The 288,358-nt window shown below is 37.1% G+C and overlaps 1 protein-coding gene across 2 annotated transcripts; it reads right to left on the reverse strand.

Annotated features, from left to right (window-relative positions):
* Positions 1-2,191: 2,191 nt before the first annotated feature.
* Positions 2,192-220,281, reverse strand: prd1 (pleckstrin homology domain-containing protein pruning defect 1). Of its 2 annotated transcripts, none has more exons than XM_090382672.1 (16): positions 220,189-220,281; positions 185,926-186,029; positions 179,945-180,182; positions 160,377-160,439; positions 151,589-151,690; positions 128,356-129,455; positions 120,969-121,038; positions 101,698-101,853; positions 90,085-90,176; positions 65,389-65,521; positions 59,130-59,311; positions 55,150-55,215; positions 48,119-48,284; positions 27,851-28,027; positions 18,460-18,576; positions 2,192-2,507 (listed from the first exon to the last, which is right to left on the reverse strand). In XM_090382672.1, exons 1-16 carry the CDS (start codon positions 220,261-220,263, stop codon positions 2,388-2,390), a joined length of 2,961 nt encoding a protein of 986 aa, XP_090238798.1. In that variant the 5' UTR covers positions 220,264-220,281; the 3' UTR covers positions 2,192-2,387. The 2 variants fall into 2 exon arrangements, with proteins under 2 accessions (XP_090238798.1, XP_090238796.1); XM_090382670.1 differs by having other exon boundaries at positions 18,460-18,579.
* Positions 220,282-288,358: the final 68,077 nt, after the last annotated feature.

Below are 288,358 nucleotides of genomic sequence, written 5' to 3' on the forward strand. Positions count from 1 at the left end.
AGTTGCTGGAGAGGCCTTCATCCTGCAGTGGATTGAAAATGGCTGATGATGAGAAGACACATGAGAAATTTTAGCAATATTTGAAATAAAATTTAACCAATGCAACCAAAACCAAGGCTGATGAATTAGTAAATCAATAATTTAATGACAGGCCTATAGTCAAGTATATTACGAAAGGGTTGACAGCATGCTACTATTTGAGGTGTGTGCTACTATTTGTTTAATTCATTAAATTGCAGAGCATGAAATAGGTGTTGCATTTTAATTTTTATTAAAATCCACAAGCAATACAGAACATTATTAAAAAAAAAAAAGTGAACATGTTGAGGTATGTGCAGAAAAGTGAAAACAATTACTTTTATATATTATTAACTTTACAAATTATAAATTAGTAATTAAGCAACAAGTTAATTATAATTTACTTTTCTCCTATATTAATCACAGAAAATGAAAATTTAATTAAAAAATCAAACATGTCTGAAATGTAACAGCAAATCTCACTTGTTAAATTTTTTTTATATTATAGCCACTATGAAGATAATATCTGATTTTTAAGTTCATTAAAGTATTACTGATCAGATAAAAATGATGAGAAATATTCACATGCAGCATTATAAGCTTGTCAAAGTTGCAGTGAGAAATTACTCATATGTGCCCACTTATGTTATGAAAATCAAGTTTTTTTTTTTTTTTTCCTTTTTTAACCACTGTTCGCTGTAAACTGATGTTTCATTTTTGTGGCAAGTATGGTACTGCTGATAAAACAAAATGAAACATCTTTAATGGCAACTGTCTCATGACTAAAAGTGAAGGTATGAAAAATCAGTAAATATGACTTTTAATGTTTAATATTAAAAAATAACTACTATGAAATGAGGAAGGAATGAAGAATTCTTCATTTAAATAGTGCTAATGGTGTTGCTATTCAATAAACGATAACAATATGAAAAAATTTCATAAACAGCAGGAACCATAAGCATTTATATTTGTGTTAGAAATCTATCCAAAGCTCTGTTACGAAAGAATGGCGCATTCTTATTAATGAATGGTTAATAAGAAGAGTAATGCATTTGCTGTTTTGATTATTTGGAATGAAAATTTACACAAGGCCATAATGTGTTAGGTAGAATCACCAATTAAAAAAATTAACCATATTAAAGAGAAAAACATTTTTAGGAATTACTAAAATAAATGAGTAAAATATATAACACTATATAAAAAAAGATTATTCAGCTGAAAACTAAGGCATTTATATGACCATAAACGCATAGCTATTAAATACTGACACAAACCATATTTCAAACCAAGTAGCGATTTACGTGGATATAAATCCAAATAAAGAAACCCCACACATATGCATGCACTCGTACACACATAGTCAAACAAACAAATCATGATAAATTAATGCCACTCAAAGTATTTTAATTTTGTAGAAATACATGATTCCAAAGGGACTACAATGTGACATGTAATAACAATAATTACTTAACAATACCTCTGAAAATCATTGGAAATAACACAATATACTTACAGTCAATCAATGGCTGCTAACTCACTTAATTCCCTATCTTAAACTTCAAAGTCTAGTAAATTCTAAGGCAGCGAAATTTAATAATTAATGGAAAAATCTGTAATATTTAACTTACATAGCACCATTAAATGATCCAAAACAAATGCTGAGTAAATTTTTTTGTTCAGTATAAAATTTATTTATTGTTATTATTATATATTTTTTTTCACTTACAGCTTAGGGTAAAACTGCCTTCTGAATTGAAAACATTATATATAATGTGATCTCTTGGAGGTCAAACGTGTAAAAACTGAACACGTAGATTTTCCTATCATTATGATAGGAAAGTAATGAAATACTGAGGAATAATGAATTAACTCAAGAAATTTCTTGTGCTTCTAATAGAAAAATAAAAAAAGATACATATATCTAAATAAAATTAATCATATATATATATGCAAACATATACTGCATCATAAACTAGTGCAATATACTTCTGTTCCAATTCTTCACAATAATATATTTTACATACAAAAATATACAAAGCATAAATAAATTACATACACTATTTCAAAGGTCTATGTGTAGATATTATGCTACAGAATCTTGATTATTAGGTTTATTGTAAAATCTTATGTACACATTACTAACATCATCTTTTGGGAAAAAGCGGGTGGGGGAGCACTAAGTATGCTTATAAAATAGAAAATGCAGCAAGCACAAATTGACAGTAAAATGAGCAAGACAAAGTCTGAGTCACTTCATAAAATGCAAACTGCAAAATTTTACAAGCTATTCTCACTAACGATTGCATCTTCTCTTAGCAGATCTTGTTTTTGGCTTGTGTTTGTAAACTGAGGAAGGAATGAAGAATTCTTCATTTTGTTTCCCAACACATTTCTTGCATATTTTGTTCCACCTGAGATATATCAAGAGCCATATCCCAACACTTCTCACGAAGAGATAAGTCTTTAATTGAAGTCACCTGAAGGTCTAACTGTTAGAAGAGAATGTAAAACTGTATTAGAAGTAAACAGAAATAAATAATTTTATCAATATGCTATACATTAAGTTTGATGATATATGGTGCACACTGATTATTGTAATCAGGGATAATGTTATCACTTTTATGAAGTCGTGATCAGATGTATATGAATACATAGAAAAACAGAATTTATTGTAATTAGTGCTCTGGTTTATGTTATTTCTTTTTATTTTATTATTTTATTTTTTTCCTGCCATATCATGATTTGCAGTGGAAGTAATTAGTAACATCCAAATTTGTTCTTGACCTCCAACATATTGTGTAGCTAGTTACCAATTCTGCTTCATGCAGTTGTTGGTGTAGTTACTCCATGAAAGAAAGTACTGTATCTGTACTCCTACCAATCTGATTGTTTTACAGTAGAGCATTAACCCTTTTCTAATTCTTGATTTTAATGGTTTGTAAGGATTTACAGAAGCATTATGACAGTTTCATTTTTATTGATGACTTTCTCAAAGAAATAGTGGCCATTCAAATTAAAGTATTTTATATTGATTGATTTTAATGTTTTCTTTCTGTCTACTTTGATCTTTTTATGTACATATTTCTGCTCTGTATCAATAAACAATGCTGAACAGTTGCATTCTTGTAACTGTTCAGCATTATTTCCATCAGTTATTGTTATTACTAAGTCCAGCATCTTAGCTTTGCCTGGAAACACTGATGGAAATAATTCTCTCAGCACCATTGTTATATTGTTTGATGTCTTCAAATGATTCAATATGAGATCCTTTTTAGGAGCATTTCAATTTTGAGATCATAAAAAAGTTACAAGGGGCAAGATCAAATGAGTATGGCAGGGTAAGTCAAATTTAGGCCAGTGTTCAAAACAGTGGTCCAAAACTGCCTTACCAAATGAGTGGTGCAAGCATATTACAGGTAACCCTCGTATAACACGGTAGTTAGGTTCCTATAAAATGTCGTGTTGTGCAAAACTGTTTATACGGGACTGAGAAAGGGTACAAAAAGGAAGGTTACATTCCAAAATTTAACAAAAAATACACTATTTTGTTAACAAAATGTTAACAAAAATACACCATTCTAGATTTCGTGTATCTTCTGGTCTCTTTAAAAAAAATTAATCTGGGTTTGTTTTTGCTTTTGCTTGATAAATCTTTGTGATTTTCATTGTATGGAACTAAGCATTTTTGAAGCTCCCTTTTGAACTTTGGGCTCCTTTCATTGAAGAATTTGCATTCAAAAAATAAGATTCTAATTGCTCGACTAACTTTATGCCTTCCTGTATGTTTTTAGTGTAAAACTTGGAAGTTTAGAATTTTCATCTGCACTATCATCCTCTGAATTGATTTGGTTTCACCAAATCCACTTCGCCAGCCTCTTTTTCTACCAGTAATTCTTGAATGTCTTCAGTAATCATATATATTTTTTTATTTTTTAGGAGCATCGACAACTAAAGGCCATGTTATTCTGTGTATATTATCTGTAAATTGCGTGTGTCCTGAGGTAGATTTTCTTTTTTGCTGGACAAAAAACTAACAGTTTCCGGGAGAAAAATCCATGCCACCCTCGCCTGACTGACTCAATCACGTTGTGAAAAAGACCCATAAAAATTCCTCCCATCATCGATGGGATTCAAACTCAGGACTTTTCCACCCAGTGTGGAGTGGAGGACGATTCTATTAACTGTGCTACACACGAGGCTTCAGTAGTCATATCATCAAACCCTACCCCTCCTACCAACTTAGCAAGCTCTACTATCGCATGGATTCCATTTTCTACCGGTTCGACCATATTTCCTGATTGAACTCACTCTGGCCATACATTTTTCCACACGCATTTAATGTTGACGGTTTAGTGATAAAGTTATGATTCTTATATAGTCCACATTTGAGAAATGTTTCTATGCCTCCATCATTTCAATAGATTCGGAATCAGTTTTTTCCCAAAAGCCATTGTAACAATTTTGTGATGTAATGAGTTTTAAAGGTGGATAGAATGCCTTGATCTAACGGCTGAATGAAAGAAGTTGTATTAACTTAGTACAACTGTGGTGGTAGAAACATAACTTCAATGTTTGGATGACTTAAATCTTTTGGACGGCCTGGTGTGCTATCCAATAGTAATAAAACTTTGAAATATAGATTTTTCCACAAGTTCAATAGCATAAAATGTAACACAGGGATTTCCCAACAAAATAAATACAGGGATTTCTCAATATTATTTTATTTTATTATTTTATTTATTTTTTTTTGACTAACGAGTCAACAGCAGGGATTAAAAAAGAGTGGAAATGTTGAAAAATTACATCCAACATAATAGCAGGGTTTTCCCTGCACAAAAGCCCAAAAATACTGTGTTATGTGAGGTTTACTGAAATTCTCTAACCATGTTATTTAAGTACCGTGTTGTGCGAGGAGTGCTGCAATTTATCAATCATGTTAGAGTGAAACCGTGTTTTAGAAGTACAGTGTTATAGAGGGGTTGCCTGTATAATGGTGAAAAATCCACTTGTCCAGTCAAAAAAAAAAAAAAAAAACTTGAGGAATAAATTGGTAATGGACAATTCCGTTAATACTGAAAGAGGAAATTAGCATGATTTTCAGAGAAATGTTTCCAGTCATAGCAGCAATACTGGAATATAGGTAATAAGTGAGCAGGAAAGAGCACTCTGAAAGTGACCATGCTCAATAAAGGTTAATGTTTATATATATATATATATATATAATTAATAGTTAACAGAGCAGCAATGGCTCAATATGTTCTATGTTATAAGTAAATTAGTTTAGAAATGGAAGATTTACCTCTATGATGTCTTGTAGAACACTTCAGTGCTGATACTCTCCATAGTTGAATAATTATACAAATAGATTACATGCATTCTCACTCCCTCGTAGACAAGATCAGCGATCCAATGTACCCCAGAACCGGAGACCCGCGGACCCCAAGCCCATGGATTCACTTTGTATTTATTTGGTCTCAAATCATTTAAATTATTTTTAAAATACAGACGCATTGTACTCTCTTGCTCAAAGATTGGGGCGGTGATTCAATGTATTTTGGGGTCGGGCTTGGGGTCCACAGGTCTCCGATTCCAGGGTGCATTGGATCACTGATCTTGTCTACAAGGGAGTGGAATGCATGTAATCTATTTGTATAATTATTCAACTACGGAGAGTATCAGCACTGAAGTGTTCTACAAGACAATCATAGAGATAAATCTTCAATTTCTAAACTAATATATATATATATATATATATATTAAATGTAATTTTAAAATAAAAGTTACAGTGGATGAGGATGAAAAGGTTTTCAGTTGATGAAAAATTAATAGGTCAGGTATGATAGACGCACCTAAAAGCACAAAGCAGCATTAAAGGATGCAAAAGTATATATGAATAGATATATCAGATAAAGTATGCATAGATGGAGGTGAAAATTACACAAAGTGCCAGTAAGTAGAAAGGTGAGGATAGTAGAAAAAGAAGTATAGTAGATATGTAAAAGGTGAAAGAATGTTAATATCCTAAAAATTATGATGAATTAAGAAAACTATGGGCTGAATTACAAAGTCAATAGGAGGTGAGTGAACTGTAAAGTAAAATTAATAATAATAAAATAAAATACAATACAAATAAATAAAAATAAAATAAAAAGTGGTAAAGCTGTCATCAGATATGGGCGGACATATTTAGATAAAAGTCGAATACAGGTAAGGCAAATATGCAGAATCTGATGTCAGCTGAAGTAAATATTGATACATGGTCAGGTATTTCATCAGGGAACTACACCTGACCATGTATCAGGAACTGCGTTTCTATACTTGTCCATAGTAGTAGAAGAAAGGTGAAATGCCAAAAAGCAAACAAAAAAATTAATTAGCACATTCTTATACAATATGGACAAGGTAGTCCCAATGCAGTGTCAATTATTAAGGTAAAAATAAGGATCAAGTTAGAATAAAATATAGTAAGTGTTTTCGGAATGGGAAAAGGTGTTTTTTATAAAAATATGTAGAGTTTAGAGTAAGATATAAATGTTGTAATTTTGTGGAAACTGGAATTAAATAATTTAGAACAAGCACATGGTATAGGGTGAGGTATTAAATTGAGTGCTACAGTGCATGATGTCAAAACTGAAAGGGTGGTTAACAATCACTGCCCAAGCAGTGTTCCTTCAAGATGACTTAGCTATTGATAATGGTAAGAAAAATGGCAGGTATGTCTTAATGAAACAAAATTCAAGGTCTTACACCTGGATAATAAAAACCCCAACTTAATTTATAATGATGGGATTGGATTAAAAACAGAAGAAGAAAGATATATAGGACACACCATAGGCAAGGAGGGCCTATGGTGTCCTTTTCATTTATCTAACATTTGCCTGTAAAAATGGGGAAGTCATAATCCCACTGCACTTGGAATATTCTACGTTTGGAGATAGCACTAAAAAAAATATGAAGATTACTGAAAGGGTCCAAAGAGAGGCAATGAGCTTGATGAGATCAGCAAAAGGGTCATACAAGAAAAGATTTTGAATATGAGGGCTATGGAGCTTGGTAACTAGACACCTTAGAAGGAATGTGATTGAGGTCTTGGAAGAAGTAATAAAATGACAGAAAATAAAATGTTCATGGTTATAAATAATACTACAAAACTAGGGAACATAAATTAAAATTACAGAAAAAGAGCACTGAACTGTAAAAGGTTTTTTGGCCAGTAAGTTGTTAATTACTGGAATAGATTACCTCCATGGGTAGTTGAGGTTGACAGCTTAGGGAAATTCAAAGGTCAAGTACCTAAACAAGGAGGGAAACTCATAGGTAGTTTTATTTTTATATTATTTATTAATTTTATTTTGCATCTTTGTTCTATCTTTTATATGATCTTTTAATATTCCTTATGACCTGAGAGATGCCATGCTAATATGTGTTGACCATTAACATTTCTGCTATACTACCTATTACCCTATTAATTGTTGTTGTTATTTGGTTTTTAGGAGCATTAGCAACTAAGGCCATATTGCTCCGGGATATGCGGTGGTCATTCCCTGACCTTTCCGCATCCTCCATATTTGGTGGCGACGGGCTCGAACCCCGGTCTAATCAAGAAGCATGTGCTACGCACTGCTGCTCCTTCCCACCTGGCTACGGAGGTGCCTACCCTATTAATTACATTAGGCATTATTTAAATATGCATTCTGGTGTCTCGCTCACTTACAAGCTGATATATATATAAATATTTTTTGAAAAGATTCTGTGATTACTAAAATAAATTAATATAATTCTATAGGTTGTATACAAGCCAAAAATCATTGGCCTCAGGAGAGAGAGATTCCTTTTGACTGGAGAAGTGCCAATGAATCGTCAATACATAAAGGCAATTCTAAGAATGAAGTCAGTAACTACAGAGTAGTTAGTCTGACTTCAGTAGTAGGGGAAAATCAGGGAAGCAATGACCAAGGGTGCAATCCAGGGCATCCTGAAGGTCACAACAACATGGCTTTGTTAAGGGAAAATCATATTTAACTAAACTTGTAAGCTATTTCATCACATTACTCACGAGCTGGATGTAGGGAAAAATTGACATAGTTAATTTGGATTTTAGTAAGGCATTTGACTCACAGTTCCTCATGAGAGTATACTGTATAAGCTGAAACATGCTGGGATTACTAGAAGGATTCTAAAATGGATCACAGGATGGCTGCAGGGCAAAAGGCAGAGGGGTTGTGATTGAGGATATTCTTCAGATTGGTGCAACATAAGAAGTGAGGGTCCCCCAAGAATTGGTTCTTGGATGCACTGTTCTTTTTAATTTTCATAAACAAAGGCATAGAGAGCATGATGTCAAAATTTTCACATGTTGTAAAAGTTGGGAGAGTCGTTAATGATCAGTGCCAAGTAATGCTCCTTCAGGACGACTTCAACAGAAGTCAGAAAAGTGGCAGCTATGTTTTAATGAAGCGAAATGCAAGTCTTACGTCTTATACTTGGGGAGTACCAAACCCAAAATAATTTATACACTTGGTAGGGTTGAATTAAAAACAGTGGAGAAAGAAAGGGATCAGGGAGTTATATGGCAGATATGAAGTTCTCTGAGCAGTGTAAATAGGTGGACAGAAAAGTCCATGGTGTCCTATCAATGATTTATTGAACAAATTCCTGATAGGGAAGTTGTAATCCTACTGTATGAAGCAATTGCAAAACTGTATGAGGCAGTCGTAAAACTGTATTTGGAATACTGTGTGACCTGTCTAAAAACAGGCACTGAGCTTTTTGAAAGTGTCGAAAGACAGTCAACCCACATTGTGATATTGGCAAAAGGGGAACCCTACAGGGAAAGACTGATTATGTGAGCTACAGAGCTTGGCTACGTGGCACATTAGAATGGACCTGGTTGAGGTTTATAAGGGAATGGGAGGGAACAGAAAAATGAATGAAGGTGAAATTTTCACCTGTTATAAAGGATTTCAACAATGGTGGTTAGCTGTGATAGTTGCTATTTTATGTGTTCTTGTTAAAAGTGTTTCTAAATATGGTTCTAAAGTGCTTGCTTTAAATACTCTTGTGATACACAGATATATTATGATAAGGTCTACCAGGTTTGACGATTTCTAATCAAGGAAAGGTAGTATTCAAGTAGATTTATGATAAGCCTGTTTTGGCAGTTAGAGTATTCTCTGTTTTAACTATCAGTTCCAGTTGCCTATGCTTTAGCATAGTGCTGGTACTTCAAAATTTCAAGACTTTTAAAAATCTGCAAGGTATGGATGAAGGGATCTTCAAATATGTGGTTGGAGGGTATATCTGGCTGATTAGTTTCATCTGAGTTTGGAACAAAATATCTTCTTAGCGGAAAAGATATATAATTTTAAAGAATTTTAGATTGATATAGTAAAGGCCTATACAGTCATTGTTAATGAAGGAAGAAGGCTGGTAGTGCTCCCTATATGGTTATTAGTGTCCTCTCATAATTAAAAAAAAAAAAAAAAAAAATTGTTTATCAAATGAAGTCAGATACACACAGGGTTGATCTCACATGTAAAAAAATTTGTGGTGTTAAAATGAAAGAAGTTGCAGGTTCTACAAATCTTGAAAGTGGTGCTAAGGAGTCTAATCTCACTGTTGGTACAGAGACCACTAAGTCTGCAAATTTTAAACGTAAATTGAGGAAGAATTGAAATTCTTCACGTAAACTAGAATTTCAGGATACAAGTATATCTTAAGGTAAATTGTCACTGAGCCAAAGCAAAGAATCTTCTGAGGCCTCTATCTCTGGGGGCATAGGTGAGAAGATGTTGCAATAGGAGAAGGTTCTCTCAGGTAATGCTATCATATTAGCACAATTGTATAGTTAAGATAATAATTGTATAGTTAAGACAATGATACGGACATTGTACTTTTGACAACATGTAGATCTCCTGAATATTCCATCCAAACACATCATCAGAGGTGGTTTATGCTATGGTGGGGAAGAAAGTTCAATTGGATCACTGTGTTCATCGTGCAGTAGGTCTCCCGTATTAAGATGAAATAATAGGAGGAAATTCAAGATCAATATGCCTAAGAATGATTAGGATAAGGAATTAGCATTAGTTGAGGCATATGATGCAAGAAAGCAAGCTTATGTAGCATCAGCCAAAAAAAAAAAAAAAAAAAAAAAAAAAAAACTTACCATTTCACCCATCCGATCACTCCAAATGTTTGTCTAGTTCGGCCTTAAATTTATTTAAGCTATCAACTTCCACAACAACAGTTGGAATTCTATTCCAGCAATCAACTACACGCTGGCAAAGGGCAAACTTCCGCACATCTATTCTAGAACTGTCTTTCCTCAATTTAAATCTATGCCCCCTCAGGTTCTTAGTCTGAGCAAGCAGAAGTATCCAGCATTGAGCCTGCTCAAACCATTCAAGGCCTTATACACCTCAATCTCCAGATGCTGCAACTTCCAGACCTAGTCTCCAGATACTGCAACTTCCAGAACTTAAACCTTTCTTCGTTCCCCTTCATTCCTCTCATCAATCTTGTTGCCCTTCTCTGTACTTGTTCTAGCAACTCTACATCCTTCCTAGAATGAGGGCCTCCAGACCTGTATACAGGTGGCCTGACCATTGCCTTATATAAAGGGATAATCACCACCTCCTTGTCTCTGCTAGCAAAATTCCTATATATCATTAACAAAACTCCATTTCCTGCTCTGGCAGCTTGTCGGTACTGGTCAGAGAACTTCATATCTGACTGTACAATTACCCCCAGGTCTTTTTCATTCTCCATCTCCCTGAGTGTAGTACCACAGAGTTGGTACATTTCTCTTGGGTTATTGCTACCCATATGTAGTACTTTGCAAAGTATTGCTACCCATATGCAGTACTTTGCATTTGTCAATGTTAAACTTCAGTTGCCACTTCAAAGCCCATCTGCCTAAATTTTCTAGATCATGTTGCAGTAGCATGCTATGTCATTAACAACCCTGCCAACCTCTGTATCATCTGCAAACTTGGACATTAAGCCCCTGATATACCTTCATAGATATCATTGATAAATACACAAAACAACAATGGGCCCAGCACCAAACCGTGGAGGACTCCACTAATAACATTAGTCCATGTAGAGCAGTGTCCATTTATTACCACTCTCTGCCATCTCCCACTCAACCATCCCTTTATCCATTGCAGTAACTTGCTCTTAATGCCATACCACTCCAATTTGTACAGCAGTCTTCCATGTGCAACAATATCAAAAGCTTTCCTGAAATCCAAGTATATGATATCAAAATTATTTTTAGCATCCAGTTCATTTGTGACCACATCGTAGTACCCAATCAAATTGGTCAGACAAGACTTCCCCTTAATAAACCCATGCTGTGTCTGAACTATTGCTGCTGTCTTGTCTAGGTGATCCTGTATCACTTCTTTAACAAGTGACTGCATTATTTTCCCCAGAACAGAAGTTACACTAACAGGTCTATAATTATTTGTGCCGCCCTTTGAACCCCCATTTGTGAACTGGGGATACATTTGCATATTTACAGTCCATGGGGACTTCCCCTGACTCTAAGTATGCTCTCATAATTATGGCTAAGTGTTTTCTTACTTCCCTTGTTGCCTCCTTCATTATAACTGGATAGATTCCATCTGTCCTGGGTGTTTAACTTCAACAATTTCTCCTCCACTTTGCTCTAATTTATCACAAAATCACTTAGTTCTCTGTTAGAGTTTGATAAACTTCTGGCATTCCCCTCCTTGAATAACTACTCATGTGTGAATGTCGATGCCAAATACTCATTCAGTTTATTAGCTATTTGAGCAGGGTCATCAATAGTCAAACCATCTATGTTAAGTACACCAATGCTACACCAATGTACACCAATGCTAGGAGTTTAGTAAATAAATTTGATGAATTTGAGGTACTGCTCAAAACATCAAAGGCAGATATTGTTGGGATATCAAAGACGTGGTGTCACACAGATATAAGGGATACAGAACTGGAATTTGGGGAGTACAACATCTACAGAAAGGATAGACAGGATAGGAAGGGGGGAGGGGTTATGCTATTAATTAAGAAACACATAAAAACCAAGGAAGTGAAGCCAGTCGACATCGCTGGACAGTGCAGTGTTGAGTCAGTTTGGTGTGACATAAGCATTGGGAGATCAAAATTGAGAGTAGGAGTGTGCTATAGGCCTAATGACTCTGATGAGTATAATAAGAAACTGTACAGGGAAATAGAGTGGGCCAGTAAATCAGAGAGTCTTATAATGGGAGATTTTAATTTCCCAGATATTGACTGGAATTTGGGGACTGGTCACTCACACACTAGCAGGGCTTTTGTGGATTTATTGGATGATTGTTTTCTACGTCAGCATGTTCGAGAGGCAACTAGAGGGAGTAATACTCTTGATTTGATTATCAGCAGGGATTCTTCATGCATTAAGAATCAGCAGATAAATGAATCACTAGGTGGCAGTGATCACAGTGTGCTGAAGTGGGATTTACTCAAAGAGGTAACTACCACTAGGGGTAAAGGGAAGGGTTATTGCTTCCATAAAGGCGACTGCGATGGACTGAGACAGTATTTAAATTCTATACAGTGGGACCAACTGATGATGTTACCAACAGCAAATTCAAAATGGGAAGCATTCAAAGAACTTATCTTGGAAGCTACTAGGCTTTACATACCAACTAAGAAATATTGTTCAAGATTTAGGCCAAAATGGATGTCAGATGAACTAATGAGGCATATGGCAGAGAAGAAAAATGCATGGGATACTTACAAATTAACACATGACACAGAAGCCTATGATAGATACAAGTTGATATGCAACCAAGTTACAAAGGAGGTTAGGCAGGCGAAGGCAGATTACGAGAAATCCTTGGCAAGGGATGCAAAGAAAAACAGCAAAGAGTTCTTTACTTATGTAAACTCTAGAAGGAAGGGGATGAATCAGATTGGTCCACTTGATATTGATGGGTCAACTGTTGATGATCCTACTCAGGTAGCAAACAAACTAAATGAATATTTTGCATCGACATTCACACATGAGGAGTTATTCAGCGAGGGGAATGCCAGAGGTGTATTCAACTCTAGCAGTAAGCTACAGAATCTTAAAATAACTGGGAGTAAAGTGGAGGAGAAATTGTTGAAGATAAACTCAAGAAAGGCACCCGGGGTGGATGGGATCTATCCAGTTATATTAAATGAGGCAGCAAAGGAAGTAAGCAAACCCTTAGCCATAATTATGAGAGCTTCCTTGAACTCAGGGGAGGTACCCATAGACTGGAAATGTGCAAATGTGACCCAAATTCACAAAGGAGGATCAAAGGCTGACACAAGTAATTATAGACCTGTGAGCTTAACTTCTGTTCCAGGAAAATTAATGGAGGCACTGGTTAAAGAAGCACTGCAGGATCATTTAGACAAGACTTCAGTTATAGCTCGGACACAGCATGGTTTTGTTAAGGGGAAGTCTTGCCTGACCAATTTGATTGGATACTATGATGCAGTCACAAAAGAACTGGATGCAGGGAATAGCTTTGATATTATATACTTGGATCTTAGAAAGGCTTTTGATACTGTTGCACATGGAAGACTGCTACACAAATTGGAGCAGTGTGACATTGGAGGCAAATTGCTGCTATGGATAAAGGGGTGGTTGAGGGGGAGAAGATAGGGAGTGGTAATCAATGGACACTGTTTTTTTTTTTTTTTTTTTTGATTTGGTAGTTGTTGGCGCATCGGCTTCTGTAGCCATATTGCACCTCCCAAGGTTTTTGCAGTACTTTGATCCAAGCCCGAGGCGGGAATCGAACCCGCGACCTTTGGGTTGCCGGGCAGGTACTTTACCCACTCGGCTAGCCCGGTCGGCCAATGGACACTGCTCATCGTGGACTAATGTTATTAGTGGAGTCCCTCAGGGCTCAGTGTTGGGTCCATTATTGTTTTCTGTATTTATAAATGATATTGATGATGGTATATCAAGCTTAATGTCCAAGTTTGCAGACAATACAAAGGTTGGCAGGGTTGTCAAGGACACTACTGACACTATGCTGCTGCTGCAACAGGATCTGGAAAGGTTGAGCAGATGGGCTGAGAGGTGGCAAATGAAGTTTAACATTGACAAATGTAAAGTACTACACATGGGAAACAGCAACCCCAGAGCAACGTATCAACTCTGTGGTACTACACTGACAGTGGTAGAGAATGAAAGGGACCTGGGGGTGGTTGTGTAGGCAGATATGAAGTTCTCTGAGCAGTGCAGACAGGCTGCAAGAGTAGCTCATGAAGTATTGTCAATGATATATAGGAATTTTTCCAGGAGGGATAAGGAGGTGATTATTCCCTTGTATAAGGCAATGGTCAGGCCATACCTAGAGTACTGTATACAGGTCTGGAGGCCTCATTTCAAGAAGGATGTAGAGCTGCTGGAACGAGTACAGAGAAGGGCAACAAGATTAGTGAATGGAACAAAGGGGTGCTCTTACGAAGAAAGGCTTAAGTTTTGCAAATTACAGTGTCTGGAGACTAGGCACCAGCGAGGTGATCTGATAGAGGTGTATAAAGCCTTGAATGGTTGGAGCATGCTCAATGCTGATGGGATTCTTGCTCTAGCTCAGAATAATCACCTGAGAGAGCATAAATTCAAATTGAGGAGAGACAGATGTAGGATAGACGTGCGGAAATTTGCCTTTAGGCAGCGGGTGGTTGGTTGGTGGAACAGACTTCCATCCCTTGTCGTGGAGGTTGATAGCCTAAATAAGTTTAAGGCTCAGCTGGACAGGTATTTTTGAACGAACAGAGGGGTGAAGTGGAAGTGGTTTTTTTTTTTTTTTTTTGGCTGATGCTGCATAAGCTTGCTTTCTTGCATCAAATGCCTCTACTAATGCTAATGCTAAAGTGGAAAAATCTGATTCATCCAGTTCCTTCTAGAGTTTACATAAGTAAAGAACTCTTTGCATCCTTTGCCAAAGATTTCTTGTAATCTGCCTTCACCTGCCTAACCTCCTTTGTCTGAGAGAGAGAATTTTTCTTCTCTGCCACGAGCCTCATTAATTCGTCTGGCATTCATTTAGGTGTGAACCTTGAAGAGTATTCCTTAGTTGGTATGAAAAGCCTAGTAAACTCCAAGATTAAGTCCCTGAAGGCTTCCCATTTAGAATTCACCATTGGTAACATCATCTGTTGATCCCATTCTATAGAATTTAAAAACTGTCTGAGACTTCAGTAGTCACCTTTACAAAAACAAAAACCCTTCCCTTTCCCCTGATCGTAGATATATCTTTAAGTAAATCCCACATCAGTACACTGTGTTCACTGTTACCTAGTGGTTCCTTTATCTGCAAATTCCTAATGCATGATTAATCGCTGCTGATAATTTGATCAATGGTATTACTCCCTCCGGTTGTCCCTCGAACATGTTGCTGTAGAAAACAATCCTCCAATAAATCCACAAAAGGCTTGCTAGCATGTGAGTGACAACCCACAAGTTCCAGTAAATATCTGGAAAGTTAAAATCTCCCATTACAAGACATTCGGATTTACTGGCCCATTCTATTTCTCTGCATAACTGTTCATTGTACTCACCAGCATCATTAGGCCTATAACATACCCACTCCTATTCTCATTTTCCATTTTCTAGTGTTTATGTCACACCAAACAGACTCAACATTGCATTGTCCACCCATGTCAACTGGATGCACTTCCGCAGATTTTATGTGTTTCTTAACTAACAGCATAACCCCTCCTCCCTTCCTACAATGTCTGTCCTTTCTGTACACATTGTACTCCACAAATTCCAATTCTACACTGCTTATATCTGTGTGACACAATGTCTCTGATATCCCAACAATATCTGCCTTTGATGTCTTGATCAGCACTTCAAATTCATCAATTCTATTTACTATACTTCTAGCATTAGTGTACATGCAAGTATACATGCACTTGTTCTTAGGTTAAAAAAAATGTTCAGAGTGATATGGATTTGGCTGAGAAAAATAAAAATTCTTCAGCTAAAATTGAGAAAGGAAATGACACTAGAGCAAGTATCTTGTCATGGTGTTCAAAAGAAATTAGGAATGAAAACATGAATTTTAATCCTTTTGTCCAAAAACACGACTTCTTCTGGGGAGAGAAACTGCCTCGTGCAGATGGTAATTTTGGAGGAGATAATACTCATAGCTTTACAGAAATAACATTTAAATTATGCAAAGATTTGGAAGATTTCCTTTTTGCCGAGGAGAGTGGTATCAATTGGAGTTCAATCAGGGGGATATTATCTAGATGGGATCTTCTTGAAGCCATGGTTTTGGAACTTGGAATACAGAATGAGAAATTTAAGGAACAGATACAATGTATGCATGAATCCATTCAGAATTGTATGCAAGATACAGATAACCGACAAAATCTGAAACTTTATAGTGATGTAGTTAAGAGTGACGTGACTTCTGTTGTAAAGGATGTTGGCTTGAAAGTGAGTTCCTCAGATGATGAAGCTGCTAGATCATAAGACGATGAGCATGTTTTATTAATTCAAGCTAATGACGACCCTGTACTTAAAAGTAGTGAAGATGTCCGAATTGCTGTGAATAAAAAAATGAGAAACTCATTGAGAGGGGTCAGGATATGGAAGGTAAGAAAAGTATTTGATTGTAGCATTGTTTTAGAGATGAACATTAAAAAAGACATAGAAGATATAAAAAAGTGCGAACAATTGACACAGCTTGGATTAGCTTTTGGATTTCCCAAAAGACCTGGAATGAAGTTAATTGTGTAAGATGTCAGTAAGGAAGTTCAGAAGGATGATCTTCTACATGACATGTATGAGAAAAATCTTTTGCATTTTGGATTGATGAAAGAGAAGATGGTTTCTGAGGTCACTATTTGCTTCACAAGCAGGAACAGGAAGTGTTTGGGAGGTTTAGATCTTTTTTTACAGATAAGCTTACTCTATTAATTTGACAATTCATAGTGTATTCAATAGTAAGGAAAAGTGGGGGGGGACATGCGTTATGAAGTAATGAAATTTTTGGATATGGCGTACACATGGTAAGAATATACCCAGATCAATGACATAACGTGGCCTCGACAATGCCCCCACATACACACTAATTATACTCCCTCCAGTCGCTATCTGGCAGAGTAGAGGTAGCAAGGTTATACACTAGCTGATCCGGAAGCCTCCTAAAGAGTTACCAATAGGTTCGGTCTGGTGTACTAACTAGCAGCCAGCCTGCAAACACCATTTTAGAGCTGTACCCTCGAAATGTAAGGAAGATTGGATCTCGCCATGATGTTCATCATAACCTCAAAAGTCATCAGTCATCCTGCATGATGAAAGAGATGGGGAAAGGTTGACCGGAACTTAGCTCTGGAGACTAAACATGGGTTCCACCACTTCAAGCCTCCAATAAGCAAAGTGGTGGTATTACACTGGTTGATGAGAGTCATCTACCACCTAGTACTGCCTGGTAACACAGAGGGGTGGCATTCCTCCATATGGTGTGGGTGCCACACCTCGACCCCTGCTTACGTTGGTTCACACCTGGGTGGTCACCCACAGGTTATATCCAGGATTACTAACAGTCCCACCATCATGAAGGTGCAAGCAGAGAATTTGGCTGTCACAGACCATCTGGACTTTGCCGAAATTGGATCTACTTGATTTGAATGTCTCCCGAATATCAGTTCCATCAACGTTTTAGACTCCCAGGTGGCAAGTACAGCTTGTCTGGCATATCTGAGAGAATGACTGTGACAACCTCAAGGACCAATTTACTGAATAGCTAGGTTTCCTGAAATTTACTAATAGACACTTGAGAATTCTGCAGAAAGAACTGTATAGCTATTCTCTTTTCATTGATTCTGGAAGGATATATTTATTAATATATAGGTCAACATTGTTCTTTTGAGTATTTTATCACTTCTAGTTTCGTTCCTGTGATATATGAAAACTGCTTCGCTTCCTTAGTCATGCCTTTTCCACCAAAATGTATAAAGCCCTACAGCAATCTAATGTATAAAGATCCAAATTACATAAATGCTAACCAGTATGTGCCACTAGAACAAAGAAATTTGATTTGCCTTCTTGATTAATTATACAAGCAATGGAAAATCATTACCACTAGCTGAAGCTCTGTATGTCACTGCAGGTTTCAGTTCAGTTCCTGTAAGAATAATATACTTAACAACTGGGGGGGAAAAAAAAAAAACTAACTAGCACTAATACTAGGTCTTTAACTGCATCCACTTGAGGATTTGATTATTCTATAAAGAAGAGATTTTAAGGGTGACATAAACTGTAACAGACCCGAGTGGTAAAGCATGGCAATTTTGGAAGGACATATTTATTAACATACCTCAATGTGACATGAGTGTCCGTAATGAGAACAGAATAATATATTAAATAACTATTAATCTTAAAAATAAATTATCAAAAACTGCTAGACTTACCTGAAATATTGCTTTCCATCTAAACTTTAATATTTCTAGGAACTTTGACTTTTCATTTTCTGATGCAAAGAATAAAATCCAATCTCCACTGCACCTATCAGCTTCTCCCATTTCAAACTCCTGAAAAAAATCTGAAACTATAATTCTGTCCTTTTTATTTTAAATTCCTACCTATCTGTTAATGAACATATAATGGAGATGTGCAGTAACACAAATTGACAATTTCATATCTTCGTACTATCTGAAAATCGTAGGCACCAAGATTAAGGTAAAAAGTTACATAAATCTATAAAATCATCCCCCTCCCCTGATCTGATGCAGTCATCTTGTGGGTAGGGTAATCCATAACTTTACTGTAATGAGGTATGCAATTACCATTAGCATAGGCATATGATGTAAGAAAGCAAGCTTATTTAGCATCAGTCAAAAAAAAACTTCCCATTTCACCCATCCATTCACTCCAAAAGGTTTGTCTAGTTCACCCCTGAATTTATTTCAGCTGTCAACTTCCACAATCAAAGCTTGTTCCGGCAATCAAACAGCCCGCTGGCTAAAAGAAAACTTCCACACATCTATTCTACAACTGTCTTTCCTCAATTTCAATTTATGTCCTATCAGGTGCAGAATTTGAGCAAGAGAAAGAATCCCAACAGCACTGAGCTTACTCAAACCATTCAGATCACCTCACAGGTGCCTAGACTCCAGAAACTGCAATTTGCAGAAATTAAGCCTAACAGCATAACACACACACACACACACACACACACACACACACACACACACACACACACACACACATATAGATATATACATATACACACATACAGGGTGATTCACTACCAGTGCGACAAACTTGCAGGAAGTGTAGGGGGCAGCACAAAGACGAATCAGAATCACATAGCATTGCAGGGTCCGAAATGCCTTCGTCATGTGGCAGAGGACAGCGATCCCGTTGGAAGTCAGCATTTGCGAACCGGTTCCCGAGGCAGTAGGATAGACGAGTATTAAAACGTTGAACTGGCTGACATGCACCTCGCGTATGGAGCTGTGGACTGTAACGGGCACGTTGCTCTGCGCTGGTACCAGGAACATTTCCTGCACAGACGTGCTCCTCATCATAGGATTTTCACACGTGTGCACACAGAAGGTTACGTGAACTGGTAGTTTCACGAGAGGTACCATTAATCAAGAGCGAACGACGAGGATGCCAGACAATGAGGAGAACGTCCTACGTCTTGCAGAAGGCAATCCGAGTACAAGTACTCGAGCGATAGGCCAACGATTGGGTATTTCCCAATCCACTGTATGGAGGATACTGTCAACAAACCAAATGAGTTCATACCATCTGCAACGCATCCAATCATTCTAGCCTGTGGATTATCCACTCCGGAGGACTTTTGTTACTTGGTTTCTTCAACAGAAACGGTTCGCAAATGCTGACTTCCAGCAGGATCGCTGTTCATGCGACCTCCCATTCCCACCTAACACTGCCTCGATAGCATCAGCAAATATTCTTGCACCCTTTCTATTTAAATGTATCCCATCCCTGTAGAAGCAGTTTCTCCTGTTAAAAAGTACAGACCAGTCTGAAAAAAATTCTACCCCTTGAGCCTTGCACAATCTTTCCAGGGAAGAATTGATCAACAAAGCTTTCATCATATACTCCCTCCTATCATGTCTGGGCAGAATTGCAGACACTTTCAAATTCAACCTTAACTCACGGCTTTCTTTCAACAGTGACCTGTACTTGTTAAGTAATTCCACCGGTCTCCTACTCTTAATATCATTAGTTCCAACGTGTACAACAATATCACCTTTTGTGCCCTTAAAAGATGATATCTGCTCTACAACGTCATCAACCTTTGCCCCTGGCAGACATAGCCTGGTCCTGTTCCATCTATCCTTTTTACATACCATGTTCCCCGTTTCCATGACACTAGAGTCACTAACAACTACTAGTTCCTGTGGGACCAGCGCATTCTGCCTTGGAGGTTGCTGCTGTGTTGCATGATGATCAAGTGAAGGCTCTGGTGTTGATGTGGGCAGCTGAGAGCTTGATGAGCCCCTCAATTTAGATCCTTCGAGGGCATCCACACTGTCCTTCAAGCTCTCCATAACAACGCTGAGTTGTCGCCTTACTTCCTCACACTTCTTACATCACGCACACACAAAGACATTCCCTTTGGCAATATCATGTCCCATACCTGATTGCTCCACAAACATCAAGCAAGCAGTGCATTTTAAAAGTGCATTTTGATATTCTATCGAATTCATCTGTTGCCTCCATCATTCTCCCAACTCTACTAATCACTTGGAACTTCTCTCTTTGAAATTTGACTTTCTCCAATCCAACTTTCCTAAAAGTGAGGTAATTTTACTGGGTGATTTTAATGCTCACAACGCCAGCTGGTCGAGATGCCAAGGCTTTTGCAATTACTAATGACTTTGCACAGATTGTTCATTTACCTACCAGAATACCAAACACTAACCACATAGCCAACATGCTTGAACTTTTTCTCACAAACAAATAAAACAACAAACACGGTTGAGGTGAGTGGTTCTCTAGACACCTCATATCACAACTTAGTGAGGGTCTATTCTCCAAAGGAGCCTTTCTCTTGTGGTCATTCTCAACCATGTGTTGTTTGGCATTACAATAATGCAAAATGGGATGATCTGCAAGATTTATTTTCTTCTTCTCCTTGGTTGGATTACTTTTTAAAATCTTCTGATGTCAATGTTTGCTCAGATCAAGTCAGTGAAATTATTCTTGTAGGGACGAAATCCTTTATTTCACACTCCACCTTAAAATCCCATCTTTTACCTAAAGCTTGATTTTTCAATAAATGTGCTAAGCTTGTTCAAGATAAGAATGTTGCATATTGCAATTGGCTTGCTCAAATCTCCAAGTTCATTTTCTGCCTATATCAAAGCTTGCAACAATTCTAAAGCAGTTATTAATCAGTTCATACTAGGTTTCAAATACGCTAAGAGCCTGTCTTTCTTCTTGTCCAAATGGTAGTTGAGCATTCTGGTCTCTTACCAAACCTTTTGCCCATCTCTATTCCCACCTCTGTCAAAACCAATGTTTCTATTGCCAGTTCAGCCATAGATAAAGCAAACCTGCTAGTGTGTTACTTTTCTTCCAACCCGTGTATGCCAAATGATCTTGGTAAACCACCTCCTACCATTCCTGGTACACTCCATTTAGTGCCTCCTGTGGTCTTCCATCAAAATGATGTCAGAAAGATTTTGAACAATCCTGATACAGGTCCCTATGACATTTCTCCACTTGTTCTCAAAATCTGTGCTCCTGAACTTACTCCTGTTCTGTGTCACCTTTTTACACTTTCTTATTCCATGGGTGTTTTCCCTTCTGCTTGGAAATTTGCTCATATCCAGCCAGTTCCTAAAAACGGTGAAAAATCCTTCCCATCCAATTATCATCCCTTATCAACCAATTAACTGCCAACTCAAACTATATAGAAACCTTCCATCTGATCAATGATTACCAGTCAGGATTCCATCAACACTGATCCTCTGGTGATATTCTGGGTGTGGGTGTGTGTGTGTTTTTTTTATTTTTATTATTATTTTTTTTTCCATAACAGAAAAACTTTCTTTGATCTATGAGAGAATTACTTGTCAAGAGAAAATTATCTCCTGGTAATAGTAATATAAACTCTCAAAACTGAATCAATCAACTTTCCCCTTTTTTTGATGAAACCAGCAAATTGGCACCTTAACTCATTTGGTCATTCTAATACTAATATTAATGTATTTATCATCATTTTTAATCCATTAAGATCTACACATTTTTAAAGACTAGAATTTTCTTTCAAATATGATCTAAAATAAAAAATATTACATATATAGATGTTTTTTTCAGCTCGTTCTGCTATAATGTGTGATATACATTCCAAAAAAATGGTGCATTAATATAAATTTGCATTACACATTTTCATATAACAGCCAGGTTCCATAAAAGCTATAAATTAAATTATCAGTAGTTAACTTATTTTAAAACTTTTTTTTTTAATCATACATATTAACATTATGATTGGCAAGTAACATATTAAAACTCAAGTGTTGCTAAAAAAAAAGAAATACTGAAATAAAATGTGCATGAGCAATACTGTTTCATTTTGGACAGGATTTTCCCCTTGTATTGGGCTGATCTTTTTTTAAAGAATGAATGTAAGGTTGGTTGTCTAACTTGTTCTTTCTTTCTTTCTTTCTTTCTCTCTCTCTCTCTCTCTCTCTCTCTCTCTCTCTCTCTCTCTCTTGTAAAGTAAAGCTGGAACTGCTCACAAGATCACCCAATTTTCTTTTGAATGTTCAGTTTCTATCAATGTCCAGATTCAGTGGAAATCTTTTTCTTCAAAATTTTAAAACTTCCATTTTATTTCAATATTTAATGCTTCCCATTTTCTTGAAACACTATCACTTTTTTGTTTACAGTATCGGTAACAAGAATACACATATATATGAACTACAACAAATTTTCACACACAAAATATAACAAATCAAAATATGCACTTATGGACAACAATAAACTGAAATGACATTAGTGAGAAAGGTGGCAGCAGATGTTTTATGTGTATAACTACAAAATCATGCAATCATGGACAAGATGTCAAATAAATAAATAAATATGTGTTGCTACTTGCAATTTATTGTAAGATGAATTGCAGTAATGATGAATTGAAAGAAGTTACAGAAAGATAAACTGTACATATCAATATGTCTATATCATATTAGAATTAAATGGGATATATATATATATAGTATAATAGTAATAGACACTGGAGTGATAATAAGAGGAATATTTGAATGATGATAGACCTGGGGTACTACTACGTAATGCTAACATGAAATATATGTTAGCATTACGTACTCTACACGCTACGATTAACCCAGCCTCCGTGAAAATACAAAAACTTGGCTACATATATTTGAAACAGAGGGCCTTACTTTTTGCTGCTTTTTCCTTGGTTTTGACAGGGCAGCAAAGACAGCATGAGATTTTGGCATATTTATTTATATATATATATATATATAAAACCAATAATAAATATAAAATTAAAATCAAATTAAAACATATGCCAGTAGTATGGCAAAACTGTAGAGCAAAAATTTAACATAAATTTTATGATTTTATGTTAAATTTTCACTCTACAGTTTTGCCATACTACTGGCATATGTTTTAATTTGATTTTAATGTTATATTTATTATCGGTTATTATCAGTTAAGTAATGGGTATCATGTGAAGAATGTGTATTTTTGCTGCCTCTAATGATAGCTTTATATTAATTTTCTTATTTATTTCATTTTATTTTCTTAATGTCATTATTCAAACATGTGTGTGTGTGTGTGTATATATATATATATATATATATATATCCCAAGTATGTAAAATGCATAAATGAATAGTTAATTAATAGCTCAATTATAATAATGTTATTGATACGTAAGGTTTTCCTTACTTTATTTGACATATATATATGTTTTCCAGTTTGCGTTGGGCGCTTGCATAAGGCATTGGGTTGCTTGAGAAGCTATAACTTACTAGCTTTCGTATTATACATTATAGGCGGCTTAACTTTGTCTATTATTGCACTATTATAACTTACCACTACAACTAATATCTTAAATAATATATATATATATATAGATACAGGAATGGTAAGAAGCATCAACATTTCTGATGTTGCTAACTGTATGGATACTATTTATTTAACAGAAAAAACAAATCTATTTAAAGTGAGATGGTAAAATAAAATAAAAACCACTAGAACAAGGTCACATCATAATTTGCACAAAAGTCATGGGTTTTCTGGAGCATCCATTCTGTTAGCAGTTTTTTTTTTCTCCTTTGCAATATTCAGTAAGATGGCACTTCCGTCATGTTTTTGCTATTTAGCAGCACCAGTGGAATATAGTTTCAAATATGGTACTGCTACTCTTCCATAAAATTTCAGAACATCTAAAGTCTGTCTGCTGTGTTTGGTTTCTATACAGTATCCAAGCATTCTGGTAAATGTGTCTAGTACCATTTCTTTTTCTTCCCTTATCAAGAACCTTATGGCACATTTCTCTTCACTACAGTCATATTTATCAATGCTATACATATAGTTATAATTTTTTATAACATTTTGCGGTGTGGTAATCTCTCTCTCTCTCTCTTTTACTCCAGGGTTACACATTTGTTACTGCCATTTTTAACAAGGCAAAATTATAAATTCCCTTTGTTCTCTTTGAAATGCTTTTTAAAAAACACATTTTTTTCTCTTCTTTTTCCAATTTCTTAAAATCTGTTGTTTTAAATAATTCAGGTCTCTGTTCTTTAAAAATATTGTTCAAGTAGATTATATAATTATTCATTATTCTCAATTTCACAACTTTAGTGAACTTGATACATCTTAATTTCAACTTGATATTAGACAACAGATTACGGTATTCTCTGTTCATATTAGACATCATATTAGACTTGATATTAGACAACAGATTACGGTATTCTCTGTTCCAGTATACATGACCACGGTCATGTATACTGGAACAGAGAATACCGTATTTCCCCATGTATAAGACGCACCTTTTTTCGAAAAATTTGGGGTCTAAAAACTGGGTGCGTCTTATACAGTGGTTGTAGATTTTTTTAAATTGCATTTCCCGCTTTTTTGCGCTCGTTGTCTTTGCACTCATTGTTTCACACTTGTTACCGGTATATTAGGTTACATTTTGCCACGTTCTGCCCAGAAATGGCTCAGAAAAGATTTTCGTACAGTGCTGAATTCACGTTAAAAGTGATCCAGTTTGCAAAAGTGAATTGAAATCATGCTGCTGAACGTAAGTTTGGTCCTCCTCCAAATGAGAAAATAATCCGAGACTGGCTACGGGAAGAAGAAACACTACTGAAAACGCCACGCAGAAGAAGGCCATTAGAGGCAAGTCAGCAAAATGGCCTGATTTAGAGAGGGAACTGAAGATATGGATTGAGGAGCAAAGTGCAATTGGAATTCCTGTGTTCACAAAGATGGTTCAGCATGAGGCAAGAAGAATTGCTGATGAAAAAGAAGTTACTGATTTCAAAGGAGGACACTGTTTACAAACTGTTATTTGGTTTTCAGGAGCATTAGCAACTAAGGCCATATTGCTCCGGTAATATGCGGTGGTCATTCCCTGACCTTTCCACATTCTCCATATTTGGTGGGAACGGGCTCGAACCCCGGCCTAATCAAGAAGCATATGCTATGCACTGCTGCTCCTGCCCACCTGGCTATGGAGGCGCCAACAAGGAGGACACAATTGGTGCTTCGGGTTCATGAAACGGAATGGACTAAGCATGCGTACACACACCAGACTTGCCCAAAAGATGCCTGAAAGCTATGAGCAGAAGGTCCTTGAATTTCATAGTTTTGTCATTCAATGTCGGAAGACACATCAGTTTGAGTTGGGACAGATTGCAAATATGGACGAAGTCCCCCTTCAATTTGATGTCCCAAGTAACAGAACTGTTGATAAGAAGGGGGGGTGAAAACTGTAACTGTGAAGACAAGTGGACATGAAAAGAGCCATTATACAGTTGTTCTAGCTTGTTGTGCCGACGGAACCAAGCTATGCTGATTTTCAAACGCAAAACAATGCCAAAAGAAGACATTCCTCGAGGAGTGATTGTCCACGTTCATGACAAGGGTTGGATGGATCAGGATGGGATGAAGATCTGGTTTGAAAAAGTTTGGAGCAGGAGACCAGGTGGGCTCTTACACAAATCTGCCCTATTGGTGCTTGATCAGTTCAGGGCACACACAACACAAAATACAAAGAAGATTGCTGCAGAGCAAAAAACAAAACTTGCCGTCATACCTGGAGTCTTGACATCCCAGCTCCAACCACTTGATGTCAGCATTAACAAACCCTTCAAAGCTGCCATGAGAGATGAATGGAACCAATGGATGAAGTCTTCTGGGGACAATTTGACACCAGCAGGAAGAGTGAAGAAACCAACTATAGGAGAAGTTTGTACCTGGGTGAAAAGATCCTGGGATAATATCAAGATTGAGATCATTGTCAAGTCATTTAAGAAGTGTGGCATTTCAAATGCCATAGATGGAACTGAGGACGAGGCAATATATGAAGACAGTGATTTGTCATCAGACACAGATGAGGACAAGCTAATGGATGGGAGTTTTGACAGTGATGAGTTGTATGAATTTTATGATGAATGAAACTTGAGTTCAGTAACTTTATGTAATACATTTTTTTTCAAATTTTGGGCCCCAAAATTAAGGTGCGTCTTATACATGGGGAAATACGGTATTCTGTTTATTGAGTTCTCAAAGATAAAAAATTAAATTATATATTTATCTCGCTTCTTCGCTTTAGAAGTTCTAATAAATTTCAAACAAAAATTTATTTCCTGATGTTTTTACCCCACCAAGAGGGTCCATAACAGTGGGAAAATGTTTAAATTAGTGGGAAAATGTTTAAATTATCAGAAAGTAATTTAAATTAGTAAGCATCATTAATTAGAAAACTGGAGAAACAAAACACATATAACAATGGGTCACTATCCAGGTCTGGACAGTGACCTATTAGGAGAAAATAATTCATATTCAAATGTGTATTTAGCAGATTGGAAAACTGTGACAACCACCGTAGAGAAATAGGTTCTTCCTCTGTTACTGTTGATCAGGTAGAACTATATCCCACATTTCTGAAAATTTTCTCATCCTTTTGTTTGAATCACTAATTTTATTTTTGGATGTTGCAAATCAAAAGTGTTTTACAGAATGAAAAATAATGTCACTGTCATTGAGGTTGCTTGTTAGAGTATATTAAGAACGCTCTCTGACTCTCACCTTAAGACATCTATATGACTGACTAATATAGGCTCTGTTGCACTTCTCGGGATTTGCTTAAACTTCCAATTATTATTGAATATAACACTGTAATTAAGAATAAAATTTCAAGTTTCTCATTTTAAATTATCCTCCCCATCCAAAAACTCACTGGTAAATAAAAATTGCCAATGCCTGCTGTTGAATTTGAATTTGACACATTTGCTAAGAGCTTAAATTAGTTCAGAAGTACTCGGCCCTCCGGTATCCAGGGACACTGTATGAAGAATGTGCCAGTGCAGTAAAGTTTTTAGTCAATCATACAGCTGCTGGGTGCTCTCACTAAGTGCTCTCAGGTTCTCTGAGCCTGAAAGCACCTAGTGAAGTGTCTATATTTATGGTGAATCTGTGTTATGTAGCATGCTAATATAAAATTATATAAAAATAACTGTTACTGATCTTCAAAGAAGCCAAAATCATGTTAATATAAAATTATATAAAAACAACAGTTACTAATCTTCAAAGAAGCAAAAATCAGTAAGAATCTTACCAGAACACAACACAGCGGCATATCTTCATCTATACCGACTGTCAACAGATCCGAAATATTAGCACTACCAAGGAATTTCACTGATCCATGTTCTAGTTCTTCTAAAAAGGTAAATAATTTTTCACTGGCAAGCACTAAACAGCATGGAATAAGGTCTTTTGACTGTGTATCCATAAACTAGAAATGAAAGAAAATTTCAGTTATAAATATTAAAAATATATGTAAAAAATAAAATGCTTACCGCCAATAAAAGTTCATTATACTATAATGTAAGAATAATATGGACAAGCTTCCTACATCTGGAATTATCAAAATTGAGTACAGAAAGGCCTCGCATAACGCAAGTTCGATTAACGAGTATTTCAGTTACCGCTATTTGAAAAAATAATACCACTTTTCACTTTACACGATGCAAATTTCCAGTTAATGCAATCTTTTTTTTTTATGCGATAGTTGAAAAAGATTTGAATCACGTGTTAAGCTTACCACGCGTCAGACAGGCAATAAACAAACGTTTGCCTGCTGCCCGCCTCGGTGTGTTCCATCCGCTAATAAAGTCAATGCAGACTTGAATTTAAATGAGCCAGATAAAAATGTTACAGCGAAGGGGATAACGGTAAAAGAACTAGATGAAAGCTTTCGTATCGCAGAGAACCTCAAACAAAAGGTGTGAGGTTCTCTGCGATATTTATTTCGCCAGAACCCAGAGAAGATTGTCGGCTATCGGAAATTGATTGATGAAAAGAGAAAGTCAACATTGTTCAAATATTTCCGCAACAGTCATTTCTTCATTGTGTATTTTATGTCAGAGGCTCCCAAACTTTCTTGGTTCACGGCGCCCTTAATGTCTCAGTAACTTTTTTCACGGCACACCTAGACCAAAAGAAATACCTAACAGTTTAGTAGTTAGGTCCAAACAACTTAATAAGAAATGTTGAAACTGTGAACTACCTCAAGCTAGTAGTTTGCACCGTGTCCGACAGATGTCGGGTATTGCTGTGCTTCCATCAAAAATTTAAAATATTCCGTGGCGCACAGTTTGGGAACCGCTGTTTATGCAATAAATATTTAATTCCATAATTATTTTCATTATATTTTACATTGTATACAGTTAAAAAGTTATTTAAAAGGTATTTTTAAAATTCTTCATAGACATTCCAGAAGGTCAAGGACCAATTATAATTTTTCCTATTGATTATTATATTCGATTAACGCGTTTCCATTTTGCACGATGCGCTCGCGGGACGAATTAATCGCGTTAATCAAGGCCAGCCTGTATAGTTTTATCAATAACTTGTTTACAAATACTGTAAACTTTAATTCAGAAAAAAATAGGAGCTCACAATGATAGGGAAGAAGAGGTCTGCTAGAGAAGTGGTTATCACCAAAGTTAGGGGATTAAGCACCTAGAGGAGGACAACTAAAGGACAACTAACATCAACTGTGCTGGGACTGTTTGGTAGTTTAGTAGGTAGATGAACAAGCTCTGTGAGTACATTAGAGGTCTGCGAATCCAGCATCCATCAGACACAATGGTGCTGCTGATTTTGCAGATAGTCTGTATTATTAGATATTTATCAACAAATATTTATGAAGATTCAAGTATACCAAAATTTTTCTGCAAGGACATGTCTGTATTATATTTACTTTATTTCATCTAGCAATTATATTATAAAATGATAAAAAAATGCATGAAACCATAATGGTCTACAGAAAAAAAAAAGAAATAATGATTTAACAAAAAATAGCTCAGAATTATCATGTTTTAGTCTTAAAATCAACCTCCCCCACCCCAAAATGTAGCACAATGAATACAAACTAACATGATAACATTTAAGATTTTCAGCATTTGGGCACTTTGGTCCCTCTAAGAAACTTTGTTATAGCTTCTAGAGCAGTGCATTTGTTGATTCCAATCAAGTTCACACTATAAGATTGGACACTCCATTGATTTAACAAAGACTATGAAAATTATAAGCTGTAAAATTTCTTTGTGTGATTAATTTTTATTCCTATATGCTAAATAAATGACACTTACTGTATCAATATTGATTACAAACACAACATTCAAAATGCATTCATGCAAGAATTGCAAGACTGATACCTTCAAGATCTCCATTGCTAATTATCAATAAGAAACTAATTTTGCTCATGAATAACAATTTCAAGACCTTAAACTTTCCCACATCATTTTTTTTTTTTTTAATAAAAACACCAAACACGAAAGATAACAGAACCTATAATACTTAGTACTATGCATGGGTTGAATGTTAAGAAGATAAAAGAAGATACTTGTTGACAATAAACTTGAATTTATGTATTTCAGGCCTGACGTAGCCGAGTGGTCAGGAGCGAGAGTGCATAGCACGCGTTCCTTGAGTGACCGAGTTTCAAGCCCATGACTACTAAATACGATAAATATTTGTATTGACGATTTATTGTAAACTCTACTGACTTGGTTGTCGTGCCAGAGTATAAACAGAAAATTTATTTTATTTATTTATTTCCTAATTGTAAGTTTCACGAAATACGTGTGAAGGAAGATTGTTCCAGAAAACAAAGTTGAAGGGATAAATGAGGAAGCAGAAAAGTTGGTTCTGTGAGTCTGAAGTTGGAGAGCAAATGGATGTTGACTGGTTGTGACACAAATACAGACTGGTTTAGAAGAGAGAGGGGGAATTACAGAAGCCAATTCAGAAAAACAATGGCCATGGAAGTCTATGAGATAGAAAGTGGAGAGACTTTGTAAGAGATGGGACATTAATTAATGTAACTGCCCTCTATTGAATAGAGTCTAGAAGCCTGAGAGAAATTATGAGGGCACTGTCCCAGATATGAGAACAATATTTCATGGTAGGGCAGATTTGCGATTTGTACAGTGTGAACTGTTTGTAAGAAAAGTAACGCCAAGAGTGAAAGAGAAAACCGAGTTTTTTAGATGCAGAGGAAGCAATATTTGTAATGTGCTTATGCCAAGAGATATTAGAAGGGTGTGGAATGCCAAGAGATATTAGTTGGGTGTGGAATAAAGGATTTCATTCCTACAAGAATAATTTTAGTTACAGAATTTGAAGAAACATGGACATCAGAAGATTTAAAACAGTAATCCAACCATGGCATGGAAAAGAAAAGAAATCCTATTCTGCATACTTATAAGGAAAAAAAAACATGGTTCTGGTAGGTAAATGAAAAATCTATGCGTCATTAAGGAATTGTAAAAGCCTCAACATTTCGACCAGTTGTGTCCATGTGAGTAGAGAAGCCAACTGGAGTTGGAAACATAAAATTGGACAGTGGAAAATAGAGTTTCAAAGAAAAGAAGTCAAAGAGTTCCAAGTGATTAGCAGAACTGGGAGATTAATAGAGGCAACAGATGAATTTGACAGAATGGGGAAGAGAGATTTTAAGCTGGAGAAGACTTAAAAGAAGGTTCCAAATTACTAAGTCTCAGAGAGGGAATATCAGAGCAGATACAAAGTACCACCTTCAATCTAGTAAGACACTCAAAACGTGATCATTACATATGCAGACTACAGTCTTACATCAGCTATTTCTCATTTTTAGCCTTCATCAGCATTACAGACCAGTTCATTCCTACGCAATGGGATGTTACTAATGAAAAGCCAACTCAGTTTTTTTTTTTTTTTTTTTATGAAACCCTAAACATGAGGTGGTGGTTGTTATTTAGGAGCATTAGCAACTAAGGCCATATTGCTCTGGGGATATGCGGTGGTCATTCCCTGACCTTTCGCCATCCTCTGTATTTGGTGGCTCACTGGCTCCAACCCCGGTCTAATCAAGAAGCATGTGCTACGCACTGCTGCTCCTGCCCACCTGGCTATGGAGGCACCCGCAACATGAGAGGTATTAGAACCTATAATACTTAGTACCGTGCAAGTGTTGGACGTTGGGGAGATAAAAGAAGATATTTGTTGACATTGAACTTGAACTTCTGTAGACTATAATTTTCAGGAAATACGTATGAGCAAAGTTTGTTCCAGAAAGCACCAGTTGAATGAATGAACAAGGAAGATGAAAAGTTGGTTCTGTGAGTTTGAAGTTAGACAGTAAATGGATGTTGGCTGGTGGCGGCAAGGGTTCGGACTGTTTTGAAAGAGAGAGCGGGAATTATAAAAGCCAATCCAGAAGAACAGTGCCCATGGAAGTATCTGTAGAAAAGGCATGCAGCAGAAACAGTACATCTATGAGACAGAGAGTGGAGAAACTCTATTAGACAGAAGTCATTAATTAACCTAACTGCCCTCTTCTGAATGGAATCTAGAAGCCTGAGAGAGAATTTGCAGGCACCACCCCAAATGTGGGAACAATATTCCATGGTAGGGCAGATTTTCAATTTGTACAGAGTGAACAGCTGTTTGGAAGAAAAGTAACACCAAGAGAGAAAGAGAAAACCAAGTTTTTTAGATGGAGAGGAAGCAATATTTGTAAGGAGCTTGTGCCAAGAGAGATTAGAAGACAGTGTCATCCCCAAAAGAGATATATCTTCTTGCATAGAAATCGAAGTGTGACCAAAAAGAAGCATAAGAGCAGAAGAATCCGAGATATAAGACAAGCCTGAGTTTTAGAAGGATTGAAATCAACTAAGTTGTCTTTGCCCAACTGGAGAATTACCTGGAGATCGGCATTTAAGGAATTGGTAGCAGATATTCAAGAAGTTGAAGCTGATTGAGCAGAGAGAGTTTTTGCAAAATGGAAAGCTGCATGCAATGTGGTATCATCAGCAAAACTATGGATAGGATTTCCAGTAAAAGGAAGGTCATTAATATACAAAAGGAAAAGAGTGGAGGAAAGAACTGAACCTTGGGGGATACCAGCATTAGTTGAGAAGTTAGAAGACAGAGAGCCATCTACCTTAACCCTCAGTGAGCAGTCAGAGAGAAAACTGGATAACCAATTACAAAAAACAGTTGGCAAACCATAAGATGGAAGCTTGTTTAGAAGACCTTTATGCCAAACACGATCTAAAGCCTTTGAGATATCAAGAGCAACTGCTTGTGTTTCACCAAACTTTTCCACTAAATTTGTCCATAAATGGGTAACATAAGCCAGAATATTACCTATGGATCGACACTGACGGAATCCATACTGGTGATCGTTGATCAGACGGAAGGTTTCTAGGTATTTTGAGAGTTGGCGGTTAATTGATTTCTCCATTACTTTAGAAAGAGTAGAAGTAATTGCAATGGGACGATAATTGGTTGGGAGGGATTTGTCACCCTTTTTAGGAACTGGCTGGATATGAGCAAATTTCCAAGCAGAAGGAAAAACACCTTTGGAATAAGTAAGTGAAAAAAGGCGGCAAAGAACAGGAGTAAGTTCAGGAGCGCAGGTTTTGAAAACAAGTAGAGAAATACCATCAGGACCTGGAGCTTTCTTAGCATCGAGATTCGTCAAAATCCTTCTGACATCCTTTTGATGGAAGACCACAGGAGACATTGAATGGAGTGTGTTGGGAATGGTGGGAGGTGTTTTACCAACATCATTAATACATGAGTTGGAAGAAATATGGGATGCTAGCAGGTCAGTTTTATCCTTAGCTGAAGTGACAATAGAACCATCTGGTTTTGACAGGTGAGAGCAAAAAGCAAAAGTTGCGGCCAATAGCTTTGGCTGTTTGTTTGTTTGTTGTTTGGTTTTTAGGAGCATTAGCAACTAAGGCCATATTGCTCCTGGGATATTTGATGGTCATTCCCTGACCTTTCCGCATCCACTGTATTTGGTGGTCACAGGCTCGAACCCCGGTCTAATCAAGAAGCGTGTGCTACTCACTGCTGCTCCTGCCCACCTCACTAACAGAGGCTAGCCAGGTGGGAAGGAGCAGCAGTGTGTAGCAAATGCTTCTTAATTAGACCGGGGTTCGAGCCCGTCACCACCAAATACGGAGGTTGCAGATTAGCAACTAAGGCAATATGGCCTTAGTTGCTAATGCTCCTAAAAACCAAATAACAACAACAACAACTAACGGAGGCGGCAATAGCTTTGGCAAGAGACCAGAATGTTCAGCTATCATTAGGGAAAGAAGCAAGTTTTCTACTCTAAGCCTGTTCAAAATCTAGTTTTGACTGATTAATAACTGTTTTACAATTGTTGTGAACTCTGATGCAGGCAAGAAAATGAAACTGAAGAATTAGAGACAAGCCAATTACAATATGCAACATTCTTGAACTTCTCTTGAACAGCCAAAGCACATTTATTAGAAAACCAAGGTTTAGATAAAGAATGAGATTTTAAGGCAGAATGTGGAATAAAGTGTTCCATTTTACAAGAATAACTTCACTGACACGATCTGAGCAAATGTTGACATCAGAAGTTTTGAAACAGTAATCGGACCAAGGAAAAGAAATCTTCTAGATTTCTTTTCCTAGAAAACGGAAAGTCAACTGGAATTGTGAACAGTAAAATCACCAAGGAAAATTACCTCTGTTAGGAAAGTTGGAGTGGCGAAAGTCAAGCTGCAAAGAAAGGTAGTCAAAGAGTTCTAAGTGATTAGTGGAGTTGAGAGAATGGTAGAGACAGCAGATGAATTTGAAAGAATGAGGTAAAGAGATTTTAAGCCAGAGAAGATCGAAAAGAGGAGATTCCCAATTACCAAATCTCTGACATGAAATATCGGAATGCACATATACACAAGTACCACCTTTAAAACAAAAGGAATGATACAGTGAATAATTTGGTTGACTGAGATGAGCAGTGGTTGAATCAACTGATAATTCAGATTTTGTCAGAAAAAGTAGATGGGGTTTGGCAGATTGTAAGTGGAAATGGGCATCACTGAGTTTAGAACTGAGACCACATATATTTGTGAAATGAACAAGGAAGTGTTTGGGAGGTTTAGATCTTAGCATTAGTATTAGCATTAGTAGAGGCATTTGATGCAAGAAAGCAAGCTTATGCAGCATCAGCCAAAAAAAAAAAAAAAAAAATAAATAAATAAAAAAAAAAGAAACCACTTCCACTTCACCCCTCTGTTCGTTCAAAATACCTGTCCAGCTGAGCCTTAAACTTATTTAGGCTATCAACTTCCACGACAAGGGATGCAAGTCTGTTCCACCAACCAACCACTCGCTGGCTAAAGGCAAATTTCCGCACGTCTATCCTACATCTGTCTTTCCTCAATTTGAATTTATGCCCTCTCAGGTGATTATTCTAAGCGAGAGGAAGAATCCCATTAGCATTGAGCATGCTCAAACCATTCAATGCTTTATACACCTCTATCATGCTTCAATGATAGAGGTGTAAAATATAGAGGTGTATCATTCAATGCTTTATACACCTCTATGCTGGTGCCTAATCTCCAGACACTGTGATTTGCAAAACTTAAGCCTTTCTTCGTAAGAGCACCCCTTTGTTCCATTCACTAATCTTGTTGCCCTTCTCTGTACTCATTCCAGCAGCTCTACATCCTTCTTGAAATGAGGCCTCCAGACCTGTATACAGTACTCTAGGTGTGGCCTGACCATTGCCTTATACAAGGGAATAATCACCTCCTTATCCCTGCTAGAAAAATTCCTATATATCATTGACAATACACCATGAGCTACTCTTGCAGCCCGTCTGCACTGCTCAGAGAACTTCATATCTGCCTACACAACCACCCCCAGGTCCCTTTCATTCTCTACCACTGTCAGTGTAGTACCACAGAGTTGATACGTTGCTCTGGGGTTGCTGTTTCCCATGTGTAGCTTTACATTTGTCAATGTTAAACTTCATTTGCCACCTCTCAGCCCATCTGCTCAACCTTTTCAGATCCTGTTGCAGCAGCATAGTGTCAGTAGTGTCCTTGACAACCCTGCCTACCTTTGTATCGTCTGCAAACTTCGCCATTAAGCTTGATATACCATCATCAATATCATTTATGAATACAGAAAACAATAATGGACCCAATACTGAGCCCCGAGGGACTCCACTAATAACATTAGTCCACGATGAGCAGTGTCCATTGATTACCACTCTCTGTCTTCTCCCCCTCACCCACCCCTTTATCCACAGCAGCAATTTGCCTCCAATGTCACACTGCTCCAATTTGTGCAGCAGTCTTCCATGTGCAACAGTATCAAAAGCCTTTCTAAGATCCAAGTATATAATATCAAAGTTATTCCCTGCATCCAGTTCCTTTGTGACTGCATCATAGTATCCAATCAAATTGGTCAGGCAAGACTTCCCCTTAACAAAACCGTGCTGTGTCCGAGCTATAACTGAAGTCTTGTCTAAATGATCCTGCAGTGCTTCTTTAACTAGTGCCTCCATTAATTTTCCTGGAACAGAAGTTAAACTCACAGGTCTATAATTGCTTGTGTCAGCCTTTGATCCTCCTTTGTGAATTTGGGTCACATTTGCACATCTCCAGTCTGCGGGTACCTCCCCTGAGTCCAAGGAAGCTCTCATAATTATGGCTAAGGGTTTGCTTACTTCCTCTGCTGCCTCCTTTAATATAACTGGATAGATCCCATCCACCCCGGGTGCCTTTCTTGTGTTTATCTTCAACAGTTTCTCCTCCACTTTACTCTCAGTTATTACAAGATTCTCTAGCTTACTGCTAGAGTTGAATACACCTCTGGCTTTCCCCTCGCTAAATAACTCCTCATGTGTGAATGTCGATGCAAAATATTCATTTAGTTTGTTAGCTACCTGAGCAGGATTATCAACAGTTGACCCATCGATATCAAGTGGACCAATCTGATTCATCCCCTTCCTTCTAGAGTTTACATAAGTAAAGAACTCTTTGCTGTTTTTCTTTGCATCCCTTGCCAAAGATTTCTTGTACTCTGCCTTTGCCTGCCTAACCTCCTTTGTAACTTGGTTACAGATCAACTTGTATCTATCATAGGCTTCTGTGTCATGTGTTAATTTGTATGTATCCCATGCATGTTTCTTCTCTGCCATATGCCTCATCAGTTCATCTGACATCCATTTAGGCCTAAACCTTGAACAATATTTCTTAGTTGGTATGTAAAGCCTAGTAGCTTCCAAGGTAAGTTCTTTGAATGCTTCCCATTTTGAATTTGCTGTTGGTAACATCATCAGTTGGTCCCACTGTATAGAATTTAAATACTGTCTCAGTCCATCGTAGTCGCCTTTACGAAAGCAATAACCCTTCCCTTTACCCCTAGTGGTAGTTACCTCTTTGAGTAAATCCCACTTCAGCACACTGTGATCACTGCCACCTAGTGGTTCATTTATGTGCAGATTCTTAATGCATGAAGAATCACTGCTGATAATCAAATCAAGAGTATTCCTCCCTCTAGTTGCCTCCCGAACATGCTGGTGTAGAAAAAAATCATCCAATAAATCCACAAAAGCCTTGCTAGTGTGTGAGTGACCAGCCCCCAAACTCCAGTCAATATCTGGGAAATTAAAATCTTCCATTATAAGACTCTCTGATTTACTGGCCCACTCTATTTCCCTGTACAGTTTCTTATTATACTCATCAGAGTCATTAGCCCTATAGCACACTCCTACTCTCAATTTTGATCTCCCAATGCTGATGTCACACCAAACTGATCTTTTTGCAATTAAGTTTGCTCTATTAGCTTGACTATTCGTGGTGTATTCAATAGTAATAAAAAGTGAGGGTGTGGGGGGGGGGGTACATGCTGTATGAAGTAATGAAATTTTTGGATGCGGCATACGCATGGTAAGAATATACCCAGATGCTCAACATAATGTGGCCTCACCAATGCTCCCCACATACATACTACTCGGAATCCCTCCATTCACTATCTGGCAGAGTAGAGGCAGCAAGATTATACACTAGCTGATCCAGAAGCCTCCTAGAGAGTTACCACCAATAGGTTTGGTCGTGTACTAACTAGCATCTGGCCGGCGAACACCGTTTTAGAGCTGTATCCTCAAAATGTAAGGAAGTTTGGATCTCGGCATGTTGGTCATCATAACCTCAAAGGAAATCAATCATACTGCAAGACAGAAGAGATGGGGGAGGGTTGACTGGAACTTAGCTCTGGAGACTAAATATGGGTTAAACTACTTCAAGCATCCAATAAGCAAAGTGGTGGTATTGCACCGGTTGATGAGAGTCATCTGCCATCTAGTATTGCCTGGTAACACAGAGGGGTGGCATTCCTCCGTGTGATGTGGGTGTCACACCTCAACCTCTGCTTACGTTGGTTCACGCCTGGGTGGTCACCCACTATGTGATTGCGCACGGGGGTTATACCCAGGATTACTAACAGTCCCACCATTGTTGAGGTGCGAGCAGAGGATTTAGCTGTCACAGGCCATCCAGACTTCAGCAAAATTGGGTCAACTTAACTTGAGTGTCACCCAAATATGAGTTCCATCAGCATTTTAGACTCCCAAGTAGCAAACACAGCTTGTCTGGCATATCTGAGGGAATATCTGCAATAGCCTCAAGGACCAGTGTATGTAATAGGATTATAAAATGAAAGATCTTACATTAATTATATTCATAGTCATACATAGTGACATAGTATTTATTGTCTGGTGGAAGCTGTGGGGGGGGGGGTGTCTTCCTCAATTCTGCATGGTAACTCTATGATGCATAGAATTCCTTGTAAATGCCAAAATGTGTAAGTGACTACACATTCCTACCCATGCCATTATGGTGTTCACCTTTGTACAAATAGATTGCCGGACAAACGTGAACAACATAGTGGCATGGGTCATCAGAAGATGATAGTTCCAACTGTCCCATGACAAGGGTGTGTGTGTGTGTGTGTGTGTGGTATGGGTGTTTGATGGCACACTAGCTGCTGTGGCTATATTGCGCCTATTCATAGGAATGTTGAAAAAAAAAATAATAATAAATAATTAATATGAAGACAGTTCAATCTCATTTCATGTCAGAAACTAATCATAGTCATTCATACATTCCTATTTGTTTCAAATAACAGAAAAGTTCATTAATATTTGCATTTTCACCAATGATATCATTTAATGTTATCCGTTCTCGGAGATTAGCCAGAGAATGAAATATTGAAGTTCGATGTTGTCGATAATGTGGACAATCAATCAAAATATGATTGATTGTTAGATGCTCAAAGCACTGTGAACACAGGAGGATCATTTGACTCACCTGTGAGTAGATGGAGGTGAGTCAAATGAGTATGTCCTATTATAATCCTTGCGAGTACCACTTCTTCTTGCCGAACTGTCTGAATGCATGAGTGCCAAAATTTTGGGGACTTTTTCAACTGGAAAAGTTTATTATTTGTTTTTTTTATGCCATAGCTCTGTCCACTGTCCATGGTATGCTGTTTGAATTATAATATTATAATCAGAAACTGGAATAAAGACAGAGGTTAAGTCTAAGGATGATGGATTTTTAGCAGAAATATCAGCCAGCTCATTTCCTTTAATGCCTGCATGCGCTGGAATCCAGCAAAAGTTCACTCATTGCTGACGATCTTCAATTTTCAACAGCAAATTCCTGATTTAATTTAAAACGGTGATCCTTATGAGAGGGATTCTGCATTGCTCTAATTGAGCTGAGAGAGTCGGTGTAAACTAAAAATTTTGCAGATGGGTGAAGAGTCAAATTTTCTAGAGCTAATTGTATTGCATATAATTCCGCTGAAATCCTGCTATACTCAGATGGAAGGGAAGCTGATATAATAGCAGAAGGAAACACTGCTGCTGCTCCAACAGTTGAATCAGATTTGGAACCATCAGTATATATCGATAAGAAATCAAAATAGTTTTGAATATGGCTAGCATGGAGTTGTTGCACATTCAGAGGCGGCAGACGATTCTTTCCCCATTGGAGAAAATAATTATCACAGGTTGGTCGAGGAAAGGGAGTCCATGGTGGGTGAGAATAATTATTTATCTGCTGCCTACTGTGGAGAGGAACATTCCAATTTTGTGATATTTCAAGGAGCTGTAGGCCTGCTGGTCGTATTTTATTTGGTTTATTTCTATAGAGATTGTGAAATGGTGGATTAAAGAGATATGGCTGAATGCGGAGAATAGTTTTGTATTCTGACTGCATATTTAAGTATTTTTCTGTAGAGGTACAGAGGGGGTTCATGGGCTTCAATATATAGACTAGAGGTTGGAGATGTCCTATGAGCACCAAGAGCAATCCGCAGCGCATTTTGTTGTGTTGTACAGGATCAAGCCAGGGCAATACACTCTTTCAGGTAGAATCATATACTGGGACACCGTAATCCAAACGGAATCTACTCAGTGCTCTATATAAGAGCAGCAAAGTTGTACGATCTGTTCTCCAAGACGGGGCAGATAGAGCTCTTAGCGTTTTCAGCTTTTTTAAACAGGTAGTACGTATTACTTTAATGTGCTCAAAGAAGTTTAACTTGTTGTCCAGTATTAATCCCAGGAATCTAATACTGTTGGCAATTGGGATGGTGGAATTTGATATCCGAAGTTCAGGGCCTATATGTAATTTACGTTGATTGCAAAAGTGGATCGCAACCGTTTTCTGATGGGAAAGACGATATCCATTGAACTCAGCCCATTTTTATACTTTATTGAGGGACATCTGCAATTGCCGTTCAATAGATATGCTCTGAGAATGGCAAGAAATAGAGATTGTCAGCATAAAGATAGGCTTTCACAGTATTTGTAAGTTCTTTTGTAATGGAATCAATTCTAAGGGCAAATAGGGTTGTGCTCAATACCGACCCCTGTGGTACTCCTTCTTCCTGCAAGAATGAAGAATAGGAATTTTGGTATCGAACCTGGAAAGAGCAGCTCTGGAGGAAGTTCCTAATAAATATAGGCAGGTTGCCTCGTAGACCAAGATTATGTAGGTCACTAAGATTGCCATACTGCCAGATAGTATCAAATGCCTTCTCTATATCAATGGAGACCATGACAAGGTGTTTGTTTTTCACAAAGGCATTGTGAATTTCAGATCCGGCCTTGATCAGATCCGGCAGATCTAGGGAGGGCCTATTTTTGTGAAAGCCATGTTGACAATTACTCAGTAGATGTTGAGTTTCAATGGTCCAGGTGAGTTGACTGTGGATCATTTTTTTCAAGAATTTTACCAAGGCAACTTCACAGAGAGATTGGCCTGTAACTATTAGGACTGGAGGGATCTTTTCCATGTTTCAAAAAGGCCAAAACTGTAGCATGGTGTCAAGAGGTTGGATAAATATTTTCCAGGAAGATCCAGTTAAAGAAGACTAACAAGCATTTGTAAGTTTCTCATCGAGCTGCAGCATGACATAATATATGCCACCTGGCCCAGCGGCACTGTTTTCTGTTGTTCTGATGGCTTGTAAAAGTTCACAATATTCAAGAGGCTGATTATACGGAAGTGATAGTGAGGTTCTAAAGTTGATGGGTCTCTGTTCGGGGCGGTCTTAATTTTTTGGAAATTGGGAGTGTAGTTTGATGCAGCTGAGACTTGGGCAAAGATTTTGCTCACGGCATTTGCTATATCTAGAGGACCAGAGAGTTCTTGCCTATTGTATGAAAGAATTGGAGAAGGGATGACTGGAAACTTCCCGGAAAGCTGCCTAATTTTCTTCCATATTAATCTGGAGTCGGTATTTCTGTTGATAGTACATGCAAACCTAGTCCAAGAATCTTTCTTGGCTTGCCTTTGAATGAACCGCACTTTTCCCTAAGCTTCTTGTTGCTAATTAAATTAGCTGTCGTTGGAAATCGATGAAATAAATTGAATGCTTTATTTTTTTCCTTCTTTGCTTTCGTGCACTCTTTGTTCCACCAGTAGTTGACGGCGCCTCCGTAGCCAGGTGGGAAGGAGCAGCAGTGCGTAGCACACGCTTCTTGATTAGACCGGGGTTCGAGCCCGTCACTACCAAATACGGAGGATGCGGAAAGGTCAGGGAATGGCCACCGCATATCCCGGAGCAATATGGCCTTAGTTGCTAATGCTCCTAAAAACCAAATAACAAACAAACCAGTAGTTGAAGTGCCATCGGGTTGGAGGATTTGATAATGGAATTGAGTATTTAGCTGCAATTAAAAGACGGGATGTGATATAATCAGTTACTTTATCGATAGGCTGTACTTGGGCTTTAGAAAATTTCCATTTCCTGCAGGGTCGGTCTAATGGTGGTTGTGTAGTGAGCAGGTTACAAACAATTGGAAAATGGTCACTGCCCATGGGATCATCCATAGCGGACCATTGAATGATTGGAAACAAATCGAGAGGTCAATTGCAGAAGTCTGTCCAGTAGGTAACTGTATGTGGGGTGTGTGTGCACCACTATTAAGAATGGTGAGGTTTTGTTTATCTAGTAGAGTTTCAATCAGTCTACCTCGTCTATCTAATTTAGAGGATCCCCATAAAGGGTGGAGGCCAGTGAAATCCCCTAGCAAACAGATAGGGGAGGGTAGCTGTATTACAAGTCCTTCGAGATCTTTATAAGAGTAGGTATAATTTGGTGGGAGATAGACTGAGACTAGTGTAAACGTAATCTGAGGAATCAGACGCACAGCAATGGCTTCAATTTGGGTTTGGAGAATGATTTGGCTAGCAGAAATCTTTGAGTTAATCAAAATAGCTACACCACCACGAGCAGAGACAGATGTATTCCGATCTCTTTGATAGATTGAGTAGTTTTTTTATGGAAGCAGAAATTTGAGCAGTTAAATAGGTTTCCTGCAGACAGAAACCCACTGGAGAGTAGTGTCTAATTAAGTACTGAATGTCGTCAATGTTGCCACGAAAGCCTCTACAATTCCACTGTAAGATATAAGGCATTATTTGAGTTCAGAAGAAGCTGTACCTGACGTGGCTGTCTGTCTTATGGAGTTCTGGCTTTGGTGTGTGTCTCTCTCTTTTTAGGAAAGGAAGGGCAACCAGTGTCCATCTCTTCTTTTGCAAATATTTCCAGAATCGGATCTTCCTGTTTGGATGAGTACTCTGCATCCATTGATGTGTCCTGAATAATCTTTTTTGAAGTGGAACTAGGAATATTTGGAGTAGTAGCAATCACTGGCAGATGAGAAGATTTTGCTGGAATCGTAAGAGGTGTATTTCTTGCTTGGTCTGAGTGCTTCAGGGTATTGGACTGCTGCTGAGAGAGGACAGCTCGAGCCCAGTCGGAGATTGATATGTTGGATGGAACAGTAACATCAGTTTGCGTGGCTATTGTTTGATATTTTTTTGCAATACTGGCATAGGTATGGTTAGCTATACTGGGTGCAATTAATTTTCTTGCTTCCTGATAACTAACTTTGTTTTCAACTTTATATTTTACAATTTTTTTCTCCATTTTCCACTTCACACATGTTTTAAAGTAAGCAGGATGGTTACCTTTGCAGTTGGGACAGGTAATTTCTTTCGCTGAACAATCATTTTGACTGTGATCGGAGGATCCACAGTTGGGACAAGCTGGGTTCCCTCTGCATGCCGTTTGAGAGTGGCCATACTTTTGGCATTTATAGCATCTCAACAGATTAGGAATATAAGGACGAATGCGACACAGTAGATATCCTGCTTTTACTGATGAGGGTAAATTTGGACTGTTAAAAGTGAGAATGATATTTCTGGTGGGTGTAAGTATATTGTCCCTTTTAGTCATAATTCATTTGACAGCAATTACATTTTGTCCCTGAAGCTCTTTAATTTCTTCCTCTGTCACATTGAAAAGGTCCCAACTAGATATAACACCCTTAGATGTATTCAGAGTTGCATGGGGAGTTAGTTACCTTCACTGGAATTTTATCAAAGTTTGTCATTTGTAAGAGTTCTTCAGAATGCCTGCAGTTAACAGTTTCTACAAGTAAGTCCCCTGATTGCAGTCTCTTAACCGTCTTGGGAGACCCTGCAATACTTTCCAAGTGTTTTTGGATTAGAAAGGGGATAGCTTACTAAGAGGCTGTTCGGATAATGAGTGCATTATTAAGAATGCAGGAAACTTGGTCACAGAGGAAATGGTTTTTAACCTCTTTGCTTGGGAAGAGTCATGCTCATGTTCTGTGTCTGGCCGACTGCTTGTCGGTTCTAAAGAGGGAAGCATTTTTTGTTCCATGTTGGCTCCTTTTATCCCCTGGCAGATGAACTTTTCTGCCAAGGTTACTGCCCCACCATGGGGAGGCAGGAGCAGTGCCTGGAGTGACCAAGCGAAATTAGTAGGCGTTAGTCTATTAAATATGAAAAATAAAGAAAGGTTACTTTCCTTTCTTGCTCTCTACCAGTACTTTTGATACAAGAGCTACTATTAAACAAAAGGATTTTCTAAAGAGAGAAACGTAAAAAGAACTAGATTTCGACTTTCAGAAAGTCACAGTGAAAGCACAAAGAGAAATCACTCAGTCACAATCACTTGGCACCCGGGGCCCCCATGACAAGGTATACAGGTGGAGTCCTACTCTGGGCAGGTGGAAGATTATATAGTCAAGTTCGTGTAAATTGTCAAGTTTTGGTATTTAGTCTTCAGATTCAGGAGAATCAAGTTAGCATTAATAGAGGCATATGAGGAAAGAAAGCAAGTGTATACGGCATCAGCCAAAAAAAAAAAAAAAAAAAAAAAAAAAACCCACTTCACCAATCCATTTGCTCCAAAAGTTTGTAAAGTTCTACCTTGAATTTATTTCAGCTATCAGCTTCCATAATGACATATGAAAGTTTGTTCCAGCAATCAATCATCTGCTAGCTAAAGGCAAATTTCCACACCTATTCTGCAACTGTTTTTTCTCAATTTGAAAATATGCCTCCTCAGGTGCATAATCTGAGCAAGAGGAAGAATTCCATCAGCACTGAGCTTGTTCAAATCATTCAAGGCCTTAACACCTCAATAAGATTATGGAGAAGGTGCCTAGTCAGACACTGCAACTTGCAAACTTAAGCCTTTCTTGTAAGAGCAACCCTTTGTTCCCCTCACCAATCACTGCCCTTCTCTGTACTCATTCCAGCAGCTCTACATCCTTCCTAAAATGAGGCTTTCAAACTTGAATGAAGTACTCAAGGTGTGTCCTGACCATTGCCTTATATAAAGGGATAATCAACTCCTTTCCCAGAAGGGATTCACAGACTAAAAGATTAACAGTAGCCACAGGCAGAGGTGAAAGTGATTCTTACACAGCTTCTATTAAAATGAGCAGCAGCCTGGAAGGTGGGATGCTGGGGATTGCAGGGACTGGTCGGAGTCATCGTGGAACAAACAAATACATGGGCAGCGTTAGGGTAACTAAGAATAAGAACAGGTGCATGTATACTTGCATGTACACCAATGCTAGTTGTATAGTAAATAAATTTGATGAATTTGAAGTGCTGGTCAAGACATCAAAAGTGGATATTGTTGGGATATCAGAAACGTGGTGTCACACAGATATAAGCAGTGCAGAATTGAAATTTGGAGAGTACAATGTGTACAGAAAGGATAAATAGTATAGGAAGGGAGGAGGTGTTCTGCTGTTAGTTAAGAAACACATAAAATCTAAGGAAGTGCATTCAGTTGACACAGATGGACAGTGCAATGTTGAGTCAGTTTGGTGTGACATAAGCACTGGGAAAGCAAAAATGAGAGTAGGAGTGTGTTATAGGCCTTATGACTCTTATGAGTACGATGAACAATTGTACAGAGAATTAGAATGGGCCAGTAAACCAGACTGTATTATAATGGAGGATTTTAACCTCCCAGATATTGACTGAAACTTGTGGATTGGTCACTCCCACACTAGCAAGACTTTTGTGGATTTATTTGATGATTGTTTTCCCTGTAAAAAAAAAGGTATGTGGGGGTGGATGGGATCTATCCAATTACATTAAGAAAGGCAGCAAAAGAGGTAAGCAAAACTTTAGCCATGATTATGAGGGCAGCTTTGGATTCATAGGAGGTCCCTGTGGATTGAAGAAGTGTGAATGTACCACATCTCCAGTCTCAAATTCACAAAGGCATATCAAAGGGTAACATGATACAGACCTGTTAGCGTGACTTCTGTTCCAGGGAAAATTATGGAGTCGCTGATTAAAGCAGTAACGCAGGACCATCTAGACAGGAATGCAGTTGCAGTATAGATTTGTGAAGGGGCAATCCTGTCTTTCCACTCTGACTAGATGCTAAGACACAGTGACAACGGAACTGGATACAAAAAATAATTTTGACATGATATACATAGATTTCAGAAAAGCTTTTGATACTATTGCACATAAAGGCTGCTGCACAAAATGGAGCAGCGTAGCATTAAGGGCAAGTTACTGCTATTTTGTTATTTTGTTTTTTTTTTTTTAGGAGCATTAGCAACTAAGGCCATATTGCTCCGTGAATATGCGGTGGTCATTCCTGACCTTTCCGCATCCTCCATATTTAGTGGTGATGGGCTCGAACCCCGGTCTAATCAAGAAGCATGTGCTATGCACTGCTGCTCCTTCCCACCTGGCTACGTAGGCACATAAGTTACTGCTAGGGATAAAGAGATGGTTGATGAAGAGAATTAATGAACACTGCTTTTTATGGACTATTGTTATTAGTAGAATCCCCCAAGGGTATAGTGCTGGACCCATTGTTATTTTCTATATTTATCAATGATATGAAAGTATATCAGGCTCAATGTCTGAGGTTGTAAATGACAGTAATCAGGGTATACTACTGCAATAAAATCTAGAAATATTAGGCAGATGAGTTGAGACAAATTAGGCAGATGAGCTGAGAAAAATTAGGCAGATGAGCAGAAGATGCCTCTTCAAAAATGGACTTGTAGCCCATCATCATAAGAAGCCCCTCCTCACACAAAAAATGAAAGAGGCCCGATTAATTTGGTGTAAGGAGCATATCAAATGGACCCCCCGAGCAGTGGAAGTCAGTAATTTTCTCGGATGATAATTTCAACCTGCATGGCTCTGACGGGAGACAAATGATTCGCCATAGACTTTGTGAAGAATACCATCCAGACTGTATGGCGTCTACAGTGAAATTCCCTACCAGCCAAATGACATGGGGTTACATTTGGTATCACAGAGTAGGTCAGCTGCAGTTTTAGGTGACAATTGAAGTTTAATATTGACACATGCAAGGTACTTCATATGGGTGACAGTACTCCAAAATTAAGATACTATGTGATACCACACTCAGGGTAGATTAGACTGAATGTTTGATTACAAGCTTAAAATCAATTTCCTTACAGCCTGCTCATGCTATTAATGCTGACAGAGCAAATCAGTTTCTTTCATATTACTTGCTGAAAGAAAGTAATATGACAAGCAGGCAAGGGTTACTCGGAATCACTGCTCATTTGGCTAAGATAACAACCAAACATTTTCCATGATATCAATGCAGCTAGAGATCCAACATAAGTGACTATAATTTAAAAGTCATGTTGTTTCTGCAGTAGAAAGGACAGGACTGGATGAGAATTATATTTCATTGTTGATAAGGCCTGCAATGAACTTAGAGAATGTGTATATGATGCACACGAATCCAAGTTACACTTGGATTCTTATGCATCATATTGGTGGTGATGTTTTTGTATGTGATCCAAGGTTCCCTCTACAGCATGCAATTCTGTAATGCATATGCTGCATTTGGATTTGGGGGAGATCTGCTCAAGTATTACAAGGATAGATTCTATCCTTGTAGCCTTTTCCTTTCGCCTTAATATTGGTTTATACCTTTGCTTTGCTTTTCACAAGTAACAGATGCACATGGTTATAATTTTTTTCACAGGTTATGGAAACATTTGTATATTTTTAATAATGTTTTAATTAATTATTTTAGTTTTTGCTATCTGTAGGGCTAGCGGTTATTTTTGCCAGTTTGCAGTTAATTTCATATAGTGTAATTTTAGATAACTTATTATTAAACGAATTTATAACAACTCAAATTTCAACTTAACTTAATCTAATTTCAACTTAACTTATGATTTATACCATATTTAGTATAACATAAATATGGTTCAGCTGGCATATAACTAGCAGAAACAGATTTTTTTGGTTGTTACTGATGGCATATATTGAGAGGCGATAGCCCCATGATGACGTGCCTTTCAATGTAAACCTTATTCAATAATAACTAGTAAACTTTGGTATTTTCAGTATTTTTTGGTATTTTAGATTTTGTAAATATGGAATCATTATGATTATTATCAGTTTTGCTTTATATAGAGGCTGTATGGTCCTTTGTATCTTGCAGATAATCACTGCTAATTTTGTTTTTGAATTTTAATCTGTCATGATAGGCACCCTTTTATGCTATATCTATTGAATTTGTATATTCTCAGGCAAATGTAATGTTAAATCATTTCTGATGGCATTAATCTGTTCTGACTAGTAATTTTATCTGTTTTTAAATAAATAAATAAATATATTTTTAAATTAATATATATACTTACATGTCCAATCAGAGCAACAGATTCTAAAAATGCTTGCAGCCACTTTGAAGCCTCATAGTCATCTGAAGCAGCAAGCTGAAGAGAATCCATGTTAGATAAAATAACTTCAAACGAATAAGGTCTGCTACAGAGATGGAGACGTCTACAGCCCTTACAGTGTGGGACACTGGATAACAGAGGGGGACAGAAAAAAAAATCCTTAAATCTATAAATGCCAAACCCAAACTGCTGTACAAAATTTAGCATTAAAAATTTTTCCTGAATATTATCTATTTAAAAGAATTTAAAAATTGTATAGCAATCAATTGCATAGCAAACACACCAAGAAATATTAATGGTATTATATATAATGCCATTAAAAAGACACAAACATGTTATTTGGAGATCACAGCAAACCATTTAGAATATGATTTTTTCAATAGTTATGAAATGCAAAGAACTGAAGTAACCATGCTTCAAAATTATATACAGGTAGTTCTCAGCTTTACGAGTTAATTCATTCCTAGCATGCTCTCGTAAAGTGAAACTCAAAGCAGGAATTCATTTCCCATTGTCATAGTGTTAAATAAATGTCAACAAAAGAATAGTTTATGCTTAAACAATGATTTTTTTTATTCAAAGATATGGAAACATAGCTTCAAAATCAAGCAAATTTATAATAATACAGAAATTATTTTTGTCATACAAATGTTAAAGAAAGTTTATTCTTCATCATCATCACTGACTGATGGTGATGAAGAATAATGAGATCATGTTTGCTTATGATCTCATAATTTGTTTCCAATGTTATTCCTCTTTCTTTTTATTAATATCACTCCCCCATAGTATTATTGTACTTCATTTTGGCATACTGTACAGTATTAATAAGGGGGATAAATATGAAACAAGATGAGACAGCAAAAATGAAGAGCAACACAACCACTCTTTGTAATGTCAACGTGGTAACTGCTTTATGATACATGAGTCAATGAGATGCTCTCATTTGCCTGAACAAACAAACGAACATACAGTAATACGCACATGGCTTGAAATTCCATATTTATGAATGTTTAGCATTTATTTATTGAAATTAATGTTCATATTTTTGATTTTTGTAAACCCGGGAACTCGTAAAGTGAAACGTTATAAAGCAGGAACTGCCTGTACTGTGTAGTTATTTCTAAGGAGCCAAACTGGACCACAAAGTGGTATTCACCAAATGCTTTGTCAAGCTTGAAAGAGAGATGGCTGTTGATGTCTCCCCCCCCCCCTCTCTCTCTCTCTCTCTCTCTCTCTCTCTCTCTCTCTCTCTCTCTCTCTCTCTCTCTTAGAGACACTGACTATGAAACACAATACTGGCCAAACCAATTTCCTGCAAGAAAAGAGGACATAATAGCAGAGCTTTCAGTTTGACACCCTTCATTAACTCCACATCAAAGACAACTATACTTATGTGGTACAGGAAAACCATCAATGGGAAGTCAAGGACTGCAAAAAGCTGTGATAGTATAATAATTTATATTTAATTTTGAACTACGCTAATTTTAGACACATATAGTCATATTAAATTAGAACAGTAGTTAATTCTACATAATGCCTCAAGCCCTAAATACATGCTCAAAAGGAAGTACACCTTAATTGAAAATCTTCTGCACTATGGAAGAAGATATAGAATGTTTACTATTACTGTATAATCAGAGGAAATGATTATGGCTTCAAAAATGTATTGAAATAATGTCATTCACAAATTTTGTTTTTGCTTTTAAGAATGAATAATCCATTTAGAAAACTTGTAAACTGAAAAATACCAAAATAACAAAAACATATTTTATACACTCTTTTGAAAGAAGAAATCTATCCTACAAAATCCAAACACAATGAAACAAATAGTATTCAAAAATAATAAAACCTAAATATCCCTTATGAACCTTATCTTTAAAAAAAAAAAAAAAAAAAAAATTATCACTAAAATCCATCCTGTTCAAGTAAATAGCAATAGTAGTGTTTCTGATGGTGAAAATGATGGTAGGTAGACAGTAGTAGGGTTTTAGGAGCATCAGTGACTAAGGCCATAATGCTCCATATATACTGTTTGTAAATTGCACAAGTTCTGTGGTTGATTTTTGTTTGCTGGATTAAAAAAAACCCAAGTTTCCAGGGGAAAAAAAAAAAAAAAAAAAAAAACCATGCTACCATCATCTGAGACTGACTATTTCAGTCACGATGAGAAAAAAAAGGGCAATAAAATTCATCATGTCACTGACAGGACTCGAACTCAGGTCTTTTCCACCCAGCATGGAAAGGACAATGATTCTACCAACTGTGCTACCCGTGAGGGCTGCCACTGATGAAAAATTGAGGTGACTTTGGTGACAGTTAGTAATATATAGCAGAAACAGTTCCTTACTGATAGCATTGGAAATCCCACATAATGACCACCACGGCGAGATCCAAACTTCCTTATATTTTGAGGGTACAGCTCTAAAACAGTGTTCGCAGGCGGGCTGCTAGTTAGTACACTGGACCAAACCTATTGGTAACTCTCTAGGAGGCTTTCGGATCAGTTAGTGTCTAATCTTGCTGCCTCTACTCTGCCTGATAGTGGAGGGAGTCCGAATAGTGTGTATGTGGGCCACATTGTCGAGGCCACATTATGTTGAGGATCTGGGTATATTCTTACCATGTGTATGCCATATCCAAAAATTTCATTACTTCATACAGCTTATCTACCCCCCCCCATCACTTTTTCTTACTATTGAATACACCATGAATTGTCAAACTAATAGAGCAAGCTTATCTGAAAAAAGATCTAAACCTCCCAAACACTTCCTAGTTCATTTCACAAATATATGTGGTTCAGTTCTAGTCTCAATGATGTCCATTTCCACTTACAGTCTGCCAAACCCCATGCACTTTTTCTGAATCTCAGTCATCAGTTGATTCAACCACTGCTCATCTCAGTTGCCCAAATTATTCGCTGTATGATTCTTTTTGCCTCAAAGGTGGTACTTGTGCATATGTGCATTCCGATATTTCCTGTGAAAGATTTGGTACTTTGGAATCTTCTCTTTTTGATCTTCTCTAGCTTAAAATCTCTCTCTCTCTCTCTCTCTCTCTCTCTCATTATGTCAAATTCATCTGTTGTCCTCCCTTTTGACTTCCTCCCTTTGCAACTTGACTTTTTCCAGTTCAACTTTCCTAACAGTGAGGTAATTTTCCTTGGTGATTTTACTGTTCACAACTCCAGCTGGCTTCCATTTTCTAGTCACACAGACCCAGCAGGTTGAGATGCTGAGGCTTTTGCAATTACTAATGACCTTGCAGATTGTTCATTACCTACCAGAATACTGGACAATCCTAACTATACAGCTAACATGCTTGATCTTTTTCTCACAATCAACCCTTCTAAATACATGATTGAAGTGAGTGGTCCTTTAGGCACCTCAGATCACAACTTGGTGATTGTCCCTTCTCCAATGGAGCCTTTATCTAATGGCTATTCCCAACCTTATGTTGTTTGGCATTACAAGAATGCAAAATGAGATGACCTGCAAGATTTCTTTTCTTCTTTTCCTTGGTCAGATTACTGTTCCAACATTTCTGATGTCAACATTTGCTCAGATCATGTCAGTGAAATTATTCTTGCAGGAATGGAATCCTTTATCCCAAACTCCACTTTAAAATCTCATCCTTTATCTAAACCTTGGTTTTCCACTAAATGTGCTAAGGCTGTTCACGAGAAGAATGTGGCATATCGAAATTGGCTTGTTTCCAATTCTTCAGTTTCATTTTCTGCCTACACTAGAGCTTATAACAACTGTAAGGCAGTTATTAATCAGTCCAAACTAGATTTTGAACAGGTTAAGAGTAGAAAACTTGCTTCTTGCCCATCTCTGCTCCCACCTCTGTCAAAACTAGATGGTTCTATTGTCACTTCAGCCAAGGATAAAGTTGATCTGCATCCCATTTTTCTTCCAACTCATGTATTAATGATCTTGGTAAAACACCTCCCACCATTCCCAGAACATTCCAATGCCTCCAGTGGTCTTCTGTCAAAAGGATGTCAGAAGGATTTTGACAAATTTTGATGCTAAGAAGGCTCTGGGTCCTGATGGTATTTCTCCACTTGTTTCTCAAAACCTATGCTCCTGAACTTACTCCTGTCCTTTGCCACCTTTTTTCACAATCTTATTCCAAAGGTGTTTTTCCTTCTGCTTGGAAATTTGCTCATATCCAGCCAGTTCCTAAAAAGGGTGACAAATCTCTCCCAACCAATTGTCATCCATTGCAATTACTTCTACTTTTTCTAAGGTAATGAAGAAATCAATTAACCGCCAGCTCTTAAACTATCTAGAAACCTTCCGTCTGAAGGTTTCTAGATAGTTTAATTCATATGATCGCCAGTACGAATTCTGTCAGAGTCGATCCACTGGCAATATTCTGGCTTATATTACCCATTTATGGACAAATTCAATAGAAAAGTTCGGTGAAACGCAAGCAGTTGCTCTTGACATCTCAAAGGCTTTTGATCATGTTTGGTATAAAGGCCTTCTAAGGAAGCTTCCATCTCATGGTTTGCCAATGTTTTTTTGTAATTGGTTATCCAGTTTTCTATCTGACCTCTCACTGAGGGTGATGGCTCTCTGTCTTCTAATTTCTCAACTAATGCTGGTGTAACGCAAGGTTCAGTTCTTTCCCCCACTCTTTTCCTCTTGTATATTAATGACCTTCTTCCATTGACTGGAAATCCTATCCATAGTTTTGCCGATGATAGCACATTACATTCCACTTTCCAGTTTCAGAAACCTCACCTTGCTCAATCAGCTTCAACTTCTTGAATATTCACAACCAATTCCTTAAATGCCGATCTCCAAGTAATTCTCCAGTGGGGCAAAGACAACTTAGTTGATTTCAATCCTTCTAAAATTCAGTCCTGTCTTATATCTCGCAAAAAGGATCCTTCTGCTCCTGTGCTTATCTTTGGTGACACTCTAATTTCTAGGCAAGATGATATATCCCTTTTAGGGATTACCCTTTCTTCTAATCTCTCTTGGCACAAGCACATTACAAATATTGTTTCCTCTGCATCTAAAAAACTTGGTTTTCTCTTTCGCTCTTGGCGTTTCTTTTCTTCCAAACAGCTGTCCACTCTGTACAAATTGCAAATCTGTCCTGCCATGGAATTTTGTTCCCACATCTGGGGTGGTGCCCCCAAAGCCTCTCTCAGGCTTCTGGATTCCATTCAGAAGAGGGCAGTTAGGTTAATTAATGACTCATTTCTAACAGAGTCTCTCCACTTGCTGTCTCCTAGGCATACTGTTTCTGCTGCATGCCTTTTCTACAGATACTTCCATGGGCACTGTTCTTCTCAATTAGCTTCTATAATTCCCACTCTCTCTTTCAAAACAGTCCAAACACATGCCACCTCCTGCCAACATCCATTTAACTTCAAAACTCTAAACTCACAGAACCAACTTTTCATCTTCCTCGTTTATACATTCAACTGCCATTTTCTGGAACAACCTTCCTTCATACATATTTCCTGAAAATTACAGTCTACAGAAGTTCAAGTCTAATGTCAACAAATATCTTCTTTTGTCTTCCAACCTCCAACCTATTCACTGTACTAAGTACTACAGATTCTAATACCTCTCATGTTTGGAGTTTTCAAAAAAAAAAAGCTCATCAGTTCATCTCATACCCACTTCGGTCCAAATCTTGAGCAATCTCTTACCTGGTATAAAACACTAAGTGAGGTCTATGAGTAACTCTCTGAACACTTCCCATTTTTGTATTTACATTTTTCAACAACAGGAGTTGGTCCAACTAAAAAGAGTTTAAAAATTGCCTGAACCCATTATAATCATCTAAGTGAAACAAAATCCTTTCCTCTTTACATCAGTGATTTCTTGGAATAAATCCCACAATGCTGTGATCAGCACCACCTAAAGAGCAGGCATCCAGCAAATTGAGAAAGTTTTACTATTGAGCAAGCTGCCAAACTGATATCTGGAAAGTTAAAATCTCCCACAGTAAGGCATTCTGATTTGTGGCCCTCTATTTATCCATACAGATGTTCATCATTTGCAACTCAGTCATTTGGCCTATAGCAGACTCCAACCATCAGTTTTGTTTTCCTGTATTTATGTCATACCAGACTGACTCAATATTACACTGGCAACCTGTGTCTATTAGTTGTACTATTTCAGAATCTGTTTCCTAACTAAAAGCATCACCGTCCCCCCCCTGTTATGTCTATCCTTTCTGTACACATCATAATGACCATAATTGAATCTTGCACCTAAAAGAGTTACATCATGTTTCTGTTGTAATTCTGGCATTTGATCAAACAATCAAAATATATATTATTCATGAAGGGAGAGAGAGAGAGAGAGAGAGAGAGAGAGAGAGAGAGAGAGAGAGAGAGAGAGAGAGAGAGAGAGAGAGAGAGAGAGAGAGAATGAAATGACATAAGTAAAATGGAATACCTACTCTTGGAAGAAAAGTTTTAACTTTTCTTCATTGAGTAGGCATCATAGACACTTTCATATTACATTGATTTCAGATATTTCCAATTTATCAGATAATATTAGTTAAGAGGATGAAAAATTATTTAATGCAATTAGATTATCATGTCTCAATCAGACTGTAAAATAAGAGAGTTTTAAACAGCATTTTGAGTGGCAACCACTCCTCCCCCAAACTGGGATACTCAAGTATCCAAATGGGAGAAACTGAAATGTTATTAAGCTGATGATGCAAACACACACAATCTCATAAGTCAACCAGTTTTCAGAAAGTACTTAAAAACTAGTTGTCTTATGAACTTTTGGAATATTTTCTTGGGAAAAAAAAAATGTAAACTGTTAAGTGATTTAGAGCATGCAAAAAAGAAAAAAAAAAAAAAAAAAAAAACAAACTCAAGAACTAGTGCATCACTACTATCACCATTAATTAAGGAACCAAAATTCTTGCATCAACTTGTGATAAACAATTAAAACAAGCCAAAGGGGTAAAAAAAGTAGACTCCAACCAAATACTAAAATACTCACCACAACTGCACAAAAAAATTTGGTTCCTTAGTTTCTTCATTTTCCATGCAATACAATACACCACCCCTAGATGGAAAAAAAATTTTTTTTACAAGACAAATACCTCATAATAATATAAGTGATGTTTCAGAATAATTAAAATTTTAAAATGTTCACAGAATATTCTTCAAGATATATTTCACAAATAAACGGTTCAATTAATAGTATTTCCCATTTTACTGATAACTTGAATAAACAAAAAAAAAAAAACATAAGAAAATTCAATAATTAATCAATCAACAAAAGGGCATATGGCATTATGTTGGAGAGCAAAGACAAGAAGAGATATTGGTAAGAAACAGTAAGCATGATCAAATCCAGGGGTCCAGAAATAAAACTAAAATCTACTCATCACCCAAATAAATCTATTGGTCCTAAATTTTCTTTATGAAATTTAAACTTCCTTATAGTGTTATGCTAATGTTGCTTAAGTTCAATGGTGGCAGCTGTTGATATTCACTGTTTGGTTTATAATTTAAACTTCAACAAAACTTTTTTATACCCCACAATAGTCATATAGCATGAGTGTTAACAATGTTATTATTATAGCAGTCATGCATGCACCCAGTTTGCAATAAATGTCATGGAGACTCAAACACTCAAGTTATCATTTATGCATACTTTCTTTCTCGAAAGTCATTGAATACTACATCAGAATATTCTTAGTGGAAAACGCTAGCCTTAATTTATTTTGGCCACTGAATTACCTCATGTTAGTTATTTTTCATTTACTTTAAAAAAAATAAAGGACACAATGAAATTATTGAACTGTAAAGAAAGCTATGGTGAGGTAAAAAACTGAGCTTTATATTCCATTATAATGAGAATACAGTAAATCAAACATCTAAAGCAATAAATCGTTATACATGTATCAGAAAAGACAAGACTTGCACCTTTCTCTTTTAATGCAAGTCCCACTGATTAGCTTCCATTCATATGATTTGGTTAAATCTTTACGCTGCAAATATCTGCCTGCAAAGAATGTAAGAAATAGAATATGTGATATAACTAGAACTGTGGTCAACTGTCAAAGCCTGTCTGTTAACTTTCATAAAGGAAGATTTCAGATTCTCTCCCATGGCAACATAAATAATGTAGTTTCAGCTCACTTATGGCAAGTTAGTTTCATAATTTAGGATCTATGTGGTATTAGTATTAGCCTGTCACAAGTTGCAAGGAAGCCTGAGGCTTTTGCTACATCATCCAAAAAAAAATAAATAAATAAATAAAAATAATAATAAGAAATAAAAAAAATAATAATAAACTACCTATCTGACTCCATCCTCATATAGGTACCTATCCAGCTGAACTTTAAATTTCTCAAAGCTGTCAGCCCCCTAACAATTTATGGGCAACTTATTCCAGTAATTAATAACTCACTGGTTAAAAGAAAAACTCCTGTAATATGATCCAAATGTCTTCCCCATAACTTGAATTTATGGCTCCCTAGTTTTGGAATCATTTATAACAGTTAAAATTTACTCTCGCTCACTGTGATCAGGTCCCATCTAAATTTCCTGGTTGCTAAATCCCATAGTGCACATATTCAGTCATTCCTCATACAGATGCCCTTTCACTTTCAGAGATCTCACAGGTACATTGCCCATTTTTGGACACTTTGGTCCTTGAAGCTGTCACAGACATTTTCAGCATGTCAAGCTGGGCTTGCTACCTAGGAGTCTAAAACACTGATGGAACTGATGTTCAGGTGACGTTCAAGCCAAATGGACCAATTTTGGTGAAGCCTGGTTGCACATTCACAATGGTAGGACTGTTGGTAACCATGGGTATAACTCCATGTGCAAGTCCTGAAATACGGTACCTAGTATACTGAAGGTGACCACCCAGGTGTGAACCAACATAAGCAGGAGGTCGAGGTGAGGTACTCACACACACGGAGGTATGAAACCCCTCTGTGTTACCAGGCAATACTAGGTGGTAGATGACTCTCATCAATGGTGCAATACCACCACTTTGCTTACTGGATGCTTAAAATGTGGAACCCATGTTTACCAACAAAAGAAGCTTAAGTTCTGCAAATTGCAGCAGCTGGAGACTAGGCACCTGCAAGGTGATCTGATTGAGGTATATAAGGCCTTGAATGGGTCGAGCTTGCTGAATTCTGATGGGATTCTTCAGCTTGCTCAGATTACAAACCTAAGCGGGCATAAATTCAAATTGAGGAAAGACAGTTGTAGAATAGATGTGCAAAAATTTGCCTTTAGCCAGTGGGTGGTTAATTGCTGGAACAAACTTCCATCTATTGTTGTGGAAGTTGACAGCTTAAATAAATTCAAGGAGGAACTGGACAAACTTTTAAAGGGAATGGTTGTGTGAATATTTTTTATTTTTTTTTTTTGGCTGTGCTACATATGCAGAGGCATGTGATGCAAGAATGCAAGCTCATATGCTTGCTTTCTTGCATCACACGCCTCTATTACTACTACTACTATTATGAAAGTTGAAAAGTTTGGGCCCCTTAAGAAAGGAAAGTTCTGTAAATTATTTCATCATAATCTATTTTCATTGTCGCATTTTTATGTAGCAGTTTATTCTGCCATATATTTTATCGGCATTTATTTTTAAAAATCTGATATAATGTTTTCAGACACTCGAGGTTTCATGGAGGGTTTGATGGATCTGGGGCTGGGTTGTTGCTTTCTACTATTATCCTGGGGCGTCAGATCGTTCGTGTAATAAGAGGATTGAATATATTTAATAATTTTAAAGAAAAGTTTTGGGAAAAATTTTGGTATATTTTTTGGTATGAAAAATTGTGGATAACGTTTTGGTAAGTAGGCATTACTACATTGTATTTCTGTAGTCACACTATGGCTGGTTTACTCAGGAGGAAGAGGCAGTGGAAGTTTCTTCATGAAATTTTGAAAATTTGTAAAAATGAAAACTTTGCACAAATGCTTTTAAATATTGATTTGTTCTTATTTTGAATTGATTGCCCAACACTTGAGCGAAATTAGTGTCAAAAATGAAATCAAAAATAAAAAAGACAAACTCAGTGTTATATTATTTTATTATTTTTTTTTGACACTGTGATATCCTCTACATTATTTATACATCACTTCATTCATTTTCTTGATTTTGTATCTGAATTGCAAAGAATTATGGCTTTCTGATTTTCAAAGTTATTTTAGTGATTCTAGCTGTTATAAACTGTCTAAAATTACTTGGAAACATATAAGAGATGGTGGCATGTACTGAAAGATTAAGAAAATTCATAAACAAAAAGATGCCTTAAGTGCACTCAAAACTACCTTTAAAAATACATAAATATATGTGCATACTATGAGGGGTCCACCCAAGAAAAATTTAAGTATACATATGTATTCCACAATTGGTTAAAGATAGAATTGCAGAGTTCAATTTATAAGTGACGTGTTTTCTCATCTCATTTCATAACAGATATTGTTTTTGGATGGCTGAAAAGCCAAACATCCATTTATATGTAAAAATGACAACAGTATTCTCTCTCTCTCTCTCTCTCTCTCTCTCTCATGATAAAAGCATCACGTTTACCTTCTTGTGTTCCGTACTCCAGGAACACTGATTTGTTAAAAAAATCTAAGGCACAGGCAAATAAAGTGTTAGTACCTATGAAGTTTATGACACCAATACCATTAAGAATCACATTCCTTAAAGGAATCTTATTTAATTTGATTATTAAATAAGATTCTTGTGTTTTGGGGTTTTTGAAATAGCCATTACAGCATTTAATTTAATTTGATTAAAGTATAGTTAAATGTTATTTGAGTAGCTAACACAAGTAATATGCCATGACAACAACAGGATGTCCTAGAACTAATTTTATTGCAAATATTCCTTTTAGATTATTAAGAGTGAATAACAGGAAAATTATTTCTTACAATATTTTAATTTAATCCAAATGTAAAGAAAAAGGAGGATAGTTAAAAAACTTGACTTACTTCAATAAAAAAAATGCTGCCTGCCATGGAGTAGTACTTTTGTCCTTATAAAGCTGGTGCCTATACATTAGGAAGCCCTGGTGATGAGGACCAGCTGGTGTTAATGTAGGTGATGTGCTACTATTACCCATGTGATCTTGCCATCTCACAAAAACATAATAATGGAGTTCAACTGATGAAAGCTAAAAATACAAGAAAAAACAAATACAGTGGATGAAAATACTATCACTAAATGGAAGGCAACAATTTTTTGATTAAGAAATTGTCTTCTACTACTTTAAGAAAATGCTCATTACAAAATGCTCAGCTGCTATTCAACTCATCCATCATATGAATTTAAATTATGAAAGGATACCAGCCAACTTTAGGAAATCTCAATTTATAAACTTTTCAACGACACAATAGGTAAATATAAATATAAATATTTGTTTCCACATTTGGAAGGGGGAGGTCATTGCCAGTGAGCATATGCTTTGTGACTTGTCCCCTTCCATGGATGTCCCCACAGGGTGTTATATCTACTAAATTCCCCATGAAGTGAAAAAGGGGAAGCAACTGTATTTCATGATCATCAAGGTTTTTTTGGGGGTGGTGGTTGTTGTAATAGTAGTAGGGTTTTGGTGGCATCAGCAACTAAGGCCATATTGCTCTGTGTATACTGTCTGATAATTGTGTGTTCTGTGGTCAATTTTCTATTTGTGGGACAAAAAAACATGAGTTTCTGAGAAAAAACACCATGCTAACCTCTCCTGAGACCAACTAACTCAGCCACATTGTGAAAAAAGGCCCATAAAAATTCCTCATCTCATTGACAGGAGTCAAACTCGGGTCTTTTCCACACATTGTGGGGAGGATGATGATTCTACCAACTGTTCTACCCATAAGGGCATCTTTCCGTGAGATGTCAGTCTAGGTGGCAAGCAAATAGAGAAGAATGTCGATAAAAACTCCACTGTAAAGCAAATTTCTACAGCCTGTAAGATAGTTTTAAGTGGCAAGAGCTGAAATGGTGATGACTGCCTACAAGGATAGCGACTCCTCCATACAAGTAGGGCCTTCTACAATTCTATTCTTAAAAATAATATTCATGTCACACATGTTTGGGTCATCATTTGCCTTTAGAGTCACTTGTAAGAAAAAGCAGGCAGGTTCATGCTTTTGCAGGAGTGCCTCGATGTCTTCTACATTTCACCAGAATCCATGACAATCCATTGTAGGAATTTAGCCATTACTTGGGCTTGGTGGATCCCATCAGTCAGCTTCCAAAATGTTGATGGTTTAATTTTTTCAGTCTTGGATTGATCTTTTGTCCATTTCCTCTTTCGTAAAGAGTTCCAAAACCAATTTGTCAGGTACCTTCTTGGTTTCAGCTTCCATTGTTTTCTTGTACTGCCATTTACATTTGGGGTTTCTATACTTCCAGCTGCAGCTCGCGTTTTTATACTGTACCATTACCGCTGGATTTTTGTAATGCTGGAGTGCAAGGAGATATCAATATTGGAGTGGCAGATGACCAAGTTTTCTGTGTGGATTTTTCAGAGTTCAGTAAATAGAAAGCAATGAGCATAAATGACTCTTTCGGTGGAACAGTCATTTCAGTTTGAGTGCCAATTAAACATTTCTTGGAAACCTCTTCAGCATATGTTGCCTTATTGCTATTTACTAGTCTGCTTTTCTGGCCTCAGGTAAGAAATGTTCAGCTCCGCCTTTAGTCTATATTTCTTTTTTTCTTAGCATGCTTGAGCGTATGCAGGGCACCTTGGCAATTAATTCAGGTGGGTTTAGTAACTTTACAAAACAATTTAATGGTCTGGTGAACCACACTGAGCACATGTGAGAGCACCCTGGTAGACCATTTGTGAATAGTCCATATTTCTGGCATTTGCAGCAACACAACTGGTTTGGAACATATGAAAGTACTGTGTAGTTCAGAAGCCAGTTTTAATCTCATTAGGTGATATCGGCTTATTAAAAGTAAGAATGAGATTACTAGTCAGCATTAGATTCCCATATTTATGCACAAACATCCTCTTTGCAGTCATCACTCCTTGCAATTTTACTTCTGAACAGATCTCCTCTTCAGACACTTCAAGAAGATCCCATTCAGAGATCACACCTTGAGATGAGTTCAGTGTCTTATGGGATGTTATAGTAATTGGTATTCCTCCAATTGATGTTGCTCAGAGGAGCTGTTCTTATCACAGTTAGTTTCTATGAGGATATCTCCAGAACACAGCTGATTTATAGATTTAGGGTAGCCTGCCAACCCTTCCAAAATCTTCTGAATAAAGCACAGTAACATTTTCCCTATAGATTTCTCTCCAATGGAATGGATTATCAGGTATCTAGGTGTTGGACCTGATATTGTTTCCATTCTGAATTTATTTGCTAAAGTGATGGTGTCTATTGCATTGTCACTATTTTCTATTAGGGACTGTGCCGATGGGCCCAGAAGAAAAGCCAGGTGGGCAGGAGCAGCAGTGCATAGCACACGCTTCTTGATTAGACCAGGGTTCAAGCCCGTGACCACCAAACACGGAGGATGCGGAAAGGTCAGGGAATGACCACTGCATATCCCCAGAGCAATATCGCCTTAGTTGCTAATGCTCCTAAAAACCAAATAACAACAACAACAACAACCAGAAGAAAAGTTTTGATTCTCAGGATTCAGAGTTTTTATTATTTTGGTTCAGTTTCCCAGCTCCTCATCAACTGTGTAGCCCAAATGGGATGCTCACTACCTGGCAAGTAATAAATAAGCTCAGGAGTGGGTGGCAGGGCTACCCAGACACCATACCCGTACCACCACCAGCCTGAATCCTGTCCCTTGGACCACGAGGGTAGGGACATGGCGTTAACACTGTTGACCTTTACAAGCAAGCCCACTAGCCAACTGATCCTGGCCAAGCCATCCAGGACCATCAGTCTTGTCGAAGCAGGGAACAAAGTGGTGTGTTGAAGCTGGGACCCTCAACCACCAAGATCTCCCTTTCTGAGTTACCATGGGTCGCAGTGCATGGCAAACATGCCAGATTCCTATGGTGTTAGCCTCAAACCTGGGCTGTGGGCATTGGATCCCAGCAATAATCTGGAAGACCAGAAGCGTCACTGGGAGGTCCCCTCACCATGCACAAGTGCCAACGTCGAGGAGATCTAGATACTGTGATGCAGTAAAAATTAATTGGATACAAAAAATAATTTTGATATCAAATACTTGGATTTTCAGGAAAGCTTTGGATACTGTTGCACATAAAAGACTGCTGTACAAATTAGAGCAGTGTGGTATTAAGAGCAAGTTACTGCTCTGGATAAATGATTGGTTGAGTAGGAGAAGACAGAGTGGTTATTAATGGAGTCCTCCAGGGCTCAGTGCTGTGCTCATTGTTTTCTATATGTATTAATGATATTGATGAAGGTATATCAGAGTTAACATCTAAGTTTGCAAATGAAAAAAGTTGGCAGGGCGGTTAATGACAGTAATTAGGGTAAGCTACTGCAACAAGATCTAAAAATATTTATGGCAGATGGGACTGATAAATGGCATTTAAAGTTTGGCATTGACAAATGTAAGGTACTGCACACGGGTAGCAGTAATTCCAGATTAATGTATCAACTGTTAGTACTACACTCAGGATGGTGGAAAATGTAAAACCCGGGGGTAATTGTATAGTCAGATATGAAGTTCCTGAGCAATGGATGGGTCCAATGCAGCTAGCAGTGTAATGGTGTGGGGAGTGTTTTTGTGATAGACAACGCTGGGGCCTTTACCAGTGGTGAAACATGCTAACGCTACAGATTATTTGGAAATTATTTCAGTCCAGATTCATCTCATACATCTGTAGTATATCAAACTGTAAATGAGTTCTTCCAACAGGATAATGCCATGTCACAAGGACAATTGTATACAACTGGTTCGAGTATTTATTAAAAGGACTACAAGATTAATGTACCTTGAATTTAGTTTCATTCAATATTAGAACTTAGCTCCATTATTGATTTTTTTCAAAGAACTGCTTAAATACACTGTCCAATATGAGCACCAGCTTACCTAATAGTGCATATGTCCTCCTCTTGACAATTGTACTGCCGCCACAAAGTGAGGCATAAACTCTACAAGGCCTCTGAACATTGCAGGAGATAACGCTGCATCATGTCACCATTACTTGGGCACATGTCATCATGTGCCTAGGTAATACCCATGAATCACCTTTGTGTTCAGCGAACTACTCTTGGAAAATAATGGCAAAGTAGCAGGGTGCAGTATTCTGCTAGAATACACCTGTGCCATCAGGGAAAAGAATCACCATGAATGGCTGTACCTGATCAAGCCACAATGGATAGGTAGTTTTTAAAATTCAGAGTGAAGTCTATGGGTACAAGGACTCAGATTCCCAGGAAAACATTGGTCACACCAAAACACTCCTGCCATCTGATGGTTTCTGCTGGATTAAAACATCAGAGTGATTCCTTACTGCAGTTTGTACTGTATCCTCCATCTACCATCCACATGGCATAGCAAGAAATGTAATTCATTGGAAAGAGCAACTTTATGGCAGTTAATGATGGTCCAATGACACTGTTCAAGTGCAAAAATCTTTGTGCATCATTCATGATGGGTGGCCATATGCATGGCTACCTTGACCAGGTATCTACTCATCAGGCCTATTATACATAGGAGGGTTTGTTGGATCATAGTCTTGGAAACACTGCTAGTCATCCCCTAGTTAAAGTCCGTGGTCAGCTGTCCTACCATTTTCTGTCTATCAGCTCACACAAGGTAGGAGATCCTATGTTCACCACAAATATCGATGAGACGTGGTGCTTGCCACTGGCTTGGCGAGTTCACTATCATTCACTCTTGGAACACCTTAACTACCGCATGCTGCTAACAACCCACAAGATTTGCAGTTTCTGTAATACTGCTACTCTTCAATCAGTACCAGATAATTATCCCTTTTTCAAAGTCCATCAGATCACATTCATTGCCCATGCCAATTAAGTACTTCTTATGGACTGCATTCCACAAACCTGCACAATCACATTTACTAATTCTCAGCGTGACATGTGTCACCAGGTGGGAAGGTATGGCTTATTGCTAAAACACGTGATGTTTTTGAAATAACACGATGGTCGTGATGTTTTGACTGGACAGGGTATAATATACATACAATTAAAATTACTTATAATACCATGAATTTTATCATTCAAATAAACAAAATACACCCCATTTCCTTTTCTTAAACAATGGATGGGCATGCAAACAGCACAAAGACACTAAAAGATAAGTCACATACAATAATTTAAATCACTTAGCCGGAAGCCAGAAAATGAATTTTTGAGCACAGCTTCATTTTCATGGACTAGCTAAAGTTTGTACCTACTGAGCAGAACTTTAAATAGTCCTCATGGCATCAGGAGAGGTTTTCATGTATTCACTTGTATGAATAGCAGTCTGATAACAAATACGGATATCTTATATTTATGGAGTCACAGTGCATTTTCATTTCCTGAGTCTCAGAGATTAACAATTTGGTGTAATTATGTTGAATATCTATCACTTAAAGATCTTCAACGGTGAATGTATGTTTTTCATTAACTGCATGGTATACCAACTCTGAAGCTCAAAGACAATTTGCAGAGACAGAAGCAACATGTTAGCCAAGTCTCTGTTCCCAAGTAGAAACTTGATACAGAGAATTACAAGATGTATAGGAAATTCTGTAAATTAAGTTATGTTTCTGAAAAGAATCTGCTAGCCTATAAGAAGGATTTAAACTTGAAGGCAGGCTCCATTTCAAGAACAAGTTTTGTGACTTTGTAATAATGCTTCAGTTCTAGTAAGTGAGATTAAGAAACTTTAATTCATTACAAGATTCCTCTTCTAGGCAATAGTTCCAACAACTGCTTTTGGAAACATGACTTAATTCAGCCTACTGCATTGGCCTCCCCAGTCACCATGTTTCAATACAACTCAGCACTTCTGGAATAAGCTCTTCAGAGATCCACAGCCATCCAATTTCAATAAATGTGGGAAGCAATTGGGTCAATATGAACCAGTATTCCTGGTACTCTTTCATTATCTCACAGAGTCCATGTCATGATGAACCCAGGCTAATCTGAGGGCTAAAGAGGGGAACTATTCACTATAAGATAGGGATACCTAATAAAGTGGTCAATTACTGTGTGTGTGTGTGTGTGTGTGTGTGTGTGTGCGAGAGAGAGAGAGAGAGAGAGAGACTGATTATAGATCAGTTTATACCTTACATCCAAGTTCGGTTGCCAAGGCTTTCTTGATGACATTTGTCTGGTAGGATGCAATTGTTGAAACTGATGGAAGCAAAGGCTTTGCTTCTAAACGTCTCATTGCAAGTTCTAAGCTTGACAAAATACTCCTAAAATTAAAAAAAATCATATATATTTTTTAATACCAGTTGAACTCTTAAATATAAGTACACATCAACAAGATGATGAAATTAACACTAATACAAACAATAACACACTTTTGTCTCAATGTTACCTTCTCATCATCCTCTAAAGTCATAAAGGGTGATATTGTATGTGATTTAAAGAATTCTTTTAAAAAGTTAAATAAAATAAATACATTGTTATACCAAATAAGTATGCTTTAAGATATTTATTAAAATTTTATCGCAGCAATCTACACATAATACAACTGCCTACTTAACAAGGTTCTGGTGAACTCCATCTTTAGGCCTCTAAACAGAGCTGGTACAGGAAGGGAAATTTTTTAAGTTTTAAGTATTTGAATATGGAGAGTACAACATGTACAGAAAGAGAGGACAGAATGAGGGGTAGGGAAGAGTTAGCCTCTTGGTTAAGAAGCACATGGCTTCTGAGACAGTACATTCAGCTGACACTGGTTGCCCACATAATGTTGAATCAGTGTAGCATGACATAAGCACTGGGAAAACAAAATGGGAATAGAAATATGTTATCGGCCAAATGACTATAATGAACACCTATACACAAACAGAGTAAACTTGTGGGTTTTTAAAGAATTCTTTTAAAAAGTTAAATAAAATAAATACATTGTTATACCAAATAAGTATGCTTTAAGATATTTATTAAAATTTTATCGCAGCAATCTACACATAATACAACTGCCTACTTAACAAGGTTCTGGTGAACTCCATCTTTAGGCCTCTAAACAGAGCTGGTCACTAACTCAGTAGCAGAATATTTCTGGATTTACCAGATTAACTATTTTCTATTTCATAGATGTTCCTTTAGCCAGCGGGTGGTTAATTGCTTGAACAAACTTCCGTCTGTCGTTGTGGAAGTTGATAGCTTATATAAATTCAGAGGGACAGGACAAACTTTTAGAGGGAATGGATGTATGAAATTGTTTTTTTTTTTTTTTTTTTTTTTTGGCTGATGCTGCATAAGCTTGTGCGCTTGCTTTCTTGTATCACATGCTTCCATTACTACTACTACTATACAAGCACATTAGAAAGGCAACAAGAGAATGTAATATTCTTGATCTAAATATGTAGTAACTCTTCATTCATTAAGAATCTTCAACTAAAGGAACCACTACTGGATAGCAGTGATCATAATGTATTGATGTGGGCTTTAAAAACTAAACTTGTGGTAAACTTTAGTAGTAAAGGAATTAGTGATAGTGCAATTACTGCTATGGATAAACATATAGTTGAGTGGCAGGAGACAGTGTGGCTATTAAGTGCAACTGGTCTTAATGGACTAATTTTATTAGTGAAATCCTTCAGGGATTGGTGCTTGACCCCCTTATCATTTTGAATATTTATTAACCACACTGAGGAAAGAATATGAAGTTTAATTTTTTTAATGTTTTGCTTTCACAAAGGGACTATGATGGTCTTAGACAGTCTTTAAATTCTTTTCAATGGGAACACCTAATGTTGTCAACTGCAAATGGTGAGGAAAAGCGTTCAGGAAAGTAATCGTAGATGCTACTGAGCTTTTCATAACAACAAAGTGATACTGTCCAAGGTTTGACCTAACTGGATGTCAGATGAGCTGATCAACCTAGTGGCAGAGAAGAAAAATGGATGTTATGATTATAAATTATCAGGAACACAGAAACCTACAAAGTACATTTATCCATTGGATACGAAGGGCATATTCTGATGATTCTGTTCAGGTTGCTGACAAACTGGATAAATATTTTGCATTTATGCTCACACATGAAAAAGTTTTTAGGAATAAATATATCAGAAGTATGCCTCATTCTAACTGGGAGCTAACTGATTTCATGAAAATGAGAGGAAAAAGGAAGAGAAATCTGACGCTGCAAACAAGGCAGATGGTATCTACACAGTTATTTAAAAAAAAAAAAAAAAAGCAGCAAAAGAGATAAGCAAACAGTTAGTTATAATTATGAGAACTTTTGAATTCAGAGTTGACCCCTACAATCTGGATATATACAAATGTTTTTCCTACTCAAAATAAGTGGGGGATCAAAGGGCAAAGTGAGTAATTATAGACCTGCAAGCTTAACTTCTGTGCAAAGGAAAATACTGGAGTCAGTGGCTAAAGAAGTACAGGAACTCCGTGACTTACGCAAATTTGACTTTACGTAAGTTTTTACTGGCCAGTGCAAACTGACAAAAATTGTGGAAACTTATTTTACATCCTGTAGGAATAAATGCAGGTATCATGAAAATATCGTAATGTGGACTCTATAACACATTGTTTTTTGGTAATTCATTCCAAGACCTTGGAAGTTGAAATTTTCGATATATAACTAAGCTAATTTATCTCTCTAGAAGGTAATTTTTATAATGGAAATTACACTACACTTTCATCGTTATCATAATTATGTTCCTGTTATAAGAACCAATTTTGAACACCTTTGTGATAATTTTCTAAAACACATTTCTGGAGGTCATGACCAAAAAAAACAAAAACAATTTTCACTTTCCGGTTTATTGGGCTTTTCTGGTAGTGCATCTAATTATAAACAGGTAGTAAACTTGATCTTATTGCATTTGCGATAATACTGATACTGTAAATGTGTCAGTTTTAACATTATTATGGTGAAATGTGTTTTCCCTTCACTGAAATCTTCAATTATATAAAAACCAAATTTTCAGAAACTTCTCTCCATTCCTATTTACATATTACAATGATGAAGGGAAAGCAACCAACGGAAAGTGCAAGTGCTGGTAGTACCAGGAAACAAAACAAAATTGATTTAGAAATGATGATTAATTAAGAAGTATGAAGCAGGACAAAGTTTGTCATCCCTTTGAAAGGGAATTAAGTTTTTCCCTTTGCAATGGAATTACGTCTCACTGCTTCAACAGTGAATACTATTTTAAGGGACAGTGCATGTATAAAAGAACATGTTAAGAGGGGTCAATGCATTTAAGATCAACAGTGATCACAAAACAGTGTTCAGGTGCTATATCGAAGGTGGAAAAGCTATTAATAATATGGATAGAAAATCAGATTCAGAAGCAAGCGCCCCTGAGTCCAATGGCATATTCAAGCAAAAGCAAGAAGTATTTATGAAGATATTAAGGATAAGTACAGCAAACCCCAAGCCAAGTTCGTGGCAAGCAATGGGTGGTTTAATAGGTTCAAGCATCACACTGGTTTCAAAAAAAAAAATTAAAGTACGGGGTGAAGTCGGCAGTGTCGATTCTGCAGCTGCAAAGAAATTTTGTGATGTGTTGGAAAAAATCATTGATGAAGGCAGCTATTCAATGTAGCAATTTTTTAACGTTGATGAGACTGCTCTGTATCGGAAAAAAATGCTGGATCGAACATACATTGCCAAAGAGGAAAAGACAATGCCAGATTTCAAAGCTTCAAAAGATAGGACCACGCTCTTGCTTGGGGCTGATGCAGTGGGAGATTACAGATTAAAACCACTGTTGTGTACCATTCTGGAAATCATCGTGTATTTAAGGGCATCAATAAAGCCACCCTATCCGTGCATTTCCGATCGAATCAGAGCATGGATAACAATATTTCTCTTTGAGAATTGGTTTAAATGCTGCTTCATTCCCAAGGTTGAAAAATATTGTAAAGACAACGACATTCCTTTCAAGATTTTGCTTCTATTAGATAATGCTCCTGGACATCCTACACATCTAGATGATTTCAATTCAAACAGGAGTCATATTTCTGCCGCCAAACACAACTTCATCATCCAACCGATTTCCCTCGAAGAAACTAAATTGAGGGGCCCATCAAGCTCTCAGCTGCCCACATCAACGCCAGAGCTTGCACTTGGGCATCGCGTGACACAGAGACAACCCCCAAGGCAGAATGCGCTGGTCCCGAAGGAACTAGTAGTTGTTGGTGACTCTATTGTCAGGGAAACGGGGAACATGCTTTGTAAAAAAGATAGGTGGAACAGGACCAGGGTATGTCTGCCAGGGGCAAAGGTTGATGACGTTGTAGAGCGAATATCATCTTTTAAGGGCACAAAAGGTGATATAGTTGTACACGTTGGCACTAATAATATTAAGAGTAGGAGACCGGCAGAATTACTTAACAAGTACAGGTCACTGTTGAACAAAAGCCGAGAATTAGGGTTGAATTTGAAAGTGTCTGCAATTCTGCCCAGACACGATAGGAGGGAGTATATGATGAGAGCCTTGTCGATCAATTCGGCCCTGGAAAGATTGTGCAAGGCTCAAAGGGTAGAATTTTTTTCAGCCTGGACTGTACTTGTTAACAGGAGAGATTGCTTCTACAGGGATGGGATACACTTAAATAGAAAGGGTGCAAGAATATTTGCTGATGCTATCGAGGCAGTGTTAGGTGGGTCGGAAAACTGCTAGCTTGGGGGGAGACAAAGACCAATAGATTGACAGTAGCCACTGGCAGAGGTGAAAGAGATTCTTGCACTGCTTCTATTAGAATGAGCAGAAGCCTGAAAAACAAGATGCATGGTATTTCAGAGACTGCTGGGAGCCATTGTGGTACAAGTAAACACATGGGTTGTGTTAGGGTAGCTAAGAATAGAAACAGGTGCAGGTATACTTGCGTGTACACCAATGCTAGGAGTTTAGTAAATAAATTTGATGAATTTGAGGTATTGCTCAAAACATCGAAGGCAGATATTGTTGGGATATCAGAGACGTGGTGTCACACAGATATAAGGGATGCGGAACTGCAATTTGGGGAGTACAACGTCTACAGAAAGGATAGACAGGATAGGAAGGGGGGAGGTGTTATGCTATTAGTTAAGAAACACATAAAAACCAAGGAAGTGAAGCCAGTCGACATCGCTGGACAGTGCAGTGTGGAGTCAGTTTGGTGTGACATAAGCATTGGGAGATCAAAATTGAGAGTAGGAGTGTGCTATAGGCCTAATGACTCTGATGAGTATAATAAGGAACTGTACAGGGAAATAGAGTGGGCCAGTAAATCGGGGTGTCTTATAATGGGAGATTTTAATTTCCCAGATATTGACTGGAATTTGGGGGCTGGATACTCACACACTAGCAGGGCTTTTGTGGATTTATTGGATGATTGTTTTCTACATCAGCATGTTCGGGAGGCAACTAGAGGGAGTAATACTCTTGATTTGATTATCAGCAGTGATTCTTCATGCATTAAGAATCTGCAGATAAACGAACCACTAGGTGGCAGTGATCACAGTGTGCTGAAGTGGGATTTACTCAAAGAGGTAACTACCATTAGGGGTAAAGGGAAGGGTTATTGCTTCCGTAAAGGCGACTACGATGGACTGAGACAGTATTTAAATTCTATACAGTGGGACCAACTGATGATGTTACCAACAGCAAATTCAAAATGGGAAGCATTCAAAGAACTTATCTTGGAAGCTACTAGGCTTTACATACCAACTAAGAAATATTGTTCAAGGTTTAGGCCAAAATGGATGTCAGATGAACTAATGAGGCATATGGCAGAGAAGAAAAATGCATGGGATACTTACAAATTAACACATGACACAGAAGCCTATGATAGATACAAGTTGATATGCAACCAAGTTACAAAGGAGGTTAGGCAGGCAAAGGCAGATTACGAGAAATCCTTGGCAAGGGATGCAAAGAAAAACAGCAAAGAGTTCTTTACTTATGTAAACTCTAGAAGGAAAGGGATGAATCAGATTGGTCCACTTGATCTTGATGGGTCAAGTGTTGATGATCCTGCTCAGGTGGCTAACAAACTAAATGAATATTTTGCATCGACATTCACACATGAGGAGTTATTCAGCGAGGGGAATGCCAGAGGTGTATTCAACTCTAGCAGTAAGTTACAGAATCTTGAAATAACTGGGAGTAAAGTGGAGGAGAAACTGTTGAAGATAAACACAAGAAAGGCACCCGGGGTGGATGGGATCTATCCAGTTATATTAAAGGAGGCAGCAAAGGAAGTAAGCAAACCCTTAGCCATAATTATGAGAGCTTCCTTGGACTCAGGGGAGGTACCCATAGACTGGAAATGTGCAAATGTGACCCCAATTCACAAAGGAGGATCAAAGGCTGACACAAGTAATTATAGACCTGTGAGCTTGACTTCTGTTCCAGGAAAATTAATGGAGGCACTGGTTAAAGAAGCACTGCAGGATCATTTAGACAAGACTTCAGTTATAGCTCAGACACAGCATGGTTTTGTTATGGGGAAGTCTTGCCTGACCAACTTGATTGGATACTATGATGCAGTCACAAAAGAACTGGATGCAGGGAATAACTTTGATATTATATACTTGGATCTTAGAAAGGCTTTTGATACTGTTGCACATGGAAGACTGCTACACAAATTGGAGCAGTGTGACATTGGAGGCAAATTGCTGCTATGGATAAAGGGGTGGTTGAGGGGGAGAAGACAGAGAGTGGTAATCAATGGACACTGCTCATCGTGGACTGATGTTATTAGTGGAGTCCCTCAGGGCTCAGTGTTGGGTCCATTATTGTTTTCTGTATTTATAAATGATATTGATGATGGTATATCGGGATTAATGTCCAAGTTTGCAGACGATACAAAGGTTGGCAGGGTTGTCAAGGACACTACTGACACTATGCTTCTGCAACAGGATCTGGAAAGGTTGAGCAGATGGGCTGAGAGGTGGCAAATGAAGTTTAACATTGACAAATGTAAAGTACTACACATGGGAAACAGCAACCCCAGAGCAACGTATCAACTCTATGGTACAACACTGACAGTGGTAGAGAATGAAAGGGACTTGGGGGTGGTTGTGCAGGCAGATATGAAGTTCCCTGAGCAGTGCAGACGGGCTGCAAGAGTAGCTCATGGAGTATTGTCAATGATATACAGGAATTTTTCCAGCAGGGATAAGGAGGTGATTATTCCATTGTATAAGGCGATGGTCAGGCCACACCTAGAGTACTGTATACAGGTCTGGAGGCCTCATTTCAAGAAGGATGTAGAGCTGCTGGAACGAGTACAGAGAAGGGCAACAAGATTAGTGAATGGAACAAAGGGGTGCTCTTACGAAGAAAGGCTTAAGTTTTGCAAATTACAGTGTCTGGAGACTAGGCACCAGCGAGGTGATCTGATAGAGGTGTATAAAGCCTTGAATGGTTTAAGCATGCTCAATGCTGATGGGATTCTTCCTCTAGCTCAGAATAATCACCTGAGAGGGCATAAATTCAAATTGAGGAAAGACAGATGTAGGATAGACGTGCGGAAATTTGCCTTTAGCCAGCGAGTGGTTGGTTGGTGGAACAGACTTCCATCCCTTGTGGTGGAGGTTGATAGCCTAAATAAGTTTAAGGCTCAGCTGGACAGGTATTTTGAACGAACAGAGGGGTGAAGTGGAAGTGGTTTTTTTTTTTTTTTTTTTTTTGGCTGATGCTGCATAAGCTTGCTTTCTTGCATCAAATGCCTCTACTAATGCTAATGCTAATGCTAATGCTAACCTATGAATCAGGGTGTTATTTCGAATTTAAAAGCATACTATTTACACACAACATTTGCTCAGGCATTGTCTGCAGTAGATGGTGAGAAAAATTTTACGTTAAGAGAATTTTGAAAATCTTACAATGCCACGCCATCTTAAACATTAATAAGGCCTGGGCGAAAATTACTAAAAGTTGTTTAAATGGCGCATAGAAGAAAATATGCCCACGGCATGTAAAAGGCTTTGAAGGATTTGAAAAAGACAAATCATATGAAGAGGTTATAGATAAGATTGTAAAGGTTTCAGAGCTACTTCAGTTTGAGGTTGATGCCAAAGATGTGGAGGAGTTAATAGAGGCAGAAGTGAAGGAATTATCTAACAAAGAACTTATTGACTTGCAGGCAGCGATAGTGAAAGAAGAAAATGCTGACAACGCTCAAGATGAACGAAATGAAGAGCCGAGATGCTTCATCACCAGAGAGATGGCAATGGCATTTCGTGAAATTGCATCAGCAATGGTGAGGTTTGAGAAGATGGATCCCGACAGCGAACAATTCTTAAAAGTTAACAGAGGGGTGAACGATATGCTTGTTTCCTACAAAGAAATCAACGATTAAAAGAAAAAAGCCACCGTCCAGTCATCCATTAATATGTTCTTTTCATAAGGCGGAGTGGCCGACCCCTTCTAAATCTACACAGCCCTCAACCTCTGCAGCGCCGTACTTATCAGCTGAAGACGTCGATTCTGGCAATGATGCTCAAGAGGTAAAACTTACTGATGTTATGCCTGTCTCCTCTCTTTTTTTTGTAATTTTATAAGTTTGAAATTTTTTAAATTGCACGCTTTTGTAATTTTTCCTGCACATGAGATAAAAAATTGAATAAATACAATAAATAATTCTATTTACATGTTCGTCGAACATTTCTTTTTTGATTCAATCAATTCAGCGAGCACAGTTATGAGTGCTGCGCAAGCATGGGGGAAATTCCGACGTATGTAGAGTTCCACAGAAAGCAACCCTTACGTAAGTCGGGGAGTGGCTGTAATATAGGATCATCTTGACACAAATGCTGTTATATAGTAATAATTATGAGAACTTCTGAATTCAGAGTTGACCCCTACAGTCCGAATATGTACAAATATATTCCCTACTCATAAATAAGTGAGGAATTAAAGGGCAAAGTGAGTAATTAACTTCCTGTAAGCTTAACTTCTGTGCCAAGGAAAATACTGGAGTCAGCGGCTAAAGAAGTAGTAGTAGTAGTAGTGGCATGTGATGCAAGAAAACAAGTGTATGAGCTTATGCAACATCAGCCAAACAAAAAAAAAAAAAAAAAACACACCATTCCCTCCAAATACCTGTCCAGTTCCTCCTTAAATTTATTTAACCTATCAACTTCCACAATGACAGATGGAAGTTTGTTCCAGAAATTAACCACCCGCTGGCTAAAGGCAAATTTCCACACATCTATTCTACATCTGCCTTTTCTTAATTTGAATTTATGCACCCTTAGGTTCGTAATCTGAACAAGTGGAGGGATCCCATCAGAATTCAGCATGCTCAACCCATTCAAGGCCTCATACACCCCAATCAAATCAACGTGCAGGTGCCTAGTCCCCAGCCACTGCAATTTGCAGAACTTAAGCCTCTCTTGGTAAGAGGATTCCTTCATTCCCCTCACCAATCTTGTTGCCCTTCTCTGTACACACTCAAGCAAATCTGCATCATTCCTAAAATGAGGCCTCCAGACCTGTATGCAGTACTCAAGGCGTGGCCTGACCAATCCAAATATATGATATCAAAATTATTTTTTGCATCCAGTTCCTTTGTAACCACATCATAATATCCTATCAAATTTGTCAGACAAGACTTTCCCTAAACAAACCCATGCTGTGTCTGAATTATTGCTGCAGTCTTGTCCAGATGATCCTGCAATGCATCTTTAACCAGTGACTCCATTATTTTACCCGGAACAGAAGTTAAACTAACTGGTCTGTAATTACTCATGTCACCCTTCGATCCCCCTTTGTGAATTGGGGATACATTTACACATCTTAAGTCTGTGGGGACCTCCCCTGACTCCAAGGATGCTCTCATAATTATGACTAAGGGTTTGCTTAGTTGCTTTGCCACCTCCTTTAATATAACTGGATAGATCCCATCCACCCCAGGTGCCTTTCTTATGTTTAACTTCAACAATTTTTCCTCACTTTGCTCTCAGTTATTACAAAATCATTAAGCAACCTGCTACAATTTGATAACCTTCTGGCATTTTCAAACCTTAATAACTCCTCATGTGTGAATGTAGATGCAAAATACTCATTCAGTTTGTTTGCTGTCTGAGCAGGATCATCAACAGTCGAACCATCGATATCAAGTGGACCAATCTGAATCATCCCATTCCTTTTAGAGTTTATATAAGTAAAGAAATCCTTGCTGTTTTTCTTAGCATCTTTTGCCAAATATTTCTCGTAATCTGCCTTCGCCTGCCTAACCTCCTTTGTGACCTGATTACAGACTAGCTTATATCTGCCATAGGCTTCTGAGTCGCTTGATAATTTATGTGCATCCCATGCATTTTTCTTCTCTCTCACGAGTCTCATTAGTTCATTTGATAACCATTTAGGCCTAAACCTTGAACAATATTTCTTAATAGGTATGAAACTTTTAGTAGCATCCACGATTAATTCCTTGAATGCTCCCCACTTAGAATTTACTGTTGGTAACAGCATCAGTTGATCCCACTGTACAGAATTTAAAAACTGTCTGAGACCACTGTACTCACCTTTATGGAAGCAAAAACCCTTTCCTTTACCCCTGATGCTGATGGTATTTATATCTTTAAGTAAATCCCTCATCAATACACTGTGATCACTGCCACCTAATGGTTCCTTTATCTGCAAATTCTTAATACACGAATGATCATTATTATTTATTATTTATTTGGTTTTTTTTTAGGAGCATTAGCAACTAAGGCCATATTGCTCCGGGATATGCGGTGGTCATTCCCTAAATGACCTTTCCGCATCCTCCGTATTTGGTGGTGACGGGCTCGAACCCCGGTCTAATCAAGAAGCGTGTGCTACGCACTGCTGCTCCTTCCCCACGAATGATCACTACTAATAACCAGATCAAGAGTAATACCCTCTCTGGTCGCCTCTAGAACATGCTGCTGCAGAAAACAATCATCCAATAAATTCACAAAAGTCTTACTAGTGTGTGAGTGACCAACCCACAAGTCCCAGTCAATATCTGGGAAGTTAAAATCCCCCATTATAAGACATTCTGATTTGCTAGCCCACTCTATTTCTTTGTACGGCTGTTCATTGTACTCATTCGAGTCATTAGGCCTATAACACACTCCTACTCTTATTTTTGCTTTCGCAGTGCTTATGTCACACCAAACTGACTCAACAGTGCACTGTTCATCTATATCAACTGGATGCACTTATTTTGATTTTATGTTTTTCTTAATTAACAGCATAACACCTCCTTCCTTCCTATCCTGTCTATCCTTTCTGTACACATTGTACTCCCCAAATTCCAGTTCTGCATTCCTTATATCTGTGTGACACCACATCTCTGCTATCCCAACAATATCCGCCTTTGATGTCTTGACCAACACTTCAAATTCATCAAATTTATTTACTATACTTCTAGCATTGGTATACATGCAAGTATACGTGTACCTATCCTTATTATTAGTTATCCTTATTATTCCATATACCCACCTGTTTCACGATGACTGCCATCAGTTCCTGAAACCCCCAGCATCCCTCGCTCCAGGTCGCTACTTATTCTAATAGAAGTTGTGCAAGAATCACCTTCACCTCTGCCTGCGGCTACTTTTAACCTTTTATTCTGTGAATCCCCCCAATCTAGCAGTTTTCCGACCCACCTAACACTGCCTCGATGGCATCAGCAAATGTTCTTGCACCCTTTCTATTTAAGTGTATCCCATCCCTGTAGATGCAGCCTCTCCTGTTAATAAGCACAGACCACACTGAAAAGTAATGCAGGATCATCTTGACACATATACTCTTATATGGCAATCACAACTCAGATCTGTTTAAAAGGTGTTGACTGACCAATCGCAAAATATCTGGATGCAAAAAATAATTCTGACATCACATAGATTTCAGTAAAGCTCTTGATGCTGTTCCACATGAACATTAGCTTACAAATTGGAGCAGTGTGGCATTAGTGACAATGCAAATTACAGATAGGTATAAATGGGTGGCTGAGCGGTAAGAGACAAAGAATGGTTATTAATAGCCACTGGTCTTAACGGACTAATATTATTAGTGGAGTCCTTCAAGGTTGGTGCTCAACCCTTTAGAGTTTTCAATATTTATTAACCATGTTGAAGAAAGCATATCAAGTTTAATATCTAAGTTTGCTTACTTAGACATTAAACTTGATATGCCTTCTTTTACTCTGATTACCAATTGAATGACAAGGTGGTAATTAGGGTATGATACTGCAACAAGACCTAGCAGAATTAGGCAGTGGCTAGAGAAGTGGGAATTGCAGTTTAACACTGATAAATACAAGTTACTCTATCTGGGTAGCTGCAATTCTCAGCTATTCAAATAACAAATCAATTGGATGGTAGTACACTTAAAGAGGTAGCAAATGAAAAAGACCAATGGATAATTGTACAGTCTAACATGAAATTCTCAGAGCAGTGAAGACAGGCTGCTAGGGCAGCTCATGAAGTTCTTTCAATGATATATAATTTTGTAAACGGGCACAAGGTGATTATACTATTTCATATAAGGCAATGACCACCAAATACGGAGGATGCAGAAAGGTCGGGGAATGACCACTGCATATCCCCGGACCTTAATTTTGGCATTACAGGTTTGGAAGCTATATTTTAGGAAGAATATAGATCTGTTGGAATAGGAGTGGAAAAGAGCAAAAAGATTAGTCAGAAGAAATCAAAGAGTACTCATAACAAGAAAGAGTCGTTAAGGAAATGACATATAAATGTGCCATAAGGAAACGAGGCACATGAAGAAGATCAGATTGAAATGTTTAAATCTTTAAATGGAGTGAGTAAACTAAATACTGATACTCTCTTTTTTTGGATGACAGAAAGGGACATCAATCTAAATTGTAAAAGGATGGTTGCAGATGTAAAGGTAACCGATTTCTGGAATAAACCTCCAGCTGGTTTTGCGAAAGCAGATATTTTGAAAAAATTTAAAGGATTAGACAAATTATTAAAAGGATGGGCAAATAAAGTAGGTAGTTTTATAAAGCTTGTTTGCTTGCATCATTTTGCCACTACTAATACAAATGAAAGAAAATTTCTTTTGCTGCTATATGGAAGTAATAAGCATAGTAATTACTAATTAATTACATCTGTAGCAAGCCCACTGATTGAAAATTCATCTAGTAAATTTTTCGAGATAAAATAAACCTAGTTTTATTCTTGAATGTCTGTGGTCATGGGATGGTAAATATAGACAGGGCACATACGTTTTAAGATTGACTCAATATGCAACAACAACAAAAAAAAAAAAAAAAAAACACTGCTCATACCCATTATTAACTGTTGCATTGGTATATGGCCACTAAAACATTTATAATTAAGTCATTAACTCTTCTGTCTATGGGACCATACTACTCATAAAAAGATTTTTTTTTTTTTTTTTTTTGTGTGTAGAGATGAATGGATTTTTTATTACATGAATAACTGGAACTATGAAATGACAATATTTCACTGAGAGTGACACAGTGTTTCATAAATTTATAGAACTACTTACACTTAATTTAGAATAGAACTGTCCCTTAGATTACATTTTTTTTTCTGAAATTATTCACTATAGTTTAAACATCAAAACTTAACTGAACTGACAACATTTATAGTGATTCTTTGTCTACTTGTGGTGTAAAATTTCACTCATGTAGCAGAAGGAATCAAAATTAATGAATAGTGACAAATGGGCCTGGAGTACTGGGGTCCATAGTTTAACAGATATTTATTTAAAGTATACCCAGTAAAATAAAATTTTACTGGGTATACTTTATTTTATTTTATTTTACTGGGTATACTTTAAATAAATATCTGTTAAAATTAATGACTCACCACCAATATCATGACATTTATCTGGAAAAAAATATTACATTAATAATAATAACATACTAATAATAAATTAAAATGCAATGCATTATATGCTACTCACATTACTATAAAATACAATTTACCATTGGATACAATATGGCAAACATTATAGTGCAATTTTTAAAAACTGATGCAAAATATAAAAAAATAAATAATAAATAAATAAATAAATAATAATAATAATGGGTATGGTTTTGGTAATCCCATTAGGTAGAAAATAAATTGTGCTGTTGTAGTTTCGAGTCAGTTATATTTATTTATTTGGTTTTTTTTTAGGAGCATTAGCAACTAAGGCCATATTGCTCCGGGATATGCGGTGGTCATTCTCTGACCTTTCCGCATCCTCCATATTTGGTGGTGACGGGCTCGAACCCCGGTCTAATCAAGAAGCGTGTGCTATGCACTGCTGCTCCTTCCCACCTGGCTACGGAGGCACCTAGTTTTGAGTCAGTAAAAATCGTCCATATCAGTATCATAATGACAATATACATTCATGACTACCTCTGTCTCCACAGGTGAACAGTTCCCACAGCACTTGGGAGTGAAGTCACCAACTGGTGCAGCATATGTGGTGACAGCACGGATAGTGTCGTCGCCATATATTACAAAGTACGAAGTCCGTGCAGTGAAGAAAGTGAAAGCCCTGATGAAGTTTGAATGTGGAATAATTTTTGCCACAAATGGTGTGGCAGGAACAGTCTGAAGAGGGATACATAACCACCCAATATGCCGGTACGGGATGACCATGGCTGGTTGACAACTGAATGAACAGATGCTGGCATGTGCTCTCTGGGACAAATGATGGCCCATGAGAAATGTTTCCAACCACATCACTCAGCTCTTACAAAGAGGCCTACAGAATATGAAACCTGTTTATGTGCCTATATTGAGCAAATGTCATTGACACCTCCACCTGCAGTGGCCATGAGAGCACCATTCCTGGACATTAGACAATTGGTAAGGAGTTGCAGGTTTGATGAAACAAAGTTCCCACTCCATCATGCCGGTGGATGGGTGCATATTCGAGAGTGAGCAGGTGAATGGCTGCAACCAGACTGTAAGGTTGGACAAAAACAGGCCAGCGGTAGTGATATGGTTTGGGGGATGTTCTTATGGACACCACTGCATTCTTTCATCCCCACTGAACACTCCCACTACCACCAGATCCTACCTCAGCATTATTTCAAACCAATTTTGCCCTACATGGTGACTATGTATCCAGATAGCACTAGACCTTTTCAACAAGGCAACACCCCATATTGTCAGAAATGGTTCGAGGATTGTTTCCATGCCTTGAAATGATCCTCAATTTTGTGTGCTCCTGGCCACCAAATTCCTTCAACATCAACCCTCCTCAAACATTTGAAAGATGCAGTGGAATATAGCATTCGCCAGTCCACACCAGTGCTTTACTCCATTACTGAACTTTGGGATGTCTTTCTGTCCAGTTTGTCGAGGATACCTAATGACATCTTCTACGGTCTAGTGGAGTTCATGCCACACCGAGTGCAAGTGGTTATCACAGCAAAGGGGGATCCAACAGCTATTAGGTAGGTGGTTATAATATTTTGGTTCATGTGTGTATATAAAGGTTGTCTAACAGATTATTATCATAATAATCGTATCTATTGTAAAAAAAAAAATTTCAATCTAAGGCATTGAAATTTTTTACCTAGGATAAGCCATTATGCTGCTACCCACTTGGTATATCAATAAAACTTGCATGATGGTCCATACATATTTAGGTATGGTTCTGCTGATTTGAAACTCAGCCATTCTGAAACTTTTATGACTGATATATCAAGAAGGTGGCACTGTAATGGCTCATTCTAGCTAAAAAATCCCACACATTAGATTGAAAAAAATGAAATGCACCAACTTTTCTGTCTTTCATTTTTCAGTATTTTGTAAAATAATCAATTTCTACTAAGAAAGTGGACTAATGAGAGATCCTGTATATTTACGAAAACCTGTACATTTATCAAGAGCTGGCATTGGGTATAAAACTTTTATCCAAATAAAACAGGTTTAGATTACACAAGCCAACAAAAAAAATTTTTTGCAATGAAATTATGTGATTATGGAAGAAATAAATGCATTCATTCTGAAAATCATCATAAAAAGTCTATCACATGTACATCAAAAGATGTACCAACGTTTAATGTTAAAATAAAGGGATAATCCCAGGAGCTCACATCTGGTGAGTATGGGTTTGGCACACCCAAGGTCCTGAGCTGGATATCAACATTCTTCTCTTTCTTGATGATTCGCTTCTACTTTTGACTGACTGACTGACTGACTGACTCTCTCTCTCTCTCTCTCTCTCTCTCTCTCTCTCAGGGTAACTCGGGAATTTTTTTTTGGCTGGTGCAACATAAGCCTCAAGCTTCCTTGCGCCACATAGCTAATAATAATTCAAGTTTTTTAATAGAAGTATAAAAAAATATTATAAATTCTCTATTTAACTTCGGAAAAATTATCATAAATCATAGCAAAATAGTTCTATTTCAATAATATATAATCAGCATATCTGTAGTTGTCCTTAAAAATGTTTGCTACGAAGGGATTTTCTCGTATTCCTGCTTACTCTCTCTCACAAGGAACCATCAGTAATCTCTCAACATTACAGGATCCCAGTGACCTTTGTACCACTTTTGAATCGTGAAAATAGCCATAATTATGAGAGCTTCCTTGGACTCGGGGGAAGTCCGCATGGACTGGAGGTGTGCAAATGTATCACCAATTTACAAAGAGGGTTCAAAAGGTGATACAAGTAACTACAGACCTGTTAGTTTAACTTGCGTTCCGGGGAAATTAATGGAATCACTGGTTAAAGAAGCATTGCAGGATCAGCTAGACAAGACTGCAGTAACAGTTAAGACACAGCATTTGTTAAAGGGAGGTCTTGTCTGATCAATTTGATTTGATACTATGATGTGGTCACAAAGGAACTGAATGCCAAAAATAATTTTGATATCATATACTTGGATTTCAGGAAAGCTTTTGATACTGTTGCACATGGAAGACTGCTGTACAAATTGGAGAGGTATGGCATTAAGGACAAGTTGCTACAATGAATAAAAAGATGGATGAGTGCAAGAAGATAGAAAGTGGTAATCAATGGACACTGCTCTTCATGGACTAATGTTATTAGTGATATTCCCCAGGGTTCGGTGTTGGGCCCATTGTTGTGGTTGTATATTTATCAACGATAATGATGAAGGTATATCGGGTTTAAAGTCCAAGTTTGCAGATAATACAAAGGTTGGCAGGGTTGTTAACGACAGTAAAAATAGTATGCTACTCCAACTGGATCTAGATAAGTTGGGCAAATGGGCTGAGAAGTGGCAACTGAAGTTTAATATTGACAAATGCAAAATACTGCATATGGGGTAGCAATAACCGAAGAAAAATGTACTAACTATGTGGTACTATGCTCAGGGAAGTAGAAAGCAAAAAAGACCGGGGGGTAATTGTGCAGTCAAATATGAAGTTTGCTGAACAGTGCAGACAGGCAGCCAGGGCAGGTCATAGAGTCTTGTCAATGATATATGGGAATTTTGCTAGCAGAGACAGGGAGGTGATTATCCTGTTATACAAGGCAATGGTCAGGCCACACCTAGAGTACTGTGTACAGGTCTGGAGGCCTAATTGTAGGAAGTAGGTGGTGTTGCTAGAACAAGTACAAAGAAGAGCAACAAGATTGGTGAGGGGAACAAAGGGGTGCTCTTACCAAGAAAGGCTTAAGTTCTGCAAATGCATTGCCTGGAGAGTAGGCACCTGCAAGATTATCTGATTGAGGTGTATAAGGCCTTGAATGGGTTGAGCAAGTTGAATGCTAATGGGTTTCTTCCTCTTCTCAGATTAAGAACCTGAGGGGGTACAGTTTCAAGCTGAGGAAAGACAGTTGTAGAATAGATGTGCAGAAATTTTCCTTTAGCCAGTGGGTAGTTGTTTGATGGAACAGATTTGCATCCTTTGTTGTGGAAGTTGATAGCCTAAATAAATTTAAGGATGAGCTGGACAGGCATTTGGAATGAATGGAGGGGTGAAATGGGAGGGTTTATTTTGGCTGATGCTGCGTAAACTTGATTTCTTGCATATATGCCTCTACCAATGCTAACACTAAAAATATCTTGATGAAACAGCTCTCCTTGTTCATCACTCACATCTCCCAGATTTTCAAGGGGGAAATTCAAGATAGGAATGAAAAAAATGAATTTTCAATGACATTCAGCAGCCGGTGTTTTTGTAGAATTCGAGTAAATTAGGCATCAACACTTCATAGTTTTCTTCTTTCCTATTACCCAAAAACCATGTACTACTACCGCCTTAAATGATCTGCCAATTCAACCTCCTTTAACTGGGTTTCAAATACATTGTCTTTCAGGAGTTTCCTAATTTGGGGTCCTATTTTATTTTTTTGGTTTTTAGGAGCATTAGCAACTAAGGCCATATTGCTCCGGGATATGCGGTGGTCATTCCCTGACCTTTCCGCATCCTCCGCATTTGGTGGTGACGGGCTCGAACCCCAGTCTAATCACGAAGCGTGTGCTACGCACTGCTGCTCCTTCCCACCTGACTACGGAGGCGTCCTATGACCCTTGGGGTCCTATGAAAATTCCTTCCGTAAGTTTGGCATAAGTTAAATTAGGAAACAAACTAGAATTAGCATTAGTAGAGGCATACGATGCAAGAAAGCAAGCTTATGCAGTATCAGCCAAAAGGGGGGGGGAACCTCCCATTTCATCGCTCCATTTGTTCCAAATGCCTGTCCAGCTCAGGCTTAAATTTATTTAGGCTATTAGCTTCCACAACTAAAGATGGAAGCCCGTTCCACCAATAAACTACCCGCTGGCTAAAGGCAAATTTCCGCACATCTATTCTACAACTATCTTTCCTCAATTTGAAACTGTGCCCCCTCAGGTTCTCAGCCTGAGCAAGACGAAGAATCCCATCAGCATTCAGCTTGATCAACCCATTCAAGGCCTTATACACCTCAATCAGATCACCTCGCAGGTGCCTACTCTCCAGGTGCTGCAATTTGCAGAACTTAAGCCTTTCTTGGTAAGAGCACCCCTTTGTTCTCCTCACCAATCTTGTTGCCCTTCTTTGTACTCATTCTAGCAACACTACATCCTTCCTAAAATTAGGCCTCCAGACCTGTACACAGTACTCTAGGTGTGGCCTGCCCATTGCCTTTTATAACGGGATTATCACCTCCCTGTCCCTGCTAGCAAAATTCCTATATATCATTGACAAGACTCCATGACCTGCCCTGGCACCCTGTCTGCACTGCTTAGCAAACTTCATATTTGGCTGCACAATTACCCCCAGGTCTTTTTCACTTTCCACTTCCCTGAGTGTAGTACCACCCAGTTGGTACGTTTCTCTTCAGTTATTGCTACTCATATGCAGTACTTTGCATTTGTCAATGTTAAACTCCAGTTGCCACTTCTCAGCCTATTTTCCCAACTTATCTAGATCCAATTGGAGTAGCATACTGTCATTACTGTTGTTAACAAAGACATACTGTCATTACTGTCGTTTGTATCATCTGCAAACTTCGACATTAAGCCTGATATACCTTCATCAATATCATTGATAAATATACAAAACAACAATGGGCCCAACACAGAACCCTGGGGAACTCCACTAATAACATTTGTCCACGAAGAGCAGTGTCCATTGATTACCACTCTCTGTTGTCTCCCACTCAACCATCCCTTTATCCATTGTAGCAGCTTACCCTTGATGCCATACCTCTCCAATTTGTACAGCAGTCTTCCATGTGCAACAGTATCAATAGCTTTCCTGAAATCCATGTATATGATAATCTTTGGGTATCTGTTGCTTATGCCATATGATGTTAAATAATTTTAGTAGTGCGTTTTTTAGTAAGGTGCCCCCATATTTAAATAGTTCTACATTCAAATTGTCTATGCCTGGGCTTTTTCGGTTTTTTGATTTTTGTAATATTAACTCTAGTTCTTCCATTGTTATATTTTCTTCATCTTTGGGTATCACAGATTCATCTTCCAATTCCCTAGTGCCTGGTTTATACCATAGTTTGGAATAGTGTTGCTTCCATTTTGCTTGGGAGATGGAGTTGGTTTTTATTTGATCATTTGTGTCTAGTTGTAATTTCTTAAAAATTTTAAAATCTCTTCTCTGTGGGCCCATGATATCACGTTCTAAAGATTTAACAAATTTATCCCAGTCATCTCGTCGGATTCTTCTGGTTAGTTTTCTGACTTCTGCTCTAAGCTTTTTATATTTTATGTGTAGATGTAGGTCTTTAGTTTGTAGGAACAGTTTACAGGTCTTTTTTTCCTCATTGATTGTTTGTTTCAATTCTTCATTCCAAGTTCTTAAGCCAGTGTTTATTTTTTATAGGTTTATATCCAAGACTTTTTTCAGCAGATCTCAGAATTTATTTTTTCATGTTTGACCAGATTTCCTCAACATTATTACTTTCATCTGATTTGAGTTTATCTTTAAATCGACTTTCATACAGGAATTTAGTGCGTTCGTCTTCCAACAAATGTATTTTTAATTTCTTAGTAGTTTTTGTTGGTATTTTCTTCTTTTTATTAAGATAATTTCTTTTTATTTTGAAAGTGCTTTCTACTAGGTAGTGATCACTGTCAATTTCACTGCCTCTGAATACTCTAGTGCAGGGGTGGGCATGCATGAGGTCAATGAGAGCCGCATTCCGGTTTTTCATATATTATAAAGAGCCACACCATAGTTACATAGTATTAAATACACAAATTCAAATTTAATTTAATTTAATTAATATGATTACATATTCTACACAAGCCTTAAGTGCTATGTAAAGTATACATATATAAGAAAATATAATTAAGAGAAAGAAAATACAAAATAATTATTTCAAAATTTTAATAATAAAAATGCATTAATAAAAAGTATAACATTTAACGAAGACCTTTGGTCAAATCTTTGAAATTTGGTGTAAAATTTGTTAAAGCCGTTCGCAGCAATTCAGCGAGATGATGATTGGTCAACTGTGAACGATATTTCGACTCCACGAACTTCATTGTGGAGTACAAAGATTCACAGCAATATGTTGTACCAAAAATTGAAATTAGACGGCAAGCAGCTTTCTTTAAATGTGGATATTTTGATTCTGGCATGAGTTTCCAAAATTCAATTACATTAGTAGATTTGTGCTGCATTTGCAATGCCTGATCCTCTTTCATCTCTAATAACTCCAATTGCTCAGCCGCTTTTTCAACAAATATTATTTCAGAAATTGGAAATCCATCTTCAATAATATCACAAATAAATGGGTTCACAAAATATGCAAATGTAGATTTCAAACTTTTCAAATCTTCAAACCTATGTTCGAAATGTGCTTGCAATTCTTCCAATTTTTCTTTGTATTCGTCTAACTTTTCTTCTTTGATATTAATTATATTTGCTTTTACTCGTGGAAAATGATTAAATATTTTGTTCTTAAGATCGTACACAAAAAGTCGAAGTTTAGTTTCAAAACTAAATACAGTTTGTGACAAATCAATAATATTTTTTTCCTTTCCTTGTAAAGCCAAATTAAGTGTTTGCAAATGTTCTATAATGTCTGTAAGGAACATTAAGTCAGAAAGCCAAGTTTCATTTTCTAATTCTGGGTATTTTTTACCTTTTTCTTTTGTAAATGTTATGATAGGATTTAGGAGTTCCACAAAACGGCCCAAAACATTGTAAGTTGACAGCCATCTTACAACACACCATAGGGATAAATCACTGGGCAATTCATCTGTTTCGTCATTCCCTCGCAACTCTTCTAAAAAGTTCTTAAATTGACGATGTGTTTTGGCATTTGTTCTAATTAAATTCAAAATCTGCAAAACAATCTTCCACACATTTTCGTATTTGAAGTACTTCGCTATGAGATGCTCGCGGTGAATTATGCAGTGAAGAGGTAAGAAACGTGGAATTTTAGGATCGCTGTTTAAAAGTCCAATGAGACCTTGGTTTTTCCCTACCATTGCAGGCGCTCCGTCAGTCGCAACACTTACAAGTTTATCACGAGGCAATTCAAACCTATTCATTACTTCATCAAGCACATTTCTAACATCAATACCACGAGCTGTTTCGATAAGAGCTACTAGGTCTAACATTTCTTCCTTCACATTTACGTCTGCAGATACATAGCGGACAAAAACGGCCAATTGTGGAACATCCTGAATGTCTGTAGACTCGTCGAGAGCTAAACTAAATGCTGTACAATTTTTCAAATCACACATCAAACTATTTTCAACATTTTTACTAATTGCACCAATACGACGCTCAGTTGTACGGCGTGACAAAAGAACCTGTGCGATCAATTTATGCAGTTTTGTATTATCTGGATCCAAAACTTTAACCACTTCTTCCAAGTTTCTTTTAATAAATTCTCCTTCTCCATATGGACCTTTGGCACGAGCAATATTCCAAGTTATCAAAAAACTAGCTTCGTTTGCTCTGTCATCTTCGCGACTAAAAGAAGACAAGAGTCCTTGTTGCTTATGAAGACCAGATTGCAAGGACTTAAGTTTCTCTGTTCGCAATTTTGAATTTAATGGATATTGAGTTGAAAAGTGGGGATGACTTACTTCGTAATGTCGACGTAAATTGCTTACTTTGTAGTTTGCAATTGTAACTTTACAAATAAGACACAACGACTTTCCATTATTGTCAATAAAAGCAAAATTTTCTACCCACTCTTCTTAAAAGATTCTATTTTCTTGTTCGTATTTTCGTTTTTTGATATTTTCTGAGGTCATGTTATCAAAAATTTAAATAACTTTAATTCCAAAGTCTGAAATTGAAACAAAATAATTAAATTAATTTACGGAGCGGAAAAATCACACTCGTAACTTTTTACGCACAAGTCCACTGATGGCGCCAGCAGTGTAAATGCGCACGGATTTATTTATAATCAAAATAAAAATAGCAAGATATCTAGACAAAAAAAAAAATAAACACAACATAAAATCCGTATAACAAAATATTAGTTACTTAATTATATTTTTATAATTTAACAAGATTCACTGAAAAAATTTCTGAAATAATAAAAAAAAACGGATTTAAATTTTCAATGGGAGCCGCACTTAACTCAACGAAGAGCCGCATGCGGCTCTGAGAGCCGCATTTGCCCACCGTTGCTCTAGTGTCTCTAATTTTGTCATTTAAATTTTCATTAATGATAATAAAATCTATTATAAGACTGCATTTCTTGTTTCCCATGTGAATTTATGGATATTCTTGTGTCTGAAAAAAGTATTTGTAATTTTAAGTTTATTAAAAATGCAGAAGTCTATCAGGCATCTTCCATTATTGTTGACCACGGGTTCACCTTCTGATCCTAAACATTTGTCTACTGATTGAGCACCAACCCTTGCATTAAAATCTCCTGCTAGTATGAGATACTCGTTTTTGTTAGTTTTGTCTATGATCTGTTGTAATTCGTCATAAAATTCTGTGGTTTCATCAATGTTGCCTTCTACTGGTGCATAGATGCCAATGATTTTTATTGTATAAGATAGAATTTTTAGTCTTAATTTCAATATTCTGGGTGATATCCAAGAGCAGTCTAATATTTTGTTTTCCCATTCTTTCTTAATTATAACAGCAACTCCCGATGATGCCCACATTTCACTTGGTATGCCGGAGTATATCATCATGAAGTTACCTATTTCTTTGGATCCTTTGTTCTTCTTTTTTGTTTCGGTAATGACTGCTATGTCAATATTTCTATTTTCTAGTTCCGTGGCCAATTCATCTAATTTGTGATTTATTCCCCTAATGTTCCAAGTTGCTACTTTAAGTTCCTTAATCGTAGTCCTATATCCATTGCCTAGGTCGTTACCCTTGAGATCCGTCCAGTTTGACTGCACTAAAGGAATATATTTTACATTACATTGTCCTGGTATGAATTCATCCCGCTTGTCCCAATGCTGCTCAACATAATGTTCTTCTGTCACGGCTGTCCCAGAAACATAAAACACAACAATATTTTGTGAAATCCCCCTGCAAACCAATAACCTTATGATCACTGCATATGTTCCAACCATAATCCTGGTATTTTATAGCACGTAGAACCTTAGACATGCTTTCATGACTTTCTTTACATCCCACTGAATGAAACACAGGAACTGATGGAAATTTGTTGCCATTATGAAGCAAAACTGTTTTTAAACTTAATTTTGAGGCATCTATGAATAAACTCCATTCATCTGAAAAGGACATGAAAAACATTTCATGTCCTTTTCAAAACACTGAAATCTTCGTTCCTGCTGCGAGTATATTCCACGATGTAACCTAGAACCTAACAGTTCGGCTTGTTCTTTTGGCAAATTTAAGTCTCAAATCAAATCATTCAACTCATCTTGTTTGATTAAATGTACCTCACTACCTGAACTTACTGGCTGATAGTTGACATCTTGTGAAGTGGTAGGAGAGTCCTCGAGAGTACGAGGGCACACCCTCTGCTCTCGATAGGTTGTTTAGGTTTGGAGGATAGATTTACAACCTGGAGAACATGTTACGATCAGTTAATACTTGAAAAACTTTGGCACAGCCTACAAAAATCCTCACCAAAAACACTAAGTGTGTGCTCTTCAAATTGTTTTGAAGAGCACACACCATAGTTAGAGGTCTGATTATGTTTATCACAAGAAAACTGAAGCTAGAATCAATTGCTAAAATTAAGAGAATTAGCTTTTATCTGTTAAAATAAATCAGTATTTCATACATTACTGGTATGTTTACATGAAATTGGCATATTTTGGTAAAACGTAACTCCCTGTATATTTAATAATTGTGACATGATGTGAAACTATCATGGTGATTTTCAAAATCTACACATAAAAACTGGTTAAAAACAGCATTTAAATTCTTGGTGGTGAAAATTGTGTTGGTCAGTGTTATTTATGACATTAACAACAAGCCAAAAGGATCACAAGTTACCTTGTCAAGAGTTCACTGCCAGTACAAATGGCACATGGATTTATATTACGTCCTTTAGAGAAGATCGTAAAACTTTGATAATTAAGGCTAACCTAGAATAAACAAAATAGTTCTCTAAATATTAAGCAATAATTTATGGGCATATTTTTACAATACAAATATCAATATGGGGACAATCAGAATCAAAATACCCTCAAATGTCAAGTCAGGCGTAGTTCTTAGCAGCTATGTGAAAACAAAAAACCTTGGTTTTCCAATATGTAAGGTGACACCCTTTAAATCCAACTTCTTGCCCTTGAAAGTATAAGTGCACCCCACATAATATTTCATTTAGCAAATAGTTGTGATGATACTTGAAAATAACCATGAATATTAAATTTAATACTGATATTGGCCATACAGTGTCAGAAAGCCAGAGGCTTTGTTGTAGCAGTTTATGGCAGCCTCGTATCCTCTCATAATTTTGTGCATATACTTAACGATCACCATTCAAAGAAATGTGCGAGTATAAACTCAAATTTTGAAGAAACACTGCACTAGCACCCATTCTGTTAGAGTCACACTTGTGGTGTGAATTTGGCAGAGTGGGTGCTTGACATGTGTAAACTCACACATGTGAACACCACGTGTGATTTTACACAAAACTACAAGTGTCTAGATATATAGTTTTAACTTACCATCATTTAGAACTGCAAGTAAACACAGGGAAACTGCAATCAAATTCTATAAAAACTGAGTAATTCCTTCTTAACATATTGACTTCCAAGCTAGTTTAAGAAAAAATTTCCCCTGGGGCCAAAAAATATTTATTAAATAATTTTATTAAATAATTTTATTAATAATTCTAAAATAAATATTGTAATGTCAGTGTCATGTCATTTTATTGCTTAAATTCTCAAAAAAAAAAAAAAAAAAAGTTTTTTTGTGTCACAGAATAGATGAGCATCTTGGAGATACAAGATAATTCAACAAGTGAGTTTCAGATGGTATAGAGCAATCAAATCCAGAACTGTTATGCTGGAGGAGCAGGTCCTGAATCATGTGAAGGAAAATCGTGATGGCAGCAACCATGTGAATATCAGCAGCAGAGGGCAAGGAACATGCAACTGTGCAAAGAATTTTATGGAAACAACAGACTTGTCCATATAATATTCAAAGATTACAAGACCTTACTGAAGCTGATTTTCCACCACAAGAAACTTCTTATACTTGGCACTTATAACAGTGTGCCCTCAATCCCTTTTCTACTTTCTGTGTTGTTTTTTGATGGGCTAACTTCAAAGAAATGGCATGATGAATTTTCACAACATTCACACTGGGCAGATGAGAATCTGCATGCTCTATTCCATGGCCTGACATTTGGTTGGAGAACTACAATGAAAAATAAATATATCTTATCACCATTTACCATGATGGGCATGTACTTTCTGAAAAGAACACTGAAGCTCTCCATTAAATCATATGTTGTTTTTATTGTCTGGTCTTCATTTGGGGCCACAATAACTTCAATTTCACTACTGCACATACATTGTGCTCTACCACTTCTTGGTTGATCCTCAATATTAATAGCTCTGGCTTTAAAGTGCAAATGTCATCTTCTAACATTGCTAATGTAAACAGTGTCCTTTTCATAGATTTTTATCAGATTTTCATCAATTGGAGTGGCTATAGTTTCACCACATTTAAAACGAAATCTGACCACTACCCACTGTCAAAAGTAGATGTCTCTTCTTTGAAGCCATATCTTTATATCTGTAAGAAACAGAAAGATACAACTTTCTGCAGTTATAAACCAATGTTTGTGAAATATTTAATTAACATTTTATTGCACTATGTATTGTGCTTTATAATTTATAAAACAACAGGCATTATTTTTGAAATTTTTAATAAAAATTTAGAATAGTGTTTTGATAAAAATTAATTTTGTAAATTTAATATTTGATGGTCATCTTAATGTGCCTGCCATATCTTTATATGGTATAACCCAAGAGTAGCTTCACATGTGTTGACATGATATGCAACAGCTATCAACTGCTGAAGTACTGACATTGCTAAAAACAGATATAGCAGAAGTTGGAATTTTTCATGCTCATTTGATATTGACTACTGAGATAGCCATCTGCTCTGCTGCTTAGTGTACACTAGTGATGGGCACAATCGAATGATCAATAATCAATTATTTCGATAATTGAAATACAACTGATTGCACGCAAAGTAGTTGTGAAATGTAAAATGAACGATTATATGCAAATTATTTGATTACAAAATTAGAATTGTTGAAAACAGAAGAAGAAAAAACAAAGCTAAGGTAGTGTAGGGATTTGATTTAATAGTATCAAAAGTAAAGGCAAGGTACTGTTCCCACTTAGCCAATAGTGCAGTTCAGGGATCAATCCTTCCTTCCTTCTTTCAAAAGCTCTCTCAAAGCGATTAGACTTAACCTGAATCAGATCAAGTTCAGTTGAACAGAGAGTCTGTGGTGCAAGATTACATGTGGTAAAGGGATAAACCCATAATACACAACGGAGGTACCAGAGACATAATGGGAAGACCAGTGAGTTTAACTACAATGGTAGGTAAGATCATGGAGTCCCTGATTAAGGATACAATACAGACCATCTCAACAGGAATAAACAGATTGAACATGGATTCGTGAGGGGGGGAATCTTACCTGACCAATCTAGTTAATTGTGACAAATTCAGAGATTTGTTAGATGTGAGAAACAATTTTTGACGTTACTTATCTTGACTTCCGTAAAGCTTTTGATACAGTTTCCCCACGAAGGCTATTATATAAACTGGAGCATATTGGGATTAATGGCAAAATTTTAATATATAAATATTCATTTATTGCATATTATGACAAATCCTTATGCACATGGTTAAGGGTCAGATAATTTAGTATAGAGGAAATAAAATAGTAAATAATCAATATGGATAACAATATTCATATATACATAAAACAATGAATATGAATTACATTTATGTATTAACAAAATAAGACAGTTGCAGTACAGTCCATTAGGCATTCAGTTGCTAATTACTTGGTTGAAGGCAGGCTGCTGTTTGTATTACTTTTCATCTGATTGGAAATCTTGCTCTTTTAGGCTTGAGAATTGAGAAATCTCTGGCAATCAAGGTTGTGAATATTTATGAAATGAAGGGGTATATTCAGAAACATTCTGTCCATTTGCTTGAGTCTGGAGAGGTTAGGTTTGGATTGTTGTTGGTTTCTTGAATTCTCTCTATTGGGAACTGTTGACATTACATTGGCTATATTTGGTGAATCTCTTGCAGAAGTAATCAACTTTGCAAAAAGCAAGGCTCTAGACTCGGTAATGACCTGTTGCAGAGGCTTTATGTTTAAGTTTTCATTAAACTCTGCCTGGATATTGTATGGGGAATGCCATGTTTGCTATTAAGCCATCTTGGAACCCAATACTCTAGGGCAAGGAATTTCTTGACTGTAACTTGAGGGGCTCCAGACCAGATTTCAGAAGCACATTGACAGTGTAAAGTGTATTTAGGGTCATACGGCACCAGGGGTTTCCCCCATCTCCGTGTTGTTTACATTGTGATGGGTGTGCCAGTTTGCTGGAAATGCCAGAGATTTAAAAGTGTATGGATATTGTACATGTGTAGTGTCGTGTACCGTTGTTCATCTGGTCATTTAGCTGCTGGACCCCTACTGAGGCCCAACGTTGCCCCACTTTAGCCCCGTGGAGGCAGAACAGGTACACCAGCATTATAATTATTTACTCTGGCAGGTCCTGCCACCTAATTTCCTTAGATTTCAGTGGCTAGGACCTAAAAAAAAAAAAAAAAAAAAAAAAAAAGCACATATGCGACATACAAAAATGCATATGCATACAGTTCGCGTGGTGAAGGCACTAGAATGAGAAGCCGAGAGTTTTGGGCGAAATTTATTTTGATGGTTAAATTTGGATTGTGTGGGACTTTCGCTTGCGTATAGTTAGAGTGGGGGGAGGGAGGCTGAAGATTGGGGGGATATAGTCAGAAAAGGAGCCGATAGGGAAGGTAGCTCCAGCTTGCAGTGGGGCATGCACCAGAAAGAAGAGAAGGGTGGTGGGGGTTAAGGAGATGGCAAGCCGTCTCCCTCCCCCACCAGGGAAGGGGAGTAATAGTGGGCCAGACAAGGGAGCTGACCCAGAACGCCAATAGGGCGTGAACGCTTGTGGCTGCAAAGTGGTCGTCTATCATCAGTGGCCTACCATCCAGGGCTAATGGAATTCTCTCAGGCTTTCTTGTCAGGTTCGTACAACGACTGTGCAGGTTCTTCTTCATCTTTTGGTGAGAGTCGCTCATGGGACTGAGTCCCGTTCGTGTGTCAGTTGAGAAGGATTTTCATCAGGGTTGAAGGTCCAATCATGTCCATTTGTTTTCTGTGCAGCGCGACAGCTGCTTGGTCGTTAGTATTTATAGATTGGGCAACGCCCCAGCTGTGGGTTTAAAAGTATGGGAAAAATGCATCTTTGGACATGATTTATGACTGTTTTTTTTTTTTTTTTATCTCGGATCACTGCTGTTTCCTGTTTGATCAGCCATTTTGCTTTCCGAATGTTTTGAGCAATGTAACTAGTGAATTAAAAAAAAAAAAAAAAAAGATTTTTGTGAAAAACTGCTCCTAGGTCTTTGTGGGCATATACGTTTGGAATTGAGACATCTGCAATTTTTATTTCTATGTGGTTTGGTTGTTTCTGTAAGGAATAAGTTATCTAAGCAGATTTGTTTGCATTGATAACGAGATTGAGTTCTTTCAGATACTTAATGATTATATACATCCGTAAATTTGCATTATGGCTAACTTTGCAAATATCATTACAGGCTTTTGAAATAATAAATTGTTTCAAATCAATGGCATATACGCCAGAAGATTTAGATTTGCTTGCAGAAGTGGTTGTAGAAGTGCTGAAATTACAGTAATGGAGAGTACACCTTCTTGCAGAATACCTATTGTGATTGTGATGAGAATATCATTGGGAAAGAGGAGATATCTGTGATTTAAGCTGTACTGTAGATAGATTACCACTGTATCAATGAGAAAATGATTTTTTAGTATCTCAACAGCTTTCCTGCGATCTAAGTTGTTGAAAGCACCTTTGATGTCTAAATAAAAGACATCGCATTGTGCCTCATCTTGAAATGCAGTTTGGATGCGCACACCAGTATCAGCTAAGCTTGTTGTAGTTGCAGAGCACCCTGTAGGACCAAAATTCATGTTGACAAGTGTATTAGCCAAGATTGTATCTTGAAGGTAAGATAGCATGATTTTATCAATAATTTTAGTTATTACTAAGGAAACAGTAGTTGATCGATAGCTTGTATGGTTATTACTGTTAGCTTTTTTCAGGAATCAGAGTAATCCCGAAAGTTTTTCACTGTCTTGGAAGGAATGGCAGGGAAATGCACATTTGGTAATGATTTTCACTAGACAATTTAATAATAAAACTAGAGATACCATCAGGGACTTCACTACTGCCAAGACATAATTGGTAATTATCTGCTGTACTCTATCCTTGTTCACAAGTTGGTTAATCAGTAGGGCTTGACTAGGAGGCATTTGATCTGCTTGTTTGTTGTTGTTTGTTATTTGGTTTTTAGGAGCATTAGCAACTAAGGCCATATTGCTCCAGGAATATGCTGTGGTCATTCCCTGACCTTTCCGAATCCTCCGTATTTGGTGGTGACGGGCTTGAACCCTGGTCTAATCAAGAAGCGTGTGCTACGCACTGCTGCTCCTTCCCACCTAGCTACGGAGGCACCCATTGATCTGCTTGCTTGTAAGAATTTAATCTTTGAAATCTGTGCTGCATATGCACCTTCAGCACAGATGACAGAATAGCTTGTTTCCATATTGCACTTTATCCATTCTACAATTTGATCATGCTGTAAGATGGCTCTTATTTTTGTAGAAAGTGCTCTTTTATTGTGTTTTATTAAATTAAATAATTCCTGAACATTAAATAATTTCTGTATGACTGAATTTTTTTTAGTTGAAATAATGCTCTGCTTTTTTATATTTTATGCTGATCAAGTGCCATATTTTTTCTATTGTCTGTGGTATTTTTGCTTAACTTTGAAGTATGGTTTTAGAGGGAATTTGAACCAAGGTTTGGAATGAAAAGATATTCTTATACACTGGGATGCCTACTCTGTTCAGCCATTTTATTAGAAGAATAGTGGCATCCTGTGTAGGGATATTTCTGGGAGAATTCAATGGCTAATATTTTGAGAGCTGCAAAAACTTATTTCTGAAGGAATTTTATAGATGATATTCTTTTGGTGATTTATGGAATGGGGTGAAACTCGCTGCAGTAGATTGATGCTTGAAGCTCTATACTTCTGCAAACAGATTTAAATGTAATGTTGCTGCTCAGTTTTTCTTGGAGTGGAAGATCAGAATAAACAAAGTCAAATGCTTGATTTCCTCTGGTAAAAGTAAAGTTGATTTTTTTTAGCTCCTAGAACTAACAAGGATTCGAACATCAACTTCATTTGTAAATTATATTTGGGTGGGGGGCGTTAAAGTTTCCCATTATAATTATGTTGGGTTCGAGGCTTATGAACAGTAGTGACGCAGGTTATCATTTAATTAATGATGTCATCCATAGGTCCAGGTGGAATATAAATATTATAAATTTGTAGCAGTGAATCTTTAAATTGGATTAACAGAGAAATTCCTTCAAAGCTATAGGTACTAGAGTCATAGGTGTTCATAACTATCAGATCAGATTTTAAAATAACTTAGATTAATCCTTGATATCATATATGGTGTGTAGTTGAGATTTTTCGGCAGTAGTAGTAGTAGTGGCATGTGATGCAAGCAAGCAAGTGTATGAGCGTATGCAGCATTAGCCAAAAAAAAAATCACACAATTCCCTCCAAATGCCTGTCCAGTTCCTCCTTAAATTTATTTAACCTATCAACTTCCACAATAACAGATAGAAGTTTGTTCCAGCAATTAACCAACCATTGGCTAAAGGCAAATTTCTACACATATATTCTACATCTGTCTTTTCTTAATTTGAATTTATGTCCCCTTAGGTTCATAATCTGAACAAGTGGAAGGATCCCATCAGAATTCAGCTTGCTCAACCCATTCAAGGCCTTATACACCTCAAAACTAGGCACCATGCAGGTGCCTAGTCTCCAGCCACTGCAATTTGCAGAACTTAAGCCTCTCTTGGTAAGAGGATCTCTTCACTCCCCCTCACCAATCTTGCTGCCCTTCTCTGTACATGCTCAAGAAAATCTACATCCTTTCTAAAATGAGGCCTCCAGACCTGTACGCAGTACTCAAGGCGTGGCCTGACCATTGCCTTATACAGAGGGACAATCACCTCCTTTTCCCTGCTAGCAAAATTCCTATATATCATTGACAAAACCCCATGACCTGCCCTGGCAGCCTGTCTGCATTGCTCAGAAAGCTTCATATCTGACTGCACAATTACTCTCAGGTCTTTTTCATTTTCTACCACCTTAAGTGTAGTACCACACAGTTGGTATGTTTCTCTGGAGTTACTTCTACCCATATGCAGTACTTTGCATTTGTCAAGGTTAAACTTCAGTTGCCACTTCTTAGACCATCTGCCCAAATTATCTAGATCCTGTTGCAGTAGCACACTGCCATTACTGTCATTAACAACCCTGCCAACCTTTGTATCATCTGCAAACTCAGACACTAAGCTTGATATACCTTCATCAATATCATTGATAAATAAACAAAACAACACTGGACCCAACACTGAACCCTGTGGGACTCCACTAATAACATTAGTCCACGAAGACCAGCACCCATTAATTACCACCCTCTGTCTTCTCCCACTCAACCATCCTTTTATCCATTGTAGCTGTTGTTATTTGATTTTTAGGAGCATTAGCAACTAAGGCCATATTGCTCCGGGGATATGCGGTGGTCATTCCCTGACCTTTCCACAGCCTCCGTATTTGGTGGGCACAGGCTCGAACCCCTGTCTAATCAAGAAGCGTGTGCTACGCACTGCTGCTCCTGCCCACCTGGCTATGGAGGCACCGATCCATTGTAGCAACTTACCCTTAATACCATTCGGCTCCAATTTGTACAATAGTCTTCCATGTGCAACAGTGTCAAAAGCTTTCCTGAAATCCAAATATACGATATCAAAATTATTTTTTGCATCCAGTTCCTTTGTAACCACATCATAATATCCTATTAAATTTGTCAGACAAGACTTTCCCTTAACAAACCCATGCTGTGTCTGAATTATTGCTGCAGTCTTGTCTGAATTATTGCTGCAAATGATCCTGCAATGCATCTTTAACCAGTGACTCCATTATTTTACCCGGAACAGAAGTTAAACTAACTGGTCTGTAATTACTCATGTCACCCTTCGATCCCTCTTTGCGAATTGGGGATACATTTGCACATCTCTAGTCCATGGGGATCTCCCCTGAGTCCCAGGATGCTCTCATAATTATGGCTAAAGGTTTGCTTAGTTGCTTTGCTGCCTCCTTTAATATAACCGGATAGTCCCATCCACCCCAGGTGCCTTTCTTATGTTTAACCTCAACAATTTCTCCTCCACTTTGCTCTCAGTTATTACAAAATCATTAAGCACCCTGCTACAATTTGATAACCTTCTGGCATTTTCAAACCTTAATAACTCTTCATGTGTGAATGTAGATGCAAAATACTCATTCAGTTTGTTTGCTATCTGAGCAGGATCATCAACAGTCGAATCATCAATATCAAGTGGACTAATCAGATTCATCCCCTTCCTTTTAGAGTTCATATAAGTAAAGAAATCCTGTAGGAGGACATCCTGTAGAGGTTTCTGCATATACAGTGCAACTAAACATATGATGTCATGAGATTCTTCTATTAATAATGCAATAAGCATAAGCAGTTTATGTTTTTATGTGCTTACATTTTGAAGAAAAATGTTGAGATGCACATATGTGTCAAAAAGATGTTTGCAAACAGATGTATCAAGTGGCAGGTTGAATGATGGACTACGATGCAAACCAGGAAAGGCATTTTTTAGATTGAGATTTAAATGGTAGCTTTTCATTAGGTTGGCAACTGTGCCTCCAATAGCTCCATAATATGGAATAACGAATAAACAACTCGGCCAGATATCAGGGTTTAGATATCGTTGTAACAGTTCTTTAGCTAATTCTGAAGGATGCATATAAGAGTTTGGTTTTTAATTTTGAAAGCTGTACCTAGTATTTCAAGCTCTAAAAATAGCTGGTCCATCTGTTGGGAGGTAGTACTGGAACCTAGCATTCTAACAAAAAATATTATTTATATTATACCTTGAACTACTTTTACTTCTTATTTTAACACAAGATTACATATTTGTTGTTCCTATTATGCTAACTGTTGTTTTTGCAGAGAAACTTGAAACTTAGGGTACTTGTAGACAAGCTTCAATTAATAGGCACTTTAGAATTGAGATCAAAAGGATCGTTTTGACAGTGCACAAACTGTCAGGTTTCTGTTGTTTATTCATTGCAGTGGGATTGTGTTTATGTTTGGGTCAACAACACAACTCAATTGCGTTCCTGAAAGATAGCGAGAGCTAGGTTTTGAAGATTGTGCAGGTATTTTTGCATTTTTTGCTGGAACAAATTCTTCAGCATCTCGACTGAGGACTGGAACTGCAGAAGTCTGATGTACATAAGGAGGATGAGGTAATGAAGGGTTCTCACCCATTGTCTTCAGATCAAGAAGCATGTGATAAAACTTATACTGCTGATCTTCTATTAAAAGATGTTCTTCAATATCATCATTTGTTCTCTGAAGTGTTTTCTCAGCATTTGTTCCAGCATAGCAAATGAGCTATCAATCTTTGGAGATGTTGTAGTTGGGGGAGGGGAGTGTAATCCATTTGGGTGGAGATATCATTAGTCAACTTCAATGATTAATGTCATGGTTTAGGAAACCATAGTAAATGGACAGGAGATAAAGAGTCAGTGGCAGCTCGTGACTCTGATGTATAGGGGTGCTTCTTCTTAAAGTTACATACTGCCTTGGTTATAAGATGTGTAGACAGATGGTAATAATAACAAGCAAGTTAAAAATACTACAAAACATTAACTGGACACTTACCATCAACAGACTTGGGTAATCTTGAAATTTTATTTAAAAATAAAATCTATTCTTCGGTTTTTATTTTGTTGAAAATAGATTAATAACCTTTTCATTCAAGTTTGGTACACTGTTCAAATCAACACTGCTTGCTCCGCAGTTCCTTTGACTCATTTTATCACCTCTAAAAAATGCATATTGGCAACCTGCCAACTAGGCGTTGACTCAACCACTGGGGCCAAAATATGGAACTGTGTAGCACACAGTTCCACCTATGATTAAACTTCAAAGTTGAAAACGATTTCATGTTTTTATTCATTTATTATTGAAATGATTATTGGAAATAGAGGATGAGTATATTATTATTAATAGGTCCCGCATATAGTAATATGTGGGACCTATTATTAATAAAAACCATTGCATTGTATTGTTCTTCACAAAATTTCATATAACTCTGTTGACTGTATATTTAGATTTAAAAAGCTGGGGATGCTGCGGTTCTGCAGTGCCTACCAACGAGCCACCCCTGTAAAGAATGGTCAGAATTGTATGAGAGAGAGAGATCAATATCTATTGGGGTATTTTGAAAATTTAGTTCATACTGACTAGAAGGAGACTAAATTTAAACTAACATTTCTAGCTCTTTTACATGAAGAGCATCTCCAATTATTTAACACTTGATGACTTAGATAATTTTTTTATCAGAGAACACCCATCAAAAAATCTTACTACATATTCCTTTACAGATAATCCAATTACATACTGTTTTAAGACACACACTGCATGAAATAGCATCCTTGGTGGCATATTAAAGAGTAAAAAAAGCTCTGAATATAGGCAAACAGAATATACAAACAAGCAGGTGGGCCATGATTGATACAGCCTATATTAATTTATTGACAGGGAAGTATGGTGTTTTGGCTACTACTTCTAAGCTATCAGCAACACAAGCTAAAGGAGTTGAAAACACAATTTATTTTCTTTGAGAATAAATCTTTAATTATATTAGTTTTTAAGTTATTTTATTAATCTTTACTTCTTTCTAAATTTGGAGAGGATATCATTTCTGGGCTGTGACATATGCATATAAAACTTTTTTTTTTTTTTTTTTTTAACAGCTAATTGAACAATTATGAAAAACTAGAGTATTTCTCAGGTGTTTATCACAGCTATATTTGTTAATTAAATTAAGAAAAACATTCACGTAATTTTTTTAAACTTTAAATTTTAACACAGTTACTATTTTTTGCAAAAACAAAAAGACAGAGAAAATCGGTGTTTTTGCAAAAAGTTACTGTAGTTGTATCAGTGTTGAGAGGGAGAAATGATCAAATTGGGCCACAAACACACATTTTCCACCAATCCAAAGAGGTGGTAGCTATGATAGAGGTGCTCAAGTTCAAAATGGTTGCAAGCTCCTAATCTAGTGGGCAGAAGTTTAATTCTTTTTAAATAATGGAAATTTTAATTAGGAATATTAAAATATCTGCTTTACAAAATTATATCCAATTAGAACTCACCAACAAAAACTGGATTTCTCCAAAGGGAATGAAAGTCACTCTATAAAATTTTTCAGCATTATCACCAGGTCGTAAAAGATGAAAGCACTTGTTGGTTATCAATACAAATATCTGGCGTGAGTTCCCCTTATTAAGACCAAAAAATGCCGGGAATACCTAAATAAAAATATCATGCTAATAATCAACAGCATAAATACATCTCACAAAAAAAAATTCATATGAAGTCAATTCATAATAAGAAAACAATGCTGTATTTTGCTGTCTGTTGTTTGAGGAAAAATTTTAATTCAGCACAAAAATTTTAATTTGGCATAACACCACCTAAATCTTTAAATGTTCCACATTTTGTTTTTTTGTGTTAATCAATTTTTTAGTAACACAAAGACTTACAGTATCCTTTAGTTTATAATTTTTTTAAATAAATTAATTTGTATGGCTTAATTAGCAAATATTCTTGGGAATTTTTGGTGCATTGACTATTCAGGTTGTGACATGTTAAGTTGCAGAGGTAAGCAAATTATTTTATTTTGTTGTAAATTACATATGTAGGATAAGTATATATTTAATGGCAATTTGTATGTTGTGGGGATTGCATGGAGGAAATCCTACCCCAGCTTGCTACAGCACAAATTAGAGAAGGTCTAAGAATTCCTTCAGTCACTCACAAGATCTGAAATCAGTACCTCTCCAAACAAGTTATTTGTGGCAAAATCACTAACTGCTATGGAAAACAAATTATCAAATAATAAAAAAACTAGTTGAGCCTTTTTTTTTTTTTTTTTAAACTCCTACAATTCAGTTTCATGTCAATTGAAACTGAAATGTTGATACAGTGATCTCTAGTTGAGAATAGCAGAGGCAATTTAAAAGCATTATAAGAATTATATTAAAAGCAATAGAAGGAAGCACAGTAAAATTAATATGGTAGAAGTTGGGAAACAATGAGTTTATGATAAAAGTTAGTGATAACTGTAATGGAAAATTAATCAACAATTTACTAAAGGACAGTACGAATAATCATCCTATATACCCCAAGTTCCAATTTGGTGTATACAATGCTGTAGAGTTATCTGTACAGACAGCTCTAGAGCCAATTACAAAGAACATAAAAAGTCAGATCCCTTACAAAATTATACACTAAAGATAGGGAACATAGTAAACAAATTTAATATATCTCAATCTTGCTATCATTAACACCCATTATAATTGCCTGAATAGATATAACTAAAAAATAAGAAAGTATGATCACTCTGATATAACAAACACAATTGGAGAATTTTTAAAAAATCTGATAAAAAAAACAGCGCACAGATTCAAATATGAGCATATCTAATATTTGTGATATATGTAATGAGAAAACTAAGTTCAAGGTTATGAGTATGCTAAAGAGACTAAATTAATTTAATGAATATGATGACCATTTCAACACAAACAGAATGGGCAAGTAGGTTTCATTGAACATTAATGTGCGTGAGTTTTGTTGTGATATCTAGAATCTCCTCTTTTTGATTGGCTCAAGATATTTCACTCTTTTCTTAAATTTATTTGGTATCTTTGTCACTTTCTCTACAAATCATTCTTATCTTCGTGAATCTAACTTAGAGAAGTTATTTACCATAGTGACTTCAACGTGCAAAACTCTACTGAACTTCTATTTTACAAATCATACAAACAAGGATTTTGCTGTCATTAACACCCATTATACAACTGTTCAATTACCTACTAGAATACCAGATTCCCAGCCTCATAGTGCATTATTAAAATCAACCTCACAGGAAAAAAATCCTTCATTCTTCATTTGACTTTAGGCTGTATCAAATGATTAGGGTTCTGATCACCTACAATGATTGCAAAAGGAAATTCACACAACTGTTTCTCATTCCAGGTGACCATAAATGCTCAGAATCTATAAAATAAATAGCAGTTTAATCTCTCTTTTTTTTTTGTTTGTTTGTTTATGAAAAACTGGGCAACACTGTACTTAAGTAATCAAAAGAAAAAAAAAAAAAATCTCTATCGGTTAGTCTGCAGATTAGATTTGGATTTTTAATGGCACAAAAACAATAATAGCCAGGAAGAATTTGAATTTACAGGAAAATTGATATTTTGGTAATCTTTAAAATGGTTACCTTGTAAAAAAAAGTTGTATATATGTATACACATCAATAAACAAAAAGCAGTAGAAGAGCAAAAATAAATTTCCTATTTTATATATATCTATACATATTGATAGCAAATAAAATATTAATAACTGTTGACACATGGTTATTGTCAGATCAAATCTGGCTGATGACCCTCCTATGCACAAGCAGTGTGACACTTTCACACTGTTTGCACATAGGAGGATCATCAGCCCTCAGCAAAAAAGTGTCAGATGATTATTTCCTATGCAGAACCGAGCAAGAACAACTTCCTTTGTACGATCCTGTGCAGCCTAGACTGCCACGGTTTGATTAGGCTTAATCTGATAGTTTATTTGTTACCTGCCTGTGCCACGACTCTTGCCACTGCAAATAAATCTTATTACAGATTTATTTGCCTGTAGTCTATATAGGGGACTAATAGGCCAAGAGTATTCATCAGGGCTCGATTTGGCTGTATTATCAACCAAATCTGGTAATACCGATGTGGCTGGGGATCCAGCAGAAACGGATATCGATTCCACCTTCATAGAGAGATAATATCATCTGCTGAACCTGGGACAAGGCTGGATGATTGCTGCATCTCATCACTGATAGAGCCTAGAGTGAGCTCAAAGAATCTGTATATATAATAACCCGATGATGTTGGTTATGGTCCAAGGCTAACTCTATACCATGCAGCTCTGCTTTGTATATGCTGCATTCAGGGAGAATCTGCTCAGATATACTATAGTCAGAAAACACAGCTGCATATACCACACATGATTCTGACTTCAAGAAATCTGCATGTGCAGGCAAGAAGTCAGAATGTCTGGCTCAGTGATGTAAATATGAGGGGTTCCCGAAAAGTAAGGTGACACATTTTTATTCTTAATAATGGTGAGAGGGAATGAGCTGAATAGATAGACCTGTTAATAACATTCAAAAAGACCACCAATGCAGTGTTGAGATAGGGAACATAGTCGCCTCACAGCAGATTCCACTTACAAAATGGCGGCTACCGTGCGAATGTGGTCCAAAGCAGGTGTTCGTGAAGTTATTTGCTTTTTGCAAGCAAAAGGGTCTTCACCAAGTGAAATTCACCATGAACTGGTTGCTGTGTATGGCGAAAAGGTGATGACAAAGAAGCAGGTGTGTCTTTGGTGCAATGAATTTAAAGCGGGCCATGTTGACATTGAAGATTGATATCGGGCAGGCAGGCCTTCATCGAGCAAGACAGAAGACAACATTTCACACATTAAGCACATCATTCTTAAAAACAAGCGAGCGAAACTGCATAAAATTGCACAAATAGTGAACAAGAGTAAGTAGACTGTTCACGAAATTGTTCACAATGTCCTTGGCTTTTGAAAGGTGTGCTGCCGCTGGGTGTCCCGACAATTGTCTGAGGAGGACAAAGCAAAATGCATGGGGATGTGTCTGGAGAATCTGCTGCGATACAGTGACGAAGGAGAGGATTTTCTCGCTCGAATAGTCACAGCAGATGAAATGTGGGTTCATCATTTTATCCCAGAGAGCAAACAAGACTCCAGGACCTAGAAACATCCACAATCTCCTGTGCGTAAAAAATTCAAAACTGTTCTCAGTGTCTGAAAAGTCATGGCTACAGTGTTCTGGGATCGCCAAGGCATTGTGTTGGTGGATTTCTTTACGAAGGGAGGAACAATGCACAGCTTTACTGTGCAACACTGGAAAAACTGAAAGCCAACATTCGACACAAATCACCAGGACTCCTGATTTTGTTGCATGGCAATGCAACTCCACACACCACTCGTGAGTGGTTGGCCGTAATCGTTGGGAAACTCTGTCACGTCTTCCCCCTACAACTCAGACTTAGCGCCTTCAGACTTCCATTTGTTCGGCCCTCTGAAAAAACACCTTTCAGGAAAGCATTTCATCATGGATGAGGAAGTTCATCAAGCGGTGCGATGCTGGTTACTGCATGTAGGCACGGACTTCCTGGTATTGATAAACTGACCAAATGTTGGGACAAGTGCATCAAAAAAACTGGAGACTTTGTGGAGAAGTAGTGCATGTTCACTTATTTCTTGGTGTGTAATTTCAACTTCGTATTATTAAACATCATCAAGAGAGAAAATGTGTTACCTTACTTTTTGGAAACCCCTCGTAGAGCTGGAGGTAGATGGCAGGTGGTGTGTCAGACTTCATCCAGTTCTTAATGGAGAAGTCACATGCTGGAGTTTGAGCATGTCAGAGTGGAAGGGACTGCTTTGGTGATTGAGCAACCTTGTCTTCCATGATGTTAACTCTCTGAGTAGCTCTTGGACACGAATACCAAATGGATGGTTGGCAGTCCGAAGTGTTATAAAGATTTTCCAATAGTGGTTCAAAAATGGATGTCCACGTGGGGTGGCACGGAGTTCAGCTTAAAAGCCACTGTAGAAACAACTGTTTTCACTGACAGAACAAATATGGTTCATTTGCTTCAACATAGACTTTGGACAGGTGATGTTTTGAACCATTGCAACAGCAGCAATATGAATGGCCTGATGGTGAATGGGATCAAGCCACAAAAGGATGCCCTTTCTGGCCGACAAATATACCCAAGACCCATAATCTAATTTTTAACATACAAGTGCATAATACTGACAGAGTAAAGTGCATCAGTCTTTGCTCTCCCTTCTAAGAAGTAGAAGGGAGAGCAAAGAGAACGTTAAACCCTCTCATGCACTTTGTGCATAGCTGACAAATACATTGAAGAAATGTCAACTTTTTGTATGAATCCCAAGAATTTTGTCTCTGCTACTACTGAAACAGTACTTTGTCCAAGTCTTAATTCAAGTTCAGAATGAAGGTCATGCTTGCAACAAAAATGGATGCAAATGGTATTCTCTGGCAAGAATCTGAAACCAATAGCCATGGCTCAGGAATTAAGACAGTCAATGGCTTGTTGCAGTCATCTCTCAATAACCCTTATGTTGTGTAATTGAGTAAATATGCTGAAGTCATCGACATACAGTGCATTGTTCGGTAATGGAGTTTACTTTAATTGCAAAAAGCGTAACACTTAAGACAGATCCTTGCAGTACTCCCTCCTCTTGGCAAAAGAGCCAAGAATGGAGATCCTACTGAAACTTGGAAAAGACAATGGGATAAAAGTGTTTAATAAGAATGGGAAGGTTACAACTTAGACATAGGTTATAAAGATCTTTTAAAATACCAAATCTCCAAGTTGTGTCATATACTTTTCCGTGTCAAAGAAGATGGACACTATGTGCTCTCTATTTTGGACAGCACCTCGAATAGACGTTTTCAGTCTAATTAAGTGGTCCAAAGTGGATCAATTCCTTCAGAAGCCACAGTTAAAGCAGGAGAGAAAGTCATTTGATTCTAACTACATAAAAGTAGAGCATTGACCATTCTCTCCAATCTTTTGCACAAACAGCTAGTCAGAGCAATAAAACAATAGTTTTTTGAAGATTTAGAATCCTTTCCTGGCTTAGCAAAGGCATGAATAGTTGCCTTGTGCCAAGTGTCTAGAAACTGCTCTCAAGGAAGATTCTGTTGTATAGAAAGAGCAGGTGGTCCATGGAGTTTAGTTAAAGATGTTTAATCATTTCACAATGGATGTTGTCTGGTCCAACAGCGTTAGTCTTCATAAGGGTGAGAGCTGTTTTCAGCTTGTGGCCAGTAAATGGCCCATTATATGGATAAATACCCTTAGACATAAATATCAAGGCCTCCTTTTCAGTTTTGTGTTTAAGCACCAGAAATCTGAGGAATAAGCTGATGCTGCTGAGATGTTAAATGTCTCCACAAGAGCAGCTGAGTCTGCAATAGTATATCCATTATATTCCAGGAACAATTAGGGGTGGGCTCTATATTTTCCCTTAATTTTCTGGATTTTTTCCCAGACCATCTTAGCGCTGGTCATCTGGGTAACAATAACGTGAAACGAATTTGTGATTCCTTTTGACTGTGATTTGGCTCATGCATGTTTAAAGGCTATAAGGTTGGCCATGGTAGGATATCATCAGAACATCCCCCAAGCTTTGTTTTGAGCCTTTTTTGCTGCTGTGCAAACTGCATTCCACCACAGTTTTGGAAAAGGTGGAAACGGGGTGGATATTTTTGGAATTGCAATTGCAGCTGCATGAACAATACTTTCTGTGATGTATGTAGCTGCATCATTGTGAGGTTCTTACAGTGATGTCAAAATTTGCCAGATGTCGAAAGGCATTGCAGTCAGCCCAATCGATCTTACACTGCAGTAACAGGAAGACATGTCTCCCATTAATTAGGGTGGTTATCACAGGAAAGTGATCACTTACCCACAGGTTCTCCTCCACCTAAAGTGAAGGGAACAGACAAAAAGATCAGTGGCAGAAAACATACAAGTAGGCATATGGAAGATGTTTGTTCCCACATTTAGAAGGGAGAGATCATTGTCAGTGAGCATATGCTCTATGACTCATCCCCTTCCATTTGATGATGAAAACAGTCAAGAAGTCAGAAAGGGGAGGCAACTGCATTACAAGATCATCCAAGGTCTTTTGGGGGGATGTCAGTCCCAGGTGGCAAATAAATAGAGCAGACTGTTAACAAAAATTCCACTGTAAGGCAAATTGCAATAGCCTCTACATTAGTGTAAGTAGCAAGGGCTGAAATGGGATCTGAATGCCCATGAGGATAGTGACATCTCCATGAGTAGGACCATCCACAATTCTATCCTTACGAAAAATTGTGATGTTGCACATGGTGAGATCATTATTTGACTTTAGATAAGTCTCCTGTAAGCAAAGGCATGCTAGTTCGTTTGTTTTTTGGTTTTTAGGAGCATTAGCACCTAAGGCCATATTGCTCCGGGATATGCGGTGGTCATTCCTTGACCTTTCCGCATCCTCCGTATTGCTAGTTCGTGCTTTTGCAGGAGCGCCATGATGTCTTCTGCATTTTGCCAGAATCCATGACAATTCCACTGTAGGAATTTAGCTACATAAGCTTGGTGGATCTGTCAGTTGGCTTCTGAAGTGCTGAGGAATTAGTTTTGTCATGGATGTTTCTTTTTTGGGGAAGTATAGATGCTATTCTGCATCCATTTCTTCCTCTGCAAAGAGTTTCAAAACTGAATTGTCATGGAGTTCCTTGGTTTTGACATCCATTTTTTCTTGCACTAGTGTAGGCAGCTCAGTTTTCTGCACTGTTAATTTAGTACTGGGGCAGAAAGAGGTATTGAAACTGGAGTGGCAGCTGACTGATTTTTTTTGTGCTGGTTTTTCTGAGCTCAGTAAATAGCAGGCAATAGGTGTAGATGACTCTTTAGGTGGTATGGTCATTTCTGTTTGAGTCCCAGTCGAACATTTCCTGGCAACCTTTTCATCAAATGTTGCTCTATTGCTATTTACTGGTTAAACTGCTTTTCTGGCCTCCTGATATGAGATGTTCAGGTCTGCCTTTAAGTCATTGTGTTTCCTTTTCTTCCTTCCACCTCTGGCATGCCTGGGCTCACCACCCAACACAGAGACCAAATGGGTCACCCACTAACCAGAAAGCAATAAATGAGCTGATGAATGGGATGCCAGGGCTACCCAGACACTATACCCATACCTCCGCTAGCCTGAATCCTATCTCTTGGAACATGAGAGTAGGGGCATAGAATTGACACGGTTGAGCCTTGCAGGCGAACGAACCCACTAGTCAACTGATCCTGGCCAAGCCATCCAGGACCATCCATCTTATCGAAGCAGGGTCCAAAGTGGTGTGTTGAAGCTGGGCCCCCTCAACCACTGGATCCCTTTTTCTGAATTTCCACAGGTCAAAGTGCATGGCAAACACACCAGATTCCTACGATATTAGACTAGAACCTTGGCTGTGGGTGCTGGATCCCAGTGACACTAATCTGAAGGACCAGCAACATCACTGAAGGGTCCCCTCCCTACGTACAGGTGCCCACATCAAGGGGCAGTTAGTCCACTACAAATGAGCTAGGCTCTTCAGTAACAAGAACAAAAAGAGTGAAGTGGGAAATTACCGGCCAGTTAGTCTAACTCCAGTAGTAGGGAAAATCATGGTGGAATTCGGGGTCATTTAGATAGAAATGGAATTCTGAAGGATACTCAGCATGGTTTTGTAGAGAGAAAATCACATTTAAATAATCTCGTTAGCTATTTTGACAGGGTCAATCAACAGCTGGACTTAGGAAATAATTTTGACATTATTTATTTGGTTGAGCAGTTACTTTATAAGATGGAACAGGTTGGAATCACAGAGAAAATCCTTAGATGGATAGCTGGATGGCTTCAGGGCAGGAGGCAGAGGGTTGTGATAAACGGTTATTCCTCAGATTGGGTTGATGTAAAAGTGGGGTTCCCCAAGGATCAGTATTAGGACCACTGTTGTTTTTGATTTTCATAAATGACATCGATGAAGGGATAGAGGGTGTGATGTCTAAATTTGCAGATGATGTAAAGATTGGTAGAGCAGTTAATGATCACTGCCACACAGAGCTTCTTCAGAGTGACCTAGATAAACTTCAGGGATGATCAGAAAAGTGGCAGCTATGCTTTAATTCAGCAAAGTAAAGTATTGCACCTGGGGAACAGTAACACCAAAATAACTTATACACTTGGTGGAGTTGAACTAAAGCCAGTAGGGGAGAAAAGGGATTTGGGTATTACGATACAGTCATATATGAAGTTCTCCAAGCATTGTAGACTGGTTGCAAGGAATGCCCATAGTGTCCTGTCGATGATTTATCGAACAATCGCTAGTAGAGATAAGGACTTCATAATCCCACCATATAAGGTTATTGTTAGACCACACTTGGAATACTCTGTTTAAGTATGGAGACTGCACCTAAAGAAAGACATTGTGCTTCTTGAGAGGGTCCATAGATGGGTAACTCACCTAGTGAGATCAGCAAAAGGGCGTCCATATGAGGAAAGACTTCACATGTGGGTTGCAGAGCTTGGAAACTAGGCACCTTAGAGCAGACTTGACTGCTAGGTGCCTCTGTAGCCAGTTTGGCAGGAGCAGCAGTGCGTAGCACACGCTTCTTGATTAGACCGGGGTTTGAGCCATTGACCATCAATACGGAGGATGCAGAAAGGTCAGGGAATGACCACCGCATATCCCCGGACAATATGGCCTTAGTTGCTAATGCTTCTAAAAACCAAATAACAACAACAACAACAACAACTTGATTGCTTGATTGAGGTGTTTAAGGCTCTGAGAGGCATAAATAAAATGAACGAGGACAAAATTTTCACGGTTATAAATGATTCTAGAACTAGGGACCATAATTTCAAGTTATGGGAGGAGACGTTTAGACTGGATTGCAGGAAGTTTTATTTTGGCCAGTGAGTTATAAATTACTGGAATAAGTTACCTACGTAGGTGGTAGAGGCTGACAGTTTGGGGAAATTCAAAGGTCAGCTGGATAAATTACCTATGGGAGGAGGGAAACGCATAGGTTGTCTATTTCCTTTTCTCTTATTAATTATTATTTTTAAAATTTTCTTCTTATTATTATTTTATTTTTATTCTATTTATTGTATTTTTTTTTATTTTTGGGTGGTGCAGCATTAGCCATAGTCTTCCTTGCACCATGTGGCCATTGCTAATACTAATACTACTAATAACACACGCACGGTTAGCATAAAAATCTCCCCACTCTCAGATCCGTTTTCTGCTTATGTTACAATTCATAATATTTACAAATTATTAATATCCAGAGTTGATTTTGAAAGGCTAAGGATAGAAAATTGGTTGTACAAGCGGTAGACTTTCTGGCCCCTTACTAAAGCCATTAACCACAGACTGCTTCTGATGTAGATGGAATTGCAATTTTCTTGATATGACATCAGAAGAAATAATTTAAAGGGCGAGACATCACAGATAGAATTGTCAGCACACTGCCATAATACAAAACACAAATTAATAATGATGAAATTATATTGACTACATGGTCTGGCCTACATTTAAGGTGCTTTAATTTGTTGGTCATTGCATGGTACAGGCAGTGGCATTAACAAATTAATATACTAAATACTAAAATGGCAACAGAAGTTTTAAAAATCTGAAATGTGTTACTTCCAGCCATCAAAACTGAATAATAACATCTATTCAGTCAGGGTCATTCCTAAACATGCCTTTCGGTAAATTCAATTACTCTCTTCTAAGTTTTACTTCACAGTCAGCATGAAAACAAAGACGTGAAAGCTCTTCATTATAGCTCCTGACTTTGGGATAATGAAATGAAATGGCCTTTTAAGGACACAACAGTCCCCCCACTAAACGTGGACATTCAGGTGAATGGGTTTCAATTTAGTTCCACATGTGGAACTTAATGACACTAAAGACAGTATGCTACTGCAACAGGTTCTAGAAAAGTTAGGAAGATGGGTTGAGAGGTGGCAACTGAAGTTTAACATTGACAAATGCAAAGTACTGCATATGGGTAGCAGTAACCCAAGAGAAACATACCAACTGTGTGGTATTACAATCAGGAAGGTGGAGAATGAAAAAGATCTGGGGAATTGTGCAGTCAGATATGAAGTTCTCTGAGCAGTGCAGATGGGCTGCCAGAGCAGGTCGTGGAGTTTTGTCAATGATATATAGAAATTTTGCTAGCAGAGATAAGGAGGTGATTATCCTTTGTATAAGGCAATGGTCAGACCACACCTTGAGTACTGCATACAGGACTGGAGGCCTCATTTTAGGAAGGATATAGAGTTGCCAGAACAAGTTCAGAGAAGGGCAACAAGATTGGTGAGAGAAACAGAGGCTAAAGTTCTGCAAGTTGCAGCATCTGAGACCAGGCACCTGCGAGGTGATCTGATTGAGGTGTATAAGGCTTTAAATGGTCTGAGCAAGCTCAATGCTGATAGGATACTTCTGCTTGCTCGGATTAAGAACCTGAGGGGACATAGATTCAAATTGAGGAAAGACAGTTGTAGAAAAATGTGTGGAAGTTTGCCTTTAGCTAGTGGGTAGTTGTTGATTGCTGGCACAGACTTCGATCTGTTGTTTTGGAAGATGTTTGTTTGTTTGTTTATTTGGTTTTTAGGAGCATTAGCAACTAAGGCCATATTGCTCCACGATATGCGGTGGTCATTCCCTGACCTTTCCTCATCCTCCGTATTTGGTGGTGACGGGCTTGAACCCCGGTCTAATCAAGAAGCGTTTTGGAAGTTTGTTTGTTGTTTGTTTGGTTTTTAGGAGCATTAGCAACTAAGGCTATATTGCTCCGCAATATGCGGTGGTCATTCCCTGACCTTTCCGCATCCTCCGTATTTGGTGGTGACGGGCTCGAACCCCGAGTCTAATCAAGAAACGTGTGTTGCGTTTTGGAAGTTGATAGCTTAAATAAATTTAAGGCTGAACTAGACAAACATTTGGAGTGACCGGATGAGCGAAATAGGAAGTTTTTTTTTTTTTTTTTTTTTTTTTTCTCTGATACTGTATAAGCTTGCTTTCTTGCATCATATGCCTCAACTAATGCTAATATGTTTAACTGACCTAAGGTCAGAAGACTAGACAGCTGGTCCATGCTATCAACATTGTTTAGCATGCTGTTAGGCAGTTATATACTATGAGGTAGGGCATTATCATCCATGAACACAAACTTTCCACAATTTCTGTGGCACATGGAAAGACTATTGATCTGAGAACTCGATCTGTCCATATAGAGCCTATATCTCCTGCAAAATGAACTAGTTATTCCAGTTTCTGTGATTGTTCAAAATAATGACTTATCAAGAATCAGAATGGAAATTGAACCTAAACTTTCCCACGATGAGAAATTGGTTTCACTGGTTATCAGTCCAACAATGATCGTGAGTTCAGAGCTTGTAGGATCTACAGTGGTGGAAGATTGAGTGCTGTTAAACTTTAATCATGAAAAGAACTTGGCTCCAATGGTTATGAGTTCAACAATAATCATGAGTTCAGACATTGCAGTATCTACAGTGTTTTTTTTTTTTTTACGAAAACCCCAGTTCAATGAATAAACGAGGAAGATGAAAAGTTGATTCTGTGAGTTTGAAGTTGGACATTAAATAGAAGTTGGCTGGTGGCTGCATGTGTTCGGACTGTTTTGAAAGAGAGAGCAGGAATTATAGAAGCCAATTCAGAAGAGGCATGCGGCATAAATAGTACATCTATGAGACAGAGAGTGGAGAGACTGTTAGAGATGAGTCGTTAATTAACCTAACTGCCCACTTCTGAATTGAATCAAGAAGCCTGAGAGAGATTTTGGGGGCACCACCCCAGATGTGAGAACAATATTCCATGGTAAGGCAGATTTACGATTTGTACAGAGTGAACAACTGTTTGGAAGAAAAGTAACGCCGAGAGCAAAAGAGAAAACCAAGTTTTTTAGATGGAAAGGAAGCAATATTTGTAATGTGCTTGTACCAAGAGATATTAGAAGTCAAGGTAATCCCCACAACAGATATATCATCTTGCCTAGAAATCAGAGTGTCACCATAGAAAAGCATAGGAGCAGAAGAATCCTTTTTGCGACAAGACTGAGTTTTATAAGGATTGAAATCAACTAATTTGTCTTTGCCCCACTGGAGATCGGCATTTAAAGAATTGGTAGCAGATATTAGAGAAGTTGAAGCTGATTGAGCAGGACAAGGTTTCTCAAAATGGAAAGTGGAATGCAATGTGCTCTCATCGGCAAAACTATGGATAGCATTTCCAGTAAATGGAAGGTCATTAATAAACAAGAGGAAAAGAGTGGGGGGGGGGGGAAACTGAACCTTGGGTTACACAAGCATTAGTGGGGAAGTTAGAAGACAAAGCACCATCTACCATCACCCTCAGGGAGTGATCAGAGAGAGAAAACTAGATAACCAATTACAAAAAACAGTTGGAAACCATAAGATGGAAGCTTGTTTAGAAGATCTTTATGATAAAAACACGATCAAAAGCCTTTGAGTACGTCAAGAGCAACTGCTTATGTTTCACCAAACGTTTCCATTGAATTTGTCCGTAAATGGGTAACATAAGCAAGAATATCATCAGTGGATCAACAGTGACAGAATCCATACTGACTATCGTTGTTCAGACAGAAGGTTTCTAGGTAGTTTAAGAGTTGGCAGTTAATTGATTTCTCCATTACTTTAGAAAGTTTAGAAGTAATTGGAATGGGACGATAATTGGATGGGAGGGATTTGTTACCCTTTTTAGGAATTGGCTGGATATGATCAAATTTCCAAGCAGAAGGAAAAACACCTTTGGAATAAGAAAGTGAAAAAAGGTGGCAAAGAACAGAAGTAAGCTGAGGAGTGCAGGTTTTGAGAACAAGTTGAGAAATACCATAAAGACCTGGAGTTTCTTAGCATCGAGATTCGTCAAAATCCTTCTGACATCCTTTTGACGGAAAACGACAGGAAGCATTGAATGGAGTGTGTTGGGAATGGTGGGAGGTGTTTTACCAACATCATTAATACATGAGTTGGAAGAAATATGGGATGCTAGCAGGTCAGTGTTATCCTTAGCTGAAGTGACAATAGAACCATCTGGTTTTGACAGAGGTGGGAACAGAGATGGGAAAAAGTTGCTGCCAATAGCTTTGGCAAGAGACCAGAATGCTTGGCTATCATTAGGGCAAGAAGCAAGCTTTCTACTCTTAGCCTGTTCAAAATCTAGTTTGGACAGATTAATAACTGCTTTACAATTGTTGCGAGCTTTGGTGTAGGCAGAAAATTAAACTGAAGAATTGGAAACAAGCCAATTACGACATGCAACGTTCTTCTCCTGAACGGCCTTAGCACATTTATTGGAAAACCAAGGTTTAGATAAAGGACGAGATTTTAAGTGGAGTGTGGAATAAAGGATTCCATTCCTACAAGAATAATTTCACTGACATGATCAGAGCAAACGTTGACATCCAAAGTTTTGAAACAATAGTCCGACCAAGGAAATGAAAAAAAGAAATCTCGCAGGTCATCCCATTTTGCATTCTTTGTAATGCCAAACATGAGGTTGGGAATAGCCATGAGATAAAGGCTCCATTGGAGAAGAGACAATCACCAAGTTGTGATCTGAGGTGCCTAAAGGACCACTCACTTTGACCGTGTATTTAGAAGGATTGTTTGCTGGCTGTATGGTTAGGATTGTCCGGTATTCTTGTAGGTAAATGAACAACCTGTGCAAGGTCATTAGTAATCGCAAAAGCCTCAGCATCTCGACCAGCTGGGGTTGTGAACATTAAAATCACCAAGGAAAATTACCTCACTGTTAGGAAAGTTGGACTGGAAAAAAGTCAAGTTGCAAAGGGAGGAGGTCAAAGAGCGGTAGAGAACAGTAGAGACAACAGATGAAATTGACACAACGAGATAGAGAGATTTTAAGCCAGAGAAGACTGAAAAGAGGAGATTCTAAATTACCAAGTCTCTGACAGGGAATATCGGAATGGACATATGCACAAGTACCACCTCTGAGGCAAAAGGAATCATACAGAGAATTTGGGCAACTGAGATGAGCAATAGTTGAATCAACCGATAACTGAGATTCTGTCAGAAAAATTACATGGGGTTTGGCAGACTGCAAGTGGAAACGGACATCGTTGAGATTAGAACTGAGACCACGTATATTTGGGAAATGAACCAAGAAGTGTTTGGGAGGTTTAGATCTTTTCACAGATAAGCTTACTCTATTAGTTTGACAATTCATGGTGTATTCAATAGTAAGAAAGAGTGGGGGAGGGGGGGAGACATGCTGTATGAAGTAATGAAATTTTTGGATAGGGCATACACATGGTAAGGATATACCCAGATCCTTGACATAACATGACTTCGACAATGCCCCCCCCCCCATACACACTATTTGGACTCCCAGTCGCTATCTGGCAGAGTAGTGGTAGCAAGATTATACACTAGCTGATCCGGAAGCCTCCTAGAGAGTTACCAATAGGTTTGGTCCGGTGTACTAACTAGCAGCTATCCTGTGAACACCATTTTAGAGCTGTACCCTTGAAATGTAAGGAAGATTGGATCTTGCCATGATGTTCATCATAACCTCAAAGTTCATCAGTCATACTACATGATGGAAGTAATGGGGAAGGGTTGACCGGAACTTAGCTCTGGAGACTAAAGTGGGTTCCACCACTTCAAGCCTCCAATAAGCAAAGTGGTGTTATTGCACCAGTTGATGAGAGTCATTTACCACCTAATATTGCCTGGTAACACAGAGGGGTGGCATTCCTTCAATAGTTGTGAGCACCACACCTCTACCCCCTGCTTACGTTGGTTCACACCTGGGTGGTCACCAGGTTGTGCTTGTGTAGGATTACTAACAGTCCCACCATCGTGAAGGTGCAAGCAGAGGATTTGGCTGTCACAGACCATCCGAACTTTGCCGAAATTGGGTCCACTTGACTTGAGTGTCACCCGAATATCAGTTCCATCAGCGTTTTAGACTCCCAGGTGCAAGTACAGCTTGTCTGGCATAACTGAGAGGATGTCTGTGACAACCTCAAGGACCAAGGTATGCAATTAACAGAATGTAAATCGCTGATCAGCAGACATAAAACCTTCTTTGGGGATGGCGGTCCCACATGGTCATAAATCTCATATCACCTGGGCACATAAATCTCTTTGTGGCAAAAAGTGACATTGCAGTTGAATATCATATGATCATTGGTTCCAACAAACAGTTAAAGCCACAAACAGCAGTCATCCCTTGGAAAAGTTAATGTCAGACCTTGGCTTGTCTAGCATTTAGAATCAATTCTAAAATCTACTAATAACACACTCCAAACAAGTTGTTTGTGGAGCAGCCTCTAGCCAACCAATTATTCTACAAGCCATGGATTTAGGTAAATCAAGTTGAGTGGAAATTATCTGACAAACTTTATGAATGACCATTTTCAAGTTGATTCAGTAGAACGAGAGAGGAGGGTAATAAAAGGTAGTGTTTTATCCCCAATTATGCAAGAAACTTGTAGATACAGAGGGGTTAGGATAACAAAACATAAAAAATTAATATAAATAATAAATAGGTATAAATTACAAAAAGGGGAGGGAGACTCGGGTACAATAACTTAACTCAAGAGTTCTGGAAACAGAAGTACTTCAGATGGAATTTCTGAGTTGCCTCAACTTCTTAAGGGGGATATCAGTCTGGAACATACCTAATTCAGTCATATTCACAATATTGTTCAATCTATTAATGATGCTGTTCTTTTCCCAGATTGGTTTGGAAAGCAATGATTCTTGAAGATGTTCCTTCTCTAGAAGTTAAGGGTGAGAGTAGCTTCCTGTTTAATATCAGAGTTTAATATCAGCCTTGTTTCTATAAGTAATTAGAGGATGAAGATTACTAAAATCTAGTAGAGTTGTAGTTCTGGAGAGCTGCCACACAAAATTTTTCTGCACACTCTCAATCTGCTTAGTTGCCAGACTGCCTGATGGTTCCAAATAGGCAATGCATGCAAACATGCACTGCCTATTTGGGCAGTACTGTCTTCTTCAAAAGTATGGCAGTAAATTTTGGATCGTGGTAGATGTGTTTCTATTTATAAACCCAATTTGCCTACTGCCTTTTCCAACTATTACTTTGATGTGTTCATTGTGAATGTACAGTTTGTGCTGAATGTTATTCCTCCCAAGTCTTTGAGATTTTGAGATCTGCTAATTACAGTCAGGTTTTGTATAGTCATATCTGATAGATTTCCACCATATGGTGGTATGGTAAATCATATTTTCACATTTAGCTAAGTTGATATTAAGACTGTTTGGCAGTTGGCCAACTTGAAAATTCGTTTACAAATAGCTGAAGATTTTCAGCATCTTCTTGTTTTGTTATCAGACTGAATAGTTCCACATCATTCACATAAATAAGAAGTTTGGAATATGTATGAGTGATGCTCAAAGGCAGATCATTCATAAATATTACAAAGGACAAAGGGGCCTAAACCTTGTGGAACTCCCTCTCTGGAATGCACACACTGGATAGTACTTTGTTAAACAATACTCTGTGACATCTATCTGTAAGGTAATTCATCAGTGATCCTTAAAAAGGATCCAGAATTCTAAAATAGCAAAGCTTATGTTTTAGAAGATCATGGGGTACTGAGTCAAGAGCCTATAAAAGGTTGGTGTATGCCACATCAAGCTGATAGTCCAGATCAATGGCTTCAACCACAAACTGCCAAAACACAGCGAGATTTATCGCAACTGACCTTCCTCTGACAAACTCATGTTGCTGTTCTGTTATGTAAGCCTCATTTTAAGAAGGATGTAGAGCTGTTGGAACGAGTACAAAGAAGGGAACAAAATTAGTGAATGGAACGAAGGGTTGCTCTTACAAAGAAAGGCTTAAGTTTTGCAGATTACAATGTCTGGAGACTAGGCACCTGTGAGGTGATCTGATTGAGGTGTATAAAGCCTTGAATAGTTTGAGCATGCTCAATGCTGATGGGATTCTTCCTTTTGCTCAGAATAATCACCTGAGAGGGCATAAATTCCAATTGAGGAAACAGGTGTAGGATAGATGTGCGGAAGTTTGCCTTTAGCCAACGGGTAGTTGATTGGTGGAACAGACTTCCATCTTTTGTTGTGGAACTTGATAGCCTAAATAAATTTAATGCTGAGCTGGACAGGTATTTGGAACGAACGGAGGGGTGAAATGGGAGTGTTTTTGTTTTTTTTTTTTTGGCTGATGCTGCATAAGCTTGCTTTTTTGCATCGTATGCCTCTACTAATACTAATGCTAAATACTGAGAAAGGTATTTATGAATTATTGTGTCAAATATTTTTGACAGAGAATTCAGAATTGATAAAGGTCTGTAATTACTCATGAGACTCTTAACACCCTTCTTATAGATAGGGAGTGTTTGTTTCAGTTTTTCTTATGGATAGGGAGCACTTGTTTCAGATGTTGATTTTTGTAATGAAAAGTTGAAAAACTCTAGCACCAAATAGCTGAATACCTTTTGAAAAAAAGTAGGATTTTTCTAAAAAAGTAGAAGAATCCTATCAATACTTGATATATAATAATCCTTCTCTAGATTCCTAAGTGAATGAAAGGTATTAAGTAAATTCTCTTTGTTAGCTGAAAATTCTGACATTACAAATTTTGTTGTGCCTTTGCATTCTCTTTAAAATCAAATCGATCAGCAGATTGTCAATATGCTTTGGGTCAGTAACTGCATTACTTCGGCAGAACTGAAGTTGAGAGATGCTACTTTAGGAGAGATGACAGGTTCTTAACCATATTCCAATAGGACCTGCCATCATTTTGCATGATAAGGCTATTCTATATCAATATAATATAACTTTGGTCTCTGACAGTTGTTTGATCTGTAATCTGAATATTTTAAATCTTTCTTCAGTTTTAAGCAATGCTGAATTTCTTTTCTTTTTCTGTGTGCTCAAGACCTCTTGTTAACAACTATCTTCAGTTCTTGGGATTACCAGTTAGGAAAGTGCTCAGATGTTATTTCAGTGGGTGGGGTATACACATTGAGAACATAGTCAATATTTTGGCACATCAAGTCAGAATATTTATTAGGATCAGGGAGACAGAAAAGAGCCAACTAACAGAAGAAAGTTTCTCTATAATGCTTGGCTACTTAGTTTTCATGAACTTAAGCCTTGTTTGCAACTTTCTAGGCTTCATAATACTTCTGGTAAGAGAATTTCAAACCTTAATGCTCAATGAGGAAATGACGTTTATTTCAATTTGGCTATGAATTTCAATTATGGAAAATAGAAGATTGAGATAATTATTCCCAAATGTGGTGAGGCAGCAGTGTTGTTTGTGACCTAGGCAATGATCTAATGCTCTGTTAGTGACTTGGCATGAAGCAAATTCACCTAAATTTGCTTGCTAAAGATTTTTATACAAAAAAAAAAAAAAAAAAAAAAATTGTATACTTGTCATTCTTTGCAGAAACATACAGGAATTCTAGAAATTATATGTAATATAATCAATACTGTGATGTCCTCTAATCATTATGAGCGGTATTTTTTTTTTTTATCTAACTTTCAGATATGTGAGTCCTCAATACATTAAACTAAATTTAAAAAAAATAACTTATATTCAAAAATTTAATATAACACAAAATTAAATATTTATAAACTTGGACATATTCTAACTACTGGTAACCTTCCATTTTCCTATAAATTATATAAACAGTTTATATGAATAAAATACCTTATATAATTTTTCTTCTTCAAATTCAAATATCTTTACAACCAAGTAGAGATGAGTACTGTTATCCACCCTAGAAGACAAAGCACTTTAAATATACGAGTAGCTACTACACAAAAGGTTTTGCATCATACCTTGTAGGCCAGACACTTGATCATTTTGAGGCTGACCTTGAGACTCATAATGGCTAAATGTACATATATCACTTATTGCTTAAGTGCTTTATTGTATGAACAATTTTATTTTCTATTTATTATAAACCTTATAATTATTCTTTATTACAAACTGAAAATTACAATAATGTTAATTACATTATTATAACTTGTAGTGTTATAAGAAAATAGCAAAAAAATTTATAAAAAAAAAAGTCAATCTATCCGTCTGTAGCTTCATGTAATCAGCAGCCACAAGAGCTGGTGTAACCAAAATAGCAAAATTGTTAAAATATTTTATCAAGTTTTTTGTAGGTAATATGAACATCTTAAACTTAACTGTAAAATGATTTAGAAATTATTTAAAGCATTCATCAGAAAAATAGTTCTCAATTGCTATGTCGCAACACATATCACAATGGGTGCTGCTCTTCGTGGACTAATGTTATTAGTGGAGTCCCACAGGGTTCGGTGTTGGGTCCAGTGATGTTTTGTATATTTATCAATGATATTGATGAAGGTATATCAGGCTTAGTATCGAAGTTTGCAGACGATACAAAGGTTGGCAGGGTTGTTAATGACAGTAATGGCAGTGTGTTACTGCAAAAGGATCTAGATAATTTGGGCAGATGGGCTAAGAAGTGGCAACTGAAGTATAACCTTAACAAATGCAAAGTACTGCATATGGGTAGAAGTAACCCCAGAGAAATGTACGAACTGTGTGGTACTACAGTTAAGGTGGTAAAAAATGAAAAAGACCTGTGAGTAATTGTGCAGTCAGATATGGAGTTTTCTGAGCAATGCAGACAGGCTGCCAGGGCAGGTCATGGGGTTTTGTCAATGATATATAGGAATTTTGCTAGCAGGGAAAAGGAGGTGATTGTCCCTCTGTATAAGGCAATGGTCAGGCCACTCTTTGAGTACTGCATACAGGCCTGGATGCCTCATTTTAGGAAGGATGTAGATTTGCTTGAGCGTGTACAGAGAAGGGCAATAAGATTGGTGAGGGGAACGAAGGGATCCTCTTACCAAGAGAGGCTTAAGTTCTGTAAATTGCAGTGGCTGGAGATGAGGCACCTGCGCGGTGATCTGATTGAGGTATATAAGGCCTTGAAATGGGTTGAGCACACTGAATTCTGATGGGATTCTTCCACTTGTTTATATTACGAACCTAAGGGGGCATAAATTCAAATTGAGGAAAGACAGATGTAGAATAGATGTACGTAAATTTTCCTTTAGCCAGCGGGTGGTTAATTGCTGGAACAAACTTCCATCTGTCATTGTGGAAGTTGATAGGTTAAATAAATTTAAGGAGGAACTGGACAGGCATTTGGAGGGAATGGTGTGATTTTTTTTTTTTTTTTGGCTGATGCTGCATAAGCTCATACACTTGCTTTCTTGCATCACATGCCACTACTACTACTACAAAAAGCTCTGAGATGCATCAGCAAAAATTTGTAACAAGTTTGTAGGTAACATGAACATCTTACAAATTTAAATATACCACTTTTTTTAAAATCCAGTGAATTGTAATAGGCAGTGTGTCATGAAGGAAAAAGGTTAAGAACTAAATGAACGATTCAAAAATATGGTCTGGCTCTGGGCTACCAAGGTAATTTTGATTGTGATTTTCAAATCTTGTTGCTGTTGTTATTTGTTATTTTTGGTTTTTAGGAGCATTAGCAACTAAGGCCATATTGCTCCGGGGATATGCGATGGTCGTTCCCTGACCTTTCCGCATTGTCCGTATTTAGTGATCACGGGCTCGAATCCCGGTCTAATCAAGAAGCGTGTGCTACGCACTGCTGCTCCTGCCTACCTGGCTACGGAGGCGCCCTTGTTGCTGTATCAAAGTAGATAGGAAGTAATATTCGTTTAATTGAACTTATCAGCAATGTATTAAAATTGTTTTTAATTGCAAAAATATGAAATTATTAAGTAAGCAAAATATAGTAAGTATATAGTAAACAAAATATTAACAAGAACAAAAATTTTTAACAATAAAAGATCCACATGCATTTTTTTGCAGCAACGACTGGTAACTTTTTTTTAAGTTAACCATAAACTTAAAGAACTTCAGCTGGTTTCAGAAATCATAAAATTCCAGGAACTTAGGAGAGTTCATTGTCATTCTCTCTCTCAGGGTGACACGGGATGATTTTTTTTTTCTTGGCTGGTGCAGCATAAGTCCCAGGCTTCCTTGAACCACATGGCTAATAATAATAATAATAACATGTTATTTATAAACTTGCTGCAGGAAGCTTCAGCTAGTTTATTTATAAATTAGCCAAAGCATCTGACAACAAGTTGCCTTCCTACAATGCTGAGAAACAGATGAGAATTTAGAACCATAACTGTACACTAAGCATAACTGTTATTAATAACTGTACACTCAATATAAGCATAACTGTTACTAATAACTGTACATAAACATATAGATATGCATGCCTTTTCTAAAACTACAGTAAAACAATAAAAAGTAATAAATATAGTAGGTTCTGCTTAATGTGATCACTTTGGCTCCTACTTATGATAATATACTCCTACTACTGATAATATATGAAGTATCAAAAAGAAATTTGCTATTCATCAGCATATATTCAGTTCAGAAATAAATAAAGACTGTTATTCACATACAGGAATTTTGCTTGTCTGTAGTAGGGTACTACCCCTATATTATTTGATGGACGTTAAATGACTAAATGTGCACCTAAATGAGGCTCAAGTTGTGGGCTGAGAGTGGCAAAAGATGACAGATGTCATTGTGGTGAGGAAATAGAAAATCTAGGTGCTTTGTTTTTGATTAAGGAGTATTTTGATTGATTTAATAAGTTTGTTGAGGGAGTCTTCAAAGACAAGTATGATGCTAGGTAGCAGTGCACCTGTTTCCTTGTGACAGGAACAATAAATTCCTGTATTAAATGTTAGTTCCCTGCCTGAGGGTTAAGCAACGTAGCGCTTGGTAGATGGCTTTATTAAATTTTACTGAATTTGTTTTCAAGTTATGGAGTTGAATTTTCTGATTTTATATGCTAAAACTGAAATTAACAGATTTAAATTGAAATTATAAAGTTCTGAGTGTTTGTGTAGGTAGCACCTGCTCAGGTGGCACATTGTTATATAGTCTTCAGAGAAATAATATCCTGTTGAGCATGCAGCTGGGTTTACTGCTTAAATGAAGCAAGAAATTCAGAAGACATACTTGTTTCAATTAACAGCTGTTGTTTTCAATGATTTCTGCCACTGAAACCCAACAAAAATATTTCCTTGTGTAATTATAAATAGCATATTTAACTGAATATAAAGAGTACAGTATATTATAGTCTCACAATAGTTTAGTTTAGTTTTGTATAAGATCATCATTAAAAAAAAAGTTATAGCTTAATATTCACAGAGCCTTTGTTACTGATAATTTGAAGGAAAAGGCAGCAAAAGAGGTAAGAAAGCCTTTAGCCATGATTATGAGAGCATCCTTGGATTCAGGGAAGATCCCTGTGGATTGGAGCTGCATGAATGTATTCCAAATTCACGAAGGGGAATCAAGACATGAATTATTACATCCCTGTTAGCTTCAATTCTGTTCCAGAGAAATTAATAAAGTCACTGGTTAAAGCAGTGACTTTAAAGCAGTTACTTTAAAGTGACTTTAAAGGTTAAAGCAGTAATGCAGGACCATCTAGACATACTGCAGTCACAGTATGGCTTTGTTAAGGGGTGACTTGTCTGACTAATACGATTTTATACTTTTGGCATTAGTAACAATAGCATTAGTAGAGGCATATGATGCAAGAAAGCAAACTTATATAGCATCAGACATAAAAAAAAAAAAAAAAAACCCTTCCCATTTCAACCATTCATTTGCTCTAAAAGTTTGTCCAGTTCGTCCTTGAATTTATTTAAACTATCAACTTCAACAATGACAGATGGAAGTTTGTTCCAGCAATCAACTGCTTTCTGGCTAAAGGTCCACACATCTATTCGACAACAATATTTCCTCAATTTCAGTATATGCCCCATCAGGTTTGTAATCTGAGCAAGAGGAAGAATCCCATCACTATTGAGCTTCTCAATTCATTCAAGTCCTTATACACCTAAATCAGATCACCTCACAGGTGCCTAGTCTCCAGATGCTGCAATTTGCGGAACTTAAGCCTTTCTTCATAAGAGCACCCCCCTTTGATCCCCTTACCAGTCTTGTTTCCTTTCTCTCTACTCATTCCAGCAACTCTACATCCTTCCTAAAATGAGACCTCCAGACCTGTATGCAGTATGCAATGGTAAGGCCACAACCTTATACAAGAGGATAATCACCTCCTTATCCCTGATAGCAAAATTCCAGTATATCATTGACAAGACCCCCATGACCTGCTCAGGCAGCCTGTCTGCATTGCTCAGAAAACCACATATGGCTGCACAATTAGCACCAGGTCTTTTCCATTCTCCACTACCCTGAGTGTAGTACTGTACAGTTGGTACATTACCCTGGGATTACTGCTACCCATATGCAGTACTTTGCATTTGTCAATTTTAAACTTCATTTGCCACCTCTCAGCCCATCTGTCCAACTTTTCTAGATACTGTTGCAGTAGTATACTATCATTAGTGTCATTATCAACCCTGCCAACCTTCATATTGTCTGCAAACTTGGACATTAACCCTGATATACCTTCATCAATATCAACAATAAATACAGAAAACAGTAATGGACCCAACACTGAACTCTGGGGGCCTCCACTAATAGCATGAGTCCATGAAGAGTAGTGTCCATTGATTACCACTCTGTCTTCTCTCATTCAATTGTTCCTTTTTATACATAGCAACAACGTGTCCTAAATGCCGCACTGCTCCAATTTGTACAGCAGTGTTTTATGTGCAACGGTATCAAAAGCTTTCCTGAAATAAAAGTATATATCAAAACTGTTTTTTGCATCCAGTTCCTTTGTGACCACATCATATTATCCAATCATATCGGTCAGATAAGATTTCCCCACAAGAAACCCATGCTGTGTCTGAATTATAACTGCAGTCTTGTCTAGATGATCCTGTAATGCTTCTTTAAACAGTGACTCCATTATTTTTCCTGAGAACAGAAGTTAAACTAACAGGTCTATAATTACTCGTGTCACCCTTTGATCCCCTTTGTGAACCGGGGATTCATTTGTACATCTCCAATCTGTGGGGACCTCCCCTTAATCCAAGGATTCTCTCGTAATTATGGCTAAGGGTTTGCTTACTAACTTTGCTGCCTTCTTTAATATAACTGGATAGATCCCCGTCCACCCCAGGTGCCTTTCTTATGTTTAATTTCAACATTTTCTCCTCCACTTTGCTCTCAATTATTACAAAATCATTTAGCTCCCTGTAACAGTTTGATAAACCTCTGGGGTTCACTTTCTCACAGAATTCCTCACATGTGAATATAGAAGCAAAATACTCATTCAGTTTGTCAGTTACCTAAGTAGGATCAACAACACTCAAACCATCAATATCAAGTGGACCAATACCCCTCCTTCTAGAGTTTACATAAGTAAAGTCTTTGCTGTTTTTCTTTGCATCCTTTGCCAAAGATTTCTCATAATCTGCCTTCGCTTGCTTAAACTCCTTTGTGACTTGATTACAGACTAGCTTACATCTACCATATGCTTCTGTGTTGCCTGATAATTTAAAGCATCCCATGCATTTTTATTTTCTGACACAAGTCTCATTAGTTCTAGTGACATCCATTTACATCTAAAACTGAAACAGTATTTCTTATTTGGTATGAAAATTCTAGTTGCTTCCAAGCTTAATTCTCTGAATGCTTCCCATTTAGAATTTGCTGTTGGTAACATCATCAGTTGATCCCACTGTACAGAATTTAAAAACTGTCTGAGACCACAGTAGTCACCTTTACGAAATCAAAACCCTTCCCTTTACCCCAATGGTATTTACATCTTTAAGTAAATCCCACATTAGTACAATGTGATCACTGCCACCAAGTGGTTCCTTTATCTGCAGATTTTAATGCATGAATAATCACTGTTGATAATCAGATCAAGAGTATTACTCCCTCTGCCTGCCTCTCAAACATGCTACTGTAGAAAACAACCATCTAATAAATAAATACACAAAATTCTTGCTAGTGTGCGAATGACCAACCCACAAATTTCAGTCAATATCTGGGAAGTTAAAATCCCCCATTATAAGACATTCTGATTTACTGGCTCACTATTTCTCTGTACAGCTGTTCTCATCAGAATCATTAAGCCTATAACACATTCCTACCCTCATTTTTGCTTTCCCAGTGCTTATGTCACACCAAACTAACTCAACCTTGCACTGTCCACCCACATTAACTGGATGCATTGCCTAAGATTTTATATGTTTCTTAACTATCAGCATAACCCCTCCTACCTTCCTATCCTCTTTCTGTACACATCGTACTCCCCAAATTCAATTTCTGCATTCCTTATATCTGTATGATACCACATCTCTGGTATCCCAACAATATCCACCTTTGATGCTGTGATCAGCACTTCAAATTCATCAAATTTATTTACTATACTCCTAGCATTTGTCATCATGCAAGTATACATGCCTGTTCTTATTCTTAATTACCCTAACACAGCCCATGTATTTACTAGTTCCATGCTGACTCCCGGCAGTTCTTGAAATCCCCAGAAACTTGCTTTCCAGGCTGCCGTTCATTCCAACAGAAGCAGTGCAAAAATCACTTTCACCTCTTCCTGCGGCTACTGTTAATCTATTAGTCTGTGAATCCCCTCAAGCTAGCAGTTTTCTGACCCACCTAAAACTTCCTCGATAGCTTCAACAAATAGTCCTGTACCCTTTTTATTTAAGTGTATCTGATCCCTGTAGAAGCAAACCCAGACCTTTCCAAATGGATGACAAGCGGCAAATTACCCAGTCACAGAGTTCTGTCCATTGCAAAAGTAGCTCAGAATGGCCTAAGAAATCAGGAAAACATTTTTTTTTTTCTTTCATCAAAGTCTATTTGTCTAACAGTTACTTCTATGAATAAGTTACTTGCTAAGATTAATTTAAATTAGAAGACAATTTAATTAAATATAAAATTATTCAAAATAATTAAATTTATATTTTCAAATCTACATATTGGTCTAAGAGTATAGAACGCTATACGTATATACTTAGCAAGTTAGCAGCAAAAATTAAAAAGTATACTTGAGTCAACAAAAATCATAAAACACTAAATACAATATTGTTAGTAATAACTATACCTTAAATTCAAGTCCTCATCCTTTGAAAATGGGGCATTTGCCAGTTCTTCAGCCACTGGATCTACTATTTGTTTTTGATTTACACCTATTTCTTTACAAGCAGATTCAACTTTTGAAATTGAACAAAGGTTCCCATTGCTTTCTTGACATATAAATTTAACACTATCATCATCACTATTCCTTTTATCTTCAATTAAAGCACTCTCTCGCCATTTATCAACATCATAAATTGAAATTTCTTCTTCCTCTTCTCTTTCTGGTATTAATTCTTCTATTTTATCTACTCCATCATCTCCTGGCAAAAGTGGCAATCTTATACTGGAATTCTGTGCAAGCACATGTTGAATATTATTAGGATCTTCCTGCCCTTCAGGTGTTCCTCTTTCTTCAATTGGCTTTGGTATGCTTTCTGAAGAATTTACTGTTATTACATCTGTATGCTGTTGTTCTTGATGATTAAAATTAGGCTGTTTTGATTCTGCAGGAAGCATAAAGGTGAAATCAAGATCCTGACAAAATTCACTTATTTCAAATGAAAGCCTTTTGTTTCTTGGATCTTCACTTCCATCATTTGGATCACTATCTGAAGAACAATGAGTTTCTAGTGACAAGCCTGAATCAGTAGTAGACTTGCTTAATCTGTTAACTTTGTTAGAAAAAAAATCATTTACTGTAGTTTCATTTTGCAAAGTTAATAATGGATGTTCATTCATATTTTCGAATGAATTTGCATTGTTGATTATGGGATTTCTTTTTGGAGGAGTCTTCTTACAGCGGCGAATAACTCTGGTGTGTATTACTTCAATTTCATCAGTTTGAGAAGATTCTATTAATTCTTCCCCTGTCCGCATTTCCATAATTCGTGATATTCTTTGTCGCTCCTCTGTTGCTAATGGATTACAGTTATCACAGTCTGTACAGCCATGATGCCCTAAGGGACAATGATTCTGATGTGTGGGAGTAGAATCTTGGTTCCTCTGAATAACTTCATTAAAAATGGTTATATCATGATCACTACTGACTTCTATGGCACTTTCAAGACTGACACCTGAATCTCCTTCCTGGAAGCTTTTCATGGAAACAGGACTAACTGTAGCACCCTTAAAATTAATAAAAATTGAATCACTTTCAAGTCTCAATATGGGGTGGGAATGACATTTATTTGCAAGAGATGATTTATAACCAAAAGTTAAATAAAAAGAAGACCACAACAATAAGATCTTACTATTTAAGCAACAAATACAAAGCGGTATTTTTTATGCAAAGGAAACCTTAATCTAAAGCTGAGAAAAGCTTATTTCAAATCAACCTTAACAATAGCTGTAACAAAAGTTCAATCAGGAACTTTTGCTGTCCACTTCTACTGTTATCCATTAAAACAAGTAAAACAGTTAATAGTGATAAAATCTGGAATTAAAAATAAGTATCAGGATTACCCTCATGAAAGATAATGAACTTTAATGCACAAAGTATATGTACATTAGTAGTTCTTGCAAATATTCACTCACCATATTCATATTTTCATAAAATAAATATTTTTTGAAGGAAAAAAATAAGATATTGAATTCTCAACCAAAACCAAGACAATCTGATCAAGGATTATAACCAAACAGAGTACGCAAAAAGAAACATTTTTACATAAAATAAAATAAAAAATTAGCAAACTATTTGATCATTTCTAAAAATATAACAATATAATTGAACCTTGTCAGACTTTCTATCCAACTATCCTGGGAGGTAACTTATTTCAGTGATCAACAATGTGCTGCTCAAAGGTGAACTTCATGAAATCTAATCTATTGCTTTGTAAAATTTTGTATTTGAGACCATGTGCTTGTTTCACCAGCTAAGATGAAAATACCTCCCTCATTCATTCACTTTGCTTATTCCTTTAAGGACCTTAAACACCTTTATCAGGTGTCCCCTGAAGTGTCTAGTCTCCAAGGTCTGCAGGCCACATTTTCTCAAGAAATTCCTCATAGGAATAATCCTTAGCACACCAATTCATGTTTGGAAGTCTCACCAATGGTGAGGCTTCCAAACATGAATACACCAAATGATGTCTCGTCAACATTATAAAAAGGAATAAAAAATAAAAATAAATAAATATAAAAAGGAATAACATCCTTCACCCTCCTAGCAAAGGTCCTGTTAATAGTCCCTGAATCTTCCTGCCCTCCAGCTTATAACTTCAAGGAACACTTCATATCTGCTTGTTATAACCCCTAAATCTTTCTCATCTTGAACTAGCTTTAATTGTGTAACCTTAGCTCTCTTTTCCCCAAATGAAAAAAAAAAACCTTACATTTAGCAGGATTAAACTTTAATTGTCAACTTTCAGACCACAGTTATGGCCTAAGTCATTTGGAACCAGCATAGCCTGGTCCTGATTGTTAATTTTTTCAACTACCTTTAAAATCCAAAGCAAATTTGACAGCTCCTCTATACCATTATCAATGATTTTGATGAGGGTATCCAGGAGAAAAATTAGAAACAAGAGGGGGCCCCCTGGGGAACCTTGTTCACTACATTAGGCCACTCTCAAGAATGACCATTATCTAGCACCCTCTGAAGATCTCAATAATCCCATAATCCAATTTGTACAGTAGCCTCTCATGGGGAACTGAATCAAAAGCTTTACTAAAATCTAGATATACAATATCAAAATTGTTTCTAGTCTTTAAAATTCTTTATGACTTGATCATAGTAATTCAGCAGATTTGTCAGACAGGACTTTCCCTTCACAAGCTCATGCTGTGATCCCTTTAAGTATTCATTCTTATCAAGGTATTGCTGCACTGCATCCTAAATACCAATTTTGTTATCTTATTGGCGAAATTTCAAAATATATGTGGGTCAATAAAAAGAACTCTGGATAAGAAAACAAGGAAAGAAACACAATTGAAATTTTACAAAGTAATGGCAATACCAACACTTCTTTATAGTTCTGAAACATGGATACGAAAACAAAGAGACATTAATAGAATACAAGCTGCAAAAATGATTTTAAGATATGTTAAAGGATGTACAAAATTATATAAAATACCAAACATAAATATTAGAAAGGAATTAAAAGATTTACTCAATTAATGGAAAAATTATAGAATATAGACAAAGATGGGAAGAACATGTAGAAAGAATGGAAGATAATAGATAATGGAAGACATCTGAACTTTTCCAGTCTAAAGGAATCACCCCCAGAGTCTAGTGATGATCTCAGTAGGTAGCAACTAGGGTGACCAACTCTTGATCAGCCAATTTCGGGATATTGACCTTAAAAAAAAAGCGGGATTTTTTTTCATTGGTACATCATCCTGGGTATAACCTCCATGCACAAGTATATGGTGGGTGACCACCCAGGTGTGAACCAACGTAAGCAGGGGTCGAGGTGTGGTGCTCACACCACATGGAGGAACGCCGCCCCTCTATGTTACCAGACAGTACTAGGTGGTAGATGACTCTCATCAACCGGTGAAATACCACCACTTTGCTTATTGGACGCCTGAAGTGGTGGAACCCATGTTTAGTCTCTAGAGCTAAGTTCCGGTCAGCCCTCCCCCACCTCTTCCATCATGCAGTATGATTGATGACTTTTGAGGTAATGATGAACGTCGTGGCGAGATCCAATATTCCTTACATTTCGAGGGTACAGCTCTAAAACGGTGTTCGCAGGCCGGCCACTAGTTAGTACACCGGACCGAACCTATTGGTAACTCTCTAGGAGGCTTCCAGATCAGCTAGTGTATAATCTTGCTACCTCTACTCTGCCAGATAGTGACTGGAGGGAGCCCGAGTAGTGTGTATGCGGGGAGCATTGTCGAGGCCACGTTATGTCAAGGATCTGGGTATATTCTTACCACGTGTATGCCATATCCAAAAATTTTATTACTTCATACAGCATGTCTCCCCACCCCCCCCACTTTTTCTTACTATTGAATACACCATGAATTGTCAAACTAATAGAGTAAGCTTATCTGCAAAAATATCTAAACCTCCCAAGGACTTCCTAATTCATTTCACAAATATACGTGGCCTCAATTCTAATCTCAACGATGTCCATTTCCACTTGCAGTCTGCCAAACCCCATGTGCTTTTTCTGACAGAATCTCAGTTATTGGTTCATTCAACTACTACTCATCTCAGATGCCCAAATTATTCGCTGTATGATTCCTTTCACCTCAAAGGTGGTACTTGTGCATATGTCCGTTCTGATATTCCCTGTCAGCGACTTGGCAATTTGGAATCTCCTCTCTTTGATCTTCTCTGGCTTAAAATCTCTCTACCTCATTGTGTCAAATTCATCTGTTGTCTCTACCGTTCTCCCAACTCCACTAATCACTTGGAGCTCTTTGACTTCCTCTCTTTGCAACTTGACTTTCGCCAGTAAAACTTTCCTAACAGTGAGGTAATTTTCCTTGATGATTTTAATGTTCACAACTCCAGCTGGCTTCCGTTTTCTAGTCACACCGACCCAGCAGTTCGAGATGCTGAGGCTTTTGCAATTACTAATGACCTAGCACAAAATGTTCATTTTCCTACAAGAATACCGGACAATCCTAATCATACAGCCAATACGCTTGATCTTTTTTTCACAAACAACCCTTCTAAGTACACGGTCGAAGTGAAAGATCCTTTAGGCACTTCAGATCACAACTTAGTGATTGTCTCTTCTCCAAGGGAACCTTTATCTCATGGCTATTCCCAACCTCGTGTTGTTTGGCAAAATGGGATGACCTGCGAGACTTCTTTTCTTCTTTTTCTTGGTCGGATTACTGTTTCAAAACTTCTGATGTCAACGTTTGCTCAGATCGTGTCAGTGAAATTATTCTTGCAAGAATGGAATCCTTTATCCCACATTCCACTTTAAAATCTCGTCTTTATCTAAACCTTGGTTTTCCAATAAATGTGCTAAGGCTGTTCAAGAGAAGAATGTTGCATATCGTAATTGGCTTGTTTCTAATTCTTCAGTTTCACTTTCTGCCTACACCAAAGCTCGCAACAATTGTAAAGCAGTTATTAATCAATCCAAACTCCGTTTGAACGAACGGAGGGGGGTGAATGGAAGGTTTTTATATATATTTTTTTGGCTGATGCTGCATAAGCTTGCTTTCTTGCATCATATGCCTCTACTAATGCTAAGTGATTAGAACCTTCAAGCTACTTATTTATCACAATTAAAACCCAATGCTAAGAGTAGAAAACTTGCTTCTTGCCCTAATGGTAGCCGAGCATTCTGGTCTCTTGCCAAAGCTATTTGGCCGCAACTTTTGCCCATCTCTGCTCCCACCTCTGTCCAAACCAGATGGTTCTGTTGCCACTTCAGCCAAGGATAAAGCTGACCTGCTACCATCCCATTTTTCTTCCAGCTCATGTATTAATGATCTTAGTAAAACACCTCCCACCATTCCCAACACGCTCCATTCAATGCCTCCTGTGGTCTTCCGTCAAAATGATATCAGAAGGATTTTGATGAATCTTCATGCTAAGAAAGCTCCAGGTCCTGATGGTATTTCTCCACTTGTTCTCAAAACCTGTGCTCCCGAACTTACTCCTATCCTTTGCTGCCTTTTTTCACTTTCTTATTCCAAAGGTGTTTTTCCTTCTGCTTGGAAATTTGCTCATATCCAGCCAGTTCCTAAAAAAGGGTGACAAATCCCTCCCATCCAATTATCGTCCCATTGCAATTACTTCTACTCTTTCTAAAGTAATGGAGAACTCAATTAACCGCCAACTCTTAAACTACCTAGAAACCTTCTGTCTGATCAACGATCGCCAGTATGGATTCCGTCAGTGTCGATCTACTGATGATATTCTGGCTTATGTTACCCATTTATGGACTAATTCAATGGAAAGGTTCGGTGAAACACAAGTAGTTGCTCTTGACATCTCAAAGGCTTTTGATTGTGTTTGGCATAAAGGTCTTCTAAACAAGCTTCCATCTTATGGTTTGCCAACTGTTTTTAGTAATTGGTTATCCAGTTTTCTCTCTGATCGCTCACTGAGGGTGATGGTAGATGGCTCTCTCTCTTCTAACTTCTCCACTAATGCCGGTGTCCCCCAAGGTTCAGTTCTTTCCCCCACTCTTTTCCTCTTGTATATTAATGACCTTCTTCCATTGACTGGAAATCCTATCCATAGTTTTGCCGATGATAGCATATTGCATTCCACTTTCCATTTTGAGAAACCTTGTCCTGCTCAATCAGCTTCAACTTCTCGAAAATCTGCTACCAATTCCTTAAATGCCGATCTTCAGGTAATTCTCCAGTGGGGCAAAGACAACTTAGTTGATTTCAACCCTTCTAAAACTCAGTCTTGTCTTATATCTCGCAAAAAGGATTCTTCTGCTCCTATGCTTATGTTTAGTGACACTCCGATCTCTAGGCAAAATGATATATCTCTTTTGGGGATTATCCTGACTTCTAATCTCTCTTGGCACAAGCACATTACAAATATTGCTTCCTCTGCATCTAAAAAACTTGGTTTTCTCTTTCGCTCTCGGCGTTATTTTCTTCCAAACAGCTGCTCACTCTGTATAAATCGCAAATCCACCCTGCCATGGAATATTGTTCCCACATCTGGGGTGGTGCCCCCAAAACCTCTCTCAGGCATCTTGATTCAATTCAGAAAAGGGCAGTTAGGTTAATTAATGATTCATCTCTAACAGAGTCTCTCCACTCGCTTTCTCATAGACGTACTGTTTCTGCTGCATGCCTCTTCTACAGATACTTCCATGGGCACTGTTCTTCTGAATTGGCTTCTATAATTCCCACTCTCTCTTTCAAAACAGTCCGAACACGTGCCGCCACCAGTCAACATCCATTTACTGTCCAACTTCAATGCCACAGAACCAACTTTTCATCTTCCTCATTTATTCATTCAACTGCCGTTTTGTGGAACTACCTTCCTTCATACGTATTTCCTGAAAATTACAATCTACAGAAGTTCAAGTCCAATGTCAACAAATATCTTCTTTCGTCTTCTCAACCTCCAACCCAAGCACGGTACTAAGTACTATAGGTTATAATACCTCTCGTGTTTGGGGTTCACATAAAAAAAAAAAAAAAAAAAAAGTTTACAGAATACCTTATAACATTAAAATATGTACATGTTCCTTCTTAGTTATTATACATACAGAGGTATAGGTCCTTGAGGTTGTCACAGACATTCTCTCAGATATGCCAGACAAGCTGTTCTTGCTACCTGGGAGTCTAAAACGCTGATGGAACTGATATTCGGGTGACACTCAAGTCAAAGTGGACCCAATTTCGGCGAAGTCCGGACGGTCTATGACAGCCAAATCCTCTGCTTGCACCTTCACGATGGTGGGACTGTTAGTAATCCTGGGTATAACCTTCATGCACAAGTACATGGTGGGTGACCACACAGGTGTGAACCAACGTAAGCAGGGGTCGAGGTGTGGCGCCCACACCACATGGAGGAACGGCGCCCCCTCTATGTTATCAGGCAGTACTAGGGGTAGATGACTCTCATCAACCGGTGAAATACCCCACTTTGCTTATTGGAGGCTTGAAGTGGTGGAACCCATGTTTAGTCTCTAGAGCTAAGTTCCGGCCAACTCTTCCCTATCTCTTCCATCATGCAGTATGATTGATGATTTTCGAGGTTATGATGAATGTCGTGGCGAGATCCAATATTCCTTACATTTCGAGGGTACAGCTCTAAAACGGTGTTCGCAGGCCGGCCGCTAGTTAGTACACCGGACTGAACCTATTGGTAACTCTCTAGGAAGCTTCCGGATCAGCTAGTGTATAATCTTGCTACCTCTACTCTGCCAGATAGTGACTGGAGGGAGTCCGAGTAGTGTGTATGCGGGGAGCATTGTCGAGGCCACGTTATGTCAAGGATCTGGGTATATTCTTACCACATGTACGCCATATCCAAAAATTTCATTACTTCATACAGCATGTCCCACCCACTTTTTCTTACTATTGAATACACCATGAATTGTCAAAATAATAGAGCAAGCTTATCTGCGAAAAGATCTAAACCTCCCAAGGACTTCCTAATTCATTTCACAAATATACGTGGTCTCAATTCTAATCTCAACGATGTCCATTTCCACTTGCAGTCTTCCAAACCCCATGTACTTTTTCTGACTGAATCTCAGTTATCAGTTGATTCAACTACTGCTCATCTCAGATATCCAAATTATTTGCTGTATGATTCCTTTCGCCTCAAAGGTGGTACTTGTGCATATGTCCGTTCTGATATTCCCTGTCAGAGACTTGGCAATTTGGAATCTCCTCTCTTTGATCTTCTCTGGCTTAAAATCTCTCTACCTCATTGTGTAAAATTCATCTGTTGTCTCTACCGTTCTCCCAACTCCACTAATCACTTGGAGCTCTTTGACTTCCTCTCTTTGCAACTTGACTTTCTCCAGTCCAACTTTCCTAACAGTGAGGTAATTTTCCTTGGTGATTTTAATGTTCAAAACTCCAGCTGGCTTCCGTTTTCTAGTCACACCGACCCAGCTGGTCGAGATGCTGAGGCTTTTGCAATTACTAATGACCTAGCACAGATTGTTCATTTACCTACAAGAATACCGGACAATCCTAATCATACAGCCAATACGCTTGATCTTTTTCTCACAAACAACCCTTCTAAGTACAAGGTTGAAGTGAGAGGTCCTTTAGGCACTTCAGATCACAACTTGGTGATTGTCTCTTCTCCAATGGAACCTTTATCTCATGGCTATTCCCAACCTCGTATTGTTTGGCATTACAAGAATGCAAAATGGGATGACCTGCGAGACTTCTTTTCTTCTTTTCCTTGGTCTGATTACTGTTTCAAAACTTCTGATGTCAACGTTTGCTCAGATCGTGTCAGTGAAATTATTCTTGCAGGAATGGAATCCTTTATCCCACACTCCACTTTAAAATCTCGTCCTTTATCTAAACCTTGGTTTTCCAATAAATGTGCTAAGGCTGTCCAAGAGAAGAACGTTGCATATCGTAATTGGCTTGTTTCTAATTCTTCAGTTTCATTTTCTGCCTACACCAAAGCTCGCAACAATTGTAAAGCAGTTATTAATCAGTCCAAACTAGAGTTTGAACAGGCTAAGAGTAGAAAACTTGCTTCTTGCCCTAATGGTAGCCGAGCATTCTGGTCTCTTGCCAAAGCTATTGGCCGCAACTTTTGCCCATCTCTGCTCCCACCTCTGTCCAAACCAGATGGTTCTGTTGTCACTTTAGCGAAGGATAAAGCTGACCTGCTAGCATCCCATTTTTCTTTCAACTCATGTATTAATGATCTTGGTAAAACACCTCCCACCATTCCTAACACGCTCCATTCAATGCCTTCTGTGGTCTTCCGTCAAAAGGATATCAGAAGGATTTTGATGAATCTTGATGCTAAGAAAGCTCCAGGTCCTGATGGTATTTCTCCACTTGTTCTCAAAACCTGTGCTCCTGAACTTACTCCTATTCTTTGCCGCCTTTTTTCACTTTCTTATTCCAAAGGTGTTTTTCCTTCTGCTTGGAAATTTGCTCATATCCAGCCAGTTCCTAAAAAGGGTGACAAATCCCTCCCATCCAATTATCGTCCCATTGCAATTACTTCTACTCTTTCTAAAGTAATGGAGAAATCAATTAACCGCCAACTCTTAAACTACCTAGAAACCTTCCGTCTGATCAACGATCGCCAGTATGGATTCCGTCAGTGTCGATCCACTGGTGATATTCTGCCTTATGTTACCCATTTGTGGACTAATTCAATGGAAAGGTTCGGTGAAACACAAGTAGTTGCTCTTGACATCTCAAAGGCTTTTGATCGTGTTTGGCATAAAGGTCTTCTAAACAAGCTTCCATCTTATGGTTTGCCAACTGTTTTTAGTAATTGGTTATCCAGTTTTCTCTCTGATCGCTCACTGAGGGTGATGGTAGATGGCTCTCTGTCTTCTAACTTCTCCACTAATGCCGGTGTCCCCCAAGGTTCAGTTCTTTCCCCCACTCTTTTCCTCTTGTATATCAATGACCTTCTTCCATTGACTGGAAATCCTATCCATAGTTTTGCCGATGATAGCACATTGCATTCAACTTTCCATTTTGAGAAACCTTGTCCAGCTCAATCAGCTTCAAGTTCTCGAAAATCTGCTGCCAATTCCTTAAATGCCGATCTTCAGGTAATTCTCCAGTGGGGCAAAGACAACTTAGTTGATTTCAACCCTTCTAAAACTCAATCTTGTCTTATATCTCGCAAAAAGGATTCTTCTGCTCCTATGCTTATCTTTAGTGACACTCCGATTTCTAGGCAAAATGATATATCTCTTTTGGGGATTACCCTGACTTCTAATCTCTCTTGGCACAAGCACATTACAAATATTGCTTCCTCTGCATCTAAAAAACTTGGTTTTCTCTTTCACTCTCGGCGTTACTTTTCTCCCAAACAGCTGCTCACTCTGTATAAATCGCAAATCCGCCCTGCCATGGAATATTGTTCCCACATCTGGGGTGGTGCCCCCAAAACCTCTCTCAGGCTTCTTGATTCCATTCAGAAGAGGGCAGTTAGGTTAATTAATGATTCATCTCTAACAGAGTCTCTCCACTCGCTTTCTCATAGACGCACTGTTTCTGCTGCATGCCTCTTCTACAGATACTTCCATGGGCACTGTTCTTCTGAATTGGCTTCTATAATTCCCGCTCTCTCTTTCAAAACAGTCCGAACACGTGCCGCCACCAGCCAACATCCATTTACTGTCCAACTTCAAACCCATAGAACCAACTTTTCATCTTCCTCATTTATTCATTCAACTGCCGTTTTCTGGAACAACCTTCCTTCATACGTATTTCCTGAAAATTACAATCTACAGAAGTTCAAGTCCAATATCAACAAATATCTTCTTTCGTCTTCTCAACCTCCAACCCAAGCACGGTACTAAGTACTATAGGTTATAATACCTCTCGTGTTTGGGGTTCTCATAAAAAAAAAAAAAAAAAAAAAATATCTTGACATATTCATTTTTAAAATAGATAGGTTGAATAAATTAAATACACGTAGGTAGGTAAGTAAAATGTTTATTCATTATTACGTCAACATCAAACAATCAATAGAACATAGCCTTCTATTATTTTTTAATATAAATATGTGATAAATCGGGATATATGGCGTCTCACCTAGGGTTCTTTTGGGATACCTCTATAGAGAGCCAAAAATCGGGATGTCCCGCAAAATTTGGGACGGTTGGTCACCCTAGTAGCAAACCCTAATGGCATGATGCAATTCTTTATCACATTCTTTAATATATATTTATACCTGGATTCATACCATCTATAACAGGTAGCATTTACTCTCCTTCAGCCTCAGTAGAGTTTCTGATAGGTGCTTCGAAGAATATTATATTATTCATCTTACTGCAGTCTAACTTTGTTTCTCCCAGGTTCAAATGCAATTTCAATTGTAAATATGGATGCAAAATAACAGCAATTTTGGCTGGATTGTATCTAATTCACCATTGCTTCACTATTTCAGACATATGATTTACTGCCTCCTTTTTAATTAAGATATGGAAAAAAAAAAAAAAACCTCCTGTTCTTGGCTCTTTTTTTGCCAGTGATTTCATATATTCAGCTTAGCTTTACTTATCCAATCTATGTTAGTATTAACAGTCCCCAAGTTTGCTGATAACTGAGGGTGTATTATGTTTGTAAAAAGTGCGTATGTGTTCACGGGCCGTTGTGTAGGCTGAAATGCTCAGAACAGCTCATAGGGAAAATCCTACATGCTCCGCATGAGCCTTGAATGAAGATGACTTTAGAAATTGCTCCAATCATCAATTGGTATCGAACTCTTGAATTGCTCCAATCATCAATGGGTATTAAACTCTCCAAAACAGGCAGACAGCAATGTATCAGGCTGACTAAGCTGCCATGGAGTGCTTCTTATCTGATCTGTAGTACTGTTACACATCTGCTTGTAGTTCTTATATACTGAGTGATCCCTAAATTATGACCACCTACCTAATACTTCGTAGGTCCTCCTTTTGCCCTCAGTATAACAGCTATCCAACATGGCATTGATTCAACAAGATGTCGGAAGCGTTTGGGAGGTATGGCCACCTAAGCTGTGTGTAATGCGATCAGCAATGCAGGTAGGGAGGTGATTGGTGCATCCAGATGGCTGATATGCCTCTCCATAGTGTACCTCAAGTGATTTATGGGATTGATATCAGCAGAGTTCAGAGGCCAATCGATATGCTGCGTCAGAACTGTGTTCCTCAAACCATTCCTGCACAACAAGTGCCCAATGGTCCGGCACATTGTTATTTTGGAAGACACCATCGCCATTCGGGAAAAAGTGTAACAAGCAGGGTGTACAGTCAGCAAGCAGTTGACGAAAGCGGAGACCACTGATACATTGTTCCACGTGCATCAGTGGTCCAAGTTCCTGCCAGTGAAACATACCCCACACCATACAACCGCCTCCACCAGCTTGCACTTTTGATACCATGTATGATGGATCGAGAGCCTCACGTTGTTGATGCCAAATCCGTACACGACCATCCATAGTGTGGAGTAAATAACATGAGTCATCCGACCAACACACCTTCTTCCAGTCTTCTAACATCCAACTTGCATGTTCTTTGCACCAGGTGAGTCTTTTACACCGATGAACCTTGGTTAGGAGAGGATGCCGTAGGGGTTGTCTGCTGGTGTAGCCCATACATGTGAGCATGCAACACATGGTCATGCCAGATATTGTTCCAGGTTGGCCCATGTTGCATTGGGTAGTCAACTCTTCAACAGTGCTTCGCCTGTACGAGTCGTCGGAACCGGCGCCACTCACCTCTAACATCAACCTTTTACTGACCTTTGCAGTTTTGCCATTGGATTGTTGTTTGACCATTTTGACGTCAGTCCTGGTACACTTTAACTACGGCAGCTCTCGAACACTCCACCAGTTCAGCTGTTTGGGAACTCGAGGCACCAGCTAATTGAGCACCCACAATCTGTCCTTTATCAAAGTCCGATAAATCCTTCCTTTTACCCATCAAGCTTGGAATTTCACTACCTACTGAACCACTGACACCTTATCTATGCTACATAGGTCAACTAACTCAGCATTCTGGTACCTCACGTGGTCAACGAGTCACATTCGGTTTTCATAGGGGTGGTCATAATTCAGTGATCACTTAGTGTATGTTTCAGTGCCATGAGATGACCTGTTATTATCTGTTACTTACCTACCTGTTACTATGCTCCCTTCTTTAGCTGTATAAGATCTTAAGCTACTGGAATATATTTGTAGCTTCCGGGATAATATGTTTAAACATTTCCCACCAGGAGCAGTAGTGCATAGCACACACTTCTTGATTAGACAGGGGTTCAAGCCCATGACCACCAAATACGGAGGATGCGGAAAGGTCAGGGAATGACCACCGTATATCCCCGGAGTAATATGGCCTTAGTTGCTAATGCTCCTAAAAACCAAATAATAACAATAACAATAAACATTTCCCACAGGGCATTTGTATCCAACGACCTGATATTATCACCCCAAGTTGATAGAGCCTAAGAAGACCCTCAACCCACTATAGTTTCCTCCTCTTAAAATGGAAACCCTCTCCTCTGACCACTGAAATTTGCTTAGATATTATCCACTTTCTAACACTGTGATCACTACCTGCTAGTGGTTTCTTCACTATCAAATCTTTGATAATAATTGGATCCTTAGCAAGGATCAAATCAAGGATTTGGGCCTCGTGTACTTTCCCTGACATGCAGAAACTAGTAACAGTAATCTAGGTGGTTCAAAAAACTGATCTCACTAGGTGTAATGCTTGATCCCCAATTCAAATCAATAAGAGATAAGTAAAAGTTACCCATAATGACACATTTGCCCTTGATTGCTTCACTTGAGCTCGATCAGATTCTGGTAACAGTCTGATTGCTACAATATAATGAACACATTACAAGTGTCATAGTGAAATTCCTCATTATCAAATTTTAGGATCACACCAAGTCTCAGTTAGCCCTACAATATTAGCTTCAGAAAGCTCAATCATCAGCTCCAATTTCAATTCACTCAATTTGTTAACAACACTCCTGATATTACTATATAAAGAGGTTAAATATTTTACTTTTGACTACCCTTATATGTCCACTATAACTGTTTAAGTATGTTTCATTGGTTGATATATCTCTTCCCATGCATGTGCTACAATGAGCTCCTTACAAATGTTTTCACCACTGGAACAAATATATATTTGTAATTCCCAGAACAATTTGTTTAAACATTTCCCACATAGAACCCTGATGCATATCTGGTTAAGTTTTCAATGGATTCCCTATTACCTCTCACAGTTATCAGTTTCTCTGAACCCATCGTGCTTCCTCTATGACTTCAGCAAAGACTCTTGCTCCTCCCCAGTTCAAATGAATTTCATCTTTATTAAATAAATTTGCTTTACAAATCACAGGCAGACCATGGGGAGAAAAACTTTCCTCATAATCTAGTCCCTCAAGTCTGGATAAGGATCTCATCACAGGATCTCTCTCTCTCTTGTCGTCTGCAAAATTAGAGATACAATATTTTGACCTCACCCACAATATTTTTGCAGCATGACCTTATATTTCTGAACCAGATCCTCAGTTCTTTTATGCTTTAAATCAGTAGTACCCATGTGGCAGAAACATTAAAGTGCCACAACATAAGTAGATCAAAAAAAAAATTTCTGAAATTCTGTTAAGGAAGCAGTTATTAGACTGCAAAATTGGAATGCTGATAGACAGCATTCCAACACTAAAGTTACTCATCACCCACCACATAATTGATTATTAAACTGGTTTAAACAATCACTGAGGTCAAATGGCACAATAAACAATAATATACAAAACTCATAAGTCATCTTAAAGCAATACAATTCTAATTGTAATTTTATAAATAAATATTAATTTAATACTTAATTACAAAATTACAATGATAATATTACAATTCAGGTTAACATCATAAACTTAATTACTCATCAAGACCTTTTTAACAATAAAAATGTTGTAGAAGAAAAACTCAAAGGGAAGATCAAACATATAATTAAGAATGGCTTTGATGATATGTACTAGACTAGAAGTCTCATCAATTTTGTGGGTATAAATATGCAGGAGGAAAATACAACTTGGAATCTTCCCATTATTACTTTAGGGGAGCATGTATTTTTCATTTCTGGAAACTGCTTAATTTGCAAGTACAGTAATATTTGCATTTTCACTCTAACAATGATTTAAACTTACTACACTGCTCAATAAAATTAACAGGGCAAAACGCTTTTCATGAATATTTTATTGCAAATTTGTGAACAGTGTCAGCGAGGATGAATATTTGACAGAATAGGCATCCTGGAATGCAAATTCTGAGTATCCAATAGAAATCAATCTATCACCTTACAGAGCAACACATCAAGCAAATCATTCATGTCTATAAAAAATAGAGTTGCAATCACATAACTTCATTCCCATTTTTTGGCTAGCTCAGTGGGATAGCCCCATCTCCAGTACTCAGGATGGCAAGTCGATGTTTAGATGATTCTTTGAGATGGCAGGCTGTTGGATGTCTTGACACTGGGCAGTCACAGGCAGAGGTGGCATGTTGACTTAATGTGTCGTGCAGTGTCATCTTGGCACTATGGAAGCAGTTTCAGGAAATAGGAACCATTACAAGAAGGGCTGGCCAAAGTCACCCAAGGGCTATGTCAACCAGCACAGACCACTATCTGGCTCTAACAGCAAGACAGAATCCTACGATGTCTTGTCATCAACTGTCTCTTGCAGTTGCTGCAGCCACAGATGAAAACATTTCCAACCAGACTGTGTTAAGAAGGCTCAATTCAAGTGGACTCTATACAAGGAAGCCAGTGGTTTTTATCCCATAAACCCCAAACCACTATAGAGCTGATCAAAATTGGTGCCATGAACATGTGACTTGGAGTCCTGATAAATGGGGTACAGTCCTGTTCTCTGATGAGTCTCGTTTTAGCCTACAAACAGATTCTAGACATTATTTCATCTGGAGACAACGAGGAGTGTAGTACTATCCCTCCAACATCAGAGAAAGGGACACTTTATGGTGTATGCAGTGTTCTCATGTGGGGCAGAATAATGATCAATAGCTACACTCCTCTTCATGTTTTTTGATAGAAGTACCAAGAACAGATCCTTGAACCCTATGTGAGACTTTTTAGGGGTGCAGTTGGCCCAGATTTTCTTTTCATGCACAACAACAACACCACTGCATATAGAGCTCAAGTGGTGGAGGAATATCTTGAAACTGAAGATATCCAATGACTGCTGAGGCCAGCACAATCACTAGATGATTGAACATGTGTGGAATGCCCTTGGGCATAGCACTGCATGCTGATAGCCAACTCCTCGGTCACATGGTGAGCTAAGGTCTGTGCTGCTGGTGGAAGAATGGGAAATGCTTGAGCTTATTTTAAAAAATGCCTGTTTTTGTATAGAAAAGCAAAACATTTGCTTATTTAGTTTATTTAGCTGAAAACTGGCAATATTCCATAAGGTATCTTGTCAACGGGAAGATTTAATAATGTCAACTGTATAGTTTAAGGAAAATTAAATACTGACCAAAGCATGAAGTTTTAGAAATAATAATTTATTTTTTATAATGGGTATATTTTTCAAATAATCATTGTGATTCATTGAACAAATCATCTTCATTCTTCACTAAACTATACAACGAAATTTTCAATATTGTTGTTGATAGCTAGCTGATTGGTTGTGTATTCAACTTCAATGTGAATAAGATGTTCGCAGCATTCTTCCCATATATCAGTCAATTTACAAAGTTTCTTCATAAGTAATTCTTTGACGTTCTCCACTTTAAAGCAGACATTATTAGCAGTTATATATTTTTGATTTGTCTCCATATTAATCCAGCACTTACTTATCTCCATACCATGCAAAAGGCTGAAACCGTGTAATAATTCATAGAGCACATTTTTTGTAACAATGCTTGTGTAACTTAATTAAGTTATATATACATCATCTTTTAACAAGTCAAAAGTGAATGGTATTTTGCCTTCACAAAGCCACTCTTGCATATCTTGCTTTTTGGAATTGATGGCATTTTTTTCATAAAACTTTGTGACATAGAGCACTATCAATCCCTAACACACTGTTAAATGGCATGTTTGGTACTACACTATTTCTTACATATTTCTTGAAATGTGCCCAGCTCATTTCTTAATGATAATTTCCTGTTGTCTGGTTGGCTCTATATATTAGAAGCAGATTTCTGATAAATCTTACCATCCTTCCTCCTGCATGGCATATAATTAAGTGGGTACTTTTGTTTTCTGGGATTAGCTGCAGCCTAATTCAATTGACGGGCTGGGCTAACATTAAGTTTTCTGATTTTTTTTTTTTTTTTTTTTACCATGTGAGAGCTATTAAGCCACATTTCATCCATATAAACATCTGGTTGCCCATTTTCACTGTATTGATGAATACTTCTTATATGTCTTATTCAACAACATTTAATATTAATTTTTTATTTTAACATTAAATAACTAGATTTACATTGACTCCATTTATATCCCAGCCTTTATAAAATCATTCTTAAACTTGAAGCTTCCATTAAACGTTCTGTCCTCTTTCAATTTTTGAAGAATTGCCTTTATTGTTGGAAATTCTTGATTAGTCAAATGTTTATAGTTCTTGTTTATACTCCAGCACGACCACCAAGTCAGGAGTTTATAATAAATCATCAATACAAACATCAATTGTATTTAGCAGCCATGGGCTTGAACCCAGGTCCACTCGGCTACGTTGTACGTATCATGCCTTTAACAAAATCATTGATTTCAGTTATGGGACAAACATGACAATGCTTTTAGGAAATTTAAAAGAACTGCATGTTTCATCAAATTTCAGCTTCTCATTCCTTATTCCACACACACACTCTTCCTCTAGACATTCCAGTCATTGAAGAAGTCTGTTCAAATGTTTGCAAAAAAGAATCATAGGGCTTGCTTTTCACAAAATTCTACTACATGAAAAACAATTTTTTTTATTGACTATGTAAAACTTTAATTTTAACATTTGATCCCCTTTTCAACGACATTTCATAAAAGTTACTTTCAGCAAACAATGGACATTCACATACATTGGATATGTCTACATTATGCTGTTTTTTTATGGCTCTTCAAACACGAAATATATCAGAACCAATGGGTTGAGAATTAAAAAGACTGAAGCACTAGTTGACATTAGACTTGAATTTCTGTAAATTGTAATTTTCAGGAAATACATCTGAAGGAAGGTTGTTTCAAAAAACAAAAGTTGAAGGGATAAATGAGTAAAAGAAAAGTTGGTTTTGTGAGTTTGTGGTTGGACAGCATATGGATGCAGACTGACTGCAGCACACGTTCAGACTGGTTTAGAAAGAGAGGGGAATTACATAATCAAATTCAGAACAGTGCCTCTGAAACTATCTATAGAAAAAAACAACAGAAACAGAATGTCTATGAGACAGATAATGGAGAGACTTTGTAAGAGATGGGTCATTAATTAACCACACTGCCCTCTTTTGAATGGAGTCTAAAAGCTTGAAAGAGGTTTTAGGACACCATCCCATATGCAAAATCAATATTCCATGGGAGGGCAGATTTGAGGAATGTTCTTGTTTAAAAAACGCTGAGAATGAAAGACAGAACCCAGTTACTTAGCCAAGAGAGATTAGAAATCAGGGTAGTCCTAATAGAGATATGTGATCTCATCTTGAAACCAATCATTGTTGAAGATAAGCACAGGAGCAGAAGAATCCTTTTTTTGTGATATATAAGACAGGACTGAATTTTAGAAGGATTGAAATTAACTAAGTTATCTTTGCTCCACTGGAGAATTACCTGGAAATCAGCAATTGGTGGATACTCAAGAAGTTGAAGCTGTTTGTGCAGGGCAAGGTATTTCTCAGAGTATAAGGTAAAATGCAAGGTGCCATCATCAGCAAAACTATGGATAGAATTTCCAGTCAATGGGAAAAGGTCATTAATATAAGAGAGGAAGAGTGGGAGAAAGAACTGAACCCTGGGGAACAGTAGGGTCAAAGTTCTCCACATTAATGGAGAAGTTAGAAGACAGAGGGCCATCTATCATCACCTGCAGTAAGCAGAGAGAAAACTTTATACAAAACACAATTACAAAAAACAGTTGGCAATCCATAAGATAGAAATTTGTTTAGAAGACTTCTATGCCAAACACAACCAAAAAGTTTTAGAAATGTCAAGAGCAACTGCTCGAGTTTCTCTAAACTTCTCATTGAATTTGTTCATATATGGGTAACAGAAGAAATATATCACCAGTGGATTGACACTGATGGAATCCATATTGGCAATTGCTCATCTGATGGAAAGTTTTGAGATAGTTTAGGATATTGAAATAATTACACTCAAACACCAGCCAAGCGGTTAAAATTTTACTATAAAATAAGATATAAAATAAAATAAATATGATACAAATATCGGTTAAACTAGACTATTACAATAAATACAATAAAATAGGTTAAAACAATTAAAAACAATGCTAAAATCGTTAAAATATACTAAAATACTGAAGCTTTCGGAGATTACTGTCTCCTTCCTCAACAGTGTACTATTACTGGCACGACACATCCTTAAGTAACAGGCCCATGGTACTCAAACATGCGATTCACCAGGCACAGTCGGCATTTCCCACTTGCGCACCGGAAACGGAAGTGGCTCGGGAGCGTGCCATACAAAATTGATCATCACATCCGAGGACAACCGCCTCAAACAGGAGGTGTAAATGCATAACCCTGTCCCTGTTGATAGTATTATGACTAGATGCACCAATTCGTAAGCTCTCGAGCCACTTGCGTTCCCAGAACCCATGGGCACAGTCAGTTATGACCACGTCTTCAGGGGAGGGATCCGATGTTGCTTCTCCCAGAAATGCTCTGCCACAGCAGACCTACCCCATAGTTTGTAGTCTTTATAGCGGTCGTGTGCTCCCCCAGATGGTCTTTTAAACATCGCCTCGTCTCACCCACATAGCACTCCTCACAATCCGGGCACTTAATCTCATAGACCACGCTACTAGTGGAGTCTTGGGTTACGGGGTCTTTAACTTGCGACACCACTGTGTGCAACCTCCATCCCGGAAGTTGCACACAGCGAGTCTGACACTCCCACAATGACCGTACAACACATTCTGAAAGGCCCGGATAGTAAGGGATGTATGCAGTGGCCACAGGGGCAGGCGACTCCCTACGATTGGGCTCAACCCTATTAATATATTTGTCCAAGACCTTCTGGAGGTAACCGCACTTACTGAGGTCTGCCGTGACCCTACATATTTCCATTTCTCTATCCTCAGGGGGGTACTACAGTGGGTCCACACAACCACTATAAAGACTGCGAACTATGGGAGGTCTGCTGTGGCGGAGCATTTCTGGGAGAAGCAACATCGGATCTCCCCTGAAGACGCGGTCATAACTGACCGTGCCCATGGGTTCTGGGAACGCAAGTGGCTCAAGAGCTTATGAATCGGTGCATCTAGTCATAATACTATCAACAGGGACAGGGGTATGCGTTTACACCCCCTGTTTGAGGCGGTTGTCTTCAGACGTGATGATCGATTTCGTATGGCACGCTCCCGAGTCACATCCGTTTCCGGTGCGCAAGTGGGAAATGCCGACTATGTGCCTGATGAATCACGTGTTTGAGTTGATTTTTGATTTGGTAGTTGTTGGCACATCGGCTTCTGTGGCCATATTGCACCTCCCAAGGTTTTTGCCGTACTTTGATCCAAGCCCAAGGCGGGAATCAAACCCGCGACCTTTGGGTTGCCGGGCAGGTACTTTACCCACTCGGCTAGCCCGGTCGGCTACACGTGTTTGAGTGCCATGGGCCTGTTACTTAAGGATGTGTCTTGCCAGTAATAGTATACTGTTGAGGAAGGACAGTGATCTCCGGAAGCTTCGGTATTTTAGTATATTTTAACGATTTTAGCATTGTTTTTAATTGTTTTAACCTATTTTATTGTATTTATGTAATAGTCTAGTTTAACCGATATTTGTATCATATTTATTTTATATCTTATTTTATAGTAAAACTTTAACCGCTTGGCTGGTGTTTGAGTGTAATTATTTCAATATGGAATTACCCAGCCCCATAGGCCTTTTTGAAGAGATAGTTTAGGAGTTGGCAGGTAATAGATTTCTCCAGTACTTTAGAAAAACTGAAGGTAGGTGCATGTGACAATAATTGGATGGGAGGGATTTATCACCCTTTTCGGGAACTGACCGGATGCGAGCAAATTTCCAAACAGAAGAGAAAACACCAGTGGAATAAGAAAGTGTAAAAAGGCAACACAGAAGAGGAGCAAGCTTGTGAGCACAAGTTTTAAGAAGTGAAAAAAAAATGCCATCAAGATCTGGAACTTTCTTGACATCAAGCTTGTTCAAAATCCTGACATCCCTTTGACGAAAGACCACAGGAGGAATTGAGTGGAGTGTACTGGGAATTGTAGGAGGGAACTTGCCAAGATCATCAATACCAGAGTTGGAAGAAGAGTATGATACTAGCAAGTCAGCTTTATCTTTAGCTGAGGAAACAAGCCATCAAGTTTCAACAGAGGTAGGAGTATAGATTGAAAAAAGTTACTGCCAATGGCTTTGGCAAGAGACCAGATGCTCAACTACTATTTGGACAAGAAGCAACTTTTCTACTCTTAGCCCCTGTTCAAGATCTAATTTGGATTGATTTACTGCTTAACTGCTTTACAATTGTTGCAAGCTTTTGTGTAAGCGAAAATGAAGTTGGAGATCTGGATAAAAGCCAATTTTGATATTTAACATTCTTATCTTGAACAGACTTAATACATTTATTGAAAAACCGAGGTTTAGATAAAGGAAAAGATTTTTAGGTAGTTCATGGAATAAAATATTTTATACCCACAAGAATAATTTCTGTTCATGATCTGAGAAAACATTGGCTTTAGAAAATTTAAAACAGTACTGCAGCCAAGGAAAATAAGAATGAAATCTCTGTGAGACTTCTAATCTTCATGTGTAACCTCTTTCAGAATTAATGGACTGGAATATAGACTCAATTCTAATTGGATGAACTTCTGTGCATGTTTTGTTCTGTGACAGCAGACATGGCAAGAGCAGTACACTGGGAAAATAATTAATAAACCACAAAACTGCTTACTGTTTAAGTATACATAAGGGATCAGCAATAGTGTTTTAATCCAAGCACTCCATTTACTGGTATATGATCTAAGGTAAAACTTTACTTGTGCATAATATACAATGTTTGACTTCCATAATCCTGGTCATGACCCAAATTATGTTGATGTGTTGAATGTACTCTTTTTGTAATATATACCACATGACCAAAAGTAATTTCACACAGAGGTAGTTGCAAAAAAGACTCAATCCAAAAATATGTAGTAATATCATCACTGGTCTGTATGGCAACTTCATCTTCCTGGGCACACTTCCGATCAGCTTCTGGTAGGTGTTAGCTGAATTTCACTTCCATTCCTCCTACAAACCAGATGCCAGAGCCAGTGCGGAAGAAGGCTATTTTGGTAGCAGCCTTCTCCAATGCTGCTCAGATTCATCCCAAAAGTATTAAATGATGGCATTAAGGGCTCTGAGGCAACCAGTGAAACTTTAATGTCAATGCTATTAAGTAATACTATATGATTCTCACTATATCAATTTCATAACACTGCCCACAGTGCAGGTAGAGCATAATTGACCAAAATGTCCAAGTAGAGAATGGAATTCATTGTCTCAGACACTAGCACCAACAAACTAAGTCTAAACAAGCTAAAACAGCTACATACCCTCAACCATCCCTACAAAAATTCGTGGTTGAGATTATACAATATCCAATAGGGTTTTTTTTTTTTTTTGGTAGTTGTTGGCGCATCAGCTTCTGTGGCCATAATGCACCTCCCAAGGTTTTTTTGCGGTACTTTGATCCAAGCCCGAGGCGGGATTCGAACCCGCGACCTTCAGGTTGCCAGGCAGGCACTTTACCCACCCTGCTAGCCCGGTCAGCATATCCAATAGGAAGTGTTCTCCAAGCAATCTCCAAACTCATCCACATCCACTGGAACAGTTTATTACATATTAAGATTTGATATTCCATATGACCTTCTGCGATATGATGATTTTAATGTAGACATAAAATAAAAAATTACTTTATTATATGCAAAATACTTGTGAACTTTACCTGTGAATCTTGACCAAGACTACAATTTGAAATAGTATCTATATTCATTTTCTGCTGCTGAGAGGCTGATCGGGCCACTTTACAATTTAGAAATGCACTATCCTGTAAAGGAATAGAGGAAAACAATACATAAATTTTCTTTTCTTGTGGAAAATTGCTTTAAATTTCACAAAAAAATATTGTATTCTTGTAGTGTTCCATTAATATGGCTTACAAACCCGATATTTTCAACATTAGTATTAGCCACACAGTGTAAGAAAGCCACAGGGTTTTGCTGCACCAGCCAAAAAAAAAAAAAAAAAGTAAAAACTAGATAAGAAAATAAAAATTATATACTTCCCCCTACACATGCAGGTAACTATCCATTTGACCTTAGAATTTTTTAAACAGTCATCTTCAACTACCTATAGTTGCTGGATTAAAGAATATTTCCTATAATGTATTCTTTCTAAACCTCTCCTATAATGTATTCTTTCTAAACCTCTCCTGTAATTTGAATTTATGTCCCCTAGTTCCAGAATTCTTTATAACATAGGGATGGCCCATTCTTGTAGCTTTGTTAGGGCTTCACTGGCTGTTGTTTCCAGTCAGAATCAAGTCATCTGCAAAGGCTTGGGTGGAAAAATGGTCCAGATCTAGGTTCAGGAACTCATCCATGACCACATTCCATAGGAACAGGTCAAGGGCAGAGCCCTTGGGGCAGCCTCTGTAGACTTGTCAATAGGCATTTCTGACTGTAACACTTCTGTTGTGCAGATAGTCCTATATGCAGCTGTAAAGATTTGCTGGAACGCTAACTTCTCTGAGTCTTCGTAGTATACTAGGCCACCAGAGCAAGTCAAAGGCCCTGGCGAAATCCACTGATATTACTAAGAAGTATTTGGTGGCTGAATTTTTGACAGAGTCCGTCAAAGGGCATCTTCTGCCAAACTGGTTTGCGAACTGGAGATTTGCACTGTCATAGTGTTTTTCCAATCTGGAAAAGAGAAGACATTCAAATAATTTTGCTTAAAACGGGAAGGAGTGCTATGAGTCTGTATGACCTTGGCTGCTCTGGTGGCTAACTTGGGTTCTTCAAAATGAGGCATAGATTGGCCTCTTTCCAGTCATCTGGGAAAAGTCCAACTTCCAGGCAATGGTTATGCAGACTGAGGAGATTTCATTGCGTTTCTGTGAGCTTCTTAATTATTTCTGCTTCGATGAAGTCTAACCATGGCTTTTTTTGTTTTTTGTTTTGCCAATGGCAAATTTTAATTCATCTAAGTTTAAAAGCTGTTCTAATAGAAGTGGAGCTGTAGGATGCATTTTCATCGCAGATTTCTTGTTGCTGGCTGGATTGAGGATTGTGTTTAGTGGGAACAGGGTGTCCAAGGTGTTGTTTATTGACTCTTCCCATGTGAGAGTTGTGGTGCCCTGCGGGGTGAGTGTAGAGATGACATCACCTGTGGGGAGCTTGTTCGTAACAATGCGATACACAACTCTCCAGGGGGTGCTGTTTCAAGTCATGGAGACCATGTGCTCCCATGACTGTTTCTTCTTGGCTCTAATTAAGCTAGTGTAGTAATTCCTTAGCCTACGGTAGTTATTGTGTAGAGCATCAACTTCATGGGGTGGCCAGGTAGGGATATGGCGAGCATGTTGGAATGCTTTCCATGTTGCATGAACCTGATGGCAGAGATGTTCCAGTTGGTTGCACCACCACGGAACAGCACTCGGGAAAGGGTGTTTCTTCTTGATTGTTTTGTCACAGACATTGGCTGTGATTCATGTTATTTTTCTCTGATGCTGGCTGTGGTTGAGGTTGGTGAGAATGGTATTTCCAGAAATTTGAAGGGAAGCTTGAACCGTTGAATTAGAGGTTCCAGTCTGCTTTGTTAATTGCATAACAGATGATATTGTTTCTAGGTGAAGGTGCTGGTTCTACTGAGCCTTGAAGGTTAAAAGTAATCACCCTATGGTCGGAAGTTGTCCAAGCCTTGCAGACTTGCCAGTCGGTGATCTTAGTGGCTGCTGAGATGTCAATTGTGGATTCCCATAGGATGTTACTAAAGGTGGGTATGTTGTTGGGCTTGTTAAGGATTACAAGAGATTATGTAGCGAGAAAGTCCTTGTGTTGCCAGACAGTGTGGTTGCCCGAGCGGTCTTCCGAGTTGTTGTGCCACATTGCAGTAAGGTTGACAGTTGACAACGGCACAGAGAATAATCTTCCCATCTGGGAGAAAGGCTTGGACTGCTTGCAGATACCTGATGGCAGGGGCTATGTCCTCGCCTGGGCAACAGTACAATGAGATGATGTGGAGCGATCCCATAGGCCCTATAAGCTGGGCACACACCACCCATGGGGTACAGAGGGTAAGAATTTTGGTGGCAGTTATTTGTGGGTTCCTAACAGGGATAGCCACCCAGGGAGTGTCTTCTTCTGACTGTATAATTTTGTATGTAAGTGGATATCCCCTGACTTTTCTTGCATTTGTATAGGGCTCTTGAATGAATGGGGAGTCAGCCTTTATTCTTATTTGGTCCATGACAGCATGCACTCACTGAGTGTTTAGCTGCATAAATTTCATGATTGTACAGTTAAATGTCTTACATGGGGCCATAGTCGATTCTTTGTTGTTGTGTGCTTCTTGCATTCAGATAAACCGGGTACTTGTTATCCCTTATCGAATGCTTTTAATCCATTTTTGCTAGTTTACAGCTGGCGCAAACTGAACTGGTTTCTCAGCTGTGTTAGGGCGGCATTAAAGTTATATCCTTTCTGGGCACAGTGCCCACACATGGAATCGACCTGTGTGTGTGTGTGTGTGTGTGTGTGTGTGTGTGTGTGTGTGTGTGTGTGTGTGTGTGTGTGTGTGTGTGGTATGGCCAAACCTGCAACAGTGAAAGCACTTTAGGACAGCTATGTGTTCTTTGAATCTATGGCTGGTCCACTCAAGGTATACCCTGTCCTGCTGCTTAATTACTTGCCAAGCTTGTGCAGAGAGGTCAATGACCCAGTTTACATTCTGGGAGGATTTTCCTTTGGTCTAGTACTTTGGTCGTACCGCATCTTCGATGCTGGTAAATTTCCTTTCACCTTGGAGGTTTCTACAATAGATTTCTTCAGCGACTTGTTCCAGTGTGAGGTTTTTATTGATGCCGAAGACAAGAATTGCTGGACCTTTCTTTTTGTGGGTCTCAGCTGTGAGTTTCGTGGTGGAAATTTTTGGGTTGTCAAGTATTGTCTGGGCTTCGTGTCGCATTGCAGTCTCGATTATTACTCCGATATTCCTGGTTTTTCTTGTTGATTTGATACAGGTGTTCTTTAAGTCGCTTGCTAATTTTTGTAAAACAGCCATCTTGACGGCTTCACTCGATTCCATGGGGCTGTCTTCCACTGGGTTTTAATAAAACCAGATGTTGCTCCTTTAGTAGTGTTTTCTTTATCTGGGTGGGCTTGTGTGCTTCAGTATTCTTTTTTGAAGGATTCCTCAGAACATCTACATAAGAGAGAGTGCGCTGTAGCATTTCATTTCCATGCTCTTCCCAGTAGGTTTCCACTTTGGATTTGAGCCACTCGTTGACGTGAAGGTCAAAAAGGATGCATTCCATCTGGCTCCATATCTTTATTATATCTCCGCAAATTGCAGCTGTAATCCAGTTGGTCAGGTTGGCCATGAGAGCTTCCAAGCCAGATTTAAGGGGGAACACTTCGTCAGTTACTGTTCCTGAATACAGGTGTTCAGAGTCACGAATGTATCGGTAAGCTTGGTCGGTATTTGATATGGCTGTCATATCTGTGGAATCGTTATCTCTAATGGCGTTGTGGGATCTCTGTCCACTTTGGCTGCAGTTTCCCTATTACGTTTCTTGCAGGCGAGGTCAGGCCTAGTTTCTTTTTGACCTCCCAGAGATTCATTTTGTGCAAAGTCACTCCTGGATCTTGTTAGGGGGACAATGTTCCTTCCTTATTTTCCGGCTCACAGTTCGACATGATGGAGATTGTCAGTTTTGATTGATGGGCAAGTACGGATTTGCAGGCACTTCGGATAAGCGGGTAGATTTCAGTTTATTCCATTTTTACCAACTGCAACAAGCAAAATGACATGCACACTTGTTGTTCTTAAGTTTTAGGCAGTGCATTTTGTGTGAGGTTAAATTCAGGTCAAGAAATAGTTTTGTTTTCTCCTGGGCGAACTAGGTCAGCTTTTGCTTTCACTGTGTCTCCCAAGGATTGGAACCAAAAGGCAAGGGGTAGCAGGCAGGAAATCACTTTATAGCCGGAGCAGAACAATAGTCTAGGATACTTGAAAGCCCTTAGGCAGTCAAAGAGACCAATGGTCAGAGATCATCTTGTTGTGACAGCAGGCAGTAATCGAAGCAGCACAATGAGTATAGCCTATGCATGTGAAAGTTAGAACAAAATTTAAATTAAAATACTTATCTATGGAGGCTTGTATCCAGGGTCACCCCGTGCGGGTGTGGAGGTTGTGCCCTGCACAAAGGCGCCTGATCAAGAGGGGCACCATTTCAAAACGATAAATAATAGTAAATTTTTATACAATGCTCTTAAGCATGAAGTAAAATTTTACTACATAGATTGCACGACTTAAAATAAACAGTAAGGCAATAAAAAATGAACAGTAAACTCAATGACCGATTAGCCACTTTGCTTTGACGTACCGCTTCATGAGTGGTGCATCAAAGCAGGTTTGAACATATTCAGTGCATTGATATCAGCGTGTCGATATGTGATCCATGCACTCCGCATTCTCAGAAACGACTTTTGTTCTGACTATTTTCAGTAATGCGAATAATGCCACATGCTACGCCACCCTAATGTGTGTAATGCGAACTGAAATTTTGAATGTAGTCGTGTTGATATAGCTGCATTGTGTAAGCAACACTTTTGTAGACCGGGGCAGCTAGCGCCAGACCCACAATGTTGTTGAATATCTTAGCGCTCAATAACAATGTTTGGGTTATACCGAAGAATGACATAAAGACAATAAAGCTGGCATTTATGATTTTTAGTTTGGAGATAGATTTAAACATGTGCTAAAGTATAAGAAAGGCATGTGATAGTTAACCCTACGAATGTTCACTTGTATTTCTTTGGTTCTTCACAATTATACCTATTATTCTTAAATATAAATAAATAAAATAAATCGTACCGTGCTGAAACAAAGTGCAAGTTACTTCCTGGAATTTATAGAATAAACACTAAATGTAAAATTCTATATTTTGTAAAAAAAAAAGAAAATATTTTGTTGAAAACATATATTTTCTTATATAATATGTAATTTAAACCCTAGATGTCAGAAAAAACGTCAAAGAAGTTATCTGGAGCTCAAAACAGAAAAAGACGATTACAAGGAGAACAGATCGAACATAAATTAACCGGATCACTGAACAAATTTCTGACTTCAGTACCACCAACAACAACAACTGTTAAGAAACAAAGAACGGAAAGTTTTGATGAAGCAAGCACCTCCACTTCAAAGGAGAACACTGAAGAACGAACAGCGCAACAAGATAAGTTTGAAGAAACTGATATATCTAATGAAGATGAAACTGGCCTCACCATAATGTCACCAGAAGTTGCAGTTAAAGAAATCTTGGATTCTGATTCAGAGAAACCCGAAACTTTGAATTTCACTTTAAATTTTAATGTTAACGATCCAGGTACTTGGCCAAAACATGTAATCATAAAAATTAGAGATTGTTTAGTTGAAAATTGTCCTTGTAAAGTAGTTAATAGGGATTTTCCTAAAGACGAATTGGGTTGCAAGTTTTCCAAATCCTGTTATTATCAAATGTTACCAAATGGAGAAAAAATTACCAGAAGTTATTTATAGTTTATTCAGAATCACGAAATTCAGTTGTTTTGTTATCATTGTAAAATATTTGGTGATCAAAACACGCAACTTACTAATGAATATGGTTGTAATGATTGGAAACACTTGAGTCATATATTAAAAAAACATGAAACAAGTTCCACGCACATTAAAAACGGTTCAAAATATAGCAAACTTAAAAGGTCGTTAAAGTAATAAATGTACGATTGATTCAACACAACAAAGATTATACGAAACTGAGGAAAATATTGGAAATCTGTTATAGAAAGGTTAATCTATATCAGGGGTGGCCAACTTAAAATGTGATGCGAACTACTTTTTTTCTTCAAAATGTACCGAGATCTACCATCTCAAGAATTTCATTGCACATAGTTAAAAAAAGTTAATCAACACATATTGAAAAACATTGTTTATAAATTTTAAAATTAAATACAATTCAGAATTCTTATTTTAAATTCACATGTATTTAAAATTTTAATTTATGCGAAGTTTGTGTCTTCATGTCATCTGCCAAGCTTTCAAAATTGGGAATATACTGTGATAAGGCCAACCATAAAAAATCTTCTATATACAAGTCTGTAAGAGTAGAGCGATTCTTCATCTTTGTTTGTTTCAAATACAAAAAGGCCGATTCACATAGATATGTGAAACCAAAACAGGAATTTAAAAGTTCACTGCATTTTTTTACATTTGGGTGGCGTCTCCGTAGCCAGGTGGGAAGGAGCAGCAGTGCGTAGCACACGCTTCTTGATTAGACCGGGGTTCGAGCCCGTCACCACCAAATACGGAGGATGCGGAAAGGTCAGGGAATGACCACCGCATATCCAGGAGCAATATGGCCTTAGTTGCTAATGCTCCTAAAAACCAAATAACAAACAAACAAACATTTGGGTACTTCTCTCGGCAAACATATTTTCAAAAGTTTTCTTCTGATCTGGCTTTTAGGAAGATATCGTTTTGCAATGTAATACAATTTCAAGGTCAGTTTTATCTTAGGCTGATGTGGCAACAGAACTGTCTGGTTTGGACAGAGGTGGGAACAGAAATGGGCAAAAATTGCAACCAATAACTTTGACAAGAGACCAGAATGCTCCGCTATGATTTGGACAAGAAGCAAGTTCTACTCTTAGCCTGTTCGAAATGTAGTTTGGACTGATTAATATAACTGCTTTACAAAGTATAAAAAATATATCTTAATTTAATTAAAATATAATTTTATTATATTTTTAATATAATAATTTTAAATTTAATTTAATGCCATTTCAATTTTTAAATTTAATTTAATGTCATGGTTTAATTCTCATCTATTTGTCATATATATTTTTATATTACCCCATAACCTTGTCAAGCTCCTGGCCATGGCAGGCATGTATTGTATCTTTATTGTACAATAAAGATTTCTTCTTCTTAATACTTAATAACAGTTTTTATTATTATGCAATGTCGCTTATAAAAACATAGTATTGGAAAAATTGTATAATAAAAATTCTACGACAACCACAGGAGCTCACATCTGGCGAGTATGGGCTTGGCACACCCAGGGTCCTGAGCTGGATATCATCATTCTTCTCTTTCTCGGTGATTCCTTTCTACTTCTCTACCTCTCTCTCTCTCTCTCTCTCTCTCTCTCTCTCTCTCTCTCTCTCTCTCTCTCTCTCTCTCTCTCTCTCTCTCAAAATCACTAATAATTTCAGAGAATAATATACAGATTTGTATTAACTCAGAAATAGTTGTGATAGGAGGTTGAAACAAACACCATGTATTACACTTTTTCAACATAGTCACCAGACAAAATGACATATTTTTGCCATCTCTCAATATATTTTTGCAGAAGTCTTCTGGCTGTCCTTTAAACCATAACTTAGCAGCAGAAATTCCCTCTTCATCAGCAGCAAAGTGTTTTCCATGAAGAAAGAACTTCAGAACAGTAAAGAGAAAGAAATCTAAGGATGATAGGTTGGAGAAATAAGCAGGATGCAGAAATATTTCAAACCCACATTCATGTACATGCCTCATTGCAGTATGCAAGGAATAAGCAGGGGCATAACCATGGAGCTGGTGCACACCTTTTGACACCTTCCCCATCTTCTTTCTTTTATAGCAGCCCATAGCTTCATGAAGAGGTTGGAATAATATTTTGCCATTGTAGTGTAATACTTTTTGAAGGTGAGCTGTTAGTATAATACCATACTGATCCCAAAAACTAGCAGCATCACCTTGCCAGCAGTTGGTTGCACTTTTGCCTTTTTGGGGATGGTGATTCTGCATGTTTCCATTGTTTTGACATTTGTTTAGTTTCGGGATCATAGTGATGGATCCAAATTTCATCCATGGTGGCTAGTTGTGAAAAAAAAACTGCTTTTCGTGGTGCATCAACAACATTTCATGTGCATATCGTGTCCTTTCCTTCTTCTGGTAAGGGGTCAGAAGTCTGGGAACCCATCTAGCAGGCACTTTACTCATATGAAACTGTTGGTGGTTGATGTTCTCCACGGACCTTACACTAATTTAGAGCTCTGCAATTAGTTCTTTGACTAATACAGTGATCTTCCAGGATCAATGCCTCGATTTTTGTAACTCTCTTCTGTTATAGCAGTTGCTGGGCATCCTGGGATTTTTTTATTTAACCAGGTTACAATGTTAACAACATTGTAACCTGGGCAGTCTTCTCCATAAATGGTGACCATTTCTTCACAGATTGTTTTGGGTGTTTCCCCTTTCAGAAAGAGGAACCAAATCACTAATCTATATTCCACTTTACCTGTTGCAACACTTCATTCAGCAATGCAAAGAAAAAATGAATTGTCACATTAAAACCAAAATTTGTGTGGTTGCTATAGAGATTTCAAGGTATCAAACAAAAAAATTTAAATCTTCCTATCACAACTACTTCTGGGTGAATACAAATCTTTTTTGAACAACCCCCCCCCCCCTCATCTGTATATACTTACCACAGCAATATTGAATGGCACATACTCCAGTCCTGCAACCTGAGTTAAAAGAAGCAGCATTCTCTAAAACAAAATAAAATTAAACCAATTAAGAAAATAATTCAAATTATACCTAAAAAACTGTTTAATGTTAAATCTACTAAAAATAGAGGACACTTAAATCACAAAAGATGTTAATATGATTATAGTTAAGGTAAGGTGCTATTCTGCTCTTATGAACCTAACTGCCACATTTTAAAGTAAAAAGAAAATTATAAACATAAAGATAAGCATAATAATATAAACATAAGTAAAGCAAAAAAAGTAAAAGCTCCTTGCCACAAGGAAGATGCCAAAATCCCCAAGGAACAAATGCCACTTATATAATAATGTAAAACACCACAAAATAGAAATAGGGAGATTACAAGCACTATCTCTTCAAAGGAACACCGGCACTTATGAATCTGAAAAAAGATTGTATTTCGATCACTGATTACTATCACAGCCAAATAGGGTGCTCCTAATAAGACCCGGACATGGAGAAAAATAATGAATCAACTAAAACTTGTGAAATAAGCTAAGACCAACCCACTTATCTATAACCATATTAGCAGCAAAAATTTGTTGCATTTATTTTGCAATTCAAGTGTTCCCTATTTTTAATAGCTTTATAAATATAGCCATGGCTTTCCTGAATAGTAAATGTTACTGTTTACTGTGTTATGATTTTTATGTAAATAAATTTTTATGTAATTTATGTATAGGCCGAAATATGTAAATATTTCAGCCTATAAAGGCAATCAGCAGTTAGCCCAGTGTTTCCCAAACTGTGTTCCGTGAGATGTGAACAAGTGTTCCACGAAAAATTGTAAGTAAATAATTAAAAAAATAAAATAAATAAATTTTGCAAATTTGTAGCATACACCACTTTTGTATCATTATAATTTTTAACTTTTTTTTTTTTTCGGTTATTAATATACTGGCCTAGACTAATAATCAAATAGATTGCGGAACACTTTATTTTGGCAGGCTTTTGCATAGAGACGTATGCGGTAGAAGTAATGACATCTACAAAAAAAAGCAGCAATGTAGTGATCTAATATGCTATTCATATGCAATTTAGCCTGGAGTACACGGGTTGAAGGAGAGGAGGAAGCGAACCAATACCATAAATAAACTCACTTCCTTGTATAATTTGTTTTTGATAATTATTAGTATTTCGATATATTATTATTAAAATATGTGACCATGGATTTGTGGTTGAAAAAAGGAACTTTAAAACGAGAAGCAAAGTACTTCTAGTAGTGCAACCGTGTTCGATGAAAACGAACACAATACTGTCACACTTCAAAGTGAAGATAAACAATCGCAGCCTTTTGTTCCCCAAAAATCCGAACTGAAAAAACAGGAACCAACTAATAAAAGACCAAAATAGCAGTTATTTGAATTTCGGCTTTACATGTGTTGTAAATAAAGATGCTCCTGATGCATAGTGTGTCATATGTAATAAAATATTAGCAAAGAGTTCTTCAGCTCTCTCTCTAAATTTATATTTCATAAGTGTTCCATGAATATGCTGTGAGATTAAAAGCTTTCCGTGACTAAAAAAGTTTGGGAAATGATGAGTTAGCCCGTAATTAATTTAAATGTACTCTGAACAATGAGCACATATAAGGAGCTAATAGAATTTTAGAGGATAATGATAGGCTATTTTTTTTTTTAAATGAAAATGCCATGCACAAGAGGTTTTAGAACCTATAGTACTTAGTACTGTGCATGGGTTGAAGATTGAGAAGATGAAAGAAGATATTTGCTGACATTAGAATTTAATTTCTGTAGATTGTAATTTTCAGGAAATATGTGTGAAAGAAAGTTGCTCCAGAAAACAGAAGTTGAATCAACACACGAGGAAGAAAAGTTGGTTCTGTGAGTTTGAACAAAAGTTGGACGGTAACAGGATATTAGTTGGTTGTGGCACATGTTTGGAAGAGAGAGAGCACAAATTATAGAAACCAATTCAGAACAATGCCCATGAAGTACTATAGAAAAGGCATGCAGCAGTAACAGAACATCTATGAGACAGAGAGTGGAGAGAAACTTTGTTAGAGATGAGTCTTTAGTTAATCTAACTGCCCTCTTTTGAAGGGAATCTAGAAGCCTGAGAAAGGTTTTGGGTGCACAGCCAAAGAAAGCCTGAGATATGTGATTTGTACAGAGTGAACATCTGTTTGGAAGAAAAGTAATGCCAAGGGCAAAAGAGAAAACCCAGTTTGTTTTAAGAAGAGGAAGCAATATTTGTAATGTGCTTATGCTAAGAGAGTTTAGAAATCAGGGTAATCCCAATAGAGATATATGACCTTGCCTAGAAATCAGTGTCATCGAAGATAAGCATAGGAGCAGAAGAATCCTTTATGAAAGATATAAGACAGGACTAAGTTTTAGGACTGGGAAGATATAAGACAGGACTAGGAGAATTACCTGGAGATCAGAATTTAAGGAATTGGTAGTGGATATTCTGGAAGTTGAAGCTATTTGTGCAGGGCAAGGTTTTGCAAACTGGAAGGTGGAATGCAATGCACAATCATCAGCAAAACTATGGATAGGATTTCTGTTCAATGGAAGAAGATCATTAATATATAAGAGGAAAAGAGTGGGAGGAAGAAAATAACCTTTCTTCAACACCAGCATTAGTGGAAAAGTTAGAAGATAGGACGATCTACCATCACCCGCAATGAGCAGTGAGACAGAAAACAGGATACCCAATTACAAAAATAGCTGGCAAATCATATGATGGAAGCTTATTAAGAAGACTTTTATGCTAAACATGATTGAAAGCCTTTGAAATGTCAAAAGCAACTGCTTCAGTTTCACCAAACTTTTCCACTGAATTTATTCATAGATGGGTAACATAAGCCAGAATATCACCAGCAGATCAACACTGATGGAATTCGTACTGGTCATTGTTGATCAGATGGAAGGTTTCTAGGTAGTTTAAGAGTTGGCAGTTAACTGATTTCTCCATTACTTTAGAAAGAATAGAAGTAAGTGCTATGGGACAATAATTGGAAGGAAGGGATTTGTCGCCCTTTTTGGGAACTGGTTGGATATGAGCAAACTTCCAAGCAAAAGGGGAAACACCTTTGGAATAAGAAAGTGAACAGGAATAAGCTTAGGAGCATAGGTTTTGAGAACAAGTGGGGAAATACCACCAGGAGGCATGTCATTTTCTTGGCATCTAGACTGTTCAAAATTCTTCTGATGTCCTTTTGACAAAAGACCACAGGAGGCACTGAATGGAGTGTACTGGGAATGATAGGAAGTGGTTTTACAAAGGTCATCAATATGAGTTAAAAGACATGTAGGATGCTAGGTGGTCAACTTCATCTTTAACTGAGGTGGCAATATAATCATTGGGTTTTCAAAGAAGTGGGAATAGAGATGGGCAAACGTTGTGGCCAATAGCTCTGGAAAGAGACCAGAATGCTCGAGTACCATTTTCTACTCTGTCTGTTCAAAATCCAGTTTTGACTGATTAATAACTGCTTTATGATTGTTGCTAACTTTGGTGTATGCAGAAAATGAACCTGAAGATTTGAATAGAAGCCAACTGCAATATGCAACATTCTTCTCTTGAACAGCCTTAGCACATTTATTGGAAAACCAAGGTTTAGATGAAGAACAAGATTTTACAGTGGAGTGTGGGATAAAGGATTTCATTCGTACAAGAATAATATCGATAATAATTTTGATGTCAAGTAGAGAAAATGTCTGTGTAGGATATACAGTTCAGGAATTAAATATTCACAAGTGCCAAGTCCATAAGACAATCCAAGAAACAGGTAGGTAAGCGTAAAACACTGAATGATAGGAGCTGACGTGCCTTATATGGCTGAGTATCTCAAGTGACCATCAGCTCCTACAGAATGAGTTTGGAGTTGAGTGGCCACCTGCAAACCTGTAAGTGTTTCAACATGTAGACAGCGGTAATCCAAGATTTTTCATGGAAGAGCTGTAGCCTACAAGCCTTTGATAACAAAAATGAATGAAAAATGTCGACTCACATGATGTTTGGGATACCGAATCTTGACAACAGATATCATTCTAGTGCAGCAATGGATGGGGCACAGAGAATGCACATTACCTGAGTGTGTTGCCTAACTGTGAATTTCATAAGAAATCTGGGGCTGTTTCTTGTGGTATGGACCAGGTCTACTGGTGTATTTATTTCCTGAGAATAATGGTCACAGTGAGTGGAACATGAATGCTGAAACCTAGATTGATATTCTGGACGATTCTGTGTGCACTAACTTCATGAAAATGAAATGGAAGTGGATCTTACATCTCCCAACACAAAAATTGTGCATGGCACATAAAAGACTGTGTGCACATGGTTTGAAAAGAATAGCAACAGAATGCTGCAATGGCCAAAGTATGGAGCCTCAATACAACCAAACATCTTTGGGATGAACTGGAGTGAAAAATTAGGGCAAAGCCAAGACAGCCCTCTTCGTTAATGGAGCTCAAGAATGGCTTTAAAGCAATAAAGCCACACACACACACACACACACACACACACACACACACACACACACACACACACACACACACACACACACACACACACACACAGTTTAAATTCTATATCACTTTAATTGTTGGAAATTATGATCTGGATTTCAATGTAACAGGAACCTATGATTCATATTTACTACTATTTAGCATTAGAGGTAAGAAGACACAATGAGCTGAATTTTGTAAGGATGAACATTTGTTAACCTATATTAAATTTATTTTATGTAATGTAAAATTATTTTGATTCTTTCTTATTACAAGTGCTTAACACAAAATTCCTTTATGTAGTTAACAAAAACATTTGGCGGTACCAGGTGCATATTATAGTATAGTAATTACTATATAATGCGAGGAAGCCACAGGCTTTTGCTTCACTGGCAAAAAAAAAAAGAAAAGAAAAAAGTAGATAAGAAAATACAAATTTATCCCTCCTCACATGAGTATATCCAGCTGACCTTTGAATATATTCAAACTGTCAGCTTTAATTACATGTGAAGGCAATCCATTCCAGTAACCAATGACTCGCTGGCTAAAAGAAAACTTTCCACAATCTAGTTTAAACTACTTCTCCTGTAATTCGAATTTATGTTCTCAAGTTCTGGAATTCTCTATAACAGTGGAAATTGTGCCTTCATTCATTTTACTAACCCCCTCTCAAAGCCTTATAAACCTCAATCAAGTCACCTCTGAGGTGCCTGGTTGCCAGGCTCTGTAGACCTCATATTCAGTCTTTCCTCATATGGTTGCCCATTTTGCCAATCTCACCATGCAAGCTGCCCATCTTTGGACCCTTTCAAGAAGCTCAATGTCATTTTGCAGATGAGGTCTCCATACTTGAACACAGTATTCCAAGGTGGTCTTATATATTGGTAAAGGGAGATTCTGATAACTTTGGGAGCTGCTCATAGGTAGCATGCAATGCATTTTCAACATGATATGTGGCATACTGCAGGAAAAGGCTGGTCCCCTTTCCACTTTATAAAAGTGGAGTACAATACTAGCAGCTTTCTACTAAAAATTAGCAACACTGAAAGATTCATTACAGCCAAAATTGCAATTAATTTCTTTGAATAAATACGTTTTGTTCATAACTATAAGTGTTCCATAGCTTTTGATGGATAGTGAGTGAGTGAGTGAGAGAGAGAGAGAGACAGAGAGAGAGAAATTATAAAATAACTAAGGGTTGTGTGTTTATAAATATATTTGTAAAAATCATGCTCTAATAAAAACTGACTTTTAGCCAAATAGGTAGTTTATTTTCCTTTATTTTCTAATTTTATTATTATTATTTATTTATTTATTATTATTTTTTTTTTGATTAGCACAACAAAAGCCTGTGGCTTTCTTGAGCCATTTGACTAATACTAATTTCAAACACATAAGTGCAAAAAAATTCTTGTATGATTTCTGGATCCATAAGAAGAATAAAAAAAAAAAAAAAAAAAGGTTATATAAACATGTCTGAAAATGCTATTTCAGTTATTTTGCAAGAAAGTGATTTTTAACAGCAATTTTCACTCGTGTATAAAATAGGATGAAGGGAATAAAAGTGTCAATGTGCCGAAAACATTAATAAATAAAACACTCATTATTTCTTTATTCAAAAGAATGTGATTACAAAATTAAGCAGATTCCTCTGCTTGCATTCTCTTTCCCACTTCTTCTCACAGCAAAAACATGATGGTATGACTATTCTGTTATAAGTCTGAGCTAGTTTAGTCGAGGGAGGGCCATCCCAAGGGGTGCACTGCACCTGGGTGTCAAAGTTCAAGGGCAGCCTGAAAATCTGAAACTTACATACACATATAAAGAAAATTTTTTAAAGGGGGGTGCCAAATTTCAATTGGCACCTGGGCACCACATACTCTAGGAATGCCCCTGAGTTTAGTGATGGTGTTGTTCAGTTTCACAGTGATAACTTAATTTTCCAATACTGTGTACACAAATATACATCTCATGATGGTTCTGTTGGAGGAAATTCATTTGAAGCACATTAATATACTATGAAAACATTCTTAACAAAAGATTTACCAAGATGTTAAAAATAGCAGAAGTGCTGGGACTCGGGGGATTAACTGAAGGAGGCATTACAAAATGTGCCACTTGTGTGATGTTTGTGGACTATCTAGAATGGAACACGATACAGCCAGAAGGAATGTCCTTGTGTGTGTGTGTGTTAAGTGAAAAGAATGTGAGGAAATTAAGCACAAACTCAGTGCTCTGATTAGCATTTATGAGAGCTTGAAGAATAGGGTGGGTGCCCAAGAAGGAATTAAAATGGGGGCACATCTCAAAGCCAGAGTTTACACTTGTGCATCAGGCAACACAGTGACAATCCATAAAGCGAAATGCACTGGTCCCACATGAGGTAGTTATTATCAGTCAGTAAATCTATTTCAGGAAAACAGGAAACATATTGTGTAAAAAGGACAGGTGGAATAGGACCACGGTCTGCCAGGGGCAAAAGCAGATGACACTGCAGAGCAGATATTTTTTAAGGACACAAAAGGTGATATTGTTGTACACATTGGCACTAATAATATTAACAATAGGAGATCTGAAGACTTACTGAACAAGTACAGGGCAACATTGAAAAAAAGCAGCACATTAGGACTAAATTATAAAGTGTTTGCAATTCTGCCCAGGCATGATGTCAAGAGCCTTGTCAAGCAATTCGGTCTTGGAGAGCCTGTGCAAAGCTCATGGGGAAGAATTTTTTTTCAGCATGGTCTGTGCTTATTAACAAGAGAGACTGTTTTTACAGGGATGGGATACACTTAAATATAAGGGGTATAAGAATATTTGTTGATGACATCAATGCAGAGTTAGAGGAGAGTCGGAAAACTCCTAGAATGAGAGAAAAAAATAAGCAGACTAATAGATTAGCAACAGCTGCAGCTGAAGTGTAAGTGATAAATGCAGTGCTTCTACTGGGACATGCAGCAGCCTGGAAAGCAATGTTCTAGCTCTGCTAATGGTCATCATGGAACCAGTAAATACATGAGCTGTGTTAGGATAACTAAGAGTAAGAACAGGTGCGTGAATATTTGCATGCACACTAACACGAGGAACACAGTAGATAAATTTTATGAATTTGAAGTACCAATTAAATCATCAAATGTAGACACTGTAGAGATATCAGAGACATGGTGTCACTCAGAAATAGGGGATGCATTAATTTAATATGGGGAATAAAATATGTACAGAAAGGAGAGGAGAGGAGAGAGGGAGGGAGGGAGGGAGGGGTTATTCTCTTAGTTAAGAAGTTTAAGGCTAGTACATCTAAGCCAGTGCATCAAACTGACATGTGGGCAACCAGTGCAACATTTAGTCCATTGGGCAAAGACTTACACAGTGAGAAAATGAAAATGAGAGGGGTAGTGTGTTACAGGCCTAATGACTATGATGAGTATAACAAACAACTATACAAAGAAATAGAGTGGGCCAGTAAATCAGAATGTCTTATAATGGGGAATTTTTACTTTCCAGATATTGACTAGAAATTGTGGATTGGTCACACACGACTTTTCGAGATTTACTGGATTAGTCTCAGACAGTTTTTAAATCCTATTCAGTTGTACCATCTAATGATGTTACCAACTGCAAATTCTAAATGGGAAGCAGTCAGGGAAGTAACCATAGAAACTGATAGGTTTTTCATATCAAGAAATACTGTTCAAGGCTTTGACTTAATGGATGTCAGACGAACTGATGAGACTTTTGGCAGAGAAGAAAAATTCATGGGATGAATATAAATTTTCAAGTGATTCAGAATCCCATGATAAATATAAACTAATCTGCAATAAAGCCACAAAGGAAGTTAGGCAAGATAAGGAACATTATGTGAAATCACTAGCAAAGAATACAAAAAAAGCAACAAAAACTTCTTTACTTGTGTAAACACTAGAAAGAAGGGGGAGGATGATCACATTGGCCCACTTGATATCAATGGTTTAACTATTGATGAACCCACTCAGGTTTCTGACAAACTGAATAGGTCATCTGCATTCATACATGAGGTATTCTTTAGGAAGTGGAATGCCAGGAGTTGATCAAAATTTAATGGGGAGCTAAGTGATTTTGTAATAACTGGAAGAGAAATTATTGAAGCCTAACATAAAAGAGGCACCTGGGGTGGTTAGGATATATCCAATTATATTATGGAAGGCAGCAAAGGAGGTAAGCCAACCCTTAGCAATAATTATGAGACCATCTTTGGATTCAGGAGAGCTCCTTATGGACTGGAGATATGCAAAAGTATCTCCAATTCACAAATGGGATCAAAAGGTGACATGAATAAGTACACACTTTTGCCTAACTTATGTTCCGAGAAAAATAATGGAATATCTGGTTAAAGAAGGAATGCAGGACCATCTAGACAGAATGCAATTACACTGTAGTCACTGCACTGATTTCTTAAGAGGCAATCTTGTCTGACCAATCTGATTGGGTATTATGATGCAGTTACAAAGCAACTAGATGCAAAAAATAATTCTATCATATAGCTGGATTTCAGGAGAGCTTCTGATACTTTTTTGCATAAAAGACTGCTGTACAAATTGGAGCAGTATACATGGCAAGTATTTTTATGCATAAAGGGATGACTGAGTGGAACAAGACAGTGATTATTAATTAACACTGCTCTTCTTGGACTAATATTATTAGTAGAGTCCCCTAGATTTCAGTGCTGGTCCCACTGTTTTTTTCTATAATTATTAATAAAGGTATATCAGGCTTAATGTCTAAATTTTCAGATGATACAAATGTTGGCAGGTTAATGACATCAATCCAGTTAAGCTACTGCAAAACAAGATCTAGAACAATTAAACAGATGAGCTGAGAAATGGCAGTTGAGGTTTAACACTGGAAAATACAAAGTACTGCATATTGATAACAGTAATCTCAGATTAATGTATCAACTGTGTGATACTACACTCTAGATACATTTTTTTTTTCTCATTTTTATTAACAAGTGGCCCCTAGCCAGAAACTGGCAACTCCACTACATACATACATACATATATATTATATACAGATGATATACAGATTCAAAGTCATATTAATTACAATGTCATAAAGTGAAATGAACATATAACATGTCCAGACAATAAAGCACATCACACAACTAATCAGAAAAACAAATTGTGGCACAAGGAACCACAAGACAAGCACATGGCACGCTCAGGGTAGTGTTAAATGAAAAAGACAGAGGTAATTGTTTAATCAGTTATAAAGTTCTCTGAGCAGTGCAACCTGCCTATCAGCTCATAGATGCTAGCAGTGATAACCAGGTGATTATCCCACTATACACAGCAATAGTTACATCACACCTCGAGTACTGCATAGATGTGTAAAGGCCCCTTAGGAAGGATGTAGATCTGCTGGAGCAAGTGCAGAGAAGTGCAACGAGATTGTTGAGGGAAATAAAATAGTGCTCTTACCATGGCGCACTTCAGTTCTGCAAATTACAATGGAAGCTGGTGATGGTAGTCTTGCTGAGTTGAAAGTCATGATTATATTTCTTGTTTGAGTGATATTTCCTTCCCTCCATATGGAAATTCATTTCACACTAATAACACACTGTTCTATTACTTTGTGGATTTCCTCCTTTGTGACATCTAATGCATTTCACTCAGAGATCACACCACTTGACATGATGAGAGTTCTGTGGGGAATTACAGTGACTGAGGCTCCTCCAAAGTTTATTGTTTTTAGTAAATGTTCAACTGGTTTGGATTGCCTGATTCAAATAAAATGTCTCCTAACTCAGACATTTGACTAAAGTGAGAGTTCCCACTATTTCTACTATCCCTTTCTGAATGAAGACTGGGGATATTCTTCTTTATGTCTTGTTCTTCAGTAGAATGTATTATAAGATACAGTGGTCTGACTTGTTCATTCATTTCTGTTTTTTTTGTCTTTTGGCTCAGCTGTTGCTTATGTTTTCTGGTTGGGTGATGTCCATGTTTACTCCTTTTTGCCCTGGGAGTTTATGTTTACCACCCAGGTTTCCAGCCCTGCCACAAGGAGGCAGGAGCAGTGCCACCAGGTAGCCAAGAGTTAATAAATAACAAGGAAATAACACAAGATTCACTTGGCACTCAGGCCACTTCAGAGCACAGCCAACAATATTAGTGCTAGTGTGAATATTTTGTTGAATTTCAACTACAGCATCAGCCAAAAAAAAAAACACTTTCCATATTACCTGTCCATCTCTAATAGTTTGTCCAGTTATTCCTTGAATTTATTCAAACTACTCATTTCTACACCAGATAGAAGTTTGTTTCAAGAATCAACTAAACGTTGGTTAAAGACAAATTTCTACACATCGATCCTTCAACCATCCTAACTCAATTTGAATCTATTATCCCTTAATGTGTGTGTAGTCTGAGCAAGAGGAGGGTTCGAGATCAATCAATCCACTCAAGGCCTTTAACACCTCAATCAGATCAACTCACAGGTGCCTAGTCTACAGAATGTGCAATTTGCAGAACTGAAGTCTTTATTGGTAAGAGCATCCCTCTGTTCAAATTGCCAATCTCATTGCTCTATCCTGCACCCATTCCAGCAGCTCTACATCCTTCTTCAAATGAGGCCTCTAGACCTGTTGCTTTATATGATGTGATAACCACCTCCTTACCCCTGCTATCAAAATTCCTGTACATTATTGACAAAACCCCATGTGTCATCCTGGCAGCCAGTCTGCAATGCCCAGAGAACTTCATATTTTTGACTGCATAATTACCCCTCAGGTCTTTGTCATTCTCCACTACCTTGAGTGTGGTACTACACAGGCATAGGTGGTAACATTAATGAGGGATTACTGCTCTCCCCACATGTTAAACTTCAATTACCACTTCTCAACCATTCTGCCTAATTTTTCTAGAACTGTTACAGTAACATACCTGGATTATTGTCATTAATACTACCCTACTAACCTTCTGCAAAACTGTATCATCTGTAAACACAGACATTAAGCCTGATATGCCTTCATCAATTTCATTAATAAATATTGAAAACAACAATGGGTCCAGCACTGAACCTCAAGGGGAACTCCACTAATAACATCTGTCTAAGAACAGCAATGCCCATTGATAATAACTTTGTCTTCCCCCACTTAATTATCCCTTTATCTATAGCAGTAACCTATCCTTAATGCTACCCTGTTCCAATTTGTACAGAAATCTTTTATGTATAGTATCAAAAGCTTTTCTGAAATCTAAGTACACTATGTCAAAATTATTCTTTTACATCCAGTTCCTTTGTTACTGCATCATAGTATCCAATGAGACTGGTCAGACAAGATTGCCCCTTAGTAAATTCAGCTGCAACTGCAATATAAGTGCATTCCTTTCTAAATGGTCCCACATTCTTGTTTAACCAATGATTCCATTATTTTACCAGAAACAGAAGTCAAGCTAAAAGGTCTATAATTACTCTTGTCACTCTTTGATCTCCCTTTGTGAATTGGAGATACACTTGTACTTCTTCAGTCCATAGGGGGCCTACCCTGAATCTAGGGATGCTATCGTGATTATGGCTAAATGATTGATTATCTCTTTTGCTGTGTCCCTTAATAATATACTGGACAGATTCCATCTATGTGTGAATCAGCGCTTAGGGCTTTATATGTCTTTTTAGGTGCATTCACACATATACACTGTACATATGCACCTATTGTCTACACCAGGACATAGGTAACATCTATCCATAATATGTAACAACTCAATCTCGAGTGGGCGGATTTTCGTGAAATTTTATATTTGGATCTTTTAAAAATATTTGTTGAACCATTTCAAATTTTATTAAAATTGGACAAATGAAAACCTGGCAATTATTATGTCCTTATTTTTCACACAATTTGTATGCAAAAAGAAATTCACAAATTAAATGTGGTTTGTTTTAATGCAGTTAGCCTTAGACAGTCTATGCATGGTTCACATGTATTCTTATGTAAGACTCGTGAACATTTTGTTGCTTGTGAAGAGACATGTAGAAAGAGAAAAGAGACTTTAAAAAAAAGTATATGGGAGGAGAGTAATAAATATTACACATCTGTAACTAATGAACTGAATGGTTACATTTAGGGTTACATAATTCAGAACAAGGTAACTATATTTACTTTTCAATACTATTAATCACAGAAAAAGAAAAAAAATTCATTTAATTCAAGAAAAAAATTGAATGTACTTGAAATGTAAGGCACTGCATACATTAACTAACTTATGTTTAGCTTCAACAATTTCTTTTCCACTTTCCACTCAGTCATTACAAAATCATTTAGCTCCTTGTTAGAATTTGATAAACTTCTGGATCCCCAATCCTAAAAAAATTGTCACATGTGAATGTAGGCACAAAATATTCAGTTTGTCAGCAACCTGAGTAGGATCATCAGCAGTTAAATCATTCATAGCTAGTAGACTAACGTGATTCATCCCTCCTTCTAGTGGAAAAGTTTACAAACATCACTATTGGCTGAGAGGAAGGACCACATGGTCCAGTCAGAGCAAATCATAAACCCATTGTAAAGTGAAATAAAGTAGGTGCCGGTTAACATGATCACTGATTAGTAGAATCAGCGCTTAGGGCTTTATAGAATCAAATTTCAAAAAATCAATTCAAATCATTAAAATGCACTACACTTTCGTCGTTATCATATGTTCGGATAAGAATCAGTTTTGAATGCCTTTGTGATATATTTCTAAAGCACATTTGTGGAGGTCACTACCATAAAATAATACAAATAATTTGCAGTTTCCAGTTTATTGGGCTTTTCTGTTAGAGCAATCTATTATAAACAGGTAGTAAACTCTATCTTATATTATATGTGAAAATACCAATAGCCGGAATTCTGTGAGTTTTTACGTTAGTTTGGTGTGTCCCCTTCATTGAAATGTTCAATCACATAAAAAACATAAATAAATTTTCAGAATCTTCTCTTCATCCCTATTTTTTAAGCTTTGTAAACTTGTTTCCCCATTTCTCACTTGTACGTATCGTGTTCTTCTTTATTGATTGCTTATTTTTTTTTTTACTGTTTTAAATTTTACAACTGAAAAAAAAAAAAAAAAAAAATCAATAAACAGAAATATATACAAAGTATATATATATATATTTATATATATATATATATATATATATATATATATACAAAGTATATATATATATATATTTATATATATATATATTTTTTTTTTTAGTTGTTGGCGCATCAGCTTCTGTGGCCATAATGCACCGCCCAAGGTTTTTGCATTTTACTGTGATCCAAACCCAAGGCTGGATTCGAACCTGCGACCTTTTTAGCCACCTGGCTAGTCCGGTCGGCCAGAAATATCTATTAGTTAATATGTATATATTACAGTATTAAATAACCTATGTATGTAAATCATTTAATTTTGTTAATTGCTAATGTAATAAAGTGTAAATTTGTGATCTTTACTTTTATAGCCTGTGGATAATATTCCTCCTATTTTGCTTATTAGAATCGCCATTTAATAGAATTAAAATTCAATTTACAAATGTGATCACAATGGCCAGCGCTACTACATATCATATAGTGAACAGAATTTTGTTATGGAGAGTTCATCATAAAGTGATTTGATTATACAGTGAACTGTACTTATCTGAAACACGAGAATGATTGCAGCTAGGTCAGCACTTCCTCATCATTAATTTTTTAGGCATCATCACATACTGTGAGACAAACAATACTGTCGCATCTTTTTAAACTATTTATCCTCCCACTAGGTGCTTTAAAATCATCTATGTTCAAGTCACTCGCGAGCCTTTTTTGCTTTTTTTTTTTACGAGTATCAGGCTTGTCACAGGTAAATTCTCAGCTCATATTTGTGAAAAAAAATTTAACAGTTTTTCAAGGTCTTTTGTTTTTCATAGGACATAAGCATTGACATGTAATGTTCCCTTTAAATTTAAAAAACTTTCTTCAATCTTTGCCCAATTCTTTAAAATTGAGTTCAGAATCCCATACTTTGAGATCAGTTTTCCTTTTGATTCTAACCTCTTATCAATGCCTTGCAGCAAACACTTTTTTTCAGCAAGAGTATCTTATATGCACCACGAACCAAAGCCAAGAGAGGGTAACCTAAAAAAATATTTTATAGCAATAAATTTAAATTAGCCTCTCTTGCAATTATTAAAGTTACAATGTTATTTAAACCAGGAACTAAGATTTATGAAAATTACAATCTAATAGGAACCAAGAAACAAACGAACGAAAAGAATACTAGAATGTGTTTTCCCCACAAAATAGTAAGTAAATTGAGACAACCACACAAGGCCGATGGCAAAAGATACTGTTAAAGTGAGAAATACAGTAATCAGAACATAAAGAAAGCATCAAGCAGCACAAAGATGTTTGTTTGTTAGGATTTTTATGGTGCAAAAAGAACTATGGTTACAATCGGTTTGGTGCAGAGCATGTTGTTTTCTGTATCTATTAAAGATATTGATGAAGGTATATCAGGCTTAATGTCCAAGTTTGCATATGACACAAAGGTTGGCAGGGTTGTTAATGATAGTAAAGACAGTATGCTACTGCAACAGGATCTAAAAAAGTTAGGTAGAGGGGCTGAGAAGTGGCAACTGAAGTTTAATATTGACAAATGCAAAGTACAGCATATGGGTAGCAGTAACCCAAGAGAAATGTACCAATTGTATGGTACTACACTTGGGGAGGTGGAGAATGAAAAAGACCTGTGGGTAATTGTGCAATCAGATATGAAGTTCTCTGAGCAGTGCACACGGACTGCCAGAGCAGGTCATGGAGTTTTGTCAATGATATATAGGAATTTTGCTATCAGAGACAAGGAAGTGATTATACCTTTGTATAAGGCAATGATCAAGCCACACCTTCGGTACATACAGGTCTGGAGGCCTCACTTTAGGAAGGATGTAGAGATGCTAGAACGAGTACAGAGAAGGGCAACAAGATTCGCTAGAGGAACAAAGGGGTTCTCTTACCAGGAGAGGCTTAAATTCTATAAATTGTAGCATCTGGAGACTGGGCACCTGCAAGGTGATCTGATTGAGGTGTACAAGGCCTTGAATGGTTTGAGCAGGCTCAATGCTGATAGGATACTTTCACTTGCTGAGATTAAGGACCTGAAGGGGCATAGATTCAAACCGAGGAAAGACAGTTGTAGATAGATGTGCGGAAGTTTGCCTTTAGCCAGCGGGTAGTTGATTGCTGGAACAGACTTCCATCTGTTGTCGTAGAAGTTGATAGCTTAAAAAAATTTAAGGCTGAACTAGACAAACATTTGGAATGACCGGATGGGTAAAATGGGAAGGGATTTTTTTTTTTTTTTGGCTGATGCTCTATAAGCTTGCTTTCTTGCATCATATGCCTCAACTAATGCTAATGCGCCACATCATGCAGCACAAAGATATTGCTGCTTTGTTCTTTTATAGCATCGAGACAAGTTAGTGCATGCAGAGTGGGGTGAAGAGTGACATCATTAGTTGCCGACCACTATGCACACACCAAGTTGTTTACACATATTTCTTTTTGCCACTTCAGTATGTTTTCGTCCTGGCATGGGCAGGAGTAGACAAAAAAATACATATAGGGATGAACTGAGGCAGAGAAAACACTGACGAAGATCAAGTTAAGAAGGGCTGGTCTGAATCTGATGGCAATACCCAACGCAAGTGACACAGTCAACATTTGACCAAGGGTGGGTCAAATTTCAAGAGCCTAAATATATTTACTTATTTAATGATACACATTGCATAATGAACTGAATGCCATAATTATAATAAAGAGAGTCAAAATAATACAGTATTAACAAATAATTTTTTGATTTTTCTATCCCATAATCCCCAGAGAGGAATTTACCCATATAAATCCTCCTCTGGCTAACTTCTGCCCAACGTCCAGTTGGTTAGAAGACAATCACACAATGTTTGAAAACAAGCTGGCATAGTGTCAGGGAGGGATATTTTAGTAAAATTGATTGTTTCTTTTTGGTAAGTTTTATTTAATTATGTCAACAACACTGTATTAATATTCCTAAAATTGAGCTAAAAATTATTTTGAATTACAAATTATAAACATTTTCTAATTATCGAAACAGAATTATATGAAACTGGCTTCTTTGTTCTTTCAAGTGTTAAAAATGTTGTGGAACCAAAGATTATTTCTTCTGTGGAGGATGTTGTGGTTTCTTATGATGGAATGTAGGCTCTAGCACTGGGCTGGACATCTGAATGCTTGATGGATCTCTCTCTCTTGTAATCTTTCAAGGACACCAACCCTATTCTTCAAATCCTTTCATCGGAACACTGAATTTGTGTATAACCTCCTTCAATGCTCTTTGCAATGAATACACATAAAGGCTGTATCATGTCCTGCTAAAGGTAGCTTCACAAAAGGGAACAAGTAGAGCACATAATATAATCCTGATTTGTAGGACAATTGTCCTCAGTTCTCCCCTGAACCAAAGCATTGCTCTTTTTAGCTATTTTAGCCTAAATTTAATTTAAAAATAACATACACTAGGAAATATGAAAATAATAATGCTATACTAATCCTGCTTATTTGACAACAGTACAAACTATGCTACTTTAAATTACATTATGTACTATGTTATAAAAGTTACATGTCTACATTGCTATAAATTTAGTTAATGGACCTAATTAAAACTATTCTAACATTAATTAAATTCTTACAAAACTACACGGAAAACCACCAAGTAGCACCTACTGTTCCTATATCACCACTGCATCAATGACAGGAGAATCCAAATGCTCCTATACTGATATAACACAATCCTATTCTGATAACACTATTTTTAGCATTAGTAGAGGCATATGATGCAAGAAAGCAAGCTTATACAGCATCAACCAAAAAAAAAGAAAAAAATAATAATTCATGTATAAGGTTTCAGAAATAAGAAGTCTACAGAAATGTGATGATATAAGGATTATTGCACTTAAATTAAATTTATTTGTGTGTAGCAATTAAGACTGTATTACATGTAAATTGTGTATGTTCCTGTATGCTATATGTTATTAATATCTTCCCCCCCCCCACTCTCTCTGTTACACAAACATTAAGGCCAAGTAAAGAAAAATCAAATTCGCTAACTTAATCAGATAAACAAAAAACAATAACTACACTACTAATTTTAAACAAAAGTTAACAAAAAACAACTAAGCAATAAAGAAAGTTCCACTTAGCAGCTCTCAAAAATGTGATCTGATTCAAAGCTAAACTCAAAGCAGATCTCCTTCAAATATGGGAATTGTAGATATCTTTCTCCTATAATTTAATGGAGTCCCATACATCTGATATGGTATATGAGGGGATATCAAAAATTTTATACCCTTACCTGGAAATAATAGCCCTAGAAAGCCCTAGTAAATAGGCCTTATAGCCCTTAGACTTCACCGGAACTTTAATCTTTTTCTATGTTCTTCCCACGTATAGTAACACATTTCTCCCATCTATAGATCAGTTGTTTAATGCCTTGGTCATAGAAGACTGCACTTTTTGCCTGAAACCACAATTCCACTTCATCAATGGCTTCCTGAGACAAATCAAAGCGGTGTCCATACAATGATTTCTTCATTTCTTGAAACAAGAAGTTTTTTTTTTTTTGGTAGTTGTTGGCGCATAGGCTTCTGTGGCCATAATGCACCTCCCAAGGTTTTTGCAGTACTTTGATCCAAGCCCGAGGCGGGAATCGAACCCGCGACCTTTGGGTTGCCAGGCAGGCACTTTACCCACCCGGCTAGCCCGGTCGGCTGAAACAAGAAGTCTGACGGTGCTAAGTCAGGAGAATAGGGTGGGTGGGTGCTGCAGTAGCAGAAATCCAACAGTTGGCGAGAGCAATACATTCAACAACACTTCTGCAAAGGTGTCAGTAATCTTGAAATCCATTGTGGGGAGACCTTAGACATGTGCAGATGGTCATGTAAAATGCTGTAGGAAGATCCATAATTAATTCCCACTGCATTTGCGATGAAATGAATTGTCACACGTCTGTCACTCAGCACCAGCTGCTCAACCTTTCCAACTGTCTCAACGTTTGTGGATGTTGATGGCCTTTTTTTCTCTTGACTCATCAAAGACACTTGTACGACTGCACTGGAACTCCCATTTCCACTTTTTTAGTGTCATAGGATGGACAATTCTGCACATAAACAGCTTTCATTTCTTCGTCAATTTCCTGAGCTTTCTTGCCCTGCAAATGCAGGAACTTGATCACTGCTCGATACTCCAATTTGTCAACCATAGCGTCCTTCCTCACATTCCAGTCTCCACCTCTGGTGTGCGATCATCTACGGGAATGAAATTTCACATGTTAGTTATTGAATATGTAACAACTTATATTAAAAATGGCATCTTCCTACTGATGTTTTATCTAGGTCAGGGTATACTGAAAGAATTCGTGAATAATTTCATGTATAAGGTTTCAGAAATAAGAAGTTAACAGAAATGTGATGACCTAAGGATTATTGCACTAAAGTGAAATTTATTTGTATGTGGCAATCACAAGACTGTATTACATATAAATTGTGTACGTTCCTGTATGCTACATGTTATTAATCTCTCTCTCTCTCTCTCTCTCTCTCTCTCTCTCTCTCTGTTACACAAACATGTAAACAAAACTAATTATATGAAACTATATATTGAATTAGAATTTTTTCTTAATTGTGACTTGTAATGTACTTCAAAACATAATAATTAGTTAACTGTCATTTATTTCAATGTCTTCTTTGAATTTCAGGAGCTTTCTTAATGTCTGAATTACATACAGACTAAAACTAATAACACTGGCATTAGCAAGAAATATATCACTATGAGAGAAATGAAGCCATGCTTACCCTTTATCATGCATACAAACAGTAGGAACCCAGCACCAATATCAACAATAAAAAAAACAAGCATGGAATGACTTCCCAAAAGAGGTGTCCAAACTAAAACACAATTAAAACCTTTTCTAAGATACTTGATTGCCAAGTTTTTTTGTTTTTTTTTTTAAATCACATACCTGTTCATCCCTCATTAAAGCTGGTTTAGAATAGTGCTTTTCAATGATATGAGGATGCTGTAAAAAAGAGCGAAAATAACTCTCCAGACTATTTTCATTGATTGCTAAGCACAGCCATGCCCTACTATGTTGTAAATAGGTGGTTGCAGTTGTTGTTAGACCATGTAAGAACTGAACTATATTTCTAGGAGTAAATTCTTTTACAAATGGCCAGTACCCTAACTGGAACTGTTTTAACCTAATATAAAAAAAAATAACACCAACTTAAAAACATCTTAATACATTTAACCTAATTTTAGTCAGCAATTTAGAATATATACAGTTGAACTTCATTAATGCAAACTCAATTTATACAAAATTCTCATTTGCACAAAGTAGATATCATTTCCCTGCAAAAGAACAGGCACAGTTCAATCCTAATTAATTAAAATTTAACATATTCTCAAATAAAACATTTGCTTTTTAGATATTCCTTGAAGGGCATGATACATTGGTAAACTGTGTTATTTGAAGATAAAGCACGCAAATCTATGTTGGTTTAATTGTTTATTTCCGATATACACATATTTTCAAATTATAAATAAACGTATTTAAACCAATGTACATTTGAGTGCCTTATTATCTTCAAATAAAAACATTCTCTGTTCCAGGAGAGCCTAGCAATGGTGGAAAATTAAATAAACCAGGCCAGCAGAAGTGTTTGGTTTGTGTCAAAATTTTTCAGTCTTGATTACTGAGAGTGCACAGAGAATATCTTCAGGGGAAAAAAATATATATTTTCATGATTCTAGATCATTGTACAGTACAATCTGCTGAGACATTGAAGCTGAATGAAAGCATTAACCTGGCAATGGTTGTATGCCAGTTTGTTGCAAAGGTGATTGTGCAGCACATGACAGGTAGCCTGTTATTTTATTATTATTATTTTTTTTTATTATGAAAAAGTTCTTGATTTTTTTTTAATTGTTTACAGTATACCAATAACATCATATTTTCTTAATAAAATGAAATATTTATTGCATACAACTTCTTTAATAAAAATTTTAAATACTTAATAATGCTGTTTTTTTTGCATGTTATTTTTTAAAAATTATTTCTGTTGAAACTTAAAAAAAAAAAAAAAAAACTCATAAAATATAAATATGATCCTAATAGTCACTTCCATTTTTCAGGGCAGCAAAACATTAAGAGTAAAACGTTGAAATTATGCATGGCATACATTTCACTTATAGATTATGTGTGAAAGCAGAAATATGCAGAAACTTTTAAAATTATGCTGAAAAACAAATTACAATCACAAAATATAAACAAGATCCTGATAGTTACTTTGATTTTTCAGGGTAAAAAACTGTTAAGAGCACAAAATTTCAAAATTACACACACTTCTGCTTGTATACACCTACCACTAGATTACCTCACATCCGATAACACATACATCCCATAGTGATACTGTTTGTCCAATATACAGACATACGTATATCTGCAGTTATGTATAGTTTTTCATCTTTTTCTGCACTATGATGTTATCCTAGTAAATGATTACACACTAATTGTGGATTCCTGTAATCGTCTGGAGTATGAACAGAAAATTTATTTATTAAAAGCTAATATGTCACGTAAGTCCAAAAGTAAAACTAAAAGACTTCAGCTTCACTTTCAGAATTGTTTTAGGCACATGCTTCTCTAGTTATGCATTCATAGTTTTCATGTTTTAGTGGAACAATAACTTGTAGAAGTGGTTTTTACAGCATGGTTCAAATAGGCAAAAAGAGAAAAAGTGAGGGTGCCCCTGGGATTAAAAAGAAAAAGTCTATGGATCAAGGGATTCTTTTCATCTTTGAGCAGTATTATTAAGATGAACCACGGATCAATGGTTCATCTCAAAGGAGCATATGGGCTTCGTTGGTGAATCTAAGCAGTTGTTAATCTAAATGATCAATTTAACATACAGTTTCTCAATAAAATTGCATCCAAATGCATCAAACATACTAGAAAACACTGATGGCTTCTAATAACATTGATAATGTCTGCACTGTAGGTAAGAATGCATGCAAGACAAGCTGTGCAAATGAAATTTGATTCCTTCTTTAAATTAGTTTTTATGTCTCCTTTAATGTTAATACTGTGGTTCTCCTTTTATTAGCTTCTGTGATACTAATTATTATATCTCTTTACTTCAGTTATGTTGTTTCTTTTCTCATTGCTTCTCTCGATAAATAAAGAAAATCTAAATATTATTTTTATTACTGTTAAACAAAGCAGCTAAAAGTTTTTAATAATTTATAAGGCTTATTACAAGCCACATTATTACAAAACCTGAAAATTCAGGTCCCTTTGTATATTAACAAGAATCTGCTATAATAATAATACTTAAAGCATTGAAGAACAACATAAAATAAACTAAAATGAAAAAATAAACTGTGGAACAGTAAAATAAGAAAACATAAAATAAAAATATATTATCTTGAGAGAAACTATATTATACAATAAAGCAATGCTGTTGTTCCTCAATGATTAACCTAATTTTCAGTTTACTTCCCTATAAGGGGGGGGAGGGTCATTGAAAAAAGTTTGTGGCCTGAGTATGAGAGGGTAGTGGTACAGTGTTAAAAATTTCTATATTTAATGTATAGCACTTCAAATAGTAACCTTCCAAGTGGCATGCAGTTTCAATAACATCCTTATTTTTAATTACTGGTCCTGAATTCAAGAAAGTTGAGTAAATGAGGAGAGATGGACAAAATCAGTCACTGTGCAGTCATACAATATTTGGGAAAAAATGGACTAACACCAAAGGCAATTTATGAGGATGCTCCTTATTCCATGGTTAAGAAGTGGGCAACAGAATTTAAATGAGGGAAGGAGAGCCTGGAAGATGATGCACACTGAAGACCAGCAAAGCCCATCACTCCAGAAGTTGTTGGCAGTGTGTATGATCTGGTGATGAGTGAGCAACAAGTGATAGTTCAGTATATTGCCAGTATCTTGGGCATATCATCTGAACGTGCATACCACATAAGAGAGGTTTTGCTGTGGAAAAGGTGTCAGCACAATGGATTCCAAAGTTGTTGACAGCAGATCAAAAACAAACAAGGGTTGTCATGTCAAGTGAACATTTGCATCATTTTCAAGCAGATCCAGCCAATTTCCTTGCAAGGTTTGTGACCATGGATGAGACATGATCCATCACTTTCAGTCAGAGACAAAGGAGTCCAAACAGTGGAAATACAGCTCTTCTCCTGCTCCAAAGAAAACCAAAGTTTCTTCTGCTGGCAAGGTGATGGCAATGGTTTTTGGGATGCTGATGGAGTGTTGCTAGTGGATTACCTTCAGAAAGGACAGACAGTCACAGGGGCATATTATGCAGACTTTGTGAGGTGTATACATGAAAACAAAGACAAATGCTGAAGAACACTCAGCAAAGAAGTCATGCTCCAGCAGGGCAACACCACTGCTCGTAAGTCTGTCGTTGCCATGGTTCCACTGCATGAGTAAGGCTTTGAAATCTTGGACTATCCGCTACATTCACCAGATCTAACAGATTTAGACTTTCACTTATTTCCTAATTTGAAAAAATACCTGGCTGGCATCTGTTTTTCAACAGACGGTAATATCACTGCTGCATTCCTGGAGGTACAAGAGAAAACTTTCTTCACAACTGGAATCAATGCATTACAGTATTAGTGGCAAAAGCATATTGACTCCAAAAGGGTCTATGTAGAAAAGTAACTTGTTACCTGACTCTTCAAATAAATCCTTCATACTCAAGGTCACAAAACTTTTCAAATACCCCACATAATTAAAGAGTTATAGAATATAAAGTTGATTTCTAATCTATATTTTTTGGGATGATCTGCAAGATCATCCCAAAAAATATAGATTAGAAATCTAGTTAAGAATGCTGCAAGTTAAGAATGTTGCATATCGCAATTGGATCGCATCCAAATCTCCCACTTCATTTTTTAACTATGCAAAAACTTGCAACAATTGTGAAACAGTTATTAATCAATCCAAACATGATTTTGAACAGGCTAAAAGTAGAAAACTTGTTTCTTGTCCATGGTAATCAGGCATTCTGGTCTCTTGCCAAAATGCTATTGACAGTCCATTTGTACTTGGTTAAACCTGATGTTTCTATTGCATCCTCAGCTAAAGATACGGTTGACTTTCTTTCCGTATAAGAATTAAGCCAATTTACTTGCTGTATAGCAATTAAAGCAGCTTACTTTCTGTATAAGAATTAAGTCAACTTACTTTCTGTATAATTCTCACATTGACAACCTAGTAAACCACCTCCTACCATACCAAACAAATTCCACTAATTGCCTCCTTTGGTTTTCTAACAGAAGGATGTTGAAAATTCTTGATGCCAAGAAAGCACTAAATGCTAACAGCATTCCTCAACTTGTTCTCCAAATCTGTGCTCTTGAGTATGTTCCTGTTTTGTGTTGCCTTTTTACACTTTCTTATTCAACTGGTGTTTTTCCTTCTGCTTGGAAATTTGCTCATATCCAGCCAGTCCCCAAGAAGATAAATCTCTCCCATCCAATCATTGCCCTATTGCATTTAATTCTACTCTTTCCAAAGTAATGGAGAAACCCATAAATCACCAACTCTTAAACTATCTTGAAATCTTTCATCTGATCAATGACTGCCAATATGGATTCTGTCAGTGTATCTACTTGTGACATATTCACTTCTGGACAAATTTGAGGGAAAAGTTTTGTGGAGAAGTTTGAAACACAAGCAGTTGCTTTTGACATGTCTAGGGCTTTTGATCTTCTTTGGCATACAGGTCTTCTAAACAACTTCTCATCTTATGGATTGCCAACTGTTATATGCAACTGGTTTTATGTAATGTTAGATGGCTCCTTTTTGTCTAACTTTTCCACTAATGCTGGTGTTCCCCATGGTTCAGTTCTTTGTCCCACTCTTTTCCTCTTGTATATTAATGAACTTCTTCCACTGATTGGAAATCCTATCCTAGTTTGCTGATAATAGCACACTACATTCCATCTTCCAGTTTCAGAAACCTTGTCCTGCACAAACAGATTCAACTTCTTGAATATTCTCTACCAAGTCCTAATGCTGATCTCCAAGTAATTCTTCAGTGAGAAAACTTAGTTACTTCTATCCCTCTAAAACTCAGTCATGTCTTATTTCTCACAACAAAGAGTCTATGCTCTACCTTCTTTGCTCATCTTCAGTGACACTCAGATTTCTAGTAAGATCACATATTTCTAGTAGTAATAATACTAATTTCTAACCTCTCTTGTCTTAAGCATATCACAAATATTAGATTTTCTTTTTTACATCAATGTGAATTTTAGTTCCTTCATTTTTGGTTTGTCTTTCAATCTGTCTCAATAACTGTTTTGTTACTGAAGAAGTCTGGCCATAAAAAAATTTTTTTTTAATTTATTTATTCATAAAATAATTAGAAGAAATTTTTTTAGGCTTTGTTAAAGCTTCTTTTTGTATATAATTATCAAGTTCTCTAAAAACAAATTTAAAATTAGTGGCTTTTTTTTTACTGTCCAATCATCAAGTGTGCTAGCTCCACATAGCATCTCACAATGCCACTCTCCACTTGTGTCAGATAATGTCTACATTCGTCACTGTTATGCACACAAGTTTATTTTAAGTTGTTTTCTGATAGTGAAGATAATACCCACACATGAAGGCAATAATAAATAAGTTATTAAAATATGTCTAAAGTGCAATAGACAGGGTAGGTATTTTAAAAAATTAATTAAAAATGTTTTCAGTATAAAAAATAGGTTCATAATAGACAAAAATCAAGTTAGCTTCAAAAGGTGAATAATTCTGAATTATTCCATGCCTTTATTACAATATAATAATGATGTAAAAATGTCCACCAACATGCCTACTGATGATGTATTTTTATCACGCCCAATAGAGGGTTAAAATAATGCACACAACCATGTAATTTAATAACTAATAAAATTACATGTACTGACCCATGAAGTAAAGTTCTTTCTAAACAATCACAAAGCTGCTGGACTTCCAAAACATCCCCAGACAGGCCATCCTCGGGGAGATGGCTACTGGCATAGTCCTGAACCTAAAGACAAGTATTTTAAAAATATATTACTTCTGAAAAATGTTTATTATGAAAGGAAAACAAAATGAATTTTTGCATTTAATATTTATGAATACTAGTTTATTCATGTATACAGTCAGATGGGTAAGGATTACAAAAAATGGAATACATAAATTACAATTACATTATCACTGACTATATTACAGATACCAAGCTAAATTCTACAAGTTATATTTAAGACAATCTGATGAATTTAAGAGATGTGGAGGGGGGGGGGGGGAATGAATTATGTAATGACATCTCAGTATACCATTCATGCATTCCCAAAGAAAATAGTCTTAGTATGCAGTGATATAACACAGCTATACTCAGATATTTTAAAAGTGAAAGGGCTTTTCATGGAGGACAAGTGTTTTTAGCAGACTAAGCCCTAGTGTTTTTAGCAATTCACATGCCCATTGAGATGGAATGAAACTTATCTATTCCAAACTCTTCAACAAATATTTGAAGCATTTTTGTTGATTTGTCTTCTGCAGCTCCTGAAACAAATGAACGATATAGACAGACATGTACCATATATTTTGGCATATAAGTCAACCATTTAAACACAAAAAAAAAAAAAAATCAAAAATTCTGAGGGCAACTTACGAGAATATGAAATTGAAGTATGAAGAGAGATGGTTTGGTTTTGGTTTTTTTTTTTTTTTTTTAGGAGAGCAACTAAGGCCATATTGCTCCGGGAATATGCGGTGGTCATTCCCTGACCTTTCCGCATCCTCCGTATTTGGTGGTGACAGGCTCGAACCCCGGTCTAATCAAGAAGCATGTGCTACGCACTGCTGCTCCTTCCCACCTGGCTACGAAGGCGCTCCATGAAGAGAGAAAAGAAGAATACGATATGAGAAGTATAAAATCCTAAGCTCAAATTAAAGGCACATGTAAGAGTTAGAAAGACATGAATAATATCAATATAATTTACTACATATTTATTTTGACAAAAATATACGTTGATCACCTAAACTCAAGAATTTGTTCACCTTCTTCATAAGAAAAAAAACCGTTCACAAAATTCACTGGGAGTTGTTTTTGGGTTTACTTTTTGAGATGTCTTTTGAGTATTACCATATTCTTACAGCAAATGTGCTTCCATATTGAGTAATTGTTTATAGAGAAACCAATTTGTTGTGCAGCACTAAACATACAAGGAATGGCTCTGTTACATAATTAAAGTTTTTTTTCTCTCTCTCTCTCTCTCTCTCATTCATACCATCAGTAATAGCAATGTCACATTATTACCAATGCTTTTAGGTTGTATGACTTATTATTATTATTATTAGCCATATGGTGCATGGAAGTCATATGCTGCACCAGCCAAAAAAAATTTCTGAGTTATCCTGAGAGAGAGAAGTAGAAGGAAATCACCAAGAAAGAGAAGAATGATGATATCCAGCTCAGGACCCTGGGTGTGCCAAGCCCATACTCACCAGATGTGAACCCCTGGAGTTCCTGCTTTAATGTTTTGGAAACCAACGTGATGCTTGAACCTATTAAACCACCCATTCCTTTCTAGCGTCAGTGTCCATGGCTGCACTTCCACCACACACTTTTTTGTAAGACCAGCCATGACGAGTGTTAAATTTCTGGAACCATCTACCTGAACTTTTAAATTCTTCTGTATCCATTCGATGCCAATTCAGCCTTAGCTTTTAAAAGATTACCATCTATGGGAATGTTTTTTTGCACGCATCACCATTAGCCATTCCAAAAGTAACTTTTCAAGATCCAGATATGTCACCTTTCATGCTCGAATCCAACCCGGTGCAGCAGATTTCTCTAAACTTTCAATCTTTTTCCAACCTTTCAGAATAGTGAACAGGGTACTCTTAGAAATGCAAAAATGTTTGGCAATCAGTCTTAGAATGCACACCATTATTTACAGCTTGCAAAATTCTATTTTATCTGCAATTGGCAAAGCTATCCGCTTTCTTGAAGCCATACCAATAAACATACACACATTGAAATGAACTTCTAGCCAATGTTCATTTCATTTCTGCACTGCGAGAAAAGAGTGTGGGATATCTTAAAAAAATGATTTCTCATGGTCAGGCTGCAATTATTTCAATATATTTCAGTGTTCTTCCCAGGACCTATCGAATGGGCGCACCGCCCGGTGAATTTAACTGACCACCCGGCTAAAATTTAAGCCATATCATACAGTACTGCGATTCTCACAGTACTGTATGATACTGTTCGCTGATCTCAATCAATATTAATTTGAACATACTATGCGATTGAGATCAATGCAACAGGAACATAATGTTAAATTATGCAATGAATTTTTGCTCTGGATTGCTTAAGTCACATTAATAAATAACAGAAAATTTTATAATATTGCAAAGTATTACTTCCTCACTCAGCTATTTCATAATGCCACCCAGCTGGCAAAATTTTCTGGGAAGAACCCTGTATTTGAAGCGTTTTGTCATTTTTAAATGTGAATACAGTGGAAATATCGTAATGTGAACCCAATAACATGTTGTTTTTTGGTAATTCATTCCCAGACCTCAGAAGTTGAAATTTTTACTATATAACTTAGCTATTTATCTCTCTAAAAGATGATTTTTATATAATGGAAATTGTACATATTAATTTAAAAAAAAAAAATGATTAAAACTAATATACTGATAAAAGCACAACACAAAAAATCACTTCAACTAAAGGAGATGAAAAAACAAAACATGCGGCCAGCACATTTACAAATGCTGCTATCAGCTGAGAGGAAGGACCATGTGATCCGATTTGAGATCGGATCACGTGAGTATACAATCGTAAGCCCATTCCATCGTAAAATGAAATAAGTAGGCACTGGTTAATATGATCACTGGTTAGCGGAATCAGCCACTTTAATCTAAAAGCCAATTCAAATCATTAAAATGCACTACACTTTCATCGTTATCATATGTTCAGTTATAAGAATCAATTTTAAACACCTTGTGATATTTTTCTAAAGAACATTTCTGGAGGTCAACTAAGATAAAACAATTTGCAGTTTCCAGTTTATTGGGCTTTTCTGTTACTGCAACCTATTATAAAGGGGTAGTAAACTCAATCTTATTGCATTTGCGATAATACTGATAGCTGGAATTCTGTGGGTTTTTATGTTATTATTAGCATTAGCATTAGTAGAGGCATATGATGCAAGAAAGCAAGCTTATGCAGCATCAGCCAAAAAAAAAAAAAAAAACCCCTTCCACTTCACCCCTCCGTTCATTCGAAATACCTGTCCAGCTGAGGCTTAAATTTATTTAGGCTACCAACTTCCATAACAAGGGATGGAAGTCTGTTCCACCAACCAACTACCCGCTGGCTAAAGGCAAATTTCCGCACATCTATCCTACATCTGTCTTTCCTCAATTTGAATTTATGCCCTCTCAGGTGATTATTCTGAGCAAGAAGAAGAATCCCATCAGCACTGAGCATGCTTAAACCATTCAAGGCTTTATACACCTCTATCAGATCACTTCACCGGTGCCTAGTCTCCAGACACTGTAATTTGCAAAACTTAAGCCTTTCTTCGTACGAGCAACCCTTTGTTCCATTCACTAATCTTGTTGCCCTTCTCTGTACTCGTTCCAGCAGCTCTACATCCTTCTTGAAATGAGGCCTCCAGACCTGTATACAGTACTCAAGGTGTGGCCTGACCATTGCTTATAGAAGGGAATAATCACCTCCTTATCCCTGCTAGAAAAATTCCTGTATATCATTGACAAGACACCATGAGCTACTCTTGCAGCCCATCTGGTGATGGTGAAATGTGTTTCCCCTTCCATGAAATCATATAAAAACATAAATACATTTTCAAAATCTTCTCTTCATCCCTATTTTTTAAGCTTGGTAAAATTGTTACTCCGTATCTCACTTGCACGTATCATGTCAGTTGCAATTTGTGCTTGCAGTGTTCTTTGTTATCGATTGCTTGTCTTTTTTACTGTTTTTAATTTTACAACCCCACCAAAAAATGTCCGTGAACAGAAAGATCAGCTAGTTGGTATATACATATTACAGTACATATTAAGCTATGTACATAACTGTAAATTTATTTTTATTTTGCTAACCTGTAGAAAATATTCTTGCAATTTTCACATATCATTTAATTTTGTTAATTGGTAATGTAATAAAGTGCAAATTTGTGATCTCCACTTTTATAGCCTTGGATAATATTCCTCCTATTTTTGCTTATTAGAATTGCCATTTTATAGAATTAAAACTCAATTCGCAAAAGTGATCAAAATGACCAGCGCTTACCACATATCGTATAGTGAATGGTATTTTATTATGGAGAGTCCATCATAAAGTTGTTTGTTTGTTTGTTATTTGGTTTTTAGGAGCATTAGCAACTAAGGCCATATTGCTCCGGGGATATGCGGTGGTCATTCCCTAACCTTTCCATATCCTTCGTTTTACTGTTTTTTATTTGGTGGTCACGGACTCGAACCCCAATCTAATCAAGAAGCATGTGCTACGCACTGCTGCTCCTGTGCACCTGGCTATGGAGGCACCCCATCATAAAGTGATTTGATCATATTGCACATGTAATGCAGTAGGGCCACATGTCCAAAATTACATATTTTACACAGCAATGATTTGAATGTGATTGTTCATGATAATAAATGTTGTAGTAACAGTTCCACGTTTGTGACCAAAATATGGTCACATAATATGGTTTGTGACCATAATATAGTCACCAAACGTGGAACTGTTACTTAATTAATTACATAATTTTTTATCATGAACAATCACATTCAAATCATTGCTGTGTAAAATATGTAATTTTGGACATGTGGCCCTACTGCATTACATGTGCGATATAGTGAACCAATTGTAAAGCGGGGGTTTCCCATATTGTAATAAAAAAGTAAACATTCATTCAGATTAAGAGGTAGAAATTTATGATCATTATAGAGAAATTCTTTTATTTTCAATATCGTTATACAGAATATAAAATAGCATTAGGTTAATGAGAAATTGGCTGGGACCAACCACATAGGATGTTATAATGTGTTGGGATGTTAAAAAGTGGGTCGCTATAAAGAGCTCTGACTGTATATGACTAATCATATTTGTGATTAATCACGAATTTAAGTTGACTTATAGACAAAAATATATAATAACTGCTTCACAGGCTTGATGCACTTCCTTACAACAATCCTGACTGCTGAAAATTTTCTGAGACTTTTGAAGAAGGCTGATGCAACTTTTGATTTCATTGACTATAGCATTAGTTCAAAACAGGCAATTTTTTACTCCACTTCTTGTTGAAAACAGTCATTTTCATGAAAATGGCCTTCCAGTCTTTTCATTAACATCTTATAAGGGTCATAGTGTAATTTTTAGGTTCTTCCTGTGGTTCCCCTCAAATTTGCATTAAGCACTGATGCTTGCACAACGTTGCATTACAAGCCGGTGTGGGTTATGTAAGTAGTAAATTGGTTGTTGTTCAACTGGTCGACAAAGAGGAATGATCACCAGTACCACCTAGCATCCATCCACAGCATGTGGAGTGAGACTAGGTAGATAGATAGGAATACAACAGCTAGGAACTTAAGGGATTGCAATATCAATATTTTCTGTTAAACTCTGCCCATCAATGCACTCAAACAAGTTGCAAAATACTGTTCAATTGTGATCACATGCTCTACCTGGAAGTCTGTTAATAGCATTTTCAATAAAATTGAGAGTACTTTCTTGTGCAGTGGTTCTGACAACTAAAAGAGGGATTTAGAAATTTTTAATAAACACAAAAAATCTAGCTACCATAGAGAAATCTGGACAAAGACACTTAATGTCAGTTGTCTAATATAACAAAAAAAAAAAATTGGATAAATGCAAGGTTGCACTCATTGAAAATGTTTTCTTCTCTTGGTACCTATATTCAAGGACTGGTCATGAGAAGCAACAAACACAAGCAATTTTCTGTTAGATATCAGAGTAAAATAGTGCTCGAAGCTGAGAGCATTTTTATACAGTGATTCACACAATTTTTGTATGAATAATATTACCTATAGTATTATATTATTATATAATAATATTATAGGTATAATATTACCTATGTAATGGTTGGCAATTTCTCATCATTAAAAAAATAGTTCAGAAAATAAAAGGAAACATACATTATGTAATTAAGGTCAGTGAAACAACATATGTTTCTTATGTAAAAGAAATTTCTCTATACTTTAGGTTTGCAAATGATCTCAAGATTGCAGAAATGTTAAGAGCTTTTTGAATATTTCTAATGCTACATCAGAAACTTTGTTCAACCTAATTGGAGATATGCTGGGGTAGTTTGATTTGAAAACTTTGGACTGACAAGTATTGCTTTGATGGTGCTATAGTTATGGCAAGGAGTTTTAGTGTAGTTCATCACGATTTTTTGAAAAGTCGAAGGCTTTGTTTGTACATTGCATTGCTCATCATACACATTAAGAACATCATTATATGATTAGAAATCTTCCTAGTTACAAAATGTTTTGGGTATAATGAAAGAAATTATTGGATTTGTCTGTGGCTCTCCAAAAAGATATGCATTCTTTGAAAACAGCAACACAAGAACCATGAGAGCAAAGTAAATTATCTCCATTTTGCATCACATGATGGACTATTCCTAATGACTATTAAGATTCAATGAAAACCAACTATGACTCTCCTAAAATGAGGGAAGAATTTTCTAATATAGAGAGCAGGAGATCTGGAGATGTATTTAACAAGTACAATGCAACATAGAAACAAAGTTGCAAGTTAGGGTTAAATTTGAAAGTGTCTGTAATTCTGCCCAGGAGGAATTATATGATGAGAGCCTTGTCAATCAATTCAGCGTTGGATAAATTGCACAAGGATCATGGGGTAGAATTTTTCTCAGTAAAATTTTTGTTGTGTGTTTCATAACAGACCACACTGAGAAAAATTCTAACAGGAAAGACTACTACTTCTACAGGGATGGGATACATTTAAATAGAACGGGTGCAAGAATATTTGCTGATGCTATTAAGGCAGTGTTTGGTGGGTCAGAAAACTGCTAGCTTGGGAGGGATAACACAAATTAATAGATTAACAATAGCCACAGGCAGAGGTGAAAGTGATTCTTACACCGCTTATACAGGAATGAGCAGCAGTTTCGAAAACAAGGTGCTGAGGATTTCAAGGACTGCTAGGAATCATTATGGAACAAGCAAATATATGGGTTGTGTTAGAGTAATAACTAAGAATAAGGAGAGGTGCATGTATACCAATGTCAGGAGCATAGTAAATAACTTTGATGAATTTGAACTACTGCTCGAGTCATCAAATGTAGCCACTGTTGGGGCATCATGGAAGTAGTCACTCAGATATAAGGGATGCAGAATTTGAATATGGGGAGTACAATGTATACAGAAAGAACAGACAGAATAGTAGGAGGGGAGAGGTTATGCTCTTAGTTAAGAAGCACATAAAATCTAAGGCAGTGCATCTAGTTGATATGGATGTCCAGTGCAACACTGAGTCAGTTTGGTGTGACATAAGCACTAAAAAAACCAAAATGAGAGTAGGAATGTTTTATAGGCCTAATGAATCTGATAAGTACAATGAATAACTCTACAGAGAAATAGAGTGGGCCAATAAATCACATTGTCTTATAATGGGGGATTAAGTTTCCAGATATTGACTGGAACTTGTGGGTTGGTCACTCACAGACAAGCAAGACTTTAGAGAGGCAACAAGAGGGAGTAATACTCTTGGTCTGATTATCAGCAGTGATTATTCATGCATTAAGAATCTACAGATAAAAGAACCACTACATAGCAGTGATCACAGTACACTGATGAGGAATTTACTTAAAGATGTAACTAAGGATTTACTTAAAGATGTAAAGGACGGGGTTTTTGCTTTCATAAATGTGACTACAGTGGTCTCAGAGATTTTTTTTTAATTCCACACAGTAAGACCAACTGATGATGTTACCATCAGCAAATTCTAAATGGGAAGCATTCAAGAAATTAATCATGGAAGCTATTAGGCTTTTCATACCAACTAAGAAATACTCTTCGAAGCAGAGGCCTAAATGGACATCACTTGAACGTAAGCACTAGGAAAACAAAAATGAGAGTAGATATACTAGTCCGTAATCATGTCACAAAGGAGGTTAGGCAAACCAAGGCAGATTCTGAGAAATCATTAGCATTAGCATTAGTAGAGGCATTTGATGCAAGAAAGCAAGCTTATGCAGCATCAGCCAAAAAAAAAAAAAAACCACTTCCACTTCACCCCTCTGTTCGTTCCAAATACCTGTCCAGCTGAGCCTTAAACTTATTTAGGCTATCAACCTCCACCACAAGGGATGGAAGTCTGTTCCACCAACCAACCACCCGCTGGCTAAAGGCAAATTTCCTCACGTCTATCCTACATCTGTCTTTCCTCAATTTGAATTTATGCCCTCTCAGGTGATTTTTCTGAGCTAGAGGAAGAATCCCATCAGAATTGAGCATGCTTAAACCATTCAAGGCTTTATACACCTCTATCAGATCACCTCGCTGGTGCCTAGTCTCCAGACACTGTAATTTGCAAAACTTAAGCCTTTCTTCGTAAGAGCACCCCTTTGTTCCATTCACTAATCTTGTTGCCCTTCTCTGTACTCGTTCCAGCAGCTCTACATCCTTCTTGAAATGAGGCCTCCAGACCTGTATACAGTACTCTAGGTGTGGCCTGACCATTGCCTTATACAATGGAATAATCACCTCCTTATCCCTGCTGGAAAAATTCCTGTATATCATTGACAATACTCCATGAGCTACTCTTGCAGCCCGTCTGCACTGCTCAGAGAACTTCATATCTGCCTGCACAACCACCCCCAAGTCCCTTTCATTCTCTACCACTGTCAGTGTAGTACCACAGAGTTGATACGTTGCTCTGCGGTTGCTGTTTCCCATGTGTAGTACTTTACATTTCTCAATGTTAAACTTCATTTGCCACCTCTCAGCCCATCTGCTCAACCTTTCCAGATCCTGTTGCAGCAGCGTAGTGTCCTTGACAACCCTGCCAACCTTTGTATCATCTGAAAACTTGGACATTAAGCTTGATATACCATCATCAATATCATTTATAAATACAGAAAACAATAATGGACCCAACACTGAGCCCTGAGGGACTCCACTAATAACATTAGTCCACGATGAGCAGTGTCCATTGATTACCACTCTCTGTCTTCTCCCCCTCAACCACCCCTTTATCCATAGCAGCAATTTGCCTCCAATGTCACACTGCTCCAATTTGTGTAGCAGTCTTCCATGTGCAACAGTATCAAAAGCCTTTCTAAGATCCAAGTATATAATATCAAAGTTATTCCCTGCATCCAGTTCTTTTGTGACTGCATCATAATATCCAATCAAGTTGGTCAGGCAAGACTTCCCCTTAACAAAACCATGCTGTGTGTGAGCTATAACTGAAGTCTTGTCTAAATGATCCTGCAGTGCTTCTTTAACCAGTGCCTCCATTAATTTTCCTGGAACAGAAGTTAAGCTCACAGGTCTATAATTACTTGTGTCAGCCTTTGATCCTCCTTTGTATATTGGGGTCACATTTGCACATTTCCAGTCTATGGGTACCTCCCCTGAGTCCAAGGAAGCTCTCATAATTATGGCTAAGGGTTTGCTTACTTCCTTTGCTGCCTCCTTTAATATAACTGGATAGATCCCATCCACCCCGGGTGCCTTTCTTGTGTTTATCTTCAACAGTTTCTCCTCCACTTTACTCCCAGTTATTTCAAGATTCTGTAGCTTACTGCTAGAGTTGAATACACCTCTGGCATTCCCCTTGCTGAATAACTCCTCATGTGTGAATGTCGATGCAAAATATTCATTTAGTTTGTTAGCTACCTGAGCAGGATCATCAACAGTTGACCCATCAATATCAAGTGGACCAATCTGATTCATCCCCTTCATTCTAGAGTTAACATAAGTAAAGAACTCTTTGCTGTTTTTCTTTGCATCCCTTGCCAAGGATTTCTCGTAATCTGCCTTTGCCTGCCTAACCTCCTTTGTAACTTGGTTGCATATCAACTTGTATCTATCATAGGCTTCTGTGTCATGTGTTAATTTGTAAGTATCCCATGCATTTTTCTTCTCTGCCATATGCCTCATTAGTTCATCTGACATCCATTTTGGCCTAAACCTTGAACAATATTTCTTAGTTGGTATATAAAGCCTAGTAGCTTCCAAGATAAGTTCTTTGAATGCTTCCCATTTTGAATTTGCTGTTGGTAACATCATCAGTTGGTCCCACTGTATAGAATTTAAATACTGTCTCAGTCCATCATAGTCGCCTTTACAGAAACAATAACCCTTCCCTTTACCCCTAATGGTAGTTACCTCTTTGAGTAAATCCCACTTCAGCACACTGTGATCACTGCCACCTAGTGGTTCGTTTATCTGCAGATTCTTAATGCATGAAGAATCACTGCTGATAATCAAATCAAGAGTATTACTCCCTCTAGTTGCCTCCCGAACATGCTGATGTAGAAAACAATCATCCAATAAATCCACAAAAGCCCTGCTAGTGTGTGAGTAACCAGCCCCCAAATTCCAGTCAATATCTGGGAAATTAAAATCTCCCATTATAGGACTCTCTGATTTACTGGCCCACTCTATTTCCCTGTACAGTTCCTTATTATACTCATCAGAGTCATTAGGCCTATAGCACACTCCTACTCTCAATTTTGATCTCCCAATGCTTATGTCACACCAAACTGACTCAACACTGCACTGTCCGGCGATGTCGACTGGCTTCACTTCCTTGGTTTTTATGTGTTTCTTAACTAATAGCATAACCCCCCCCCTTCCTATCCTGTCTATCCTTTCTGTAGACGTTGTACTCCCCAAATTGCAGTTCTGCATCCCTTATATCTGTGTGACACCACGTCTCTGATATACCAACAATATCTGCCTTTGATGTTTTGAGCAATACCTCAAATTCATCAAATTTATTTACTAAACTCCTAGCATTGGTGTACACGCAAGTATACCTGCACCTGTTTCTATTCTTAGCTACCCTAACACAACCCATGTGTTTACTTGTACCGCAATGGCTCCCAGCAGTCTCTGAAATACCATGCATCTTGTTTTCCAGGCTTTGCTCATTCTAATAGAAGCAGTGCAAGAATCTCTTTCACCTCTGCCAGTGGCTACTGTGAATCTACTGGTCTTTGTCTCCCTCCAAGCTAGCAGTTTTCCGACCCACCTAACACTGCCTCGATAGCATCAGCAAATATTCTTGCAAATCAGAAAATCTTTGACAAAGAATGCTAAGGAAAACAGCAAAGATTTCTTTATTCACTAGAAGGTAGGGGATGAATAACATTGGCCCACTTGATATTGATGGTTCTACTGTTGATGATCCTGCTCATGTTGCTGAAAAACTGAATGAGTATTTTACATCTGCATTCACACACGCATGAGAATTCTTTCGAAAAGGGGATGCTAGAAGTTTATCTAACTCTAACAGAGAGCTAAATGATTTTTTAATAACTGAGAGCAAAGTGGAAGTAAAAATTGTTGAAGTTAAACATAAGAAAGGTATATGGGGTGGATAGGATCTATGCAATTATATTAAGGGAGGCAGCAAAGGATGGATGTGAGCAAACCTCGGCCATAATTATAAGAGCATCCTTGGATTAACAGGTGGTCCTCGCAGACTGGAGATGTGCAAATGTATCCGCAATTCACAAAGGGGAATCAAAGGTTGACACAAGTAATTATTATAGACTTGTTAGTTTAAGTTCTATTTCAGGGAAAATAACGGAGTCACTGGTTAAAGAAGTAATGCGGGATCATCTAGACAAGACTGCAGTTATACATCATACGCAGCATGGGATTGTTAAGGAAAAATCTTGTGTAACCAATTTGATTGGATACTACGATGTGGTCATAAAGGAAGTGGATGCAAAAAATAATTCTGATATCATATACTTCGATTTCAGAATAGCTTTTGATACTGTTGCACATAAAATACTGCTGTACAAATTGGAGCAGTGTGGTATTAAGGGCATGTTGCTACTATGGATAAAGGGATGGTTGAGTGAGAGAAGACAGAGTGGTAATCAATGGTAGAGAGGGCGCTAACTTTCTTTAAAAATTAGAGCTGTGAGTTACAGGCTCCGAAAAAACGATAAGTGTTTGCCTTTTTATTTACATAATTGTTATTTATATTGTACTTAATACGTAGTCTTATAGTTATAGTTACGCTGGTTAATTTTTATTTTAATTTAGATAAAGAGTTTTTGTGGATTACTACTTAATATACGTAAAACCGTTATTTCATTCGAATCTTGCAGCCATTGTTTTTGTATATAGTGGTAGGGAATTCAAATTTTTAATTGAGGTAACTAGGTAGCTCTAACATATAATTATAGAAACAGTAATACGCTTCACTGTTTCTATTAGATAGCGTAGTATTGACATGTAATTAATTTAATTTATTGATCTTATTAATTTAGAAAGCATGCCCCAAACTAGAGCAGCAAAGCAACGGGCACAAAGTGGCAGGAGTGCTGTGACTCGGGTTAGAACTGAGGGGGGCAATTCCCCAACGCATCACAGCCTAAAACAATGCGCAACTTGTGAAATGTTTGCCGAACTCTCTGGAACGGAACATGATATTGCCATGGGGGACGTCTTTGTGTGTGCACAATGTAAGGAGTGTAATGAAATCAGGCGATAACTCAGCGTTGTTGTGGGCCTATATGAGAGCTTGAAGGACAGGGTAGATGCTCTCGAAGGATCTAAATTGAGGGGCCCATCAAGCTCTCAGCTGCCCACATCAACGCCAGAGCTTGCACTTGGTCATCACACAACACAGCGGCAACCCCCAAGGCAGAATGCGCTGGTCCCACAGGAACTAGTAGTTGTTGGTGACTCTATTGTCAGGGAAACTGGGAACATGCTTTGTAAAAAGGATAGATGGAACAGGACCAGGGTATGTCTGCCAGGGGCAAAGGTTGATGACGTAGAGCAGATATCTTTTAAGGGCACAAAAGGTGATATAGTTGTACACGTTGGTACTAATGATATTAAGAGTAGGAGACCGGCAGAATTACTTAACAAGTACAGGTCACTGTTAAAAAAAAAAAAAGCCGGGAATTAGGGTTGAATTGGAAAGCGTATCGAATTCTGCCCAGACACGATAGAAGGGAGTATATGATGAGAGCCTTGACGATCAATTCGACCCTGGAAAGATTGTGCAAGGCTCAAGGGATAGAATTTTTTTTCAGCCTGGTCTGTACTTGTTAACAGAAGGGACTGCTTCTACAGGGATGGGATACACTTAAATAGAAAGGGTGCAAGAATATTTGCTGATGCTATCGAGGCAGTGTTAGGTGGGTTGGAAAACTGATAGCTTGGGGGATACAAGGACTAATAGTTTAACAGTAGCCGCAGGCAGAGTTGAAGGTGATTCTTGCACAACTTCTATTAGAATAAGTAGCGACCTGGAGCGAGGGGTGTTGGGGGTTTCAGTTACGGATGGAAGTCATCGTGAAATAGGTGGGTATATGGGATATGTTAGGGTAACTAGGAATAAGAGCATGTATGCTTGCATGTATACCAATGCTAGAAATATAGTAAATAAATTTGATGAATTTGAAGTGTTGGTCAAGACATCAAAGGTGGATATTGTTGGGATAGCAGAGACGTGGTGTCACACAGATATAAGGAATGCAGAACTGGAATTTGGGGAGTACAATGTGTACAGAAATGATAGACAGGATAGAAAGGGAGAAGGTGTTATGCTGTTAATTAAAAAAAACATAAAATCAAAAGAAGTGCACCCAGTTGATATAGATGAACAGTGCACTGTTGAGTCAGTTTGGTGTGACATAAGCACTGCGAAAGCAAAAATAAGAGCAGGAGTGTGTTATAGGCCTAATAACTCGAATGAGTACAATGAACGCCGACCGGGCTAGCCAGGCAGGTAAAGTGCCTGCCTGGCAACCCAAAGGTCGGGGGTTCGATTCCCGCCTTCGGCTTGGATCAAAGTACTGCAAAAACCTTGGGAGGTACATTATGGCCACAGAAGCCTATGCGCCAACAACTACCAAAAAAAAAAAAAAAAAAAAAAAAGAAAAAAAATACAATGAACGATTGTACAGAGAAATAGAGTGGGCTAGTAAATCAGAATGTCTTATAATGGAGTATTTTAACTTCCCAGATACTGACTAGAACTTGTGGGTCGGTCACTCACACACTAGTCAGACTTTTGTGGATTTATTGGATGATTGTTTTCTGCAGTAGCATGTTCGAGAGGCAACCAGAGAGAGTAATACTTTTGATCTGGTTATCAGCAGGGATCATTTGTGTATTAAGAATTTGCAGATAAAGGAACCACTAGGTGGCAGTGATCACAGTGTACTGATGTGGGATTTACTTAAAGGTTTAATTACCATCAGGGGTAAAGGAAAGGGTTTTTGCTTCCGTAAAGGCGAGTACAGTGGTCTCCGACAGTTTTTAAATTCTGTACCGTGGGATCAATTGACGATGTTACCAACAGTAAATTCTAAGTGGGAAGCATTCAAGGAATTAATCGTGGATGCTACTAAAAGTTTCATACCTATTAAGAAATATTGTTCAAGGTTTAGGCCTAAATGGTTGTCAAATGAACTAATGAGACTCGTAACAGAGAAGAAAAATGCATGGGATGCATATAAATTATCAAGCGACTCAGAAGCCTATGGCAGATATAAGTTAATCTGTAATCAGGTCACAAAGGAGGTTCGGCAGGCTAAGGCAGATTACGAGAAATCCTTGGCAAAAGATGCTAAGAAAAACAGCAAGGATTTCTTTACTTATATAAATTCTAAAAGGAAGGGGATGAATCTGATTGGTCCACTTGACATCGATGGTTCGACTGTTGATGATCCTGCTCAGAAAGCAAACAAACTGAATGAGTATTTTGCATCTACATTCACACGTGAGGAATTATTAAGGTTTTAAAATGGCAGAAGGTTATTAAATTGTAGCAGGATACTTAATGATTTTGTAATAACTGAGAGCAAAGTGGAAGAGAAATTATTGAAATTAAATATAAGAAAAGCACCTGGGGTGGATGGGATCTATCCAGGTATATTAAAGGAGGCAGCAAAGCAACTAAGCAAACAATTAGTCATAATTATGAGAGCATCCTTGGACTCAGGGGAGGTTCCCACGGACTGGAGATGTGCAAATATATCCCCAATTCACAAAGGGGGATCGAAGGGTGACATAAGTAATTACAGACCAGTTAGTTTAACTTCTGTTCCAGGTAAAATAATGGAGTCACTGGTTAAAGATGCATTGCAGGATCATCTAGACAAGACTGCAGCAATAATTCAGACACAGCATGGGTTTGTAAAGGGAAAGTCTTGTCTAACAAATTTGATAGGATATTATGATGTGGTTACAAAGGAACTGGATGCAAAAAATAATTTTGATATCATATTTTTGGATTTCAGGAAAGCTTTAGACACTGTTGCACATGGAAGGCTATTGTACAAATTGGAGCAGAATGTTATTAAGGGTAAGTTGCTACAATGGATAAAAGAATTCTTAAGTGGGAGAAGACAGAGGGTGGTAATCAATGGGTGCTGCTCTTCGTGGACTAATGTTATTAGTGGAGTCCCCCAGGGTTCGGTGTTGGGTCCACTGTTGTTTTGTATATTTATCAGTGATATTGATGAAGGTATATCAGGCTTAATGTCGAAGTTTGCAGATGATACAAAGGTTGGAAGGGTTGTTAATGACAGTAATGGCAGTGTGCTACTGCAACAGGATCTAGCTAATTTGGACAGATGGGCTAAGAATGGCAACTGAAGTTTAACCTTGACAAATGCAAAGTACTGCATATGGGTAGAAGTAACCCCAGAGAAACATACCAACTGTGTGGTACTACACTTAAGTTGGTCGAAAATAAAAAAGACCTGGGAGTAATTGTGCAGTCAGATATGAAGTTTTCTGAGCAATGCAGACAGGCTGCCAGGGCAGGTCATGGGGTTTTGTCAATAATATATAGGAATTTTGCTAGCAGGGAAAAGGAGGCCATTGTCCCTCTGTATAAGGCAATGGTCAGGCCATGCCTTGAGTACTGTGTACAGGTCTGGAGACCTCATTTTAGGAAGGATGTAGATTTTCTTAAGCATGTACAAAAAAAGGCAACAAGATTGATGAGGGGAATGAAGGGATCCTCTTACCAAGAGAGGCTTAAGTTGTGCAAATTGCAGTGGCTGGAGACTAGGCACCTGAGCAGTGATCTGATTGAGGAGTATAAGCCCTTGAATGGGTTGAGCACGCTGAATTCTGATGGGATTCTTCCACTTGTTCATATTAGGAACCTAAGGGGGTATCAATTCAAATTGAGGAAAGACAGATGTAGAATAGATGTACGTAAATTTTCCTTTAGCCAGCGGGTGGTTAATTGCTGAAACAAACTTCCATCTGTCGTTGTGGAAGTTGATAGGTTAAATAAATTTAAGGAGGAACTGGACAGGCATTTGGAGGGAATGGTGTGATTTTTTTTTTGGCTGAAGCTGCATAAGCTCATATACTTGCTTTCTTGCACCACATGCCACTACTACTCCTCTTTGTGGACAGGTTCAGTATCGGGCCCATTCTTGTTTTCTATACAGGTATTCGTCGACTTACGACCGTGTTAGGTTCCGACCGACTGGTCGTAAAGCGATCTGGAAGTAAGTCGGACCAGTTTAGGTAAATCAGACACTGTGTACAACACAATTGGTTTACTATTTACAAAAATAAAAAAGATGAAAAAGATATCAAATACTGTATAAAACCTAAAAAATATTTTATCTTAAAGAACTAAACAAAACATATGTAGAAAATAGATAAATATTTTACTGACCACTCGTGCTTGGCTGTGGGTCATCAATGCCGCCACTTGATGTAGTGGGAGTTGTTTTTCTCATAAACATGTTGATTTTTGTCTGAATTGTTTGTTTCCTTTCCTGCTCATAAATTTCACAGTATGGCCAAAAAGCATCTTGTACCATTCGTTCAATCCTTGCAATTTGTATGATGTTTGGATCCATTTCCTCAAAATGTGTAAGAAGTTTATTTAGTAGAGAAAAACTTTCAGATAACCTTCTAGTGGTGAATTTTCTTTCTGGTTCTTCCTCATCTTCATTTTTCTCTTCTTCCATCCTTTCTTCTTCGGCCATTCTTTCTTCTTCCAAAGTGATAAGTTCTTCATTTGTAAGTTCTCCAGATTCTTGCTCTAGCAGCTCCTCAACATCTTCCACTTCAATCTCTAAAGAAAGTCCATTTACCAGTGTTACAATATTTTCTGTAACCATTTCATGTTCACTATCAAATTCATCAATAGTATTAACAAAACACTGGACAGTTTTTCCAGATTCCATTCATGCATTTCTTTTTCACAGCCTCCCACGCGGCCGCAATATTTTTAATGCATTTATAAATATCATACTGTTTCCAAAACTCTCGCAAAGATAGTTCTGGGTCGGCGTCTGTTGCAGCTATAGCTTGGGCGAAAGTGGTTCGAAGATAGTGCGCCTTAAATGTGGAAATCGCCCCTTGGTCCATAGGCTGAATGAGTGGAGTTGTATTTGGCGGCAAATAAACAACTTTTACATCTGGATGGAGGTGGTTTAGGTGAGGTGGATGGCCAAGTGCATTATCTAAGATTACTACAATTTTGAAAGGAATTTCTTTCTTGAAGCAATATTCACAAATTTGAGGTACAAAGTTCGTGAATATTGCTTGAGGTACAAACAATTTAGAAACCAGTCTTCAAACAATGTTTGAGTCATCCAGGCTTTTCGGTTTGAACAGAAGTATATAGGCAGAGTGTGCTTGTTTACATTCTTGAATGCACGGTGATTTTCAGAATGATAAATTAAAAAGGCTTCAGTTTAAAACCTGCGATGTTCCTGCCAAGGAGCAAAGTCAGCCTATCTTTATGTGCCTTAAAACCAGGCATGCTTTTGGCTTCTTGGTGAATGTAAGTGTGTTCTGGCATCCTTTTCCACAACAATCCAGTCTCATCCACGTTGAACTGCTGCTCTGGTTGATACCCTTCTTCCGTAATTATTTCATCCAGAATTTTTAACAAACTCTTGAGCTCCTTCCACATCTACACTTGCTGATTGTCCAGTGACTCGAACCCTATGAAGGTTGAATCTTCTTTTGAATCATCCTGTACTTGCTATAAATGTCTGAGTGTAATCTTTTCCGGCACGTTTCTTCAGAGTCTGAAAGAGACTTCTAGCCTTCAACTGCACTGTAAGAAGGCTTAGAGTGTTCACTTCTGTATCTGATCTTCCATCCAAAGAAACAATAATTTTTCCATTTCGTGGATGGGCCCTGTACGTTGTTTCGTTATCACTGCTACTCGCATGGGTGCCGAACCTTTAACAACTTCACGTCTTTCAAAATCGTCGACACTGTAGAACGAGATAACGTAAAATCATGTGCGATCGTGTTCACCTTCTTTCCTTCTTCATGCTGCTTGATCACTTTCAATTTTGTTTCTAAATCAATGGCCTTTCTTTCTTTCTTGACAGGTCTAGGAGTAGACAAAGGCACTTTCCTCTTGGTTGACATGTTTAGGGGTTTTAAAAAAATGCTAACTGTAACACAAATATAACTGAACCAAAAATAGTGAACATAATGTATGAAAACAGAGATCGAGATGCATGAATCACAACATACATACATTGGTAAGATGTTTTGTTCGACTGTGATGGCAAAGCTGACTAAACGGATTAAGACTAGCTTATTCGCGCCAAACACGTTACTGGGCAGTGGGCTGACACTACATGCACAACCGTTCCCATTAGGCTTCGGGGACCACACGGATAGGGCGTATGAGTGTAGTAGAAAAAATCTGAGAGCACTGCATTACGAGAGGGTTGACATGTGTATAGCATTCTTTCTAGCAACAATCTTGTATGTATGCTCAGTTCAGACTGAAATGTGGCGCAAGATGCAGTCGTAAAGTGCATAGGTCGTAAGTCAACAACTACCTGTATTTATTAATGTTATTAATGAAGACATATCAGCCTTAATATTCAAGTTTTCAGATAAAACAAAGGTTAGCAGGGTGGATAATGACAATAATGGCAGTATGCTACTGCAAGAGGATCTAGAAAAGTTGGGCAGATGGGCTGAGATGTGGCAACTAAAGTTTTACATTGACAAATGCAAAGTACTGCATAAGTAGCAGTAACACCAGAGTAATGTGCCAACCATGTCGTACTATACTCAGGGTAGCGAAAAATGAAAAAGCTCTGCAGGTAATTGTGCAGTCGGATATGAAGTTCTCTGACAATGCAGACAGGCTGCCAGGACAGCTCAAGGGGTTTTGTCAATGATATCAAGCCCGCCATAGCTGAGTGGTCAAATGCAAGGGTGCATAACTACATGTGCCTTGAGTGACCGGGGTTCAAGCCCTTGACTGCTAAATACGGTGCTGTTTCTTATATTCTCTATATCGTGTGAACTCCTCTGATCATGTGGTCATCCTGGAGTATGAACAGAAAATTTATTTATATACAGGAATTTTGCTAGCAGGGATAAGAAGTTGATTATCCCATTGTATAAGGCAATGGTCAGGCCACATCTTGAGTACTGCATACAGGTCTGAATGCCTCATTTTAGGAAATGATGTAGAGCTGCTGGAATGAGTACAGAGAAGGGCAATGAAATTGGTGAGGGGAACAAAAGGGTGGACTAACCAAGAGAGGCTTTGGTTCTGCAAATTGCAGCATGTGGAGACTAGGCACCAGCGAAGTGATCTGGTTGAGGGGTTTAAGGGTTTGAATGGATTGAGCAAGCTCAATGCTGATGGGATTCTTCCTGTTCCTCAGCCTACACAAATGAGGGGGGAACAAATTCAAATTTGAGGAAGGATGGTTACAGAACAGATGTGTGATAGTTTGCCTTTAGTCAGCAAGTGGCTGATTGCTGAAACACATTTCCATCTGTTGTGGAAGTTGATAGTTTAAATAAATTGAAGGAAGAACTAGACAAACTATTTAAGGGAATGAATAGGTGAAATGGGAGGTGTCATTCATTTTTTTTTAAGTGAAACTTCTTTAGGCATGCTCCAGGCAGTTTTCAGATGTGAGTAACTTGCATTTGTGGATTGACAAAAAAACGCAATGAAAATGCGACAGTTGCCATAAGTAAATGCATTACAGGCACTCTGAACAGCCAATTATCATACTAAGTTAAATGCCCTGGTTCTCGTGAAATCACCAAAGTTAAGCAGCATCAGATCTTGTTAGTAATTGGGAGGGTGACCACTTGGAAATACCTTGTGTAGTTGACTTTTTGCCTTCCTTTCTTCTTTTTCTTTTGTTAACCTGTGGAAAATATTCTTCCAATATTCACGTATCATTTAATTTTATTAATTGGTAAGGTAATAAAGTGTAATTCTGTGCTTTAGTGCATTATATCTTTACTTTTATAGCCTGTGGATAATATTCCTCCTATTTTTGCATAGTAGAATTTCCGTTAATAGAATTAAAATTTAATTGATGAAAGTGATCACAATGACCGGCACTTACTACATATTATATAGTGAATGGTATTTTGTTATGGGGTGCCCATCGAAAGTGATTTGATTGTACAGTGAACCAATTGCAAAGTGGGGGTCCACTGTAGTTTGGTTTTGGTTTTTTTTTTTTTCTTTTTTTTAGGAGCATTAGCAACTAAGGTCATACTGCTCCGGGAATATGCGGTGGTCATCCCCTGACCTTTCCGCATCTGCCGTATTTGGTGGTGACGGGCTCGAACCCCAGTCTAATCAAGAAGCGTGTGCTATGCACTGCTGCTCCTTCCCACCTGGCTACGGAGGCGCCAAAGTCCACTGTAGTGTATATAGTGCACGTGCAATGCATCTGTGGATTGACAAAAATCACCACGAAAATGCGACACGAAATGATTCATTCCCTACCACTCCGTACCAGGCATGTCACCATAACCCAATCGGTACCCCTACTGATTGCATCGTGCTATTTCTTTCGTCATTCTCCACCATATTTAATAAAAAATTTCAAGAAAAAAATTTGTACTTCAACATGTCAGAGTGTTGAAATGAGCATTGTAAGGCATATAGAGCACATATACGTGCAATGCGACCACCAAAACCATCTCCATTGAGTACAAAGGAGACATCTAAGCTATTTCAACAGTGGAAGAAATTACAGCATGCAACAGAGTTGAACGAAGAAGCCGCAGAAAATCCATCCACATCTTCAAAGCTTTACATCTCGACAGAAATGTTAGAAGTGAATTTGGAAGGAGTCATGGAAGTTGATATTGCAAATGAAAACGAAGAGTCCTCGAAGCCCAGTCATATATGAAAAGCGAAGAAGCCAAAACCGACTGCCAGATATACTCCATCAAATCGTTCAACACACAGTGGGCATAATACATAGCAGGAGTAGCAATAGGATTTTAAGAAACACTGAAGCATCCATGCACAGTTTAAACGTACATTCCTGGATAATGATTTCGGTTAAGTCTGTTCAGTGTTCTGATCGGCTTTGGTTCAAGAATGACATGAAGATTGTAGCAGCTTGAAATCACGCTCTTCTTCAAACATCATTTTCAAATGAGGGTGTAAATCAAATGTTGGCCTGTAACAGCTGTCATGGCTCTCTCAAGAATAAAGTGATTCTGGCTCTATATTTGACTTCGATAGAAGTCAAATGGTGTTAAATATCATCCGATGCCATAGCTTTGTTAAGGGAAAGTCTTGTCTGACCAATTTGATTGGATACTATGATGTGGTCACAAAGGAACTGGATGCAGGGAATAACTTTGATATCATATATTTGGATCTTAGAAAGGCTTTTGATACTGTTGCACATGGAAGACTGCTTAACAAATTGGAGCAGTGTGACATTGGAGGCAATTTGCTGCTATGGATAAAGGGATGGTTGAGTGGGAGAAGACAGAGAGTGGTAATCAATGGACACTGCTAATCGTGGACTAATGTTATTAGTGAAGTCCCTCAGGGTTCAGTGTTGGGTCCATTGTTGTTTTCTGTATTTATAAATTATACTGACGAAAGTATATCGAGTTTAATGTACAAATTTGCAGATGATATGAAAGTTGGCAGGGTTGTTAAGGACACTAATGTACGCTGTAGCAACAGGATCTAGAAAAGTTGAGCAGATGGGCTGAGAGGCAGTAACCCCAGAGTAACGTATCAACTCTGTGGTAACGTACTACACTGACAGTGGTAGAGAACGAAAAGGACCTGCGGGTAATTGTGCAGGCTGATATAAAGTTTTCTGAGCAGTGCAGATGGTCTGCAAGAGTAGCTCATGGTGTCTTGTCAATGATATACAGGAATTTTTCTAGCAGGGATAAGGATGTTGTTGTTTGTTATTTGGAGCATTAGCAACTAAGGCCATATTGCTCCGGGATATGCGGTGGTCATTCCCTGACCTTTCCGCATCCTCCGTATTTGGTGGTGACTGGTTCGAACCTCGGTCTAATCAAGAAGCGTGTGCTACACACTGCTGCTCCTTCCCACCTGGCTACGCAGGCGCCACAGGGATAAGGAGGTGATTATCCCTTTGTATAAGGCAATGGTCAGGCCACACCTTGAGTACTGTATACAGGTCTGGAGGCCTCATTTTAAGAAGGATGTAGAGCTATTGGAACGAGTACAGAGAAGGGCAACAAGATTAGTGAATGGAACAAATTGTTGCTCTTACGAAGAAAAGCTTAAGTTTTGCAAATTACAGTGTCTGGAGACTAGGCACCTGTGAGGTGATCTGATTGAGGTATATAAAGCCTTGAATGGTTTGAGCATGCTCAATGCTGATGGAATTCTTCCTCTTGCTCAGAATAATCACCTGACAGAAGTTTGCCTTTAGCCAGCGGGTAGTTGGTTGGTGGAACAGACTCCCATCCTTTGTTGTGGAAGTTGATAGCCTAAATAAATTTAAGGCTGAGCTGGACAGGTATTTGGAACGAATGGAGGGGTGAAATGGGAGTGGGTTTTTTGTTTTTTTTTGGCTGATGCTGCATAAGCTTGTTTTCTTGCATCATATGCCTCTACTAATGCTAATGCCTTTTTAATACAGCTTATTATATAGTTAAATTCAATAAACGATTTACTGACTTCAAAAACTTAATAGCCCTACTAAATGAGCATGATGTAGATAGAGGTCCAGGCCCAGTAGAAGAGAATCAAAATGACATGAAATGTATAGAATTTGTGTCAGTGATTGCTGATGTCATTAAACCAGAATTAGTTAAGGAAATCAAAGACTCCAGTAAAGTGGTTCTTCTTCTATAGATATATCAAATGAGGAGGAACTCATCCTATATATGAGATACGTAGATAAAAACTGTAGGGCTAGTGGCAAAATTAAAGAGGGTCATACCAGATCTTATATCAACACCCTATACTGCATATAAGTTGAATCTGGCTGTTTTAAGTTCTATTAAAGATGTTCTCTTTATGACTGAAATTGAAGAGGCAGTAAAAAATTACATACATTTTAACTTAAATAAAATATAAATGCTGAAGACATAATATATTATGAGTTTAAAATACAGTATAAAATATTGGTGTAAATACGCCATACTGAACTCATAATGAAAAACTATATAAGTAGTGTAAAGGCATTGATTTAATTGTCTCGTATTGTGACTACCTTCACGAGTTACCATGTATTGCACTACCTCAAATAAGTAATGCTTCACTAACAGTGAAGACTATTGTTACTTATTCTCAGTGGGCACCACCAATCATACGGCACCGTTTCAAAGCTTATTGGCCTATCCTGTGGGTGGGGATATCAATTTTATTTAAGTATTATTATCTTGCACACCTTTTGGCATCTCTCATATTGAGGAAATAACTTCACAACTGGGTTGGCATGATTACAACACCAGGGTACCTGCCCATCCACCGAGGACAGGACAATAAGACTTGAAATTGTGCTGTCTGGGTGGTGGTGCTCACAATATGAGATACAATTAAATAGATACCTTTACACTGCTTATGTAGTTTTTCAATATATATAGTGTATTTACACCAATATTTTATAATACATTTTAACATAATTCACCAAAAATACTGAAAGAACTGGGAAAAGTAGCAGCCATGCTACAAACAAATATCCTTAACTTCAAGTATCTGCATTCAGCAAGGTGGGTATCTAGCAGAGTGGGAGCACTGACTGCACTTGTTAACAACTACTCTGCAATGGTAATGCATTTGGAGGGATGATGCTACAACATCAAAAGGCTTGTTAAAGAAAATTAACACACTTTTTGGCAATAAGATTCCATTTTCTTTTAGATTTTTTAATCTTTATTCAAGCAAACTGTTACTGATTTTTCAAAAGGAAAACCCATTATTTAGTCAAAAAAACTACCATGTGGGCAGTACCTCGAATGACCTGAAAGAAATGAGTGAAACTCCACAACATTTTGAGAGGAAAAATTTAGGTAATGTAAATAGTCTATGTGTATGCAGTGGTATTCAGCTAATGCATGTAGAGAGCTATTCAAAAGTTGAACAAAAGAAATGAATAGATGAAGGAATAAAGTATTTGATAAAAATATTTTGTTAATGAATCAGAAATTGCTAAAGCTGCTTCAGTACAGTAGAACTTTGACTGTCCGTCAGGGTATGGAACCGAGACCATGATGGATAATCGAACAGACAGATAATAGAATATGTAAATTAAAAACATTATACATAAAATAGACTGGGTCATCTAACTTGTTTATATTATTACATAATACATAACCTAATGAAATTTAATTAAGCTTTAATTATTATTTATTTTTTACTGGTCATCAAAAAATCATAGTACAGATAGTACATACATACCTATGTACTATCTGTACATGTAAGTCAAAATATTAAAAATAGGTATCTATGTACAGACAGTATCTATCTGTACATAGCTTTAATCATAGTACATACATACCTATTTTTAATATTTTGACTTACATTGGTCTAGTAATGTCATAAAAAAATTTAAAAGAAAATACTACATACATACAATATTGTTCTAATGTCGTTAAAAGAAATTTAAAAGAAAACAATATTACATAATTAAATTTCTTTTCTAAAAAAGTCAGTCAATTGTTTTTGTTTCAATTACCCTCGAGCCTTTTGGGAGGCAATGTTACGAATTTTAAGTAAAAATAACACTTGCGTAGCATCTGCTTCTTCTTGTACCTCGAACCACTCAATGCACTTTGACAACACAGTTTCAGCTTCACAGTGGCTAATTATGTTTATTGTTCCATCAGCAGCAGCTTTTCTTCAGTTTCAGAATCATCTGAAATTGTCATCAGTCTTTTGCACAATTTCATTGTCATCTAAAATTTCGCATCCAACATCCATTTTGTCCATATCCAGCCAATCATTTACTTCCTCCATTTAAATATTTTTAAAACCAGAAACATTCGAACATAACTGCAAAATTTCAGTTTCTTTTAGAATGGTTTCTGTATCACTTGAATATATTTCTGGCCACAACTTATTCCAGCTTCTTTGTATTGTTTGAACTGGAACATCATTCCAGGCATCATGGACACTAAAAATTGGGTCTTTTATAGTGTTGTATTTTCAAAATTCTATCACATCTAATTTATTTTCTGTCGAAACAAGTTTTTGAATGAGCATTTTGCAATAACGTTTCATACTGTCAATCATGCCTTGGTCCATTGGTTGAATGAATATGTCACGTTTGCTGCCAGAAAGTGGCATAATATTTTGCCATCATCGCTTTTTAAATCACGTACATGTATGGGATGAGTAGGTGCAATGTCCATCAGTAGAATTGCATATTGTAGTAAACCTTTTGATGCCAAATGTGATCTTTTTTTTTTTTTTTTTTTTTATGAAAACCCCAAACACGAAAGGTATCGAAACCTATAGTACTTAGTACCGTGCATGGGTTGAAGGAGAAGTATGGGGGGAGGGGGATGCCGGAAACTTTGCTCTAGAGACTAAACATGGGTCTCACCACTTCAAGCCTCCAATAAGCAAAGTGGTGGTATTTCACCGGTTGATGAAAATCATCTACCACTACAAATATTTTATGAAATCAATCATGAAATATATCTTGGCTCATCCAAGTGTTGTTTTGTGAGAAATATTTAACTGACAAAGCATTTAAATTAATATTTTTAAATGATCTAGGCTTTTTTGGTTTTCCTATAACAACCAAAGGCAATTTACGACTACTGCTGGCATTAGCACATACCATTATAGTGATGTGATTTTTTTGCATCTTATATCCCAGTGTCATATGTTCAGTCATTGAGGCCGGTGTCTTTTGAGGTAGTGCCTTCCAATTAAGACCAGTCTCATTGCAGTTGTATATTTGGTCTTTAACGAAACTTCGATCAGCTATTTCCTTCTGTAGTTTTTCACAATAAACAAAAATTGCTGTGCTATCTGCACTTAGCTTCTCAACCTGGATCGACAACTGTGGAATACCATGGCAAAACCTAAATTTGTCCAACCATCCGATGCTAGCCTTGAATGAAGGATCTCCGCCTAGTTTCTTATTGATTTCAATGGCTTTTTCGATTATTAAAGGTCCCAACAATGGAATTCCTTGGCTACATTTTTGAACAAACCATTGAAACACTGCAGTATCCAATTGTTCATTTTTAGCAAGCTTCATTGTTTTACGACTTTTAACATTATCGTCAGTGGTTTCCATTTTTGACACGTGGTTTTCAATTTTGTCTGCATCATGCTTTATATCATTTATTGTTGTTCTTCCTATTCCATAAACTGATACTATACTTTCACCTTTCACCACTTTTAGCAATTTCACCTTTTCTTAGACGATTGATTATTTCAATTTTTTGTAATAATCCCAACACTACTCGCTCATGTTTTTCTGTCATTTCAATTGGTTTACTAAATAAAAATTATTAAAACATGAAAAAAGAGGCTTAAGTAAAACCATATATAGTGAGTTGTAAACAAAGACTGAATAACACATGGCGCCAATATCACAATGCATTATGGCGTAGTAGAATTAAGTGACGGTTTAACAGAGACTGGTGGTAAATAGGGTGATAGACAATCGAAGTTCTATTATATTTTATACATTTACCCAGCCTGAAGATCTGGAAGATTTGGGGAAAGTTTCAGCAAAAATTTTGATAATAATAAAGAAACAGTTTCAATAACTTTGATGAAAGAGTGGTACGAGTTCAAAGTTGTGGGAAAATATTTAAACATACAAGATCTTCTTGAAAGAACAATGAGTAATAAGGACATGTTTCCATTTCTCTCAAAACTGCTTGAAATTGTAGCCATTTTACCAGCAAGTACCTCATGTAAATGAGGTTTTAGTCAAATGAATCTAATAAAAGCGAGGTTCAGGTCATCAACGAATCCCTCCACTCTGAATGATTCAACACATGAATGGCCCTTCTCTGCAGGACTTTATTCCAGATAAATCAGTGGATAAGTGGCATTTTGCAACCATGAAAAGACACAGGAAAGACATGCAATGGTCAGGCCACGCCTTGAGTACTGCGTAGAGGTCTGGAGGCCTCATTTTAGGAAGAATGTAGATTTACTTGAGCGTGTACAGAGAAGGGCAACAAGATTGGTGAGGGGAATGAAGGGATCCTCTTACCAAGAGAGGCTTAAGTTCTGCAAATTGCAGTGGCTGGAGACTAGGCACCTGCGCGGTGATCTGATTGAGGTATATAAGGCCTTGAATGGGTTGAGCACGCTGAATTCTGATGGGATCCTTCCACTTGTTCAGATTACGAACCTAAGGGAGCATAAATTCAAATTAAGAAAAGACAGATGCAGAATAGATGTGCGGAAATTTGCCTTTAGCCAGTGGGTGGTTAATTGCTGGAACAAACTTCCATCTGTCGTTGTGGAAGTTGATAGGTTGAATAAATTTAAAGAGGAACTGGACAGGCATTTGGAGGGAATGGTGTGATTTTTTTTTTTTTTTTTTTTTTTTGGCTGATGCTGCATAAGCTCATACACTTGCTTTCTTGAATCACATGCCACTACTACTACTGCATAGAAGAAAGACAGGAAGACATAGAAGCCCTTATGTAAATGAACTGTAAGAGTTAGTGGCATCCATTTTAAACCTACGTAAAGGAAAGGATATTGCTGTATAATTATGTGTAAGGTGTAGTAAGAATTAAAGCATATAGAAACAGTTTAGTTATCATAACATTTAAAATTTAGTTTTTTAAAACATCACCTATAAAAATATTTACATAGATTAGACCAATACTATGGGTAAGTAAATTTTTATTGTGGCTAGTAGATGTAAGTTGTATTTCTGGAGCTCTGGCTATGAATACACATACTTTTATAAATTTATATATACTTCATTACATTTAAACTCAAGGTAATAAAATAGGAATAATAGAAATATATAAGAAAAGTTTTATACCTGGATTAGTGGGATGGTTTGTCCATATTTTGTTAAAAAAGTGCTTCATGAAAATAACAAGTGCTCCCAAAAAACCAAGTGCGCCCTCCCAGGATGGGGGGGTGCACTTTCCACTTTGAGAACCTCTGGATATTAGACAGAAAATGAAGCTGAAGATCGGCATACTAGCCAATTGTGATATGCCACACTCTTATCACTCTTATCTTGAACAGCCTTCACAGATTTATTTTAAATCCAAGGTTTAGATAATTGATCAGATTTTAGGTTGGAATGAGGAAGAAAGGATTTCATCCTTACAAGTATAATTTCACTGTCAGGATCTGAGCAGATCCTGACAGCATTCAGATCAGAAGATTTAAACTGGTAATCCTACCAAGGAAAAGAACAGAAATCAGGCAGATCATCCCACTTTTTGTTCCAGTAATGCCAAACAATACAAGGCTGAGAATGGGATGTGAAAAACAGGCACCACTTTGGAAGAAACCAACACAAGTTGTGATCTAAAGAACCGAGAGGACCACTAACATTCACCATATACTTTGAAGGTGTGTTGATGAGGAACGCATTAAGAATGTTGGGCATGTGGTTAGGATTGTCTGGTATTCTGGCAGGTAAATGAACAAGCTGTGTGAGGTGGTCACTGATCATATTATTGTGTCAGCAATTGTAAAAGCCTGGACATTTCTAATTACTCAGACCCAGATGGTATGAGTAATTAGAAAACTGAAGCCTGCTGGAGTTGTGAATATTAAAATCACCAAGTAGAAACGTCTCACTGTTAGGAAAGACAAGCTGGAGAAAGTATACTTTTAAAGAAGGACGTTAAAGAGTTCCAAGTGATTACTGGAGTTGGGAGAACAGCAGAGGCAAGATGAATTTTACAGAATGAGGAGGAGAGATTTTAAGTCAGTGGTGATCAAAAGGAGAATATTCCAAATTAGGGATTCTCTATCAATGGTGACTTATGCAAATATGTTAGGGAAATTAGAACGAGACTTTCAAAAAAAGTAAGCTGGGCTTGGCAGATTGTAGGCAGACATGGACATCACTGAGATTGGAACTGGGACATATTATATGTGAAATGAACAAGGAAGTTTTTAGAAGGTTTAAATCTTTTTTTCAGAGAAGTTTCTATTAATTTGACTATTGATGATGCATTCAGTAAAACTAGATGCATCATCAATAGTCAAAAAGTGGAGGGGGGAGACGTACAAATTAATTAAATTTTTGGATATGGTGTACAAACAGGAAGAATATACCCAGTTACTTGACATGACCTCCATAACATGGCCTCAGCAATGCTCCCCCCTGCATACACATCACTCAGACTCCCTCCAGTCTCCAGCTGGCAGAGTAGAAGATGCAAGACGATATACTAGATGCCTCCTAGAGAGTTTGCAACAGGTTGGGTACAGGAGATTATCTAGTGGCTAGCCTGGATCTTGTCACAATGCATAACCTCAAAAGTCAATTCATACTGGATAATAGAAGAGAAGATGTTGTCAGATCTTTGCTCTAGAGACTAAACTGGGTTTCAACATTTGAAGAATCCAATGGGCAAAGTGGTGATCCAATGATCAATCATCTACTACCCAGTATTGCCTGGTGACACATTGAGGTGGCATTCCTCTGTGTAACATGGATGCCACACTTCAACCCTTGCTCACACTGATTCACATCTCAATGGTGAAACACTACCTCCAGCATACTAGGTAAAGTGTTCCATAGCTTACACATGGATGGGGGGGGGGAAGTTTATACCCAGGAACACTAACAGTTTCACCATCATAAATGTGGTTGTCACAGAACAACCAGACCACCAAAATTTGACAAAACGATGCCTGAATATTCAGATTCATCAGCATTTTAGACTACCAGATAGCCACCCATAACCTGTCATTTGGATGAATACCAGTAACAAGCATCAAGGACCAAATCTATGCCATTTGTATTATTTGTCTGACTTGATTGAAACCTTTTCTCACCCTCGATATCAAATGTGAGGAAAATATTAAATTATACAAGGAGGCTATAATTAATGTATGTTACTCTTAAGGTCCGTAGGTGTAAAATGGCTAATTGCACAAAACCAAGATTCAGAATAGCCAGCAATATAAAAAGGAACAAAATAAATAATAAAAAAAAAAAAAAAAAACCAGTTCCATAAAGTGATGCCAGTAAACAACAAATATGGTTATTCAGATCATAAGTAGCATCTATGTTAGACATTAATCTTCAAACTGTTCAACAGAAAGTCAACTGATGCCCACAACATGCTAGAAGCACTGTTCATAACATTTTCTCTGAAATGTTCCTAACATTTCCTTATGTTATGCCAAGTTTTAATGTGGTCCTAGTATACTCTCTCTCCTTCAGATAACCCCACAACCAAAAGTCAGACTGAGATCAAGTAAGGCTACTAAGCAATTTCATCCTCTAGCTTGAAGATTGGGAATAATGTGCTGAGTAATGAGTTCATGATATCAGTCACCAATACCACCACTTTGCTTACTGAAGTGCTTGAAGTGGTGAAACGCATGTTTAGTCTCTTGAGCAGTTCTTAAGTCTCTACAGCAGTTTATGGTATCCCCCTTCTCCCCAACCCATGCACAGTACTACTAGTACTAACTAGTACCACTACTAATACTAATATAAAATAGCACTAATAATATAATAAAATACTAACACTAGGTGGTAGATGACTCATCAACCGGTTGAGTACCAACACTTTGCTTATTGGAGGCTTGAAGTGGTGAAACCCATGTTTAGTTTCTAGAGAAAAGTTTCCGGTATCCCCTCCCCTTTCTCATGTGAATGGTACTAAGTACTATAGGTTTTGATACCTTCCGTGTTTGGGATTTTCATAAAAAAAAAAAAAAAAAAAAAAAAAAATCAGTACACATACTTTTCCTAATGTTAGCTTATTGGTAATTCAAGAAGGTTTAACCACATTTGTGTAAGCAACTGTGATTGAATCTCTTCACAAAAACTCCTATATTTGGAATAGTTGTGAAATCATGCCACACAGTAATACATGGGAAATGCAGTAGAATTTTTCAACGCATGAACATAACCCCAGGGGCTCACATCTGGTGAGTATGGACTTGGCACACCCAGGGTCCTGAGCTGGATATCATCATTCTTCTCTTTCTTGGTGATTCCCTTCTACTTCTGACTCTTGTTCTCTCTCTCTCTCTCTCTCTCTCAGGGTAATTCAGAAAATTTTTTTTTTTTTTTTTTTTTGGCTGGTGCAGCATAAGCCTCGGGCTTCCTTGCACCATATGGCTAATAATAATAATAAATAATGTTCCACATAGGCATTCAAGGAACACAACACCAAATCTTAAAAAAAAATTAAAGCTTCCAAAAACTGATGATAAGGGGAATCTGTGACTAACAGAAAGTGCAATAGAAGGCCCCCACTTCTGTATTGGATGGGAATATTAAAATGGCACAAGACACTTTTTTGTAAAGTTATAAGAAATCCAATACAGCATGTCTGTCTGACTCTGAGCTGATCTGCCTTTCTGTACAAAAAAAAATGTTGAAAAGAGAACTAAAGTGGAAGCTATGGAGCTACAATATATGCAGGCACTTTATCCAGTGGACTATGATGAAAGGATGGAGTCTGCCAAGGTCTTATATAGCTAGAAGGCAAGTAAAATCTCAAGAAATATTATTTGGTCAGGAAAAGCAATTATTCGTGTTGACACCTTCATTAAAGGCAAATGGCTGTTACTGGGCACCATGTGATGACAAGGGTAGTGTGGAATGACATATGATAGAATTTTCAGCCTATGCACTTTATAAATTAAGATAAATTTAAAAAGTTTAATTCAAAAAATTTTTTTTCATTAAAAAAAAAAACGTCTTTGTGCAGATTGCCACCTAACCACAATTGACTAGTCCTGTGTGAAACGAGCATTAATTTCTACAACAGATGAGGATCCATCAACATCTTGTACGGGCCCAAAAACTTTTCGTAAAATTCTATGCTCGAACACTCTCAACAACTGCTCATCTTTACTTGTTAATGTCCAAGCTTCACAACTTGGGAAGTTGTGACGTTGTTAAGAATATACAAAAGTCTAATGAGACTTTTGTATATTCTTAATTTTAAATGTCTGTTCAATATTCTGGACTTCATTAGTTTTTCATGTGCATAGAAACATCTGTTTCCACTCAGGATACGGGACTTAATTTCATTAGTAATAGACTTGGACTGGTTTATCTGCGAGCCTAGATAGGTGAAATTTTGAACATGATCAAACGAGAAGCCACTGGTTCTTAAATTTTCGATGTTATCTGCCGTTCTCCGGACTTCCATATATTTTGTCTTCGCTTCATTTATTCTAAGTCCTGTTCTTTGTACTTCACTATCCAGCCTAGCCACTGTTTCCTCCAGTGCTCCTTTAGTCCTACTAATAATAGCGACATCGTCAGCATATGCAGACCTGCATTGTCTTTGTGCCTATGTGTCCAGCCACTTCTAATTTTCTTACAGCCACCTCTAAAACAAATTAAATAACACAGTAGAGAGTGCATTGCCTTGTTTAACACCAGAGTTAATGTCAAAGGGAGTCATCAACTCGTTGTCAATTCTCAACACTGCCTTAGAGCCAGCCAGGGTTGCTTTTTTATGAGCCTAACAATCTTTGCAGGTATGCCCAAGAGAAGGAGATAATTTATCATTTCCTCTCTCTTGAAGGAATCAAAAGCTTGTTTAAAATCTACATATAATGTAGACTACATATTTAAATAAGCCAGTGAATTTAGTGAGCGATTCGAGTCAAAGGCAGTTGGGATCTTAATTCCATGCAAAATTTAGCGCGAATATCAGCATATTCTTCGCGCTTATACATGATAACCCCAGGGGCTCACATCTGGTGAGTATGAGCTTGGTAGACCCAGGGTCCTGAGCTGGATATTATTCTCTTTCTTGGTGATTCCCCCCCCTCTCTCTTTCAGGGTAACTCGAGAATTTTTTTTTTTGGCTGGTGCAGCATAAGCCTCAGGCTTCCTTGCACCATATGGCTAATAATAATAATGATAATAATAATAATAATAATAATGGATTTGCAGAAGAAATGGGCCCAATGTGATATGCATGAGGCAGATCACACTCTGACTCAGAGCAATGAATTTTTTCTGGGGGGGGGGAGAAAAGAAAAAGTTTACCAGGGAAGGAAAAGAAGTACTGATGAACAAGATGACGAGGAGAAGGGGTTGTTTAGATTGTTGCTGCTTATGTTGAGATCTGAATATAAGTAATGTGTATAAAATTGCCTACAATGACGTTTTTTTTTTTTTTTTGGTTTTTTTTTGTATTTTGACAGTACTGCAATAATATAATTTTTTTGGAAATAAATATAGTTTTTAATTTACCATATTTAATTAGTGACTTAAATTAGCAAAAAGGATTTAAAAGGAAAAACTATTTTTTTTTAATCCTCTTGATTTTGAGTGCAGGAAATAAAATTAATTCATATATGGCTGTTCTGATTCTCGGGTTAACAGCTGGATTATAATTTAATTCAGATAATATAAAAAATTTAAATATAAAAAAAATTTCAAATCATAACGTTTTGGAACGTGTATTTATTGCAAATCCAAGTTAAAAATAGTCACACTCAACTTTACAGCATCTCATAAACATTTATAGTTCAGGTAATTTTAACTAATAATGCCGGTGATATTTAGCGTACTCACCTGTTTTAAAGCTACCTGAAAAGAACTAAGAAGTTTATCTTTAATTTCTTCATTCTTTTGTAAAACTTCAACCATCTCTCCAACAGGAATTTGTGAAACCATTATAGTTTGTTCATATTATTCATCACATTATTTAATTTTTTCCCCAATTATAATTGGACGCGGAAACAATCTACACACAAAAAAATATAAAAGCAAAATTAACATGATATAACTTTTGGAACACTTAAACATTAAATCAAACCAAAACTAACTTCACAACAGATAAAAATCCTCTGATTTGGGTGCGCAATGCCGTGATACAGCTGATTGCCATGACGCCCTCCGTCAAGCATTATTTTACAGAATGTATTCAGCTTAAAAACATTGCATAAAGTTAAATAAATTAATTATAATATTAAATAGACAGGGTTTGAAAGATCCATGTACAGATTTCTGGAGAAAGAAGCTGTACAGTTGTATTCCCAGCAACAAATAACTTTCTTTTAATTATATATATATATTAAATGTAATTTTAAAAAAGTTATTTTCACATCCATCTATGCATACTTTATTTAATATATCTATTCATACATACTTTTATTACTATTATTATTATTATTAGCCACTTAGTGCAAGGAAGCCTGAGGCTTGCACCAGCCAAAGAAAATTTCCAAGTTACCATTAGAGAGCGAGAGAGAGAGTCAGAAGTAGAAGGGAATCGCCAAGAAAGAGAAGAATAATGATATCCAGCTCAGGACCCTGGGTGTGCCAAGCCCATACTCATCAGATGTGAGAGCCGCTGGTGGAATACATATTGTAATAAATATATATACGATGGGTTTCCGAAAATTAAGGTAACACATATTTTCTCTCGATTATGTTTAATAATACGAAGTTGAAATTACACGAAAAGAAATAAGTGAACATGCACTACTGCTCCACAAAGTCTCCAGTTTTATTGATGCACTTGTCCCAATAATGGATCAGTTTATCAATACCAGTACTGAAGAAGTCCGTGCCCACACGCAGTAACCAACATCGCACCGCCTGATGCACTTTCTCCTCCGTGATGAAATGCTTTCAAGAAAGGTGTTTTTTCAGAGAGCGAACAAATAGAAGTCTGAATACGCTAAGTTTGGGCGGTAGGGGAGATTAGCATTAGCATTAGCATTAGTAGAGGCATGTGATGCAAGAAAGCAAGCTTATGCAGCATCAGCCAAAAAAAAAAAAAAAAGAAACCACTTCCACTTCACCCCTCTGTTCGTTCAAAATACCTGTCCAGCCGAGCCTTAAATTTATTTAGGCTATCAACTTCCACGACAAGGGATGGAAGTCTGTTCCACCAACCAACTACCCGCTGGCTAAAGGCAAATTTCTGCAAGTCTTTCCTCAATTTGAATTTATACCCTCTCAGGTGATTATTCTGAGCAAGAGGAAGAATCCCATCAGCATTGAGCATGCTCAAATCATTCAAGGCTTTATACACCTTTATCAGATCACCTCGCTGGTGCCTAGTCTCTAGACACTGTAAATTGCAAAACTTAAGCCTTTCTTCGTAAGAGCACCCCTTTGTTCCATTCACTAATCTTGTTGCCCTTCTCTGTACTCGTTCCAGCAGCTGTACATCCTTCTTGAAATGAGGCCTCCAGCCTTTATCCAGTACTCAAGGTGTGGCCCGACCATTGCCTTATACAAGGGAATAATCACCTCCTTATCCCTGCTAGAAATATTCCTGTATATCATTGACAAGACACCATGAGCTACTCTGGCAGCCCATCTGCACTGCTCAGAGAACTTCATATCTGCCTGCACAAATACCCTCAGGTTCTTTTCATTCTCTACCACTGTCAGTGTAGTACAACAGAGTTGATACGTTGCTCTTGGGTTGCTGTTTCCCATATGTAGCTTTACATTTCTCAATGTTAAACTTCATTTGCCACCTCTGAGCCCATCTGCTCAACCTTTCCAGATCCTGTGGCAGCAGCAGCATAGTGTCAGTAGGGTCCTTGACAACCCTGCCAACCTTTGTATCGTCTCCAAACTTGGACATTAAGCTTGATATACCATCATCAATATCATTCATAAATACAGAAAACAATAATGGACCCAACACTGAACACTGCGGGACTCCACCAATAACATTAGTCCACAATGAGCAGTGTCCATTGATTACCACTCTCTGTCTTCTCCCCTTCAACCACCCCTTTATCCATAGCAGCAATTTGCCTCCAATGCCACACTGCACCAATTTGCACAGTAGTCGTCCATGTACAACGGTATCAAAAGCCTTTCTAAGATCCAAGTATATAATATCAAAGTTATTTCCTGCATCCAGTTCTTTTGTGACTGCATCATAGTATCCAATAAAATTGGTCAGGCAAGACCTCCCCTTAACAAAACCATGCTGTGTCCGAGCTATAACTGAAGTCTTGTCTAGATGATCTTGCAATGCTTCTTTAACCAGTGCCTCAATTAATTTTCCTGAACAGAAGTTAAACTCACAGGTCTATAATTACTTGTGTCGGCCTTTGATCCTCCTTTGTGAATTGGGGTCACATTTGCACATCTGCAGTCTGTTGGTACCTCCCCTGAGTCCAAGGAAGCTCTCATAATTATGTCTAAGGGTTTGCTTACTTCCTTTGCTGCCTCCTTTAATATAACTGGATAGATCTCATCCACCCCAGGTGCCTTTCTTGTGTTTATCTTCAACAATTTCTCCTCCACTTTACTCTCAGTTATTACAAGATTCTCTAGCTTACTGCCAGAGTTGAATACACCTCTGGCATTCCCCTCGCTGAATAACTCCTCATGTGTGAATGTCGATGCAAAATATTCATTTAGTTTGTTAGCTACCTGAGCAGGATCATCAACAGTTGATCCATCGATATCAAGTGGACCAATCTGATTCATCCCCTTCCTTCTAGAGTTTACATAAGTAAAGAACTCTTTGCTGTTTTTCTTTGCATCCCTTACCAAGGATTTCTCATTATCTGCCTTTGCCTGCCTAATCTCCTTTGTGACTTTGGTTACAAACCAGCTTATATCTATCATAGGCTTCCATATCACCCATTAATATATATGTATCCCATGCATTTTTCTTCTCTGTCATATGTCTCATTAGTTCATCTGATATCCATTTAGGCCTAAACCTTCAACAATATTTCTTAGTTGGTATATAAAGCCTAGTAGCTTCCAACAAGATAAGTTCTTTGAATGCTTTCCATTTTGAATTTGCTGTTGGTAACATCTTCAGTTGGTCCCGCTGTATAGAATTTAAATACTGTCTCAGACCATTGTAGTCACCTTTACAAAAGCAATAACCCTTCCCTTTGCCCCTGATGGTAGTTACCTCTTTGAGTAAGTCCCACTTCAGCACACTGTGATCACTGCCACCTAGTGGTTCCTTTATCTGCAGATTCTTAATGCATGAAGAATCACTACTGATAATCAAATCAAGAGTATTACTCCCTCTAGCTGCCTCCCGAACATGCTGATGTAGAAAACAATCATCTAATAAATCCCCAAAAGCCTTGCTAATGTGTGAGTGACCAACCCACAAATTCCAGTCAATATCTGGGAAATTAAAATTCCCCATTATAAGACTCTCCGATGTACTGGCCCACTCTATTTCCCTGTACAGTTTCTTATTATACTCATCAGAGTCATTTTGATCCCCCAATGCTTATGTCACACCAAACTGACTCGACAATGCACTGTCCAGCGATGTCGACTGGCTTCACTTCCTTTGATTTTATGTGTTTCTTAACTAATAGCATAACCCCTCCTCCCTTCCTATCCTGTCTATCCTTTCTGTAGACGTTGTACTCCCCAAATTCCAGTTCTGCATTCCTTAGCATTAGCATTAGCATTAGTAGAGGCATATGATGCAAGAAAGCAAGCTTATTCAGCATCAGCCAGAAAAAAAAAAAAAAAAAACAACCACTACTCCCATTTCACCCCTCAATTCGTTCGAAATACCTGTCCAGCTGAGCCATAAATTTGTTTAGGCTATCAACTTCAACAACAAGCGATGGAAGTCTATTCCACAAACCAACTGCCCGCTGGCTAAAGGCGAATTTCCGCACATCTATCCGACATCCGTCCTTCCTCAATTTGAATTTATGCCCTCTCAGGTGATTATTCTGAGCAAGAGGAAGAATCCCATCGGCATTGAGCATGCTCAAGCCATTCAAAGCCTTGTACACCTCTATCAGATCACCTCGGCGATGCCTAGTCTCCAGGCTCTGTAATTTGCAAAACTTAAGCCTTTCTTCGTAAGAGCAACCCTTTGTTCCATTCACTAATCTTGTTGCCCTTCTCTGTACTCGTTCCAGCAGCTCTACATCCTTCTTGAGATGTGACAGAGTTTCCCAACGATTATGGTGCAACCACTCTTGAGTGGTGTGGGCAGTGTATGGAGTTGCGTTGTCGTGTAACAAATCACGCCACTTGTCAGGGGCCCTGGTCATTTCCGTCGAATGTTGGCTTTCAGTTTTTCCAACGTTGCCCAGTAAAGCTGTGCATTGGTTGTTCCTCTGTTCGGCAAGAAATCCACCAACAGAACGCCTTGGCGATCCCAAAACACCGTGGCCATGACTTTTCGGACACTGGGACAGTTTTGAATTTTTTACGCACAGGAGACTGTGAATGTTCCAGGTCATGGAGTCTAGTCTTGTTTGCTCTCACAGGTAAAGTGATGAACCCACGTTTCGTCTGCGGTGACTATGCGAGCGAGAAAATCCTCTACTTCGTCGCTGAATCCCAACAGGTTCTTCAGACACATCCCCATGTGATTTGCTTTGTCCTCCTCTGATAATTGTCGGGGCACCCAGTGGCAGCACACCTTTCGAAAGCCAAGGACATCGTGAACAATTTCATGAAACAATTTCTTTTCTGAGCAAGAGGAACAATTTCTTCCTCTTGCTCAGAATAATCACCTGAGAGGGCATAAATTCAAATTGAGGAAAGACAGATGTAGGATAGATGTGCGGAAATTTAGCCAGCGGGTGGTTGGTAGGTGGAACAGACTTCCATCCCTTGTCGTGGAAGTTGATAGCCTAAATAAGTTTCAGGCTCGGCTGGCCAGGTATTTCGAACGAACAGAGGGGTGAAGTGGAAGTGGTTATTTTTTATGTATTTATTCTACTTTAATTTTTTTGGCTGATGCTGCATAAGCTTGCTTTCTTGCATCAAATGCCTCTACTAATTATTATTATAAGCCATATGGTGCAAAGAAGCCTAAGGCTTATGCTGCAACAGCCAAAAAAAAATTCCCTAGTTACCCTGAGAGAATCATAATATCCAGCTCGGATATTATGATTCTCTCAGGTAATTTATTGGTAATTTATTACGCATTGTGCGTTAATTTTCTAGTATTAATACTATGCTATTATTATTATTATTATTATTATTATTATTATTATTATTATTATTATTATTATTATTATCATTACTACTCCCTGATTGGCGCTTCCACCTCGTGACAGGTATTGCCACCAAGTAGTAGTGGCATGGGATGCAAGAAAGTAAGTGTTATTAAAACGAAAATTATAGTTCCTCAGAGCGGTTCAATATACCTGGAACACACACACAAAGAACGGTTCAATACACAAAAAGCCCTCGGCTCAGCAGACAGCCTTCTTCAAACAGAAAAACACTAAATGACAGTTCGAATGGAGATGTGCACCGCCAAACCGGTGCGCGAGGCGCGTGGCCAACTGCTCGAGGCTGAAGCCCGTGGCTGCGACGCACGGTGGCAACGCGGCCAGCGCCCGTCCCTGGACAGAACCACCGCCTCTGTGATGGGGCCAACCCGACAACCACTGCTCCCGCTCAAAGAGGCACCCGAGCACCCCATGCTTAACGACTCCAACCAGGTGCGCCGCAGGCAAAGCTAATGCTAATGCTAATGAACAGTCGACTTCTTTACATTCACTATTTGTGCAATGTCATGCAGTTTCACTCTCGCCTATTTTCAAGAACGATGCCCTTAATGCACGAAATGTTGTCTTCTGTCTTGCTCGATGAAGGCCTGCCCTCCCGATGTCGATCTTCAATGTCAACACGACCAGCTTTAAATTCATTGCACCAAAAACACATTTGCTTATTTGTCATCACCTTTTTGTCATACACAGCAACCAGTTCACGTTGAATGTCAATTGGTGAAGACCCTTTTGCTTGCAAAATTTGAATAACTTCACGATCACCTGTTTTGGACCACCTGTTTTGGGGAAATATCTGTAGCAGTGAAGTAAGCCATAACATCAAAGCACCCTGGATAGAAGAAGAACGGAAGACATACAAGAGATGAAAGAGTGGGAGATTCGAGAAGAAGAAATAAAACAGTCGATCAGGAACACCCACAACTGGCGAACACCGGCAGTTGATAACATCCGCAACTACTGGTACAAGAAGCTCACCTGCAAATACAAGCACCTAGCAGAGCAGTTCACTCGAATGATAAGGCATTGACAGTGGACTTAACTGCCGCCAAGGAAATAAATCCTTGGTTTGCTCCATTGATGAAGACAACGTACTTATTAACGGGACATGGATCCCTTAGAGCCAAGTTACACGAACGTGGACTTGAGCCAGACCCTTACTGCACTTGTGGGGATGTGGAAACTTGGTCTCAGGTTTTATTTGACTGCCCACCGTATCTTCAGGCACGTTTAGTGTTGTTTAGCAATGTATCGGATCTGACAGAAGATAACGTAAGTCCCTTGGTAGAAAGCTGTAAGAATTTTAATGCTTTACAGACATTTTCAGTGACATCCTTCACTGAAGACTAGACTAGAAATAAGATACCTTCACCCTCGAGGAAATTAGATGTAGGATGTACAGATTAATTATTAAAGTCCCAGTGGTCTTCTCCGTTCTCAGCCAGCATGTCTTAAAACTCTTCTTCAGGTGGTTCTCTTCTAGTTGCTGAAGACTTCTAATTATTCTTTTTCCCGAGAGTCCTAACTTGTGTATGATTTGGACTTCCAATGACAGTCCATAGGTAAGAAAATGTAGTTCATATCTATATGGTCACAGATCTAGATGTCACTTAAGACCACACAAGGTATAACTCCAAAAGTTTCAGAAGATGTTATGCTTGTAAACTATGTTTCCATCTAGTTCCTTAGTTTTCAATTTCAGGTATCAAGCCCCAGAATCAATCAACATTCTTATGAGAAACCTGTCAACACCCGAGGGTCCCTGTATATCCTCTCATTAGAGTTCTATTGAATCATCCGATCAGAGACTTCCAACCAGCTGAGATCCGGGGAAGACTACTGTAACTGACTTCTTTCTTGAATGAAATCAAACTGGACAGTTCAACTTGTGACTTCATTTGAAAACAAGAAAATGTACTGAGAATAATTGAACTGTGCTGAAAAAGACTAAGACTAGGAAATCATGTACATATGTTAATATGATTGTTACAATTGTTTTGCTAGAACATCCTCCTAACGTTTGAATGGTTGGTCTTGGTGACTCGGGACCAAAATTACCTATCTCCTAAGAACAGGAGTGTTTGATCGAAAAAATAATCAGACCATAATGTAAATAACTTCTAGTTTTTTTTTTTTTTTTTTTTTTTTTTTGCTGGCTCTCCGGTAAGGGCAACCTGGGAGCGGGATCGCAGGCACTCGCCAGGATGCACTCCCTCTGGCGGGTGCGAGATTTTCGGTGGTAATAATACCAGTACAGGAGGACTATTGACCCAGGCCCGGTGCTACGGATGGGCACCAGGCAGCAGCTGCCCATTCGTTGGCTGCACCCTGCTGGCATCATAGCCTGCCACAAACAAAACAACACACACACACACACTGACACTTATCAGGCCCATTATGCAGAGTTTCTGCTCCATAACAAAGTACAAAGTTGGAGATGGGCTAAGGCCTAGGAGCCACCCCGATATAAGAACACACATGCAAACACACACAGTACCTTGATTACCATTATATAGAATGGATATATATATATATGATAATGTCTATAAAACTGTATATAATCTTGTATACAAATTGTTTATATCATGAGAATGTATATAAAATTGTGTGTATAAGTAAATGGAAAATGGAATGGAATGGAACGAAAAGGCACACGGAGACAATCTCGAAGTTTCTCACTGAAGGAGTAACATATCTGAAGCCTAAAGATGAAGATACAAGAAACCTGGCGAAATACAGGCCAATCACAGCCTCCCAACGATGTACAAGATCCTGACCAGCTGCATAACTAAGAAGATATCAGACAACTTAGAGAGTCGGAACATAAAGGCCGAACAGCAGAAAGGATGCAAGCAGAGGAGCAAAGGATGCAAGGAGCAATTAACCATAGATGCTGCAGTTATGGAGCAAGCCTTCAAGAAGCACCGCAACCTATACACAGCTTACATCGATTACCGCAAGTCCTTCGACTCCGTACCTCATAGCTGGCTAATAGAGACCCTGAAAATCTACAAGGTCAATCCGATAGTGACAAACTTCCTAGGAGCAACAATGGCGAAATGGAGTACCACCATTAAGGTCGAGAACATCACAACCAGGCCAATCCCTATTAGAAGAGGAATCTTTCAAGGAGATGTTCTGAGCCCACTATGGTTCTGTCTAGCACTCAACCCGCTGTCCACCATGCTCAACAGCAGCAAGTATGGATATAACCTCAAAGAAGGAAGAAAGAACCCATACACCCTCACCCACCTGATGTACATGGTTGACATCAAGCTCTACGCGGCAACCGAGAAGAAACTCCAGCAACTACTCCGGATCACCGAAGAATTCACCAAGGACATCAGGATATAATTTGGTCTAGAAAAATGCAAGACCCACACACTGCACCAGGGAAAATTAGTTGGCCGAAACTATCAGCTGCTGACTGGTGAAGAGATTGAAGCTATGACAGAAGGAGAGACCTACAAATACCTAGGGATGATGCAGGCTGAGCAGTTGGAACACAAGGAAATCAAGTAGGGCCTGAACGAAAAATATCATCAAAGACTCAGAACCCTGCTGAAAGCAAAATTGAACGGAGGGAACACAGTTAAAGCCATAAACACCTATGCAGCTCCAGTAATAACATACACATTTGGGGTCATAGATTGGACTAAAACCGAGCTAGAAGATATCATGCGAAAGACAAGGGCAAAGATGACCAACAGTCGCCAACACCACCCAAAGTCAACAGGGGAGAAAATAACAATACCTCGGAAAAAGGGAGGAAGGGGCCTGATAGACCTGACACAACAACAGAAAACAGCAATAGTTAACCCGAAGGATTACTTCGAGAACAACACAGTACCAATCCACCAGGCCATAAGGAAGATAGATAATTGGTATACCAACTCAACCTAAGCGACGAAACCCCTCCCGCCGAAACGGTACAAGAAACGAAGGTAGAAATAAGGGCAAAGAAGACATTCCATGGCAGACACTACAATGACTTCCATCAAGATCACATCGATAACATTGCTTCCAATGCATGGCTCACAAGTGGGACACTCTTCCCCGAGACGGAAGGAACCATGCTGGCCATCCAAGACCAGGTAACCAACACCAGAAACTATAGAAAATACGTCGCAAAGGAGCCCGGAATGTCAGATGACACATTTCGATGATGCCACCTGGCCTCAGAAACGATCCAACACATCACCGCGGGGTGCAAGGTGATCACCCAAACTGAGTACACTCATAGACACGACCAGGTAGCCAGGATAATACCTCAGAAGCTAGCGAGGGAATTCCAGTTAAACAAAGAAAGTGTACCATACTACAAGTACAAACCCCAGGCAGTACTAGAGACCCGAACCCACAAGCTGTACTGGGACCGCGCCATAATAACAGATAAGACCATCCCGCACAACAGACCGGACATAACCCTTGTGGACAAGATGGAAAAGGCTACCTACCTGATTGACATATTACTAAACTCCTTGCATAGCAATGCCGAACACGAGCAATGTCCAGAAAACCCATGAGGAAAAAATTTGGAAGTACACGAACCTCAGCCATGAGATCAAGGAGATGTGGCATATGCAAGAATTATCAACCATCCCAATCATCATGTCAACAACTGGTATGGTTGAGTGGGAGAAGACAAAGGATTGTAATCAATGGATGCTGCTCTTCATGGACTAATGTTATTAGTGGAGTCCTACAGGGTTCGGTGTTGGGTCCACTGTTGTTTTGAATATTTATCAATGATATTGATGAAGGTATATCAGGCTTAGTGTCGAAGTTTGCAGATGATACAAAGGTTGGCAGGGTTGTTAATGACAGCAATGGCAGTGTGCTACTGCAACAGGATCTAGATAATTTGGGTAGATGGGCTGAGAGGTGGTAATTGAAGTTTAACCTTGACAAATGCAAATTACTGCATATGGGTAGAAGTAACCCCAGAGAAACGTATCAACTGTGTGGTATTACACTTAAGGTGGTACAAAATGAAAAAGACCTGGGAGTAATTGTGCAGTCAGATATGAAGTTTTCTGAGCAATGCAGACACGCTGCCAGGGTAGGTCATGGGGTTTTGTCAATGATATATAGAAATTTTGCTAGCAGGGAAAAGGAGGTGATTGTCCCTCTGTATAAGGCAATGGTCAGGCCACGCCTTGAGTACTGCGTACAGGTCTGGAGGCGTCAATTTAGGAAGGATGTAGATTTGCTTGAGCGTGTACAGAGAAGGGCAACAAGATTGGTGAGGGGAATGAAGGATCCTCTTACCAAGAGAGGCTTAAGTTCTGCAAATTGTAGTGGCTGGAGACTAGGCACCTGCGCGGTGATCTGATTGAGGTGTATAAGGCCTTGAATGGGTTGAACACGCTGAATTCTGATGGGATCCTTCCACTTGTTCAGATTACGAACCTAAGGGGGCATAAATTCAAATTAAGAAAAGACAGATGTAGAATAGATATGCGGAAATTTGCCTTTAGCCAGAGGGTGGTTAATTGTTGGAACAAACTTCCATTTGTCGTTTTGGAAGTTGATAGGGTAAATAAATTTAAAGATGAACTGGACAAACATTTAGAGGGAATGGTTGTGTGAAATTTTTTTTGGCTATTGCTGTCTAAGCTCATACACTTGCTTTTTGCATCACATGCCACTACTACGTGAAGAAATGATTTTTTTTAATGACTAGACACAAGTCGGTTATAACACATAAAGTATTAGTAAATCCGCGGATTATAAATAACAATTGCTCTGAGTTGATCGAGATGTAGAAATGTAGAAAACAAGCCCGTAGAATTTATTGTTCGGTCTCCGCTTGTTTGTGATAGCCGTTACTGATATAGTAGAAGATTCAATATTTTGATAATGAAATGAGCAAATGATACAAAAATTAGGCCGATAAATCATAATAACTCGGGTATACTAATTTATAAAGACCTTAATGAATTATTCAGTCTGCTGAAAAAAATAACAGTTAAAATCAATAAAAGCTTTACAATATTAAAATGCAAATTAATTGCCGTTTCATATTATCTTAGTACTTTAATAGTAAAGCAAAACTTATAGAAGTGGACAATTAAAAGGGCTTAGATGTAATAGGGAAAGTCCAGAAAATGGGCAAATCGACCATAAAAAAAAAGGTAAACTGCAGCCATTATCAACCCACTGCAGGACGGGAGCCTCCTCATCAACTCATGCTGAGAGAAATGGACCATAATCCTCCACGCTGGTCAAGTGCGGGTTGGTAGATCGACCGTATTTAGCAGTCAGGGGCTTCAAACCCGATCTACTCAAAGAGCGTGTGGTACTGCACTCCCGCCCTTGACCACTCGGCTACACGTTTCGGTCATAGTAAACATCAATTTACAGATATTATGTGTAAGGCGCAATATGGCCTAAGTCACTATTGCACCTAAAACTCTACATCAACAACAACTGCTGCATTTCACAGATTTTTTTTTTTTTTTCTGAAGAACACATTTTATACTCCGGCCTGCTCTTTTCTGCCCTCTTTTCAAAGAATCCTTTCCTTCATAGAATGAAGTTAATCAATTTCGCTCGTTATAGCCTTGAGTGTGATACCACCTAATTGGTATATCATTCTGGGGTTACTGTTGCCCACATCCACTACGTGACATTTATAATATTTAACCTCATTTAGCATTTAGCATTAGTAGAGGCATTTGATGCAAGAAAGCAACCTAATGCAGCATCAGCCAAAAAAAAAAAAAAAAACCACTTCCACTTCACCCCTCTGTTTGTTCAAAATACCTGTCCAGCTGAGCCTTAAACTTATTTAGACTATCAACTTCCACGACAAGGGTTGGAAGTCTGTTCCACCAACCAACCACCCGCTGGCTAAAGGCAAATTTCCGCACATCTATCCTACATCTGTCTTTCCTCAATTTGAATTTATGCCCTCTCAGGTGATTATTCTGAGCGAGAGGAAGATTCCCTTCAGCATTGAGCATGCTCAAACCATTCAAGGCTTTATACACCTCTATCAGATCACCTCGCTGGTGCCTAGTCTCCAGACACTGTAATCTGCAAAACTTAAGCCTTTCTTCATAAGAGCACCCCCTTTGTTCCATTCACTAATCTTTTTGCCCTCCTCTGTACTCGTTCCAGCAGCTCTACATTCTTCTTGAAATGAGGCCTCCAGACCTGTATACAGTACTCTAGGTGTGGCCTGACCTTATACAAGGGAATAATAACCTCCTTATCCCTGCTAGAAAAATTCCTATATATTATTGACAATACACCATGAGCTACTCTTGCAGCCCGTCTGCACTGCTCAGAGAACTTCATATCTTCCTGTACAACCACCCCAAAGTTCCTTTCATTCTCTACCACTGTCAGTGTAGTACCACAGAGTTGATACGTTGCTCTGGGGTTGCTGTTTCCCATGTGTAGTACTTTACATTTGTCAATGTTCAACTTCATTTGCCACCTCTCAGCCCATCTGCTCAACCTTTCCAGATCCTGTTGCAGCAGCATAGTGTCAGTAGTGTCCTTGACAACCCTGCCTACCTTTGTATCGTCTGCAAACTTCGACATTAAGCTTGATATACCATCATCAATATCATTTATGAATACAGAAAACAATAATGGACCCAACACTGAGCCCTGAGGGACTTCACTAATAACATTAGTCCACGACGAGCAGTGTCCATTGATTACCACTCTCTGTCTTCTCCCCCTCAGCCACCCCTTTATCCACAGCAGCAATTTGCCTCCAATGCCACACTGCTCCAATTTGTGCAGCATTCTTCCATGCGCAACAGTATCAAAAGCCTTTCTAAGATCCAAGTATATAATATCAAAGTTATTCCCTGCATCCAGTTCCTTTGTGACTGCATCATAGTATCCAATCAAATTGGTCAGGCAAGACTTCCCCTTAACAAAACCATGCTGTGTCCGAGCTATAACTGAAGTCTTGTCTAAATGATCCTGCAGTGCTTCTTTAACTAGTGCCTCCATTAATTTTCCTGGAACAGAAGTTAAACTCACAGGTCTATAATTACTAGCGTCAGCCTTTGATCCTCCTTTGTGAATTGGGGTCACATTTGCACATCTCCAGTCTGTGGGTACCTCCCCTGAGTCCAAGGAAGCTCTCATAATAATTATGGCTCATAATAATTAATTAGACATAATTATTATGGCTAAGGCTCATTCTCCGCATCTACCTATATCTCTAGTTCCGATTGCAGAAGCATGCCGTGATTCCCGTTATTATCTAGCTTGCCTACGTTCGCACCATTTGCAAATTTAGATATTGTACTTGATATGACCTTTGTAATATTGTTAATAAATATTGAAAACACTATGGATCCCATACCTGAAACCCTAGGGACTTCATTGATAACATTGCTCCAAAAAAAGATCAGTGCCCAATACTAACTATTCTTTGCCTTCTATCGCTTTGCCATCTCTTAATCAAAGCAGTAGCGTGCCCAAACTTGTACAGAGAAATAGAGTGGGCTAGTAAATCGGAATGTCTTATAATGGGGGATTATTTTAACTTCCCGGATATTGACTGGAACTTGTGGGTTGGTAACTCACACACTAGTCAGAATTTTGTGGATTTATTGAATGATTGTTTTCTGCAGCAGCATGTTCGAGAGGCAACCAGAGAAAGTAATACTCTTTATCTGGTTATCAGCAGTGATCATTCGTGTATTAAGAATTTGCAGTGGCAGTGATCACAGTGTACTGATGTGGGATTTGCTTAAAGATTTAATTACCATCAGGGGTAAGGGAAAAGGTTTTTGCTTCCGTAAAGGTGAGTACAGTGGTCTCCGACAGTTTTTAAATTCTGTACAGTGGGATCAACTGACGATGTTACCAACAGTAAATTCTAAGTGGGAAGCATTCAAGGAATTAATCGTGGATGCTACTAAAATTTTCGTACCTATTAAGAAATATTGTTCAAGGTTTAGGCTTAAATGGTTATCTAATGAACTAATGAGACTCGTAACAGAGAAAAAAAATGCATGGGATGCATATAAATTACCAAGCAACTCAGAAGCCTATGGCAGATATAAGCTAGTCTGTAATCAGGTCACAAAGGAGGTTAGGCAGGCGAAGGCAGATTACGAGAAATCCTTGGAAAAAGATGCTAAGAAAAACAGCAAGGATTTCTTTACTTATATAAACTCTAAAAGGAAGGGGATGAATCTGATTTTGTCCACTTGACATCGATGTTTCGACTGTTGATGATCCTGTTCAGATAGTGAACGGACTGAATGAGGATTTTGCATCTACATTCACACATGAGGAATTATTAAGGTTTGAAAATGGCAGAAGGTTATCAAATTGTAGCAGGATACTTAATGATTTTGTATTAACTGAGAGCAAAGTGGAGGAGAAATTGTTGAAGTTAAACATAAGAGAAACACCTGGGGTGGATGGGATCTATCCAGTTATATTAAAGGAGCCGGCAAAGCAACTAAGCAAACCCTTAGCCATAATTATGAGAGCATCCTTGGATTCAGAGGGGTCCCCATGGACTGGAGATGTGCAAATGATGTGCAAATTCACAAAGGGGGATCGAAGGGTGACACTAATAATTACAGACCAGTTAGTTTAACTTCTGTTCCGAATAAAATAATGGAGTGACTGGTTAAAAATCCATTGCAGCATCATCTAGACAAGACTGCAGCAATAATTCAGACACAGCATGGGTTTGTTAAGGGAACGTTTTGTCTGACAAATTTGATAGGATATTATGATATGGTTACGAAGGAACTGGATGCAAAAAATAATTTTGATATCATATATTTGGATTTCAGGAAAGCTTTTGACACTGTTGCGCATGGAAGACTATTGTAGAAATTGGAGCAGAATGATATTAAGGGTAAGTTGCTACAATGGATAAAAGGATGGTTAAGTGCGAGAAGACAGAGGGTGGTAATCAATGGGTGCTGCTCTTCTTGGACTAATGTTATTAGTGGAGTCCCACATGGTTCTGTGTTAGGTCCACTGTTGGTTTGTATATTTATCAATGATATTGATTAAAGTATCATTGATAAATAGGATTAATGTCGAAGTTTGCAGATGATACAAAAGTTGGCAGGGTTGTTAATGACAGTGTTCTTCTGCAACAGGATCTAGATAATTTGGGCAGATGGGCTAAGAAGTGGCAACTGAAGTTTAACCTTGACAAATGCAATGTACTGCATATGGGTAGAAGTAACCCCAGAGAAACGTACCAACTGTGTGGTACTACACTTAAGGTGGTACAAAATGAAAAAGACCTGGGAGTAATTGTGCAGTCAGATATGAAGTGTTCTGAGCAATGCAAACAGGCTACCAGGGCAGGTCATGGGGTTTTATCAATGATATATAGGAATTTTGCTAGCAGGGAGAAGGAGGGAAGAATTGTCCCTCTGTATAAGTCCAGGGAAGAATTGTCCCTCTGTATAAGTCCATGGTTAGGCCACGCCTTGAGTACTGCGTATAGGTCTGGATGCCTCATTTTAGGAAGTATGTAGATTTACTTGAGCGTGAACAGAGAAGGGCAACAAGATTGGTGAGGGGAATGAAGGGATCCTCTTACCAAGAGAGGCGTAAGTTCTGCAAATTGCAGTGGCTGGAGACTAGTCACCTGCGCGGTGATCTGATTGAGGTATATAAGGCCTTGAATGGGTTGAGCACGCTGAATTCTGATGGGATTCCTCCACTTGTTCATATTACGAACTAAGGGGGCATAAATTTAAATTAAGAAAAGACAGATGTAGAATTGATGTGCGGAAATTTGTCTTTAGCCAACGGGTGATTAATTGCTGGAACAAACTTCCATCTGTCATTGTGGAAGTTGACAGTTTAAATAAATTTAAGGTGGAACTGGACTGGGCATTTGGAGGGAATGGTGTGATTTTTTTTTCTTTTTGGCTGTTGCTGCATAAGCTCATACACTTGCTTTCTTGCATCACATGCCACTACTACTACTACCGTCCGCCCCCCCCCCCAACTAATTGAAAAGACATGTGTTCGAACCTCGTCAAGGATTAGAAGGATTTTCATGAGTTTTTTTTTTTCAACTTGACTAAGTTGGTTAAAGAATACTTTTGGGGTATAATGGCCCCAGGGGTTCACCCATCTCCGCGTTGTGTAATTTGTTTATATATCCAGAACTCTGTGAAGGCCAGAGGTTTAAAAAGTGTAATATGTGTGTGAGCGTTGTGTAATGTCGTGTTATGTTGTTCGTCTGACCATTTAGCCGTTGGACCCCTAGTGGGAATCCCCGTTTCCCACAATTAGCCCCAAAGGAGGCAGGTCAGGCAGTAGAGGGATCGTTTAAATACTCTGGGGCCCTGTCACCTAATTTCCGAAGATTTCAGTGGGAAGGGCCTAGAAAAAAAAGTAACCAAATAAAATAAATTTAAAAAAATTAATTTAAAAAAAATGTGACAATTTAGATTAGGGGTAGATTCTGAAGGAGGGGGGGGACAGGTTGAAACATGGGGTTGATAGGGAAAATAGCCCCAAACTGGTCAGTGGGGAGATGCCCCTTCAGGAGAAAAGAGGGGAGCAGGGAGTGGGATTAAAAGTGACCAGGGAACATACGGTATTTAGAGAGCACCCTGGAGACTAGGTACCTGCTAGGAGATCTGACTGAGGTGTTTAAGGCTTTGAATGGATTGAGGAAGCTCAATGCTGATGACATTCTACTTCTTGTGCAGATGCAAACTTCGTACATGGGGGGGGGGGCATAAATTCAGGAAGGATGGTTGCAGGAGAGATGTGAGTAAATTTGTCTTCAGCCAGCAGATAGTTGATCGTTGAAACAAACTTCCACCTGTTGCAGTAGAGGTGGGTAGTTTGAATAAATTCCAGAAAGAACTTGATAAACTATTAATATCGAATTACTGTTCACACAGAGCGAAACGGAGACAGAATAAATTAAGACAGGTTTAATAATAGGAAACACATACATATATTAGATTAGTTACATACAAAAGCTTTCGGTTAATGTTGTTAACCTGCCTCAGTTTGACTGATTAAGGTTAACAACATCAACCTGTCTTAATTTATTCTGTCTCCGTTTCGCTCTGTGTGAACAGTAATTCGATATGAATAATGAATCCAGAGCGCACAGGCCTCTTTAACCAAACTTGATAAACTCTTACAGAGGATGGATTTGTAATATCTGTAGTGTTAGCGTTTTCATTTTTATTTATTTATTTAATTATTATTATTGTTGTTTTTTTTTGCTGCTGATGATTTATATGAATGCTTTCTGACATTATTTGCTATTACTAATACTGATATATGCCGATAGAGGGTATTTTAGAGCGTGTGTCTATTGGCGTGTGAGTTTGGCAAGGAAATTTAAATTTTTGTTGCGCGTATGTTTTGTTGCTATTTGTATATACGGGAATTAATGTGTACCACAGTGCATTTTTGTTTTAATTAAGCGGGTAAGATTATTAATTTATGTGTTGAATTATGTTTTTAATAGCATGAAAAATGTTCTCAGTCGAACTTGTAGTATAGCTGCGGTAATCCTTCCTTGTTTATGCAGCAATTTGAGGAATATTTACTTATATCATCATTCTCTTTCTTGGTGATATCCTTCTGCTTCTCTCTGTCTCTCTCGGGGTTATTCACAATTTTTTTTTTCTTTTGGCTGGTGCAACATAAGCCGCAGGCTTCCTTGCACCATACGGCTAATAATAATGAGAAACAATAAGGGATATATAATATTTAGTTTACTTTTGCATCTACTGAATTACATTTTTGGATTACATTTTTAAGATTACATTTTCAAGATTACATTTATAAGATTATTAATTTATGTGTTGAATTATGTTTTTAATAGTATGAAAAATGTTCTCAGTCGAACTTGTAGTATAGCTGCGGTAATCCTTTCTTGTTTATTCAGCAATTTGAGGAATATTTACTTATATCATCATTCTCTTTCTTGGTGATATCCTTCTGCTTCTCTCTGTCTCTCTCGGGGTAATTCACAATTTTTTTTTTCTTTTGGCTGGTGCAGCATAAGCCGCAGGCTTCCTTGCACCATACGGCTAATAATAATGAGAAACAATAAGGGATATTGAATATTTAGTTTACTTTTGCATCTACTGAATTATTTAGAACAGCGGTTCCCGAACTTGTTGATCTCAGGATCCCCTTACACCCATAAAAATTATCGAAGACCCCAAATTCTTAGTATAGCGTCTTATTAGGAAAGTAGTTTTGACCTCTCCGACCCCTGAAAAAAGGCCGACCGGGCTAGCCAGGTGTGTAAAGTGCCTGCCTGACAACCCAAAGGTTGCGGGTTCGAATCCGGCTTGGATCAAAGTACTGCAAAAACCTTGGTAGATGCACTATGGCCACAGAAGCCGATGCACCAACAACTACCAAAAAAAAAAAAAAAAACCCCTGAAACGGTCTCGCGGACACCCAGGTGTCCGTGGACCACACTACGAGAACTGCTAATCTAGAGAGTTGCTTGAATAGTTCTCTCATAGTTTTCTCACTGCAGTCTGTTTTTGCAGTTAGAAAGCGGACATATTTCCAAAGTATTTTATTGCGCTTTTTCGCTTTACTGTATAGGCCCTGATGCACAGTGGTATTTAATTTCGATTAATCTTTTTTGGAGCAGTAGTAGTATGCAATCGGTAATACACAGAATCCTCCAATGTTTACCACGGAATAATTTTTTACATCTATTTATACAGAATAATTATTAATTTTTTACATCTATATGGAGTATTCATTTCTGTTGATCATCTGTTCGGTTAATTAGTCAGTCATCATCAATATTATAAGCTGGCATCTCGAAAATGAATTTAGGGAGCATAAAAAAAAAAATATACATATATCTTATGAAGAGTACACTACCCACTGCTATATGTATATATTATTTATAAGGTTTCTGTATTTTTTATATCTACTGGCCTATCTTGCAACTGACTGTAAAGATAGATCTTGTTAGGGTAGTAGTAGTAGTAGTAGTGGCATGTGATGCAAGAAAGCATGTGTATGAGCTTATGCAGCATCAGCCAAAAAAAAAAAAAAAAAAATCACACCATTCCCTCCAAATGCCTGTCCAGTTCCTCCTTAAATTTATTCAACCTATCAACTTCCACAACGACAGATGGAAGTTTGTTCCAGCAATTAACCATCCGCTGGCTAAAGGCAAATTTCCGCACATCTATTCTACATCTGTCTTTTCTTAATTTTAATTTATGCCCCCTTAGGTTCGTAATCTGAACAAGTGGAAGGATCCCATCAGAATTCAGCGTGCTCAACCCATTCAAGGCCTTATACACCTCAATCAGATCACCGCGCAGATGCCTAGTCTCCAGCCACTGCAATTTGCAGAAATTAAGCCTCTCTTGGTAAGAGGATCCCTTCATTTCCCTCACCAATCTTGTTGCCCTTCTCTGTACATGCTCAAGTAAATCTATATTCTTCCTAAAATGAGGCCTCCAGACCTGTACGCAGTACTCAAGGTGTGGCCTTACCATTGCCTTATACAGAGGGATTATCACCTCCTTTTCCCTGCTAGCAAAATTCCTATATATCATTGACAAAACCCCATGATCTGCCCTGGCAGCCTGTCTGCATTGCTCAGAAAGCTTCATATCTGCTTGCACAATTACTCCCAGGTCTTTTTCATTTTGTACCACCTTAAGTGTAGTACCACACAGTTGGTACGTTTCTCTGGGGTTACTTCTACCCATATGCAGTACTTTGCATTTGTCAAGGTTAAACTTCAGTTGCCACTTCTTAGCCCATCTGCCCAAATTATCTAGATCCTGTTTCAGTAGCACACTGCCATTACTGTCATTAACAACCCTGCCAACCTTTGTATCATCTGCAAACTTCGACATTAAGCCTGATATACCTTAATCAATATCATTGATAAATATACAAAACAACAGTGGACCCAACACCGAACCCTGTGGGACTCCACTAATAACATTAGTCCACGAAGAGTAGCACCCATTGATTACCACCCTCTGTCTTCTCCCACTTAACCATTCTTTTATCCATTGTAGCAACTTACCCTTAATACCATTCTGCTCCAATTTGTACAGTAGTCTTTCATGCGCAACAGTGTCAAAGCTTTCCTGAAATCCAAATATATGATATCAAAATTATTTTTTGCAACGAGTTCCTTTGGAACCACATCATAATATCCTATCAAATTTGTCAGACGAGACTTTCCCCTAACAAACCCATGCTGTGTCTGAATTATTGCTGCAGCCTTGTCTAGATGATCCTGCAATGCAATGGCTCCATTATTTTACCCAGAACTGAAGTTAAACTAACTGGTCTGTAATTACTCAAGTCACCCTTCGATAGGCGCCTCCATAGCCAGGTGGGAAGGAGCAGCAGTGCGTAGCACACACTTCTTGATTAGACCGGGGTTCGAGCCCGTCACCACCAAATATGGAGGATGCGGAAAGGTCAGGGAATGACCACCGCATATCCCGGAGCGATATGGCCTTAGTTGCTAATGCTCCTAAAAACCAAAATAACAACAACAACAACACCCTTCGATCCCCCTTTGTAATTTGGGGTGGCAGTGATCCAGTCCATTGTGATCACTGCCACCTAGTGTAATATATATATATTTACATTTTTGTGCGCATGCTGTGTTTTGTGGCTATAGGCAATTGTATAATGGTTTAGCGAATAGGAGGTGAAATTAGGTAAGGAATTAGGATATAAATAAACACTCATGCTCTCGTATACACTAATAGCTCAGAGTGTAGAAAATTTTAGTTGTAGGGAAGTGAACAGTATATGACTGAAGAATATAATATTAGTGCTTGGGTTATCCGGGAACGTGATTTCCCGATTGTGCTAGTAACAGCCCTGGACATGGTAGATTTAACAAGATACCCTTTCACATATATCTGCCAGTTACCTACAAGTTTAAGATTATAATGGTAAAAGTTTAAGTATAAGACAATATTGATAAATAAAAGATTAATTATAAGATTATAAATAAAAGATTAATTATAAAATTACTACATATTTGTATACATACAACTACTTACTGATATACTGCATATCTGATGATGTTACCGTCAAATTCTAAATGGGAAACATTTAAGGAATTAATCGTGGAAGCTACTAGGCTTTTCCTACCAAATAAGAAATACTGGTCGAGGTTTAGGCCTAAATGGATGTCATATGAACTAACTAAACTCTAGAAGGAAGGGGATGTATCATATTGGTCCACTTGACATCGAAGGTTCAACTGTTGATCCTGCTCAGGTAGCTGATAAAGTGAATGAGTATTTTGCATCTACATTCACACATGAGAAATTTTCTAGGGAAGTGGAGACCAAAAGTTTATCAAACTCCAACAGGGAGTTAAATGATTTTTTAATAACTGAGAGGAAAGTGAAAGAGAAATTGAAGTTAAAATAAGAAAAGTGCCTTAAGTGGAAGGTATCTATCCAATTATATTTAGGGAGGTAGCAAACAAAGGAAGCAAACCCTTAGTTATAATTATGAGAGCATCCTTGGATTCAAAGGAGGTCCCCACGATCTGGAGAACTGTGACTGTATCCCCAATTCACAAAGGAGATAAAAGGGTGACACAAGTAATTACAGTCCCGTTAATTTAACTTCTCTTTCAGGGAAAATAATGGAGTCACTGATTAAAGAAGTAATGCAGGACCATCTAGACAGAAGTGCAGCTGTAGTTCAGACACAGCATGGGATTGGTGAGATTGGTGCAATGAAATTTTTGAGGGGAACAAAGGGGTTGCTTTTACCAGGAAAAGCTTCAGTTCTGCAAATTGCAGCATCTGGAGACTAGGCACCTGTGAGGTGATCTGATTGAGGCATTTAAGGGTTTGAATGGTTTGAGCAAGTTCAATGTTAAGGAGAAATCTTGTGTGACCAATTTGATTGGATTCTATGATGTGATCACAATGGAATTGGGTGCAAAAAATAATTTTGATATCATATATTTTGATTTCAGGAAAGCTTTTGATACTGTTGCACATAAGACTGCTGTACAAATTGGAGCAGTGTAGTATTAAGGGCAAGTTGCTGCTATGGATAAAGGGTGGTTGAGAGGAAGAAGACACAGAGTGGGAATCAATGGGCATTGCTGTTCGTAAAGTTATTAGTGGAATACCCCAGGATTTGGTGGTGGCTCATTGTTGTTTTCTGTATTTATCAATGCTATTAATGAAGATATATCAGACTTAATATCCAAGTTTACAGATGATAGAAAGATTGGCAGGGTTGTTAATGACAGTATGCTACTGCAACAGGATCTACAAAAGTTAGGCAGATGGGCTGAAAAGTGACAACTGAAGATTGACACAAAAATGTGTAGTATGGGTAACTGTATCCCCAGAGTAATGTATCAACTGTGTGATACTACACTCAGGGTAGTGGAGAATGAAAAAGACCTGGGGGTAATTGTGCAGTCAGATATGAAGTTCTCTGAGCAGTGCAGACGGACTGCCAGGACAGCTGATGGTGTTCTGTCAATGATATACAGAAATTTTGTTAGCAGGGATAAGGTGGTGATTAAATCTTTGTATAAGGCAATAGTCAGGCCACACCTTGAGTATTGCATACAGATCTGGAGGCCTCATTTTAAGAATGGATGGCCAATCCTGATCTCTCAAAAATATTATGATCTCTGTCCACTTTAATACAACTATATTTCATAACCAGATCTTCAATTTTTTGGTGCATTTTTGTAGTTTGCACTTCTGTTGGTTGTCCCGAAGAGAGTGGAGACTGGGTAAATGTAATGTGGATTGTTGTTTAATAAAAAATTATAGTATCTGTCTAAATAAATATAATGGCCCAATTTAGGTGGCATTTATGTTCTGTCTGAGTGTGTGATAATGGATGGATGGAACATGGTAAATGAGTGAGTGTAGTATAGTAGTGATGATGCAAGCTTTCTTGCAAATGATGCAAGAAAGCAAGCTTATATAGCATCAACAAAAATAAACTCTACTTTCCCCATCCTTATCCTCCAAGAATTTTAGTTCTTTGAATTTATTCAAACCATCGACTTCCACAACAACAGATGAAAGCCTGTTCCAACAATTAATCACAGTCTATCATGCAGCCATCCTTTCTAAACTTAAATTTATGACCCCTAGTGTGTATCCTCAGCAAGAGAAAGAATGTAATTCACATCCAGCTTAGTCAATCCATTCAAGGCATTAAACACCTCAATCATATCATTCTGCAGGTTCCTAGTCTCCAGACACTGCAATTTGCAGGGAAAGCCTTCTAGGTAAGAGTACCCCTTTGTTCCTTTCACCAATCTGGTTGCCCTTCTCTGTACCCATTCCAGTAGATCTACATCCTTCCAAAAGTGTGGCCTCAAGACCTGTATACAGTACTCTAGATGCAGCCTAACCATGGCTTTATACAAAGGGATAATCACCTCCTTATCCCTGCTAGCAAAGTTTCTGTGTCATTGACAAAACCCCATGAGCTGTCCTGGCAGCACATCTGCACTACTCAGAGAATATCATATCTGTCTGAACAATTACCCCCAGGTCTGTTTCATTTTCTACTACCCTGAGTGTAGTTCTATGCAGTTGATGTTACTCTGAAATTACTGCTAGCCATATGCAGTACCTTGTATTTTTCAATGTTACAACTGCCATTTCTTGGTCCATCAACCTAATTTTTCTAAATCTTATTGCTGTAGCATACCATCATTACTGTTATTAACCACCCTGCCAACCTTTGTATCATCTGCAAACTTTGACATTAAATCTGATATACCTTCATCAGTATCATTAATAAATATTGAAAACAACAATGGGCCTAGCACTGAACCCTGGGGAACTCCTGTCATGTATTGTCAAAACCAGACTGCCCCTAAATAAGGATATATATATATATATATATATATATATATATATATATATCCTTATTTAGGGGAAGTATATATGTATCTAAATTAAAAAAAAAAAAATATATATATATATATATATATATATATATATATATATATATAAAACATGTGTAATTGTATGATTTCAGTGTACTTGGGAAGAATAAATGGTTAGTATGTGTTCTAGCAGGCCTGCCCAAAAACTGACTGCTGGGAGGAAACCTATATGGACTCCCCCCCCTCTTGCTGATGTCATGCCCTTTCATTGTGGCATGGTATGGCTTGGGTTGCTGAAACTTGCTACAGTTGGTTTGACCAGTTTAGGATTAATCATAGAGAATCATTGTCTACAGTGCAATCTCCCCACACCACATAGGGCATTCTCGCTCAATGCTTTATTCCCAACCATATGTTCCCTTCCCCCACCTCCCTCCTCTATTCTTCACCTAGTGGATTCTTCCACCAAAAATCTTTTACTTTTCTTGTTAGTCCCCACCTCTGGAGGATGGGCTTTTCCACAGGGTACCTCTCTATTCCTTTAACTTCCTGCATCTAGGTTTACAGTCTTCCTGTCATCCACCATAACTTCTTGCTCTGCTCCCTTCTCTTCACTGTCACCCCTCCCCTCCTTTTCATGTCCTCTTCCAGAGTAGGTTTTTTTTTTTTTTTACTGGGGCCCCTCTCTGGCAAGCTCAGTTGCAGTCCATGATTTGCCCATGGTTTGCCCCTGCCAGAGTCTTTTTCCTACTATACCCAGCTGTCTCCCCAAGGCAGTGATGGAAACATGGGCTCCCACTAGGGCAGGCGTCAGCAACCTTTTTTGAGTGAAGAGCCATTTTTGATCTAATTTAAAAAAAAAAAGATAATCCAAAGAATTGCACCTCAGCTCAAGCTGGGGGAGATGGGATGGGGAGTTTTTTAAGAAATGGAATAGAGTGGGAAGGTGTTTTATTTAAAAAAAATATATATTTTGAAATATTATTTGTTAATACTGAAAAAATGTAACGGACATCCAATTAGGTACAAATTAATGTGACTTTTGCTGCTGAATTTCTTGAGCGAGTCTCTCAACATCAGGCGAGCATGCTGTAATTTTCATCTTTAAACATTCTGAGAGACTCGCATTGTTTAGACCGATTCTTGATTTATTTTTTTTCATGTTCGAAAATATTTGCCCACAGAAATGCATTGAAAAAAAACTGAGAGAAGTCTAAACGCAAATATTTTCAAATTTATATACTTGTTCGGTAAGCTACTCCACGCATCGAACATAATTTGGTCTTGCTTTTACAACTCATCTATCACCGTCCAATTGTGTAGTATTGCAAGGGCAGCCTTTCCAAATCCTCATTTTTGGGTTTAAAGCATATTTTAGTCTTGCACTCCACATGTCCTTGATTTTTAAGTTTTCTAATTCCATTTTAAATTGTGCTTAATGTGGGCTGAAAGTTAAAAAGCTCGTGAGCCGCAGGTTGCCGACCCATGCACTAGGGGCTCTAAATGCCAGAGAAACAACAGACCAACATAATCTAACACTACACTATCCAAACTAACACAAATTCTCACACTATCTCTAACATTTACAGAGTTTGTATCATGTCACAATGTTTACCTCATGATTTTTAGGGGGAACCCCCAGTGCTGCTAGACAAGAAACACTATACACTGTCCTGAACAAAAGGTAATTTTCTTTGAATTTTTGATCCAACTTTGAACCAAGCATTTAAATTGCTTGGATAAAATTTTTATCTGGTATCCATAAGGGAGCAGCATCATCATATAGCACTCTCATGTGTTCATGAATAACTTTTTGTCCATTTCCTTTTATCAGAAATTTGATGGCCAGATGCTGCAATTTTCGTTATGTCCATATTTTCCTTTACTGTATTCAACTTATCTGTGCAAATGAGATATAGACATTTATGAGAGTTTGTGAAAACTGTTTGTTTTATATATGAAGGATATTTATAGTCAAGGTAGATAACTTATTGAATGCTCCTTGTACATATCAGTAGTTTACAAATATATGACATAATATTCTATTAACATCTTCCTTAACTATTGTTTTCAGTAATATATTTTTTTTTGTTATGAATTTATGATTACTTTGCTGTTAATCTCTCTGGCTCTTATTCTGTTTTTGCTTTGTTAACCTCTCTGGCCTTTATTCTGTTCAGGTTTGTTATAATATTATGTGTCTTGTAACTGTACTTAAATCACAACTGATGTTTATAGTCATTGTTGCACATAATATTAATGTAATAAATTCAAGAAATTTATTTTATGGATCTCATTTATTTTATTGTTGTATTAGGATTTCTAAAATCTTTTTTTTTATATATATTAATGTACTTATTAATTATCATTATTATTAATAAATAATGAAAAAGTTTTTTTAATTTATTATTTTCTGTTCAGGATGTCTGATAACATTAAAGTTTCGATCCGGGTTCGTCGTCTGATTGAAAGGTATGTATTAGTTACTTGACAATATTGGAATGATATAATCTTGTGACAACATAAAAGTATAAAACTATATGTGGTTTCATCAACTAATGATTAACCAAACTAATATAATATTTTTTTTACCACATGCAAACCTGCAACTTAATTTGGAAATCAAATTTGATTTAATTTCCTTTATGTATTGTTTAGTTCAATTATAGCTTTGTTGTAGGTAGTGGCAGTGCTTCACAAAAAAAGAACAAGGAAGGAAAACACAGATCAACTCATTAAATACTACTACGTAACTCCTTTGTTAGAAACATTTAATTAGAATGTTGATGCAAATTATCTTGTAAGAGAGAATGGGTGGTAGATCTGAAATAACTAAAAATGAACCTGTAATTAAAAGCTATGAAGCCTGAATTAACTTATATTGAACCAGATGAGCTAGGAAAACTGGAAATGAAAACAATCTTTGGTTTATTTTCAAGTAGCAAGCAGCAAATTTATGTGGTAAAAAAAAAAAGTGTTAATTTGTTTGGTTAATCAGTAATCTTATGAAATATTCTCTTAGCATGAATAACAATGTCTTAATTTCCAGTTTGCTGTCTGGTCTCAATTTGTTTTTATATTCCTCTATGCAAATTTAAAACATTCTGTGACTTGAAGTGTGTTTGTCATATGACTGTTTTTAATATGTCCATGCCATCAAAAACTATATAGAGGAATTTTAGCTTGATATCTGCTTCTGTTGTACAGGCAAATAAGCTTTGTTAAATTCCTGTTCATTTTGTTTGTTAAATATCTGATCACTTCCCAGTTGAAGCTGAATACCTATTAAAGAGGTTGGATGCTGTAGCCAACATAAAAACATTAAAAAAGGCAAGCAGTACTTTTTCACTTGCGTTCAAATTTAAGGATTGTTTGTACTTTCAGATTTTTAGTTAGGTGGGTCCATCTTTACTAATATATTAAGTGACTGTGGTTAAAAAAATATACTAAAAAACTGTGAATCCTGGTAATAACTAGGATCCACAGTCTTTATTATTATTTTTTTAGTACTAAGTTTTTTTTTTTTTTTTTCAGTTCTAAGCACTCTAACTAGCTGGCTACAATGGAATATTTCCAGGTACATTATTTCTTAACCCTTCTTATTTCAGTTCCAGTTTTTCCAGCTCATCTGGTTCAACATAATGTTCAAGTTTTTTATATTTTTTATTATAGGTTTTTCAGTTATTTCACATCTCCCATCCATTCTCCTTTACAAGATAATTTGCATTAACATTTTGATTGAAGTTTCTAATAAAGGAGCTGCCTAGGAGTATATAATGAGTTGGTCTTTGCTTTCCATGCTCTTTCTTTTTTTTCAACTTGGTAAATAATTGTGATTAAGATTGTTTGCCACAGTTTTTCAAGCCCATAATTTTTTGTACCTGGGATTTTGTATTTGCAGAGGTCTTGTGCTTCTTGAAAGATCGAGCTCCAGTGTGTGAATCCTTCAATTTTTTTTTTCTTTTTTTATAAACTTTGAAAGAGTTAGCTGCAGACATCACAACATTTTCAGTAAACTCTGTATGCTTTGCATTTTCCAAAATTTCCTTCAAATTAAGTGAAGTATGGTGTAAAATATATTTCTTTCATCTAAACTAGCGAAATTTAGGCTGTGCTGTTGCAACCAAATTGTAAATTATGTATTTATGAAATGGTTTGATTTAACAGACAGATCTTTAGCTGATAGGTTGACTTTAAGTTGTCAGTGGGCATATAATTTTCGAAATGCAAGTGGGCATATGGAAATTGTTTCAATCCATACTGTGGTGTGACTAAAATTTGAACCCATGTTGTAGCCATTTATCAATTATTCTTTTCTTACTGCTCAACAATACTATATAGTCTCTAATAGCAAAACATCATTTTCATATTACTAGTATTAGTTTTTTTGAAAATACATTTTTGTAACTAAAGTGGTTGCATCAAACAGTTGCCAGAGAATGTAATGTATCTGGTGGGTCAGTACTGAAGATAAAATATCGTATTCACAGCTGTGGCAATTTATAAAATTTTTTAAGAACATATTTCTCAAGATGCCTGTAATGTTGTTATGTATTTATATTATTCATTCCTTTTTTTCAGAATTACAGATCTCATTTGTAATATACCCTTGGTATAACAAATATTAACTTTCAAGTTCATAACTGCAATAGTTGTTTTTTTTTTTTAGAAAATTCATCAGGCATTCAGTAACTGAGCTATATAAAAAAAAAAAAAAAAAAAGACAAATAAAAATAGTTCACATAAGCTATCTGCTTTAACTGTCTGCCCTTCATGGGAGCATAAGTAGAATATTCAAGTTTCTGTAAGCAGTGATAAGTGAATGTCATATGATATAAACACAGCAGATGGTTGTTTCAGTAACTTGACTTTTTTTTGTATATGAATTTTGACTTGAATGATTGGTTTCCAAATAATTGTGCAAATTATAAAATAGTATCATTTTTAAAAACTGTTAGGATTAACCCAAAACAGTGGCATTATGATTTGTTAAGGCATTTTACTCTGCTGTGTAATCGCAGGTAAATTAATTTGTTACCAAAACATCCTGGGATAACATTCTAGGATAATTTTTATCACCAACTGCTTGATGATGAGTTAAAAGGACAAGCTGCATTATTTTATACTTTTAAATATTTTTTAAAATAGTCTCACAATATCAGAGTGAACCCTCACTTAATCATTGATCATAACCGTGTTTTTTTTTTTTTTTTTTTTTTTTTTTTACTGTTATTGTCTTAGAGAAGAAAAGCTTGGAGCTGTCAGTCATTGGAAAGTAGAAAATGGCAACACTATTTATCAAGTGGGTAATGATGGGCAGATGCTGTGTACCAGTTTTGTATTTGGTAAGTTTATTTGTACTAAGATTGCATAAATCTTGATAATTTTCTTGAACACATTGTCAGCAGCAAGACACATCCAGTTTGTTTAAGGAAGTTTGTTGATAATTTAGGGGTTGATGTGAAAGTGTGAATGTGAACAAATAACAAACCTCAAAAAATGTTTAGGAGATTTAATCCATAGTTATGAAACAAAAGGTACATTTCAGAATAAGAAGTTACTTATCATTATGCTTTGTATTTTGGAATAAAAAGGCATTTTATTCATTTACTGAAAATAAGATGTAGGCAGTACTTGTACTGATTTGTTTAGTTTAGTTGTTGAAATTGACTATTGCCTTATGATTTCTGTTATTAAAAATTAAGCAGTTTTGGAGGTAGGATGAGTTTGGTGTGGTTAACACTTGCTGGAGTAGGTGCAGTCTGTGTATGTGGAGAGTGCACATAATAGCCTTTGATGATGCTAATGCTCCAATAAAATCATAATCTAATCCATGTGAAGAGTCCTCAGAGACTCTTCACTGCACTTGTTTTCATGTTTCTGAGGAATCATGTGGAAGCTTGCCTGTATCAGTTGGTTTCTTGTGGTTGTAATGGAATGGACATTTTCTCATTATGAAAATGTCAAGGAATGATATGGTATGGTTTTGTTGACATCTTTCTCAACAGTAAACTGGATGTTTGGAGTTCCTGTTATTGAGGAATGAATGGAAGGAGCTGAGATTTTCATTTCCATCAGCACAAAGAAATCAGTGGTTTGATTTAGCAGACTTCGAACAATTAGCAGACAGATCTCTTTGGCTTTTTTTTAGGTGGACTGCCTCATTGTTGCACCTTTACTAGTATTGGAGACTTGCCATCCACCTGTGTTGTGTGTAGAATTGATCTCCATGCTGAAAGTATGCTTTCCTAGTAGAGATGACAGTTATATCGATATCTTCTGCAGTTATCAATGACTAATGCTCTCTCTCTCTGTAGAAACTAGACCCTATATTATTTATTAGACATTTCTGCATAGTACAGTGGGATGTTTTTATGTGTCAGTTCAATATTCATTTGGTCTTTAACATCTGGTGACACTTTACTAACTGAGCATCAGTGGGTTTCTATCTGTCTAACTTCTGAAAATTTATTCGAATAATGTTGGAAGTAACAGAGGTTATTTATGCAGAGTTACATATTTAGTGAAACAAGTGCTGATGGTTGAGGCACCAATGTTGAAATTGTTTGTTTAGTGCTTTGCATGAAGAATACAATGTACAATAGTATACATTGCATCATATGATAGTTGAAGTTATGGTTTGATAAATTTGAAAATGGAAGAGACTGAAATTTCTTGTTTTTATATATGAGGGCTGTTCAATAAAGGATCATAATTTTTCATGAACAACCGTACTGCTTGCTGTTTATAGCTGAGCTGCAGAATTTAAGACCAGACTAACCTGCATCACATAGCAGAGCAGTGTATTCTAAGTGGTAGCTGGGCAGGGCAGTGTATTCACTTTGCTGCCAATGGATCACATTTTCTAAGGCACTGAGGCATCAGTATTGTGTCTTGGCAACTTGAGTTTCTGGAAGAAAATAGTGTAACCCCAAGCATCTTAGTTACGTGGGGGATAAAAAAATCTACACCATTGGTTGTTATGCATTCAGTAGTGAACACTATAGCTACTACTAGTTTGTTAAGGGACAAAAATAATAAAACAAGAACAAGTCATCAATATTGCTTTTATTTATTAATAAATCTATATATATATATATATACAGGCATACCTCGGTTAATGTTACCTCTGATAACGAAGCCTCGATATAACGAAGTCCGCAATTTCAAGCCCCATTTAACATAAAAAAATATTCCAATTTAAGGCCAACGCCCGACAATCATCCGATTGGTGACTGACGGCGACTCGTTACGTATTGCCGAGTGCTCCCGAGCTGCGGGCATGTCTGTTATAACAGTTTTGCGTGTCAATCGCGTAATTTAGTTGTTGTTTACATGATTGACGTTGTTTCAGTGTGGCGCATTGCAATAATTGACGTAGGTTCTTTATAGCATTACATAACGTAGATTTTGTAAATTTTAATAGAAATATTTTTGTTTTAGTTAATTAAAATGTCAGAATCAAAGAAAAGAAAAGCAATTTCTTTGGAAACTAAACTAAATATCGTACGACGTGTTAAAAGCGGCGAAAGAAAATCCGATGTGGCACATTCTTTAGGATTAGCGCAATCAACTTTAACAACCATACTAAGTCAATCAGAAAAAATAAAACAGTCTGCTCAGAATTGTACAGATGTTACAGCGGCAAAATTAACTCGCTTAAGGAATCCAATTTTAGAAAAAATGGAGAAAATGTTAAGTTTGTGGATAGATGATATGTCACAACGTCATATGCCTTTAAGTCAAATGGTAATTCAAGAAAAAGCATTATTTTTGTTTAATCACCTGAAATCTAAACAAACTGAAGAAATTATGGAAACCTTTGGGGCTTCTCGTGGTTGGTTCGAGAAATTTAAAAAACGGGCCAGGATTCATAGTGTAAAATTAACAGGAGAAGCTGCAAGTGCAGATGTTGAAGCTGCAAATAAGTTTCCAGAAAAACTAAAGGAAATAATTGAACGTGAAAATTTTCCACCAAATTTGGTGTTCAATGTTGACGAAAGCGGTTTGTTCTGGAAACGGCTACCAACAAAAAGCTTCATTTCTATTGAAGAAAAATCAGCTGCTGGATTTAAAGCAGCCAAAGACCGTTTAACGTTACTCTTTGGATCAAATGCCTCTGGTGATTATAAATTAAAATTGCTATTAGTTTACCATTCAGAAAATCCGAGGGCGTTAAAAGGTAACATAAAAATGAATTTACCTGTAATATGGAAAGCAAATAGAAAAGCGTGGGTTACCAAGGAGTTATTTACTGATTGGTTTGTTAACCACTTTTGTCCTGGAGTAAAACGGTATTGTCAAAAAAACAACTTTGAAGAAAAAGCTCTTTTGTTGTTAGACAATGCTCCGGGACATCCTACTGATCTTAACACGTTGGACACATGCATTCCTGTCAAAGTTGTGTTTCTTCCAGCAAACACAACTTCCCTGATTCAACCATTGGATCAGGGAGTAATAGCATCATTTAAAGCTTATTATCTGCGTCGAACTTTAAGCAGTTTAACTGAACTAGAGGATAAAGTGGAAATGACAGTTAAAACTTTTTGGAAAAACTACACCATTAAAAACGCAATTGAAAACATTGATAGTTCTTGGAAAGAAGTCACTAAGAAATGCTTAAATGGAGTTTGGCGCAAAATATGGCCAGAAGTTGTACTAGAAGAAGAAAATAACATCCAAGAAATTAGAAATGAAGTTATCCAGATGGCTCAATCAATAGGTTTCGAAAATGTCGATGAAGAGGATGTTAGAAATTTATTGAATGCAGAAGATGATGGTTTTTCAGTGGAAGATTTAGAAAACCTTGTTAGCAACTAAGACAAAGATAATGAAGGCGAAGTTAAAGAAGTTCCTGCCGAAAAAGTGTTAACAACCAAAGATTTAAAAAGGTGCTTAAATGACATTGAAAACGTTTTAAATTTTTTTAGTGAAAATGATCCCGATTTAGGAAGAAGTGTTATAGTTAAGCGATCAGTGTTAAATGCAATAACTCTGTATAGGCAATTGTTAAATGAAAGAGAAAAAAAGCATAAACAATCAACTTTAACCTCATATTTTAAAATGTGATTTCACTTTGTATGTAAGTTGACTGTTTATTTAATAAAACTTTTCTTTGTTCGAAAAAAAGCTTTTCATTTTCTTTACGTAGGAACGTATCCCTATTCTGGCCATAGTATTTTTACCTCTGAAAACGAAGTTTCGCTTAACGAAGTAATTTCATGGAACGCATCCTATTCGTTAATCGAGGTATGCCTGTGTATATATATATATACACAGGGTGTTTCAGTTAAACGTTTCAGAACTTCTAAGAGGGGTAGGGTACATCCTGACAACTCGAAATCATATAGCAATGTGGGGTCGGAAATGCTTTCCTGAAGCGGTATTGTATACAGAAGTCGTCGTGCAGCACAGATTTGATTTTCGGTCAATGAATGGGCCGGTATTATGGGAGATCACCTCATCGGACCTTACCTGTTACCGTGTCGTCTAACCGGACCTATCTACTTGATCTTTCTGCAGCAAGTATTGCCACAACTTTTGAGAGATGAACAGATTTCTGCATCAACGCAACAGACAATGTGGTTCCAAAACGATGGAGCCCCTGCCCATTATAGCGGAGATGTTCGTAACTACCTGGATGTCACATTTGGTCAACAGTGGATCGGACGTGGTGGTCCCGTGCATTGGCCTGCTCGGTCACCCGACCTATCATGTCTTGATTTTTATTTCTGGGGTCATATGAAATCGCTAGTTTATGACACCCCTGTTGACAATGCTGAGGAGCTGGCTGCAAGAATCGCAGTAGCTGCCGAAGAAATTCGAAATTCGCCTGGAGTATTCCAGAATGTTCGGATGTCCATGCGTCGGAGATGTGAGGTGTGCATTGTAGCCCGTGGAAGAAACTTCGAACACTTACTTTAATCCATGTACCTTGTGCTTCTTTTCATGTATTATTAAAACGATTTCTCACTTACGGTCTCTTTTCTTTATGGTGCTTCTGTGTACAACACCGCTTCAGGAAAGCATTTCCGACACCACATTGCTATATGATTTCGAGTTGTCAGGATGTACCCTACCCCTCTTAGAAGTTCTGAAACGTTTAACTGAAACACCCTGTATATATATATAAAAAAAGGTTGGGTTGAAAGGTTTTTAGTCCAACATAGATCGCAAAGGTTACAGTATTGCTGTGACTGTTCTTATGTGTGTATGCAGAAAATTTCAGATTTTTAATTATGTTTTCTTCTTTACAGGGTGCATTGAAGTGTGGAGGGCAAATGAAGATGGTGATTTGAAATCGTCAAGTACCTTCATTTAAAGGAAATATCACTGAAAGAAATTTATAAATACATGTAGCAAACATTAGGGTAATCTTGTCTTTCATTCATCACTATCGAAAACTGGGCTACAGAATTTAAGCATGGATGAGATGGTGTTGAAGATGCACCCTGCAGTGGAAGGCCTGTTACTGTGTTGATACCTGTAGGTGTGGATGCCATTCAAGGATGGCATTAATGTGGATGATCACAGATCACAGAATAACATTGAAAGCACATTGCAACATCTCCCATGGGTGAACTTACAATATTATGGTGAATATTTGAGGAACAAAGGTTTTTTTGAGGTGCGTTTTCCTAAAACACTGAATGCAGATAAGAAGTGGGAAAGAGTGGGGTATTGTTATGAGATTGTTCAGCATCTTAAAGCTAATGAAGCTGACTTTTGGGGATTGTATGCCACTATGGATGAATCATGGATGCACCACTTTGACCCTGAAACAAAAGAACAATCGAACCAGCTGGAGTATCCCTCTTCTTCCCCTCCTAAAAATGTTTTGAGTGTAGAAGTTGGCTGGGAAAGTCATGGCATCAGTCTTCTGGGATGTTGGCTTGATAATGTTTGATTTTCTGAAACAAACTTCTTTTTAGGCCACCCGAATAATTAAATTCTTCTGCCTTGCTGTGTGTCTTATGTATGTTAATTACATGTGTTCTATGGTTGATTTGTCTGTTTTGCTGGATGAAAGAAAAAACCCAGTTTCTGGGGGGGGGGGGAGGACCTTGTTATCTATGCCTGAGATCGACTAACTCAACCACGGAGTGAAAAAAGCCCATTAAAGTTCCTCCTATCATCAACAGGATTTGAACCTGGGCCTTTTCCACCCCCTGTGGGGAGGACGGTGATGATACCACTGTACTACCTGCACAGACCGATTTCCTGGAACAAGGTGCCAGTATCAATGCCAAGTATTATTATAACCTACTGAGATTGTTGTTATGTTATTTGGTTTTCAGGAGCATTAGCAACTGAGGCCATATTGCTTCGGGGATATGCAGTGGTCATTCCCTGACCTCTCCGCATCCTCCGTATTTTGGGGTCATGGGCTCGAACCCTGGTCTAATCAAGAAGCGTGTGCTACGCACTGCTGCTGCTTCTGCCCACCTGACTACGGAGGCACCTCCTACTGAGATGTTTCCGTGAAGAATTGAAGATCAAGCAGCATGGGAAATTGGCCAAAGGAGTCATCTTGCATTAAGACAATGCACTGGTGCACACAGTATTTGTGACCTCAGCAAGACTGTGTGTCTGTGGAGTTGAGCTATTATATCATCCAGCCTACTCACTGAATTTGGCCCTGTCAGACTATTTTCCATTTCTGTATAAAAAAAAAAGACTTTAGAGGATAGAAATTCAACAGTGACAATGCTGTGATAGATGCAGTCAACAAATGGTTTGAGTCAAAATCTGAATTTTATTCGAGTTCGTTACAAAAGATAGTAGTTATGAAAGCCAGAAAGTATGTTGGCTTAAAGGGGAACTGTTAAAATGAATGGGTTTTCACAACTTTCCAACATTCCTTCTATGAGTGGCTATAAACTTTCAACCTCCTCTTGTGTGCGTGCACGCACGCGTGTGTGCACACATACATGCCCCAATTAACTCATATTTGTGAGTTAATTCCAAAAAATTGTTTTGATAATTTGACTTTAACCTGTAGCTGATGAAATGCTAAAACTAAATGTTTATAATGAAATTAACTTGTCTTTGATTGATTAGGCTCCATTAGAACAGAACATATACAGGTGACCCCTGCTTAATGCTGGGGTCACCACGGAAATGCCAATAATCCGTTCCTTGACGTGTGTGTGTGTGTGTGTGTGTGTGTGTGTGTGTGTGTGTGTGTGTGTGTGTGTGTGTACAGAGAAGGCCGATACTTGAAAACTAAGGTTTACAGAAAACCTATGTATCAGGGCCAATGCACGCACTTCAAAACAGCTCAGGCCAGTTGCTGCAAAAGTAGTGTGGTTAAGGCCTTAATGGAAAGGGTGGGGTCCCACTGCTCCTAGTCTGAAGAGAGAGGCGACGAGATTAAACATGTTACAGCGAACCTAGTAACATGCGGTTACCCCCAGAGCACCATTGAGAGGTATTTAAGAGGTATGAACAACAGTTGCAGGGATGTTTTTACACCTGTTTTCACCGCATACATCTCCTACTATCCAGGCATTTTGGAACCCATTTCCTGTATCTTACATTTGCGTATGATATACGCTGTGTGCAGTTGCGTATGATATACGCTGTGTACTGCTAAAGAAGGTGTGATCATGGATAAGGCACATAGCTTTTGGAACCGGAAATAGCTGGAGAGTTTAAGAATATGTTCTTCCGATCACTACAGTCTTAATAAGGATAAGGGCTGTCACATTCATCCACTCTTTGAAGCCCTTATCCTACAAAGAGATGAATGGTTTAGAGTGGCCCATTCACTTTTCGGTTCCAATGCACGAGAAGTGAACCGTGTGCAGATGCCATAGTTCATGCCACAGACCTGCTGGGACATATGTGGTACGTATAGATTGTCAGTCATCCTGCAACCACTATAGCTGATGAAGGCGGCCACTGCTGCCGAAAGCTCCTGTGTTAGTGGTTCTAATGATTTTAACAACTTTTATTGCTTTTAATTTTATATATTTTATTGTATTTTATTCTTGTTATACAACATTTATTTTGTTTTGTTTTAATATTTTAATATACAGTTATACAATCAGTACGCATGTATTTTATTTTATTTTATATTATATTATCATAATAAAGACGTTTTACAGATGAACAACTATGTGGTGCTACACTCTGGGTAGTGGAATATGAAAAAGACCTGGGATAATTGTGCGATTAGATATATTAAGTTCTATGAGCAATGCTGCCAGGCCAGCTCAGTCAGATTAAGAGTAAGTAGGTGGTTATACAATTGTATAAGGCAATGGTTAAGAGACATCTTGTGTACTGTATACAGGTCTGGAGGCCTGATTTTAGAAAGGAAGTAGGATTGCTGGAATGGATACGGAGTAGGGCAATGAAATTGATGAGGGGGAAGCAAAAGGGTGCTCTTACCAAAAAAGCTTCAGTTTTGCAAATTGCAGCATTTAGAGACTATGTACCCATAATGTGATCTCATTGAGGTGTTTAAAGCTTTGAATGGTTTGAGCAAGTTTAATGCTGATGGGATTCTTCCTCTTGCTCAGGTTATGCACACAAGTGGTGGGACATATTCAAGTTGAGGAAAGAGTTGCAGAATAGATGTGCTAAAGGCTGCCTTTTAGCCAGCATGTGGTTGATTGCTGGAACAAACTTCCATTTATTGTTGTGGAAGTTGATAGCTTAAATAAATTCAAGGAAGAACTAGACAAACTATTGGAGGGAATGAATAGGTGAAATGGGAAGGTTTTTTTTTTTTTTTTTGGCCGATGTATAAGTTTGCTCTCTTGCATGCATCATATGCCACTACTAAGGCTAATGTTTCAAAAAAATAAAATGTTAATATATTTTAATACTGCTTTGCCATTTAAATTTTTCAACATAGCTCTACATGATGTCTTTCTTAGTACCATTTATCTTCCCAGAATAAAATTTGAGTTCACTATCAGATGAACAGTGGTTGTAATAACCACTGTCTGGAGGCTTTTGCAGTTAATAAAAAAAAAAAAAAAAAAAAAAAGGAACAATTCATTGATATTGCTTTTATTTATTATTAAATAAATCAGTATATATGTATTTTTTATTTTTTTTCTAACCAAAGTGTTTTCAAGACAATAAAAATGAACTAAAAAAAATCATTGGAGATATTTTCTTTACATTGTTATCTTTCTACTAAATAAAGGAAAATATTAATGTATTGTAATACCGCTTTCTCCATATAAATTTTTCAACATAGCTCTCCATGATTTCTTTCTGAGTACCAATTTATTTCCAAAAATAATATTTGAGTTCACTATCAGAATAACAATAACTGTCATAACCACTCTAGAGACTTTTTGCCATTTAAAGAAAAAAAAAAAAAAATCAAGAAGAGAAATCTAATTGTTCTGTATTGTGTTAAATGTATTTTCAGTTTTCCAGTACACATATTTTCTTAGCCCATTCTCAGAATTTTTTATTATAATTTTTTTTTATATTTATTACTTTTATTTTTAACACTATTTTTAACTCTTTGGAAGGCAGTCTGTTTTTCTTGGCTTCTCCATATTCTCCATGTATTATTATCAGCTGTATACTGCAAGGAAGCCACATGCTTTTTCTGCATCAGCCAAAAAAATAAAATGAAAATAAAATAAATTATGATAATCATAATAGTAAATAAGAAAATATAAAATGAAAATAAACAACCTATATGTGTTAGTACATATATCTATTTTCAAGTTAGTGCTCATTTTCAATATATAACCTAGCAGTATCCTGCAGTAGAAACCACAGCTTATTCAATGTCTTGGGCCTTCCCCCTCCTAATTGCATCCCTTAAATGGCACCACATTACCTGTAAATCATAATCACTTCACTGTCTAGTTGCAGGGCACCAATGTTATAGAGCAATGCATTTAGTGTAAAAATAAAGGATCTGCATAACTTTTCCCACAGAAGAAGCAGGCTTTCACTGTCATCTTGCTATTCATAAAGTGTCTCCATCACCTAAATACTAATGTATCTACTTAATGCATTTGTTCCATAAGGTTGCTGCATAAGCTCGAGCAGTTTCTGGCTGCCTTACTCTGCTTTGCACACCATTTAATTATACATCTTTGACTTAAAGCATATGATATAGTATTTGCATCCTCTGTAACAAAATGTATTCAGATATGGTTTTCACATTAAAGTAGAAAAATATTGGATTGTATTTCTGTATTTTTAAAATCTTGTTCACCTATACTTTGATTACATGTGGTGTAGCTTAGATTTTCCAATTCCCCATTTAATATTTCAGATCGTGTTTTTGGTATGCATGAGGGGAATGCCTCTGTTTATGAAGAAGTTTGCAAACCAATTTTGGATTCAGTAATGCAAGGCTTCAATGGTGAGTCAATTAAAATATATTCTTTGAATATCATCAAAACTGGCAATAAAATTAACAAAGTGACATCCAAATGCTACAATGATAGAAGGAGAGTTAATCAGACCTGAAATACCAGGGAATAATTAGTGAAGTAAGTAATTGAACTTTAAATTTAATACAAAATCATCGTCATCATCATTTTTGTATATAGCCAAGAAAAACAAAGTTTGACGCAAATACATCAGATGTCTCGTATTGGATGTATGATGTATTTCCATCAAACTTAGTTTGCATTTCTTGACTATACACAGTAATGATGCTTTTAAAAATGAACAGTTATGAATAATGATTCCTCTACTTTGTAATCAGAAGACAGATCTCTCATTCAGGCTAGCTGGTGAAGAGAGCCAGATAAAATTTATTATCATGGTCTTCTCTATTTGTCTTGGGACACTTCACTGGGAAATTGCTAAACACTGATAATTAAATAAGCTCGAGCCCTGTCTCAATGAATTAGTACCTCAATAAGAGGTACCTGAAAAATTCTCATTTATTTCATAAATGTACATCCTCTCAGCATCAATATCAGTGATGTCCATTTCCACCTACAATCTACTTTTTCAATGAATTAGTAATAAATCGGCTTTAGAGTTTAATTTATTTGTGGATTAATTTATTTGTTTCGTCGTTTTAGAATTTTGTGATAATTGCTTTTCAATTCTCATGTTGACTTGAGATGTTGGTTGGTTTTGTTGGATGTTGGTGGCCACCGTCTTTCTGTGATTCTTTCCGATCCCCTTGATGTGATATGAGAGTTGAAGGCAGGATTATTTTAATTTTCATTTTAATTTTAATTAATAGTTATTTCAACTTGATTGATTTATGACTATGTACGGGGGATAAGTTCATATTATAATCATTCACAATTGAGCGTTGAGAGATTAACAGTCCTACTAAAAAGGTATGAGGTTTTTACCTATTACTTAAAAATCTACTTTTTCTTACCTCTTACCTTTCACTTACCTCTTCTCTTTCCAGTAATGGAAAAAATCCATGAACTCCCAACTCTTAAACTAACTCAGCCTTCCAAGTGGTCAATGATTGTTAATATGGATTCCATCAGTGTTGATCCACTGGTGACATATGACTATGTTACTCATCTTTGAACAGATTCAATAGAAAATGTTAAACTCCAGCACGGGCTCTCAACATTTCCATTGCTTGTGATCATATTTGGCATAAAGGTCTTCTAAACAAGCTCCCATTTTATGGATTAACAATTTTGTTTTTGCAATTTGGTATCCTGTTTCTCTCTCTGATCACTTGCTGCAGGTGATGGTAGATATCTTCTAAGTTTACTAATGCTGATGTTCCCCAAGATTTAGTTATTTCAATTCCAATGATAGCACACTACACTCTTACTTTCCAGTTTGAGAAACCTTACTGTGCACAAACAGCTTCAACTTCTTGAATTTCCATCACTAATTCCTTAAATGATGACCTACATGTCATTTTTGAAGAAAACTTACTTAACTTTAATCCCTTTAAAACTCTTGTTTCTCACAAATTCCCTAGGTTTCTAGGGAAGATCATATGAGGTGTGGCTATTAAATAATGAGACCTGCACATGCAGCCATCTGTGAAACAAAGACACAGCAGTTGACCTTGAACCTTTCCCTAGTTGTCTATCAAGTCACATTTCGACATGCTCATTTGCTTTTCACTGAGATAGTTTCATTACTTTGTGTTTTTGAAGTTTGCCAGAAAAATGACAGATAAAAATCAAACAACGAATCAACTGAAATTTTTAACAAAACTAAAGAGAACACCAACTGAAAGTTATGAATTGTTACATCAGTTTTATGGGAAAGATACTTGTCAAGATCTCACATGTTTGAATGGCATAAAATATTTTTAGAAAGAAGAGAGAATGTGGAAGATGAAAAATGACTAGGCCATCCGGTATTCATGAAAACTGAAGGTGGATCAGGTAAGGACAGTGATTAGAAGTGATTGTCATTTAAGCATTAGAATTCAGTATGAACAAAGAAACAGTTAGACAAATTTTAACTGAAAATTTAGACATGAGAAAAGTGTGCGCCAAGGTGGCTCCAAAAGTTTTGAATGAAGATCAGTGTGCGCCAAGGTGGCTCCAAAAGTTTTGAATGAAGATCAGTGTGCGCCAAGGTGGCTCCAAAAGTTTTGAATGAAGATCAGTGTGCGCCAAGGTGGCTCCAAAAGTTTTGAATGAAGATCAGTGTGCGCCAAGGTGGCTCCAAAAGTTTTGAATGAAGATCAAAGAAAGGGAAGACTCCAAGTTTGTGAAGATGTTTCAAAAAAAAGTTGGAAGATTTTCAGATTTTCTGAAACTAAAACACAGTCAGTGTAATGGAAGATAAAACAATCCTCAGACCAAAAAAAGCAAGAATGTCAAAATGAGAAATGAAAATCATGTTTCTTGTTTTCTTTGATATTAAAGGAATTATTATGGCTGAATACATCCCACCAAATCAGACTGTCAGTCAAACCTACTATATTGAAGTTCCGACAAGGACGTGTGAAAAAATTTGAAAGAAGAGTCATTCAATCATCCTTCCTGAATTGTGGAAGGATGATTGAATGCTCCATCAAGACTCTAGCACACATAATGATCTGTATTCAGCTGTTTCTGGCCAAAAAAAACAAATCTGTGTGTGTGTGAACATAAACCCTACTTGCCAGACCTTTGTCTTTTCCTCTAACCTAAACTGAAAGGTGTACTTAGGGAACCCATTTTCAGTCCATTGCAGATATTCAGAAAAATGTGACCAGTGTTAAAAGGGCATACAGAAGATGACTTCTAGAAATGTTTCTATGCTTGGAAGAAATGCATGAAACAGTCTGTGAAAACCTAATGCAATTATTTTGAAGGAGATAACTTGTAAGTTATAAAATATTTCATTATATTTATTTTATTGCAACAGTGTCATTATTTAATAGCCACACCTTGTATATCTCTCTACTAGAAATTATCCTAACTTCTAATATCTCTATTGAAATAAGCACATCACAAATATTACTTCCTGTGCATTATAAAAAAAACTGGGTTTTCTTTTTCACTTTTGGTGTGACTTTTGTGTACAGAGTAAGTTTATAACAAAAGTTTGTAAATCAGTGATGTAATAATGTTCTAGATTTACCTAGTTAAGTTAATACAAAGAAATTTGTACCTTCTCAAATTTTATTTATGCGAATAAAAAAATTACCTCTCTTTAATAAGTAGTATTAATGGGAAAAAGCATGAAGATATCAGTTTGGGTGGGAGTTATTTTTCCAGTGATATGAATTGCAAACATATTATATACTGTCAATTTTTTTATGACAGAATTAGTTATGACAACATGAAATTCAATATAGATAAAGTTTTTAGAACTGAAGAATTATATTGAAGCTTTTTTTAATCTTATATAAGGAAGTTAAATGATAAAATGTTTGATTTGATTGAACTTAATGTTAGTGTACATAATTTTTGTCAAATAAAAATTACCCTTAAATTTGTTAATTTACAATATTTAGAATAGAGTTCTGTGTGGGTCCATTGTATTAGAACTGAACCTGACCTGTAAAACACACACTCACTCACTCAGAGATGAAATAAAATTTTTTAAACTCTAGTAACAATTTTAAATTTAAAAAAGCAATTAAATTGAAAAAGTATATAAAGAACAATGATCATCAGTTTCTGGGTTCATCTATATTTGTCTTTCTTGGATTAGAAATACAGCTGCAGAAAAATTCTCTTCCTCTCTCTACGCTGCTGGAAGGGATGGCAAGAATGAATTGTCTGCCTTCCTCCTTTTTCTGCTCCTGACCACAGTATTACCTGAGACCCAACCCACAGTGTAGGTAACCTGCAGGTACCTGCAACCCACATTACAGGTACCTGACCTGATGTATGACTCGGATTCAGATGGTATCAAAGATTGTATAAAATTGGAATGTAATGATGTACAATCTAAGATAAGATATTCTAACTAAAATGAATGGAATAAATCAAAAATTAGATATTCTCTTGAGTGCAGAAGCATCAGACTTACTGATAACAATTACTATTACCCACATAATGACAGGAAGCTTTTTTTTTTTTTTTTTGATGCAGTGGTAAAAAAAAAAGTCATAATAAATAAAATATAATAATCATAATAATAAAAAAATAATAATAAATCTGTAAAAAATAAAAAGAAAATAAATAGCATATATGTTTCCCTCCTCATGTAGTTAACTATCCTGTTGACCTTTGAATTTCCTCCAAGTTGTCAGCCTCAATTCCCATGGATGCTACTTATTCCAGTAATCAAATGACTCACTGGCTAAAAGAAAATCCTGTAATTCAGGCTAAACCTCTTCCCTCATAATTTGAATTTATGGCACCCAGTTCTGGAATCATAACAGTGGAAATTTCACTCTCATTCATTTTACTATCCCTTCTTGGAGCCTGATAAACTTTAGTCAGATTCCCTCTAAGGTGAATTTTATATAATTTTTGATACTCTCTGGTTGCTAGGCTTTTGTAGCCCACATATTTGAAAACTCTCCTTATACAGGTGCTAGTTTGCAAATCTCATCAAGCAGGTTGCCTGTTTTTGGACCCTTTCAAGAAGCTTGATGTGTTTTTTTAGCTTGGCTTCCATATTTGGTCGTTCCAAATATTCCAAATGCAGTCTTAAAATTGCTTTATAGAGTGAGATTATGACCTCCCTGTCTTTACATGCAAATGTTTGATAACTCATCGATAAGACATCATAGGTCTTCCTTGCCACCTGTTTGTTTACTTTGCTTGGAGAACTTCATGTCTGACTGTATTATAACTCCCAGATCCCTTTCTTCCTCTAATTTTTTAATTCAACACCATCCAAGTTTATAAATTATTTTGTGGTTTCTATTCTCCAAGTGTAAGAACTTACACTTTTCTGTCCATCTTCAAAGACTATTTAAGTCACCATGAAGGTGTGCTACATAGCACTGATCATTAATTATTCTCCTGATCGTTATCTGCAAAGTTTGATATCAGCCCTCTATCCCTTCTTCTAGGGTCATTTATAAAAATAGAAATAACAGTGGTCTAAGAACTGATCTTTGGGGCTATCCCACTTCTAACCAATCTGAAGAACCCTTATTAATTGCAACCCTCTGATAACCAACTTTGATAACCAACCAACATTTACAGTAAACTCTCATGAGGGATGGAATCAAACATTTTGCTGAAATTCAAATAAGCAAGTCAAAATCATTTCCTACATCCAGCTTGCAAGTAACTGTATCAAAATAGTTGTGCAAAACTGTAGAATTTTGCTGAATTCCATTTCTATATAATATTTTGCAGAATTCCATTTCTACATAAATGTCCCTGTATTGTACTCATCATCATTGCAGCCATGATTTTCATTACCAGTAGTCAGACTGACTTCAGTGGTAGGGAGACTATTAGACTGCACTGTTAGAACTGCCTTTATGTATTGTCAATACACTGGCACAGTCTCTCCTCACTGTGAAGGATCTTTTATCTGTAAAGATCAATGTGAAGTGATCTGTGTTCTGTTGTGATTAATGTGATCACATTGATCTGTTGATAACCAACCAACTTCTTTTGTGAAGTTAGTTGGTTATCAAAATTTTGTGTTACTTCTTTGTGAGTTCATAATAAGTGATTTCTCATACTGAATCTTTGCCAACCACACTTTATCTGTGGTATTATTACAGATCAACTTGTTGCCATGGGCTTCAGTACTTTTCATCACTCTGCAAGGTTGATACCAATACAGGAAGAACTTGTGTGAATATTGGAAACACTTAGGAAATCAATCATTACTTCTATCAGTGTTTGTTAAAGGGAGATTTTGTCTGATCAATTTTATTGGGTACTTTGTCATTGCATAAATTTTATTTATGCAATGACAAAGGAATTATATGCAATAGGTAATTTTAATATAATATACTTGTATTTCAGGAAAGCTTTTGATACTACTATACATAAAAGACTGTTGAAAATTAAATTTATTGATCTTATTAATTTTCAATATCATGCCCCAGACTAGAGCAGCAAAGCAACAGGCACAAAGTGGCAGGAGCACTGTGACTTGGGGGGGAGAACTGAGGGGGTAATTCTCCAACGCATCATGGCATAAAAAAATGTGCAACTTGTGAAATGTTTGCCGAACTCTCTGCAACACAACATGATCTAGCCAAGGAGGATATCTTTGTGTGTGCTAGGTGCAGAGTGTCTAGAAAACAATTGGTGCATTTTATAAATAATTATTTTCAATGTGGGATATCTATCTGAAAAAATTGAAGTCATATCTGTTGTTCCCTTATTCAAGGCAAGTGATGTCATCCTGCAAACCCATCAGCATTAAAAAAATAAAAAAAAAACTCATCTTATCTATCCATTCCCTCTACTAACTTATCCAATTCTTCCTTAAATTTATTAAAACTATCCACAACACCAGATGGCAGTTTGTTCCAACAGTCAACTATCCAGCACATTCTGTTATAACAATGAAACAGTTATGTGCAGTAAAAGTTGCATTTTTTTCAATTAAACATGACAACTAAACTGCACCCTTTTGTATCAAGATATAAAAAATTTAAAACATCACCACCCCAAAATAATAATTTGGAAAATGTTGTATAGATCTAATGGGAAAATATTCAAAATCGCACTTCTGGATTGTGTTATAGCTTGTAAAGCATGACACGAAGTGACCTTGGAACAATTTCATGCTCTTTTAAAAAGTAGATAGGATATGCAAGGATAACGGCGAAAAGAGGAAATTGGTATGAAGAAAATTACCACAGATTGTGACATGATAGTGACAGAAAATCCAACTGATGCTAATATATAATTTAAACAATTTAAAAGTAATGCTCATTGATTGTCAAGCTTTAGTGGATGATGAAAAAGGTGATTATAGTAAGAAGTTACTTGCAGTTGGAGTAAGCAAACACAATCAGTTCTTTAGAGACTGTTAAAATATACATACTGGTGCAATAAAATGTCAGCGATAGTATTTTTTATTGTATTTGTGATCTTGAACATACCTACATACTTTCATGTAGGTATGTAGCAGTATAAATTTCATACTTTGAATTAAAAAATAATAATAATATTTCGAGTAAAAGATTAATGTAAAATTGCTTGAAAAACAAATTTAACTACCAGCTCAATGTTTATCACAGAATTATTCATAAAGATATTGTTCTTGATTTTGTTCATGTTACAAATACTGTATTTGAATAAACATTTTTTGCTAAAGAACCTGATCTAATTTAGACTAAAAAAGAAACAAAAAAAAAAAAAAATGTATCTTGAATTTTCTATAACTTGAACATTTAAATTTCCCTTGAAGTTCAACTTAGGGATTTCACTGTACTTCGTAAAATGCTTAACTATGATTATTTCCTTTGATGTGGTTTAGAAATAAAATTACTTTTAAACATATACAAAGATTTTAAAAGGAATTGTAATAAATTTCTTTGTTTTAATATTCTTTATTTCATTTCAGGAACTATATTTGCCTATGGACAAACATCTTCAGGAAAAACTTACACAATGATGGGGGAAGGGAATGAGTGGGGAGTGATCCCACTGACAATTTCTGGAGTTTTTGATGCCATTGAAAATGTAAGTATATAATTTTAATTATATAAATCCAAAACTTTGATTAGTAGTATTCTAATGGTAGTATCGAAATCAGATTTTTTTTTTTTTGTAATGAATTGAAAACAGGGTGCTTCTTTAAAAAAAAATAATAAAAATTTATAAAAATCTGTTTTGCTCCTGTATAGTCCCCAAGTGGCTACAGAAGTTCACAATTTTATTTTAGTAGTTTTCGACAGCCACTCTACCAGTGCCAAATTTTGAGCTTGCAATATGCATGATTGTATTTGCATAAGTTACCCAAGAACAACTTTTTTTTTTCTTTTTTTTTTGCAGCCAACATACTTGACACAGTTGACAGTGAGCTGTGCATTTTGTTGGGCTGCTGAGATTTTTTGTTGAAAACTAGAAACTAGATTTACAGGTGTTACATACATTTAGCTCAACAAACATTCACACTTTGTGTACAAAAGGAATGTAGACAGAATTAGTTTAATAAATTTATGCAAGAAGTTTATCAAACTGTAAGGGGGAGTTAAATGATTGTGATATCTGAAAGGAAAGTGGAAGAGTAATTGTTGAAGCTCAATTAGCTAGAGATTTTGTAGGTTATGAATTTTTATTCATAGAGCTTTTGTATTAGTGTTTTGGCGTGAATATCGTAGCACGTAACTAGTAGTGCAGTGGAATTGTAGGGTTTTAATTGAGATAAATAAGTAGCTCAAAGGTACTAATCGTGTAGTTTGGCATTTTTTTTTTTTTTTTTGTTTTTAGCTAAAAAATTTTACTTTTTGTAATGATATAATTAATTTAAAAATTGTGAATGTAAAGGTAAAGCTTAACATATAATGAAATAAATATTGCTTTCACTGATGACAGTCAAAATAAATATAGTTTAAATAAAGTAATTAAATAAAATATAGTTTAAATAAAGTAATTAAATAAAATATAGTTTAAATAAAGTAATTAAATAAAATATAGTTTAAATAAAGTAATTAAATAAAATATAGTTTAAATAAAATAATAAAGTATGCAGATGCTCATAGATAAATAAAATATAAAACATAAAAATAAATGCACTGTGTACAAATTAAAACTGAAATTATATAAAGCCAACAAATATACAAAAATAATAAAAGATAAATTATTAATAAAAGTGATAAAATTTGCATGAAAATAAAAGCAATAAAATAAGCACAAAGTAGCTATCAAGGAAATTAGCCTCTTTATCAACTTAAAAAAGATATACAATAATAAGTCCTTATATTATGCAGAGCAATAGCCTTGTGCATATGTTAACAACAACAGATGTGGATCATATGCAGTGAAAATGAAGGAAAAGGAAGGGAAACAATGAAATACTCAACCATCAGACTCTGCAAGAATGGTGTGGTGTGTACACAAGCCCTGCTGACTTGCCATCTTGTCATGATGTAAAGTAACAGCCTCTGTAATAAGGATGTACCGGGTGGTTATAAAATAAGTTTCCCTATTCAGGAGACCCTGTGTCAAAATGATTAGAGTTAGCGCTGGGAAAATTAGTGGGTATGTCATTCAGAGTATGGGGAAGCAATTTGTAGAAGAAAAAAATTAGTTCAAATTTCCACCACCATGGGAAAAACTGCACTGCACATATGTAAAAGTTGTCATTTACTTCAAGACAAGCTGCTTACGCAGATGACATCCTGTTAGCTTAAAGCAAAAAGGCCAGTGCCACTGTCAATACCCATTATGGCTCTTACAAAAAAGGAACACACTCTCTTTTAGTAAAACTGTTCTACTAGAATAATAGTAAAGCTAATGCAGCACTACGTGAATATCGGAAACTTAAAGGTTTGTGTAAAGGACCTTTGATGTCAGTGGGGCTTCAAAAACTAATAAAGAAATTTGAAGCAACCGGGGAGTTAGGTGTAATTCCAAGCAGGGGACAACCACTTATCGGAACAGAGGTAGTGGATGAAGTGGCGGTTGGAATGGTCAGAATGCGAAGCACTACAAGTCAGTAGTGCCAGAGGTGTCAAGAGACTTGAACCTTTCTTGGTCTACTGTACGTAAAAGTGCTTCGAATAATTTTACTCTGGTTCCCATACAAGATTCATGTAGTGCAAGAACTAAAGTCTTGTGATCAGCAACAACAAATAGACTTTGCTCTATGATTTCTGGCTCGTATGGAACTTGGCAATACATGGGCTCGAATGATCTTGTGGTCTGATGAGGCACATTTCACTCTTTATGAGGCCATAAATGCACAAAACTGCCGAATATGGGGAACTTCTTGTCCATCTGCTGTGCATGAATGACTACTACAAAGTCCATGCGTCAGTATGGTGTGGATTCACAGCAGAGTTTATAATCAGGCCATTTTTCTTTGAAGAGGCTACACCTTGTGGTCCCGTAAGGTGTATGGTAACTAATGCACGGTACTCCTCCCAAAATTGGTCAACAAGTGATGGAACTGCTCCGTTCAACATTTGGAAATGATCACATAATTTCTAGAGCCTTTCTGCAGTTCTGGCCAGCCTGACCAGCAGATCTCAATCCCTATGATTTCTGGCTTATGGGGGATACCTGAAAGACAGAGTTTACCGTGGCGGCATACAGACACTTGTCGATTTAAAAGCAAGCATTAAACAGCATGTAGCCAACATCCCCAATGAGATGCTGCACTCCGTTTTCAGAATGTCATCTTGAGTGAAGGAAAGCACATAGAACAATATCTGTAGATTTCTAAGTTCTGATATTAAAATCTAATCCTAAGTTAAGTATTCCATCTTATGATTACAGTGCCAATTTCTCCCCTGGTGGCAGAAATTTGAACAATTTTTTTTTCCTTTTACAAATCGCTTCCCCATACCCTAAATGACATACCCACTGATTTTCACAGTGCTATCTCTAACTGTTTTGACACTAGGGTCTCCTGAATAGGGAAAATTGTTTTATAACCACCTGGTATATGGGTGCCAGTATTGCAATTAATGGTAGGATCCACCTTTTGCCTACTTTGTGCTTTATCACTTGTATTCCCTTTATATTAATAGTTTGTCTTTTATTATTTTCATATATTTATTTGTTGTATATAATTTCAGTTTTAATTTGTACACAGCAATATCATGGACCCATAGAGAAGAGGTTTCAAAATTTTGAAGCAATTATAACTAAGAACTAGACAACAAAAACCAACTCCATTTCTCAAGCAGAATAGAAGAAACACTATTCCAAACTATGGTATAGCCCTGGAACTAGGGAAGAGTGGGAACATGAATCTGTGGTAACCAAAGATGAAGAAAATATAATAATGGAAGAACTAGATTTAATATTACAAAAATCAAAAAACTAAAAAAAGCCCAGGCATAGACAATTTTAATGTAGAACTATTTAAATATGGTAGCACCTTACTGAAAAATGCACTGTTAAAATTATTTAACATCATATGGCATAAGCAACAGATATCCAAAGATTGGGAAACAGGAATCGTAATCAATTTGCACAAAAAAGCTCCAGAAATAAACCTAACAGCCACAGAGGTATAACACTGCTATCAACTGCATCAAAGTTATACTCTAATATACTAAAGAATAAACTTAATAAATATAGTGAACAATTTTTAGAAGAAGAATGTGAATTCAGAAAAGGAAGAAGTACAATAGATGCCACTTTCTCATTACAACAAATTTTGGAAAAAATAAGAGAATTTAACCTACCAACATTCATTCTATTTATTGGTTATGAAAAAGCATATGACAATGTGAACCAGAAAAAAACTTTTGGCAGATTTTACATGAAGAAAATATCCCAACCCAACTCTGGGAAGCAATACAAAGTCTGTATAAAACTCAAAAAGTTTGCATAAAGTATTCTAATTGACAACTAACAGATCCCAATTAACACCAGTAAAGGAGTCAAACAAGGATGTAAACTATCACCAAATTTATTTAATATTTACATCAATAAAATTATTAAAGAATGGAAAAAAACAGTTAACAATGGAATACAGTTGAACAATAGGAATAAAATCCAAACTATATTATATGCTGATGATAAAGTCATAATTGCAAAATTGGAAGATGAACTACAGATAGCATTTAATGAACTGAATAAAATAGGCAAAAAATATGAGATGAAGATCTCTACCTCAAAAACAAAATCACTGGGATTATGTAGAAAAAACATGCAAAGAGTCAATTGTTACTGATGACAAAATAATAGAGCAAATATCCGATTTCACCTATTTGGGAAATTTAATATTAAAGACATCGATACTAAACTATAGAAATGAACAACAATTAAACACCACTTTGAAAAACAAATTTCAACCGAAACAAAATTACGATTACACAACATTACTTCAAAATCAACCTTCTTTTACGTATGTGAGACTTTGGAAATAAATTAGAAAGATGCACCTAAACTAGAAGCAACACAAATGAGATTTTTAAGACCATTATTAGGCTTTACAATGCTAGACCATGAAAGAAATTTAGATATTTGTGAGAAGTTAAAAAGAGATGGCGTAAATCAGTATCAGAAAAAATAGATGTCACATAAAAAGAATATACCGAAATCAGATCCCAAAATTAGCATTTAACTACAAACCTACATATAAGAGAGTGTGGGCCGACCAAGACAATGATGGCGAGATCAAAACCATCTCCAAGAGCTACAACGGAACAGGTCTTAAAAGACCTAAGCCAGATCATGTTCATGATGATGATTTGCATAGTGTATTTATTTTTATATTTTATTTTATCTATCAATGTCCATGTATCTAATTTAATTTAATAAACTTTACTTATTTTGATTGTTACGTTGGTGAAAGCAACATTTATTTCATTATGTATCATTGCATTTGGGATTTAGTAATCTATTAGCTGTGTGAATTAATCAATTAAATTGATTAAATTTATTAATTTTCACTGTTAATCAATTAAATTGTATTAAACAGAAATCATGCCCCAGACTAGAGTAGTCTGGGCACAAAGTAGTGGGAGTGCTGTAGCTCAGGGAAAAACCAAAGGGGGCAATTCTATGACTTATGGCTTAGCAAAAAGTGCAATGTTTGCAGATCTTTCTGGAACAGGACATGGTACAGCGGGGGGGGGGGGGGAGGATATCTTTGTGTGCGGGCTCGGTGCAGAGTGTGTGAGGATATTAGGTGCTAACTCAGTGTTCTGATAGGTGTTTATGAGAGCTTGAAGAGTAGGGCAGATGCCCTTGAAGGAATTAAAGTTGGAGGATCCATCATGCTCTCAACTGTCAAACTGAATACGAGAGCTCACACTTGTGCATCAGGCAACACAGCAGCAATCCCCAAGGCAGAATGCGCTGGTCCCACAAGTGTTAGTTATTGTTGGTGATGCTATTGTCAGTGAAATATATTGTGCAAGAAGAATAGGTGGAATAGGACCAGGGTATGTCTGCCCGGGGCAAAAAGTAGATGACATAGAACAGATATAATTTTTTAAGCACATAAAAGGTGATATTGTTGTATACATTGGCACTAATGATATTAAGAGTAGAAGATCTATAGGAGAATCATTAAGCTTTACAGGGCAATGTTAGGAAAAAGTCACGAGTTAGGAATGAATTTACATACCAATATACCAACTGTATGGTACAAATGAAAAAGACCTGGAGGTAATTGTGGAGTCACGTATGAAATTCTCCAGTCAGTGCAAACAGGCTGCCAGGCCAGCTCATGGGGTTTTGTCAATGATATACAGGAACTTTGCTAGCAGGGGTAAGGCTTAATGTTGATAGGAGGGAGTACACATTGAGAGCCTTATCAATCAACCTTATCAACTCTGAAGCAAATGTGCAGTGCTCATGGGGTAGAAATTTTCTCAGTGTGGTCTGTGCTTGTTAACAGGAGAGACTGTTCCTACAGGGAGAGCAGAAAATGTGAGTAGGAGTGTGCTATAGGCCTAATGACTGTGATGAGTATACCATACAACTATAGAGAGAAATAGAGCAGGCCATTAAATCAGAATGTCTTATAATGCACAATTTTAACTTTCCAAATGTTGACTTGAATTTGTGGGTTGGTTACTCACACACTTGCAAGACTTTTGTAGATTTATTAGATGACTGTTTTCTACAGTAGCATGTTTGAGAGGCAGCAAGAGGAATCAGTATTCCTGATCTGGTTATCAGCAGCGATTCTACAAGCATCAAGAATCTGCAGGTAAAAGAACTACTGCATGGCAGTGATTACAGTGTACTAATGTGGAATTTAATTAAACACATAACTATTGTTAAGGGTAAAGGGAATGGCATGTACTTTCATAAGAGTGACTACGGTGGTCTCAGAAAGTTTTTAAATTTTGTGCAGTGAGACCAACTGATGAAGTTACCAATAGAAATTCTAAATGGAAAGCATTCAGGGAAGTAATCATAGAAGCTACTAGGCTTTTCATACCAATTTAGAAATGCTGTTCAAGTCTTATACCTAAATGGATGTTGATGAACAAATGAGACTTGTGGCAGAGAAAAAAAAAATGGTTGGGATGCATTTAAATTATCAGGTGATAGAGAAGCCTATAGTAGATATGAACTCTTCTGTAATCAAGTCAGAGATTAGGCGAGCTAAATCAGATTATGAGAAGTCTCTGGCAAAGAATGCAAAGAACGACAGCAGAGACTTCTATGTTTATGTTAACATTAGAAGGAAGAGGTTGAATCACATTGGGCTACTTGATATCAGTGGGTTAAATTTTGATATCACATACTTGAATTTGAGGAAGGCTTTTGATCCTGTTACACATAAATGACTGCTGTATAAACTGCAGCAATGTGGGATAAGGGCAAGTTACTGCTATGAATAAAGGGTTGGTTGAGTGGGAGAAGACAGAGTGGTTATTAGTGGGCACACTGCTCTCTGTGGATTAGTTTGTGATGGATTGAGAAATGGAAGTTGAGTTTAACATTGATAAATGCAAGGTACCGCATAGGTAGCAGTAATCCTAGGTTAACATACCAACTGTATGGTACTATAGTGAGCATAGTGGGAAATGAAAAAGACATGGGGTTAATTGTGCAGTCAGATACAAAATTCTCAGTGGCTCATTGGGTTTTGTGAATGATATACAGAAACTTTGTAGCAGGGATAAGGAAGTGATTATTCCTTTGTACAGAGCTATGGTTATGCTGAATACTGTATACAGGTCTGGATGTCACACTTTTGGAAGGATGTAGAACTGCTGAAATGGGTGCAGAAAAGGGAAACTATGGTGAAGAGAAAAAAGGCGCTCTTACCAAGAAAAGCTTCAGTTCTGGAAATTGCAGTGTCTGGAGACCTGAGGGGAGATCTGATTGAGGCATTTAAGGCCTTGAATGGATTGAGTAAGCTTAATGTTGATTGCATTCTTCCTTTTGCTGAGACTACAAGCATAAATTTAAGTTGAAGGTTGGTTGTAGGGTAGATGTGCAGAGGTTTGCCTTTAGCCAGTGGTTAGTTGATTGTTGGAACAAACTTCCATCTGTCATTGTGGAAGTGGGTGGTTTGAATAAATTCAAGGAAGAACTAGACATTCTTAGAGGTTATGGATGGGTGAAGTGTGTAGTTTTTTTTTTTCTTTCGCTGATGCTTTATAAGCTTGCGTTCTTGTATCATTTGCCACTACTAATACTATTTCCATGGTCTCTGTATCACTTCTGACTGATTGTAATTGTGTTGACCAACATTCATTGTACACTTCCTTCATCACATTTTCACATACTGTTTCACAAGTAAAGTCATTGAATGGAATTAATATATGGAAAGTAATGATTCATCCGAATAGCTTACTGCTGATTAGATGAATCTTCTTTGAAGTAGTCTCCTTGATACTGTATACACAGTTTCGAACACTCTTGCACGTGTGGATGCGTTCATTGGCTTCTTTTTTGGATTTGCTAATAGTTCCTTGTCACTTTGTGAATAATTTATTTTGTTATTGCAAATCTATGACCTCTCAAGGGGAACCTTAAGTGTGGAAAACAAAAGAAAAAATATAAGGAAACTAAATCCAGTGAGTATGGCAGATGGGTGACTGCAGTGATTGAGTGCTTTGCAAGAAATTCCATTCCAGAATTGCTTGCAAAACAAAAAATTACAAATTTCATTGCAAATTTCTTGCAAATTCCATTCAAGAACTTCTTGCAAAACATCAAGTGTTCAGAGGCATTGTCATAATGCAAATACCAATTCTTTGTAGCTCACTTTTCTGGCTATTTTCTCTGAGCAGCATAATGTAATTGCTGTAGAACTGTTTTGTAATATTCCTTGTTCACTGTTTGACTATGTAGGAAAAATTAATAAATTGTTGTGTCAGAAATATTTAAAAAAAAATATAAGCTTGATCTTCATATGTGATTGAGATTGTCTTGCTTTTCTGGGCCTTTAGAAAGTGGAGTCTTCCATTGAAAGGATTGGGCCTTTGTTTCTGGGCTGTCATCATGCAACCTCCAATTTGTTACCAGTAGTGACATTGGAAAAACAAAATGTGTCAGCAGCAGCATATTGATAAAGATGCTGACATATGAAAAACCACTTTATGATCAGATCAGATCAAATCACAAACATAAGGTAATGGATTATTGGTTTTTGAAATTGAGGGATGGATAGAGTGAGGATCATTTCATAAGCTTTTATGTTTAACATTTTGTGGTTTGCTGTTACTTTTCCCCTAATTCAAAACAAAATTTGATGCTAATTTTGTTACTCATTTATTCATTTTAAAATGACAAAATATATAAAACACTGTTTATTCAATGTACAGCAGACTCTCTATTTACTGGGATCAGTGTAACTGGGAAGCGGATTAACCGAGACAATTCAAGACTCCAAATAATAAAAATAAAATAAAATAATCAACCAGAAATCATAAAATTCAAGTAATAACTAGAATAGGTTTAAACTGATATTTTGCTAGTTGTAAATAAGCAACAAGAAGCGGTGTTATAAGTTGTCATTGGGAGATTAGTGTACCTATTATCTTGCAATCCCTGCTGTCTTCACACCTACCGCTCAAAACAAAACAAAAAAAAGAGACCAAATGTTTAGTTTGATTTAGTGTGTCGTGTTGAATTTTGTGTTCCGTCGCACCGCAAAAGGACAAATTTTGTTTTGTTATTTATGTCAGGGATGTTGGAATTTTTTTTTTATTTTTTATAGTAACTATTTTTTAATCTTTTTTTGTTTAGAAATCGTGAAAATGATGGGCAAACGCAAGAGTTGTGCTTTCAATTAAACAAAAATTTAATTATTCAAAAGTTTGAAACACATTTCACCATAATAATGTAAAAACCCATAGAATTCCGGTTATCGGTATTATCGAAAATGCAATAAGATCGAGTTTAGTACCCATTTATAATTAGATGCATTAACAGAAAAGCCCAATAAACCGGAAAGTACAAATTGCTTTTATTATTTTATGGCAGTGACCTCCAGAAATGTGCTTTAGTAAAATGTGAGCTCACGTGGGGTGATAATAGTGAGTTTTCACCCTTAATCCTGTGAAGTTCTTTTCAGAAAATTTCATTTTGACCATTATCATGGTGCTGACTAAGAGAATAAGTGACAGTAGTACTAGTAAATCTACCAAGAAAAGGAAAGCGGTTGATTTGGATCAGAAAATTAAAATAATAAGGATGTATGAAAATGGCCAAAAATTAGCAAGTATCGCACGGAATTCAGATTTGTCAGTGGCAACAGTGAGCACAATCATAAAGGAGAAAGACAGAATATGAGAAACGATCGGCACCAATGAAGTCAACTATAATAACCAAGACTACGAAATACATATCAGTACAATAACATCCGTGTTTCCTTCCTTTTATGTTTTCTTTTCTCATCTGCCACTCCAGCTACTTCACCGCCGTCCCCAGATAAAGTTTTTAATTGAAATAATTAAAAATATATAACTATTTTTCTTCATTCTTCTGTGGATGTTACGTAGTTTTTGTAATTTAGGCATATCAGGGATGTAGTAGCAATATTTTATTAGTCATTCCCAAGTTACGTAAAACTCAACTTATGTAAGAAGTCCTGAAACATATCTCTTGCATATGTCGGAGATGCTGTATTTTTGGATTAACTGGGAAATCGATTATCCAGGAATTTTTTTTTTTTTTACCATCTATATGGATCAGAAAATTAAAATAATAAGGATGTATGAAAATGGCCAAACATTAGCAAGTATCGCACGGAATTCAGATTTGTCAGTGGCAACGGTGAGCACAATCATAAAGGAAAATCGAGAGTCTATTGTATACTAATTCAGACTGACTACGTGCAAATGGTTGATTAATAGATATTTAGATGAGTTATCAAACATGTTTTTTTTTTTGATACATAGTAATTTCCTATTAAACTACAGTTTCAAGATGTAAAGTCAGTCAATTAACTTTTTTATCGTATCTTTTGTATCAGCATGTGCTACTAGTGATACTGCCTCTACTTCATTAATGGATATTCTCTATTTATCAAATTTCATGGTTCTCTCCTTTGAAGATTTCCTGCTATTATGTGAATAATTTTTGTGTCTGTTCATTTTGGTTTATACAAAATAATCTAAAGAAGAATAATAATCTAATGCTGGGTTTCTCACACTTTGAAATACAGAGATCTCCTAAAATACTAAATGAGCTTGTGTGACCCCTCCCCTGCTCAAATAAAATTAATGATTTAATTTGTCTTAGGATTGGGTGTGAAATAAATATAGCACTTAATTTTAATAATTAAATTTTAATCTATATATCAAATATTAACAGTAATAGAACCGTACAACATTATAAAATAAAACCTTTTCATTGCCTATAAAAAAAATAAATCAATTAAAAAAAATTATTCCCCCCCTCCAAGTTAGTATTACTAGTGGCAAATGAATGCAAGAAAGCATGCTCATACAGCAGCATCAGCAAAAAAAATAAATAAATAAACTTTCCATATCATCAGTCCATTCCCTCTAATAATTTGTTGAATTTATTCAAACTGCCCACTTCCACAACACCAAATACAAGATTGTTCCAACGATCAAATAGCTGCTGGCTGAAACAAATTTCCGCACATCTAGCACATCTATCCTGCAGCCATCCTTCTTCAGTTTGAATTTATGCCCTTGTGTAGTCTGAGAAAGAATTCAGTCGGCATTGAGCTTACTCAATCCATTCAAAAACCTTAAACACTTCAATCTGATCTACTTGCAAGCACCTAGTTTCGAGATGTTACAGTTTTCAGAACTGAAATCTTTCCTGGTAAGAGCTCGATTTTGTTGTCCTCACCTAATCTCACTGCCCTTCCCTACACACATTCCAACAGATCCACATCCATCATGAAATGAGGCTTCCAGACCTGTATACAGTAATCAAGATATGGCCTAACCATTACCTTATACAACAGGATAATCACCTCCTTATCTCTACTGGCAAAATTCCTGTATATCATTGACAAAACTCCATGAGCTGGCCTGTCAGCACATTGCACCACTTAAAGAATGTCATGTCTCACTGTACAATTATTCTCAGGTGTTCTTCATTTTCCTGAGTGTGATACCACACAATTGCTATGTTATTTTGGAGTTATTGCTACCCATATGCAGCATATTATGTTTGTCTATGTTAATCTTGTTTGCCACTTCTCAGCCCATCTGCTAATTATTCTAAACCTTGCTGCAGTAGGATATCCTGATTACTGTCATTAACCACCCTGCCAACCTTTGCATCATCTGCAAACTTAGACATTAAATCTGATATGCTTACATCAGTATTGTAAATAAATATAGAAAACAAATAGAACGTAACCCCTCCATGATTTGCGTGGAGGGGTTACGTTCCGGGAAAACACAGCACAGTCCAAATCTGCGCAATGCGAAATGTAGTTTATGACATAATGAGGGTTCCGTACCTGTACACAAAAAAAGTGCAAAAAAAATTAAATTGAAAAAATTGTCTTCATTCTGTAAGAAAAAAAGAAAAATTAGAAACGTGTCCATAAAATTAATCGTGCTAATGCTTATCTCTAGATTTTTAATCTAAATTTATTGCTTCTTCGTCGCTGTTTACCTGTGATAAACTTGCAACAGTATCCAGCACTTTTTGAAAACAATTAGTTAAAATTGTTTGCTTAGAAGCATGCTGTTTTTCTCTCTAAATTTCTTCATAAGGAACTAAAGATAATGATAAAGTTCTGCAAAAATTTAAAACTCCTCTCCAAATTAGGATCCATATCCAGAGCTTCTTGGCTAAGCTGATTTGCAAGTCTTAAAAACTCAGCTAGTCTCTTCGTGGTCAGATTTTTGTGTGCATCTTCTTTGTTTTTATCATTTTTGTCACCTTCTTCACATTGTGATAAAATATTGTCCACTGATAATTGTTCTCTATGAGATTTAAGGACTTCTGTGATATCTGCGGTTCCAGTTCTTCAAATCCCTCTCCGCTAATCATTTTGCCAATTCTCACAATCTCAACTTCCTCCGGCATTTCGACCATGGTTTCTTTAGTGCAGCTTTGTGGCCACATCTTTTTTCACACTGCATTCATCGTTGAGTTTTTAACTTCACCCCACGTGAATTCAGTATTTTTTACAGCATCAAGAATGTTATAATTCTGCCAATAATCTCGAATTGAAAGACTGCCTGTTCCATCAGTAGCTTCTATCAATTGTAAAAAAGATCTTCATAGGTAATAAAGTTTAAAGGAAGCTATAGCACCTTGGTCCATCGGCTGAATTAACGAACTTGTATTCGCTGGAAGAAATAACTTTCACATTTGGGTGCAGATCAGACAAATGTGCAGGATGACTGGGTGCATTGTCAAGAATGAGCAAGATTTTAAATGCTACGGTCTTCTTCAGGCAATATTTTTTTGTTTCGACGCAAAAGCGATTTTCTGATGTTTAAATTAGCAGCGGTTTACACTTAAAGTTACCTTCTGCATTGCCACATAACAAAAGTGTTAACCTGTCTTTTGCTGCTTTGAAACCTGGGACAGTTTTCTCTTCTTTTGAAATGAATGTTTGACTTGCTAGATAGCCCTCAGTCACAATAACATCCTTGAAAGTTTTTGGATTCAAAGAAGCAGCTTCCATATCTGCACTAGCTACTTTACCTGTTAATTTTAGATTGTGAAGACTGGTGTTTTTTAAAATTTTCAAACCAACCCTTACTGGCCTGAAAAATGTCTGCATTGGATGGACCGGCTTCTTCTTCTTGTAAGCGATTAAAAATTTGCAGAGCTTTGGTGTGAATAATATCTGAACTAAGAGGCATTCTCTTTTGATTAAGATCTTCTATCCAGAAAGAAAGTAATTTTTCAGTTTTCTCTATTAACAGATTTCTCACTCTTGTAGTGCTTTTTGCAGCCAATGATGTGGAACAGCTAACTGAACTTTTAAGTTTCTCAGCATTTTCCCTAATTCGTTGAATGCTAGATTCATTTATGCTGTATTTCTTCACCAATGTCACAATATTTTCACCATTTTCTAACTCCTTAATGATTTTTAATTTTTCCTCTAAATTAAAATTTTTTTTTTTGTTGTAGCTTTCTTCGTTTTAGGCGCTAATTAAACACACACTTTATATAGACAAGAAATATTAAATCAGCAAAAACAATGGCTTACTGATTAAAACACTTTACGTTGCGCAAACCAGAAAAATATTCTGTCTTGAACAGCTAACATAGGATAACCGATGAAGAGGGTTCCCGAATGAGGAAGTTGTTTCAAAAATAACCATACAAACACACCACCATTTATTGCTATATTTGGTTATAAGAATCAGTTTTGAACGCCTTTGTGATATTTTTCTAAAGCGCATTTCTAGAGGTCACGACCATAAAACAATTTGCACTTTCTGGTTTATTGGGCTTTTCTGTTAGTGCAGTCTAATTATAAAAGGGTAGTAAACTCAATCTTATTGCATTTGCAATAATACTGACAGCTGGAATTCTGTGGGATTCTATGTTGTTATGGTGAAATGTATTTCTCCTATGAAATCTTTAATCATGTAAAAAAATAAATAAATTTTCAAAATCTGCTCTTCATTCCTATTTTTGAAGCTTCGTAAACAAAAATTGTGCAGGTAGTGAAACTCGCGGCGCAATCTAAAATCTAAATTTTGGTAGTAAATACCTGACTGCACAAAAAAAACCGCTCAAATCAAGGGATGACTGTATATATGTCAAAATAATTTTTTGCATTGAGATCCTTTGTTACTACATCATAATATCTAATCAGATTGTTTAGACAAAATTGTACCATAATAAATCTATGCTGTGACTGTAGTATAACTGCATTTTCCTTGTGACCTTGTTTCCTTATGACTAACCATGTTTTCCAACACTTTTTTTGGAATATATTTAGCCAGGGTCATTTGAAGTTCAAACAATGGCTTTCTCACCTATTTCATGTGTAGGAGAGTCATTGGATAGGTCAGATGCACTATTGTTTGTTTGGCACAGTCACCCAAAATGAATTCTCTCAAGTTAATTTTGTGAGATCATTTAAAGAGGAATTTAAAAAGGATATGGAATTGAAGTTCTGGATATCACAGCAGTGCAGCAGCAAATGGAATGTGGCTGTGAAGCAGTCTGCTTCACTGTGGGAATGTTTGAATATGTTCAGCAGTCACTAATTATGTGAATTAAAGTCTGCATTTAGGGGTTGTTATATTCGTATGTTTTTTGAAACTGTAAAATAAAGTGTTTTTGAACTCTAAAAAACATTTGGACATAAAAAGTGTTTTTTTTTTTTCCCCCTTCTTATTTTGGACCCTAGAATACAACTCAGAATTTTTAATACATACTTTTGAAATGCACAAATTTTGCAAGTCGTGGAGATCTTCCAAATTCGCATGGACACTACTTGGCTCTTCATCAGGAAGAGTTTTGTTTTAATGGCTACAATGTGCCATCAAAGTAAATCGATGTTGGTTTTGTGTTTTTGTTTTTATTGTTAACATGCTTCATTCTTTGTCAGTGAGATGTTATCTTGGTTTTGTTTGTGACTTTAGTAGACAAAGAATTGCAAAACAACTCAGAATGTTACATTTCCTATCCTGTATGTCAGTGTTTGTATTGCACTTAATGTAATTAAAATATTTTTATTAGTAACATAGAGAAGTGTATATGATTTGCCTATAGTTAACCCAGTGTCATGACTTCATTTGTATAATATGTAAATGTTTATTTCAAACATTGCCCAGCTGTTACTAAAAATGTACTGTACTACATTACATAATATAAAAGACAAATAAGGATATATCTTTATAAAATATTGATTTTTCTATTTGACATTCTTTATTTTTATTTTCTTAAATTTCTGAGTAAAATGAAATTTCACGCATGACTGTCAATTTTTAATTTGCAGATGCCAGATAGGGAATTTTTGTTACGTGTTTCATACATGGAAATTTATAATGAATCTATTTCTGATCTGCTTTCTGAACCACTACTAAAAAAGTTAAAAATTCATGAAAACAGGGTAAGCATAATTGTTATTATATTAATAGATGACATAGAAACTGTTTTCATACTTGATTAAACAGCTTAAAATTTTTGTACGCTGTATTTAAAATTTGTTCTTAAAATAGTTGCTTACTTCTATACAGAAATTCCAACAGCTATGCTATTTTTATATATTTTTTCAACATCCAAACTACATGTCCTTATGTTCTTAAAGGAATGCACTGTCAGTAGATATGTAGTAAGACTGCACTGTCAATAAATACATTTTCTTCATATCTCTGTTACCTTGAGTGTAGTACCACCCAGTTGGAATGTTATTCTGTGATTATTGCTACCCAAACGCAATACCTTTTTGTTTATCAATTTTAAACTTCAACTGGGTACACTGCCTTAGATTCTGTGTGCTTCTTAACCAAGAGTGTAACTTCTCCCCACCCTTCCCTTGTCCTGTCTGTCCCTTCTGTATATATCTTGAGGTTTCCAGCTTGTCTGGACACCTCAGTAAGAGTTTTTGGGTTGTAGAGCCTGGCTGCCTCCACTTGGCTTGGGATGGTAGTCAGGGGAACGGATGTTCCCTCCCCCCTAGCTGTGAAATTTTTGGCACTGGCACACAACACTCAACAGAACACACACATAGTCTAGCACACCCACATATACACACCCTTGGCACTTTGCCTTTACAGATGCACTAGTGTTGTATAGGGGTAACCCTGATTACTGGCAGGAGCGGGAGTGCAGTAGCACACGCTCTTTGAATTAGACCGGGGTTCAAGCCCCTGACTGTTGAATACGGTCGATCTGCCAACCCGCACTGGACCAGCATGGCAGCTTATGGTCCATTTCCCTTAGCATGAATTGTTGAGGAGGCTACCACCCTGCAGTGGGTTGATAATGGCTGCACTTTACTTTTTTTTTTTTTTTTACTTAGAATACTTTGTCCTTTCTGTATACATTGTACTCTGTATTTCCTATGTCTGAGTGGAACAAAATCTTTGATATCCCTATTATGTACACATTTGATGATAACCAGTATCTCAGATTTATTTGTGATGCTCCTAACATTGGTGTACAGGCAAGTATATGTGTGCCTGTTTTTGTGCTTAGCAACTCTAACAGAACCCATATATTTTCTTGTTCCATGAGAGCCCCAGCAGGCCTTGTAATTCCCCACTCCTTACTTCCTGCATATCCCAGTAGAAGTGTTGCAAAGGTCAATTTTTCCTCTCCTTGTGGCTGCTGTTAAATTATACTTTGTGTATCCCCCCCCCCCAAGGATATCAATAACAAATAAATAAATTTAAAAAATTAAAATATCTATTAGAGTGATATGTGAATTTTAATTTTTATTCAATATGGTTTTGTCTTTCTGATATGCATCGCTGATTTTGTTAGAATTTGGCAAGTAATGGCTGTAAAGAAATTGGATCTCTTGCAAATTGGTATACAAAGTATACTGTGCATGCACTGTGTAACTTTCTTACAGCACCCACCTTTATATTGAGGTGTTAAAATAATAAAGGACGTTAAATTGCACAGTTGTGTTTTTTTAGTTGTGTTTATTTCAAATTGTATTATTGGTTTGATTTCAAGCTGTTTTATTGCTTTAATTTCAAAAAAGCATATTGTATGGTATACAAAAGTTGCTGCATGTTTCATTAGTAATGCTTATTGGTGCATGAAGTGTGCCTCTAATGGTCATTGTTGGTGTACTGTTGATATGATTTGAAGAATGTTATTCATAATCATATTTATTATATATATATTATGTTAAATTTCTGTATTATTATAGTTATTCACAATAACAGGTGATTACAAAATACACAATTTAACTCTTTCTAGCTTTTATTTCAAAAGTATTGAATAGCTTACACACACTCACACACCTGCTCATATAAGTTTTTTTGCCAGAACTCAAGGGTTAATGGTGCTTTGTGTTCAACAGAGTTTAAAATTTCTATAAGCCATAATAAATTTTCATCCATAGAAATGGACGGTAGGAGTGCAAACTCATTCATCACCTAAAAGCTCTGGATTTAATTCTCATATAGAATTGTAATAAATGTTGTCTCCTTAAAAGAATGATCAGATCCAAAGAGGATATCTGTGGCAGCTTTAGTTTCATTCATGGTTTCAAAAATATAATTTTTTTTCTGGAAACTTAAGTTCATCTTTGCAAACAGGATAATAATTGGAGCAGAAGGTACTGTTGCAAAAAGTTGATTATATACAGAAAGTAAGAGTTTTCTTTATATATGTGGCAAAGTGACTTTTGAAAAAGTGTTAGCCAAGTCCCTTGGAGGGGAAGGAGGAGATTTATTATGAATTTATTTGATTTTCCTAAAATATTTAGAACATTGTTTTGCTTCTCTGCCTCTGAATGCTTAGGTCCACCATGGCATTCTGAATTTCCTATCTTTACAGGCCTTCTCCCTATATGCCTCTTTTGTAGCTTCCACTAAAGTTTTCCTAAATATTTGGCATTTTTCATCTGAAGTCATGTTTGCATCAGGGATTCCATTTAAAGTTTTGAGCAAGGAAAGTTTTTATTTAACAGTTGTTGACAAATCTGAGTGACTTTTTGATGTTTGTCCATTTTGACTATCTTTTTTCATACATCTTGCTTTTTGGCACAAGTCATCTTTTTTTTTTTTTTTTTTTAATTTTTTTTTAATTTGCTTAGTACAAGGTTGATAGTCACTTCTGATTTCAGAGGGGTATATAAAGGCATTTCTTCCTTTATGCATCCCTTTTCTTTAGATAGTTGATTAAGATCTGTTTCTATAATGATATAGTCACATATGTTGTCATTGTTCTTCTTCTTCCCGACATAAACTTGGAACTTGCTTTGTGCTGCAGTACTATCTTTGGTAATTAAGAGTGTTTAGCTTCTACAAAATTCTAGTAGATTTTTACCACTATTGTTAGGTATTGTACTTTTTTCTCCAGATTTTTTTAAAACTTTCTCTCTCCTGGAAAATGTTGCTTAAAGTTCTCCTGCACCCTTTGGTCTGAACATGTAGGCAGTTTTTTTTTGTTTTTTTTTAGTAGATCAGACTACATTGCAGGCCAACTCTGTGGCAGGCACATCACACATACTGATGTGAAAAATAATAAATAAATAACACAAAAAATTCATAAATAAATAAACAATTTAAATTTAATTTTTATTGCTAAAAGTTACAACCCACATTTAAACGATGGGAACCCACAGTTCATATTGACTGGTTTTTAACACACATAATTCTTGAGCACCTCTGATATCGATTCTGTTAGGGCAAACATTTATTCATTAAGCTATATTAAACTTATTTTATAAATATAAAATTGTTTAATTTGTTTCATTACAAGTGCTTAGCATATTCAGTAGAAAAGATATTCACATAAACTGTGTTTTTCAAGCATGATAGGTTTTTCCCAGTTCCCACTATTAAATACTAACATTCCACTGCAGTTGGCACTAAGTATAGCTTCTTTATGGCATTCTTGGGGGAGGCATGCCATACAGTTTTATCCCAGATTAGAGGGGTGTTAATGTCAAGAGCCCACATTATAGTTTCAAGTTGACCTAAAAGAAAATCTGGGTTTGACATTAGTCTAGAAAAGCATATGAAATTCTGCAGATTTAAGTACAGTAAACCCCCGCTATTTGCGGGGGTTACGTTCCTGAGAAATGCCACGAATACCGAAAACGCGAATACTGAGTTATGGCTCCCATAGTAATAAAGCGGTTCCGTTCCAAAGTACGAAATATATAAGAAAAACTAATCTAAAATTTTGTCTATGTATGTATTATATGTACCTTCATAATATGACTATGTACATAGACAGTACATAGTGAAATGCAAGCATATGGCATCGAAATGAAAATAAGAAACAATTTAATATTAAATATAATATTTATTAGAAATTTCAAACAAATTTTTCAAACTAGCGCCTTTGCTAGCTAAAAAAACTTATCCAGCCAGTGCTATCGACAGTTTCGCTAAAGTGTTGATAAAGGCGTTTTGCATTTTCACGAATGATGAGTGAACTTAACGGAATTTTATTTCGAGTTCGGTCTTCTATATGCAGATTTAAAGCTTTTTTCCATTTTTTCTAATTTAACATCATGAGTTAGAGCAAATTTTTGAAGCAATTGGCGCGTTTTCACGGACACTACGGCAGATTTTTTCTTCCGATTTCTTGACTGATCGTACCGTTGACCCATTGATTTTATAATGTTTTGCCACTGAGAAGACACTTTCACCATTAGAAATTTTATAAAATAACTCAATTTTATTCGCTAATGTCATCATCTTCTTTGATCTTTTCACATTTCCCTTGTTATTCGTAGCCATATTTTTGTACGGGTTAGAAAGAACTTGTCCACAATAAAGTCACTTTCTTCCGTTAACACACTCGAAAAAGTCTGTTTTACACTACAAAACAGTAGATTTATCACTTTTGTAAGCATATCAATTTATAAATTTATTCGATTTTATAAATTAAAAGCAAACGACGAAACCTTCCATGACAAGTGCATAACACGTACTGAATAAGGATTAGCGAGAAACATCCATGCTCGCGATTTTGTTACCCCTCTCCCCCCACCCACTGAGCGCTGTTTTGACTGGGAAAGATAATTTTAGCCACACCCATGTTTTTTTTTTTTTTTTATGGCAGAAAATGTTCACGGCGCTTTAAAATTCACATTTTTTATATTCACATTTTTTTCATTTTATATTAAATCAGCAACCGCGAATACGCGAAACCGTGAATACAGATACCGCGAATAGTGGGGGTTTACTGTATTTTAAGATTAGTGGAAGCTGCTGCAATCCAAATATTTAGACCATGCATTATTGGTAAAATGTGTGTTTTGATATATTTCATAATTGTTTCAAATCTGACAGGCATTTGACAAATGCCTGTCAGAAATATGCACTAGATTCTATTTTAATAGCCAGATGCTTTTAGGGATATAACATAGGGGGAAGTATGGTTGGACAGAAGGTATAGCTTTGGCAGGAGATAGAAGGCTAAGCTAACATTGTCACAAAAAGCAAGTTTTCTACTCTTTACCTTTTCAAAATTGAGTTTATTAATAATTTGTTTACATTTATTTACATCATGAGTCTTAGTATAGGCAGAATATTAAACTAAAGGTTATTATGCAAGCTGATTGTGATATGCTATATTCTTATTTTGAACTGTCAGCATATTTGTTGCAAAACCATAATTTAGATATAGAATGAGAGTTTAGGGTTGAATGTGAGGAATGAAGGATTTCATACCTACAAGAATTATTTTAATGGCTTGATCTGAGTGAATATTAGGATCATGAAATTTGAAACAGTCGGCCAACCAAGGAAAGAGAAGTAGAGAGCAAATCATCCCATTGCAAATTTGAGTTAAATGAGATTTAAAAGACACTATCCTAAATTATTAAGTATCTGAAGGCATATCATCAACACCAGCACAGATATTTTCCTGGTAGTTAAAGCAACTAGTTGAAA

The sequence above is a fragment of the Mastigoproctus giganteus genome, chromosome 10 (assembly GCF_048544385.1).
Source record: "Mastigoproctus giganteus isolate SK-2022 chromosome 10, ASM4854438v1, whole genome shotgun sequence".
NCBI lineage: Eukaryota > Metazoa > Arthropoda > Arachnida > Uropygi > Thelyphonidae > Mastigoproctus > Mastigoproctus giganteus.

Coding starts and splice junctions, on each gene's coding strand:
- prd1 (XM_090382670.1), bottom strand. CDS start 220,263: ATGGTTGAAGTTTTACAAAAGAATGAAGAAATTAAAGATAAACTTCTT. Junction 65,522..90,084: donor GGCAGTGAACTCTTGACAAG/GTAACTTGTGAT, acceptor TTTTAATTTTAG/GAGTATTTTGTCAAGCTTAG. Junction 18,580..27,850: donor TGCCGCTGTGTTGTGTTCTG/GTAAGATTCTTA, acceptor GATTTTTTTCAG/GAGTTTGAAATGGGAGAAGC.